Genomic DNA, 288,358 nt, shown 5'->3' with positions numbered 1-288,358 from the left:
TGACTTCACATATCCCATTGAAAGGCCCAACTGGAAAAAGCAATAGGAAACACAAGATGCAGAACTGAATTGCAGCTCGAACCTGGCTTTACCAGGGTGTGTCTGATTCCTATGTCTTTCAGGAATCAGAGAACTGAATGCTGGACTTCAACAGTAATAATGTGAGATTATTTCTTACACCACAACCCTGTGGTTAGAAAATTTTATAAAAAAGAAAAAACAAACCAACAACCAAATTTGCAAAACTTACTCTTCCCAAGTCTAGAGAGTCTCTGGTAGGGTGTATTTTTTATCACTTATATTGGAGCTTCATCAAGCTACTGTGTGTAGAAGAATTCAAGATTAATGAGACCAGACCTAAAAAATGAGAGAGATGAATTCTGCAGACTGGTGAGAAGAGGACGTACTCTGATGAGAGGAAAGGAGTCTTGCATCCTGATCCTTGGTGCCTGTCTTCATATGTTTTAAATGACTTACAGACTGAATGACTTTTTAAAAGCTTCTTATAATTAGATTACAAAGCCCGGAATATAAGTATCCCTACAGAAAGAAGAGACAGTCTAATGGTACAGTGCAATCTAAATAGGTAGGCTAGACAAAGTCTTGAAAGAAAAATCACAGCTAATTAGTATTATGGTTACCTGGTGCCTGCTGGTTTTAGCTCCTGTTTCATCTACTTTTGTATAAACTTTTTTTCTAAGAAGGCTGTCTGGATTTCTTCATGTTACTTGGGGAATGTGGAAAAATCATAGATAAATGTGTTTGAATGTGAGGTGAATATTTCCTCATTACAAGTCATTAGTCTCTCTAGTCTATATTGCCTCCCAACTGTGGTCAAAGAAACTCAGATATTACAGGGCTTGAATATTTTACTTTTCCTTTTGTTCAAGAGACAGATTATGGGGTATTCTTTATTTGCAGTAGAGAGAGCAGGAACATACCAGAACATGAAGGATGGAAACAAGGCATGTGTAGCATTAGTAGTCACAGACAGAACTTGTAAAGAAAGAGAGTTCCCTCAAAGGACCCAGGGACTGTGGGGATCCTTATGCTACAGGACATTGTCCTTCAACATGACAACTGTCTTTTGCTGCTTGTGGTAGCTTCTCTTTTCTCCCCTTTCCTTGGAAACATCTAAGCTCAAGCCCACAATAGCTCACAGTCTCACTGATGATACGTCCGATGATTCACGCCACGCCAGGACCCCGGTGATTGAGGAACGCCCCTCTCTCTCACAGCAGATTCTGTTCTCAGCTTCTCGAAGCGGCCTTGAGATTCCTTTGAGCCTGACTAATTCAGCAACAAATCTTTATCTATCAAAACCCCTTCACACTAATCATCATTACCCGTTTTTGATTAGTAAATAATATACAGAATACAAAATAAAGAAAATGATGCATCCATGTTTTACTATTTTTTTTTTTTTTTTCAGTTTTTTAGATTTGTGGCAGGTACAAAGAAAAAAAAAAACAACTGTTTTTTAAACTGTTGCAGATTTTACCACAGCTGCAGAGTAGAAATTGTCTTACCACACAGGTATGTCAGTTGTAGTACCTATATAAAGGTAGCCAAATTGCAGAAGTGCATTTGCTACATTGGTAGCTGCATTATTTTGTTGTGTGTTGAACCAGCTATCTCCTGTTATGATAAACTTAAGAAATAATGATGTACTTGTGACCCCAAATTCCACTGACACAAATGACAGTGTTAGTGCTTCATTTTTGCACAGCTTCTTTCAGATCACCTGCACTCTTCAGTCAACTGTGTTTTTCTATTTGTTCTTTCAGGGTCTCTTCAGAGTTTATCCACACCTCCTGTTAAGTTTGTTGCATGACAAACTGATTTCCTTCCCCAAATTAACTCTATATTGACTCTGAGATGAGTATCTCTCATGTTGTGATATGCCACGATCTCCAGCACAGGAAAGTGAGTCACTGGTTCAGAATGTGTCCAATGCAATATTAAGAGTAATTCATCAAGGAGCTGCGAGATTTGAAAGTGGATGCAAATGGTAACCATGAAATGTGTTTCTCCTGAGGACCTTTGACTCTTTTATTTGTATTTGTGACAATTTCACCTGAAAAATATTACAGGCAATATGTGCAGGTAGATTTCTAGATCACATAATTTTGAGTCTTCCTTGAGTTTAATTTCTTAAAAGCATAATATAAGTTTATAATTAACAAAGAATTGAAACTAATCTTTCTATTGCTGGTGATCTGCTTTTCAATGTGAACATTAGAGCATTGTGTCCACAGCAGGCTGAATGCATCTGTGTCAAGGAGTACACTGAAAATACAGTGAAAGTCAGAAAAGTGGACAAAATAGAATGGTTACAGTTGTGTGAATTCCAAAGTACAACATACAGGAACCATGCTGAGTGTTTCATAGCACTTTCTGGACATGTAGCATTGATAAAGTTCTTTCACTCATACTTCTGTGAGCACAGCACAGCAAGAGGCATTCCATTCCTTTACTGCCACTGATAAATGAGTTGAATTATTAGGACCGAAGACATCAGAAACTGAAAAAACTTGGCATGATTATCAAATCAATCTGCAGCAAGTTTTAGAACAAATAACAGTGTAGTCTTTCAAATATGCCAAAGTAAACTGCTTGCATTAGAGGCACCAAGGAGACAATAAAGGGTGCATCCATCAGTGCCATATGAGGTTTCTTTTCAGAATATTAGTTTTCAGAATATTACTGCCCTTCAAACATTATGACCATACTGACAATTCAGAGATGAATTGTGAATGCACCAGAGGGCAGATGATACTGGATATGGAAATAAATATGAATTCCTGAAAAGAATTAAAGCCAGTGAAGTTCTATTTCCACAGGGACTTTTAGGGATTCAAGGGTCTTTTCATGCCCTTGAGGAGATCACAGAGTCCAAATACCAAGCTGGTTATGAAGAACTAGGGGGGCATGGACATCTGGTAATTAAAATCACAATAGAGGGTAGAAGAAGTCTATAAATGTGTTGAAAGCTCCATGTCTGTTTTGCTTAAGCCCTCCTGCCTGAAGAAGAGAAAGAGAATTCATGCTCTCCCTTTGCTCTGGAATGCACTGCCTTTTCCAGACTGGCCTGGTCATATTTTGGAGAAGTGAGTATCTTGTTTATAATTACATACACTGAATAGCTTGCCTATCTGTCACCAGAATTACATTAATTGTCTCTGTTCTCCCCTCTGTAATAAATTTGGCATAAAATATTTCTATGATATATTATCCTACAATAATTTGAATTTCCTCTCATTTATTTGTCATATGCATTTTTTCACTTTTTTTTCCTTGAGAACAGGTTCAATTATTTGTGATGTTGCTGGAGTGACTAACAAGATGAAGCTGAGGCACTGCAGTGTTCCTGCAGTACAACTAATGAGTAATAATAGTGCTGGTAGTAATAGAAGGACTGGTTTGTTTAATGAATTTAGAAAGGAACTGGTATAACTGACTTAGAGTGGAATGAATGCTGCCTGTTATTTTCCAGGGAGACATTAATCATATTGTCTTCAATAAAAAGTAAGCAAAATAAAAGAAAGAAAAAAGAACTACAGAATAGTTAGTGCCCTTGAGGCAGGGAGAATATATAGCTCCTACTGTGAAAAGGTACAGGAGATTGGAGTGCACAGAGATGTTAAATGGCTATTAGATATTAGAGGCTGTCACAACAATGGACTGTTCTGGGCACCTCAATATCAAAAAGAGGTTGTGAAGAACTCAGAAATAAAATAAATGTCATCGTGTGCTGAAAGATATGCATTTTTTAAAAAAGTGTCACAGAGCTAAGACGCTTTTCTTATTTGATTTGTTATATTTTCTTTTGCAAATGAATATATAGATCCAATTTAATAATGGTTTTCTGTTGAAAACCTTTCACTGAAGCAAGTTTAAGACATTTGAGATCTATTTGCTTAACTGTCTCAAGTGGACGTCTGAGAACAGTACTGAGATGCCCAGATGAGCACACAATGATAGCCACTGATCTAATAATAAAAATTCATACAACTACTTTGCACATTAATTAATATCAACAGAGGCAAAGCAGAGGTGGACAAAACCTACCGCATCTATTCTGCTGCGTGGACAAAAAGCATTCATTTGAGGATCAAAGTTCTGTTCCTATGTGCTGTAGATCTGTTCTCATATGCAGTTATCTGAAAGGCTTAATACATAGGATGAAGCGTAATGATTCAGTGTCAGCAAGACACATAATGCACATGGAAGACGGGGAGGTGATTCAAGACAGCCAACATGGCTTCACCAAGGGCAAGCCTTGCTTGACCAACTTAGTGACCTTCTATGATGGAGTGACTAATTCAGTGGACAAAAGAAGAGCTATACATGTCATCTATATGGACTTCTGCAAGGCCTTTGACATGGTCCTCCACAACATCCTTCTCTCTAAATTGTAGAGATAAGAGTTTGGTGGGTGGACTGTTTGGTGGATGTTGAATTGGCTGGATGGTTGCATACAGAGAGTAGTGGTCAATGGCTCAGTGTCTGGATGGAGATCAGTGATGGAGATCAGTCTTTCAGGGATCCATATTGGGACCAGTACTTTTTGATATCTTCATCAATGACATAGAACAGGGGTGTCAAACTCATTTTCACCAGGGGCCACATCAGCCTGTATAAATACAGTCCTAAAATTACATTTGGCCCCTTGAAGGCCACTGCGAGGCTGTTGTGGCCCCTGGTGAAAATGAGTCTGACACCCTTGACATAAACAGTGGGATCAAGTGCACCCTCAACAAATTTGCAGATGACACCAAGCTGAGTGGTGCAGATGACACTTCTGAGGGATGGGATGCCATCCAGGGGGACCTGGACAAACTTGAGAAGTGGGTCCATGTGAACCTCACGAGGTTCAACAAGGCCAAGTGAAGGTCCTGCACCTGGGTCAGGGCAACCTCCAGGATCAGTACAGGCTGGAGGGTGAAGGGATTGAGAGCAGCCCTGCTGAGAAGGACTTGGGAGTACTGGTGGATGAAAAGTTGGACATGAGCCGGCAACGTGCACTTGCAGCCCAGAAGGCCAATTGTACCTTGGGCTGCATCAGAAGGAGCGTGGCCAGCAGGTGGAGGGAGGTGATTCTGCCCCTCTCCTCTGCTCTGGTGAGACCCCACCTGGATTCCTGTGTCCAGCTCTGGAGCCCTCAGTGCAGGAAAGACATGGACCTGTTGGAGAGGGGCCAGAGGAGCCACAGGAATGATCAGAGGCTGGAACAGCTCTGCTGGGAGGACAGGCTGAGAGAGCTGGGGTTGTTCAGCCTGGAGAAGAGAAGGCTCTGGGGAGACCTAATTGCAGCCTTTTAGTACTTAAAAGGGGCCAATAAGAAAGATGGGGACAGACTTTTTAGCAGGGCCTGTTACAACAGGACAAGGAGTCATCATTTGAAACTGAAAGAGGGGAGATTTAGACTAAATCTAAAGAAGTAATTGTCTACAGTGAGGGTGGTGAAACACTGGAACAGGTTGTACAGAGAATCTGTGGATGCTCCATCCCTGGAGACACCCCAGGCCAGGCTGGTTGGGGCTCTGAGCAACCTGATCTGGGTGAAGATGTCCCTGCTCATGGCAGGGAGTTGTACTAGGTGACCTTTGAAGGTTCCTTCCAAGCTAACTATTCTATGATTCTATGATACGACGGGGGACAGGACATGATTATCTGAATCTGAAGTACCTCAGATACAGTTTATGAGACATAACTTAAACTATCATCAAAAATGTTAACCATTATGTCTCTATGGTGAAATGTCAGTCAAAGAGTTGGTATACACTCATTGTCAGGGTAATTTGGAACCAGAATTTTCAGTGTTCAGAAACATCCCCTAAGAATCACTCTGGGATGACAAGGGAAAATTAGAATTATTGAATGACTAATGGGTGTGTCAGGCTTTTAAAAAAAAAATTAATTTCTCTGCTGTGATAGGTATGGCTGAAGTCTAGAAACAGTAATCCAGGAACCTGATGTAGTTTTAAAAGTCTTCAAGAGACAAAAAGATATTCAAGTCAGCTAAATGGAAACTTAGCAAAGACTGACTCACTAGGATTCACCAAAATGAAATTGTGGCTGATATGGTTTCATGTCTATAAGCTTATTTGAGAGCAACCCTAAAAGCTCTTTTGAGAAAAATATTTGTTTTCTACTCTGTCATTCAGAAAGTTTTGGTTCATAAAGACTGGCAGTGTAACATCACAGGTAGAAACTCGGCACTTTAATAAAAACATTCAACAAGGTGTTTTATCCTTGGTGTGGAATCTAATGAGGCAACCAAAGAGGCCTAATTTGCAAGTCACTGTCTCTGAAAAGACTCTTTGCCGTAATGAGTTTTCTACTCAACCTGTAGATAATCCACTGTTATTTTTCCAAATATATGCAGGTTGGACAGCAATTAAATAATTTTAAAATCCTTTCTATTTTATAATTTTAATTGAAGAATCTGGTACCTCATTTAGTGAAGTAATTACATTATTGAAAGATGGTATTAGCACAATGAGGTTTCTGTATTGTTACCTTGTCAAATGGACGTCCATCCTATTATGGTATGGCACAAATAATAGCATTTCCACATGCAGTTTAGAAAGCAAAATACCTTGCAGCTGACCTTTTATGACTTCCATTGAATCTGGTTCTCCCTAGTGAGGAATTCCACTTTCAACTTCAGTGAACTGGATGCTCTGGAAGCTCGACCTGATCAGGCATTATTATGAAACAGCAAATTTGTGTGTTAAAATTGAGACAAAGGGCAAATGACAACTGAAGTAGAAACGCCACACTCGATGGACCAGATTCGCATTTTATTTCCATCGGTTATTGCAATGTCGTGGTATTACTTCAGCACAATTCTGCCATAAGCAATAACGACGTTATCACAGTTAGAAAGGAAGTGCTATCTAGTGAAAAGAATAATTATTTAATCTGCTCTAATGATAGTCATTTATTTTCTGTGCGATCTTGAGAAAATGACTGAGTCTTTGTCACTCTATTTTCTCTTGTATTAAATAGGTAATACTAATACTTTGCTATTGTGTTGGATTGTTGTGAGGATAATTAAAGTTTGTCAAGCACTTTGTTACCTCCAGGGAAAAGGAGTAAATAAATGTAACTACGTAATTTTTCTAGGTTGGATTGAAAAGAAGAGTTGCGATTGGCAGAAGTTTATTTATAATTCCGATGGTTGGCATAATGAGGCCTTTACCTCAGAGTCTTGTAATGCAACTTGCTTTGTGAAATTAATGACTGAGTGTATAAATTAGATCTAATGTCTTAAAAGGGACACGATTAGTGTGGTTCAAAAAGAGACTGATTAATTTTTTAATATAATTGAAATCATGGGATAATTTCTCTAGGATGTGGCTAATTCTGCATTATGGATTCACTGTGATAAAATGTATACTGAAGGGTATGGAAAAAGCAGTTGTAAATCGCCATTTAATTTCTGCTTTTTTGCCTTCTTGGTCTTTTCACTTCCCACAAATCAAAGAATCTGGGTAGTTATTCAGATTTACAGTTGAATGCCGTATTTTTTTTCGGTTACCAATAATATAAAGAATATGCTCTATACAAATTCCCTTTTTCCCTAACACACATTCAACAGTGGGGGTCATAAGGGACAGGCAAAAAGTCTATCATAAAACCATATCAAATTACATTTACTAATATCTAACCAAAATTATTCTTCCTTCAGCTTAATCCCGTGACTTCTCATGCTGTCTGTCACAGGAATGCAGGATGAGTTAGTCCTTTCCACTTTTTGGAACTATTGTATATAAAAGCAAACAAACATGCTGTCTTTTCTTTCATTTAGGCTAAACAATTCTGATTCTCTCAACTTCTTAAGGCAGGCCATATTATCTGAATCTCTTACCATTGCTGCTGCTCTCTTTTTGAGTGATTCTGCTAAACTGACTCCTTTGGGGGTGCTGCCTGGGCTTCCACTTTTAATTTTGAGACCAGTGTATATCTCAGGAGAGACCACCAGTAATATAAGATAAATTGTCTCACAAACAAAATTCTCCTTTCAACCCCAAAATCACATTGATTAACATAGCTTGAATGAGAATATAATCACATAATGATATAATAAGAATATAATAAGACCCCAAGTAATGCAAGCATGGCCTTTTTGTATCCTTAGCAGCAGTTCACTGCTGCTATATCCTAATAGTTCCAATAACTATGATTACGGACAAAAAAGCCTACAGATTAAATTGATCCTTTTGTTAGCTCTTTGGGTTTTGTCCCTTGTCATGCTTTCTCTTTAGCTCTAGGGATTAGAAACTTAATTTGGTTTCTGATGAAACCTGGAATTGCTACATTATTACTGTATTCAAAGAATATGGAACTATAAGAAAAGCACTAAATATCATGAAGTTTATAATTAAATTTAGAAAATTGGTAACATTAGTGATTTTCCTAAAGAATATTTGTCTGACAGCCATTAGATCTATTTGTATTTAAATGCTGGTAATGTAGAGAAACATTTTAAACTCAACTAAAAATGGCTTTCTCTCATGTAGTTTCAGACAGCAATGATTCCTTTGTCTTTTCTAATTGTCTTTTCTAATTATTTTCTAATTTTTACCAACTTTCCCACTTCCCTTGAGGCTGCTGTGTTTCAAGTTGAAATAGCCTACATATAATATGCAGCAAATAGAAGATACAACATGAAGAATGTTTATTTCTGTATGCAGATTTGCCTGCATATGCAGTTTCATACATCAGAAATATGTTTATAACTTCTATAGGGTAGTTTTCCAACTGTAGGAAATACAAACCAATGAAGGATGATTGAGATTGCTTTTAGTAGTATTTTCTATTTACTATTAATCTCTTTATGATTCTGAAAGACCTATTCCAATGTCTATTAAAATGAGGGGCAGACTTCCACAGGCTTTGGATCCATCCTTAAATAACTAATAATATTGATGAAGTATTTTCACTTGAAGGCATAAGGTTGGCATAGTATTTTTCTTTCTCATATGGACAAAGCTGTTGACTGAGGATTGCAGTTTGTCTAAACTGGTTCAATTTTAATAGAAAAACTAAATTAGTGACTTCTAGCTCCTCCAAGTCTGGTTCATATCTGTTGCTCAGCACTGGCCAACATCTGTCTTGATTTGCAATCTATGAATTCTCAGTAACATAGGAAGATTTTATTGTTCTCTGTCAAGGCAGAATTTGGCCCAATATCCTAAGGTTTATTTATGTGTGTTATCAAAGACCAGTGTTCATCCATGTATGGAAATCCACACATGCATATTTTAGAAAACAGTGATTATTTGCTAACAAATTGACAATATCTTTTGCCTTTTAAGTACTTTCTAAGCCTTAAAGCGCAACCTTTAGTTCGCATAATATAGAGAGACTATAAAAAACTCTAACCTAGGGAGAGTTGTGCTCTGTTGCAGAGTTTTTGCCACAGAGGCAATAATAATAACTTCACAAATGCTGTTTTTCAATATACAGAATGCGAAAGCACATTTGAAATCAGTGGAATTAGATGTCTATAGGCCTTTTGTAAAATCCTGTTAAGTACCCTAGTTGCAATTTTGCACATCTAAAGCCCCTGATAATCTTGCAGCATGGCATCAAACAAATACAAAAACTCTAGTGGGCTATGAGATGTCTACTGAGATGTATAGTAACATCTGTTAGTGCAAGGTGTCTAGTTCACATCTTGCTGAAAAAGCAAATTCTGTATCTGTGAAAAATCGTTTTGAGAAGTGGGATGAGAAGTTAATATCCCAGAAATTTTAATGGAGCTAAAATTCTTCAATATTTAGCTGCAGATACACTCCAGGGATCTAGAGGGCTCCTGTTTCACAATACCCTGCTTGGTGGTCTGTGAAAAAGTCTGAGAGCTTTGGAAATGGATGTCCAACAGGCCTTCTTGTTTGGGAAGAACGTGAACGTAGAGATAATGCATTTCTGGTCCACCTTATCTTGCTGTCTAAGGGGTTATACTTATCCAATAATGAAGAGAACTATGTATGCTGCTCTCCAAGCATACAGTGTGGTAATTCTGAAAGCTGAAATGGAAGAAAAGGAAAACCCAAGACTCAAGTAAATTTCTTCAAGATGTTTGGTAATATTTGAAGCTACTTGAATTATTGTCATGGTGTTCAAACAGTCTGTATTGAAATGATTTGCAATTATGTTTAAACACTTTGAAAAGACCACACATCATAAGAGTTTCTTGGTAATATATGATAGTACAATCAGCTGGTAGATGGAAATGAAGGTGAAGAGCTTGTGAAAAAAATTAGGGCAAACAGATAATTTAATCTGAGCAAGCAATGCTAATTCCTAACATTAATGTTTAGAAAAGTCTTTGGGTCGATCTTTTATGTGATTAAATTTTGGCACATACTACAGAAAACATCTTCTGCACTTAAGATGTAGTTCTCTTTGACATCTATTTTTAAGATGGGAAGAATTGCCCTTCATTGTCCATATGACCATAAGAGAGATACATGTTTATATTAGATTGGTAAGGTTAGGTGAAATTTATTCCGTTTTCAAGAAAGTGCACTTTGAAAACAAGATTACAGTAATTTTTTATTCACCAAGTTATGAATATATTTCATTGCTGGTTCTTGAACAGGTAGTAGATCTGTTTTCTCTCTAAGATGTATATACCTTGTTTTCCCCAAAGTAAGAACTACCCTGAAAATAAGCGCTAGCATGATTTTTCAGGATTTTTGATGATACTAGAAATATAAGCCTTACTCCAAAAATAAGACCTAGTTACAGTTCATTTAAAAAGTCAATTTAAAAGGTGTCCAGGTAGACATACATGTAAAAAATTAAGCATCTTTTGGAGCAGAAGTTAATACCAACCCTGTCTTGTTTTCAGGGAAACAGGGTATGTATACATACAATCAATTCCTTTAAAATTACTTTTAAGTTGAGTTGCAAACAACCAGTAATTAGAAAAGTTCTTTCTTCATTTGGACTCTAAAGCTGTGTACTGATCTTCATTTCTCCATTTTGGACAAATGTTTTAAATTGACCTCATGCCATGTATGACAAGTTAAACCAGCAGATCATGAGCATTGCTCCAATTATCAAAAAACCATGCAGATGTGGGTGAGTAGCCAGTTTCTAGGTGTTTTTCTTGAAAGAACTGTCCATCAGAGAGATTTGATATTATGAGGAAAGAGTGTCCGAAGTTTATGACACTGCTGCATTTCCATCTGTCCCCAAAACTGATGGTGGCACATGTGTCTATCCATGTGCCATTTCATAATGAGCTGAAGTTTAGAACCATAAATCATTCTGTTGCCACAGCGGTGACAGGTGCAGGATAACAGATGTAGTCTCCGAAATACTAAGAGAATGCCATGATTTATTTGCATTAAGGTGGTCTGGGGTTAGCAATCTGCTTGAAACTAGACAACCATATGGTGCATGTCTGCTAGATGAGAATATTTGCCTGTAATAATGTACTGTACTAAAATGCAAGCTCCAATATTTAGTCTTTGAAAGTGTCTCTTGACACCTGTGTCAGCTCCTTTAGATGCCTGAAGACTATATTATATGAGCTGAAGTGCAGAATGTCACTAATCTTGTGAAAGCAAGCTTGGCAACTGGGTGCAAGTGTCCAGTAGAATTAAGTCCCTAAACATGCAAGTTTTCCCACTGGTCTCTAAGCTAGGCGTGTACCTAACAACCTAATTGAATGCAGATTTACAGAAACAAGTTTTCTGATGAAGCATTAATTGTGCTTCTTAGTTGTTAGTAAAGACAATTTTGCTGAACATATGGGCAAAGGCAGGATGACTCTGTGATTAAGAATATAGGAATAAATATTACCAGAATGGAGATGCACACAAAAACGATAGAGAGATTGATGAGTTCAGGTCAGGGAAAGAGTGTCATCTCCATTACAGGTTTCTCTGTAAAGAGACCTGGGAATACACAAAGCAATTGGTCTAATAGCAGTACTTCCAACAGAGATCTCAAGTCAGGGAAAGCATGAAAATGCAGTGATGTTATTTAAAGATGGTTAAAAGTGTTATTTATGTAACTACAGGCCCATTATTCTGGTCTCAAAGGTATGAGAAGTTTAAGAACATATTGTCAGGGAACAGCCAGGGCTGGAGCTGGAAGGGGTGGGTGGAGGCCTCAGGCAAGGCTGGTCAGGGCAATTAAGACCTATTAGTGCCCTAAGGGCTCTGACACATATTTCGGTGGAAAAAGAAACTGAAGACAATGAAAAAAATGGAGAATGAGATAAATTGCAGCTTGGGCTTACTGAATGTGAATCACATGTGAATAGCCTGACATCCTTCCTTGCTAACTCGTTTTCTAGGCAAAAGAAATGCCACCGGTGTCACCTGTCTGGTCTACCACACCATATGGGAAAGTGGAGAAGATGCAAATAAGTGAAAGAAATTTCAGGTGAATGAGGAATTAGAGAAGAGACAGCAGTAGGTACTTTTGAAGGGGAATATACTATACAGAGAGAAGTCAGGAGGGGAGTTCTTCAAGGAGTAGCCTAGTGACTGACTTCTTGAATATTTTCACATGGTTTTAGGATTAAATGTGGAAACATGCTGACGAAACCTGCTTAAAACACTATGTTATGAGAAGTGATCAATATATAAGACATATAGGATATCACACAATAAATAAATAGATGATATTCAGATTCAAAGTAGTGGAAATGGGAAAAAAAATCAACAGCATGAAACATCAAATAATGAATTTAAATAACAGTAGAAATAATTTATGCAGTAACCCAAGAGAACATCTGTTGAAAACAACTGAGAAGAGGGATTTCAACAGACTGCTTTTTCACAAAAATATTACGAGCAACCAAAGAAATCCAACTGCAAAAATGTACATATATATATTTACAGGACGTTGCAGTTACAGTATGCTTAGTAGATAAAGATGCCATTGTGCAGTGTAGTGTTCTAACAGTTGGATGGACTGCTCTTCAATGAATCTGTCTCTCTACCTCTCAAGTGTAGCAGAAAATTAGATATCTGCATTAGACTCCTGCTTTCTAGATGGGTAAAATAAGTCATGCTCCTATTAATTAGCTGAGAATAAGGAATGTTCCATTTATACTGACTGTATAAAAGAACAGTAGCAGAACCTGACCACTCACCCTCTACACATCTTCCAGCATCTTCCCTCCCTGTCTGTCACCAAGTTCCTAGATTTGCTGAAATGAAATCAGCTGACCTCACAGTGGTCTAATTTTAGGACCTATTTGTTAATAAAGATTTAATTGTCAGCAAGCTGGATCTAACAAAAGATGCCATGCTTATCTAAATCACTTCTCATATCTAGTCAAAGTACTTTGCAGACAACAGTGAAAACAGTGCTCTTTACCAAAGATGAAGAAACTAAGGCACAGAGGTGGAATAACTTGCCAAAAACCACAGAAAAGGGCGTCACACAGACAGGAATAGTCTTGAGTCTTAGTACACTGCTTTGTCTGCTGATGGATGCTGCTTCTCACAATAGCCTTGGTAAAGCATATTAAAAATTTGATATTGAAAATACTGAGATTGCAGTTTACATGATAAAGACTTCCACGACATTTTTCATCATCTGAAGATGCTATAAGGAATAATTCTGAAATCTTATGCATAAAGGGTTACGGGTAACAAAACAGTTTGCAGAGATGACCAGTAGCGCTCCTGACACAGTAATTATCCAGCAGGTATCCTTCCAGGCTGTTAGATGAGCATGGAAGAGGCAGAAAGGACAGTGTTTTGAAAGAAGAAATGTTTGGCTCAGAGAGAAAGATACAGCATTTTGTGGACTAGAGTTTTTAAATGCAAAAAGAACAGACAAGAAGAAACAAGACCTTTTAGGCTCGTTAGGCATTAATTCAGAGGAAATCGTTACAAACCTAAAAGTGGAAACCCTAGGCAACAGCAATAAATCACTGAAGTGACTGATTACCCAGATGTTTTATCCACCAACATCCACATGGATATTTTACAGAGAGTGTGTCTGGATACACCTGATGGTATAAAGAATCCAGGTCTGGTGGGAATGGACATTTTCATGGCAAGACAAAAAAAAAAAATCAATTTAAGAAAGGGGAAAATAAAAAAGGGAATGGGAAAAGGAAATGAGAAAGGAAAAAGGAAGGTGGTAAAGGGAAAAGGACGTCATCCTCTCCAGCACAACTGGTGATCCCCCCAAATATTTTTCATACAGTAACTATATGACTTTACCATGACGTGCTGCACCTTTTCACTAGTCACCTGTCCTCATTACGTTAATCATATTGCTCAGAGTGCGTTTTGACTGCACATGTATTGTCCATGCTGTTATAATTGGCTCCTCAGCTTTTTGCAAATGTATTACTGGGTGATGCTTGCTGGCTACCTAAAACACTGCTGTTGGAAGCTACTAGGCACTGCATGTTCCTGAACAATGTTATACACTAAAATTCATAAAACAAAGGGTAAAGGGGGAGAGAAAGCCAAAAAAGGTGTTTCACACAGTGGTGGTTGTGAAGTTGCACATACCCCTCTCTTCCCCCTTATCCCCCCACCTTCCTTGGATATGGGAGGTGCAGGCACATCCCCCTCTCCCTCAACACATTCCCCTGCCTCACTCTCCTGCAATGGAGTTGAAAGCTTCTTTTGTATGACCCCAGAGCCCGTTGGCCAGGGTCGTTAAGAGAGAGGAGGAGGGGGCACAGAGGCACCAAGGAGCAGAGAAGTTTCTGGGTGCCCACAGCCAGAGTGGTGGGGGATGCCAAGAAGTTTCAGGGCACTTCACAGCCAGAGTAGGGGTGCAGAGAAGCTTCTGGAATGCCCACAGTCAGATCTGACACGGCTATATAAACGGGACTCCGCCAAGGCATGTGCTTGGTGTGTCCTCTTGGAGCGCGGGCCAAATGCTGTCGTCAAGAGCCCCCCCAGGACTGGGACGCCATCTAAGGTAACCTCCCAAAAGAAAGGTGGGACTGCCTCATCTCCACATGTGGACGAGTGATTCTGTGCTTATATATAGGCATGTGTATTTTCTTTAATAATTCCTTGCCAGATTCAGGCAAGCATATATTTCCCCTGGAGACAGGGATGGCTCTGGCATTGTTTTTGGTGAGCCACGTGTATGCACACTGTGGATCTCCATTGTTATTATTTGCTGCACCCCAATAATTTCTTCAAAGTTGATATCCAAACCTGTGTTTTATGTTACCAGAGTAACTGATTGTATAAACCCCATTTCTAATCGGTTGTTTTCCCAGACTTTCCCAGACAGAATAAAAGCCTGTTTTGGACCTGGTTGTCCGCCCAAAACTAACTTTGAGGTCCCTCCGTGACAGTCGTGATTACTTCTCATGAGAAATTCAGTGCAACAGCCATGGCTGTGGTCCAGAACTGGGAATGCAAAACTGGGAGGATGACAGCACTTTGGATAGAGGGGTGGAAAACTCTGCCCCAGCACCCTTGGGTATGAAGGTACAGAGCTGCACAGAGGAGCCACTGTGGAGTCAGACCACAGCATTCCAAGGGAAAAGCAGCAGAACTGCAGATGGAAAGCCCTTGGCATCACACAAGCTACAGACTCCTCTGATGGGGGCTGCAGCAGGGCAGCAAACCCCCTCTGACCCTCCAGGGAAGCAGCTGATTTCTGCATTCAGGGGGAGACCTGGGATGCTTTCCCTAATGCTGATGCCTGGGTGTGGGAGATTTGAGGGATTTTCTTGAAGTTAATGGACATTGAATGGAACTGAACTGAACAGGCCTCTGAAGCCTATGTGTCCAGCAAGAGAGCAAGAGTTGAGCAGCCTACGTGCCTTATATGACTTTTTGTAGCCTTCAGCAAATGAAGAAGAGTCAGCAAGTCAGCAATTTAGTAGATACTTTTTGCTTAGCACTGGAGCTCATGCAGATTTGTAAAATACAATCACTTGTTTGCAGCGCATGAACAGTAGCTATTGTCCAATTACATGCAGTCTTTATGTGTGGACAGCATGTGGACAGGTCAAAAAGATGCTTAAGGAGAGTTGTAACAAACAATAAATGGCTTCGCTTGAATTCACATTGGATGTGTGGAGTCCGTGATTTTCGCCCTTGCACCTGAGCACCGAGGGGACTTTGCATCAACCTCCCCTCTCTCTGCCTGTCACCCTTCCCAATTGTCTCAGCTTTTGCAAAACCATTCCTTCTCCTATGTCCTCCCTAAGAGGCACTCAGATTTTGTGCCCTGCCTCATGGGAGATCTTTTCATATTAGTATGTGCTCAGCACTTTGTGATTAAGGAGTTGCTTCATTTGAAAATGCCCTTGCCTCCTTCTGTGTCTTGTGGTGGGAGTAAAACCAGGGCTCATATTCTGCAGTCACAGTTGCTGTTCGTGTTCTGACAGAGCTGTGAGACCTATAGGATTATGTGAAATTCATAGTTTGGAAAGAAGGATTTGGGAAAAAGAACCAGGACCTAATAATATTCCCACTTTTATCATGGTAGCAGCATGATGGTAGCAGCATAGCTGCAATTCTGTGCACATATCCCAAGTAGGTCATCCAGAGGGTAGAAACAACTCACAAAGTCTTTGGCGTATGATTACAAACTCTTTAAAAGAGGTGCAAGTGGGCACATAGAGAAGAAGAACATTGTCCTTTTTTAATACTTCAGGAAACATAAAGAAGATCATGGTATGAATGACAAGCAGTTGGCTTTGCACAGGTGTCGTCTAGTATTCATAGATTCACAGAGTTTAAGGCCAGAAAAGAAGTCTTAAGTCATTTTTATTGACTCACTGGCTGTTACAGGTTAATACGTTTCACCCAGAGAAGTGAGTAATGTCTTTCAGGCTACAATGAATGCCATTGAAATACCTTTGCCCACTATAGTTTAAGGTGATGCTAAAGCTATTTTTCTTGTACCAAGTTTCTCAGAGATTCTTCTGTTTATAATTCCTACAGGAAACTAAAAGCAATAGTGAAATATGTTTGACCTTTTGTTTCTTTGGCCAGTTGCACATTTTTTCAGCTCTCACAAATGTTCCATCTTGTCCTGTTAGGACAATTTCTTTAATACACATTTCTCGCATCGCACTAACACAGTGTTCATTAAATTTCTGTTATTGTTTTTAATTAGACCACAGAAATGTGTTACTGGTTCTGACTTCACATACCATGGGATTCTGCATAATATTTGAATCTCAGTGGCATGCCATTAGCCATCATCATTTTGGCTTGGTTTAATTGTGGTCACCTTCAGGGACAGAGTATAAAAGTGATGATCAAATATTCCTCTGTCTCCAGTCAGTCTGAGTAATGAGGGACTCCTTTGCTGTCCATTTATTTTACAGTTACTGCTGACCCCAAATGGCTCTTTCATTGCTGCATAGCAATGCACAAAGTGCCTGGCTTTGGAAAGAGTCCAGTTTCCCTGAAATAATAATGGGCAGCAGAGAATTAGCATTCACAGTCTTTTTTGTAAGTAATCTTCTTCCAACATCTCTGCTAATGACTGTCGTCCTCTTGTGTTCCTGTGCCGTGTGAACATGGATTTTTTTCTATCTCACAGCATTCTCACAAGCATTGCACTAATAAGACTACTTAATGTTATTGTGAGGACAGTTTTTAGGATGCGATGTACTTTGTCTCATAGGAGGACACAAATTCCTAAATACACCTATACACACCTTTGTTACACAAGACTTTTGATATTGGTTACATAGGACTGTGCACAGGAAAACAAATAAAACAACCATGATTCAATTTAAGGAACTATGAGCTGCATGGGGTAAAATTAAATGGGTAAAAACTAGTTGTATGATTCAGCTTGAAGAGTCGTATTTAATGGGTCACGCTCTACCTTGGAGGCCATTAACAAGTGGGATGTTGCGTGGGTCCTGGGACCTGTCCTGTTTTGTGCCTTTACCAGCAATCTAGAGGAGGTGACAGTGTGCCCTCCTGTCAAATTTGCAGAGGCCACCAAAGCAGGGGGAAATGGCAGAAGTAAATATTTTTAAAGATAAATACAGTGCAGGAGAACATAATTGGTGTACTTTCAAAACTCTAAAATACCCTCAATGAGAGAGACTTGGGCAAAGGAAAATTATAATGAGAGGGGTGTGTGTGTGTATACAAATGCATGCTTGTGTGTGTGTGTCTGTATATGGATGTATACATATATGAAAAATTTAGATGGATTCATCAACCCTACCATTGTACATGTGAGCTACCTGGTACACAAAGCTACAGTGAAGCAACCAATAATTTCAATGCCTGATATTTGAATCTCCAAAGTATTTGATAGTACCTTAAAAAAAAGGTACTTTTAAAAAAGTGCATCTTACCATATGCAAGGACTTACTGCATATTTTAGATCAATTAAGGAGAGAATGCTCTATCATTTAGTGATCTGAGATCTCTCTGCTGTGTTATCCAGTCAGAAGTAAATAGCTGTTATTAAAATTGCAAGACCAGCACTAAAAAATGAAACACTGTGCAATCCTATGTCAGGCTTCTTGTCCAGCTGCATTATTACATAGTTTTTAATTATCACATGCATTATCAAATACTTTTTCTCTGCAAGACCTCTTTCATCATCAGTTTTTCCCTCATTCAGTGAATGACCCCTATTCCTTATTGCCGTAAAACTTGAAAAACCTGCTCTGAAAACAAAAATTATTAATTTCCTTTTGAGATTTTCCATGTGGATTTTTATACCGCTTCATTTCATCTAGTCATTTCAGAATATCCAGGCATATATTTACTGTCACAAAAGATGAAGGAGAACTAATCTCATTTTACAAAATGAGAACTGTGGAACAGAGATGAAACAAGGGACCTTCACCTGTTGAAACAGGGGACCCAGGTGGGACTTTCTGAATACCCACCTAGAAGCCACTGTGGCATTAGTACCACCCTCTACTTGGATATTAGGAAAGAATCTTCCTGGAATGTGTTGTCAGGCACTGGAACAGGCTGCCCAGGGAAGTGGTTGAGTCACCATCCATGATGTTTAAAAAGCATTTAGATGAGGTTCTTAGGGACACGGTTTAGTGCTAGAGTCAGGTTGTAGTTGAACTCGATGATCTTGAAGGGTCTCTTCCAACTAGAATGATTCTGTGATTCTACGTCAGAGTAAACCATCAGATCGGCTTCCCAGTTTTTGCGCTAATGCCCGAGTTGTTTCAGACCTTTATGATGAAGGTGAATCCCATTCTTACTGGGGGTGTCCAGTCTAAGTGGCTGGCACTGCACAGCAGCAGGGCCAAAGCAAGGGTAGGCGGCTGCAGGGCAGGGCCATGGAGGGTTCCTTCATCTTGAGCTCACCCTTTCTCTTTGCTGCTCCCTTCCCTGGCACCTTCCCTACTAACAGTGGCCACCTCTCTTCTTTCTCCACACCTACCTGCCTCTCACTGTTCCTCTAACAGTAGCACCTTTCTGTGGCATAAATACTTACGGCTGCATGTCATTCTCCACCCTGATTTTTCTTCCTCATTTCCCCTCCTTCATGCAGTAGCACACCCTGAGTTGAAGAACTAGGCCCAAGTACTTCAGCAGTGTGTATTTTGTGTCTCATTGGGCATGTTTCCAGGTGTTTTGCAGCTGTAATTGGGACCACAAGGTTAAGTGAGCTCAATATGACACTTCAGGCCCTGATTAATGTTTAATTAACATATTCTTTAGGCAATGAGTCACTGGATAATGTTTTTTTTGTGGCCTTTGCTTTTTGGTGTGTGATTCATGCAATCTTTTGAGAGCTCTGTCACCACCTTTGCCATCATGGGCAATAAAATCCCAATTACAGTATTGCACCATTCCAGTAACAAAATCAGCAGCTGTTGACAGGGAAAACAATATTTTGACAATAATGAATATTTGCAGGTTTTAATGCAGCTGGGAATCAGAAGAAGGTACTAATTGCATTCTTTTTACCTCTACAAACTTCTAGAAAGTGAACCAAGGCCGGAAAACCCCTTTCACTTTTATACTTATTATGGTATTATCATTTTCTTTGGGAAGAGTAATTTTGAGTAATAAATAATGAAAAAGCTGTTAGAGGTATTACAAGAACAGGGATTTATCCTCCCTAGCCTGACTCGTCTTGCAGTGTTCCATGCACTGTCTCTTTAACTCTACCGACAGTGATTTCCACATGGTGCTTCTGTACCACAGAACAGATTTTCAAGTACTTTTTCAAGGCTAAGTATTCAAGTAGACACCCACAGCTGTCACCATGATGCTTAAGAACCCAACTAAAGGACTGAGGCTTCAGAAAAAGTTTAATCAGTTTCATTTTCTCTCTGCTCATTCTGGAAGAGAAAGCAGAATGATGCTGCCAAACCATTCTGTAAAGGATGCAATCAAATCAGCATTGAGTGGGGAGAGCTGCGTTTGAGAAGCAGCCTCATCCCGATGCTGTGCTAAATGTTTATGCAGAGTGAAGGGAAATACAAAGTATTGGTGTTCGATGGGCTTAAAGCTATTGAGTTAATGTCTAAATGAAGTTATATTGGGTTTTTTCCTCTCTCCACTTCTCTTTTGCTTTAAGATCTTAGCAGGTTGCCTTCTAATTATTCATTGACACTGCAGTTTTCAACAGATCTGAATCCCTACATAAGACAAGAAAAAATAAAGTAGGCTAGTATGGTACAGTAAACAGCTTGCCAGGACAAGTTATCATAAGGTTGCCAATAGGGAAATAAACCAGATAATATCTGGGTTGTTAAATCTTCCCAGAAGGGCAGCTGCTCACTTTTCAGTAGGAAGTTAGAAGAACATTGCAGACATCAAAAGTGACATTTTTAATAGAGTTTGTACCATGGAAGCACAGCTGTGCTCAACAGGCAGAGCAACCAAGCTTGGTGCTTTCATTAATTCCGTTTCTTTGCATTATTTGCACTAACGGGCTTCAGAACAGACGAGTGGGTCAGATCAGAGGTCTGTCTAGTTCAGTGTCCTTCCTCAGAAAATTTCCAGAAGTACATCTGCTGGGAACAGAGAAAGCACACAACAATTATTTGTCAAAATATTCTGCTAGCCTTCAACAGCTTGCAGCTTAGGGACTTCCAAAACCAGAGGTGATGTCTATATTTTTAGTCATCCTCTAAGGCTTCTTTTCCATAAATTTATCCTTCTAGCACATGTTATCTTTTTGAAATTTCCATAATATTGTGTAAAAAGGAATTCCATTGAAACTATTTTTTTTCCTAACCTGCCATGTGCTACCTTCATTGGGTATGTCTTTGCTTTTGTATTGGGAGAGGCAGATACCAACTGAATCCTGTTCACTATCTCAATTTTACTTGTCATTTTGCTGATAACACTAACAACCTGGCAGATCCAGTCAGTAGATATGGACCATTTTATTTTCTGAGTAACTTCGCCAAAACCAGACATTTCAGTTAAGCAAACTGTGAGGTCATGTTGAATCTGATCAATAGGACTGCAAAAGAGGATGATAGATTGTGAAAATGTTAAAATGTTTCATTGTGACATTTTCAGAATGAAGTATTCTGTATTGCTGAAATGTTTGTTTTGACATTAACTATTTGAAACCCACAAAGTTCTGAATTCATAAATGGCATCTAAAAAAGGCCTCTTTTCTAAACAAGAAAGTGAAACGCAATGCCTATAAAAAGACCAAATAATCAAAAAGACAATACAATTAAGCACTTCAGTTAGGATTGAATAAGAAATGTCCATTTAGCCCAAAACCTATTAGTTCCAGTTTATGTTGTAGAAATATTTGAATAGAAATGTTATATTTCAATTCAGACCAAACTTCAGTATGGCTGTGAAACAGAGACACCTGTCTTGCTTTCTGTCCCTGCTGATGGCGGTCTGAGTGCCTTCCCCTTTTTTGCAATATCTTTGGTCCTTATTTTCCGTTGCCATTTGTGAAATGGAAAGCAAATACATCATGATTTAATACTACTAATGCAGAAAGACCTGGAAAGACTTTGGCTTGTTTAACCTTCCAAACCAAAGGTTAGCAAGGAATATAGCTGCTCCATATAAATACATCAGGACAGGCATACCAGGGAAAGGAGAAAATATTCACCGAGTGAAGATGATTTAAACTGAAAGACAAAATTGACAAAAAATCCCAAACCACCTCAAGTGAAAGAATTTAATTAGGACATTATAATGCTTTTAAAGATCTGAGAAGAAAATTTATGGACACTAAAAGGAATAGAAAAGAGTAAGCTTAGGATGGAGCTTGATCAGTCTATAAGAGACTCATATGACATGGGATAAAAAGCAGAATTTTGTGACTGTTTTGTGCCTTACACACACTTTACAGAAGTATAAGGGTTCAGTTCTCTGAACGCTGAACATTTCTTACAAATCCAGCATTAAATGTGTCAAAGGATTACAGCTGTACTACCATTCATCATATAAATCCTGGCATGGTTTAATATTTTGCTAAAATATATCTGTATGCTGCACTGAATCCTTGATCCTGGGTAAACATGAAGCAGAAAAGTTGAGCTTTGCAATATAAATTACCCAAAATAAACTGAAAACAAACTACCTTTCAGTGGACAACATTAATCCTAAACTTTTGGAATTGTAGTTTAGTCTACAGATGTGGTCTCCACAAACTGGCTTAGGAAAACAAACAAACAAACAAACAAACCAACTAACTAACTAACTAACTAACTAACTAACTAACTAGCTAACTAACTAGAAGCTGCCTTTGCCTCCCAGGAAAATCTCCTGCCAGAGAGATGGGCTGTCCCTCAGAATTACCATTGTGAGAGATAACAGCTGAACAATGATTTTACACTTTCAGGTGCTTGGATGGTCATTGTTCGTGATTGCACAATTTGCAATGGAGTGTTGGCCACCCTTGTGCCTGATGTCGAAGGGAAATGGAGTCACAGCCTGTTCCAATGCCTGACAACCCTTTCTGTGAATAATTTCTTCCTAAAAACCATGGGCTGGGCTGGTCATCCCTGGGCTGTGGCTGACTCCAGGCCCTGTCCCTCCTCTGCTCTTCTGTCTGGGCACTGCGGGGCATCACCATGTTGGGAATGGCACTGCCCTGCCCATCGCCATCACCCTTGGCCCCTGGCTTGCCTGCCCTCACCCCACTGCTGCCTGACACTCTGGAGTGACATGTCTGTCTCTAGGTGGTTTTAGATATGTGTACACATATAAGAAACGACACAGTTGAGTTGGACACTTCAATGAGGATGAGTGATGCTAATTTCTTACAAAGAACGGCCTTGCATGTCCACTTACCAGTTGCCCCAAGGCACAGTCCCCATTGCAGCATTTTGGAGAGGCCGGTTTTGCCATCAGCAACCAAAGGCGGCTGTTGGCCATGCTCTGCTGCAGGTTGTGTGGCCCTGGGGGCCTCTGGTTGACAGAGGGCCAGCTGTGTCCTGGGTGCATCCAGCTCAGCATGGCCAGCTGGGCAGGGAAGGGATTGTCCCGCTCTGCTCTGCACTGGAGCGGCCTCACCTGGAGCACTGTGTGCAGGTCTGGGCACCACAGGATAAACAGGATAAAAAGCTACTGGAGAGTGTTCAGAAGAGGCTACGAAGTTGGTGAAGGGTTTGGAGGGGAAGCCATACGAGGAGCTGCTAAAGTCAGTTGGTCTGTTCAGCCTGGAGGAGACTGAGGGGAGACCTTATGGCGGCTACAGCTTCCTCACAAGGGGAGGAGGAGGGGCAGGCGCTGAGCTCTTCTCTCTGGTGACCAGTGACAGAACCTGAGGGAATGGCAGGAAGATGTGCCAGGGGAGGTTTAGGTTGGACATGAGGAAAAGGTTCTTCACCCAGAGGGTGCTGGACACTGAACAGGCTCCCCAGGGAGGTGTCACAGCCCCAAGCCTGACAGTGTTCAAGAAGAGACTGGACAACACCCTCAGACACACGGTGTGAACTGTGGGGTTGTCCTGTGCAGGGACAGGAGTTGGACTCAGTGGTCCTTGTGGGTCCCTTCCAACTCAGGACATTCTGTGATTCCATGGCAGCTGAAGCGTTAATACACCAGCACCCCGGGTTTCTGAGATGGGGTCCCCAGTGTTTGTGCCGGTTTCCACTTGATGGCAGCAGAGCCCACAACAAAGGGGTGCAGGCAGACCTGTGAGCTAGTTTTCTGTTTATTATTGATGGGTGAATGGAAGTGAAGCCAGCAAAAAGCTGGTTTTCAAGAAGAATATTCAGTATATTTTGGATTGTGAATATAATGGCGATGAGACTGGCTCTGACAAGCACTGGAGTCTTTCTGCTTATTTCCCAAATTGAGAGTCAAATACACAGTGTTTTTTGCAAGAGGTGAAATCTCCACCACAGAAATGATATATGAGACCAGATTTACTTTAACTCAAGTTCATGTTCTTAAAAAATTGAAAGGCTTGGGGAGACATTTCAGATTTCAGGTTTGTTTGGCAGTTTCAAGTACAAATAATTCTGAATCTCGATGCGCTCTGGTAACTAGAAAGCAGCCAGAAGTTTATAATTTCTGAGACTAAAACAGTTTTCGGTGTTGGCTCTACAGAGTTTTTTTTTTTTTTCCAGGCAAGTGTTCATGGAAGAAGCTAAAAGAGAATTTCAGAGAATAAAAAGAGAAGCACAGAAAGGACATACAGTAACAGAAAGAATATTTTCTGCAAGATGATCAGCTGCTCTGGAGGTAAGTCAGTGTTTTAATTAGGTCTATATTTGCAGGTGTTCCTAAGAGCCTCATCAGCTTCTGGCAGAAAGCATTATTTGGTGTCAGCTATAGGAATTTGAACTTTTTTCAGCTCTGTCTCCAGCTCAGGACCTATGTGTCCCCTGGCAGCTGCATCATTTGCTGTGGTGTAAGTTGGACTCTTCTGGCATTTTGCCAGGTCTGAAATGGAGGTTGCTCTTCTTGTTCTTGTCTTTGTTCCAGGGTTTTGTTAACAGAAATAGAATATATACTTTTCAAGTCACATCAGACACCAGTACAAAAATGAAGCTTAAAAATTATTCTCATCTTCTTGGAAATGTTTGCCACTGCTAATTAATTGCTCTCCATTTTCCTGCCAGGATAAATAATCACTTTTAAAAAGGCTGACTTATTTCTCATTGTAAATATACTCACTCTGTAAACAGAAGGAAAGAGCCAACATGTCAGCTGCATTGGATGTTTCTGTTTCATGGATTCTGGTGGAATTACAGCTGGCATGGTCAGCCTGGTGCTTGGAAAGCAGGGCCGAAAAGTTTTGATGGAGAAAATCACAAGTTTCCAGAAAGCCCATCTGCCTCTTCCCCTGACAAGCCAATTTTATTAAATGTATGTTTGCTCTTTGTGAAGCTAATGTGTCAGTCAATCATCTTCTATCCATTCAAAAGCACATAAAACTTAGAAAAATAAAGCCATAATAAAGAGGAATTTCTTACAATAATTAAAGAGGTAAACAGATGGGCATATAATCGCTTGTCCAGTCTTACCCCTATTTATTGTGGGTCTTTGGACTGGAAATCTGGTGTTTCACATACTGCAGGGGCCATTGAAGGAGTTAGCAGGAATAGCAGCGATATTCAAGACTGTGAGTTATTGTCTTTTAGGTTCTTCATCTGTTTTTCATGAGAGAGGCTCAGGGAATGCAATAAGTCCTTACAGAGTGGACATCTCACTCCATCTTCTACTTTTGCTCAGGTTTCTTCCTGTTTCAGGCTCTCCACAGGACCAACTTCATGGAGACTTGGAGAGCTTATGGGATGTGGGGTGGGATGGTTGTCAAGGGAGCTGCCAGGAGAACTGGACTGAGGCACAGAGAATGATACTAATTTTCTTTCTTTTCAAATTACTGCTTCCAAGAGTGTTTCCCTATTTTCTTTTCAAATTATTATTATTACTTTTAATTTACTGAAGCATATATTTGTGGTTTAGTAACTTCTGTACCCTACAGGTAACTGTCGGACTAGCCAATGTTAACTCTGAATTGCTTATTCACTGCTTTGAAACAGAGTTGTGAACAGAGGTGTCTGTGAGAATATCTGTCCATTATCTGCATTGACATACACTGGTTTTTGGCCTAAAATTATTCTCTGACTGCAGTGGATCACACATTTTTAAAATTCCATGAATCATGATTTATTTTAGTCTTCGAGGAATGTGGGAAATATATTACAAGCCTCTGACACAACTATGACAGCCAAGAATGTCAGAGTTTAAAACTTGCCTAGGTCTTTAGATTTTTTTCATGGATGGTTTATTAAAGGGTTAATACATTATTAATCATTACAAATACATTACAGTTATAAATCAAGCACAGATACATCAAAAGTGTTTATAACCTGTGGTCATGGACAAGCTGTTCATCTACTGGAGCCACAAAAAAATCCATATTGACTGAAATAACCATTTATTAGGACATTTATCACACATGTAGTAACATTTAGAGCCCTCCTTTGCAGGCAACTTTTATCCACATTTAGTTTTTAAAGTCCAAACTTTCTTGGTAACAATTTCTGTGAAACTTCTCATGAGGCAACATCCAGCATTAGTACTAGATGGAAAAATACAGTGTTCATCAGGCAGCTGTGTTGGTTGTGCAGCAGCTGAATTTTCTGACAAATGCACAACACTATTGCCAGTGAGACAAGATCAGATCTAAAGGAAAGCTGGTTGTATGTTCCAAAGATTAATGACTGGAAAATGCATTTTTTTTCCTTTGCTCTGTTGTCCAGGTTGGTTTGTTATGCGTAAATAATTATTAATTCTGCTGGCTGTATTAAAGTGTTGCTCTCAACTGAATATTTGTTGTTTCTTCACAGTATCACAGTATCACAGTATGTTTGGGATTGGAAGGGACCTCAAAAGCTCAGTCAGTCCAATCCCCCTGCTGGAGCAGGAACGCCTAGGTGAGGTCGCACAGGAACATGTCCAGGCGGGTTTTGAATGTCTCCAGAGAAGGAGACTCCACAACCCCCCTGGGCAGCCTGTTCCAGTGTCTGTCACCCTCACTGAGAAGAAGTTTTTTCTCAAATTTAAGTGGAACCTCTTGTGTTCCAGCTTCATCCCATTACCCCTTGTCCTATCATTGTTTGCCACCGAGAAGAGCCTGGCTCCATCCTCATGGCACTCACCCTTTATATATTTATAAACATTAATGAGGTCCCCCCTTATTCTCCTCTTCTTCAAACTAAAGAGCCCCAGCTCCATCAGCCTTTCTTCATAAGGGAGATGCTCCACTCCCTTAATCATCTTCGTTGCTCTGCGCTGGACCCTCTCCAGCAGTTCCCTGTCCTTCTTGAACTGAGGGGCCCAGAACTGGACACAATATTCCAGATGGGGTCTCACCAGGGCGGAGTAGAGGGGAAGGAGGACCTCTCTTGACCTACTAACCACCCCCCTTGTAATACACCCCGGGATGCCATTGGCCTTCCTGGCCGCAAGGGCACAGTGCTGGCTCATGGTCATCCTGTTGTCCGCCAGGACCCCCAGGTCCCTTTCCCCTACACTGCTCTCTAATATGTAATTTCCCAACCTATACTGGAACCTGGGGTTGTTCCTGCCCAGATGCAGGATTCTACACTTTCCCTTGTTAAATTTAATTAGGTTATTCCCCGCCCAACTCTCCAGCCTGTCCAGGTCTCTGGATGGCAGCACAGCCTTCTGGCGTGTCAGCCACTCCTCCCAGCTTAGTGTCATCAGCAAACTTGCTGATAGTACACTCTATTCCCTCATCTAAATCATTAATGAATGTATTGAATAATATTGGCCCCAGTACAGACCCCTGGGGCACTCCACTAGATACTGGCCTCCAACTAGACTCCGCACCATTGACTACCACTCTCTGGCTTCTCTCCTTAAGCCAGTTTGCAACCCACCTCACTACTCTATTGTCTAGACCACACCTCCTCAACTTAGCTGTGAGGATGCTGTGGGAGACTGTGTCAAAGGCTTTACTGAAGTCAAGGTAGACCACATCCACCACTCTGCCATCATCCATCCACCTTGTTACATTCTCACAAAAGGCTATGAGGTTGGTCAAGCATCACTTACCCTTGGTAAAGCCATGCTGACTGTCCCTAATAGCCCTCTTATCCTTGATATGCCTTGAGATGGCACCAAGGATATGCTGTTCCATTACTTTCCCAGGGACAGAGGTGAGGCTGACTGGTCTATAATTACCCGGGTCCTCCTTCTTGCCCTTTTTGAAGACTGGAGTGACATTTGCTTTCCTCCAGTCCTCGGGCACCTCCCCGTTTCTTGGTGAAGATGAATCTATTTTTGTATGTTTAATGCATTAAGGCATTTAGAGTTTTCATAGGTATCGTTTGATTGTTACTCAAATCAAAGGAATGATATAATAAAAGTTTCCTTTGTCAGTATAGCCTGCTTTAAACATAATTATTTCTCCTTATATAATGTTTAATCTTTAATTTAATCAGACCCTTTCATATCTCCATTTAGACATCCATTTGATCTTTGATATTATTTACAGGGTAGCAGGCAGCGGCGTGGACAGATTTCAATTAATCCCACACAGATTTGAAATTGTGACATGAATTAGGAAGTGATTTGCAAAGGCATTCAAGTTAGATGCTACTTTTCTAATAGATAAAAAATCTAGTATTAAACCAAAAAACAAACAGCCTTTTTTCCACATTAAATGTTTGAGTCTTTTGAACACCATACAGTTCTTTATATTTTTGATATTTGTGGAAATATATCGAGAGATTTGAAGAGTTTTCTAAAATACAGCAGAGACATAAAGAAGTTCAGGAATTGTGAAAGGCTTTTCTTGATCTGTGGTCCATGTTCTCATGGTGCAGAAAACCATCATACGTCATTGTTTCTGCTACTGGCAAAATTGAAAACTAGTTTTCCTTCTCTTCCCTGATTAATCCTCTTTGAAGCTTTTCCAGCCTCAGTCAGAGTTTAAAAACATTCTTCCTGTCTGAAGACTAGAACTTATTTATAACCAGTTATAGCTACATGTTCTTTCTTTACCTTAAATATTTCTTCTGCTCGCTGTTTATCTTCTAAACCACATATGTCTCAGCTCTTGTTCTGTTAGACTGAGAAAGCTCAGCTCTGAGCTATTCTCTGAAAACAGTTTTTGTCTTCCTCTGACCATCTTTGAAAGCATCATTTCCAGCTGAATTTATCCTTCTTGGCCTGGGGTGCATGGAGCTGTGCACAGGGCTTTGGATCAGAGCTCACTGTGATTTCTGCAGTTTCATTACCACCTTTCTTACCCTGCTGTCTGCTTCACCTAATGCGAAAGCTGAACGGCACCAGGAGAGCAAAACCTGCCAAGTTGTGTTTGCCCGTGACAAGGCAAAGGCAAGGATACTCGATGGGAGTTTTTCATGAATCCACATGCGATGGATGTGGGCTCCTCCACTGGAAACAGGACCAATTCTGCTCACAGAGACCCCTTTCTAATGACAAGTCATATTTTGGAGATGGATTTTTCCACCATGTTTTCTGAAGCAAATAGTGACAAGGGCCACAGTTAGGACATTTTACCCAGGAAACGAGTTTCAGATACTAAGGAACAGCTTATTTTGAAATCTGTGATGGGGACCGGGCCACCTTCATTTCACTTTCCACTCTATTTCTGGTTTGATAGGAGTTGTCCCAGGTATTCCCCAAGGAATGACACAGCCTTGACCATGAAGAAGCACAAAGCTGAATGGGAGTGGGGAATGCCAGCACTTTGGCACAATTTCTCAACATCTTCTCTCGTCTCCTTGTGCCACATGCAGAAATAATGACTCTCCCGGTACTTGGTGAGTAAGCAGAGCTGCTCTTACAACTCATTGCAACCACCCTCACAAACCACGATATACCCTGACGCTTACTGCACCACATACTACCTATCATCTGTATAAAATAGCACAAAAATTCCTAATCTACGTCTAGTGTTTTGTGTGGTTTAGTCATTTAATTAGAACGGGTTTGAAAGAACTGCTCTCAGGGAGTTAGAACTACTAAATGGTGTATGAAAAGATACAATTTTAAACTACCAGTCAGATGCAGGCTCTGAACTTTGCTGTTAGAACAGCTCTAGAACAAAATGTGACTAGACTTCCTGCCTCCTCAGCTACTCAGTGTGACCTATAAATGGGTGGTAAAAGAGCAACAGAAACACCACTGCCTAATCCATAGCAAAGTCTGGACTCTGTATCCCCAGTAGCTCAGGGAGGGACTGCTGTGATAGAAGAAGGTAATTTGAGGGCTACTCTGAATAATGGCCACTGCTAGTTCTTATCTCAGAGCTCAGTTAGTCTCTTTTCTCTGAGATGGGCAGGATCCAGGCCCTGCTGTCTTACAAAATTACATATTTCAAACCTTTCAAAACATTGCACCTGGCAATCAGCCATTCAGACCTACCCAGCAAGGCAAGCCCTATATTTTTAAGTCATTCTTTGCCAAGTATGTAATTTTTTTGTCAGACTAGAGTCTGAAGAACATACACATACACATACACTTGTGGTAGACCTTTTCTTCTGGAAATAACTGATCTTCCTTTCCTTTTTAGGAGTAGCTTAAGTAGCCAAAACACATTTTATCACTTGCTTATTGCTGTGTGGAGTTATTAATTATCTACCTATTCCAGCTTATAAGGGTGTAAAGACTTTGAAGTTGATTTACAGTGACAAAGATATGAGAAACACCAAAGTTACAGCTAGGATGTTTTGGAGACTACATTCATTTTATTCAGCTGTTATAGGGCTTTTATACAGAACACTTTGAATAATATCTGGGTAGATTAAATGACAAAGCTATAATTAAACAAAATAGAGACTTCTGCTCATGCAAAGTCCTGTACAGAGTAACAGGAGCAAGAGAAATTATAGAAAACCTTCTGGTCAGAGAAAAAAAAACAACTGCAAAGAATTCTTATATCAGCCTAATTTCTTACGGAAATTCATTTCTCACCCGGATTCCTTCAGCTGAGGATACGTTATCTCTCCTCATTCGTACTCTTATTGATCTTTAAAATGAAACAAACTCTTGCTCTTTCAACTTTTAAAACCAAAATGTATTAGAAGTTTTCATAGTTTTGATACTATTTTCTTTTTACTCTTCTCCTCTTCTGGCATTAGATGTAATAGAATGAAACATCTTAACACTTTACAGTTTTACTTTTTGCACTTTATAAATTGAAAAAAATAATGAAAAAAAAGAGCTTGCAAAGAGGGAAATGAAACTCTTTCAAGTACAGAAAAGATAAAGTTATAGAAAATAAAAAAGCAGAAAATATGATGAAAACTTCCTGGGCAGCTTCATTCCACTGAATCTTTTGGCCAACAGGTCAAAAATCTTCTCATTCCCTGTGTTCCCATGAATTTAAAAAATTGGAGAAGAGAGTATGGCGGGAGGGGAGGGGAAAAGGAAACTGCTGATAGATTCAACAAATATATGTTTGGAAAACAAACATCAAATATAAACAACGTATTTCCAAGAGTATTTAGGTCTCACATGTCACTGTAAGTCAGAAGTTATTGAACTGAAGTCATTTACACTGACACTAAGTTGTTATAGCACAGTTAACCTTGGCTTCCTTCATAAATACTTGTCCTATCCTCATTGCCTGGCTTTTCTGTTAGGAACTGAACTTTTTTAGTTTATTAGATGTAAAAGCTGAAAGTCTCACTGTGCATCTCTCAGTCTCCTTTCTTCCTTCTCCAAGTTCTAGATTTTCTTTCACGCAGGAGTGATATAACATATCTTCAAGCAATGTGTAACAAACACCATTGAGAAGGACTCTCTGCCCTACTTCCAGTTAGAAAAGAGGGATCCCTCTGCTGGTCTCTGCCAGTTTCCAAACTGGAATATCCTTCTGACCTCCAGCTGCACTTATGGAGAGCAAGAAAGCCATAGAATAAGATAATTTGCCACTAGAATAAAACACCTACACATGTCTGAAGATGCTCTGACAAAATTATTCTCAGGTAATTCCAATCATCTATATTTTTAGACCATTATTAACTTTTAAGTCTTAATTGGTGCCAGATGTGTCCATCATGTTACCTGTTATATCATCTGTTTGACAATTTAAAAGTAATATAATGGGGCATAAAAGTCTGAAATTAAAGAACACTTAATGGTACTTACTGTATTGATCTAAAAATAAGAAATTACAAGGAAGAAATAGCACCAGCTGGGCTAGCTCATGAAAGACCTGTACTTTTACAAATGGATCAAGGCAGCAGCTGGTATAAATTAGTCCAGGTCCAGTTACTTCAGTAGAACAAATGTAGCATTGGAGCAGAATTTGATCCTTTAAACTCCACTGAGGACAAGATGAGAGGTGATTGCTACCAAGCTTTCTACTGAAAATTTATTCATGAATGATACATTAAATCAGTAAAAATAAAGGGGTTTGCTGTAGGTGTTTTATTTACATGATATAGAACTTCTTCTGGGCTTACAGCCCGGTAAGGCTGTCTCTCTCCAAACATAACTAAAACAATTATCTTTGCTCTAGAGGGCTTCACCATCTAAATGAGGAGTAAGTTTGAAAATAAAAGTAGTTAAACTGCACAAAACTCCAAAACTGAAGATGCAACCTTGACTTAGAAGTTTTATCATGCTTTATTCATCAATTGTTGTAGATCTTGCTCCAAGTTTTGGTGCTAACTAGAGAGTGCACCTCAAATGTGTCCTCAGGCTGCAAAGAAGGCTGAAGTCCTGAGATCTGTATCTCATTGCCGTCTAGACTGTATGATGAGTGTGATTAAATGAGCGTGAGCTGTGACCCCTGGGCCAAGCCCACACAGCTGAAGGCAATTTGCCCATCTGCACCACATTGCCTTGCAGTTGAGCATGGGTCTCTCCTCAGTGCCATTTGGTGCTCCTGTAGTCCTGCAATGAGTTTACTCCTCTGTGTATTCACATTTTAGGGTGTCTGTAATGTTGTAAGAGCTGATTCTGAGCCTATTGGTGTGTTCTCTCCATGGCATGAAACTGTAGGTACATGTTGTCAGGCCTGACATGTGGCACAAGGGCAGTTGGGAGGTGTTTTGTTTTCCTGCAACAGCACTGGAGGACTAAGGCAAAACCTGAGACCGATGTCTCCACCTGCACTTTGCTTTGGGAGCTGACCTGGTGGTGAGCTCTCCCCAGATCACACTTGGGTATTGCCTTTTAGAAAGCTATCTAGGATTCTTCCAAATGTTTTTTTGGCAGACTAGAATTAGCTCCATAATCAGAAACACATCTTTGAAAGCTTCAAGTTCCAGGAAAGGCGTGAAAATAAGGTTTCAAAAAACCTCAGCACTTGAAATGCACCTCATCTAAACATGAGGAGAAACTTCTTTGCTTTGAAGGTGCCAGAGTCCTGGAACAGGCTGCCCAGAGAGGTTGTGGAGTCTCCTCTGGAGACATTCAAAACCCACCTGGACACATTCTTGTGTGATCTGCTCTGGTGAACCTACCTGAGCAGGAGGGTTGGACTGAATAATCTCCAGAGGTCCCTTCCAGCCCCATCGTTCTGTGATTCTTTGAAATATCTGACCATGTATTTTGGGCCTAAATGGAAGTTATTTTGAAAGTCTGGTCTTGTGTGAGATGACATACAAGTACAAAGCTTTGAAAACCCAGTTGGGTCTATATACCCAGTGTGACCACTCTGACATCCAAAACATGCTTTATGGGAATTCCAAACCTCCATTCCTCAAATCACTTTGGTATCTATTTACTTCCTCTACCTTTTGTTAGTCCAGTCACTGGTTACTGAAAACCAGAAAATGATAATTGATCCTGTGAGAGCCAAGTCCCAACTGATTTTAAAATTGTCATTAATTATACCAACTAATCGGGTGACATCAGTTAACATTTAAATTGATATTTCTAACTGTATTGGTTCCAGCCTCAAAATTAAGTTTCTTCAACAGTTTTGTTAGGACGATAAATGAAGGAAAGAGATCTGTGATAACTGAAAATACACGGTCTCTGTATATCAGATGAGTCTCATTATTACTATTCTTAGCACTAACCTGACAACACATGTCCATCTTGAAATATTGCAGCTATCTTTGTGGCATTTATCTTCTACTAATTACTTAGTCCAGTAAGTTTTGCCTAGTTCAGGCAAATTTGCACAGAAAATATTACTTCAGTTATTTCCTTTCATATTGCCAGTTCCACGGTTAATCAGATGGGCAATGCCTTTAACTGCAAACGTGCAGGAGAACCCTGTTTCAGAACTGATATCAGAAGATTTTGAACAGAAAAGGAAACATAAAAACTAGACTATTTACCACAGTAATTAGGAAAATAAAAAAGCTAACAATTTTAAAGAAAAAATATTTAAAGAATAAAATCTTGCCATTGTATTGAAGTACTTCAACTTCTTAAAACTTCGATGGATCGTGTCACCTTAACTTAGGAATACTCTTTGTTGTCTGCCTGGCCCAAATACTTCAAAACTTCAAATAACCTTCAAAAATCCAGTTTCTGAGTGAGAAATGTCTCCTCGTTAGGTGCTGTCAAATTACAGATACCTGCTTGTGGCTGCCCACTCCTGGATGACGTCTCGCTGAAGTAGCAGCAGTAGACTCATCTAGCCTGGCCCAAGTGAAAAATAAACCACAGCAAAACTTCCTTTACTGTTTGTGCTATGTAGAGTTTCACCAGTGCATAACCCATAATTCCAGGTTCAAGCAGGCTTAACTTGTTCAGAAGCCTTAATCTCAAAACGTGTTTCAAAGGATTTTTACATGCCTGAAAACACGAACAAGTGTTTGGATTTTCAGCTGCTCTTAGGTGCCTCATACCTGTTTATTGCCATGGAAGTTGCCAACAGCAAGATAAGATATCTAGATATAAAGTAGGAAGTATATATTATGTGCTATATAATATATGCTATATATAATATAGCATATAGCATAAAGCACATATATAGTATGTACAATTTACATAAAAATACATAGTATATATGTATTTGTATAAAAAACAAAGGAATGGTTGCTAGGATAAGAAGCCATAAACTTGCAACTGAGCATGGAAGACTCAGACCAAAGATAAAAATAAACATTCTAGTGGTCAGGATGGTGGAGCACTGGAATATACTAAGCTGGCAAACTCTCTTCCTTCAAAGACTATAAATACAAGTTAGAAGAAGCCCAGGACCATCTTACAACTGTATAATTCTGTGTTACCATAAATGGACACTTTTGCTTTTATGATGTTAAATCACACGGAAATAACTCTCAATCAATTTACTGGAAAGTATACTTCTAAATGACAAATGTACGGAAAAAATTGCCAAAAATATTCATATTAGCAAAACCAATGTCTGAAATAACCCATCAGTCTCTGATTCAAAGTTAAATTTGCTGTCCCCTGAGAATTTTTGAATATCTGATAAGAATAGACTATTAGTGTTTACTACTGAAGGAATATGTTATTTATGCTCTTTGCTGTCATAGATGAGTTTTCAACATAATATGGTAAATAATGATATAAATACTAACTATTTTAGGAATGTTAGATATTTTTGTGGTTTTTTGGTGTATGTGTGTCATGGTTAAAATTAGGTAAGGCTGGACTATTCTTACTTTGTTCAAACAAATCCAATTTTTGTCTTTCTAAAGCTGACCAGCCATATTGATGCTTTTCTTCAGCATAATCCATCTTTTGCTCATGATGATCTCTTGCATCTCTTTCTAGCTCATTACATAAATTTGAAGATAATATATCTGCTTACAGAAATATTTGCAGCACTATTGTGAGGTCTCTGGCACCATGATGATGATGAAGAGAGGACTGTGAGCCACCAGTGAAAGGGACTGTGGAAAGCAACACCACTGTGAACGGGGTGATTGAATGACTACCTGACATCTCACAGCTCCAGATCAGCAGGCTGATGTGACTGTTGGTAATCATCTGTGGTGTAGGAGGCTACATGGTAAAAGAAATTATGACTTTCAGAGGATCTGGACAAAAGAACTGATGTCAATGTTGATGAGTGAAGGGACTTCTGCTGACAAGACTTCAGTTCTACCATGAGAAATTCAAAGAGTCATAGAATAGTTTGGGTTGGAAGGGATGTTCAAAGCTTGTCTAGTCCAGACCCCTGCCACGAGCAGGACATTTTCACCCAGATCAGGTTGCTCAGAGCCCCGTCCAGCCTGGCCTGGGATGTCTCCAGGGTTGGGGCATCCACCACCTCTCTGGGCAACCTGGGCCAGTATTTTACCACCTTCATTGTAAAAAATTTCTTCCTCATGTCTACCCTGAATCTCCCCTCATTTAGTTTAAAACTGTTACCTCTTGTCCTTTTGCAACAGGCCCTGCTAAAAGTCTGTCCCATCTTTATTACAGTCCCCTTTCAAGTACTGAAAGGCTGCAATAACGTCTCCCTGGAGCCTTCTCTTCTCCAGGCTGAACAACCCCAGCTCTCTCAGCCTGTCCTCCCAGCAGAGCTGTTCCAGCCTCTGATCATTTCTGTGGCTCCTCTGGCCCCTCTCCAACAGGTCCATGTCTTTCCTGCACTGAGGGCTCCAGAGCTGGACACAGGACTCCAGGTGGGGTCTCACCAGAGCGGAGCAGAGGGGCAGAATTGAACTCCCTTAACAGAGAGGCTGGGAATTGATGACAATGTTGACTGTGATAATCCTGGTTTTCTCACCCATCTCCCCAGGCTACTGGTGTCACAAACTTGGGGGGGCAGAATGGCATGGACACCCAGGATCTGCCTTATGGCTTCTGATGTTCCTTTCTTTCACCTGCAGAGGAGCAGCATGAGAGGTAGGTGGCGCCCTCACAGACCTCCATCCGAGACACAGCCAACGTGACATCAGCTGGTGCCATTGCACACAAGTCAGGGAGCTGGCAGAAGAAGCAGGATAATCCACCAATGTCTCTGGTCATTCCCTTGACCTGGGGTGCCTCTCTGTCATCACAGGGGGTCCCAGGTCCTCTGGGCTAGAGCCAGGGGCTGGACATGGCCAGTAGGTGCATAGGGGATACTGACAGCTTTTCTACCCCAGAAGTGCTGGGGACACCAGACTGGCCTTTCTTGCCTGTGCTTCTGACCATCCTGCCTCTCCTTACATCAGAGATGACCACATCCAGCACCACGCATCAGGCATCCTCATCCTACAGCTCCTAAATTACTCCTTCAGAAAGGGGATATATACCCCCACAGCTTCTCACATGGTAGCACACTAGTATATACATAAAAAATAAAACCCCTCAACAATGAATTTAACTCGTGCATAGAGACACCCCATGGACAGTTTACAAGGCGTGCTGGTTGCTGTCCTTTGTCTGCTCCACTTTCTTTGACAGCTGCATGCCCAAACAGGGCTGTTAAACAGCATTTGATACCTCAGTTGGCTCCTTCAGCACGGGCTCAGGCACCTCTCATGACACTGTTTTGGAGACTGAATCATTAGACTCCAAAGAAAGGGCTTAAGCAACTTCACCTGGTTGTCAGTATTATTTCAGTTACTGTAACTCACCTCTGGAGAAAGGTCACCCTATTACATCTGTCTTGTACTCTTCTGAAGTGAGGATAAGGAGAAAAAAGAATATTTAAGGGTAAGAAAGAATCTCTGGAAGGGAGAGAGCAGCTATTCATTTTTGCTGCCTGAAACCACTCCTCAGATGTCACTGAACTTCTCCTGCAAAACCCTTGAAATGACAGATCTGACCACCAGGATTCTTTGTTTGCTTGGAAAGGACCAGTACAACCCACAACACACGTCCCTACCTCACAAGGCTATCTGCTCCTTGGCAGGTAATCAAATCATTGGCTTGGGTAGGTTGCTTGGACTATAGTGAGAAGGATGAGGATGGATGATTCCCATGTTCATGTGCATATATGACATACAATGCAGTGCCTCCCTTGTCCTTTGTAGAAGGTGAAAGACAGATTCACAAAAATTCCTTGCCTGGTTATTTTAACTTTGATCTTAACACAAGGCTTTACTACACAAGGCTGTGGGCCATGTAGTATGTGCTGGCAAGGAGCATGTGCTAACCCTACAAATTAACTCCAGGAGGCATCCAGCAGCCCTTCTCTGACAAATCCAAAATTCATCATCCGCACTTGGGCTTTCCTCTTGGCTTTGGATCTGCCCACTCACACCACATGAAAGGAGTGATGCCTTCTGGGCATCAGACTTATGAGATGCATTAATTAAACCCTACTGGCTAACATATGCCAGTATAATTTCTTTATATCCCATTCTAAATACAGTCAACAAATAGTTGGCATGAAAAGATTTATTTATTTATTTATTTTATTTATTTATTTATTATGAAGGAGGTCAATTAGAGAAATACTTTGAACATTGCCCCCAAGAACAGCTGGGAAGAAAATGACATTGCCATTTTTGGCAGATTTCCACCATTCATCTGTATTGGCCATGTGCTGGCATTTGTCAATAAGATTTTATTTTTGTCCAGCTTTTCCTTATAGATCTTTGAATTCTTTACAGCCTGTTAGGCTACTATGAGTTATATTTAGACACACAATTAGTGATCCTAACGCTCTATTCCTCTGTCCCCTGGGGAACTCTATTGAAATTGTTTTGGGTTTAGGCCTGTGCAGCAAAATAATATGGCTGATCATGAGGGAAAACTTTTTGTGCAAATAAACAGAAATTCAAATACAGTTGGTGCAAACTGAATTTTTCCTGGGCACAGAGAGACAAAACATTATGTGGCCAGTGCTGTAAGAAATTTATTACTTTCCAGAAAAGAGGGAAGAATCAAACAGAACAAAAACACATAAGCTATATCAGTACTTTCTTCCCATTCCACGTGAACCTAGAAGATTGTATTTTAAAAATAATTTCTGTCCAAATAGGCTCCTACCTAACTTTTAAGGAATATTTGGACTGCTTCTAACATACAAGGAGTTTTCAAACATAAGACCAAGGACTGAATAGCACAGCACATCTTGACCCTTCTGTCTTCAGTTCTCTCGGACTTGGCCCCTGTCCCCCCTTCAACTCCAGGTTAAGTCACAGTGCAGAGACAAGAGCCTGGGTTATCATGACCTTTCTACAGCAGATCTTGTGTTAATGGAAAACCAGTTCACTGAGCATGAAATAACATCCTCTGTCATAAAGCCAGCATCTATTTTGCCCATTTAATTTGGAATGATGGTTCCCACTGTTGAGACTAGAACTGGACATTTTATCTTCCATCTCTAGGAAGTGTGAGGTAGACCCACTGGGGAAATATTTATCCAGAAAGACTTTCCTGTGTCAGATTTACCACACTTGTAGTTTCTGAAGAAGTTATTTTCTTCATAGCAGGCAGAAAGGGCTCCCTCCTGGGATGAGCTATGTGGAGAAAGGCAGCATGGGAACTACCTCTTCCATCACAGTGGAGAGATACTGGAGACATCTGAGATGGCCTTAGATGGGAGAGATCAGGATGGAACCAGGTGCACACTTGTGCAAAAACACACACACAAATCCTGTGTACCATACAAAACATCTCACAAGACATACTGTCTGCAACCTGAAATTTTAAAGACAACTGATGGAAAAACCTATTTTGAACTAGAAGGTATAACATGACTTAAATCACAGAATGGTTTGGCTTGAAAGGGATCTTCTAAGATCATCTAGTCCAATTCCCCTGCCATGGGCAGGGACATCTTTCACTAGATCAGGTTGCTCAAAGCCCCATCCCTCAGTTGCCTTTCCATTGTCAACCTAGGACAATTATTTGTAGTGAAGATGACTTTGAATTTGAGGACATGAAAATTGTAAATCAACTGAAATCACAGAAATAACTGACCCTAATAATTAAAAGGCTAAACATCTCCCAGTGAAAGGGTTTCCACTGGGAAAGCATTCAGTGGAACGAATTCTCTGCTGCACGGATTGCTGTGCCTGCTGCATCAAGCCCCATCCATCCACAAGACATTCCTGCATCCTCTCCCTCCTCTCTTTGTGCTGTTGCATGAAGATCAGCCAGGGAGCCCTCAGGGAGCAGAAGACCACATGGAGTAAACACAACCCCAGAAGAGCTAAGCAAAGTGAGGAGGGAATATATGTGCTGAGATGTTGTATATTTGAGAAGTCAAAGCTTTCTGTAGAAAATCACTCTGTTTTTCTGTTTAATGACCTGTTCGAGTGACAACACAAAAGGAACGAATTCAGGATAAACTAAGCTTCTGTTTAAAGATTAGATGGGAGACAGGTGCTACATGAATGCTCAGTGATGAGATGAATTTGCCTTTCTTGCTAGCCATAGATACTAGATTAATAGTATTGGTATTCCAAACATGAGCCACTCAGAAGCACTTTGCAGGAAGAATTTGGAGACAGGCAGTAGTCTGTATAAATTCTTGCTCCGTGCACCTGTGCATGTGAAAGGTACGAACAGAAATCCGAACATTGCTACGAGTATCTGAGAAAAAATTGTGCAGTTACTGAAATGAAAACAGAAAAAATCATCTCTGGAAAAGAGGCAGGAAAAATTGTTTCCATGCTGCATGTTAGATGCACTGTCTTCACATTTGTGGAAGATAAATTTTGAATTTAAAGTAGATTCTTTGACATTTTTTTTGTTGTTTAAAACCCCCCACTTTTTCTTAATGACAAAACAGGCATTTTTTTCAGCACACTTGAGTGTGAAATTGAAGACATGTTGTTATGTTACTGGGGATAATGTTTTTTTAATCTATTTCCACTGATTTAATTGATTTAAGGGATCAGTTCCTTTCATTTATTTATTTGATTCAAGGGATCAGATCCTCAGAAAAGCTGAGGATTCTCTTAGATTCCTTTAGCTGAAGATCCTTAAATTGTTTTGCACGGCTTCCATGCTCTCCCACACAGAGTAAGATTTTCTTGGTAGCTAAAGTTTTGTAAAGCATTTGTTTATAAGAAGAGAATGCTTTACCCTAAAATGTGTTGTCTAGTAATCACAACCCAATTTTTTTCTTCCTCCTTTCCCAACAGCTTAATGAGACACTGCTGTACGAGCTGGAGCAAGCCACACAACCTGCCAAGGTTTGACATTCTTTATGTGTAAAAAACCCCTACCAAAATATCTCAAGAGAGTGTTGTGGGACTCAGCCTTTCAATCGCCTGTGAATTGCCTGGGGGGTGTTGCCGAGTGTTACATACGTGCCTGCTGTTTCAGGAGTTTTGTGTTTCCGGAGTGGCAATGCTGTTGTGCCTGTGCTCTGCATTCAATGAAATATAGTCTCAGATGTTGGTTTTCAATTTCTCTGACTCATCCAGTTTAGGAGAGTGGGGCCAGCCTGCAGGAGGAATCAGCAGGAGAAGAAACCGTGCTAGTTTACAACTGAACTCAATGAGTTTGCAAATGGCATTAAATGAGAAGTCCGCCCCATGGCTGCAGGCAGCCCTAACGTCCTGCTGAGATCTCTGTCCTCTCGTTTGTAAAAAAAACCCGAAGAAAGCAAGAACTGGGGAAAAAAAGGAACATCTTATATTGACTTGGGAAGAGTTTTGCTAGGGTTCACCACCTGCATCACATTAGCACTTCAGGATAAGCCTCCCGTGACACTTATGATACCATGGCAATCACACAGGCTGACTGACGACAGGATCAGGCCCTTATCAATCCCCTTACTGCTGTCACTGAATGGTACCACAGAGCAATACTGTTAGCAGCTGTTTTCCTCCACATGAGACATTTGCCATTTTGCTCTAATTTGTACAGTTTAACTGCTATAATGGGAACCATTACAGTATTTCATTAGAACAACTCCTTAGCCGTGAACCCCTCAAGGAGTAGAATGCTACCAAGCAGCCGTAGCAGCTAAGAACAAACAGGCTTATTTATTGCTCTATTTGTTATTTGGTTATGTCTTCATCCTCCAGGGATTAAACCCAACTGTCCCAGCCATAATTGAACATTAATACAAGCAAATAGTAACCACAACATTTTCTTTATCTTTAAATAAATGCAAACATTCATTTAAGCAAATGTCATTCACTTACGCAAATGCCATTGGAACTTCCAACTAATTTTCTTCCAGAAAAGCATCCAAAAACATGCTTTGGAAGAATTATTGGATTATATTAATAATAAAACATGTGCTGTTTCTATCTTGTCCTGCTGTATCTAGACAGTATTTATACATGTGCTCCTTGTCTAGGAATATTTACACTTTTTCCTCTCTGCTTAGAAGTGGTCCCCACATTTATGGCCAGCAATGCATTGAAATAGATGAAGATATTGAATATTAAATGATGAACAAACCAAGCCTTAGAAGACCAAGAATGGCTATAACTACTGGCGCATTTGTGTCTATTACCGACAACTCATTGCTGAATGGAAAATAATTCCAAGATCAGAGAAGACCTGAAAATTCTGACGTTTGTTTCAGGATTGCTGAAAGTGACCTGGACAGATATACATGGATGTTGCAAAGGGATCTTTCTGTGCAATGGGAAAGAATATTTTAGAAGGGATACAGCTATTTAGTGCTGTTACTTGTCTACACATATCTACTGGTCTGACCATCCTAAGTTTGAGATGCAGCAGCTCAAGATGCAGAGCTGCAGAGTTCCTATCATAGACATTCTTTGCAGAATATGTGTGCAGCTGAAGTACAGTTTTTCAAGCAGAAGGAAAGCATCAAGAAAGGCACATATGCAGTTCTTCACACACTGCTTATCAGCCCCATGTTTGTCACAGCATCATTGCAAGGAACACAGAGAAGAGCTGTGTTTTGATAAAAACTCTTGTATTTATGGATAAAGTCCAAATCTCTATAACACAGCAAAGGGAGCTGGTTCAGCTCTTCAGAGGATTCAGTAACTATTCTGCAGCAGAAGTCAGAATGGTGTTTTATGGCTTTTCTTTCTCAAACGGCTTGCTTACATGGGCTTGTGCTTTAACACATCTGGTGTCTATGTAGAAATGATGAGCTCACTTCAGCTTGATTTCAAGAGCTTGACTTCAGGCTGTGAAGTTGTTGGGCCAGCACTCAGGGACAGATTGCTGGTGTCCTGCATAACACTACATAAATATGAAAAATAGCTGGTGCTCAGGTTCTGAGCAGAAACAGCAATTAATAATGCTGAGTTTACATAAAAATCAGTTCTGGAAACCATACTTCTATAAGGAATATATTTCACTATACTACCCAAACTTTGGATTACTTGAAATGCCACCAGGTTTTAGCTTCCACAGGTTTACAAGATTTCTGCGTTCTCCTCATTCTGCCAATCTCTAGCTTGAACATGTAATGGTGAGGGGTTGTTTTTTTCTTATTCAAAGTGGAACCTAGAAACATGGAAATCTATCTGCTTCCCAAATTCCCCTCATTGGATCTATGAGCACCTCACAATTTATGCTAGAAAAATAGAGTAGTGTCCTGTGTCAACACCACCAGTAATTCCCAATAATGTAAAGCGAATTAATCAAATATGCAACTAAGACAATGGACATAATACATTTATAGAGATAAAAGGAGTTTAAAGGTCTTCAGAGCTAATTGCTTTGATGTAGTTAGAAAGGTCAATAGAGTATAACATAGTTACATATCCCACAGAATCACAGAATGTCAGGGATTGGAAGGGACCTCAAAAGATCATCTAGTCCAATCCCCCTGCCAGAGCAGGAACACCCAGATGAGGTTACACAGGAAGGTGTCCAGGCGGGTTCTGAATGTCTCCAGAGAAGGAGACTCCACAACCCCCCTGGGCAGCCTGTTCCAGTGTCTGTCACCCTCACTGAGAAGAAGTTTCTTATCATATTTAAGTGGAACCTCCTGTGTTCCAGTTAATGCCCACTACCCCTTGACCTATCATTGGTTGTCACCAAGAAGAGCCTGGCTCCTTGTGACACTCACCCTTTATATATTTGTAAACATTAATAAGGTCACCCCTCAGTCTCCTCTTCTCCAAGCTAAAGAGCCCCAGCTCCCTCAGCCTTTCCTCACACAGGAGATGCTCCACTCCCTTCATCATCTTTTGTTGCCCTGCGCTGGACTCTCTCCAGCAGTTCCCTGTCCTTCTGGAACTGAGGGGCCCAGAACTGGACACAATATTCCAGGTGTGGTCTCACCAGGGCAAAGTAGAGAGGGAGGAGAACCTCTCTGACCTACTAACCACCCCTCTTCTAATCCACCCCAGGTACCGTTGGCCTTCCTGGCCACAAGGGCACAGTGCTGGCTCATGGCCATCCTGCTGTCCACCAGGACCCCCAGGTCCCTTTCCCCTACACTGCTTTCCACTTCCTCCTTCTCAGTGTGAATACCACTGCTTATCTGTATTTACACTACAGTACACATCAGGACAAAACCATTATCCTCACTATAAAATCACGTACCATCTAGACAGGCTTCTACACACAGCAGGTTGTATAGTTTGGATATAAATTCAGTGGGCTTGACATGTTAAAATGAACTTGATAGCTGTGTGCTATTCTTGTGTAGACATCACATTAAAGACTCTCATTTGCTGAAATCTGCAAGGATCTTTTTTTATTTTCAAATAAATCTCAACACAAAACCAGCAGCTTCAAACTCTGTCTCAAGCACAGCACCAGTCACACCATGGCCACCACTGCAGCATGCTGTCTAGAGGAACTCAGTTTCTAGAAGAACAGGTGATTTCAGAGGAAAAAGGGAAGTGTACCACAACAATTTTTAACATTTTTTTTCAAACAGCATAGCACAGCACAACTGGCTGGTCGAGGGAGGTGACTGTCCCACTACACTGCACTGATGTGGCCCCATCTTAAACAGTGTGTGCAGTTTTGGGCACCTCAATATAAGGACACCAAACTACTTGAATGTGCCCAGAGAAGGGCAACCAAGATGGTGAAAGGTCTCGAGGGTGAGCGGCTGAGATCACTTGGTTTGTTCAGGTTTGAGAAGGCTGCGGGGTGTCCTCATCACAGTCTACAACATCTTCACAGGGGAGAGTGGAGATGGAGGTGCTGATCTCCTCTCTCTGGTGACACGAGGAAATGGAATGAAGCTGCATTGGGGCAAGTTCAAACTGGACATTAGGAACAGGTTCTTCACTGAGTGGGTGGTTGGTCACACAAACAGGCTGCCCAGGGAAGCGGTCATGGCACCAAGCCCATCAGAGTTCAAGGAGCATCTGGACAATGTTCTTAGTCATACGGTTTAGTTTTAGGTAGTGATGCGAGGAGCAGGGAGTTGGACTTGATCTGTATGGTCCCTTCCAACTCGAGATATTCTATGAACATTTTCTCCTGAGACCTACATCTGGCCTTTGGCTAGTACAGAGGTAACAGATTCGCACATACGTTGTTCATTAGTGGTAACGAGATTCAAGGATCTTTGAGCTCTAAGGATATTTTGTTTGTCAATTCTGCCTGAAGTATCATTTTTTAAACAAATCTGGTTGGCATTTATCATGACAGTATGTTATTTTCCCAAACTTGCTTGATTATGCTTCTGGTTTGGATCAGCTATGATAATATTTATTCCAGTGGGATCTCATTAGTTGCAGTGCAGAATATTGTTGCTAAATTAACTGGCTCAAAATATTGGTTCTGCACATATTTACTCATGGAGTTATTTATAAAAATTGTTGGGCTCAAGAAAGTATAAGACTCTTTATTAATGAAGTGATACATTCACATTAGTTCTTTAGTCTTTTGCATCTGTCACTATTTAGGACCTGACACTAAACTTACTGAAACTGCAGGAAGGTTCCCACTATCTTTGATGGATTTTGGACCAGACTGCTTACAGTGAAGCTCCTTTAGATCATGTTAGATGTAAAAGAGACTAAGGGTCAGTTTTATCCATTTGCAAAGCGACCATTTAACTTTCAAAGCAAAACCAGATCAAATGAGATTTGCAGAGTGAAAAAAATATAATGACTGAATTTGGAATAAAGTTTAATTAGGCAACTTCTTAAAGAGTTTTCAGAATTTTGGCATATCATTTTCAATATAGTCTTTTCAGGACTTCTGTTTCTTTTCAGGTTTATTGTACTTCATATAGTACTTTTAAAATCAGGATACTTTATGTATTTAAGGGCAAGTAGCTAGAGGACTTCAGAAATTTCCAGCTTTTTTGTGTGTTTATTTATAGTAATTAATTCTTTACACACCTATGATACACTAGTAACTCTAATTCTTTAGGCAAAAAGCATGTTTTTCTCTATGTATGGTCTTCATTAGGCATACAACCTTTGCTATTCAAATTATTTTCTGTAGAATGACTAGTTAAAAATGTTGGGCACATTCCCAGAATTATTACTTAGATCTGTCTGGACGTAAATTAACTAAGTTAACTAAATTGAACTGAATGGTTGGTCTTATAAAGTAAATACCTCCCTATACCACTACTCCATAAATATCCGGAACACTATTCCTTACTGAGGAATATGCACCGCCAGAGAATTTCTTTTTCTTTGTTTAAAGAATAGCAAGGCACATAAGGCATTAAATCTGCATTTAAATTTTACTATTTCCTTATGTTCTCAGGAGAGAGGAGGATTTTTACATGTAGCTTCTCCAAATGCTGGTAGCACTTCTGCACTCTACAAGCTGCTTGCTTCAGCAAAAAAATATCTGATTCCTGCAACCCTTGATGAAGAGAAGCTGTTTACAGAAACTCACCAAACTCTAGAGCTTAATTATGTAGGGGGACATTATTCAAACTTTCAGCCTGCCTCTTTTATTTCCCAGCAGCATGGATGTAGCCAAAGGCAATGCCTGTAGCCCCATGTCAAATGCCTTCTCTGGCACATGAACCAACTTTCAAACTCTTTTCCCCTCCAACCATTTAATTGAGAACAGTGCATGGCCTGTGCCAAGTTCTAAATTATGTCTGGGAGTTATTTAGGAAACTTTGAGCATAAAACCACCCCAGGCTCTATCCTAACAATTAAACAGTATAAACAATCATTTGCTTGTGTCTAAGACTGTGCCCTGGCATTGTTTAATTTACTGTTATTGCTAATAGGAGTACATGCTGGCAATACAAAGTATCTCAGATTATATCAGTTCTGAGACATGCTTAGATGCTGAACATAATTCAGAAGTAGATCGGCCCTATATTGGAATAAACCCAAAAGGAGATATTTCCCATTTAAGAACTAGAAATACTGATTGTTTAGCTACACATCAGTGAATTCTCATGTGGGATAACTCCCTGCTTTATATTCTGCCTACTATACTCCTCAACAGGATGAACGATCAATATTTATAATGTCCAATAAAAGCTGTGTTCATTTGGGTAGTTACCCCAAATGAATGAGAACCCAGCCAAACCAAGGCAGCCAGAACAACCCCCTTGGTTCCCCGTACCCCATTATCTACCGTCAGCACCTCTGCTTTGCCGTCCCTTTCCCATACACACCAGTTTCCCCCCAATGCTGGGCGCTATGAACACACAGCTGTTTTTTGGGAGCAGCAAGGAGCTGAGCTGGGCTGTTTGGCATCTTTCTGGTTACGTCCTTGCCACAGCTCTGGTGGTGTGACCCACACTCAGGTCTGACTTCAGCCGGTGTGGTTCTTGGTTCAGATGCTGTAGCTACAGACTCTGCCTCCTCAGGAGACACCAGGTGTGAAACTGAGGGAGGTGGGCTCGTGGTCAGGGAGAGGGAATTTCTTGTTTACTGGAAGTTTTCAAGTCATGACTAGACAGCACGCTAGATAATCTCATGTAGGTGACCCCTACAATGAAAGGCTGGACCAGATGATTTTGGCTGGATGATCTTCCAGCCTGGGCTGTTCTAGGGTTCTATGGTTGTTGCAGGATGTAAAGCCGAGTCTGTGCTCAGTCTTGGGTTTTTATTGTTTTTCTTTCAGTCTCTTTGGTTTTTCCTTACATGCCACTGTTCTGGAGGGAGTTTTCCACAAAAGATTTTAACCTTGCACTTTGAGCTGAAAAGTGAGCTTTCTGTTTTAATGATGGCAGTGAAAGGTTTGTGAACACATCTTCCTTAGAGAGCTCAGATTCATGGAAGTTACAAAAGAACTCCACTTTCAGATTTATTGTTTTCATCTCCCAACTCTGAAGCTCCTGTGAAGACTTTTGGAGGAACAAAGAATATTTGAGTAACCGAGTTGAGTGATATGTGGCAAAGTTACTTAGAAAATTCTGAGAACACAGACTGTTGCCTTACATTATTATGCTACCAATGAAGTTCTTATTTGGTCAGCACACTAATTAAAAAAATCAGAATAAAATCCTTGGTGCATTGATACAGCCACTAGATGGGAGGCAAGAGCTGGTTAGGAACTGGGAGCATCCCTGCTATGGGATGCACTTGGGGAGCTCTCATCAGCTCCCACCTCCAGCTGTGTCGAGCCACACTGGACCTGCACACTAACACATCTGGGAGCGCTTTTATAAGAGTACACAAGCAGGTTATTCGTTGAACTGGAGACTTGTTTTATGAATTGGTAGTGGAACTGTTGAGGGAGCGGGATATTTTAAAACTGTGTTAATTTTTTGCTTCTAAATGGCTTTGCTGTAGGAACTTATCTGCTTTCATATGCAGTGCTGATGGAAAGGATCATTGTTCACATTACATCATCTAATAAGATCTATTAAAAATACAGAAGGCAAAGGCTTTTATGAGGCAGGAGTGGTATTAGCCTATGTGTTAAGAGGGTGAAGTTCGAGTCCTTACAATGTCACAGACATTCTGTGTAGCTTTAGGCAGGCTGCTTTTTCCCTTTTTCCTCTATATTTCAGTTCTTCCTCAGCTTCTCTCTTTTCTTTCCTTCTTTCTTTCCTTCTTTCTTTCCTTCTTTCTTTCTTTCTTTCTTTCTTTCTTTCTTTCTTTCTTTCTTTCTTTCTTTCTTTCTTTCTTTCTTTCTTTCTTTCTTTCTTTCTTTCTTTCTTTCTTTCTCTCTTTCTTTATTTCTTTCTCTCTTTCTTTCTCTCTTTCTTTCTCTCTTTCTTTCTTTCTCTCTTTCTTTCTCTCTTTCTTTCTCTCTTTCTTTCTCTCTTTCTTTCTCTCTTTCTCTCTTTCTCTCTTTCTCTCTTTCTCTCTTTCTCTCTCTTTCTCTCTTTCTTTCTCTCTTTCTTTCTCTCTTTCTTTCTCTCTTTCTTTCTTTCTCTCTTTCTCTCTTTCTCTCTTTCTTTCTCTCTTTCTCTCTCTTTCTTTCTCTCTTTCTCTCTTTCTTTCTTTCTCTCTTTCTTTCTCTCTTTCTTTCTCTCTTTCTTTCTCTCTTTCTCTCTTTCTCTCTTTCTCTCTTTCTTCTCTCTCTTTCTCTCTTTCTCTCTTTCTCTCTTTCTCTATTTCTTTCTCTTTCTTTCTCTTTCTCTCTCTCTTTCTCTCTCTCTCTTTCTCTCTCTCTTTCTCTCTCTTTCTCTCTTTTACTCTCTCTTTCTCTCTCTCTTTCTTTCTTTCTTTCTTTCTCTCTTTCTTTCTTGCTTTCCTTCTTTCTTTCTCTCTTTCTCTCCTTCCTTGTCTCTCTTTCTTTCTCTATCTTTCTCGCTTTCTCTTTCTCGCTTTCTTTCTCTCTCTTTCTCTTTCTCTCTCTCTTTCTCTTTCTCTCTCTCTTTCTCTTTCTCTCTCTCTTTCTCTTTCTCTCTCTCTTTCTCTTTCTCTTTCTCTTTCTCTTTCTCTTTCTCTTTCTCTTTCTCTTTCTCTTTCTCTTTCTCTTTCTCTTTCTCTTTCTCTTTCTCTTTCTCTTTCTCTTTCTCTTTCCCTTTCCCTTTCCCTTTCCCTTTCCCTTTCCTTCCCCTTCCCCTTCCCCTTCCCCTTCCCCTTCCCCTTTCCCTTTCCCTTTCTCTTTTTCTTTTTCTTTCTTTTTCTTTCTCTCTCTCTTTCTCTCTCTCTTTCTCTCTTTTCTCTTTCATCTCCTTCCTTCCTTTTGACTTTCAGCATCTCCTGACTTAGCTTCATACATTAGGAGCCAAAGAGACCACACCACTGTCTCGAGCAGGCACCAGGACGGCTTTCCTCTCTCCACCAACTCTCCAAAGCATCCCAGGAAGAGTGGGAAGTGGGCAGGACATATCTGCAACCCATGGGCTCCACTCTTCTGGTCTCTTCTGGTCTTTGGACATTCCCCCGTCCATGTCCTTGAGAACCTGGAGTTGTGCAGACAGCTGCTCACTCAGGGAGGCAGCAATGCAGCTGCTCTGGCTATTGCAGCCGGCAAACCCAAACTCCTCTCCAGTTTTCCATGAGTGAGTCCACACCATTTCTACCTGGACATTTGTAACATACAGATGGCCATTACGTCTCCAGCCTTCAGTTGGTAGACACTGGTGTCAATGGAAATCCCAGCAGTCCCTACTGTCTGATAGGCTGTAACAAGGACATGAGTTTATCCCCCTGAAGCAGGGGGGGTCTCCCGGTGACTGGGACCCCTCTGGTTGCTCAGCCCATGTGCTCCAGAGCTGCACATATCATGCAGTTGTGGCGTAGAAAGTGTCCGTGTGCTGACTGGATGCTCCACACGTGTGCAGTGCAACAACGTTCATGGATGGTGCAGACGTAGCAACAGCCAGAGATGCTCACGGAGGTGGAGATGATAAAAACCCATGACTGGTGCTTCCCACATGGGACTCTGCCCCTACCAGCAGTCTCCGGGAGAAGACAACGGTCCTACGAGATGTAACTGGATCCACAGTGGTGGTTCTCCCTCACTTGCTCTCTCTCCTATTCTTAAAAAAAAGTTATACTAAAGGTTTGTTACTTTCCTGACATTTGGCCTTGATTGAGTCTTAATTGCAACATTAAGGATCACTTTTAATAGTGGTCCTCCAGGTCGCAAGAGGATCATTTGAAGAAGAAAAAAATCGGTGTTCAAAATTTGAAGTCAAGGAAAATCCAGTTCTGGACTCCGTCACCAGTCGGCATGCTGTTTCTCCCTGTCCTATACCGAGAGAACCTTTCCATCTGGACCACTGCTTTGGATGGAGGACATGTGGTCTCCTCATCAACACGACAATGGCACCGGGACACCTGAAGAACAAGAGTGGGACAGGCTATGAATGGCACCAGTACAGGTATAAAGCATTTTTTGAAACATCCACACAGACTCAAGACCAGAGCAGCTTTGCAAAGCTGCTCGAAAGCAACATGGAACAAAAGATGCTAAAGACCCAGTACGACACCAGTTTGAGCAAGAGGCAGCAAGGTGCCCTTGCCCCAATGGGCTGGCGAGTGGTGCCCTGGGCTGCACGGGGCAAAGTGTTGGCAGCAGATGGAGGGAGGTGAATTTTCCCTCTGCTCAGCACTGCTGAGGCCAGGCCTGCAGTGCTGTGCCCAGCTCTGGGCTGCCCAGGATGAGAGAGACGTGGGCAAAGTGGGGAGACCCCCAGTGCCCCTCCCCCACCATGGCGGTTAGAATGCGACGCTGTGTTGACCCGGCGCTGGCCCGGCAACGGTTCTGTGCCAACAGGGAGCGGCACGGGGCAGAGCCCAGCTCTTCCCCAGCAGCGATCCTCGGCACTGGGACGCGTTTTCGAGCCCCTCTACAGCCACCAAGGCAGTATCTCGGGGTCTAGCAGCGTGTCCCACACAAAGCTGCTACTTTCCTCGTCGCGATGGGCCAGGTGAACTGCTGCCGCGGCTCCAGGTACGTTCCCCCCAAGTCCTGGGGACAGTCCAGCACAGCCAGAGCCCGCAGCAGCCGCTTTTCTCATGGCCAACACCGTCTGCTCTGCAGGGACGACCCTGAGCCCGTGCAGCAGTGCGTGCCACCACCTCCTGTCTCCTCCCGCAGCGAAGGTGGAGTTGGCCCCTCGGCTGGTGAGTTTGGAGAAGATGGGGGCAGGACGGCCCTTCTCTCCTCCTCTTTCAGACGGGCACTGGGGCTCCACTGGGGCTGCTTCTACCCTTCCTGCAGGGCACGTCTGTCCCCATGGCTCTGCAGAGGGAGACACCTGAGCCCCTGGGGTCCCTCACTCCCAACTGATGCTTTTCCCCTGCACACGGTGGTTGGGGCAGAGCATTGAGATGGTCAAGCAGAGCTTGCCTGGCACATCTCCTCCACAGCTCTTTGCTCTCTTCTCCTTGCCACCAGGTGGGACCAACAGGAGGAGGAGGTGGGTGCTCTGGCCCTTCGCACGGCGAGGATCCTCGGTTGCTGCAGAGGCTGCCGGGCCATCTACCTCTGGCAACAGCGGGGTGCTGTTTGGCCGGCCCCTGGCAGCCCTCTGCAGCCAGGACGGCACGTTGCCCCAGCCCATCCAGGTAAGCACCCCTAGACAGGTGGTCCCCATCACGCGGGTTCCTCTGGAGAGGTGGTGTCCCCGTCAGAGGGAGCCCAGATGGGTCTTAGGGACAAAGCCAGCTTCTCCCCATGTCACCCAAATCCAGCCAATTCCTTTCCTGCCCCAATGAGACCTGCAGACCCTGCCACAGTCACTCCTGCCCCCGAGGAAGGTTGCCCTGTCCCAGGGCCTGTCTCCAGCCCAGCAATGTCCTCCTCTGTCCCGCAGGACCTGCTGGCTCTCCTGCAGGAGCACGGACCATCCACCGAGGGGATCTTCCGGCTGGCGGCCGGCGAGCGCGCCTCCCGGGAGCTGCGGGAGGCCCTGGACAGCGGCGCCCGGGTCCAGCTCGAAAGCCAGCCGGTGCACCTCCTGGCCGCCATCCTGAAGGTGAACCCTGCTGACATGGAGCCCGGCAGCTCCCGGCTCTGGCCGTGCTGACGGGCACCTGCCAGAGCAGGAGCCCAAACCCAGGAGCTGCTGCTCAGCCCGAGCGCTGGGCTGGGGATGCTGCCTGTGCTGCCGGCGGCAGTGGGCACAGCCTGACCCGCAGCCCTTGCCATTGCAGGAGTTCCTGCGCAAGATCCCCTCCAAGCTCCTGCAGGCAGAGCTGTACCAGGACTGGATGAGCGCCCTGCACAACACCAGCAGGCAGGAGAGGCTGGCGGGGCTGAAGGAGTAAGTGTGGCCCGCAGCCTGGCTGCTGCACAGGCACTGCCAGAGCCCCAAAGTTGCCTGCAAAGCCACAGCCTGCCTGAAAAAGATGTGTTTTCTGCCCACCACATCTTGCTGCTGCTGCAGCTGTGGGGTCAGGTTTTGAGAGAAACAGGCACAGAAAAGCCTTTCTCTGCTTGGGGCAATGCCTGTGGGCATTGGGGGTGGCTACACGAAGGGACTCTTGCCAGAAGAGCAGGGAGAGAGGGAGGTGGCCGTATCTCAGCCAAGGCAATCCCTCTGCTGTAGACCAGGCGTGGCTAGAGGGTCTTCCCTCGGGTGGTCTTGGCTGGGAGCAGCCTCCTTACAGCTGTGTTGACAACGTCTCCTTTCTTAACCTTGTGTTCCTGTTCCCTCAGTGTGGCCAGCAAGTTGCCCGAGCCCAACCTGCTCCTCCTCAAGCAGCTGCTCACCCTGCTGCACACCATCAGCAGCAACACCTGCACCAGCAGGATGACAGCGGCCAGCCTGGCCATCTGCGTGGGGCCGAACCTCCTCAGCCCACCGGAGGAGGACACGCTGCCGCTGGACGTCCTGGTGCAGGTGACCGGCAAGGTACGCTGTGTTGAACAGCCCAGCCCAGCTTGGCTGCTCAGAGCTTCCTGGCTGCCTCCCGTCTTCAGCAAACGCTGCTGGGGGAGCTGCTGGGAAGAGCAGCCCCACAGCTGCAGCTTCTGCGCTGAAGTGAGGGTCAGGAGTGGGAAGGGCTGTCTCACCCATTTTCAGCCACCGGGCTGGAAACCAATGGTTTGCTGGTGCGTGCAGGTGACGCAGCTGGTGGAGTTCCTCATTGACCACCACGAGGAACTCTTTGAGGAGGAGGAGGACGATGGGCTTGCCGGAGCGTCCGCCGAGGAGTTGCCAGCACCGGAGCCAGAAGCTCATCCCTCAGAGGTACGTCAGGGCCACAAAGAGGGTGGGACTGCTGCCACAGGAACAAGCAAGGTCCTCCACCCACCAGCCTGCAGCTCTGCAGAAGTTCAGAGCTGAGCTAGATATTGGGCAAGTAGGTCCCTGTGCCATCCTCATTTCTACATTTCCCTCGCAGGTGCCTCCAGTCACTCTGGAAAGTGAACACCTGAACAGCGCCTCTGAGGAGAGAGGGTAAGATGAGCTGGCTTTGATTAAGAGCAGGATTCATTTTTAGAATGGCGTTACCTGTCTAACCATACTCTTGCACGCAAAGGTTGCCAGGCTCTTCACCAGTACGCAGGAAGAGAAAACCATCCTGTGAAGAGCAGAGCGATGGGCAACCCGAGAGCAAGCGCAGGAAGCTGGCAACAGACCTCTGAGCGACGGGCAACTCAGGAAATCCAAGCAGGCGGAAAGAACGAGTTGCCCAGGTGTGTAGCAGCCTCTGCTGACCCTATTCCAAAGCTCTGCACACTGCTCTGAATACAGGAGATATTTGAGAGGTGTCCCGAGATGGCCCCAGACAGGAAGCACACACCTGCCCTTAAAAAACAAGCAGACAGTACAAAAGCAGTGTGTTTTTCCTTCAAACCATGGTTTCTATAAAGGGACAGTGAGGGATGCTGCTGCTTGGGTTTCAGAAAGGACATCACGGCTCCCCAGGGCCTCCCTGCCAAGCCCACTGCCTGGCCAAGGGGCTCTGGGGGTATCGCATGTGTTGAGAAGAGGCCAAAGCAACGCCGTAGTCGCTGACCATTTTTGCATTGGCCTGGGGGGCAAAGTCATGCCTGTTCCTGCCCTCATGGTTTCAGCAGTGCTCTCTGATTCTGTCCTTGCAGGTGGTGATTTACTTTTGCTGCTTGGATTTCCTGGATGAGCTCTGACACCTGGGCTTCCAGGAGCACGATGCAGCACCAGCACCACCTCGGCGCAGGCGAGGACAGAGACACCGTGCCCTCCTGCTCTGGCCGGCACATTCCACCCGTGCAGCGCTAACCAGAGCAGCCCCGCAAGGCCCCCAGACCCATCCCAGCCCTCGCAGAAGGCCCTGCTGGCTCATCCATCAGCTCCGTGAGCAGGTGCCCACCAGCTGGAACATCTCTCTGAGCTGGGGAGCTGGCATGTGAACTTAAGGGAATGAGGAGCGAGTTACACATGGTGGTGCATATCATCTGGGAGGGACATGAGGATGCCCGTGCCAGCATCTTCCATTCTATAAAACCCTCCATCCAGCTTTTCATTCCACCTACTCAATCCTTGCAGACCGATGCTGAACCAACTTGGTCAACACAAGAAGGGAGCACCCATTGCTTCTCTCTGGTCAGGGCAAGTGCATTTATGCAGGATGCCTGAACTCCTCATTTGGGGAAAGAAGGTAACGTGTCAGCCAACTGCAGCTGCTTGAGTCCAAACCCAGCCGTGCTGTCCCTACCAAGAGCAGAAACTACATTCAAAAGTCTTCTGTTATGGCACATTTACTAGTATGCAGTTGCACATGATGCAAAAGGCACGTTCTGAGCTGCAAGAATTTCCTTCATATATGAGGGCAGTAAAACAGACCTTTGATGTCATTTTCTCCAGGTTGCAGAAAACTGGTAGCAAAGACTGAAAAGATTTCCATACTGCATTAATATAGAAGCATTTGGATGGGCATATGTCACTATGGGTCCTTTGCGCCCATCTCACTGACTTAGAAAGAATGTGTTATGTGGAGCTACATCACACAGGCAAGCTCAGAGCTTTTCCAGGGTTGCCTGGACAGGCATTCTGGAATGACGATAGATCCACGTGTGTTAACTCTATTGCCACACCGCTACTTAGCCTGGCAATTCTCAAGAGGAACTTGCTTTGAGCCCTATAGAAGGCAAAACTACCAAACCAGTAAAACTCTTAAAAGGGGACGTCCTGAAGAGCCTCCAAGGTCAACTTGTACACGTTTTCCTGGAAGAACAAGCCAAATGGAGGCAGCGAATGGTCTGAAATACAGTTCTCATAAATATGACGGTTACTCAGTAAAGCCTTTTATTACCAATGGTCATTTTGGTGTATAAATAAACAATATTGAGCGACATGCTTTATTATAAAATGAAAATATGCAATAAAAATAGTTGTTATTCATATTAAGCTGTGTTGCTGCACCTGAGAGCACACAAAGACCTCTTATTTGTTTGGTGTATTTTGGTGCTTTTAAAATTTGTCTACTGGCAACGTAGTTCTGCACAATGAACTAGCTGCAGTCAGGCATTTTACTGTGGGCGCAACCTGTTGCTTTCAGCAAATTAATATACCAGACACTATCACTCTCTTTACCGTTTGATAACAAATTTTAAAACGTCTCTTTAGCAGATGCCATGTATTATTTGGAAATGTCCTACATTAATATAATGATTTAAATAAAAAGTGTTTACTTGCAATTAACAAATATGAGACACATCTTGTTTTTTAAATGTCAAAACATATTTAACCAAGTACTTTGTACATTGTATGTCTTGAACCTTGCAAATGGAGATGGCTACAACAAGAAATAGTAAAAAAAAGAAAACAAAACAATCCCACGAAACACAAAAGGAAAAATATTAGTCCCCTAGCCCAAATATTTGCTCTTAACTGCACTAACTACAAAAAACTTGTATAGAGAATGATCCCACTATGTCTGGGCTCTGGGGATTTAGGACACAAACCTCCTTGGCAGAAGAGGGTTGGATTTGGCTCACTCTAACTTCAGTGTCCATCTTTGGACCAAAGCTCAACTGGGCTTGAAACTTGGGCTTCCTGGTCCCGTGAGCTGGAAGACCAGGGCTGCATCAGCAATGACTTTCCAATTGCGGACACCGAAACTGTATGGAAGCACTTGTATCAGCTGAATGTTCTCCATCCCATGGGGCCTGATGGGGTCCATCCCAGAGTCCTGAAGGAATTAGCAGGTGTCACGGCAGGAGTGCTTCCATACATCGACCAACAGCCTGGGAATGCAGGTAGGTCCCTGCTGACTGGAAGCTCTCCAGTGTTCTTCCAGTTTATCGGAAGGGTTGAGGGAAGACGCAGGGAAGAACAGAACTCATAGTCAATGCTCATTCACTTCCCTGACAGTGATGGAGAAAATCATCCTATTGAAAGGCATTTCAAGGACAATGCAATTGTCAGACAAAGTCAACATGGGTTCAGGGAAGGCAAGTCCTGTCAAACTATTTTGATCTCCTTCTGTGATAAGGTGTCAAGGAGGCACCCCAAAGTCATTTTTAGGTGGACAATAAATTCCAAAAGAGTCTTTTTTCTCACCGGCAAAGCGTAGCTAATAAAGCAAGTAAAAACAGGGTTTATACAATTAATTAGCACTCCGACAACATAAAATGGAGGTTCGGATATCAGCTGAGGAGATTATTAGAGTACGAGAACATAAGAATAAGGAGGATCCACAAAGTGCACTCATACACCCATAAAAAACAAAACCAGAGGCCTCTCACTCCAGGCTACCCACAAGAAATAATTACTCGCCTGGGTTAGTTGAGGGCTGAAACACTTGCCTGGGTTAGGCAAGGACTCATTCCAGGATATATGCAGTAAATAACCACTCAGCCAAAAGAGGAGGTAAGGTGCTCGCAGTCCCGAGAAGTCTCCTGGGACGGCGTCCCGCTCTAAGGGGAGGGCTCCAGTTCACAGACCTGCTGCTCCGAAAAGAGCACTCAAAGGGGCTCTTTGGCAGGGGCCTCGTTTTACAGCCTGGTCAGATCTGGCTGTGCCGCGTGCTTTCCAACATAGTCCAGAAGCTTCGCAGCTACTCTGGGCACCTCCTTTGTTAAAGACCCTGTGAACTGACCGGGGGTGCGGTGCAGGTCAGGAGGGATGGGACCCCCCATCTGGCCTCAGCAGCGCTGAGCAGAAGGAAGAGTCACCTCCCTCCAGCTGCTGCCCACACTTTGCCCCGTGTAGCCCAGGGCACCACCCACCAACGCCTTGGGGCGAGGGCACCTTGCTGGCTCCTGCTCAGATTGGCATCCTCCTGGGTCCTTAGGACCTTTTGTTCCACGTTGCTTTCCAGCAGCTTTGCCAAGCTGCTTTGGCTGATGAGTCTTAACCAATGTGTCCCGGGATGCTTTGTGTCTGTCCTGGTGCCACCCACAGTCCTTCCCACCCTCTTTCTGCACGTGTCCCAGTGCCACTGCTGTGTTGATGAGGAGACCACGTGTCCTCCAGCCAAAGCAGTGGTCCAGGTGGAAAGGTTCTCCTGTTATGGGAGAGGGAGAAAGAGCCTGGTGATAGAGTGCAGAGCTGGACTTTTCTTAATCTCCAGCCTTTTAACACCGTTTTGTTCTTCTTCACACGATGTTGTCCTGATTAAAGATGATACGTGACGTTGGAATTAAGGCTCAATGAAGGACAAATGTCAGGAAAGTATCAAAATTTTATGATAACTTTATTTAAGAGAAGGAGTGAGAGAGAGTGAGGGAGAGCCACCACTGTGGATCCAGCTACATCTCGTAGGACCGTTGTCTTCTTCTCCAGGAGTCTTGTGGTGGTGGCAGAGTCTCACGTGCGAAGCACCGGTCATGGGTTTTTATCGCCTCCACCTCTGGCTGTTGCTACGTCTGCACCGTCCGTGAACGTTGTTGCACTGCGCACGTGTGGAGCATCCAGTCAGCACACGGACACTGCCCGTGCCACGACCGCATGACACGTGCAGCTCTTGAGCGCATGAGCTGAGCAGCCAGAGGGGTCCCGGTCACTGGGAGACCCCCTTGCTTCAGGGAGATGGACTCCTGTCCTTGTTACAGTGCATCACACAGTAGGGACCGCGGGGGTGTCAACAGCTGGAGACACAAAGTCCATTAGTACGTTACAAATGACCAGGTAGAAATTGTGTGGAAACGCTCAGGGAAAACTGGAGAGGAGTTTGGCTTTGCCGGCTGCAATAGCCAGAGCAGCTGCATTGCTGCCTCCCTGAGTGAGCAGCTGTCTGCACAACTCCAGGTTCTCAAGGACATGGACGGGGGAATGTCCAAAGACCAGAAGAGACCAGAAGAGTGGAGCCCATGGGTTGCAGATATGTCCTGCTCACTTCCCACTCTTCCTGGGATGCTTTGGAGAGTTGGTGGAGAGAGGAAAGCCGTCCTGGTGCCTGCTCGAGACAGTGGTGTGGTCTCTTTGGCTCCTAATGTGTGAAGCTAAGTCACGAGGTGCTGAAAGTCAAAACTGAAGTCACTGTGTGACATTTTGTGGAAGCGAAGGCAGGGAGGGAGGGACAAAAGCAGAAGGAAGGAAGGAAGCGGGGTGGGAGACAGAAGAGTGATCAGGATTGTCTGTGAGCTATCTAGGAGCAGTGCTTGGAAAGAGTTTCCAGGACTGCAATGCCTCCTCCTCAATGAATATATTTTTGCAGAGATGCCTGTCTTAAGGACATATTGGACAGCTGAAAAAGGTGAGACTGGGAGCTGTCGCAGGGGAGTGATTTTAGGGTTCTGCTCACTGCAGAACAAAGTTTAGATTCCTTCAAGAGAATTGTGACTTAAAATAGTTCAGTGGCGGGTTCCCTCTATTAATTACTGCATGGGGGAAATATGCCAAGCCAAGCGCTGCTTACCTTCTCTCCAGATACCTGTAGCCGTTCAGAATGCAAACTTTCAGGCACCTTCCCTCCCAGAAAACCGTTCGCTCCAGGGGCTGTGACCTGGAGCTCCGCAGACCATCTTCTGCGCGAGGTCGGTATCTGTCGCGAGAAAATTCTTCGAAAATAAATAAATTTGCTGGAGTAGAGTATCAGGAGGGCTGGCTCCAACTGGGTACCTGCACAGAGGTCTCCCAAGTAGAGAAAACGACAAACATTTCTATCTTTAGAGATCATTTACACCGAGATTCAGTGCAATAGCAATACTTCAACACCAGGTCCTTTTGCTCCTCATTGGACCTTTTTTTCTCTGACTCATGTGGGCCTTTGTTTAGTTCAGTTGCAGCCATTGGTTTTGGTCCATATCCTTGCACATACTGTTTTGTCTGGGTAAAGCCTTTCTTCTCAGTGAAGTGCAAAATAGGCCCCGCTTCACAGATGTCAGTAATGTCTCCGCGTTAGCCTTGGATCCTTGTTTTCCCAGTCAGTTCCATTTTCCCAGCAAAGTGCAAGCCAGACTTGATCTTGCAGGTGTTCAGTGTAGTCTGCAGTTGCTTTTGGTAACTAAGAGCAGGACGTTACAGCTTAAAATTGTAGCAAATCCAACTTACCACGTGACGCCAAGCAAAGAACATATTGGAAATCATACAGGCTTGTATATCTAAACAATCAATAACATTTAGTATGCGTCTACTTAAGCTAAATGATTACTATATTGAACCTGAATTGGGCTCATCCACTGACCTGTGAGGAGCAGAACCATTGCCATACTTCTTTAGCAGGGAGAGCTCAAGGGAAGCTCATCCAGGCTGTCGTATTCATAGAAGAAAGTGGTTGACTCAGAGTCAAATTGCATGCAGTAGGAAAAGTATGCACGAGACTCCCTGCGCCCACAAGTTACCGGTGTTCAGTGCGCCGTTCTGCTTCCATGTGCGTCTCCTGGAAGGAGTTCTTGGCCGGGCTACAGCTCAGGCCTTTACCTCCTCTGGAGCCTGGACCAAACCGCTACTGGTTTGGCTGGAGGGGGTCGAGTGCCTCTGACACTGGAGCACACACATATTGTACCTTTGCGTGTGCCACTGGAATTTTACAAGTCTTTCTGGGCACCATTTAATCTGGCTTTTTCAACTCTTGCTTCCCATCAATCCTTCGGCATGTCTTGTGCTTCAAAGCAAAGCATCAGCGCTTCATGGTGCGAGAGCAAGGCAAGATCGCAGTGAGGTCCCAGATGCATGTCTGGCCCTTCTTGTCACTCAACAGCTGAGCAGAGGGCTAACGGGAAGGCAGAGGCATGAAGGGATGAATGGGGCCTGTCTCCCTACAGGGTCTCTGTTCCCCAGCAGCCTGTGTGTGCTGTCCTTGACAGCTGCCCTTCTGAGCAAGCCAAGACCTTGAAAGGGCTTGAAGGGAGAGAGTTCCCAGGTGCCATTGAAGGAGAGGAACCTAGCTGGGGTAACTCTGATCACAACTGTATGTCGGTATATGTAGGACAATGCCCAGTTTCATGCACGGCTTTTGCAGCTGTAGGATCAAGGGCAAATACAGTAGAACAGTTGAGTTTGAAGAGACCTACCATGACCAGCTAGTCCAACCTGCATGACTGCTTCAGGGCTGACCATGACTTAAAGCATATTCTGAAGATCATTGTGTAAGTGCCTCTTAAACACTGAGAGGCATGAGGCATCCACCAGCTCTCTAGGACGCCTGTTCCAGCGTTTGACCACTCTCTGAGTGTCAGCCAGTTCTTCCCCCAGTGCACCGTGTGCCTGGTCATCTCACAGTGGGACAACTTGTGCAGAAGCAACTATGAGGGACAATATCAAAAGCCATAGAAAAGTCCGTAACAACTACATCCCTTGTTTTCAAATAATCCACTGGGCAGGTGACATCACGTGGCAGTTGCACATCCCCCTGAGATGTGGAGCCTTCTGTGGAGTAGCTGACGGCCCTTTAGCGCCTTTTGTGCCCCACGGTGCCTCTCCCCACGTGCACACCAAGGGTGGCACCAGCTGGGCTGCCCAGGACGAGAGAGACGTGGGCAAAGTGGGGAGACCCCCAGTGCCCCTCCCCCACCACGGCGGTTAGAATGCGACGCTGTGTTGACCCGGCGCTGGCCCGGCAACGGTTCTGTGCCAACAGGGAGCGGCACGGGGCAGAGCCCAGCTCTTCCCCAGCAGCGATCCTCGGCACTGGGACGCGTTTTCGAGCCCCTCTACAGCCACCAAGGCAGTATCTCGGGGTCTAGCAGCGTGTCCCACACAAAGCTGCTAACTTTCCTCGTCACGATGGGCCAGGTGAACTGCTGCCGCGGCTCCAGGTACGTTCCCCCCAAGTCCTGGGGACAGTCCAGCACAGCCAGAGCCCGCAGCAGCCGCTTTTCTCATGGCCAACACCGTCTGCTCTGCAGGGACGACCCTGAGCCCGTGCAGCAGTGCGTGCCACCACCTCCTGTCTCCTCCCGCAGCGAAGGTGGAGTTGGCCCCTCGGCTGGTGAGTTTGGAGAAGATGGGGGCAGGACGGCCCTTCTCTCCTCCTCTTTCAGACGGGCACTGGGGCTCCACTGGGGCTGCTTCTACCCTTCCCGCAGGGCACGTCTGTCCCCATGGCAATGCAGAGGGAGAGACCTGAGCCCCTGGGGTCCCTTGCTCCCAACTGATGCTTTTCGCCTGCACACGGTGGTTGGGGCAGAGCATTGAGATGGTCAAGCAGAGCTTGCCTGGCACATCTCCTCCACAGCTCTTTGCTCTCTTCTCCTTGCCACCAGGTGGGACCAACAGGAGGAGGAGGTGGGTGCTCTGGCCCTTCGCACGGCGAGGATCCTCGGTTGCTGCAGAGGCTGCCGGGCCATCTACCTCTGGCAACAGCGGGGTGCTGTTTGGCCGGCCCCTGGCAGCCCTCTGCAGCCAGGACGGCACGTTGCCCCAGCCCATCCAGGTAAGCACCCCTAGACAGGTGGTCCCCATCACGCGAGTTCCTCTGGAGAGGTGGTGTCCCCGTCAGAGGGAGCCCAGATGGGTCTTGGGGACAAAGCCAGCTTCTCCCCATGTCACCCAAATCCAGCCAATCCCTTTCCTGCCCCAATGAGACCTGCAGACCCTGCCACAGTCACTCCTGCCCCCGAGGAAGGTTCCCCTGTCCCAGGGCCTGTCTCCAGCCCAGCAATGTCCTCCTCTGTCCCGCAGGACCTGCTGGCTCTCCTGCAGGAGCACGGACCATCCACCGAGGGGATCTTCCGGCTGGCGGCCGGCGAGCGCGCCTCCCGGGAGCTGCGGGAGGCTTTGGACAGCGGCGCCCGGGTCCAGCTCGAAAGCCAGCCGGTGCACCTCCTGGCCGCCATCCTGAAGGTGAACCCTGCTGACATGGAGCCCGGCAGCTCCCGGCTCTGGCCGTGCTGACGGGCACCTGCCAGAGCAGGAGCCCAAACCCAGGAGCTGCTGCTCAGCCCGAGCGCTGGGCTGGGGATGCTGCCTGTGCTGCCGGCGGCAGTGGGCACAGCCTGACCCGCAGCCCTTGCCATTGCAGGAGTTCCTGCGCAAGATCCCCTCCAAGCTCCTGCAGGCAGAGCTGTACCAGGACTGGATGAGCGCCCTGCACAACACCAGCAGGCAGGAGAGGCTGGCGGGGCTGAAGGAGTAAGTGTGGCCCGCAGCCTGGCTGCTGCGCAGGCACTGCCAGAGCCCCAAAGTTGCCTGCAAAGCCACAGCCTGCCTGAAAAAGATGTGTTTTCTGCCCACCACATCTTGCTGCTGCTGCAGCTGTGGGGTCAGGTTTTGAGAGAAACAGGCACAGAAAAGCCTTTCTCTGCTTGGGGCAATGCCTGTGGGCATTGGGGGTGGCTACACGAAGGGACTCTTGCCAGAAGGGCAGGGAGAGAGGGAGGTGGCCGTATCTCAGCCAAGGCAATCCCTCTGCTGTAGACCAGGCGTGGCCAGAGGGTCTTCCCTCGGGTGGTCTTGGCTGGGAGCAGCCTCCTTACAGCTGTGTTGACAACGTCTCCTTTCTTAACCTTGTGTTCCTGTTCCCTCAGTGTGGCCAGCAAGTTGCCCGAGCCCAACCTGCTCCTCCTCAAGCAGCTGCTCACCCTGCTGCACACCATCAGCAGCAACACCTGCACCAGCAGGATGACAGCGGCCAGCCTGGCCATCTGCGTGGGGCCGAACCTCCTCAGCCCACCGGAGGAGGACACGCTGCCGCTGGACGTCCTGGTGCAGGTGACCGGCAAGGTACGCTGTGTTGAACAGCCCAGCCCAGCTTGGCTGCTCAGAGCTTCCTGGCTGCCTCCCGTCTTCAGCAAACGCTGCTGGGGGAGCTGCTGGGAAGAGCAGCCCCACAGCTGCAGCTTCTGCGCTGAAGTGAGGGTCAGGAGTGGGAACGGGTGTCTCACCCATTTTCAGCCACCGGGCTGGAAACCAATGGTTTGCTGGTGCGTGCAGGTGACGCAGCTGGTGGAGTTCCTCATTGACCACCACGAGGAACTCTTTGAGGAGGAGGAGGACGATGGGCTTGCCGGAGCGTCCGCCGAGGAGTTGCCAGCACCGGAGCCAGAAGCTCATCCCTCAGAGGTACGTCAGGGCCACAAAGAGGGTGGGACTGCTGCCACAGGAACAAGCAAGGTCCTCCACCCACCAGCCTGCAGCTCTGCAAAAGTTCAGAGCTGAGCTAGATATTGGGCAAGTAGGTCCCTGTGCCATCCTCATTTCTACATTTCCCTCGCAGGTGCCTCCAGTCACTCTGGAAAGTGAACACCTGAACAGCGCCTCTGAGGAGAGAGGGTAAGATGAGCTGGCTTTGATTAAGAGCAGGATTCATTTTTAGAATGGCGTTACCTGTCTAACCATACTCTTGCACGCAAAGGTTGCCAGGCTCTTCACCAGTACGCAGGAAGAGAAAACCATCCTGTGAAGAGCAGAGCGATGGGCAACCCGAGAGCAAGCGCAGGAAGCTGGCAACAGACCTCTGAGCGACGGGCAACTCAGGAAATCCAAGCAGGCGGAAAGAACGAGTTGCCCAGGTGTGTAGCAGCCTCTGCTGACCCTATTCCAAACCTCTGCACACTGCTCTGAATACAGGAGATATCTGAGAGGTGTCCCGAGATGGCCCCAGACAGGAAGCACACACCTGCCCTTAAAAAACAAGCAGACAGTACAAAAGCAGTGTGTTTTTCCTTCAAACCATGCTTTCTATAAAGGGACAGTGAGGGATGCTGCTGCTTGGGTTTCAGAAAGGACATCACGGCTCCCCAGGGCCTCCCTGCCAAGCCCACTGCCTGGCCAAGGGGCACTGGGGGTATCGCATGTGTTGAGAAGAGGCCAAAGCAACGCCGTAGTCGCTGACCATTTTTGCATTGGCCTGGGGGGCAAAGTCATGCCTGTTCCTGCCCTCATGGTTTCAGCAGTGCTCTCTGATTCTGTCCTTGCAGGTGGTGATTTACTTTTGCTGCTTGGATTTCCTGGATGAGCTCTGACACCTGGGCTTCCAGGAGCACGATGCAGCCCCAGCACCACTTCGGCGCAGGTGAGGACAGAGACACCGTGCCCTCCTGCTCTGGCCGGCACATTCCACCCGTGCACCGCTAACCAGAGCAGCCCCACAAGGCCCCCAGACCCATCCCAGCCCTCGCAGGAGGCCCTGCTGGCTTATCCATCAGCTCCGTGAGCAGGTGCCCACCAGCTGGAACATCTCTCTGAGCTGGGGAGCTGGCATGTGACCTTAAGGGAATGTGGAGCACGTTGCACATGGCGCTGAATATCATCTATGAGGGACATGAGGATGCCCGTGCCAGTGTCTTCCATTCTATAAAACCCTCCATCCAGCTTTTCATTCCACCTGCTCAGTCCTTGCAGACCGATGCTGAACCAACTTGGTCAACACAAGAAGGGTGCACCCATTGCTTCTCTCTGGTCAGGGCAAGTGCATTTATGTAGGATGCCTGAACTCCTCGTTTGGGGAAAGAAGGTAACCTGTCAGCCAACTGCAGCTGCTTGAGTCCAAACCCAGCCATGCTGTCCCTACCAAGAGCAGAAACTACATTCAAAAGTCTTCTGTTATGGCACATTTACTAGTATGCAGTTGCACATGATGCAAAAGGCATGGTCTGAGCTGCAAGAATTTCCTTCATATAGGAAGGCAGTAAAACAGACCTTTGATGTCATTTTCTCCAGGTTGCAGAAAACTGGTAGCAAAGACTGAAAAGATTTCCATACTGCATTAATATAGAAGCATTTGGATGGGCATATGTCACTATGGGTCCTTTGCGCCCATCTCACTGACTTAGAAAGAATGTGTTATGTGGAGCTACATCACACAGGCAAGCTCAGAGCTTTTCCAGGGTTGCCTGGACAGGCATTCTGGAATAACGATACATCCACGTGTGTTAACTCTATTGCCACACCGCTACTTAGCCTGGCAATTCTCAAGAGGAACTTGCTTTGAGCCCTATAGAAGACAAAACTACCAAACCAGTAAAACTCTTAAAAGGGGACGTCCTGAAGAGCCTCCAAGGTTGACTTGTACACGTTTTCCTGGAAGAACAAGCCAAATGGAGGCAGCGAATAGTCTGAAATACAGTTCTCATAAATATGACGGTTACTCAGTAAAGCCTTTTATTACCAATGGTCATTTTGGTGTATAAATAAACAATATTGAGCGACATGCTTTATTATAAAATGAAAATATGCAATAAAAGTAGTTGTTATTCAGCTGTGTTGCTGCACCTGAGAGGACACCAAGACCTCTTATTTGTTTGGTGTATTTTGGTGCTTTTAAAATTTGTCTACTGGCAACGTAGTTCTGCACAATGAACTAGCTGCAGTCAGGCATTTTACTGTGGGCGCAACCTGTTGCTTTCAGCAAATTAATATACCAGACACTATCACTCTCTTTACCGTTTGATAACAAATTTTAAAACGTCTCTTTAGCAGATGCCATGTATTATTTGGAAATGTCCTACATTAATATAATGATTTAAATAAAAAGTGTTTACTTGCAATTAACAAATATGAGACACATCTTTTTTTTTAAATGTCAAAACATATTTAACCAAGTACTTTGTACATTGTATGTCTTGAACCTTGCAAATGGAGATGGCTACAACAAGAAATAGTAAAAAAAAGAAAACAAAACAAACCCACGAAACACAAAAGGAAAAATATTAGTCCCCTAGCCCAAATATTTGCTCTTAACCGCACTAACTACAAAAAACTTGTATAGAGAATGATCCCACTATGTCTGGGCTCTGGGGATTTAGGACACAAACCTCCTTGGAAGAAGAGGGTTGGATTTGGCTCACTCTAACTTCAGTGTCTGTCTTTGGACCAAAGCTCAACTGGGCTTGAAACTTGGGCTTCCTGGTCCCGTGAGCTGGAAGACCAGGGCTGCATCAGCAATGACTTTCCAATTACGGACACCGAAACTGTATGGAAGCACTTGTATCAGCTGAATGTTCTCCATCCCATGGGGCCTGATGGGGTCCATCCCAGAGTCCTGAAGGAATTAGCAGGTGTCACGGCAGGAGTGCTTGCATACATCGACCAACAGCCTGGGAATGCAGGTAGGTCCCTGCTGACTGGAAGCTCTCCAGTGTTCTTCCAGTTTATCGGAAGGGTTGAGGGAAGACCCAGGGAAGAACAGAGCTCATAGTCAATGCTCATTCACTTCCCTGACAGTGATGGAGAAAATCATCCTATTGAAAGGCATTTCAAGGACAATGCAATTGTCAGACAAAGTCAACATGGGTTCAGGGAAGGCAAGTCCTGTCAAACTATTTTGATCTCCTTCTGTGATAAGGTGTCAAGGAGGCACCCCAAAGTCATTTTTAGGTGGACAATAAATTCCAAAAGAGTCTTTTTTCTCACCGGAAAAGCGTAGCTAATAAAGCAAGTAGAAACAGGGTTTATACAATTAATTAGCACTCCGACAACATAAAATGGAGGTTCGGATATCAGCTGAGGAGATTATTAGAGTACGAGAACATAAGAATAAGGAGGATCCACAAAGTGCACTCATACACCCATAAAAAACAAAACCAGAGGCCTCTCACTCCAGGCTACCCACAAGAAATAATTACTCGCCTGGGTTAGGTGAGGGCTAAAACACTTGCCTGGGTTAGGCAAGGACTCATTCCAGGATATATGCAGTAAATAACCACTTAGCCAAAAGTGGAGGTAAGGTGCTCGCAGTCCCGAGAAGTCTCCTGAGACGGCGTCCTGCTCTAAGGGGAGGGCTCCAGTTCACAGACCTGCTGCTCCGAAAAGAGCACTCAAAGGGGCTCTTTGGCAGGGGCCTCGTTTTACAGCCTGGTCAGATCTGGCTGTGCCACGCGCTTTCCAACATCGTCCAGAAGCTTCGCAGCTACTCTGGGCACCTCCTTTGTTAAAGACCCTGTGAACTGACCGGGGGTGCGGTGCAGGTCAGGAGGGATGGGACCCCCCATCTGGCCTCAGCAGCGCTGAGCAGAAGGAAGAGTCACCTCCCTCCAGCTGCTGCCCACACTTTGCCCCGTGTAGCCCAGGGCACCACCCACCAATGCCTTGGGGCGAGGGCACCTTGCTGGCTCCTGCTCAGATTGGCATCCTCCTGGGTCCTTAGGACCTTTTGTTCCACGTTGCTTTCCAGCAGCTTTGCCAAGCTGCTTTGGCTGATGAGTCTTAACCAATGTGTCCCGGGATGCTTTGTGTCTGTCCTGGTGCCACCCACAGTCCTTCCCACCCTCTTTCTGCACGTGTCCCAGTGCCACTGCTGTGTTGATGAGGAGACCACGTGTCCTCCAGCCAAAGCAGTGGTCCAGGTGGAAAGGTTCTCTTGTTATGGGAGAGGGAGAAAGAGCCTGGTGATAGAGTCCAGAGCTGGACTTTTCTTAATCTCCAGCCTTTTAACACCGTTTTGTTCTTCTTCACACGATGTTGTCCTGATTAAAGATGATACGTGACGTTGGAATTAAGGCTCAATGAAGGACTAATGTCAGGAAAGTATCAAAATTTTATGATAACTTTATTTAAGAGAAGGAGTGAGAGAGAGTGAGGGAGAGCCACCACTGTGGATCCAGCTACATCTCGTAGCACCGTTGTCTTCTTCTCTAGGAGTCTTGTGGTGGTGGCAGAGTCTCACGTGCGAAGCACCGGTCATGGGTTTTTATCGCCTCCACCTCTGGCTGTTGCTACGTCTGCACCATCCGTGAACGTTGTTGCACTGCGCACGTGTGGAGCATCCAGTCAGCACACGGACACTGCCCGTGCCACGACCGCATGACACGTGCAGCTCTTGAGCGCATGAGCTGAGCAGCCAGAGGGGTCCCGGTCACTGGGAGACCCCCTTGCTTCAGGGGGATGGACTCCTGTCCTTGTTACAGTGCATCACACAGTAGGGACTGCGGGGGTGTCAACAGCTGGAGACACAAAGTCCATTAGTACGTTACAAATGACCAGGTAGAAATTGTGTGGAAACGCTCAGGGAAAACCGGAGAGGAGTTTGGCTTTGCCGGCTGCAATAGCCAGAGCAGCTGCATTGCTGCCTCCCTGAGTGAGCAGCTGTCTGCACAACTCCAGGTTCTCAAGGACATGGACGGGGGAATGTCCAAAGACCAGAAGAGACCAGAAGAGTGGAGCCCATGGGTTGCAGATATGTCCTGCCCACTTCCCACTCTTCCTGGGATGCTTTGGAGAGTTGGTGGAGAGAGGAAAGCCATCCTGGTGCCTGCTCGAGACAGTGGTGTGGTCTCTTTGGCTCCTAATGTGTGAAGCTAAGTCACGAGATGCTGAAAGTCAAAACTGAAGTCACTGTGTGACATTTTGTGGAAGCGAAGGCAGGGAGGGAGGGACAAAAGCAGAAGGAAGGAAGGAAGCGGGGTGGGAGACAGAAGAGTGATCAGGATTGTCTGTGAGCTATCTAGGAGCAGTGCTTGGAAAGAGTTTCCAGGACTGCAATGCCTCCTTCTCAATGAATATATTTTTGCAGAGATGCCTGTCTTAAGGAAATACTGGACAGCTGAAAAAGGTGAGACTGGGAGCTGTCGCAGGGGAGTGATTTTAGGGTTCTGCTCACTGCAGAACAAAGTTTAGATTCCTTCAAGAGAATTGCGACTTAAAATAGTTCAGTGGCGGGTTCCCTCTATTAATTACTGCATGGGGGAAATATGCCAAGCCAAGCGCTGCTTACCTTCTCTCCAGATACCTGTAGCCGTTCACAATGCAAACTTTCAGGCACCTTCCCTCCCAGAAAACCGTTCGCTCCAGGGGCTGTGACCTGGAGCTCCGCAGACAAACTTCCGCGCGAGGTCGGTATCTGTCGCGAGAAAATTCTTCGAAAATAAATAGATTTGCTGGAGTAGAGTATCAGGAGGGCTGGCTCCAACTGGGTACCTGCACAGAGGTCTCCCAAGTAGAGAAAACGACAAACGTTTCTATCTTTACAGGGAGAGCAAGAGGACTATAGCCCATAAGTTGGCAGGGCTGATCAGGAGGGCTTTAAACTAGGTTTGAAGGGGGAAGGGATTGAAACTGGGCTCTCCAAAAATCAGCCTATGGATGGAAAGCCCAAATTAAGAGGGAAATCAGCAGCCCACTTGAAGTGCATGTACACTAATGCACGCAGTATGGGCAACAAACAAGAGGAGCTGGAAGCCATCATGCAGCAGGAAAGCTATGACATAGTTGCCATCACAGAAACATGGTGGGATGACTCATATGACTGGAGTGCTGCTATGTGTGGCTACAAGCTCTTCAGAAAAGATAGGCAGGGTAGGAGAGGTGGAGGGGTGGCTTTATATGTTAGAGAGTCACTCGACTCTGTTAAACTTGAGGTCAGCAGTGACAAGGTTGAGTGCCTGTGGACCAGAATCAGGGGGAAGTCCAACAAGGCTGACATCCTCGTGGGTGTCTGTTACAGACCACCCAACCAGGACGGTGAAGGAGATGAATTATTCTACAAGCAGCTGGCAGATGTCTCAAAATCGACGGCCCTTGTTCTTGTGGGTGACTTTAACCTGCCGGATATCTGCTGGGAGCTCAATACTGCACAGAAGAGGCAGTCTAGGAAGTTCCTAGAGTGTATAGAGGACAATTTCCTTCATCAGCTGGTAAATGAGCCCACCAGGGGCAAGACCCCGCTAGACCTACTGTTTTCAAACAGAGAAGGGCTGGTGGGAGATGTAGTGGTTGGAGGCCGCCTGGGGCATAGCGACCATGAAATAATAGAATTTTCAATACTCAGAGATGCAGGGAGAACCATTAACAAAACCTCTACGCTGGACTTCCGGAGGGCAGATTTTTGCCTATTCAGAAGTCTAGTTGAGAGCATACCCTGGGAAACAATGCTTAAAAACAAGGGGGCCCAGGAGGGTTGGACATGCTTCAAGCAGGTGGTTTTGAGTGCACAGGAACAGGCTATACCAGTGTGCCAAAAGGCTAGCCAGCGGGGAAGACAACCGGCTTGGCTAAACAGGGAGATTCTGAATGAAATCAGAAATAAAAAGAGACTTTACCGACTGTGGAAAAAAGGGCTGGCTACTTATGAAGAATTTATGGAAATAGCTAGATCATGCAGAAAAAAGATCAGGGAAACAAAAGTGCAATTTGAAGTTAACTTGGCCAATTCTGTCAGGGATAATAAAAAGTCCTTCTTCAAATATGTTAATAACAAAAGGAGGGGCAAGGAAAACCTCCATTCTCTGTTGGACTCTGAAGGAAATATAGTAAACAAAGATGAGGAGAAAGCTGAGGTACTTAATACCTACTTTGCCTCAGTTTTTACCAGTAATACAGGTGGCCCTCAGGACAACTCATCTCTGGAGGTGGTTGGCAGAGATAGAAAGCCAAATAGGCCCCTTGTATTCCAGGAGGAAATAGTTGGTGATTTACTGAGCCATCTGGATCCTCACAAGTCTATGGGACCAGATGGGATCCATCCTAGGGTGATGAGGGAGCTAGCAGAAGAACTTGCCAAGCCGCTCTCCATCATCTTCCAACAGTCCTGGCTCACTGGGGAGGTCCCATATGATTGGAAATTGGCCAACGTTACCCCAGTCCACAAAAAGGGCTGCAGAGCTGACCCTGGCAACTACAGGCCTGTCAGCCTGACCTCGGTGCCTGGCAGGGTTATGGAGCAGATCATCCTGAATGGAATCACACAGCACCTTCAGGATGGACAAGCGATCAGACCCAGCCAGCATGGGTTTAGGAGGGGCAGGTCCTGTCTGCCCAACCTGATCTCCTTTTATGATCAGGTGACTCACCTGGTGGATGAGGGGAAAGCTGTGGATGTGGTCTATCTGGACTTCAGCAAGGCCTTTGACACTGTCTCCCATAATATACTCTTGCAAAAGCTGGTAGCCCATGGCTTGGACAAGTGTACTCTATGCTGGGTTAAGAACTGGCTGGAGGGCCGGGCCCAGAGAGTGCTGGTGAATGGGGCTGCATCCAGCTGGCGGCCAGTCACTAGTGGTGTTCCCCAGGGGTCAGTGTTGGGTCCAGTCCTGTTTAACATCTTTATTGATGATTTAGATGAGGGGATTGAGACCATCATCAGCAAATTTGCTGATGACACCAAGTTGGGAGGGAGTGTCAACATGCTGGAAGGCAGGAGGGCTCTGCAGAGGGATCTGGATAGACTGGAAAAATGGGCTGATTCCAATGGGATGAAGTTCAATAAGGCCAAATGCCGGGTGCTGCACTTTGGTCACAACAACCCCCTGCAGCGCTACAGGCTGGGCGCAGAGTGGCTGGAGAGCAGTCAGACAGAAAGGGACCTGGGGTACTAATTGACAGGAAGCTCAACATGAGCCAACAGTGTGCCCAGGTGGCCAAGAAGGCCAACGGTATCCTGTCCTGTATCAAAAACAGCGTGGTCAGCAGGACAAGGGAAGTGATCCTTCCCCTGTACTCTGCATTGGTGAGGCCACACCTGGAGTATTGTGTTCAGTTCTGGGCCCCTCAGTTCAGGAAAGACATTGAAGTGCTGGAGCGGGTCCAGAGAAGAGCAACAAGACTGGTGAAGGGACTTGAACATAAGACATATGAGGAGAGGCTGAGGGAGCTGGGGTTGTTTAGTCTGGAGAAGAGGAGGCTTAGAGGTGACCTCATCACTCTCTATAACTACCTGAAGGGAAGTTATAGCCAGGTGGGGATTGGTCTCTTCTCCCAGGCAGTTAGCAATAGGACAAGGGGGCATGGGCTTAAACTCTGCCAGGGGAAATTTAGGCTGGATATTAGAAAGAAATTCTTTACAGAGAGAGTGATCAGGCATTGGAATGGCCTGCCCAGGGAGGTAGTGGACTCGCCGTCCCTAGAGGTTTTTAAACTGAGATTGGACATGGCACTTAGTGCCATGATCTAGTAAACGGACTGGAGTTGGACCAAGGGTTGGACTCGATGATCTCTGAGTTCTCTTCCAACCCAGTCGATTCTGTGATTCTGTGATTCTGTGATTTACACCGAGATTCAGTGCAATAGCAATACTTCACCACCAGGTCCTTTTGCTCCTCATTGGACCTTTTTTTCTCTGACTCCACGTGGGCCTTTGTTTAGTTCAGTTGCAGCCATTGGTTTTGGTCCATATCCTTGCACATACTGTTTTGTCTGGGTAAAGCCTTTCTTCTCAGTGAAGTGCAAAATAGGCCCCGCGTCACAGATGTCAGTAATGTCTCCGCGTTAGCCTTGGATCCTTGTTTTCCCAGTCAGTTCCATTTTTCCCAGCAAAGTGCAAGCCAGACTTGATCTTGCAGGTGTTCAGTGTAGTCTGCAGTTGCTTTTGGTAACTAAGAGCAGGACGTTACAGCTTAAAGTTGTAGCAAATCCAACTTACCACGTGACGCCAAGCAAAGAACATATTGGAAATCATACAGGCTTGTATATCTAAACAATCAATAACATTTAGTATGCGTCTACTTAAGCTAAATGATTACTATATTGAACCTGAATCGGGCTCATCCACTGACCTGTGAGTAGCAGAACCATTGCCATACTTCTTTAGCAGGGAGAGCTCAAGGGGAGCTCATCCAGGCTGTCGTATTCATAGAAGAAAGTGGTTGACTCAGAGTCAAATTGCATGCAGTAGGAAAAGTATGCACGAGACTCCCTGCGCCCACAAGTTACCGGTGTTCAGTGCACCGTTCTGCTTCCATGTGCGTCTCCTGGAAGGAGTTCTTGGCGGGGCTACAGCTCAGGCCTTTACCTCCTCTGGAGCCTGGACCAAACCGCTACTGGTTTGGCTGGAGGGGGTCGAGTGCCTCTGACACTGGAGCACACACATATTGTACCTTTGCGTGCGCCACTGGAATTTTACAAGTCTTTCTGGGCACCATTTAATCTGGCTTTTTCAACTCTTGCTTCCCATCAATTCTTCGGCATGTCTTGTGCTTCAAAGCAAAGCATCAGCGCTTCATGGTGCGAGAGCAAGGCAAGATCGCAGTGAGGTCCCAGATGCATGTCTGGCCCTTCTTGTCACTCAACAGCTGGGCAGAGGGCTAACGGGAAGGCAGAGGCATGAAGGGATGAATGGGGCCTGTCTCCCTACAGGGTCTCTGTTCCCCAGCAGCCTGTGTGTGCTGTCCTTGACAGCTGCCCTTCTGAGCAAGCCAAGACCTTGAAAGGGCTTGAAGGGAGAGAGTTCCCAGGTGCCAGTGAAGGAGAGGAACCTAGCTGGGGTAACTCTGATCATAACTGTATGTCGGTATATGTAGGACAATGCCCAGTTTCATGCACAGCTTTTGCAGCTGTAGGATCAAGGGCAAATACAGTAGAACAGTTGAGTTAGAAGAGACCTACGATGACCAGCTAGTCCAACCTGCATGACTGCTTCAGGGCTGACCATGACTTAAAGCATATTCTGAAGATCATCGTGTAAGTGCCTCTTAAACACTGAGAGGCATGAGGCATCCACCAGCTCTCTAGGACGCCTGTTCCAGCGTTTGACCACTCTCTGAGTGTCAGCCAGTTCTTCCCCCAGCGCACCGTGTGCCTGGTCATCTCACAGTGGGACAACTTGTGCAGAAGCAACTATGAGGGACAATATCAAAAGCCATAGAAAAGTCCGTAACAACTACATCCCTTGTTTTCAAATCATCCACTGGGCAGGTGACATCACGTGGCAGTTGCACATCCCCCTGAGATGTGGAGCCTTCTGTGGAGTAGCTGACGGCCCTTTAGCGCCTTTTGTGCCCCACGGTGCCTCTCCCCACGTGCACACCAAGGGTGGCACCAGCTGGGCTGCCCAGGACGAGAGAGACGTGGGCAAAGTGGGGAGACCCCCAGTGCCCCTCCCCCACCACGGCGGTTAGAATGCGACGCTGTGTTGACCCGGCGCTGGCCCGGCAACGGTTCTGTGCCAACAGGGAGCGGCACGGGGCAGAGCCCAGCTCTTCCCCAGCAGCGATCCTCGGCACTGGGACGCGTTTTCGAGCCCCTCTACAGCCACCAAGGCAGTATCTCGGGGTCTAGCAGCGTGTCCCACACAAAGCTGCTACTTTCCTCGTCGCGATGGGCCAGGTGAACTGCTGCCGCGGCTCCAGGTACGTTCCCCCCAAGTCCTGGGGACAGTCCAGCACAGCCAGAGCCCGCAGCAGCCGCTTTTCTCATGGCCAACACCGTCTGCTCTGCAGGGACGACCCTGAGCCCGTGCAGCAGTGCGTGCCACCACCTCCTGTCTCCTCCCGCAGCGAAGGTGGAGTTGGCCCCTCGGCTGGTGAGTTTGGAGAAGATGGGGGCAGGACGGCCCTTCTCTCCTCCTCTTTCAGACGGGCACTGGGGCTCCACTGGGGCTGCTTCTATCCTTCCCGCAGGGCACGTCTGTCACCATGGCAATGCAGAGGGAGAGACCTGAGCCCCTGGGGTCCCTTGCTCCCAACTGATGCTTTTCGCCTGCACACGGTGGTTGGGGCAGAGCATTGAGATGGTCAAGCAGAGCTTGCCTGGCACATCTCCTCCACAGCTCTTTGCTCTCTTCTCCTTGCCACCAGGTGGGACCAACAGGAGGAGGAGGTGGGTGCTCTGGCCCTTCGCACGGCGAGGATCCTCGGTTGCTGCAGAGGCTGCCGGGCCATCTACCTCTGGCAACAGCGGGGTGCTGTTTGGCCGGCCCCTGGCAGCCCTCTGCAGCCAGGACGGCACGTTGCCCCAGCCCATCCAGGTAAGCACCCCTAGACAGGTGGTCCCCATCACGCGAGTTCCTCTGGAGAGGTGGTGTCCCCGTCAGAGGGAGCCCAGATGGGTCTTGGGGACAAAGCCAGCTTCTCCCCATGTCACCCAAATCCAGCCAATCCCTTTCCTGCCCCAATGAGACCTGCAGACCCTGCCACAGTCACTCCTGCCCCCGAGGAAGGTTCCCCTGTCCCAGGGCCTGTCTCCAGCCCAGCAATGTCCTCCTCTGTCCCGCAGGACCTGCTGGCTCTCCTGCAGGAGCACGGACCATCCACCGAGGGGATCTTCCGGCTGGCGGCCGGCGAGCGCGCCTCCCGGGAGCTGCGGGAGGCTTTGGACAGCGGCGCCCGGGTCCAGCTCGAAAGCCAGCCGGTGCACCTCCTGGCCGCCATCCTGAAGGTGAACCCTGCTGACATGGAGCCCGGCAGCTCCCGGCTCTGGCCGTGCTGACGGGCACCTGCCAGAGCAGGAGCCCAAACCCAGGAGCTGCTGCTCAGCCCGAGCGCTGGGCTGGGGATGCTGCCTGTGCTGCCGGCGGCAGTGGGCACAGCCTGACCCGCAGCCCTTGCCATTGCAGGAGTTCCTGCGCAAGATCCCCTCCAAGCTCCTGCAGGCAGAGCTGTACCAGGACTGGATGAGCGCCCTGCACAACACCAGCAGGCAGGAGAGGCTGGCGGGGCTGAAGGAGTAAGTGTGGCCCGCAGCCTGGCTGCTGCGCAGGCACTGCCAGAGCCCCAAAGTTGCCTGCAAAGCCACAGCCTGCCTGAAAAAGATGTGTTTTCTGCCCACCACATCTTGCTGCTGCTGCAGCTGTGGGGTCAGGTTTTGAGAGAAACAGGCACAGAAAAGCCTTTCTCTGCTTGGGGCAATGCCTGTGGGCATTGGGGGTGGCTACACGAAGGGACTCTTGCCAGAAGGGCAGGGAGAGAGGGAGGTGGCCGTATCTCAGCCAAGGCAATCCCTCTGCTGTAGACCAGGCGTGGCCAGAGGGTCTTCCCTCGGGTGGTCTTGGCTGGGAGCAGCCTCCTTACAGCTGTGTTGACAACGTCTCCTTTCTTAACCTTGTGTTCCTGTTCCCTCAGTGTGGCCAGCAAGTTGCCCGAGCCCAACCTGCTCCTCCTCAAGCAGCTGCTCACCCTGCTGCACACCATCAGCAGCAACACCTGCACCAGCAGGATGACAGCGGCCAGCCTGGCCATCTGCGTGGGGCCGAACCTCCTCAGCCCACCGGAGGAGGACACGCTGCCGCTGGACGTCCTGGTGCAGGTGACCGGCAAGGTACGCTGTGTTGAACAGCCCAGCCCAGCTTGGCTGCTCAGAGCTTCCTGGCTGCCTCCCGTCTTCAGCAAACGCTGCTGGGGGAGCTGCTGGGAAGAGCAGCCCCACAGCTGCAGCTTCTGCGCTGAAGTGAGGGTCAGGAGTGGGAACGGGTGTCTCACCCATTTTCAGCCACCGGGCTGGAAACCAATGGTTTGCTGGTGCGTGCAGGTGACGCAGCTGGTGGAGTTCCTCATTGACCACCACGAGGAACTCTTTGAGGAGGAGGACGATGGGCTTGCCGGAGCGTCCGCCGAGGAGTTGCCAGCACCGGAGCCAGAAGCTCATCCCTCAGAGGTACGTCAGGGCCACAAAGAGGGTGGGACTGCTGCCACAGGAACAAGCAAGGTCCTCCACCCACCAGCCTGCAGCTCTGCAAAAGTTCAGAGCTGAGCTAGATATTGGGCAAGTAGGTCCCTGTGCCATCCTCATTTCTACATTTCCCTCGCAGGTGCCTCCAGTCACTCTGGAAAGTGAACACCTGAACAGCGCCTCTGAGGAGAGAGGGTAAGATGAGCTGGCTTTGATTAAGAGCAGGATTCATTTTTAGAATGGTGTTACCTGTCTAACCATACTCTTGCACGCAAAGGTTGCCAGGCTCTTCACCAGTACGCAGGAAGAGAAAACCATCCTGTGAAGAGCAGAGCGATGGGCAACCCGAGAGCAAGCGCAGGAAGCTGGCAACAGACCTCTGAGCGACGGGCAACTCAGGAAATCCAAGCAGGCGGAAAGAACGAGTTGCCCAGGTGTGTAGCAGCCTCTGCTGACCCTATTCCAAAGCTCTGCACACTGCTCTGAATACAGGAGATATCTGAGAGGTGTCCCGAGATGGCCCCAGACAGGAAGCACACACCTGCCCTTGGGAGAATCTGTATGTCAGGAGAAACATATCCCTCCAGCACTGGCGTTTGTCATGTTGTGCCTCCTGAAGCTCAGTATGTGCAAGGCTGAGCAGACACCCCAGCAAGGCCACAAGACTCACAAGTTTGAGCTCCTTGATCTGCTGCCTACAGAAAGACACAAAGCCCCACTTTTCTGTTCATGTCACTGGCAATCCCCGTGCTGGCTGGTGTCTGAATCCCAAAGACACAGCAAGGAGTTGTTCCTAGTAGCTGTGGACACGGAGACAGTGGCACTTCTTGAAAAGCTCACGTTTCACCTGGAAAAATTGAGGGAAGTGAAAAACAAGCAGACAATACGAAAGCAGTGTGTTTTTCCTTCAAACCATGGTTTCTATAAAGGGACAGTGAGGGATGCTGCTGCTTGGGTTTCAGAAAGGACATCACGGCTCCCCAGGGCCTCCCTGCCAAGCCCACTGCCTGGCCAAGGGGCACTGGGGGTATCGCATGTGTTGAGAAGAGGCCAAAGCAACGCCGTAGTCGCTGACCATTTTTGCATTGGCCTGGGGGGCAAAGTCATGCCTGTTCCTGCCCTCATGGTTTCAGCAGTGCTCTCTGATTCTGTCCTTGCAGGTGGTGATTTACTTTTGCTGCTTGGATTTCCTGGATGAGCTCTGACACCTGGGCTTCCAGGAGCACGATGCAGCCCCAGCACCACCTCGGCGCAGGCGAGGACAGAGACACCGTGCCCTCCTGCTCTGGCCGGCACATTCCACCCGTGCACCGCTAACCAGAGCAGCCCCGCAAGGCCCCCAGACCCATCCCAGCCCTCGCAGGAGGCCCTGCTGGCTCATCCATCAGCTCCGTGAGCAGGTGCCCACCAGCTGGAACATCTCTCTGAGCTGGGGAGCTGGCATGTGAACTTAAGGGAATGTGGAGCACGTTGCACATGGCGCTGAATATCATCTGGGAGGGACATGAGGATGCCCATGCCAGTGTCTTCCATTCTATAAAACCCTCCATCCAGCTTTTCATTCCACCTAGTCAATCCTTGCAGACCGATGCTGAACCAACTTGGTCAACACAAGAAGGGAGCACCCTTTGCTTCTCTCTGGTCAGGGCAAGTGCATTTATGCAGGATGCCTGAACTCCTCGTTTGGGGAAAGAAGGTAACGTGTCAGCCAACTGCAGCTGCTTGAGTCCAAACCCAGCCGTGCTGTCCCTACCAAGAGCAGAAACTACATTCAAAAGTCTTCTGTTATGGCACATTTACTAGTATGCAGTTGCACATGATGCAAAAGGCACGTTCTGAGCTGCAAGAATTTCCTTCATATATGAAGGCAGTAAAACAGACATTTGATGTCATTTTCTCCAGGTTGCAGAAAACTGGTAGCAAAGACTGAAAAGATTTCCATACTGCGTTAACGTAGAAGCATTTGGATGGGCATATGTCACTATGGGTCCTTTGCGCCCATCTCACTGACTTAGAAAGAATGTGTTATGTGGAGCTACATCACACAGGCAAGCTCAGAGCTTTTCCAGGGTTGCCTGGACAGGCATTCTGGAATGACGATACATCCACGTGTGTTAACTCTATTGCCACACCGCTACTTAGCCTGGCAATTCTCAAGAGGAACTTGCTTTGAGCCCTATAGAAGACAAAACTACCAAACCAGTAAAACTCTTAAAAGGGGACGTCCTGAAGAGCCTCCAAGGTCAACTTGTACACGTTTTCCTGGAAGAACAAGCCAAATGGAGGCATTGATTAGTCTGAAATACAGTTCTCATAAATATGACGGTTACTCAGTAAAGCCTTTTATTACCAATGGTCATTTTGGTGTATAAATAAACAATATTGAGCGACATGCTTTATTATAAAATGAAAATATGCAATAAAAATAGTTGTTATTCATATTAAGCTGTGTTGCTGCACCTGAGAGGACACAAAGACCTCTTATTTGTTTGGTGTATTTTGGTGCTTTTAAAATTTGTCTACTGGCAACGTAGTTCTGCACAATGAACTAGCTGCAGTCAGGCGTTTTACTGTGGGCGCAACCTGTTGCTTTCAGCAAATTAATATACCAGACACTATCACTCTCTTTACCTTACCATTTGATAACAAATTTTAAAATGTCTCTTTAGCAGATGCCATGTATTATTTGGAAATGTCCTACATTAATATAATGATTTAAATAAAAAGTGTTTACTTGCAATTAACAAATATGAGACACATCTTTTTTTTTAAATGTCAAAACATATTTAACCAAGTACTTTGTACATTGTATGTCTTGAACCTTGCAAATGGAGATGGCTACAACAAGAAATAGTAAACAAAAGAAAACAAAACAATCCCACGAAACACAAAAGGAAAAATATTAGTCCCCTAGCCCAAATATTTGCTCTTAACTGCACTAACTACAAAAAACTTGTATAGAGAATGATCCCACTATGTCTGGGCTCTGGGGATTTAGGACACAAACCTCCTTGGCAGAAGAGGGTTGGATTTGGCTCACTCTAACTTCAGTGTCCGTCTTTGGACCAAAGCTCAACTGGGCTTGAAACTTGGGCTTCCTGGTCCCGTGAGCTGGAAGACCAGGGCTGCATCAGCAATGACTTTCCAATTGCGGACACCGAAACTGTATGGAAGCACTTGTATCAGCTGAATGTTCTCCATCCCATGGGGCCTGATGGGGTCCATCCCAGAGTCCTGAAGGAATTAGCAGGTGTCACGGCAGGAGTGCTTGCATACATCGACCAACAGCCTGGGAATGCAGGTAGGTCCCTGCTGACTGGAAGCTCTCCAGTGTTCTTCCAGTTTATCGGAAGGGTTGAGGGAAGACCCAGGGAAGAACAGAACTCATAGTCAATGCTCATTCACTTCCCTGACAGTGATGGAGAAAATCATCCTATTGAAAGGCATTTCAAGGACAATGCAATTGTCAGACAAAGTCAACATGGGTTCAGGGAAGGCAAGTCCTGTCAAACTATTTTGATCTCCTTCTGTGATAAGGTGTCAAGGAGGCACCCCAAAGTCATTCTTAGGTGGACAATAAATTCCAAAAGAGTCTTTTTTCTCACCGGAAAAGCGTAGCTAATAAAGCAAGTAGAAACAGGGTTTATACAATTAATTGGCACTCCGACAACATAAAATGGAGGTTCGGATATCAGCTGAGGAGATTATTAGAGTACGAGAACATAAGAATAAGGAGGATCCACAAAGTGCACTCATACACCCATAAAAAACAAAACCAGAGGCCTCTCACTCCAGGCTACCCACAAGAAATAATTACTCGCCTGGGTTAGGTGAGGGCTAAAACACTTGCCTGGGTTAGGCAAGGACTCATTCCAGGATATATGCAGTAAATAACCACTCAGCCAAAAGAGGAGGTAAGGTGCTTACAGTCCCGAGAAGTCTCCTGAGACGGCGTCCCGCTCTAAGGGGAGGGCTCCAGTTCACAGACCTGCTGCTCCGAAAAGAGCACTCAAAGGGGCTCTTTGGCAGGGGCCTCGTTTTACAGCCTGGTCAGATCTGGCTGTGCCACGCGCTTTCCAACATCGTCCAGAAGCTTCGCAGCTACTCTGGGCACCTCCTTTGTTAAAGACCCTGTGAACTGACCGGGGGTGCGGTGCAGGTCAGGAGGGATGGGACCCCCCATCTGGCCTCAGCAGCGCTGAGCAGAAGGAAGAGTCACCTCCCTCCAGCTGCTGCCCACACTTTGCCCCGTGTAGCCCAGGGCACCACCCACCAATGCCTTGGGGCGAGGGCACCTTGCTGGCTCCTGCTCAGATTGGCATCCTCCTGGGTCCTTAGGACCTTTTGTTCCACGTTGCTTTCCAGCAGCTTTGCCAAGCTGCTTTGGCTGATGAGTCTTAACCAATGTGTCCCGGGATGCTTTGTGTCTGTCCTGGTGCCACCCACAGTCCTTCCCACCCTCTTTCTGCACGTGTCCCAGTGCCACTGCTGTGTTGATGAGGAGACCACGTGTCCTCCAGCCAAAGCAGTGGTCCAGGTGGAAAGGTTCTCCTGTTATGGGAGAGGGAGAAAGAGCCTGGTGATAGAGTGCAGAGCTGGACTTTTCTTAATCTCCAGCCTTTTAACACCGTTTTGTTCTTCTTCACACGATGTTGTCCTGATTAAAGATGATACGTGACGTTGGAATTAAGGCTCAATGAAGGACAAATGTCAGGAAAGTATCAAAATTTTATGATAACTTTATTTAAGAGAAGGAGTGAGAGAGAGTGAGGGAGAGCCACCACTGTGGATCCAGCTACATCTCGTAGGACCGTTGTCTTCTTCTCCAGGAGTCTTGTGGTGGTGGCAGAGTCTCACGTGCGAAGCACCGGTCATGGGTTTTTATCGCCTCCACCTCTGGCTGTTGCTACGTCTGCACCGTCCGTGAACGTTGTTGCACTGCGCACGTGTGGAGCATCCAGTCAGCACACGGACACTGCCCGTGCCACGACCGCATGACACGTGCAGCTCTTGAGCGCATGAGCTGAGCAGCCAGAGGGGTCCCGGTCACTGGGAGACCCCCTTGCTTCAGGGAGATGGACTCCTGTCCTTGTTACAGTGCATCACACAGTAGGGACCGCGGGGGTGTCAACAGCTGGAGACACAAAGTCCATTAGTACGTTACAAATGACCAGGTAGAAATTGTGTGGAAACGCTCAGGGAAAACTGGAGAGGAGTTTGGCTTTGCCGGCTGCAATAGCCAGAGCAGCTGCATTGCTGCCTCCCTGAGTGAGCAGCTGTCTGCACAACTCCAGGTTCTCAAGGACATGGACGGGGGAATGTCCAAAGACCAGAAGAGACCAGAAGAGTGGAGCCCATGGGTTGCAGATATGTCCTGCTCACTTCCCACTCTTCCTGGGATGCTTTGGAGAGTTGGTGGAGAGAGGAAAGCCGTCCTGGTGCCTGCTCGAGACAGTGGTGTGGTCTCTTTGGCTCCTAATGTGTGAAGCTAAGTCACGAGGTGCTGAAAGTCAAAACTGAAGTCACTGTGTGACATTTTGTGGAAGCGAAGGCAGGGAGGGAGGGACAAAAGCAGAAGGAAGGAAGGAAGCGGGGTGGGAGACAGAAGAGTGATCAGGATTGTCTGTGAGCTATCTAGGAGCAGTGCTTGGAAAGAGTTTCCAGGACTGCAATGCCTCCTCCTCAATGAATATATTTTTGCAGAGATGCCTGTCTTAAGGACATATTGGACAGCTGAAAAAGGTGAGACTGGGAGCTGTCGCAGGGGAGTGATTTTAGGGTTCTGCTCACTGCAGAACAAAGTTTAGATTCCTTCAAGAGAATTGTGACTTAAAATAGTTCAGTGGCGGGTTCCCTCTATTAATTACTGCATGGGGGAAATATGCCAAGCCAAGCGCTGCTTACCTTCTCTCCAGATACCTGTAGCCGTTCAGAATGCAAACTTTCAGGCACCTTCCCTCCCAGAAAACCGTTCGCTCCAGGGGCTGTGACCTGGAGCTCCGCAGACCATCTTCTGCGCGAGGTCGGTATCTGTCGCGAGAAAATTCTTCGAAAATAAATAAATTTGCTGGAGTAGAGTATCAGGAGGGCTGGCTCCAACTGGGTACCTGCACAGAGGTCTCCCAAGTAGAGAAAACGACAAACATTTCTATCTTTAGAGATCATTTACACCGAGATTCAGTGCAATAGCAATACTTCAACACCAGGTCCTTTTGCTCCTCATTGGACCTTTTTTTCTCTGACTCATGTGGGCCTTTGTTTAGTTCAGTTGCAGCCATTGGTTTTGGTCCATATCCTTGCACATACTGTTTTGTCTGGGTAAAGCCTTTCTTCTCAGTGAAGTGCAAAATAGGCCCCGCTTCACAGATGTCAGTAATGTCTCCGCGTTAGCCTTGGATCCTTGTTTTCCCAGTCAGTTCCATTTTCCCAGCAAAGTGCAAGCCAGACTTGATCTTGCAGGTGTTCAGTGTAGTCTGCAGTTGCTTTTGGTAACTAAGAGCAGGACGTTACAGCTTAAAATTGTAGCAAATCCAACTTACCACGTGACGCCAAGCAAAGAACATATTGGAAATCATACAGGCTTGTATATCTAAACAATCAATAACATTTAGTATGCGTCTACTTAAGCTAAATGATTACTATATTGAACCTGAATTGGGCTCATCCACTGACCTGTGAGGAGCAGAACCATTGCCATACTTCTTTAGCAGGGAGAGCTCAAGGGAAGCTCATCCAGGCTGTCGTATTCATAGAAGAAAGTGGTTGACTCAGAGTCAAATTGCATGCAGTAGGAAAAGTATGCACGAGACTCCCTGCGCCCACAAGTTACCGGTGTTCAGTGCGCCGTTCTGCTTCCATGTGCGTCTCCTGGAAGGAGTTCTTGGCCGGGCTACAGCTCAGGCCTTTACCTCCTCTGGAGCCTGGACCAAACCGCTACTGGTTTGGCTGGAGGGGGTCGAGTGCCTCTGACACTGGAGCACACACATATTGTACCTTTGCGTGTGCCACTGGAATTTTACAAGTCTTTCTGGGCACCATTTAATCTGGCTTTTTCAACTCTTGCTTCCCATCAATCCTTCGGCATGTCTTGTGCTTCAAAGCAAAGCATCAGCGCTTCATGGTGCGAGAGCAAGGCAAGATCGCAGTGAGGTCCCAGATGCATGTCTGGCCCTTCTTGTCACTCAACAGCTGAGCAGAGGGCTAACGGGAAGGCAGAGGCATGAAGGGATGAATGGGGCCTGTCTCCCTACAGGGTCTCTGTTCCCCAGCAGCCTGTGTGTGCTGTCCTTGACAGCTGCCCTTCTGAGCAAGCCAAGACCTTGAAAGGGCTTGAAGGGAGAGAGTTCCCAGGTGCCATTGAAGGAGAGGAACCTAGCTGGGGTAACTCTGATCACAACTGTATGTCGGTATATGTAGGACAATGCCCAGTTTCATGCACGGCTTTTGCAGCTGTAGGATCAAGGGCAAATACAGTAGAACAGTTGAGTTTGAAGAGACCTACCATGACCAGCTAGTCCAACCTGCATGACTGCTTCAGGGCTGACCATGACTTAAAGCATATTCTGAAGATCATTGTGTAAGTGCCTCTTAAACACTGAGAGGCATGAGGCATCCACCAGCTCTCTAGGACGCCTGTTCCAGCGTTTGACCACTCTCTGAGTGTCAGCCAGTTCTTCCCCCAGTGCACCGTGTGCCTGGTCATCTCACAGTGGGACAACTTGTGCAGAAGCAACTATGAGGGACAATATCAAAAGCCATAGAAAAGTCCGTAACAACTACATCCCTTGTTTTCAAATAATCCACTGGGCAGGTGACATCACGTGGCAGTTGCACATCCCCCTGAGATGTGGAGCCTTCTGTGGAGTAGCTGACGGCCCTTTAGCGCCTTTTGTGCCCCACGGTGCCTCTCCCCACGTGCACACCAAGGGTGGCACCAGCTGGGCTGCCCAGGACGAGAGAGACGTGGGCAAAGTGGGGAGACCCCCAGTGCCCCTCCCCCACCACGGCGGTTAGAATGCGACGCTGTGTTGACCCGGCGCTGGCCCGGCAACGGTTCTGTGCCAACAGGGAGCGGCACGGGGCAGAGCCCAGCTCTTCCCCAGCAGCGATCCTCGGCACTGGGACGCGTTTTCGAGCCCCTCTACAGCCACCAAGGCAGTATCTCGGGGTCTAGCAGCGTGTCCCACACAAAGCTGCTAACTTTCCTCGTCACGATGGGCCAGGTGAACTGCTGCCGCGGCTCCAGGTACGTTCCCCCCAAGTCCTGGGGACAGTCCAGCACAGCCAGAGCCCGCAGCAGCCGCTTTTCTCATGGCCAACACCGTCTGCTCTGCAGGGACGACCCTGAGCCCGTGCAGCAGTGCGTGCCACCACCTCCTGTCTCCTCCCGCAGCGAAGGTGGAGTTGGCCCCTCGGCTGGTGAGTTTGGAGAAGATGGGGGCAGGACGGCCCTTCTCTCCTCCTCTTTCAGACGGGCACTGGGGCTCCACTGGGGCTGCTTCTACCCTTCCCGCAGGGCACGTCTGTCCCCATGGCAATGCAGAGGGAGAGACCTGAGCCCCTGGGGTCCCTTGCTCCCAACTGATGCTTTTCGCCTGCACACGGTGGTTGGGGCAGAGCATTGAGATGGTCAAGCAGAGCTTGCCTGGCACATCTCCTCCACAGCTCTTTGCTCTCTTCTCCTTGCCACCAGGTGGGACCAACAGGAGGAGGAGGTGGGTGCTCTGGCCCTTCGCACGGCGAGGATCCTCGGTTGCTGCAGAGGCTGCCGGGCCATCTACCTCTGGCAACAGCGGGGTGCTGTTTGGCCGGCCCCTGGCAGCCCTCTGCAGCCAGGACGGCACGTTGCCCCAGCCCATCCAGGTAAGCACCCCTAGACAGGTGGTCCCCATCACGCGAGTTCCTCTGGAGAGGTGGTGTCCCCGTCAGAGGGAGCCCAGATGGGTCTTGGGGACAAAGCCAGCTTCTCCCCATGTCACCCAAATCCAGCCAATCCCTTTCCTGCCCCAATGAGACCTGCAGACCCTGCCACAGTCACTCCTGCCCCCGAGGAAGGTTCCCCTGTCCCAGGGCCTGTCTCCAGCCCAGCAATGTCCTCCTCTGTCCCGCAGGACCTGCTGGCTCTCCTGCAGGAGCACGGACCATCCACCGAGGGGATCTTCCGGCTGGCGGCCGGCGAGCGCGCCTCCCGGGAGCTGCGGGAGGCTTTGGACAGCGGCGCCCGGGTCCAGCTCGAAAGCCAGCCGGTGCACCTCCTGGCCGCCATCCTGAAGGTGAACCCTGCTGACATGGAGCCCGGCAGCTCCCGGCTCTGCCCGTGCTGACGGGCACCTGCCAGAGCAGGAGCCCAAAGCCAGGAGCTGCTGCTCAGCCCGAGCGCTGGGCTGGGGATGCTGCCTGTGCTGCCGGCGGCAGTGGGCACAGCCTGACCCGCAGCCCTTGCCATTGCAGGAGTTCCTGCGCAAGATCCCCTCCAAGCTCCTGCAGGCAGAGCTGTACCAGGACTGGATGAGCGCCCTGCACAACACCAGCAGGCAGGAGAGGCTGGCGGGGCTGAAGGAGTAAGTGTGGCCCGCAGCCTGGCTGCTGCGCAGGCACTGCCAGAGCCCCAAAGTTGCCTGCAAAGCCACAGCCTGCCTGAAAAAGATGTGTTTTCTGCCCACCACATCTTGCTGCTGCTGCAGCTGTGGGGTCAGGTTTTGAGAGAAACAGGCACAGAAAAGCCTTTCTCTGCTTGGGGCAATGCCTGTGGGCATTGGGGGTGGCTACACGAAGGGACTCTTGCCAGAAGGGCAGGGAGAGAGGGAGGTGGCCGTATCTCAGCCAAGGCAATCCCTCTGCTGTAGACCAGGCGTGGCCAGAGGGTCTTCCCTCGGGTGGTCTTGGCTGGGAGCAGCCTCCTTACAGCTGTGTTGACAACGTCTCCTTTCTTAACCTTGTGTTCCTGTTCCCTCAGTGTGGCCAGCAAGTTGCCCGAGCCCAACCTGCTCCTCCTCAAGCAGCTGCTCACCCTGCTGCACACCATCAGCAGCAACACCTGCACCAGCAGGATGACAGCGGCCAGCCTGGCCATCTGCGTGGGGCCGAACCTCCTCAGCCCACCGGAGGAGGACACGCTGCCGCTGGACGTCCTGGTGCAGGTGACCGGCAAGGTACGCTGTGTTGAACAGCCCAGCCCAGCTTGGCTGCTCAGAGCTTCCTGGCTGCCTCCCGTCTTCAGCAAACGCTGCTGGGGGAGCTGCTGGGAAGAGCAGCCCCACAGCTGCAGCTTCTGCGCTGAAGTGAGGGTCAGGAGTGGGAACGGGTGTCTCACCCATTTTCAGCCACCGGGCTGGAAACCAATGGTTTGCTGGTGCGTGCAGGTGACGCAGCTGGTGGAGTTCCTCATTGACCACCACGAGGAACTCTTTGAGGAGGAGGAGGACGATGGGCTTGCCGGAGCGTCCGCCGAGGAGTTGCCAGCACCGGAGCCAGAAGCTCATCCCTCAGAGGTACGTCAGGGCCACAAAGAGGGTGGGACTGCTGCCACAGGAACAAGCAAGGTCCTCCACCCACCAGCCTGCAGCTCTGCAAAAGTTCAGAGCTGAGCTAGATATTGGGCAAGTAGGTCCCTGTGCCATCCTCATTTCTACATTTCCCTCGCAGGTGCCTCCAGTCACTCTGGAAAGTGAACACCTGAACAGCGCCTCTGAGGAGAGAGGGTAAGATGAGCTGGCTTTGATTAAGAGCAGGATTCATTTTTAGAATGGCGTTACCTGTCTAACCATACTCTTGCACGCAAAGGTTGCCAGGCTCTTCACCAGTACGCAGGAAGAGAAAACCATCCTGTGAAGAGCAGAGCGATGGGCAACCCGAGAGCAAGCGCAGGAAGCTGGCAACAGACCTCTGAGCGACGGGCAACTCAGGAAATCCAAGCAGGCGGAAAGAACGAGTTGCCCAGGTGTGTAGCAGCCTCTGCTGACCCTATTCCAAAGCTCTGCACACTGCTCTGAATACAGGAGATATTTGAGAGGTGTCCTGAGATGGCCCCAGACAGGAAGCACACACCTGCCCTTGGGAGAATCTGTATGTCAGGAGAAACATATCCCTCCAACACTGGCGTTTGTCACGTTGTGCCTCCTGAAGCTCAGTATGTGCAAGGCTGAGCAGACACCCCAGCAAGGCCACAAGACTCACAAGTTTGAGCTCCTTGATCTGCTGCCTACAGAAAGACACAAAGCCCCACTTTCCTGTTCATGTCAGCTGGCAATCCCCGTGCCGGCTGGTGTCTGAATCCCAAAGACACAGCAAGGAGTTGTTCCTAGAAGCTGTGGACACGGAGACAGTGGCACTTCTTGAAAAGCTCACGTTTCACCTGGAAAAATTGAGGGAAGTAAAAAACAAGCAGACAATACAAAAGCAGTGTGTTTTTCCTTCAAACCATGGTTTCTATAAAGGGACAGTGAGGGATGCTGCTGCTTGGGTTTCAGAAAGGACATCACGGCTCCCCAGGGCCTCCCTGCCAAGCCCACTGCCTGGCCAAGGGGCACTGGGGGTATCGCATGTGTTGAGAAGAGGCCAAAGCAACGCCGTAGTCGCTGGCCATTTTTGCATTGGCCTGGGGGGCAAAGTCATGCCTGTTCCTGCCCTCATGGTTTCAGCAGTGCTCTCTGATTCTGTCCTTGCAGGTGGTGATTTACTTTTGCTGCTTGGATTTCCTGGATGAGCTCTGATACCTGGGCTTCCAGGAGCACGATGCAGCCCCAGCACCACCTCGGCGCAGGCGAGGACAGAGACACCGTGCCCTCCTGCTCTGGCCGGCACATTCCACCCGTGCACCGCTAACCAGAGCAGCCCCGCAAGGCCCCCAGACCCATCCCAGCCCTCGCAGGAGGCCCTGCTGGCTCATCCATCAGCTCCGTGAGCAGGTGCCCACCAGCTGGAACATCTCTCTGAGCTGGGGAGCTGGCATATGAACTTAAGGGAATGTGGAGCACGTTGCACATGGCGCTGAATATCATCTATGAGGGACATGAGGATGCCCGTGCCAGTGTCTTCCATCCTATAAAACCCTCCATCCAGCTTTTCATTCCACCTACTCAATCCTTGCAGACCGATGCTGAACCAACTTGGTCAACACAAGAAGGGAGCACCCATTGCTTCTCTCTGGTCAGGGCAAGTGCATTTATGCAGGATGCCTGAACTCCTCGTTTGGGGAAAGAAGGTAACGTGTCAGCCAACTGCAGCTGCTTGAGTCCAAACCCAGCCATGCTGTCCCTACCAAGAGCAGAAACTACATTCAAAAGTCTTCTGTTATGGCACATTTACTAGTATGCAGTTGCACATGATGCAAAAGGCACGTTCTGAGCTGCAAGAATTTCCTTCATATATGAAGGCAGTAAAACAGACATTTGATGTCATTTTCTCCAGGTCGCAGAAAACTGGTAGCAAAGACTGAAAAGATTTCCATACTGCATTAATATAGAAGCATTTGGATGGGCATATGTCACTATGGGTCCTTTGCGCCCATCTCACTGACTTAGAAAGAATGTGTTATGTGGAGCTACATCACACAGGCAAGCTCAGAGCTTTTCCAGGGTTGCCTGGACAGGCATTCTGGAATGACGATACATCCACGTGTGTTAACTCTATTGCCACACCGCTACTTAGCCTGGAAATTCTCAAGAGGAACTTGCTATGAGCCCTATAGAAGACAAAACTACCAAACCAGTAAAACTCTTAAAAGGGGACGTCCTGAAGAGCCTCCAAGGTCAACTTGTACAAGTTTTCCTGGAAGAACAAGCCAAATGGAGGCAGCGAATGGTCTGAAATACAGTTCTCATAAATATGACGGTTACTCAGTAAAGCCTTTTATTACCAATAGTCATTTTGGTGTATAAATAAACAATATTGAGCGACATGCTTTATTATAAAATGAAAATATGCAATAAAAATAGTTGTTATTCATATTAAGCTGTGTTGCTGCACCTGAGAGCACACAAAGACCTCTTATTTGTTTGGTGTATTTTGGTGCTTTTAAAATTTGTCTACTGGCAACGTAGTTCTTCACAATGAACTAGCTGCAGTCAGGCATTTTACTGTGGGCGCAACCTGTTGCTTTCAGCAAATTAATATACCAGACACTATCACTCTCTTTACCGTTTGATAACAAATTTTAAAACGTCTCTTTAGCAGATGCCATGTATTATTTGGAAATGTCTTACATTAATATAATGATTTAAATAAAAAGTGTTTACTTGCAATTAACAAATATGAGACACATCTTTTTTTTTAAATGTCAAAACATATTTAACCAAGTACTTTGTACATTGTATGTCTTGAACCTTGCAAATGGAGATGGCTACAACAAGAAATAGTAAACAAAAGAAAACAAAACAATCCCACGAAACACAAAAGGAAAAATATTAGTCCCCTAGCCCAAATATTTGCTCTTAACTGCACTAACTACAAAAAACTTGTATAGAGAATGATCCCACTATGTCTGGGCTCTGGGGATTTAGGACACAAACCTCCTTGGCAGAAGAGGGTTGGATTTGGCTCACTCTAACTTCAGTGTCCGTCTTTGGACCAAAGCTCAACTGGGCTTGAAACTTGGGCTTCCTGGTCCCGTGAGCTGGAAGACCAGGGCTGCATCAGCAATGACTTTCCAATTGCGGACACCGAAACTGTATGGAAGCACTTGTATCAGCTGAATGTTCTCCATCCCATTGGGCCTGATGGGGTCCATCCCAGAGTCCTGAAGGAATTAGCAGGTGTCACGGCAGGAGTGCTTGCATACATCGACCAACAGCCTGGGAATGCAGGTAGGTCCCTGCTGACTGGAAGCTCTCCAGTGTTCTTCCAGTTTATCGGAAGGGTTGAGGGAAGACCCAGGGAAGAACAGAGCTCATAGTCAATGCTCATTCACTTCCCTGACAGTGATGGAGAAAATCATCCTATTGAAAGGCATTTCAAGGACAATGCAATTGTCAGACAAAGTCAACATGGGTTCAGGGAAGGCAAGTCCTGTCAAACTATTTTGATCTCCTTCTGTGATAAGGTGTCAAGGGGGCACCCCAAAGTCATTTTTAGGTGGACAATAAATTCCAAAAGAGTCTTTTTTCTCACCGGCAAAGCGTAGCTAATAAAGCAAGTAGAAACAGGGTTTATACAATTAATTAGCACTCCGACAACATAAAATGGAGGTTCGGATATCAGCTGAGGAGATTATTAGAGTACGAGAACATAAGAATAAGGAGGATCCACAAAGTGCACTCATACACCCATAAAAAACAAAACCAGAGGCCTCTCACTCCAGGCTACCCACAAGAAATAATTACTCGCCTGGGTTAGGTGAGGGCTAAAACACTTGCCTGGGTTAGGCAAGGACTCATTCCAGGATATATGCAGTAAATAACCACTCAGCCAAAAGAGGAGGTAAGGTGCTCGCAGTCCCGAGAAGTCTCCTGAGACGGCGTCCTGCTCTAAGGGGAGGGCTCCAGTTCACAGACCTGCTGCTCCGAAAAGAGCACTCAAAGGGGCTCTTTGGCAGGGGCCTTGTTTTACAGCCTGGTCAGATCTGGCTGTGCCGCGCGCTTTCCAACATAGTCCAGAAGCTTCGCAGCTACTCTGGGCACCTCCTTTGTTAAAGACCCTGTGAACTGACCGGGGGTGCGGTGCCGGTCAGGAGGGATGGGACCCCCCATCTGGCCTCAGCAGCGCTGAGCAGAAGGAAGAGTCACCTCCCTCCAGCTGCTGCCCACACTTTGCCCCGTGCAGCCCAGGGCACCACCCACCAACGCCTTGGGGCGAGGGCACCTTGCTGGCTCCTGCTCAGATTGGCATCCTCCTGGGTCCTTAGGACCTTTTGTTCCACGTTGCTTTCCAGCAGCTTTGCCAAGCTGCTTTGGCTGATGAGTCTTAACCAATGTGTCCCGGGATGCTTTGTGTCTGTCCTGGTGCCACCCACAGTCCTTCCCACCCTCTTTCTGCACGTGTCCCAGTGCCACTGCTGTGTTGATGAGGAGACCACGTGTCCTCCAGCCAAAGCAGTGGTCCAGGTGGAAAGGTTCTCTTGTTATGGGAGAGGGAGAAAGAGCCTGGTGATAGAGTCCAGAGCTGGACTTTTCTTAATCTCCAGCCTTTTAACACCGTTTTGTTCTTCTTCACACGATGTTGTCCTGATTAAAGATGATACGTAACATTGGAATTAAGGCTCAATGAAGGACAAATGTCAGGAAAGTATCAAAATTTTATGATAACTTTATTTAAGACAAGGAGTGAGAGAGAGTGAGGGAGAGCCACCACTGTGGATCCAGCTACATCTCGTAGCACCGTTGTCTTCTTCTCCAGGAGTCTTGTGGTGGTGGCAGAGTCTCACGTGCGAAGCACCGGTCATGGGTTTTTATCGCCTCCACCTCTGGCTGTTGCTACGTCTGCACCATCCGTGAACGTTGTTACACTGTGCACGTGTGGAGTATCCAGTCAGCACACGGACACTGCCCGTGCCACGACCGCATGACACGTGCAGCTCTTGAGCGCATGAGCTGAGCAGCCAGAGGGGTCCCGGTCACTGGGAGACCCCCTTGCTTCAGGGGGATGGACTCCTGTCCTTGTTACAGTGCATCACACAGTAGGGACCGCGGGGGTGTCAACAGCTGGAGACACAAAGTCCATTAGTACGTTACAAATGACCAGGTAGAAATTGTGTGGAAACGCTCAGGGAAAACTGGAGAGGAGTTTGGCTTTGCCGGCTGCAATAGCCAGAGCAGCTGCATTGCTGCCTCCCTGAGTGAGCAGCTGTCTGCACAACTCCAGGTTCTCAAGGACATGGACGGGGGAATGTCCAAAGACCAGAAGAGACCAGAAGAGTGGAGCCCATGGGTTGCAGATATGTCCTGCCCACTTCCCACTCTTCCTGGGATGCTTTGGAGAGTTGGTGGAGAGAGGAAAGCCGTCCTGGTGCCTGCTCGAGACAGTGGTGTGGTCTCTTTGGCTCCTAATGTGTGAAGCTAAGTCACGAGGTGCTGAAAGTCAAAACTGAAGTCACTGTGTGACATTTTGTGGAAGCGAAGGCAGGGAGGGAGGGACAAAAGCAGAAGGAAGGAAGGAAGCGCGGTAGGAGACAGAAGAGTGATCAGGATTGTCTGTGAGCTATCCAGGAGCAGTGCTTGGAAAGAGTTTCCAGGACTGCAATGCCTCCTTCTCAATGAATATATTTTTGCAGAGATGCCTGTCTTAAGGACATATTGGACAGCTGAAAAAGGTGAGACTGGGAGCTGTCGCAGGGGAGTGATTTTAGGGTTCTGCTCACTGCAGAACAAAGTTTAGATTCCTTCAAGAGAATTGCGACTTAAAATAGTTCAGTGGCGGGTTCCCTCTATTAATTACTGCATGGGGGAAATATGCCAAGCCAAGCGCTGCTTACCTTCTCTCCAGATACCTGTACCCGTTCACAATGCAAACTTTCAGGCACCTTCCCTCCCAGAAAACCGTTCGCTCCAGGGGCTGTGACCTGGAGCTCCGCAGACCATCTTCCGAGCGAGGTCGGTATCTGTCGCGAGAAAATTCTTCGAAAATAAATAGATTTGATGGAGTAGAGTATCAGGAGGGCTGGCTCCAACTGGGTACCTGCACAGAGGTCTCCCAAGTAGAGAAAACGACAAACGTTTCTATCTTTACAGATCATTTACACCGAGATTCAGTGCAATAGCAATACTTCACCACCAGGTCCTTTTGCTCCTCATTGGACCTTTTTTTCTCTGACTCCACGTTGGCCTTTGTTTAGTTCAGTTGCAGCCATTGGTTTTGGTCCATATCCTTGCACATACTGTTTTGTCTGGGTAAAGCCTTTCTTCTCAGTGAAGTGCAAAATAGGCCCCGCTTCGCAGATGTCATAATGTCTCCGCGTTAGCCTTGGATCCTTGTTTTCCCAGTCAGTTCCGTTTTTCCCAGCAAAGTGCAAGCCAGACTTGATCTTGCAGGTGTTCAGTGTAGTCTGCAGTTGCTTTTGGTAACTAAGAGCAGGACATTACAGCTTAAAGTTGTAGCAAATCCAACTTACCACGTGACGCCAAGCAAAGTACATATTGGAAATCATACAGGCTTGTATATCTAAACAATCAATTACATTTAGTATGCGTCTACTTAAGCTAAATGATTACTATATTGAACCTGAATTGGGCTCATCCACTGACCTGTGAGTAGCAGAACCATTGCCATACTTCTTTAGCAGGGAGAGCTCAAGGGAAGCTCATCCAGGCTGTCGTATTCATAGAAGAGAGTGGTTGACTCAGAGTCAAATTGCATGCAGTAGGAAAAGTATGCACGAGACTCCCTGCGCCCACAAGTTACCGGTGTTCAGTGCACCGTTCTGCTTCCATGTGCGTCTCCTGGAAGGAGTTCTTGGCCGGGCTACAGCTCAGGCCTTTACCTCCTCTGGAGCCTGGACCAAACCGCTACTGGTTTGGCTGGAGGGGGTCGAGTGCCTCTGACACTGGAGCACACACATATTGTACCTTTGCGTGTGCCACTGGAATTTTACAAGTCTTTCTGGGCACCATTTAATCTGGCTTTTTCAACTCTTGCTTCCCATCAATCCTTCGGCATGTCTTGTGCTTCAAAGCAAAGCATCAGCGCTTCATGGTGCGAGAGCAAGGCAAGATCGCAGTGAGGTCCCAGATGCATGTCTGGCCCTTCTTGTCACTCAACAGCTGAGCAGAGGGCTAACGGGAAGGCAGAGACATGAAGGGATGAATGGGGCCTGTCTCCCTACAGGGTCTCTGTTCCCCAGCAGCTTGTGTGTGCTGTCCTTGACAGCTGCCCTTCTGAGCAAGCCAAGACCTTGAAAGGGCTTGAAGGGAGAGAGTTCCCAGGTGCCATTGAAGGAGAGGAACCTAGCTGGGGTAACTCTGATCATAACTGTATGTCGGTATATGTAGGACAACGCCCAGTTTCATGCACGGCTTTTGCAGCTGTAGGATCAAGGGCGAATACAGTAGAACAGTTGAGTTAGAAGAGACCTACCATGACCAGCTAGTCCAACCTGCATGACTGCTTCAGGGCTGACCAAGACTTAAAGCATATTCTGAAGGTCATCGTGTAAGTGCCTCTTAAACACTGAGAGGCATGAGGCATCCACCAGCTCTCTAGGACGCCTGTTCCAGCGTTTGACCACTCTCTGAGTGTCAGCCAGTTCTTCCCCCAGCGCACCGTGTGCCTGGTCATCTCACAGTGGGACAACTTGTGCAGAAGCAACTATGAGGGACAATATCAAAAGCCATAGAAAAGTCCGTAACAACTACATCCCTTGTTTTCAAATCATCCACTGGGCAGGTGACATCACGTGGCAGTTGCACATCCCCCTGAGATGTGGAGCCTTCTGTGGAGTAGCTGACGGCCCTTTAGTGCCTTTTGTGCCCCACGGTGCCTCTCCCCACGTGCACACCAAGGGTGGCACCAGCTGGGCTGCCCAGGACGAGAGAGACGTGGGCAAAGTGGGGAGACCCCCAGTGCCCCTCCCCCACCACGGCGGTTAGAATGCGACGCTGTGTTGACCCGGCGCTGGCCCGGCAACGGTTCTGTGCCAACAGGGAGCGGCACGGGGCAGAGCCCAGCTCTTCCCCAGCAGCGATCCTCGGCACTGGGACGCGTTTTCGAGCCCCTCTACAGCCACCAAGGCAGTATCTCGGGGTCTAGCAGCGTGTCCCACACAAAGCTGCTACTTTCCTCGTCGCGATGGGCCAGGTGAACTGCTGCCGCGGCTCCAGGTACGTTCCCCCCAAGTCCTGGGGACAGTCCAGCACAGCCAGAGCCCGCAGCAGCCGCTTTTCTCATGGCCAACACCGTCTGCTCTGCAGGGACGACCCTGAGCCCGTGCAGCAGTGCGTGCCACCACCTCCTGTCTCCTCCCGCAGCGAAGGTGGAGTTGGCCCCTCGGCTGGTGAGTTTGGAGAAGATGGGGGCAGGACGGCCCTTCTCTCCTCCTCTTTCAGACGGGCACTGGGGCTCCACTGGGGCTGCTTCTACCCTTCCCGCAGGGCACATCTGTCCCCATGGCTCTGCAGAGGGAGAGACCTGAGCCCCTGGGGTCCCTTGCTCCCAACTGATGCTTTTCGCCTGCACACGGTGGTTGGGGCAGAGCATTGAGATGGTCAAGCAGAGCTTGCCTGGCACATCTCCTCCACAGCTCTTTGCTCTCTTCTCCTTGCCACCAGGTGGGACCAACAGGAGGAGGAGGTGGGTGCTCTGGCCCTTCGCACGGCGAGGATCCTCGGTTGCTGCAGAGGCTGCCGGGCCATCTACCTCTGGCAACAGCGGGGTGCTGTTTGGCCGGCCCCTGGCAGCCCTCTGCAGCCAGGACGGCACGTTGCCCCAGCCCATCCAGGTAAGCACCCCTAGACAGGTGGTCCCCATCACGCGGGTTCCTCTGGAGAGGTGGTGTCCCCATCAGAGGGAGCCCAGATGGGTCTTGGGGACAAAGCCAGCTTCTCCCCATGTCACCCAAATCCAGCCAATCCCTTTCCTGCCCCAATGAGACCTGCAGACCCTGCCACAGTCACTCCTGCCCCCGAGGAAGGTGCCCCTGTCCCAGGGCCTGTCTCCAGCCCAGCAATGTCCTCCTCTGTCCCGCAGGACCTGCTGGCTCTCCTGCAGGAGCACGGACCATCCACCGAGGGGATCTTCCGGCTGGCGGCCGGCGAGCGCGCCTCCCGGGAGCTGCGGGAGGCTTTGGACAGCGGTGCCCGGGTCCAGCTCGAAAGCCAGCCGGTGCACCTCCTGGCCGCCATCCTGAAGGTGAACCCTGCTGACATGGAGCCCGGCAGCTCCCGGCTCTGGCTGTGCTGACGGGCACCTGCCAGAGCAGGAGCCCAAAGCCAGGAGCTGCTGCTCAGCCCGAGCGCTGGGCTGGGGATGCTGCCTGTGCTGCCGGCGGCAGTGGGCACAGCCTGACCCGCAGCCCTTGCCATTGCAGGAGTTCCTGCGCAAGATCCCCTCCAAGCTCCTGCAGGCAGAGCTGTACCAGGACTGGATGAGCGCCCTGCACAACACCAGCAGGCAGGAGAGGCTGGCGGGGCTGAAGGAGTAAGTGTGGCCCGCAGCCTGGCTGCTGCACAGGCACTGCCAGAGCCCCAAAGTTGCCTGCAAAGCCACAGCCTGCCTGAAAAAGATGTGTTTTCTGCCCACCACATCTTGCTGCTGCTGCAGCTGTGGGGTCAGGTTTTGAGAGAAACAGGCACAGAAAAGCCTTTCTCTGCTTGGGGCAATGCCTGTGGCCATTGGGGGTGGCTACACGAAGGGACTCTTGCCAGAAGGGCAGGGAGAGAGGGAGGTGGCCGTATCTCAGCCAAGGCAATCCCTCTGCTGTAGACCAGGCGTGGCCAGAGGGTCTTCCCTCGGGTGGTCTTGGCTGGGAGCAGCCTCCTTACAGCTGTGTTGACAACGTCTCCTTTCTTAACCTTGTGTTCCTGTTCCCTCAGTGTGGCCAGCAAGTTGCCCGAGCCCAACCTGCTCCTCCTCAAGCAGCTGCTCACCCTGCTGCACACCATCAGCAGCAACACCTGCACCAGCAGGATGACAGCGGCCAGCCTGGCCATCTGCGTGGGGCCGAACCTCCTCAGCCCACCGGAGGAGGACACGCTGCCGCTGGACGTCCTGGTGCAGGTGACCGGCAAGGTACGCTGTGTTGAACAGCCCAGCCCAGCTTGGCTGCTCAGAGCTTCCTGGCTGCCCCCCGTCTTCAGCAAACGCTGCTGGGGGAGCTGCTGGGAAGAGCAGCCCCACAGCTGCAGCTTCTGCTCTGAAGTGAGGGTCAGGAGTGGGAACGGGTGTCTCACCCATTTTCAGCCACCGGGCTGGAAACCAATGGTTTGCTGGTGCGTGCAGGTGACGCAGCTGGTGGAGTTCCTCATTGACCACCACGAGGAACTCTTTGAGGAGGAGGAGGACGATGGGCTTGCCGGAGCGTCCGCCGAGGAGTTGCCAGCACCGGAGCCAGAAGCTCATCCCTCAGAGGTACGTCAGGGCCACAAAGAGGGTGGGACTGCTGCCACAGGAACAAGCAAGGTCCTCCACCCACCAGCCTGCAGCTCTGCAAAAGTTCAGAGCTGAGCTAGATATTGGGCAAGTAGGTCCCTGTGCCATCCTCATTTCTACATTTCCCTCGCAGGTGCCTCCAGTCACTCTGGAAAGTGAACACCTGAACAGCGCCTCTGAGGAGAGAGGGTAAGATGAGCTGGCTTTGATTAAGAGCAGGATTCATTTTTAGAATGGCGTTACCTGTCTAACCATACTCTTGCACGCAAAGGTTGCCAGGCTCTTCACCAGTACGCAGGAAGAGAAAACCATCCTGTGAAGAGCAGAGCGATGGGCAACCCGAGAGCAAGCGCAGGAAGCTGGCAACAGACCTCTGAGCGACGGGCAACTCAGGAAATCCAAGCAGGCGGAAAGAACGAGTTGCCCAGGTGTGTAGCAGCCTCTGCTGACCCTATTCCAAAGCTCTGCACACTGCTCTGAATACAGGAGATATTTGAGAGGTGTCCTGAGATGGCCCCAGACAGGAAGCACACACCTGCCCTTGGGAGAATCTGTATGTCAGGAGAAACATATCCCTCCAGCACTGGCGTTTGTCACGTTGTGCCTCCTGAAGCTCAGTATGTGCAAGGCTGAGCAGACACCCCAGCAAGGCCACAAGACTCACAAGTTTGAGCTCCTTGATCTGCTGCCTACAGAAAGACACAAAGCCCCACTTTCCTGTTCATGTCAGCTGGCAATCCCCGTGCCGGCTGGTGTCTGAATCCCAAAGACACAGCAAGGAGTTGTTCCTAGAAGCTGTGGACACGGAGACAGTGGCACTTCTTGAAAAGCTCACGTTTCACCTGGAAAAATTGAGGGAAGTAAAAAACAAGCAGACAATACAAAAGCAGTGTGTTTTTCCTTCAAACCATGGTTTCTATAAAGGGACAGTGAGGGATGCTGCTGCTTGGGTTTCAGAAAGGACATCACGGCTCCCCAGGGCCTCCCTGCCAAGCCCACTGCCTGGCCAAGGGGCACTGGGGGTATCGCATGTGTTGAGAAGAGGCCAAAGCAACGCCGTAGTCGCTGGCCATTTTTGCATTGGCCTGGGGGGCAAAGTCATGCCTGTTCCTGCCCTCATGGTTTCAGCAGTGCTCTCTGATTCTGTCCTTGCAGGTGGTGATTTACTTTTGCTGCTTGGATTTCCTGGATGAGCTCTGATACCTGGGCTTCCAGGAGCACGATGCAGCCCCAGCACCACCTCGGCGCAGGCGAGGACAGAGACACCGTGCCCTCCTGCTCTGGCCGGCACATTCCACCCGTGCACCGCTAACCAGAGCAGCCCCGCAAGGCCCCCAGACCCATCCCAGCCCTCGCAGGAGGCCCTGCTGGCTCATCCATCAGCTCCGTGAGCAGGTGCCCACCAGCTGGAACATCTCTCTGAGCTGGGGAGCTGGCATATGAACTTAAGGGAATGTGGAGCACGTTGCACATGGCGCTGAATATCATCTATGAGGGACATGAGGATGCCCGTGCCAGTGTCTTCCATCCTATAAAACCCTCCATCCAGCTTTTCATTCCACCTACTCAATCCTTGCAGACCGATGCTGAACCAACTTGGTCAACACAAGAAGGGAGCACCCATTGCTTCTCTCTGGTCAGGGCAAGTGCATTTATGCAGGATGCCTGAACTCCTCGTTTGGGGAAAGAAGGTAACGTGTCAGCCAACTGCAGCTGCTTGAGTCCAAACCCAGCCGTGCTGTCCCTACCAAGAGCGGAAACTACATTCAAAAGTCTTCTGTTATGGCACATTTACTAGTATGCAGTTGCACATGATGCAAAAGGCACGTTCTGAGCTGCAAGAATTTCCTTCATATATGAAGGCAGTAAAACAGACATTTGATGTCATTTTCTCCAGGTTGCAGAAAACTGGTAGCAAAGACTGAAAAGATTTCCATACTGCATTAATATAGAAGCATTTGGATGGGCATATGTCACTATGGGTCCTTTGCGCCCATCTCACTGACTTAGAAAGAATGTGTTATGTGGAGCTACATCACACAGGCAAGCTCAGAGCTTTTCCAGGGTTGCCTGGACAGGCATTCTGGAATGACGATAGATCCACGTGTGTTAACTCTATTGCCACACCGCTACTTAGCCTGGCAATTCTCAAGAGGAACTTGCTTTGAGGTCTATAAGAAACGAAACCAGTAAATCTCATAAAGGTGGAATTCTTGAAGAGCCTCCAAGGTCAACTTGTACGTGTTTTTCTGGAAGAACAAGCCAAATGGGGGCAGTGAATGGTGCGTGATGCAGTTCACAAAAATATGACAGTTACACAGAAAAGCATTGTATTACCAGTGAGCATTTGGAGGTATAAATAAGCGATATAGAGAGACATGCTTTATTATAAAATGAAAATATGTAATAAAAAAAAATATTCTTCATATCAAGCTCTGTTGTTGCACCTGATAGCACACAAAGACCTGTCATTTATTTGGTGTGGTTTTGGTGCATTTAAAATGTGTCCAGTGGGAGCCCAGTTCTGCACAATGGATTTGCTCCAGTCAGGCATTTTGCTGTGGGCACAACCTGTTGCTTTCAGCATCTTAATATACAGGACACTATCACTTTGTTTACTGTTTAATAACAAATTTTGAAATGTCTGTTCACTTTAGGAGATGCCTTGTATTATTTGCAAATGTCTTATATTTATATCATTCTTTAAATAAAAAGTGTTTATTTGCAGTTAACAACCATGAGACATATCATTTTTCAAACGTCAAAGCTTATCTAGCTGAGTACTTTACATTGCATATTTTGAGCCTTGCTCAATAGAGATATTTACAAAAATAATTTTTTTTTTTAAAAAAAGTCCCCCCCTCCCTCAATATTTGCCCTTAATTGCACCAACTACAAAGACCTGTCTGGAGAATGCTGCCACTGGGTCTCAGCCCTGGGGTTCCAGGTCACAAACCTCCTTGGCAGAAGAGGGAACTAACAGTCGGGTGGGATTTGGCTCATTCTACCCTCCGTGTCCCTCTTTGGACTCGGTGTCTACACAGTCATCACAGGGAGTGCATATCAAGGGCTTGGTGCAGTAGCCTACCCCTGGGCACCATTTGAGATTCCACGGGTGTGTCCTCTGGCCTCCAGCTGTGCCCTCAGAAGGGACAGACTGCCCATAGGTCTGTGTCACATCTGCTGGGCTCTGGGTGCTGGTTTAGTTATGGCATATAGGTGGCATTAAGTTTCACATGTGCAGGAAATCGAACTGAGGCCCGAGTCAATGCAGTCAGTTAAGCCCAGAGGTGTTCTAATGATGTCTACTTCAGACTGCTGTTGGTGTTGCACGTTTTTAGCCCCTTCTTTAATATGTTATCCCAGAGGTGCTACCACCATCACTGATGGGCTTGGCCTTGGCCAGCAGTGGGTCCATCTTGGAGTCAGTTGGTATTGGCTCTGTTGGACACAGGGGAAGCTTCTGATTTTGTCTCACATCAGCCAGCCCTGTAGCCTCCCTGTTACCAAAACGTTGCCATGCAAACAAATTGCATCTACTTTCATTCATCCTCTTCTGGATGCAATTTCTTACATACCTGGGATGCTGTACTGGTTTTGGCTGGGATGTAGTTAATTTTCTCATCCAGGCTGGAGCAGGTTTGCTGGCAGGACTTGTGACCCTGTGGGGGACCCAGGCTGGAGCAGTCTGTTCCAGAAGGACTGCACCCCAGGGAAGGGACCCATGCTGGAGCAATTAATGAAGAACTGCAGCCCATGGGAAGGACTCATGTTGGAGAAGCTTGTGGAGGACTGTCTTCCATGGGAGAGATCCCACGTTGGAGCAGGGTAAAAGTGTGAGGAGGAAAGAGCAGCAGAGATGAAGTGTTATGGACTGACCACAACCCCCATTCCCTGACATCAGGAGAGGAGGATGCAGAGGAAGGAGGCAGAGGAGTTGGCAGGAAGGTGGAGCCCAGGAAGAAGGGAGGGGTGGTGGGAAGGTGTTTTCTGTATTTGATCTTATTATCCTGATGTATAATTTCCCTAAGTTGAGTCTCTTTTGCCCATGACAGTAATTGCTGACTGATCTCTCCCTGGCCTTATCTCAAACTACAAGCCTTTTGTTATATTCTCTCTCCCCTGTCCAGTTAAGAAATGGGAGTGATAAGAGTGGTTTTGGTGGGCACCTGGTATCCAGACAAGGTCAAGGCACCACAGTGGGCTCAGTGTTACCCTCAACGTGTAAAGCAGAGAAGCTCAAAAAAGGAGCTGAACCTCAGTCCTGATTTATGCAGATGCAACTGGCAGGACCCTGCACGTGGGGGCAGAATTGGTGGCTGTTCTCCTGTACAATAGTGCAGAGGTCCAGATGGACTATTGCTTGCTTGCAGTTTGAATATATTATGCAGGCAGAAACAGGCCATCAATTGTTTTCTGAATTACTCACATTTGGTCTGGCTATAAGGATAGTGCACGTGATTGATTGATTTTTACCCTGTTTAATAAGGTGGCTTCCATGGATGGAAGGACAGCTTCTAAGTAACTTCTGAATAAAGTGGCTGATCTGAGATAAATGTGAAATGGTATGCTTTTTAGTTTTCACAGAACATCAAATAAAGTTAACAGCAGATGAAAAAGAGATGGATTATCATGTTCACTGAACAAATCAGTATTACTGCAGGTACTTGTACATAGAGCAATAGCAAATTTCAGAATAACAAACATCCTGTGAAAATCCTACAGATGTACTTATTCCAGTGCTCAGTTTTCTGATGATTACTCATTTCCTAACGCTTAGTACTTTCTGCCTCTTTCCTGGATGTGCTATTTTTTTTTTTTTAATTGGATTTAGCTCAGAATTAAGTGAAAATTGTCTACACAGCTATTTTTTAATTCCTATGATTAACATTTCCTGTAGCTTTGAAGAATATTTTCAGTGCCATGTTTTAATCACTAACTGGCTACGGTTTTACGGTGTCCTACAAACTACATTTACTTCAGGAAGCTCAATAAGGCAGGTAACTCTCCTCCTCTTCACACTCCTCTTTGAACACTACTTCACAGAAATACAAGGGCTGGGAAAGCCTTGCAACTGGTGCAGGGACAATCCCCGAAGAGGCATGAAAGGAGCCCCCACAGGCCATGCTGTGATGTGGATTTTCAGCTGCTCTGAGCTGTAGTTCTCTGAAGGTTTTCTTAAATTAGAGCAGAGTCCGGCTGTAATGCTTTATGCCATAGGCTGTACTAGTTCCTAAAGCTGATGTGAATCATTAGAGTGGCAGGGTGGCTGACAGTGACCTCAGGGCTCTGCTGGTGGGCCCCGTATTTCTGTGGTATCGCAGAATGCCACGGGCATCAGAAGAGACCTGGGCTGATGTATTATACCTAGCTGTGAAAACTATGAATGGTAGAATTCCTTTGTAAAATGGGAGGGATTTGTCTTACACCACAACAATTCTCTTCCATTTTTCTGTCATCTATTTTCAGTTCTTGTGTGTATACTAAATGCCCCGGAAACATTTCATGAGGACATGTAAGCTGTTTGAAGGTGCAAAGCCTGCTGGAATAGTGTTAGAGGACAGTGGAAGTGGAGGGAGTCAGACTTTCTGTGTTCTTGTCCATGGTGCTTTTGGGGAACTGCCTTGAAGAAGACCGTTCCCTGACAGTGCCTGGACATACTCTTGAATAAATCTGCTTAGAGGTTCAGAAGAGGACCACACCTCCCTGGTCCTCTTTTATTACTGAATACTCTAGTACAAGACACAATTACCGTAATTTAGAGACAGAGGTCAAGACCTGTAGTGTCTCTGGTCATGTGCAGAACATCAGACATCTAGCTAACTTCACAAGCATAAAGGTAGGCCCATGCAGATGCTTAGTGTAAATGAAGTGTTGTATTTCTAGGACAACCTCAGAATTTGAGCATTGTTTTTCAGATTGTAGCACTGGTGAAGTTAGCAGGGTAATACAGAAAAGTGTTGTAAATGTGAATCACTGCCCAAAACTATCATAAGATCTCCTTCAGTGCAACTTGGTAAGTTCGTCAGGCACTGCATCTGCTTTTCTCTAAATATTTAAGATCAATGATATAAGAACTGACGGAGATTCAAGAGTATCTGAATATTTGTGATATTTTCCCAAGTGACCTACTTACTGAAGGGATGCCATACTTTGACTTCGAGCTGTACTGAAAGGAAGCTGACACTGGCAGCCTACCAAATTACACAACCAAAGTGCACCTTGATGTTGGCAATACTTGACTGGTAAGTTCCAGTGTATACAGATCCATACGCAAATATAGATATTTTCATTAAGTGACAGAAAAAATATTTTACTTTAGCCACATGACAATGATGCATGTTGTGAAAAATCCTGGCAGCTTTCTCAAATGCTTCTGATATTTGAACAGTGCTGATAGTTTCTATTTGGAGTATGAACCACCAACAGCACTTTTGACAGCTGCAGCATCTTGTGTAATCATATTTATGTTTCATCAAAGCTTAAAGCAAGTCAACACACACCAGGCTTTTAACATTTGGTTACTCAACATCTATGTTTTACAGATTCCAGTGGGAACCACCTAACATTTCTGTGTTCATCACAGCTGTTGCAATGAAACTTGTGATCAGCAGATTTGGAGTTTGAAGCATAGCTGTTGAACACAACGGTCCTTTTATGATCTGTCATTATCAGTGACATTGACAACAGGACCATCATCTTCAATCACATACCTCATGAACAACCCCAGGCACCAGTATACGCTGGGGGTCACTCACTCAGCTGGGAAGCAGTTTGACAAAACAGGACATGGGGGTCCTGGTGGACACCAAGTTGAATGTGATGTAGCAACAAGCCCTTGCCGCAAAGAAGGCTAATGGTACCCTTGGCTGAATTGGGCAAAGTATTGGCGCCAGGTCAAGGGAGATGGTCAGTCCTTCCCCTCTGCTCAGCACTAGTGAGGCCACACCTGGACTGTTGTGTTCACTTCTGGGCTCCCCAGTACAAGAGAGACATGGACAGACTGAAGCGAGTTCAACCAAGGGCCACAAGTATGATGAAGGGACTGGAGCATCTCTCCTGTGAGGAAAGGCTGAGAGAGCTGTGACTGTTCAGCCTGGAGAAGGTTCAGAGGGATCGCATCAATATCTCTGCCTACCTGAAGGGAGGGTGCAAAGAGGATGGAGTTGGGGTCTCTTCAGTGGAGCCCAGTGCCAGGACCAAAGGCCATGGGCACAAACCAAAACACAGATGGTTCCCTCTGAACATCAGAAAACACTTTACTGGTGGGTGACTGAGCACCGGCACAGGCTGTCCAGAGACACTGTGGAGTCTTCCTTTGGGGAGATGTTCAAAAGATGTCTGGACAGGTTCTTGTGGCCATGCTTGAGCAGGAAGGTTGGACCAGATGACCTCCAGAGGTCCCTTCCAACCTCAACCATTCTATGATTCTATGAAATGCAACAGAAAATCAGCCTCGGGACCTCTTTCCTTGACAGGGAAAAGAAAGGCAGGTTGTTCCAATGCACGGCATGAAACTTCATAGCAAGAAGGTGTTACAAAACACCACCTGATTCAATACACATCAAACTAAGCCCTTCTAAAAAGAGTCTCCTAGTCTACCAACTGCATTTTTTTAAGGTGCTGACCATTAAGATGTTGGCTTTTTAACAATAGTTTAGGATGTTCAGTGCTTGATATTTGTACAAAGAAAAAGCAAAAATGGGGATCTTTGGAAATGGGCCAGTACAGTCCAGAACACTGATCATAAGGAATTTGTGTGAAAAACAGCTTACATTTGCAACCAAGGAACTGAAAAGAGGTAAAGATATTTATACATGTTTTCATGTCAGTGATGAAATGACAGGAGCTATTGCTTTTTGATAAATAGATGAACAACATGCTATTCAGGATCTAATGAAATGAGGATGCTGGATTCATGTTCAAGGTGACTTCAAAATGTGCTCTTAGATATAAACCAGTGATAAAAATGTTGGAGAAATGCCAATCATGTGTCAATCAGACCGGATTATAGTCTACAGACAGATGGCAACTTAACTGAAGCCTACCAATGGCTCATTAAAACATCATGCAAAGTAACCACCTTGCAACTTAGTACCTGAGTAAAAGTTAAAATACAAACTATTAAGAAAAGCAGAAGTAAAAACCAGTCAAATGTAGGCAGAAGGTTTTTCTGTGTCCTTGTATGTCTGCAGTTCTGGTGTGCTAATATGCAAAGGAACACAGGAGACATAGAAAACAGAAAGGAAAAGAGATAGGAAAGAGAGTATGACAGTGATCTGTAAAACCAAGGATGACTTGGAGAAGGTAAATGCAGCAATTATTTTTACATTAAAAACTAAGGGTTATCAGATGCATATCAGGCAGCAGGCTCAAAAAGCATAGTTTTCTGTATGATGCATAATTAAAGTATGGTACTTGCTGCCAACGGATGGTCCAGAAGCCAAATACAAAGGATCTCAAAAAAACATTCCATGAAGAAATGGAAGTCCCTCAAGACTTGAGCGGTCCAAAAACTAAAGCTAGCTGACATCTGTGTGGAGGGATTATACAGCAAAATGATATTTCCATATATTTATGCTGTTCTGCCACAGGTCAGATCTGTCTTGGATACAAATGGAGTCCCGCTTGGTGGCCACTTTGGGTCCTCTTTGGAGCAGCAGGATCCTTTCCCCTCCCCAAACCCTAAAAGCTCTTAGGTCACCCTCACAGGAGTGTTGCTTCCACTTGTTTTGTAACATTGTACTGTATGGACTCCTGTTCTGCAAAATAAATTGTTGTTATAATATTTGTGGTTCCACCTCCAGCATTTAGTGATTTTGTTGTGTGACACAGCCAGAGATTAAACTTGGGTTTAGAAAGACCTAGCAGAGCAAGTATTCTAATAAGGAGCATTTAAGTAGACAAAATAAATCACCCCAAAGTGGTCCTTAAAGAATTCAGGCTCAGGTTTTAATAAAAAAATTAAAAATGGAAGAAGCCGGGCATTGTACTCCATCTGACCTTGTTCTGAACCAACAAAACCAACACGAGTTGAGTCCACAGTTTCTAAGAGGTGAGCTGCATATGCCATTTAGAACACGATGGCAAGGGTAAACAAGCTTTTGGTGACTGCGATATTCACATCACGAAGTGATTTTGCATTGATGGATGGATGACTAGAATTTAAACAGATGATTGCATTAGAGCAAATCCTTCTATTCTTACCAAAGAGGTACAAAATGCATGTTACTAAATCATGAATATCTATCACACTGTAGTATCTCCTATTTTTTTTTTTTTAATATTAATTGATCACCACTGGTTATTCAAGTACTTGATAAAATTTTTGGAGCATATTAGAAAAATCTCTCTAAATGCATAACAAAGCTCCTCCTGGAAGAAGGAACTATGATGCAAATAGTGGCAAGTAGTAGAAAGAAATTGTTTTGCATTGGGTAGGAAGTGAAATAAAGATGTATTACATCCTTAATGTCTTTTCAACATGTACATGGGATTTAATGACAGCCAAGTCCTGAGATGCAATGACCAGATAGAAAGAATGAACACTCGCAACTGAATAAGCATTTTGAATACACATTAATGATCTTATAAGGTTTTCTGAACAACTTTGGCATTGGTAGAAACAATGGAGAATACAGAATATCCATGAATAAAGAAAATACATATACACTGTGTAAAGGCTTGACACAAACACTTATTAGTGAGTGTTCCTTAATTAGTGAGTCAGTTCCTTAAATCAATAACCCACAGTCACAGATTGCCTACTGAGAACCCTCTTCCAAAATAAATTTGAGGAAGCCAAGTAATAGGTCACTCACATGTCTCTTTTTTTATGAAAGTTTAGAGAAGTGTGGTATCCAGAAATAAATGTAAATTTGACAACTGAAAATGAATATTCTCCCCGTTGGAACTTATGATTCTATGATTCTAATTTTCGCCCTACGCTTGCAGGTCCCAGCCCAAAGCCAGGCTCCCCAGCCCTGCAGCGGGGGATAGATGTCACCAGGGCTTTATGGGGCCATCAGACCTAAGGCTGCATCAGACCCACAGAGCAACACTAATTCCCATGGGGCAGCCCATGCTGATCTAAGAGCAGCTGCTCCTGAAAGGCTCTGAAAGGAAAAAAAACCCAAACATGGATACAAATTCATTCACCCAGAGGGTGCTGGACACTGGAACAGGCTCCCCAGGGAGGTGTCACGGCCCCAAGCCTGACAGTGTTCAAGAAGAGACTGGACAACACCCTCAGACACACGGTGTGAACTGTGGGGTTGTCCTGTGCAGGGACAGGAGTTGGACTCGATGATCCTCGTGGGTCCCTTCCAGCTCAGGAAATTCTGTGATTCTATGAAATTAACTTCCTAGCACTGGAAGGCAAATACAAATCACCCAGAGCTGCATAACTGCATGCGCTGTTGCAGATGCCTAACAGGGCCCGCGGCGGCGGGGCTGCTGCAGTGCCGGGCACAGAGCAACGCCCACACCGGGAGGCACCAACGAGCACGGGGTGTCTTCCCCAGCTCACACGGCTTGGAGGACCAACACCGACTCTACCTCATACAGGTCTTGTCTTTCCGCCTGCTATCTATGGTTCGCTCCCGCGGGGCGCATGCGCAGCTCCTTGCCGCGCCGGCCGGCTCCACATCGGCGGAAGGGCGAGCGGAGAGCCAGAGAGAGATGGACGGCGCCGGTAGGGATGAGCTCGGTGAGGCGTGCTGTGCGGCCGGCTGGCGGGAGCAGCTGCGGGGCAGCTCGCTGGTGGCTCGCTGCGGGGCGGCGAGCGGGGCGGCGTGGGTGTGAGGAGCGGCCGGCCAACTGCCACCCCCCTCCTTTCGAGGCGGAATGGTTCGGCCCGGGGGGGATGCGCTGCGGCGCTCAGCGTAGCGGGGCGGGCGGGATGAACCATCCCACCCGGGGGAGGGGTGCGCCTTGCCCCTCATCCCGCCGCGGCCTCCCCAGGGAGGGACCCCTGGCCGGGGCTCTGCAGGGCGGGTCGGCACGGGGAGGACGGGCCGCGGCCCCGCCCGGTGGAACCGGCTCCTCAGCGGCAGCGCCCTGGAGATGTCAGTTGCACCCGGCTGGCTCTGGGTTTCCTTGGGAAGTCACGGTCTTGCGTAGACGTTCATGGAGATACTTTCTCTTTACATCGTTAGGTGATGCTTTTATCTAGGATGAAAGTGTATTTTTTTTCTTTCGGGTTAGTGTTTCGAGGTGTTGGCTGTTTTCATTGCAGGTTACTCTCTGTAGCTTTAAATCTGAGTGCAGAAGGGCACGCGTTCGTTCACCTCTTACCATGTCTGTCGATGGACAAGAGAGAGCTCGTAGCGGGTTGAGTTACACATTACAGCCAATTCTGGCCTGACGGGCAGACCGACAGTCTCATCTCGAAGCTGTGTTCTGCTGTGATCTGAAGAATTCGTCCTGTCCAGTGGTGGCGATGGGAAGCAGCAGAACTGCTTCACACTTATCGTCCCAAAGGCTGGTCCTTCCTGCAATGAGACATTGCCACCTTCTGAGCAAAGGGGGCAGAAAGAAATTTCAGCTTCTTGTTTTGCTAAAATTCACAGATCTGACAGTTTCCCTGTCAGAACCCTTAGAACCAGAATTTTTTATGGGATTAACTGTTAAAAAACGCGGGTCAACATCTGATAAGATTTCAGAAGTTTTTTTACGTGGCTTGGTCCCACTGAATACTTAATAAAACTTAAGTCTTACCAGTGTGTCATCACTTGAAAGTGTGTTAATCATGTAGAAATGTGTATCTTGGTCTAGAGAGGACAGCGGGTTATTTAAGACGTCCTTCCAAGTAAATGATCCATTGGGTTGGGGTAAAAGCACTCCTCTGAAAGTGTATAATAAACTATGGAGACCTGTTCACACTTTGGTTTAATAATTCCGGTGTCCCATTTAATTAGGCTTCTGGTTTTGATGGTTATGACATAAAAGCAAACAGGTCTTCCTGGTTACTGAGTGGCATTATTGACTTTCAACATTTGTACAGAAATAACTGTTCTTAAGATTAATCAATTCTACCATAAAGCAAAATGAATCTACATCTACTTTATGAAGTTATAGTCTGTAATAGAGAGAAATAAATAAAGATACACTTTCCAAAAATAATAATAATAAAAATTCAAATAACCACCAAACAATAGCTTTAAAATTCTCGAAAAACAAACAAGCACACCAAAAGCTAATGTTAACTTTTCTGGAAAATGTAATTATTAATATTTAATATGAATTTTTAAACTAGATGAGTTTTCCTTTTTAATTTTCATTCTGGATAACACGTTTTAGTTTGAGGGTTCTTCTTCTTTCCTTGTTCTTATGTCTTGTATTCAGTAGGAATTGTAGTGGAAAATAAGAAGGGAGCTGGCTTGTGTGTGGTTGAATGGGATTATCTGTTAGCTTCTCCCTTGAACTAGAAACATTCACAAAAGTCTGTCAGTCTGGACCAGTGTGCCCCTGGCACTACCATTCATAGTCACTTTGTGTTGATCTGTAGTTTCTTCAGTGGTTGTGGAAGCGTGTGACTGATACGGACATGATTCAGTGGATCCAGCAGAGAATGAAGAGATGAAAGATAAGAATGTTTTAAAAGTTGTGTGCACTTGAAGGTCATTTATATGGGAAATAATTTAAATGAAAGCTCAAGAAATAGCATGAGAATAAAATATTCCATCACAAAAATTCAGGGCCAGGAAAGGTTAGTGCGTGTGACTTGCGCGTGGCCATAGTTTTTGCTTATGAAGGGGAACGTTTACTCACTGTGTGCCAGCAGTATGTGGTTGGAAATGCAAAATCTTTCATGCAAATTTTAAAACAGGACTGTTAGGATCCTACTGCTAGCTCAGGAAATGGTATAAAATTGCCACCATATGTGGTCTTTCTCTTCTCATCATTTGGGAGAGTCCACCTGCAGTGCTGTATCTAGGCTTCCCAGCACCAGAAAGACATGGACCTGTTGGAAGAGGTCCAGAGGAGGCCATGAAAATGGTCAGAGGGATTGTCCTGGTTCTGGCTGGGACAGGGTTAATTTTCTTCTTAGTAGCTGATATAGTGCTGTGGTTTGGATTTAGAATGCAGATAATGTTGATAATATACCGATGTTTTAGTTGTTGCTGAGCAGTCAAGGACTTTTCAGCTTCTCATACTGGCCTGACAGTGAAAAGGTGGGGAGTGACAAGAAGCTGTGAGGGGTCACAGCCACGACAGTTGACCCCAACTGACCAGAGGGATGTCCCACACCAGCAAATAAAGCAGGGGGAAAAACAAGGAAGGAAGGGACATTTGGAGTGATGGGGTTTGTCTTCCCAAGTCACCATCATGTGTGATAGAGCCCAGCTTTCCAGGAGGTGTCTGAACACCTGCCTGCCCATGGGAAGTGGTGAATGAATCCCTCGTTTTGCTTTACTTGTGCATGCAGCTTTTGCTTTACTTGTTAAACTATCACAACCCACAGGGTTTACCTTTTTTGCCTGATTATCTCAGCCTTCCCGCTGTGGGGGGGAAGTGGGCAAACGGTGTGTGGTGTTTAGCTGCCTGATGGGTTAAACCACAACAGGGCTGAACACCCTTCCTGTGAGGATGGGCTGAGAGAGTTGAGTTCGTTCAGCCTGGAGAAGAGAAGGATTCAGAGAGACCTTATTGTGGCCTTTCAGTACATCAAGGAAGCTTGTAAGAAAGATGGAGAGAGACTTTTTACCAGGACCTGTAGTGACAGGATAAGGGGAAAGAGTTTTAAACTGAAAAGAGAGTAGATTTAGATTGGACTTGAGGAGGAAATTTTTAGGCTGAGGGCGGTGAGACACTGGCACAGGCTGTCCAGAGAAATTGTGGATACCCCATCCCTGGAAGTGTTCAAGGTCAGGTTGGATGGGGCTTTGAGCAACCTGATCTAATAAAGGATGTCTCTGCCCATGGCTGGAGGGGTGGAACAAGATGATCTTTAAAGGTCAGAAACTTTTAAAAGTTTCTATTGACTATAGGTATGGACTAAAAAACTTTGCATGTAACTTGTGGTTGGGAAGCTGGTTATCTTTCTTTTGGGTCAGTGTAGTGCATTGCATGATTGGTTGCAATATTGAGGAGTATATTGTATGGTGAAAATTCTGTGTGAAAGATACTTCTTAAAAACTGCATCACGCTCATGTAGACATCTCCTTAAAGCTCAAATTTTCCATTTTCAGTAGCAATCAGAGTAGTACTGTACGACACAAGTGACCTGCTGTTTCTTCAGGAGGCGTCCCTGAAAAGCACAGTGGTTACTGATATTTCAGATAGCAAAGGATTTTTTCCCCACAAGAATTAACATTTTGGAAATATGCTACATGGAGAGACTTAAGAATTTAAAGATACCAGGACAGTATGTGTGGCATGAAGGATGGACAGGCAGGAACAGGCTCCCAACTGGAGGAGGGGCTGTCTTTTTGGGAGTGGATCACTAGTGTAAATATTTTAGTGTCAGCTTTCTTCCTGTCTCTTTAGTAATGTTTTCATTACTGCCATCATTTCAATCCTTAACAAAGATCAGGATCTAAGTAAAATGAGAAAAAGGTGAAGAAAAGGGGTAATGATCAGGTGTTCAGTCTCATAGGTGAAGAGGCTGGCTTCTGTTTGAGTGATGATTCAGTCTGGAAAGAGAGCATCTCCTCCAGCTCATGGGTTATCTGTCATCCTCTTCTTGATCTTCCATGACAAATACAGCAAATTTAAATAAATCAGGACAGTATGTGTTGTCTGACCTGCATATATAATCTTTTTGTCATAATCAATCAACTGCTGTGTGGGACAAATGAGCTATGGCTCTACATCTGAGGTAAGGCCAACCAAGGGAATGGAGAGTGTCTGCTACAGATGCCGAGTCAGGCAGAAGACTGGCTGTACATACAGACTGTGGGACGAGATGCTGGAGAGCAGCTCCACGGAGAGGGATCTGGAGGTTCTGTCCAACAGCAAGTTGAACATGAGCCAGCAGTGTCTCTGGCAGCCAAGAGGGCAACTGAGTCCTGGGTGCATCCAGCTCAGCATGGCCAGCCGGGCAGGGAGGTGATTGTCCCGCTCTGCTCTGCACTGGAGCGGCCTCACCTGGAGCACTGTGTGCAGGTCTGGGCAACACAGGATAAACAGGATATAAAGCTACTGGAGAGTGTCCAGAAGAGGCTATGAAATTGGTGAAGGGTTTGGAGGTGAAGCCGTATGAGGAGCGGCTGAAGTCACTTGGTTTGTTCAGCCTGGAGGAGACTGACGGGAGACCTCATGGCAGCTACAGCTTCCTCACAAGGGGAGGAGGAGGGGCAGGCACTGAGCTCTTCTTGACAGAACCCAGAGGTAAGGGCAGGAAGATGTGCCGGGGGGGTTTAGGTTGGACATGAGGAAAAAGTTCTTCACCCAGAGGGTGCTGGACACTGGAACAGGCTCCCCAGGGAGGTGTCACGTCCCCAAGCCTGACAGTGTTCAAGAAGAGACTGGACAACACCCTCAGACACACGGTATGAACTGTGGGGCTGTCCTGTGCAGGCACAGGAGTTGGACTCGATGATCCGTGTGGGTCCCTTCCAACTCAGGACATTCTATGAAGAGGTGGATGGAGCCTTCTTTAAACAACTGCAAGAAGCCTTTATTTTTTGCAGGTCCTGGTTGTCATGGGGGACTTTTATCACCTAATGCTTCCTAGGCAGGCAATGTGGCAAAGCCCAAGGAATTTAGGAATTTTCTGGAGTGCTTATAGGGAGATTTCTTTTGTCCATGTGCTTAATGAGTCAGCAAGGGAAAACGTGTTGCTGGTTCTGCTAGTCACAAATATGGAAGAAAATGGGTGGCAGCCTTGGCTGCAGTGACACTGGGTGATGAAGATCCTGAAAGCAAGGAAGGCGAGTTCCGGATTAAAGGATAATATGCTCTGTGAGGGTGAACGGATGCACGTTCAGGTCATCTTGGTCGAGAGTCTAGTAGGAATATCGGAAACATTTTTGTTCCATTTATTTTGTAGTGGTAGAGTGGTCAATAAGAACTGAATTGAGTAACTCTCTAATGTACACAGGGAAGAAACCTTTTTTTAAAAAGATGTAACCTAGAATTCACATAGGCGCTATACATTAGTTTCTAAATAGCTGCTGTTCTATTTTCCTGCCACAGTAGAACCCAGAAAAATTCAGTGCATTTTGCCAATCAGATTGTGCTGTTGTTTGCTAACAAAGAAGTCGGTAACTTGTTTGATGTTGTCTGATGCAATACTGGTAACTAGGAAAAATAGACTTGTACTTGAACTTCTTTGAAAGTTCCCTAAATATGTTTAAAATTTCTTGCTGTTAAAGAGTATGATGCTGACATCTTGTTCTGTAGTGCTTTAACTTTTTGTTTGTTTAAGATGTTGCTATTGTGAAATAAATCTACCAGTTATTGCAAATGTGTGTATTTTGCTTTGGGCTTATTTGGCACAATGTTTCATATGTGCTTGTGGAATGTACTGAAATAATCAGGACTGGTATTTACATAGATGACAAACAATAAAACACTCAAAAGCAATCTTGCTTAAGGACAGCTGCTCTGAGGCAGTCCTTCAGTAAGCTACAAAACTACTTCACAGGAAAAGTTAAAGATGACAAATGAGTTAAAAAAACTTAAAAACATAACCCAGTAGGTGAACTGAAGAGGATTAGGTTGTAAACTGTTTTCTTACTTCGCATTTCTGCAGAACAATGAATTGCTCAGCACTTCTATACACGTAAGTTAAGTAAGTTAAGCAGTTATCGAGCTGGGATAGTGATGACAATAACCCTTAGATGACTAGATGGCTTTAGGCATGGACAGATGAATATTTGAGAGAAAAAAAAATAAGTAATCTTAGAAAAATTCTTATTACTTAAAAATTACAGGAATGCTTGAGTGTGTCTAAATCCATTCTTAAAGGACTACCTTTGTGATCAGAAGGGTCAGGAAGTTGGGAGAAAAGTAAAATGGGGTGTCTGTAAAATTCAGAGTTGCATGGTAAACAGTGTGGATGTATGTAGATATCAAACACTTCAGTATCAGGCTGGAATGGAAGAAGTGAAATGCACTCTTCTCCCTTGACTGAGCAGTTGCTGATACTCAGCAGAGCTGTTGGTCCTAAGGGACATGCCGGTCCCTTCACACTGCTACATAGGAACATTACTGTCTACGTGTTGTCGCTATTGCTTAGCGTTACAAACAGCATCCTACAGAATGTGATGGAATCCAAACTGGAAAAGTAATTTAGCAATGATTTCTTTTATATGTTGTTGAATCTCATGTGATCACAGACTTTGCACACTGGTAGTTTGGCTTGTTGCTAGTGAAAACTCTTCACATTGTTAGTTCAGACTCAAAATCTAAAGAAAATGAAAATGAGCCTAATGACTTGCCCACTGAGTCAAAGTGCCAGCGTGGGCACTTTGCTTCCTCTGACCCCTGAGGGATCAGAGTTTTAGTCCAGAAGCAGCAGGTTTTGGTGAGTGTTCCATGAGCCCAGCAGTGACTCAGAGCCAAGAGGATGGTCATGGTGTACTCAAGAACTACTCAACACAGTACTGTGGGAGTAGAGGGAAGGAACTTCTTTGCTCACCCTTCTTTTGATCAATTCGTAGACTATATGCCACGTAGTGAAAGATGATTAAGTCTGTCTTGACTTGTATAATTAGAATATCAGTGAATATGAATTTATGGTGTACTTCATAGTTGATTTTGTTCTCCAGTGGGGATCTCTGCCCTGTCAAGTGCTTTCATTGCTGGTTTTCAGCTTCATTGACACCAGATTCAGATGACCTTTTGCTGTTTTCAGGAGAGTTTGAGCCATGTGCTTTTAGTTTTAACTACCTGGATAAGCTGCCTTCTGCTGTATAGGATATGTTACACTTGTTCGACAGTTTTTCTTTATAAGTTTTCTTGCTTAGGATTGGCTTCAGTGCCCTGCTGATGGGTTAGACATCTTTAAGGTTTCGTAAAACATTAATGATTTGTTGAATGGGTGTAGTGGTTTGACCCTGGCTGGATGCCAGGTGCTCACCAAAGCGCTCAGTCACTGCCCTTCAGAACTGCCCAGGGGAGAGAAAATATAACAAAAGCTTCATGGGTTGAGATAAGGATAGGGAGAGATCACTCAGCAATTGCCATCGTGGGCAAAATAAACTCAAGTTGGGGAAATTAATTTAGTTTATTACCAGTCAAATGAGAGTAGGGTAATGAGAAATAAGAAAAAAATTGAAATAACATCTTCCTCCAAACCCTCTGTTTTTTCTGGGTTCAGCTTCACTCCCAATTTCTCTACCTCCCCCCTGAGCGGAGCAGGGCCATGGGGAATGGGTGTTGTGGTCAGTTCATCACACATTGTCTCTGCTGCTCCTTCCTCCTCAGGAGAGGACTCCTCACACTCTGCCCCTGCTCCAGTGTGGTGTCGTTCCCATGGGAGACAGTTCTCCATGAACTTCTCCAACGTGAGGCCTTCCCATGGGCTGCAGTTCTTCATGAACTGCTGCAGCCTGAGTCCCCCACAGGGTCACAAGTCCTGCCAGCAAACCTGCTCCAGCATGGGCTCCTCTCTCCACAGGGCCACAGGTCCTGCCAGGAGTCTGCTCCAGCATGGGCTTCCCACGGGTCACAGGCTCCTTTGGGCATAAACCTGCTCCAGTGTTGGGTCCTCTCCGGGCTGCAGGTGGAGATCTGCTTCACCATGGACCTCCATGTGCTTCAGGGGACAGCAGGGCTCACCATGGTCTGCACCAGGGGCTGCAGGGGAATCTCTGCCCTGGCACCTGGAGTAACTCCTGCATTCCTTCTGCACTGACCTTGGTGTCTACAGGGTGGTTTCTCTCACATATTCTCACTCCTCTCTCTGGCTGCTGTTTGTTCCACAGCATTTTTTTTTTCCCTTCATAAATACATTATCCCAGAGGCGCTACCGCCGTTGCTGATGGGCTCAGCCTTGGCCAGTGGTGGGTCCATCTTAGAGCCAGTTGGCATTGGCTCTGGGAGCTTCTCACAGAAGCCACCACTGTAGCGCCCCTGCTACCAAAACCTTGCCGTGCAAACCCAACACAATGGCTCATTTCAGTACATTCTGTATTTCCTGTCTGGTTTTGTGCATGAATCCTGTTTTGATATTAAGTAGTAATTTTTATCAGATTGACTGTAATAGATCCCCAAAATAAAACTTGTGTTTGGCAGGTTCATATACCACTTTAAAGACGTCAGTCATCCATACCTTCTGTTAAGTGCTTCTATAATCTCACCAGTGTTAGAGAGTTCACAGGTATTCAGTTAGCATCTATATTTTTCTTACAGAATAAATAAGCTTAGTATGGTTAAGGTGTTTAGTGTTCACTCAAATTATGAAATATTTTTGCATGCTGAATATTGAAGCATATTTTAATGTAGCTAATGTGTTGTGGTATTCAATGTTTTCAGAGTTCTGTAAAGAGGATGATGATTGTACTGTTGCACACAGTATTTTTTTTAATAGAAAATATGAAAATCACAGGGATTTTTTTATTTTTTTGGTGAAAATGATGGAAGTTGAGACTTACTCAACACATTTTATGAATGGGTACTGTGGTAGGCAAGTGTAAGGTAAATACTCTCTTTGCTCTTGGCAGGATTTGTTTTGCTTAACTGTAGTAATTTAAAAATGGTTATAATTTAATCAGCATTAAACTGGTGTTAAGCCGTCCGTTGTGCCTGAAAGGCAATTTTGTTCTCTGCTGGCTGCTTGCTGTTGCTTGGCACTGTTACTTAACTGCATGGTGGAATTGCATTTGTTGACAGTGGTGGCAGTTCGTGGTGTTTTAAAAGGTTTGTGAAATTAGAGCTTTCAAAGCTCACAGTGTAATTCTCTTGTCTTGGTTCTGTCACGAGTGACTGGAGACATCTTCTACAGTACCTGTCTTACCTGTCCATTTTAGGATGGGATGACTGGGGAGGGTTCCTTTGCTCATCACTGACAAGAGTAGCCTAAAACCTTAGTTTTGCAGTAATTAATGGTGGGTGAGTTGAATCCCATCCTTTTGCAACAATGGATGACTTTTCTGTTTTGGAAAATGATTGAAACCATCAACATTTTGATGATACAAAGTTGTTTTTCTTAATGAAAACCTAGTGTTCGGCCATAATAATAGTGATAATAATGAAATAGGGTGCCACTTTAAAGAGAGTTTCCTGTGCAGATTTGTGTGTATCTACCTCTGTAGTTAGGAACACAGGTAAACCTCATAGCACGGGAAGTTCGCATCATGTTTTACTTCTAAACTCTGTGTTTGTTTCTAATGCTAATGTGGTTTTAACTCTTGTTGTACAGACATGGAAGTAATGAAGCCTTTAATTGATGAACAAAATTCAGATGGCGTTTCAGATGAAGAGCATGATACTATCCTGCCAGTTGAGAAGCATTACCAGCTTGAGAATGAAGAAGGCATTACGTATGTTTTACTCTTAGTATTGACTTTTTGAAAGTGTTGCCTCTGACTTCTTTGTCATAAGTAGTTTACAGAACTCTTAAGGGGTTTTCTTGCACCTGTGATGCAGTTTTGTGGTTATACATCAAGACTTCGCTTAGTTCTGCCAAAAAGTAGCTCATTTTGAGCAGATTCTCTGTCCTTTGGAAGTGAATGATGTTCCACGGTGCCCATTTGTAAAATGATGGGATCACTCGGAATCCAAGCACTGTTTAAAGAAGGTTTTGATTGATTTTACTTTTTTGCAAAGAAACTTCAGAAGATTTGGAAATTATCTGTTTAATTAGAAGAACTTGTAAAGGTTTTGTTGTTGTTTGATAAAGCTTTGGCTGTCAGATCAGTGATTTGCAGCTGGTGATTGGTTTGAATGTTATTGACTCTAAAAAAGCATTGATAACACTTGGTAATTTTGACTGTGAGGTAAAAGGACAATAAAATTGCACAGAAAATAACCTTTCACAAGCTGGAGGAAGGACTGAATATCAAACATTCTGTTTGAGGAAGCACACATGTAAAGATGAATAAGAACATTATTTGAATGTGCTGCGTATTCTTTAAAGTAGGTAGAACACTGTAAAGCTCTCAATTTATCCCTTTATTAGTAAATGACAGAGGGTGTGGTATTGTTTTTTCTTTTGTTTTTTCTTTCTTTTTTTTAATTCCCCACCAATCAGTGTAGTTTCAATGTGACTTCCAATATTTTTATCCTCAGGTTTATACAAACTCTTATGCACCTCCTCAAGGGGAACATCGGGACTGGGCTTCTTGGTCTTCCACTTGCAATAAAAAACGCTGGCGTTGTGGTAAGAATTCAGTTATTTTTCACAGATCAGAAAAACTATCTAGAAAGATCTACAGATATGTGTCTGAGCCTGAAAAATAAAAATCAATACTTTTTGTTTGTCACTACAAACTTCAACAGAATTTTCTATTTTTCCTCTTCAGTCTGGTGAGGTTAGTACTGAAGAGATTTTTTTTTTCTACGTTACTACTTCACCCTGAAGACTTTATATCATGTGGTGTTGGTGTATTTTTGCTTAGCCAAAGTGTTTCTTTCTGGTCAAAACAAAAACTTGTCAGATTTTGATTCACTCAGACTCCTATGATGTCTCATGGGAATTGTTGTTATGGGCTTGTCTTGTCTTTGTTCAGACTTCTCTAGAGCCACATCGTACGTCCTAAGATGCAACATCAGCTTGTTAAATCAAGCTTATGTTCCTGCAGCAGCAGGTTATAGCACAGCTTGTTTACAGCAGGTAGCAAACAATGCATTTCCTAAGGCAGGATAGATTTAATCAAGTGAAGTTTTCACCTTACAACTAAATAATCCTGCAATTCTCTATTTCAGGATGTTCAGTCTAAGAATGGAAGTTGCATGTGAAAAGCAAGTACATTCTGTGAAAATTTTTGGTCAAACTTCCACTCTGAAACAAATTATTTAATTTGAAAATTTTCTATAATCTGTAATAGTAGAAGTTACAGGGCTTGTGGTGGTTTTCTCTTTTTTTATATACTGCACATCATCAAGTCTACTGATGTAAGGGAAAGTTACCTTTATTGTCAATGCCCCTTTAAGGTTGTTCAAACCACTGTTTGAATTGTGCAGTAAATGCAGTTTTCTCTCTTGATGAGCTTTTTTTGGCAAATATCCTAATGAAGCTGTTAGAGGAATAAAGTTGTTCACGCCCATTTTGTATTTATGGCTTGATCACCCCTGAGTAGCCTTCTGTCAAGTAATGAATTAAAATAAGGAATACCATGAAACATCATCAGCAAATCCTCCTCTGGGAGGGCAAAAAAAATCCAGTTGCATAACATTTTTAATTCTTAATTTACTTGCTACAATGTGAAGTTTTTGCATGTAAAGATTAATGAAAAATTCTGTTTATCTCCCGTGTCCTCCCTTTTTTTTTTCCTGTACCAGATTGGACCAATCAGCCTTGTGTTCATAGGAGTGATATCTGTTCATTGTATGCACATCTTGGTACGTTGCAGCCACTGTCTATGTCAGAGGTAAATGTGGAACTACTCATTCTGTTGCTGGGTTTGAGTGTTGTCTTTTTCTTTCTTCTTTTCTGCTACTGATTTTTGGCCTACAGAATGTCCTGGTGCTGTAGCAGTTTCTTCTCTTCCGAATCTTGTACTTGAAAGCAACACAAATTCTTATTGTGCAACGATAAATGATAGCGATGCTTTATGCAACGCTGCTTTAATACATTGAAAAAATATTTATTCTCTGCTCATACACAAAATGAAGTTGGTTTAACTTGCATTGCCCAATATCCTGTTCCCTGTCTTTACTCACAAATAATCAGGTCTTTCTCATTGTAGTTCTAGTTGCTTAGTTTCAGTCCTTTAGTCCTTCATAGCTTCTAACTCTTCATAGCTTTTGAAAATGTCCAATTGATAAATAGCCAGTGTATAAGTACTTTATAGGAATAAAAGACAAACTAAGAATTGCTGGTAATATCTTTTATGATTATTTGTGAGCTCTCCTAGGATTGTGACAACTTGATTCTTCAAAATTGTAGTGCTGAAGGAATGTGTTAAAATGATACTAGAAAGCAGTTAAACAGTAGATACTCCTCCAAGTGAGATGTACAGTACTGGTAGTAGTTATTAAAATTTGACTGATAAAGTATTTTGAGTAGTACTGACTTTTATTAAACGTTTTTATCTTACTGTCAGGTGTTAAAGAGAAGCAGTGGGAGGGTCTCATATTTAGAAAATGCAATGGAGTTTTTGAACTGAATACAAACACAAAACTGTGTGTCTGTCCCCGTAGCTGGAAAAACTGTCTTACCAGTTTAGTGTGATATTGTACTGAGAAGGGATCCTGTCATTCCTGAATTCTTCACTTTTTCCTCTGTAGTTCTGAATGGCCTGTGAGGATGTACGTAGAGCTAAGGTCACTGAAACGGTTGGGATTCACTGCTTGTCCAGGAAAATCTGTTGAAGTTCTTGTGACTTTTAGGTTTGAGATGAATTCCTTAAGCTGGTATTATAAGAATCTAGTTTTGGATTAATTTGTCAATAAACTGATTTAGTACTGTTGAGTTAGGGGGAAGCAGCGTTATGGTTCACATGCTGCTTGAGTGCTGAACAGCCCTTCCTGGGGGAAGCAGCGCAAACCACACCTGTGAAATTCAGCAGCCGCAGGATGGTGCCACATATGATTCCTTGTTATAATCCTGGGAGGCCACCAGTGTTTTCAAGGTAGGGATCTAGGCCCTCATAGTTTCTAGTGACTCTGTTCTTTCTTCATTCTTTGACTATTAGGATGAAAAAATCCACACTGGGGTACAGCGATACAGTTAGTTACGCCATGGAAGTGGGACCCCTGACTGCTCTTCAGAAACGAGCTTCTTGGGGGCGGTAAGTTTGCATTAGAATGTCATGTACTAAATTGGTTATTAAAAATTAATGGCTACACTTGGAATGGTTAGGAGATTTCCTTGTTACTAAGATGTTACCTGCTTTAAGATGTGTTCCCTGTGCTTGAAATATGTTCATGCAGTGTTTTTTGTTATTTCCTGCAGCCAGCTAGTAGTGGTGACATGGCAGGATTGGGAAGTATCTCCCTCTGTTAGGCATTGCAATTTTCAGGTATACAAGGACTGTGAAGAAAATAATACTGTTTAGTAATATAGGAAGAGATGTGGTATAACCAGAAATGCATTCTGTATTGGCCAGTGTAGTGAAGTGGTTTAAGTTTTCATTCTCTTTTGCTGTAAACACGTTTCTCTGCATCAGAGTTCGCTCCTTAAGCAAGTTGGCACTGCAGTTGTGAATTACTTCAGTTTATTTATTCTGAAAGGAAGCAAAGCAATTCTTTGATACCTGTTTAAATAAAACGTTAAAATAATGGAAAAATATTTACTATATTTTGCAATAATGACATGCAGATATTAATAGCTTGTTGTCTCTCATAAATACTTTATCCCTCCTTGAAAAATGACCATTATTTTTTCTTTAGCACTTGTTGCTCTATAGCTGTTTATGGAGTTTATGGTATGACTACACAGTAGTGGAATTCAAAAACACAGACACATTGTTCAACAGTTTAATTTACTTGAGGAAGAATTTTTTTGGTCCAGTTATTTTCAAGGATGCAGCATCTCGGGTCATGTGTTTTGGCTACTACTTTGTTTCGAATATGAAAAAGATTATCTAGTCTTAAGATCTTTTGTGGTGACTTTATAGGAATGGAATAGAGCTCAATTAGAGGGAAAATTGTTCTGTAGTGAAATATAATGACAATTCTGTAATACATCAAAGAGTTACAAGCCACAAAAGGCAATTTGATTTCCAGAGACACTGTGCTGCAGCAAATCCATCCTCTGAGGCAGATCTCTGGCTCTGGCCAAGTTTCATTACAGCATCTTCAGGCCACCATTGTGTACAACATTTATCAAACACAACCTGAGCCATAATTCAGGGTGTTTTTTTTCAATGAGATACAGTGTCTGAATGGATATTTGGATACACTGATATAAACCGACTTAGTAATATGTGAAAATGTTTGTTGTCTTGAATTGCTGAAACTTAGAGGACTTGGACCATATGAGATATTTAGTCTGATGCTGGTGGAAAACTGTTGTGTCAGGGGCTAATGGACCCCAGCAGGATTTATTTGTGCATTGAATATATATGTCTATTGTTTATATTTGTACCACATTGTCTTTGAATTTCTTGTTACACAACTTCAAAATATTTGAGCACCCTTTTTTACAATTTTTTTAAGAAACTTTGATGCCTACTCAGTATTACCTTAAAAAGCAAATACACACAAAACCACCCTATTTTGCTGTAAGATGAACCTGCATAGCAGTGCTTATGAGCTTAATGTATCGTTTGAATCCAGCATTTGTATTACTGTAAAAAAGGAGTAGTAATTGCGTGTTAGGTAGAAAAGGGTTAATTGTTTGGATCCAAAGTATAATGAATGGGTTTTTTTTTCTTCTTCAGGTATGTTGTTGACTTCTTCCTAGTGATAACACAACTGGGATTTTGTAGTGTTTATGTTGTATTCTTGGCAGAAAATGTGAAACAGGTGAGTAATGTTACTGTATGGAAACAGTTATGGGTTTAAATTCATTTTTCCTCCCTTTTATTTCCTCTCCTCTTAAAGTCCAATGAACTACTTGTAAAATGTGAAACTGAGAGATGCACAGAACGGGTTCTACGATGGTTTCCACAAAAGAGCTTTTGGTAAAAAGGAACAATATGCAAGGTGAACTAAATTCAGATCTTGTGCAAGTGTTTGTGCCTCATTGTCCTCTGATTTGTTTGTCAAATTTACAAATTAATTGTGGAAATGATAGAAAATAAGTCTGAAATTGGTCTAGGAGACAGTGGAGCCTGATGGTTTTTTTTTCTGTCAGGCCTTCTGTTGACTCCCTTTGTTTAGCCCAGACCTCCTGGGCATGTTTTCTCCCTTTTAGTGTCACTGGAATCTTTCTTTGGTTCTTGTTTAGTCTCTTCCCTTTTCCAGAATGGTCTCATCTGCCACGGAATCCATTCTATCTAAACCAATCCTGATTTTTGTTCTCATTAATGCCTGACATTGAAATTTCTGCAGCCTCCTCAGTAGTCAGTTCCAATGCTGTCTTATCTGTCAGACAGCTGCTTCTTTGTAGAAGCTAAAAAATTCTTATCGGCATTGTAAGTCTTTTATTTCATGTTCTATCTATAGGTAATTTATTCTTTTCTATTTGTGGATACCTTTTATATTTTTGAATATTCTTATGATGCCTCCCCATGATAGGGACACGTGATAGAATCTGTGAATGTTCTGCAGTTCGTCACATCTCTCTCTTTTTTTCAAGTTTTATCCCTGAATTTGGTTATGCTACTCTAGTTGAAGTTTTGCTTGTGACCAGTGGAGCTGAAAGGTTATTTCAGAGGTCTAACAGATCGTAGTCCAGACTTGACACTTCAGTGTAATGGTGATTTTACAGGAGTATGTCATTGCTAACTCATGATTGACTTGTGACCCGCTCTGATCACTCAATCCTTTACTGCAGAGCTGCTTCCTAGGCAATTCTTCTGGTTCTTCTTTCTGCACAGATGGTTTCTAGTTACCTATAGAATCCTTTATTTTTCCTTACCGGATTGATTTTTGACAGTTCTCAGAGTTGAATTTTGATTGTATTCCTCAGTATTCCTTGCATTTTCCATCCGGATTAGTTATTTAAACCCTGCTCACTACACCGTCTGTGTTATTAATGAAAACATTAAATAGCACTGCTCATGTAGCATTTCGTGTGTTTTACTGTAAACACTATTACACATATAATGTGTAGCGTTAAACATATGGAAACACATTTCAATATGTTATAAATTTGTAAATAACTTGGATATTAATTATTAGAAAAATATTTATTCTTTTGTGCAAATTGATTTATTTAAGGACATCTAAAAATCAAGTTGTCATGTCATATTTATGAAAAAAATCAGTTAAAAATTGCACATGAATCCCCTCAACCACAGATGCCTCTACACCTCTCAGACACCCCCAAACCTTTCAATAAAACCCAACTATCCCTTTTCTCCCTCACAACCATCCGTCGCTGACAAAAGCAAACAAAACCATGCCTATCTCTTTCATGACAGCTGCTGCTGCTGCTTTCATTCATGTTTTTGTCTCTCGTTCTCCATTCCTTCTAAGTCTTTCTATTTCTTATTGGTGGAGGTTTTTCTGACAGGAGCCACAGGCACTTTGAACTTGTGGTGTTCTCTCCTCTACATATTAAGATGCCAGGATGCTACCAATGTACTCTGCTGTGTTTTCCGCTTGTAAGATTATAGTTAGTCACTTGGCATAAAGCTAAGGAGGGTGAATCTGGGCCTATGTCTAAATGTGTGCTTCTGTAATTAGTGAAGTGCATGAGAAATAAGATGTGGCGGGTTACTGAGCATTAAACGTCCATATGGGCTCTTATTCGTAGAATCATAGAATTGTTCCGGTTGAAAGAGACTCTCAGGATCATCAAGTCCAACCATAACCTGACTCTAGCACTAAATCATGTCCCTAAGAACCTCATCTAAACACCTTTTAAACACCTCCAGGGATGGTGACTCCACCACTTTCTTTGGGCAGCCTGTTCCAAAAAGGGAGAATAAAGGTGTCTTGACATAGCTTAACTTACTTTAATTAGGAAGAAGAGTGTCCCCTTGGGCAGTTAGTACACCCAAGATGGCATGTCTTGTTCTTTCCCTAGTAGATGAGTATTTATATTGTGTTTATAAAGTATTCCAAGTTCTACAAATGAAATCCTGTCCAGATGAGGCAAATTTGTGTATTTGGGAGGTGGATACTCTGTAACTTGCATCTTGGCAGAGAAAAAACCCCACAAGCTTAAAAACTACAGTCCTTCTGTCACAATCTATCTCAATACCTAAAAATCCTATCTTACTTCTGATGTGCTTTTGCTTTGGAAGTGGGGATTTTTATTGCATCCTTTGTAACAGAAGTTTGAATTGCAGCCTTCCCTGTCAAATAGGTACCTGATCAACCAGTCATTATATATGTGTTTTGACTTTAAACAAAATGTAAGACTGAATGCTTATTGACCCAGGCTTTTGTAGATATTAAACAAAATGAAACCTTTTCAGGAAACTCGTTGCTGCTTTCTTGAAGAAGAGTCAAAAGATCTCAGAGGGAAGTGACCTCTGCAAAAGCAGTAGCTGCAGAGACCCATGACATGTGCCTTGTGAATGAATTAAAGTCATCGGGAATTCAGAAGTTCCACTTTCAAGTGTATTTGATTTAGGTTGCCCTGCGCTTTTCCCTCTGGGAAGGAGAAAACTGTGGTTTCTTCTGGCATCTTTCTGTTGCAGAAATCTGTCCCGTAGAGGGCACCAAAGAACACACATTGTTGCTGCTGTAAATGGCATTATTTGAGGTAGTGGAGAGATGAGGAAGGTGAGCAGAGGGAATGACGGGTGGAGAACTTACATAAAGGAAAAACATAGGAAAAAATCACTAATACCAGTCAATACATCTGCGTTATGCTCTGTACTTTTATTATGTTTGCGTGTTGGTGTGTTTGCAAATTAAAAGTCCACCAGAACCAGTGAGAACCTCCACTGAGATGTTTTCTTCTATATTCCTAGTTAAAACTAGTACCCAACAAAACTTAGCAGTCTCTTCCTTCAGCTTTTTTACTATTACACAGAACAAAAAAGCAGCAAAGCATTTTGGAGCGGTTCTGGCACATGAATTGAGTATCCATTAGTCCACATTACTTTGAGGGGACTATTTAGTTAGACACACAGTGGTGCATTCAAGTCTATTTATTTCATCTTTGGAATTCTGCAAAATATTTGATATACCCTTCTCACTAATGGATATGCAGCATAGCTTCTGGTGCCAAATCTTTTCTGATTAGTGTTTGTGGGATTGTAACTGTTGGCAGCATTATGTTAGAGTTTTCTAGATGATTTGTGCTACAACACACTATTTCCAGTTACATCAAATTTCAAACAAACTTTTTTTTCTTAAGGGATGTTTTCCTGGAGTACTGAAGAGTCTTAAGTTGGTAGAGAGAGTTCTGGTTAACTCTGACGGGCTGCAATAAGGGTGTTATGGGTGAAGGTGTCTAGAATGGAGAAGAATGGTGAAACTGGAACAAGGACTTTGGCTGCAGCAGGACTGGAACAGGAACACTGGGGAACACTGTGTTCAAAAGAGCACTACCCTCTTTTATGCCGTAGTTACTTTGCTTTTCCTGCTTGAGCAACAGAAGACAAGTCAAGAGCTTTGAAATTTATCAGACTGCGCATGGATATGTGCTGAGTTCTCTGGAGAAGTGTCTTTTTCACATTGTTTGCTTATAAAGTCAAAAAATGAAAACATGCTCTTGCTGTGTGGGAGATGATCCATCAGTGGGGTGCTACATCATGGAATTTTGATTATTTTCCAGTTATTGTAAAAAGGAAAAACCCTTCCAAAACTTAAGAAATTGTACGTAGACTTAAACCTAGAAGTGTTAAAGATGTTGGAAAGTTGAGTAAATACCAGAACGAAATGAACTGTGAGACATTTATTTGGCCTGTTCACGCCAAATTACAGGATTACAAGACTTTATCTCTCTGATAACGTGTTGGTTTTGTGCCAAATCTGGCCTTGTGTATTGTACTGGCTATTGCTCTGAGCTGAATAAGGAAGGAATTAGGAGGGTTCAAAGACTACTGGTTTGATCCCACTAGATGTTGAAAAGTGCATGGACTGTATGAAGAAAGAGCAGGTTTTGGGATACAGGCAAGGAAACAGTGGTCTTGGCTGAAGAGACTGAGGAAACAGAATTATTTCTTGCTTCTGAGGTAGTTCTTATAACAAGTGTCTTCATCAGTTGGACTGAATTTTCTGCAGTCACTAGTTGTGCATTAGCTGTTTTCTGAGTGCCTGACATACGGAATCTGATGACCGAATTTGCACAAGTGTTTGATCTTCCTGGGTACAACTGAAGTGGGTGGATGCTGTGCCTGGGCTGTGTAAATGAGACGGTAGGTGAAGCACTCCTGTCAGGAAAGCTGTTTCAGACATCACACCATCGTGTAACTTAATGCTTGAATAACTGAAGTGGCTTCTGGTTAAGTTGCCTTGTGACTGGGGACATCAATAGCCATCATGGTCACTATTCCTAGTGACTTCAGTGGCTGCGTACTTCCTTTCTAAAACCATAATATTTCCTCATGTGGTTTAGGGAAATGTTTGTGGAACTACCCCCGGTACAGTCATGTACTGCTATTCCAATGATATTTCAGATTATGTTGCCTTGTTTAGGAAAATGACAGATATGATGTCTGCTGTTCTTGGCCCAGCGTGACTGTCATGTGCAGTGATACACTAGCAAAGAGCAGCAGGAGATTGGAAGTGATTGTTGTCCAGAAGAGGAATCTGGGATTAAATTAATTAAAATAATTCAGGAGACTAGGTTAGAGAGATGGTGAGTCATAATCCATCCTAACACAATCAGCAGAGAACTTGCACTGAGCTAAACAGCATGTAAGAAAGAGTTCAAAAGAGAAGGATGTTTTCCTGCAGCTCTGTGGTTTTTTACTTGTTAGAACAGTTGTAAGTGTTATCTGATTTTTTTTTTTTAAATAATCTAGTACAACACTTTCAAAGTGATGGTGATGGTAATGTTAGACTGCACCTAAGCAAATCAGAATAATCTCATCTTCATTAGAGTTTTCCTTTGCTGCTCTTTACTACTGAATCGCCCAGAGCCCATTATTCCACTCCAAGAAGGAGAATACTGATCCTTACATTTTATAATTTTTGCATTTTACTTCCAACTCAGCTTTCTTCCACCTGTCAGTTGCTCTTGCCTGTTTGTTTAGCTGTCCCACAAGATTAACCTTTGCTGGATCTTGTCTGATGTGCCTTTTCTGAGTCTTCAGTCATGTCTCAAAATCCACCTCTGAGGTATGGATATTTCCTTGCCTGAACTCTAAGTGGTACTTCCCTGACTGACATTGTTATAGCTGCTTTCACAGAATCACAGAACGGTTTGGGTTGGAAGGGACCTCTGGAGATCATCCAGTCCAACCCAGCTGCTAAAGCAGGTTCACCAGAGCAGATCACACAGGAATGTGTCCAGGTGGGTTTGAATATCTCCAGAGAAGGAGACTCCACAACCTCTCTGGGCAGCCTGTTGCAGGCTGTGGCACCCTCAAAGTAAAGAAGTTTCTCCTCGTGTTTAGATGGAACCTCCTGTGCTTCAGTCTGTAAAATGCTTTATTGACAGGAAGTTGATTTAAAGGTATATATATCCACAAAAGGGAATAAACTGGCCTCCTGTGCTTTTGCATCGGTATAACTGTGTCCATAATATCAGTTACATGATGTATACATGTGCATGTATGTGTATATAAAATTGACTTCTAAAGTATTTTAGTAATGCAGAAACTTGTGTATAATGGAGATAATGAAACCAGATTGACAGTCAACAGTTGAACTGAAACTTTCAAAAGTTTCTTTTTTGTAATAAATTGAAATATTAATTTTCATGTCATGGGCTTCACATTTTGCTGCAAGCCAGTCGAGAGTAAATTTCAGAAACCTCTCCCTCACCCAGGCAATTCTGCTGTCTTTAGCGGTGGTACAGTTCACAGTAACTTCTTCAACCGTTGGCAAGCCGATCTCTAAGATACTCTGCCTTAGGTCTGTGTGCTTTCAGCAGTTATTAGGGGGTAAGTGGAACTTAACTAACCATTTCATGTGTTTTTTCTCTCTACAAAGCCATAATCCTCCATGGGATAGGCTTTGGGAAACAGGGCTGTTTCAAGTAGGGTTCTGATTTTCTTTTTTTATTTATCTGAAGACTTATAGCAGAATAATCCTCTGGGGTTGGTCAGATCTCAGTAGGGTGTAGGCTATCACAAATAAATAAGGTTTGTTCCATTTTCTGAGTAGAGTTACAAAATACCTTTATACAATGACAGTTGCGACCATACAGAACAAAGATAGGAAGAGAGTGAAGAATTACCCTGCTTTATACTGTCGAAGTCTGGCTAAAGCGGTGCCACTGTTGTGCTCTGGAGACAAAGGAAGGAATCTGGGACCAGGTGGGCTGTATCTGAGAGTGCTGGGTTAGGGTTAGACCTGAAGTCTTTGAAAGACGATACAGAGTTTGGGACATCGCTGAGAACCAAGGAGAGGCAAATGTTGTACGTATCTTCATAAAAGGCCAAAAGAATAATTTGGAGAATTAAAAGCCATATAGCGTCTCTCCAATCCCTTTGAAAATCAAGGTTTGAGTCTTCTTGGAGCACATTTCAGGACCCATGAGGGAGAATAAGGAGACTGGATTTACCAAGGGCCTGACAAACTTGATTGCCTTCTGTAAGATAAAAGTCTGAATTTGTACATAGTGAGAAAGCACTAGATGTCACCTTGACTTTAGCAATGTTTTTCATGCTGTCTCTGGCAACATCCTCGTGTCCAAGTAAGGATTTTATGGGATGGATGGATGGGTGGACGGATGGGCAAGTAGCCCTGACAGCAACTAACAGCATCTGGGACTGTATGAACAGAATTGCTGATGAACAGATTGAGGGAAGTTGTTATCATCCTTTGCTTTGCATTTGTTAGATCGCATCAAGAATACTCTGTCGAGTTTTAGATATCCTCAATACCAGAAAGTCTTCGACAAACTGGAGTGAGTTTAGGGGAGAGATGCTGAAATGATCTGGGCTGGAGCACTTGCCCTGTGCCAGGTGGGGACACTGGGCTTATTCAGCTCAGGGAAGAACTGGCTTAAGGAGGACTTAAGAGCTTCTCAGGACTGCAAAGAGGTTGTCTAGAAAATGGAACCAGGTTCTTTACTGAGGTCAAGTGGGAGGACAAGAGAAATTGGTCATAAAATAACACACAAGTTTCTGACCCAAGGCAAAGAAAACCTTCAAAACAGTTGGGCACTGGAACCAGTTGCCCACAGGGCTTGTGCAGTCGCCATCCTTAGAAGTTTTTAAGATCCAGCTGGAGAATGGGGAGAGGAACAGTCTGGTTTGACCCCATAGCTGATGGAGGTGTGAGTAAGCGATTGGGCTACAGATCTCCTGAGGTCCCATCTAACCTCAGCTATTCTATGATTCAGTGAATGCAAACCTCCATTTTTCGACGAGGTGATGAAGAAGAATGTCAAGAATACAATTTTTTGTGTAGTAGATGGGAGACTTGACAACGCAAAGTGACTCAAATGAGAGATGGTGTGGAAGAGAGGGAGGGGCAGCAGGAAGGCTGTGAATATTGTGGAACTGACATTTATTCCAGACGTAGAATTTCAGCTTTTGGGTTAAAAACATTAAAGAATTAGATGTTTTTCATAGTTGAGACTAGGACAGCTGTGACTGAAAATGTGGTTTACTCAAAATATTGATCTGTTCTGAGCAGGTTCAGCATTGAATCTTTTTTTCTTCTTTTTCTTCCCAGCTAGAATGTCTTTAATGCTCTGACTTATTTCTTTAAACTGTATTTCAAGGAACAGGATCTGATGCAGGCTCTGCAAGTCATGGCGTTTGTAAGAGTCCATTTGGCCTCCGCTCCCTTCCTCTGATGGATGCACAGGCAGGGAACAGCGGGGCGGGGGAAGGGGTACCATGCTCACAGTGTTGTAAAGCAGACCACAGTGGTTTATTGTTGGAATATAACTCATATCTGAAACATGCCAGTGGGAGATGGGAAGCTTGGGTCAGGGAGTTGCAGTCTGATAATTTTAGTTGGCCAAGTTTTACTGCTTCTGCATCAATATTAATTCATCTGATGATGACTGTGGAGAGTTTGTGTGCAGCTGAAGTATCTTCTTTCTCTGTGCTTTCCTCAATATTCCTCTGAAAGTAAAAGGCAGGTAATTATAAAGGCTATTTCGTATGACCACACTTCCCTAACACAGCGTGGAGGTGTGATCTCATCTTAGGTCTGTCATCAGGGTAGCTGATCACAGTAGGCCTAGACTTGAATAGAATTATATAGAATAGTGTGCATTGTATTTTCCAGCTCTATTAACCAGTAAACTGTGGTTGAATATCTAGTTGGACTTTGGTGGTATTAATAGAAAAAAAAAATCAAATATTTCTGATTTCAGGAACTTTTCATTGATGTTAGTGTGGGCAAATGGAATGCCTCTGTCTTAATGGAAAACTGAAGTGGCTGAATGCTTGAAATTATCTGAGTAGAAGCTGGTTTATCTTGTGGTATTTCAAAAATGTATTTTAGAACCTGAACTGTATCCTGCCTGTGGTTTGTGGTGCGTGGTTGGTTTGTTTGTTTTTAAGGAACAAATCTTTTATTATTTTGACTAATAGCTTATCAGGCTACAGATATTTGTATAAATTGAAGGCAAGCTATGTTAAATATTTATTGTAACTGAGGTTTTCAATGGGACTTTCATGCTCAAATCGCATTGTAATGCTTAGAAAACCCTCTCACACGTTCTTGTGTGCAGAACAGCTCTGGCTACCCATGGACACATGCGAGCAAGTAAACACGTGAGGCTGTTGGTAAAGTGAAAGGCAATTAAAGTGCTTGTTCTGTATTTCTGTTTTAAGTGTGATGGGAAAGCAGGAAACTTCTACAGAGAACATTACTTCATGTGGCATTAGGGAAGTAATTTGGATAAGTGTTTGACATATTGCTTGGCAAAGTGGAGTTATTGTAGCTGCGTGAATTCACTGGAATTCAGTTCTAAACGTATTTAGCTCTTTGTAGGTTTCTAAAAACATTATTGGTATGAAAACTAACAGATGTTAAATGTCTTGTAAGTGACACTTAAGAGTTTTGCAAGGTGCAACCCATCAGTGTTGCTGTAATGACTGCTGTCCTCTGTTTTCCTTTAAAGTGAGCTTTCTGGAAAATGTGGTTACAGAATTATATAGTTTATTTTTCCCTTTATCATAATGAAAAAAATCTGTATAGTGCTTTTTGTTACAGGGAAAAGAATTTTAAATTGTCTGCCTGAGTTTGTGGATTGTTTGAAACAATGGAAATAAAGTGAATTATGAAATTTACTTTTCTCCTAGACTTGTAAAGTCTGAGTTTTGGCAGACTTGCCAATTTGAATGACTTGGTTTACACACAGTTGGTTTTACATTATCAACTCCCACTAGCTCGTGAAAGTCTGTAGTGCCAGTGGTCCCTTGACTGCCTACCGTATCTCCAGCCTGTCCTCTTTTCTCCATGTTCTGCCTCCAAGTAAAAAATTAATAGCCCTGAGTTACTGTGGCTTATAAAATAAAAGAGATGCCATGAAGTAAATATGCTATTTGCTTAGGACTGCCATGCCTACATAAAAATTTACATTGCAATGGTAATACTTGCCCCTTAATGTGTTTGGATTTTTGAGGCAGAATCTATGATCTTATTATTTCACTGGCACAGATTAATGACATTTTAAAGAACAGACCACATAGAAAGAATGGCCCATAAATTAATCATCTTGGGACCATGCCTGTGAACTATGTGATAAGGATAATAGTATTTAAGGTTTGCTACACCTGTGCGCTCCCTGTGATTGCAGGGTTATGCAGTCTTCCTCTGAGTTCAGTTCTATATTAAGTTTTAAACTGTGGCTCTAGTAGTTGCTTCTCTGACACTGTTTCAGAGTATTGTCTTCAGTTGTTTTGTTATATATTGATTTCCTGCTTTTGTTTAAGTCTCTCTGTGCTATAAGAAACTGTTTTTTTCCCACTGCCTGTGTATCTTTTCATAGTCATCAAGCCAAAGGCTTTTTGCAGCATGAACAGATTAAGCACAGTCATGTGCTGGTTTGTAACATGTCAAATGCAATGGAAGGGAAGAGGAAAGGAGACACTCTAGGGAAAAGGCATGATAAGATTTAAAACAAATTGATTTCAACTGTTATAATTTTACAGCAAGCAGAAAAACCACCAGCTCCTGATGTTTTGCTCATGGTTTGCACATGGCACAGAATATATTTCCACAAAACAAATTTTGGCAGTTATGGCCACATTGACATTTTTCCAAAAGAACCATTGGAAGTTGTGAACAGTGCCAAACTCAGTCTTCTGAATTGAACCATAAGCAACTATTGTAATGTCATATAGAAAAAACCTAATACACTTTCACATTGTTTACTACTGTTTATCTGCAGTCATTAATTTATACCAACTCAACTCTCAACTCTCTCAGAGCTCCTGGTTTTTAAAGTTGATTTGACATTGATAAATAGAAGAGTGAAGAGTGAAAAATAAAATCATTTGGATTGGAAGACAAGCAGGTTCATATTCTGACATTATTTTGTATTGTGCTGCCGTGATGTGCATGGCAAAGGCATAAGGTCATGAGGCACTGGACTCGGGTACAGTAATGTTACTCATATAACTTACTCTCCTTAGGAAAATTCAGACTCTTAATATTTAGACCTAGATCCATCTTGATTGCATTCAATTTACCAAACTCTTCCTTTCTGAAAGGAATCTGATCTAAACTGCTCATGTGGATTTATTTCCTCTTTAGTCAGTGGTGGAATAAAGACACTTTCAGGTCTTTCATGTCCTGATTTCATCATTTGTCTTACTGATGAAACACTTGCTCAAAGTGCCTTGTCCTCCCCTCTGCGCTGAGAGGACAGGGATCCCAAAATGCTCGACAGTCAGCAGGTAAAGCAGAGGGACAAATTTCCCTATAGAAGAACAGCGATGTGACTGTATACTCAGTGCTACCACTGTTTAATATGTGGGGGATTTTGTTTCAGTTTGTTTTTTTTTTCCTCTAGGTCCATGAAGGATTATTGGAAGACAAGACTGCTCCCATAAATGTCAGTACCACCAGCAGTTCTTCTGAGAAAAGGAGTACTGATTTACGAATATACATGCTGTGTTTCCTGCCATTCATGATCCTCCTGGTCTTTATTCGTGACCTGAAGAGCCTGTCCTTCCTTTCATTGCTTGCCAATCTCTCCATGGCTGTCAGCCTGGTGATCATTTACCAGTATATTGTTAGAGTGAGTATTAAAAAGTTCCTTATCTTTTTTCTCTTTTTCAGTGTGGCAAGTTGTATTTGTTGTGTGTGGTGGTTGGACTCTGATAGATACATACTGACTGACAATTCCTGAAAGGCAGGGTTATCTTGTATCTAATTGAGGCATCTTAGTTTAAGGAGTAGTCTTAGTACTTGGGACACATACTTTTGAAAGAAGGGATAATATTGGCACACTTAAGATAACAAAGTATGTATTGTAACGACTTGAAGTCTTTGAGTGGAAGAATATATGAATTTATATGGGTTGCACACAGAACTGGCAAGGTTTTAATCTATGGTCAATTTTTTTGTCACAACGGAAGAACAGTTTCAATAACATTTATTTCTAGTGTTTCTCCAGTACAGTCGGGAAAAATTTAAGTCTTACCGTTTAAGAATATACATTGCAGACTTCTGTCTCCTGAGAAGTTGAATAGTTGCTGCATTTTCTGAATTGCTGCTGTTTTTCGTATTTGGAGGCATTTTGTAATGGAACAAATGAAACTGATGGCCGAAAAAAATCACACGTAGAAACCTCTACATTTTTCTTTCTCACAATTTTTGGAAAGTGCTAGGTGATCGATGCTGTTGCACACACGGTGTAGGTCAGTGGTGAGTGCCCCTGCTGTTAGAGAAAATTTTGACACGAGTGCCATGAGTGGGAAGCGGTGGATGAGGACGGAGCAGAAAAGCCACTGAGAGGTGTTGGCGGGGTGAGGGGGCAGGAGAAGTTACATAGAAGAGACTGGGGGAGATAGAGAGTGATTAATTGCTCTGCAGGAGCTCAGCTTGTATGAAAAAGATTTTCTTTTACTGTCCCTTATGGTTATGAAGAATATCTGTGCAGCATGAAAACGCAATGCTCTGAGAAGTTTGCGGAAGATTAAGCTTGAGTCGTGAGCTTTCCATTTTGGTTTAATTGATGCTCACTCATATAGACCAGTGTAATACTTCAAATGGGAAAATTTCTGGTGTTAGTAATATGAACATAGAATAAATATATCTGCAAGTGTCTGTGCTTGGGTGGGAAGGTGGCCACAAATTTGGGAGGAAAACAAGGGGTTGCAAATAGCAATGTATATATGTACTGAGTTTTCTTTCCTATAGCATAAACGCATCAGTCAAGTTGTAGGAGCATCTAACGTACTTTCCATAACACGTAACACTGTTCGCCTTTGTTTTCTTCAGGATATAGTAGATCCTCGGAAACTGCCTCCTGTGGTTGGCTGGAAGAAATACCCACTGTTTTTTGGGACTGCAGTATTTGCTTTTGAAGGAATTGGTGTGGTAAGTGCTTTCTACTGACTCTTTGAAGCACCTGAATCTGTGCTAGATGATGGGATACTGACAGTTTTACTGCTGTTGTTATTTTGTGTTTTTTGTTGAAGCACTAATCTCCCATGTTGATATGGAAAAGATTAATTTATCTTGTCAAATAAGGCAAAGGTTGAGAAAACAATATTCCCATCAGAGGGGAATTTGGTGAATACTGATTGCTACTTGGATATTTAGCACCTTCCCAAATTACAAGACTGTCTTTAGTTCTGAATAGATTGAGACAATAGTGTGATAATAACTAGTATAATAAATGCTTTATAATAATTTAATACTCAGCTAATATGATGATACTATAATTATAATGATTCAGCAGCTCAGTTTTAGGTGTTGAATGTGTAAAAATATAAATGCATCTTTATTTTCCTTTGGGACCACAGAAGACAAAATAATTTATTAGAAATGTATTATTCTTCCTGCTTCAGACTTGTCTATAGATGTGACTTGACAGAGATGGAGATGATAAGGAAAAGGATAGACATTTCAGAATACTGTTTTGATTTGTGGTCTTCTGATAATGAACGTCAGTTCCTCATTGTTTCCTGAAGGATGTCAATTAAATAGATTTATCACTCTGAAAATTTGGGTTTTAAAAGTGGATCTTTTTAAATCTCTTGTTCACTTATTGTTGTTTCTAGGGGCTTTCTGATTGCATCTCACACTAGCAAAGTTCTCAAGTTAGCACTTTTGTTCCACATGGCATATTTTTAAAAACAGCTGAAGAGGCTTCTGGGAATGGTAGATCATAATGTCTTTAAACTGTCAGGAAATTGCTACATACACTTTATTTGTTACTAATATAATAATGTACTTCAGCAAGTGTTACTGTATGCTTTAAACTAAAAAAACAACCAGCCCACAATCCCCCTCAAAAAAACCGAAACAACCCCAAAAAAACCCAACACAAACCAAAACAACCCCAAACCAGTATGCAATTATTGTTGACATAACACAGAAGAGTTTTCAATTCTCTTTTCTTCTCTGGAATTGTCAGCTCTGACTTAAACCAGAATACTGTACCTTGCTGTTGTATTATCACTGCCAGAAGAGCTGAATAGGAAAATCTTTTAACTGTTATGATGTTACCAGAGTGTTTTCACACACGGGAGATGTGGATCCGGTGACTGTGAATCTCCATTTCTCACACTGTTCTGGACTGTTTCTCAGACTGTGAACTGGCTGATGCAGAGTTTGGGCTGACGTAGATCTGAGTGCATCTGGAAGTCTTTCCTTTGGTCATCTGGAAGTTCCGTCATAGGAATCACAGAATCACAGACTGGTTGGGGTTGGAAGGGACCTCTGGAGATCATCTATTCCAACCCCCCTGCTAAAGCAGGTTCACCAGAGCAGATCACACAGGAATGTGTCCAGGTGGGTTTGAATGTCTCCAGAGAAGGAGACTCCACAACCTCTCTGGGCAGCCTGTTCCAGGGCTCTGGCACCTCAAAGTAAAGAAGTTTCTCCTCATGTTTAGATGGAACCTCCTGTGCTTCAGTCTGTGCCCATTGCCCCTCATCCTATCATTGGGCACCACTGAAAGGCGGTGTCCTCTTGACACCCACCCTTGAGATATTTATAAACATTGATGAGATCTCCTCTCAGCTTCTCTTCTCCAGGCTGAACAGACCCAGCTTTCTCAGTCTCTCCTCATAAGAAAGATGCTCCAGACACCTCATCATCTTCACAGCCCGCCACTGGACTCCCTCCAGTAATTCCCCGTCCTTCTTAAACTGGGGAGCCCAGAACTGTACACAGTGCTCCAGATGCAGCTTCACCAGGAAATCAGCCATTTGTCTGGGGTTGTTTGATGTCTACAGGTCTAGGGCAGAAAAACCATTCTCAGTGAATCAGGCAGATGGGACTGTACTAAGGTTAAATTGTATAGTCTGGGACAGACTACACATACTGCCTGTGGGTAAATGCTTGATACACATCCCAGGTGTGTCTACTGTGCTGTACCTGAGCAAATCTCACGTGTGTATTTGTAGCCAGGAAATGGGAGTCCTGTGACATTTGGTAGAGGTGGTTTATTGAATTATAGGCAGGGAATTGATTTATGGTAATTATTTTCTGGCACATTAGATCCCACATTAGACAGCTCCTTGAATTTACATCAGCAGTAGTAACATAGTAGAAGGACTGTCCAGAGCATGGTGCTTGATTGAATCCCTGATTCTTACTAATGACATCTTTGAGAACTCCAAACTTTTTTCCTTCTTTAATTTAAGAGCATATAATGTAGGGTTCATTTGAAGTGTGCCTTTAAAACATAGAAATACTGCTTGATATTTTTAGATATTAACATTATACGCTTATTGCATTTATTTCTGTGAAGGCTGTCTAAATTTCCTACTTGATCATAATTTACTTATTCTTTGAAGCAAATGAAGAGTGCATTTTAGTTATGCATGTGTTTGAATTGTTGTGGTAAGGAAAAAACCCTCACCATTTAATTAGATCAGCCCCTTAGTCTCTCTCTGACTCAAAATGGATTTATCTGATCTTGATCTTGTTGGGAGAGTCTTGATTTTAGATTTTGTTCTGAATGACTTGCAAATAACACTTAATACTGTGAAGCTATCTGAACATTGCATTATAAACAGAAGCCTTAAGGTCTTAATTTTATCAGAAAATTGATGATGGTTGATTCATTTTATGCAATAAGTTGGCCTTAAACAGGTCTCATTTTTGCTTTTTCTTTATTCCAAACATACGTTATCCTAATTCTCATCTGAGAGCTGCCAGATTACTGAATGTTACAAACAGGGACAGCAAATGAAATTCTGAGGTTTTTGGGCTGGTGAAGTCATCTTAAGCAGAACCTGTCAAGAGGGGAAAAATACCCTCAATTGTGTTTTTTCTACCACCGTTGTTCTATGTAAAATGGTCTTTCCTGCCAGGAACACTTAATGATGAACAATTCGAGTAGAGGAGTAAATGATCTATAAAGCACAGTATAAAACAGTACACTTTACACATAGCAGTCAGGAGGGTTTATTTTCAAAGATACTTAATTGATTTTGTTTTTATTAATAGGGGAGTGACTAATGTAGAGAGAAAGTAATTGGTAGTTCCTAATGCCATGCTCATTATGGGAACATGTTTGTCTGGTGTCTTTGAACCAAATAATAGGCTGCAGGGAAAATACTTTATCACTGATTTTTTTTTTCCATGCCATTCTTCCAAAAAGCTTTTTATATATATATATATATATATATATATATATATATTTTCTTTTAATTTAGCACTTAAAATATTACTGTAGTTCTTAAGTAACTCTATTAAAATTAGTGAGACTTAATTAAACAGAGAAGTCTAAAGTCCTGTTCACTATGGGGAATGTGATGCAGGGAGATGCAGTGATTCAGCAGATTCCTGGTAGGATTTTCATCTTGCTTCTGAAAGAGCATATTTCTCTTTTAGATGTTGAGCATTTGAACATGGGTTTTGGTTAAAATCCGTCATTAGTTTAGGACTGATTAGCTGTCCATGAGTAGTAAGAAAATCAGCAGTGTGGAAGTAATTTGGAGTGTTGTTGCCTTGGCTGTAGTCTATCCCTGGATGAATAGACTATAAGAACCTTAATTTTACTGCCTTGTGTCTGTAATAACCCAAAGAGGAAGAGTAGCCTGTTCATAGTTGAAATCTAGAATCTCAGATAAACCAAGGCAGTGCCTAGAAACTAGTACTTGTGTAATACTGAGAACTAGTTAAACATTTCATCAGCTAGTGCTATAAAACTGTTTTCAGATATTTTTGTTAGAAGAAAAATAATTAATATGATGAACCAATTTTATGAATATGATGAATCACGCTGTTCATATCTGCCTGTGAGATCAATCTGAACTCTTATTTGGTGGCAGATTTGAATAATTTTGTCATTTTGCTGGAGTCCAGGCAAGTTGTTCCTTTGTTGCTACAACTACCACAGCAGAAATAAGGTGCTGATTAATGTTAATGCATGCTGAACTCTGAGCGTGCTTGTAACAGGATTAGAAAGTACTGCAGTCTGTTCCTTGTGCCGCTCATTGCTTTGGTCCTTGTTTGACTTGTCTGTAAAAATGGGGTCACTGCTGATGGGTATAAGGTTCCTGTTGCAAAATGTGCCTGTCTGGGCGGCCAGGTGGTAACTGTGTGCGAACAGGAGGACTTGGCAGTGGGGGAACCCGTGATCCCGGAGCATCGAGTTCGCAAACAGCACCTGAGAGCTCAGTGCTGTCCATCTGGTGGTGATCACTCATCGTGTTGAGGGTTGGTTGGGGGTTTCAACACTTGTAAGTTAAGATTTTAAGATCATCAGGGTGACCTTGTGGAAATTGTGTTGACTACTGGCATCAATACAGTTTGTGGAACAGTAGTGGCAGCAGAAATGCAGTACAACAGACCGTTTAAGATACTCGGTTTTGTTTTAAAGTGAAAATTTTGGTCCAGAAGGCAATACTATGTTGATTAGGAGATAGAGAAAATGTTTATTCAGGCCTCGGTGCACCTTTTTGAGTACAGGGCTCAGCTGGGGATAGGAGAATCGGCCGCTTCTTGCACTCTGTGCTTCAGCTTCTCTCTGTCCAACGGTATCCTGTCCTGTATCAAAAACAGCGTGGTCAGCAGGACAAGGGCAGTGATCCTTCCCCTGTACTCTGCATTGGTGAGGCCACACCTGGAGTATTGTGTTCAGTTCTGGGCCCCTCAGTTCAGGAAAGACATTGAAGTGCTGGAGCGGGTCCAGAGAAGAGCAACACGACTGGTGAAGGGACTTGAACATAAGACCTATGGGGAGAGGCTGAGGGAGCTGGGGTTGTTTAGGCTGGAGAAGAGGAGGCTTAGAGGTGAGCTCAGCACTCTCTAGAACTACCTGAAGGGAAATTATAGCCAGGTGGGGATTGGTCACTTCTCCCAGGCAGTCAGCAATAGGACAAGGGGGCATGGGCTTAAACTCTGCCAGGGGAAATTTAGGCTGGATATTAGAAAGAAATTCTTTGCAGAGAGAGTGGTCAGGCATTGGAATGGCTGCCCAGGGAGGTGCTGGACTCACCGTCCCTGGAGGTTTTTAAACTGAGATTGGACATGGCACTTAGTGCCATGATCTGGTCAATGGACTGGAGTTGGACCAAGGGTTGGGCTTGATGATCTCTGGGGTCTTTTCCAACCCAGTGGATTCTGTGATTCTGTGATTCTGTCTGTGGGTTCCCTGTGCCAGATGTGCTGCCTGGCAAATCACAAGGCTGGTGTTCAGGCCACAGAAAAGTACCAACAATATTTGAATACAGGAGCTGCAGGTGATGTGATGGAGTGAAATGTGTCTTTCACAGAACACGTGACATTATATTTTGTAAGAATCACGTTCAAGAGCCTCATTCATTTTCCAAAGGTGGTTAGGTCTGTTTTTTCTAATGAATGTGAGATTTTTGTTAGTGAATTAAAAAGTAACTTCAGACTGTGCTCCTCAGTGTGCCCAAAATGTGGTTAAACCTCTTGAACATACTTTTCAGAAGGATATAAAACCTTCAGGCTCGGCTATGTCTGTAGCATTACCGTGTGCAGGTAATAGCTTTGCATAATGTTATGCTTATATAATAGCAGTTACCCTTAATGAATATTTTGCAGTGAAAGCCTGGTTGGCTTTCTCCTTCGAGGTATAAAATCCAAATCCAAATGTGGAAGTGACATATTAATATAAGCTTCTGGGGAAAGGAGGATGAAATAGATTCATAACGTTTAAACAAGAAAGATAATTTTTCTTCTTTGTTACATAGAAATATGCAAAGTTAAGTATGGTTTGTAGAATTGAATATGTTCTTTTTTTTTTCTTTCTCTGTTGAGTGCTGCAGACTGATTAGTCTAGCGAAGAGAAACGGTTACTTTCCAACATTAATTTCAGGTTTGGAAAATAAAGCTTCTGATATTTTAGCCTCTTACTTGAAATTATCTATTCAAACTGCTTTTGAAATTGGATATCACAGCTCTGCAGTAGAAAGTGGATTGGTATTTGTATACCAAAAGGCAGGCTCTGGAATCACATTAGGCAGCAGCTAACCAATTTCAGGAGATTTAAAAAAGAGAAAATTAAGTGGATTATCATTTTAAAATGTTGTTATTTGGATTTTGAAAGTGGTGCAGATGAGCTTGTTAGGTCTGTGGCTTTGAGATAAAAGCCTCTCATTGTCAAAAATTATTTTGCCAGATTTGTTTTATCTTTTAAAAAAAAATTAATGAAACCCCATGGCACTCTTCTGATGTCTTTAAGACCAGAAAGCATATGTCAGAAACAGACATTTAACAGGTAACATGACATCATCTAAATCTGCTTGGGACATCTCTAGACAGAAGTCTATCAATTTAATTAGTGTTCTTTTGAGATATGCAAAGACTTGTATCATCCAGTTGCAACAGAAGGGAGTTTTCAGAGGATGTTTTTGCATTCGGACACCCCAGTGTAGGTGACTGGATTTGCTGACTGTGGACATGACCTTCTCCTAAATGTACGTGGTGAATGTGGACTTGAAATGTCACATCTGCAAGAGGCTTGTTGTAGGTACTGTGCAAAATGGCTTGGTTTGAATGTCTTCTGAAGATGATTAATAAAAGAGAGGAGGAAAAAGGTTATGGGCAAATGTGTAGAAATGGAGAATGTTGTTAGAGGTAGCTGATAAAATGTTGTATGAGAAACTGTAAAAAGTTCATTGTCTTCCATAATCAGATCAATGTTGATAACATCTCAGGCAACTTGATATTACCTCTTTATCGAGTTAAATATTACTTATTGATATTGTTGCACTTCCTAAGTATAGAAAAACTTCCTTTTACCCTGGAGAGCCATTTGGCTGTCCATATTCCAACTTTAATACTTCATATATTCACGGTGAACCTTACTAACACAAAGACCCACGAGTATAACTTTCTTTCAGGCTCAGCAGTTCTCAGAAGTTAGTGTTCTGTAATGGGAACTTGGCTTCTGGATTTAGTTATTTTGTATAAAGCTTTTACTGTAAAAATTGATGTATAGTCACCATTTAGCTTGCATCTTTCTTTGGGTAATTGTAGCTGCCCTTTTATTTTCAATCATTAGGGATCTGGTAAGAAAAGTCAGATTTTTTTATTGTGCTTGTAAAAAAAAAAGTGAGCTTTAAAAGTGAGCTTTAAAAATGTATCTGAAAGTGATGGAATAAAAGCTTGTTGCTCAAATATTGTGTAAGACGTTTCCTGTACAGTGAAAGAGGAGATGAAAAAGGACAGGCAAACAGAATGGAGCGATGTAATAAAAATATGTTATGATCATTATTTTACTTTGAGAAACCATCCTCCTTGTGCAGACAGTTCCCCAGTACGCTGTAGGCTTGTAGATCCACCTCTCAGGGAATGAATTAATTCTTTGGGACCTTCTACAGACCAGTAGGAATGGGCCGGGCCTGGCCTGGGCTGCACTGGTTTACTGAGAATTCAGTCTTCTTTCTTTGTGGGTTAAGTAGTAGAATTTATGTTTACATACCATGAATACCTTCAATATCAGCACCTTCTGCTTTTTTGCTTTGAATTGAGGAGAGGTTTATTTTGTTGCAGTAGGACATGATTATAGATGTTTTGTTTTGTTTTCTTGAGCAAATGCTGATTAATACATTGGTTTTAATTTTCCAAAATTCTTGGCTTGTCTGTACCTTAAACTAATGAAACCATCTGTATAGCTGTCTCCTCTACCTGAAACACTTATTTTGAGAGGGTAAGGGATGGAGGATTGCTTCATTCTTGCCATTTTAGTGGTATTTCCTGAAAAAGGGAAAGATGACCATATCTATTTAAACATGAAGCATGTCTGCTATTAAGTTGTCCAGTACAAGATTAGTTTTTAGTGGCCATGACAATTAAATCAAAGTTTATCTGATTATCTGCGGGCTGAATTCTCGTGTGGTTGTTGTTTTTTGTTGTCCAGTCATTTAAAACGTAGAGATTTCTGGTTAGAATTAGACAGTCCCCTGCAGCTTGGTTGTAGAAAGACTGAATGTAGCAGGATATTCAAGGCATGGAATGAGGAGATGACGGTATTACTGGGGGATGTTTATACCTACTTCATGCAGCTTGAAATGAAAAGGAAGATATGAAAGATAAGAAAGATGGGGAGACAGACTTTCTAGGAGGACCTGTTACGATTGGACAAGAAGTGATGGTTTTAAACTAAATGAGGGGAGATTCAGGCCAGACATGAGGAAGACATTTTTTACACTGAGGATGGTGAAACCCTGGCCCAGGTTGCCCAGAGAGGTGGTGGATGCCCCATCCCTGGAGACATCCCAGGCCAGGCTGGATGGGGCTCTGAGCAACCTGAACTGGGTGAAGATGTCCCTGCTCATGGCAGGGGGTTGGACAAGATGAGCTTTGAAGGTCCCTTCCAACCCAAACTATTCTATGATCCTGTACTTTGCATAATGGTTGATGATTAGCCAGCTTGTTTCAAAGATTTGATTATACTTCTTTGCCAGGAAATTATGAGTACTTTTGAGTTTGTTTGGTGAATGAAAGGAGGATGGATTATGCTTGTTTTGTAAATGAAGAAACCAAAGGTTGATATAATAGTTATTGAAGGAATCAAGTATTATTAATAAGTTTCAAGGAAGATAATAGTCACAACACGTGCTAGTGTCTGAAAGACGATAGGAGGATCTCTATGAAGCAGGTGACAGAGAAAAAGATGGAGAATTTATTCAACTGAGGAGAGACAAAATGATGGAAAATGAGAAATTATGAAAAGGTTCAGTTTTGTCTAAAATAGCTGGTTTCATAGGTCTTTAGGGCTATGACAAAGCACTAGTGTGAACTGAGGGAGAAACAGCGTGAACGAAACAGAGCATGGAAATAAGAAGCAGGGAAAAGATCCATTAAAAAAACTGAAAGTTTTTTGAAACTCTGAAACTTAACTCAACTCATGGATCTCACAATTCTCTCACCTCCAGCATTCTGTCCCTGGTGACCTTGCTTCAGAGAAGTTATCCCCCAAAGTTTCCCCTGACCATAGAATTTCCCATCACTAGTTTGTGCCATGGTTGTGTATGTGGTGACAGCTTATAGGTCTGAAGGGTGTGGGAGGTATTGGGCTGGATTAATGATCCTGCCTGTGTGCTTGTTTGAACAAGCACAGAGCAAGATCAAAGCCTTATTGTGAGATACCGAAGTGATGCAACTTCCCTGCTGAGAGATGTTGTAAGTGTTGGACAGAGAGAGAGAATCAGAGGTGTGACATTTTTTTTCTTACAAAGCTATTCAGTCATCTAGGTAGGATGTTAGCTTTTTAAAAAAAATCATTTAAAAGAATTGAAGGGTGAAATTAATGTCTGACTCCAGAAAAAGGGACAAAAGACCCATATTCAGCTTCAGTGTCCCAAAAAGGACACAATAAAACTAAAACACATTAGTGAAAAGAACCTTCTCTCTTTTGCGTTCAGTTCAAGAGTTCATTTTTTTGGTAGTCATTGCAACAGGGACTGTACAGGGACTCAAAAACAATTTAGAGTGAAAATTTATCCAGCAGCTGCCCAACAGTGACACGGTGTCAGGACAAGCACTGGCTCATGTCATACCTCCCGTCAGCCTCTTGTCTCCTTGTAAACACTTCACAGATCTTCTGGATCCTGGTGAAATTTAACAGCTTAGGGAGCAGGGAGTTTGTGTAATATATGTGTAATTGGTTGTTACTTGGCTTCTTGTTAATCCTGTGAGATACACACCTTTTCAACTTGTCTGGAATAGGTGATGTTGTATAATGTATAAGACCTGGCTCAAGTTCTTTACATAATTTCTTTGGAGATGCATTCTGCCAAGGGAAGCATCTCCTGCAGTGACAACAACTGGCTTGAAACACCTCCTGCTGCTCAGAAAGAGCATCTGGGCCTGGGAAGGGACACGCTCACCTGCACTGGGTGATGCAGGAAAGGCCGCATTAGCATCCTCATCTGTTCAGCCTGGAGGATGTTCTAGTCCTGGTACTAACTCAAGGTTAAGCAGAGAGAAATTAGCATTTTAAAATACAGTTTCTTATGGCTACCAAATCCAACACTGACTAAAAGCATGGAAAACTGTATTGGTTGGTAACTCAGCATCATTCCCTGCTTAAATCAATGGAGCTACTTGTTAGCTTGGAGAGGGCTGCATGCTTCAAGATCTAAGTATGTTAATGTGTCTTTGGCTAATGATACTGTTATCCTCTATTTCTCTTTACAACCTTCATTAACAATGAATTTAAGGAAAAGATATGCAATGTGAAAGTGAGGTTGATGATGCAGGAACACGCGTTTAGATGTAGTATGTTTTATTTTGACATACTCGTTAGTGTGCAAGAAGTGACATCATTTAGCTTAATGAGTGAACTTGATTTAATGGATAGTTAAAAAGCTGGAGTTGGTAGGCTTAAGAGAATTGTCCCATAATGTTGTTTAATTATTTTTTAAATAAATCTCTGTTTTCTTGGAGAAATGTGGGTCTTCAGACTGATTGGCTTTAAATGCAAAAGGTAAAAGATTGCAGTACAGTTAGAAATTAAAAAAAATATATATTTGAATGCTTCCTTTGGGCTCAAGCACATTGAACAGAGTTTGTGCCACTGGTTCTTTGCTTTCCTTTATGAACTAGGTTTCAGATAGACAATTGTATGATAATCTCGTCTGCCTGTAAAAAGAAGTTCGTTAAAATGTGAAAAGGTTAAAAACGAAAACCAATAAACAACCATAGTTGTAGGTTGCCTGTGAGGAATTGTGAATGGTACTTGCTCTTTATTATATTGATTTCATGTTACTTCAATTCACATATTGATGTCTAGATTGGATTTCTCATAATAATCACTTTTTCAATTTTTTCATGTATGGCCTATGGGAAATCATAGCATCCTGCTGGAGGTAACAATATACCTCCATAGAACCACAGAAGAAGTAAGTTGAAAAGGACATCTGGAGGTCGTGAAGTCCAAACTGCTGCTCAAAAAAAGATCTACCTTCTGTTGGATTGGTTTCCTCAGAACCCAATCCAGCTGAGCTATGAAAGTATCAGAGAATGAAGGCTCTCAGTCCCTCTTGGTAGCCTGTCCCAGCAATTAGCTGTTCTCTTCATAAAATTATTTTTCCTTATGTCCAACTGAAAATTGCCCTTGTTGCAAGTAGTGACTGTTGCTGCTCTTTCTTTGACATTGCACCTCTTAGAAATTGGCTTGGTCTTCTCTGCAAGCCTTCTCTTCCTTTGGTTAGCTGAAGACTTCAAGGAGGTTCCCTGCCCTCACCTTCTCTGTGGCCTGAATTAAGTCAGCTGTTGGCCTCTCGTGCTCCAACCTGCTTGCCACGTTGACCTTCCTCAGCTGGACTTGCCCCATGTGTCAATGTCTGTCTGGTACTGGGTGACCAAAACTGGGCATGGTATCCAGGTGCAGTTTCTCAAGTGCCACAGAGAGGGAGAATCACTTTTTGGCCTGCCGCGTGTTCTCTTGCTGGAGTGGCCCATGTGCACGCCAAGCCTGCGTAAACGTGGACTGCTGACTCCTGTTCAGCTTCTTGTCTGCTAGGATGTCCTGGTCCATTTCTGCTGAACTGCACCCTAGCATGACAGTCCTCATCTTCTGCATGCCGTTACTCTGTCCAGTGTTGAGGATTTCGCTTTTGTCTTTGAGCTCCATGAGATCTCTCTCTGCCCAGTCCTCCAGCTCACTGAGGTCCCTCTGAACTGACGCTCTACTCTCCTTTGAATCAACTGCTAGTCCTAACATAATGCCATCTACCAGCATGTTAAGGGTATGTTCTGTTGCATCACCCAGGTCATTAACAAGCATCACGCCTCCTATCAAACCTGCAGGAGCAACATAAGTAACCAGTCTCCAGTGGAACTTGGTACCTTTTGAGCCCACTAGTCTGGACTGTTTTTCACCCAATTTATACTCCTAGCATCCAGTCCCTCTCCTGTCTAATTTTATTATAAAGGATGCTGTGGGATCTTGCATTGATGACCTTCCCCTTGTCCGTAAAGCCAATTGTTCCATGCGAAAGGGCCGTGAGATTGGCTAAGTGTGGTTTATCCTTGATAAATCCTTGCTGGCTTGGCAATTCAGAGCGCGCTTTGTGCTGGTGAGGTGACTGCTCTGAGGAACGAACACCTCATAATCCCTGTGGTTTGGATGGTTTCTTTCCTCAGGAGTTTGTCTTGGTCAAATCCCCTGACATGGCCACTCCGGGTGGCCACTCCGGCTGTGCAGGGGCCCTTGCCCTGCAGCAAGTCACCCCCTCTGCTATTCAGACCCAGCAGTCTCGTGCAATCTTGAGCAATGTCTCCAGGTCTCCTGTGCACCCCCTCCCACAGCAGCGACCATGGCCACTGCCTCGCTCCTGGTTGCTGGAGCTCCCGAGGGCTCAGGTGCTTGGGAGGCTGGACCCAAGTCCCTTTGCTACCTCAGCGTTTCCTGATCAGCAGCAAAACTCCAGTGCTGTCTGTTGGCTCCTGATGCTGCTCACTCACCTCCCAACACTGCTGGGTGCTGCGTGCTCCTTCCTCCTCCTCTGCTCTCTGGACAGGCCATGGGAGCTGTTCTGCATTTGATACAAAGCATTGTCTATGTGCAAAATGTCATTACTCATAACAGTTATTTATTAAAATCTAGGGCAGTCATCTAAACATATTTATTTTAATGACTTTCTTTCAGAATGGCCATAGCCAGTGTTTGTTATACGCATGTAACACTTCGCTATTTCAACTGAAGAAGTAGCCAAGAAGTAGGAAGTTTCTTTCTCTTCACCATTTTTATGACTAGCCTTTAGGGCTTTTTCTTTGTCTGAAAGAAGGCATCATAATGAGCACTCCCGTAGTCTTTGACTTGAGCTCACTCTGTGAAACCACAGAAGTTTTTTTCCTCCATTAGCAATTTCCTACAGATTGCTTTTGCCGTCCTTCAGAGGGCCAGGTGGTCTCAAGGATCCCTCTCCTGCCAGGAGTCGTGGTGAAACAACACAAGATTTCTTTTCGTGGCTGGCATGTGTGTCTGAGTTCATTACCCTCCTTCTGCCAGGAATGTAGGAGGTGAATGCCGGAGACTCTGGAAATCAAATCCCTGGGCCAGTGAAGTTACTAAGTGATTCCTGGTATCTATAAGCTGGGCAAGTGATGGCCATTAAACCTCTGCAGAGATAATGCAGCTTGGAATAAGATCTTACTATAACAACTTATGCTTGTTAAGATTCCCAGAAGTGATAGAACACGGTAGAACTTATACAGAAAATATTTTCCATTTATAATCACCAGAGAATTAACAGATACACGTTCAATGAACATTTTTATTACTGGTCCAGGCCCAAATGCTCTCTGTTTGTAGGAAGTCAAGAATGGGAAAACTCAGGAGAAGGGGAAAATTGCCTGTAATTTGCATAATTCAAAGCTCTTAATAAGGAGATGTGTGAAAACAATCTAATTGCAACTGGGGACAAAAGAATACGAAGTGCCATCTGTTCTACCTGGCAGTTTTTGATGAAAAATATAAAAAGATGACTCAATAGGTACCATACGGACAGAACCTTAATTTATTTAGAGGAAGGACCATATTTTTGTCTGTGTGGCAGTAAAGTAATACTTTAGTATTATATTACTAAAGTAATACCACATGTCTCCTTTCATATTTTTTTTTCTGCTGCTCAACACTGTCATTTAAAAATTGATAGAAGTTGTTAAACTCTTTTTGGTTTAAATTTAGTATTCTTCATCAGATTAAGTTACAGTGCAAGCTCAAATTGCTTTCTAGAGGAAAACTGTCGGCTGTGGAGGCTCTGAATTATATAAAGAATATCCTCAGTTAAAATGTATATTGTCTTTTAATTGAAGAGGAATGAAAATTTGGAAATGCCTCCAAATCACGGGATCACAGAATCGACTGGGTTGGAAAAGACCTCAGAGATCATCGAGTCCAACCCTTGGTCCAACTCTAGTCCGTTTACTAGATCATGGCACTAAGTGCCATGTCCAATCTCAGTTTAAAAACCTCCAGGGACGGCGAGTCCACCACCTCCCTGGGCAGCCATTCCAATGCCTGACCACTCTCTCTGGAAACAATTTCTTTCTAATATCCAGCCTAAATTTCCCCTGGCAGAGTTTAAGCCCATGCCCCCTTGTCCTATTGCTAACTTCCTGTGAGAATATGTGCATATTTTTTTGTTCCCAAGTATAAAATGACTTCTTCAGGATTGATAGTGTAGGAGAAATACAGCAATGTGGGATGGATTGGCAGTGGTGATACTCAATGATAGGTCAGGAAGAGAATATAATTGGGTGACCAGGAGGAAAGTAATGATTGTCCTGTAGAAAACAATATGGCAACATTTCAAATATACCAATTTGTTTGTTAGCGGATGAGACCTGTTTTTATCATAACTTACACTGGCTCAATTGAAAACAGTAAATATTCAGTCAGTTAAAAAGCAATTTTGTGTGATGGGCAGTAGCTTTTACAGGGCAACCCTGTTGCACTGAAACTGTTCTGTCTGTATTAGGTTTGATGTGTTGATGAGAGATGACAAGCCTGTTTAATTACAGCGACATACTGTTAATCAAATATAACCTGCATGTCTACTGAAAGATAAGCTGAACTGCAGTCTTTATTCCACTGAGTGTTTTGACCAGCTCTTCATTACTGATCTTCGTTAGAGAAACTTAGACATTTTACATATATGTAGGCATACAAAATTAGGTGGTTTAATCTTGAACAATATTGAGTATCTGAGATGAATGTGCAGTTCTTCTGAAAGAGGTAGGAAAACTGCTTCTCTGGGAGCATCCACATGCCTTCAGTTTCTGTCTTAATGAAGACATAAAAAGATCTGTTACACTGATGAAATTCAAGGTGGGATGAACAGCATGTGGCTTGTTATTTGCATTTCCTGCCTTGCCTGGAGATTTTGTGTTGGTGACTGAAAACTTAAGCTGGAACTTACTAAGTGTATTATTCTGTGCATAGTTTAGTACATGTAAAAGGGGAACTCTCCGGCATGCGATGATGGTTGTAATGCCCGTATCTTCACCCCGAAGTGATGGCAAGCCCAGCAAGCTCACTTGGCTGTAGTTTAGGCTCAAAGCACCTACACTACATTTAGTTAAAGCTTAGTGGCCCTGTCACTGTCAGCACAATGAAATAGAGTACAGGTACGTATTCTGGTTGTCTTAGGCTCGAGGGTCCCTCTCCTTGGGAAGAGCTGAGGCTGCTGAGCATGAGCTTGTGTGTCAGCCATGCACATGGTAGGTTCGTCCCTGGTGGGAACTGACAATGCAGACATTCCTAATAAAAACAGGAGAATTATCCTTGGATTCTGAACAATTCTGTTACAAAAAAATTCATGTTAATCTTATTGCCTGTGTATTTCTTCTGGGCACCATAAGTTTCTCTTCTCAGTTTTTCTAACCTATAAATATTGCTTTATATTTCCACACTGATGCTGTTTTCCAACCAAGATAGGTGCTTCTCAGTAATTGAACTTTTCTTTTGGGTGCATAAAACATTGTGATCTTCCAGACTGTGAGACATTATTGTTGAGTAATCTTATTTATTAATAAAATCACCTAAATTCTTGAAATTGGCTTTGAAAGGGGAGAGAAAAATAGTTTTACTGTGAGGACATAAAATGTGATTGATTCTCCCTCTATTTCCAGGTACTCCCATTGGAAAACAGAATGAAGGACACCGCACGTTTCCCACAGGCGCTGAACATTGGCATGGGAATAGTCATGACCTTGTATATCTCCCTGGCCACTCTGGGCTATCTGCGCTTCGGGGATGAAATCAAAGGCAGCATTACTTTAAACCTGCCACAAGATATATGGTAAGTGTATATGTGACTTAACACCAGTAATCTAGAAGGCAAAAACATGGCAAGGGTTATTCCTATTATCAAAACTGAGATTTGGGCCTTGATTTGTTTTTTTTTTTTTAAATATTATTTTATTTTATTTCCTGTGGTTTTGGTTTTTTGAGGCATATTGCTCATGATATGTATTTTCAAACAGTACTGCATCCATTCTGGCTAGATATGCATCTGAAAGGGAAAATAGTTCTGTTTGTAATATTACATGTTGTTGTTCATTGTTAATATGATTAGTGAAAAGTTCGTTTAAAATGGTAGATCTGGGTTTATTTGTCCCTTAAGAGAAGTGCCCTTGAAAGAGGAGGAAGGAGAGCAATGTGGTATATAAGATAAAGTTGCTCACTCACTCCTGCTTTTTTTATTGTGCTCATGCAAGCAACAGGATGAGTTTTATTCTGCTGTAATATTCTGCTTTATTCTGCAGCCCTGCTGTCTAGCAGGCCTGTTCGAATAAGAGTTTTCAAATAGCTCTTGGCTACAGTGCAGATGTGGTGATCAGATGATATTTATCCCGATGGCTTTACAGACCTAATGCAAAGAAAGAGATAATAAAAGTGGTGGAAACTGGTGTTCTATAAGGTGGAGAAACTGGCATTATGAGTTTAATAACCTCAGAGCTGCTCAGGGCACATATATAGCGATAACAAAGTCATCTGTTTTTGTCTCCCCCTGGATGGTATAATTCCCCAGAGCACCAAACAAAATCAGAAGCAGAGGCAGCTGGGTGGTAGGGCCAAGGATTGTGATGTACGAGGCCATTGCTGTGCGGTTTACCTGGCACGGGACCAGCAAGCAAATGTGTGCAGTTAACTGCACTGGCAAGACAAATTTCCAGCAAACCACAGGACAATATCTTGTTACTTAGTCCTCACATAAAAAACAAGCAGCTGGATTGAACTAGAGAAGTGCAAGGAACCAGCGAGTTTTTTAAAGAAAGTGACCATGTGAAAGACCCTAGAATATAGCTAAGCAGTGAGACTTGGCTTATGTGTTTAATTCCAGCTGGACAATTCCCATTTTAAAAACAAGCTTTTCCTGATAAAATCAAAATTCTGCTGCTTTCTGGGTTTTATTTTATGTTCTCACAGATGCATTGACAAGAAAGCATACACAGGCCCTAGACCAGTTAAGCCCTTAAGTTTGATTTAAATAGAGGGCTGCACATATTCTAAAAACATTCTGCTAGATTTGAGATTTTGGAGAAGAGGCTTGTTGCACTTCTAGTTTAGATTGTGCTTTAGAGTACAAATTGTCACTGAGCGTAACAGATTATTATAATTAGAATATGTCAAAAATTGACTTTATGAAAAGAGGGTAGTTTTCAGCTGATTTTTGCTGATCTTTAACAACTTCTTTCTGGAATCAAAGTATTTTACTTCATTAAATAATTTTTCTTTATTTACGTGCAGTTATATTTAGCTGTTTAGAATATCTTATTAATTTTTTCTGTGCCCTCAAAAGTTCTTAAGAGGCTTTTAGGGACATGGTTTAGTGCTAGAGTTAGGTTATGGTTGCCAATGTTCTTGAGGGTCTCTTCCAACCAAAATGATTCTATAATTCTATGATTCTATGTATGCAGATTATCTAGTGACATGAATCTCTTTACTCAGTTTGCTGCTGATTTAAGAGAGGACACACAGACACAGAGTGTAGTTTACCTGATTTATTCATGATCATGAAATGCCTCCTGACCCAATCCAAGGAGTTGCACCACTTGTCTAAATCAGCACATGTTTATAGTCAAAAAGTGCATCATTATTGTCACATTCAGTTCAAACCAAGTCCTGTGACATTTGCAAATACACATTATGGGAAATTTCTGCTTTAGTACTTAGTAGTGTCCTTGGTTGGGTTGTCATAGAACGGTTTAGGTTGGAGGGAACTTCTGAAGATCACCTAGTTCCAACCCCCTTGCCATGGGCAGGCCACCTTGCCCTAGACCAAGTTGCTCAATGCCCTGTCCAACCCGACCTTGAACACTTCCAGGGATGGGGCATCCACAGCTTCGAGGGATGACCTGTGCCAGTGTCTCACCATCCATATTGTAAACAATTTCTTCTTTGTCCTTGGCTGGGGTCTCATCTTCTTGAGGCTGAAGGTTCTTTCCACCGTCTGTTCTTTGTTAAGATACAAGTGACGGACTTTGTGGAACAGTTCCCCTACTGTGAATGCCAACGGTTGGCTACCATACAAGTATTATAGTATATTGAAGTTCAACAAGACATTACGCGGTACTAGTTCAGGTGGAAGCTTAGAACAATTAATGCCCTGTTGGGTCTAGCTGTATTGATATGTAAGTTTTGTTACACTACTTTCCAATTTTTTTCCGTTTAAAGAGGTACAACAAAATCTAAAACGTATAGAGTTGAAGAGGCAGACTTTGCTAACTTCTTCTAGCATATATGAATGATTTAGAATTTTTTTAAAGGGTAACCTAAGTAGCCATCTTCATCTGATTGGACTATAATATAAAATTACTAGTAAAATCACTTAGATAATATACAAATTGGTTTCCTGATTTGAAAAATTTGAATCCTTGTAGAGCTAGAAAAACAGGATAATAGAGATGCTTACTTCAAACTACTGTGTGTTTAAAATTTTGAATCCTGGTTTTGAATACCTTTTAAAAATTATTTTCTTAGAGGTTTGGGGTAATCTGAAGCCTGAGGATTGCAGGCTAATTGTGAGTAGATGGACAGTTTTTCTCTTTGTTAACTGACTAAAATCCTTCTAAGCTTCTGGAATAAGGGCAGTGATACAGAGCTGATAGAAAAATGGCTCTGTTTTTTCCTCTAAATTTCTTAAAGCTGCTCAGCAATCAAAAAGTGTGTCATCAAAGCAGTGGCTTCTCAAGTAGCTACACTGTTATGTCACCATGTAACATGATGTAGTAGTTTTTCTGTCCCTTTGAATGTGCCTTTGGGAATTTATTGAGTTGTGTAGTGAAGGTCAAACCTTTGATACAAATAATTTAGGACCTGTTAGTCAAAATGTATTTTTAGTCAGTGCTATTTTTTCCCCCATATAAACACTTCTAATTCCTTCTGTATATTTTTTTCAGCTAATAAAAAAGCTGATTTATTTTTGTTTGTTTGTTTTGATATCATCAAATATTGAAAGCCTGATGAACTGGCTTGCAGCTGTGAGATAAGAAGCACCTAAGACAGGGCTGAAAGGGCTATTCGAGTTGATCAGCTGTATTCCCCCGCTCAAAAACACTCCCGTGTACCAAAGCCATCAGTGAGTGCATGTTCAACGCTTCCTTCAAGAGGCCCAAGAAAGGATGATGGAGGCCTCCTGGTGTGGTGGGAATGAGCTGAGCTGTATGGATACAAATTTTGCTGTGATCTGCCATTTGGCCAAAAGAAGGGGCCAAAAGCAGTCGTGACCAGATTTTATTTACTAATAAGAGATACAGACAGTGATAGTCAAAGAGAGTACGCTCTGAGCGACTCCTGCCAGACTGAGATACAGATACAAGGGTCTAAGTTGTTCTTGCTCTACTCTTGCCTCCGCTTTTTTCTTTCCTTACTCATGCAGTTGCCTTTCTTTTTGCACTTGAAACTCTTTTTGAGGACTGATGCAAAAAAAGGATTCAGTGCTTTGGTCTGCTTAGCACCATCTTATGTTGTCAAAAGTTATTTGTGACAAATATTTCCTCTCTTATTTGTGAACACACAACACTCCAGAGCAAACGAACTGAAGCGTTAGCCAAAAGCTTTGATGATGTTCTTATTTGCATTCTCAGAAACAAAACTATACCAAGAGACTCATAACTTGTATCAGTTGGCTGCAAGCAGACCTGTAACAAATGCTTGTGGTTTATGCAGCATGGATTAAAAATACATCTGAATTTAAAACTGTTGGTGGCCTGGATCATTATTCATCACTTGTTCGTTCAGGTACAAATTACAGAGGTAAAAGTGTCCATGCTTCATTTTTCTTTGAAGATATACTCTAGTTTTTGAGATCTTGGGCTCTCAAACTAATTTCTCTAAGACTTTCTCGTGGATTAGATCTGCAGGCATTTTTTTACAAAAAGCTGGAGATGCAGGAAAACCAGCTAGATCACGAAGGAAAAACAGTAATGCTACAACCAAATAGCAGTGGATTTGAGATAAGAGCATGAGCATGATATCTAAAAAGACTTAATTCTCTTAAGGGAGAAAAAAAAAAGGTATTTGTTATCTAAAATTTGGCAATACAGTGCAAATATGTTGGTTACTTTCCAACATATATAAGGAAGCAAGATGGACATGCAAAATTATGTAGAAGTTTGGCTGCCAAGCCATTCAGGCATTTTTTAAAGAATACTTTCCTTATTTTATACCTGAGCCTCACAGCTGCTTTTATTGTATTTCTTACTGAGATATAGTATATATGAGGGTGGATATGAGCATTTTTTCCTTGATATTTTTTTGTTTTTACCTTTTATATGACAGGGTTTTTTCCTGGTAAATACTAATAATCTTTACCTTTACTCACAGGATAGGGCTTTCTGGTTCTTCACAGATCTGAAAAAAAATACATAAAGATTTAAGCTCGATTACCTGAATTTGGTTAATACTTTTGGAATAGTAAATAGTATTTTGAACCAATTCAGGCAGAAAGAAGTTAAATGTAACTGAGTTTTTTTTTGTTATAAAGAAATTGCCCACTATGTTGCATTTTCTGTACATTTTTGTCTATATTGTGATGATATGCAGAGTGGAATAATACCGAATAGAAAGAGATTAATGGGAATAGAAAGTCTTCCCTCTTCTTAAAATGTGGCTTGTACCTTTTATCAGTCTGTGTAGGGATAATTCTGCTTCTTGTGTAACTGGATTCTTGGACTGGTGCAAGACAGCAGCTTCTCTTTGTTTGGCACAGAATTTAAAACCATCCTAAAGTAGCTATTCAACAAAACACACAGTCTCTTAAAAACAACAACAACAACAAAACAACAACAACAGCAATTAAAAAATTCTTGATCCCTAAAGCATTTGTGTAGTTACACCAGCTCCAGACCTGTATGTTAGGAAAGACATTCCTGCATCCGAATGAGCTCTCTTCTACATATACATACCTTGTTTTCCCAATTTCTTTTTCTTAGTAATGTACCCTGCCAGTCCTCCACTGGCACAAAGGTTAGCAATATTTGGAGCTGTAGAACTTGGTTCTCCTTTGTCTTGTTCTAAAGCCTGTGACATACTGTGACATGGCACAGTGATTTCATGGTGTTCTGTACCTAGCGGTTTGGAAGACGAGAGTGTGGACAGCAAGCAAATTTGTTTATGAATAATTTCTAGCCTTAGATGGTACTCCTTCCACTTTTAATTAATAAAAAGCCCTTTTCCCAGTGTGGAAAATAATTTTAGAGACATTTTGTGAATATGCAGAAATCTGGAGGATATTGGCATCTGGGTCAGAGCAGCCCCCAGTAAGGACTTCGTGGTACTGGTGGATGAAAGATTGGACATGAGCCGGCAATGTGCACTTGCAGCCCAGAAGGCCAATTGTAACTTGGGCTGCATCAGGAGGAGCGTGGCCAGCAGGTGGAGGGAGGTGATTCTGCCCCTCTGCTCCGCTCTGGTGAGACCCCACCTGGAGTCCTGTGTCCAGCTCTGGAGCCCTCAGTGCAGGAAAGACATGGACCTGTTGGAGAGGGGCCAGAGGAGCCACAGAAATGATCAGAGGCTGGAACAGCTCTGCTGGGAGGACAGGTTGAGAGAGCTGGGGTTGTTCAGTCTTTCAGTACTTAAAAGGGGCCTGTAAGAAAGATGGGGACAGACTTTAGCAGGGCTTGTTGTGACAGGACAAGGGGTAATGGTTTTAAACTAAAGGAGGGGAGATTCAGGCCAGACATGTTATACAGGCCAGAAATGTTATACAAAGAGGGTGGTGAAACCCTGGCCCAGGTTGCCCAGAGAGGTGGTAGATGCCCCATCCCTGGAGACATTCAAGGCCAGGCTGGACGGAGCTCTGAACAACCTGATCTGGGTGAAGATGTCCCTGCTCATGGCAGGGGGATTGGACTAGATGAGCTTTGAAGGTCCCTTCCAAACCCAAACTATGGTTCTGTGGTTCTTGATTAGTCTTTAAAATGTCTAATGTTTATTGCCACCATGAAAGGTTTATCAATGTACAGATTATATTTGATGTGAATCTTGCATTTTCTTTTCCCAATTGACAGCCTGATGTTTAAACCTATTCTTAAGTTTATTCACTTATGTTTGCATGATATTGGTTTTTTTTGTGGTCCATATTTGGTAGTATGCTTATTGTCTGTGATTTCATAGGCAGTTATAACTTGCAAGAAGCTAATGTTATTGTCTTGTTTGCTGGGGGAAGTAGTAATTTTGCTATTAGCAAGCTAATTTTTTATGAAGAGTTTGCAACTTATGTGAATGTGTGTAAATGTTTTCAACAGGTTATATCAGTCTGTAAAAATTCTCTACTCCTTTGGGATTTTTGTGACCTATTCGATTCAGTACTATGTGCCTGCAGAGATTCTCATTCCATCTGTCACCTCCAAAGTGGAACAGAAGTGGAAGTTACTCAGTGAGCTTGTGGTGAGAGCACTTTTAGTCTGCTCAACTTGTAAGTATGTGCAGAACATCCATAAAAAAGCTTGTTATTATGCATTGTTTGGGCCTGCTTATTTAAATACATGTTTTGTTACCTATTTTTCCAGAGGCTAGCAAACCTGAAATTTTATTTCAATGATTCAGTGTGTTTTGACTGTCATGAACAAGTGAATCTAATGTTGTGTTTGTATTTTAACCACACTTTTTTTAGTAGGCGTGACCAATTATTTGGCAACTATGTCTTTTGCCAATAATATTGACATATTGTGAGTAATATTGACAATAATTGGCATAACAAGATGGATGGATGATGGCAGAGCAGTGGACGTGGTCTACCTTGACTTGAGTAAGGCATTTGACGCACTCTCCTACAGCATCCTCACAGCTAAATTGAGGGAGTGCGGTCTGGATGATCGGGTAGTGAGGTGTAATGTGAACTGGCTGAAGGGAAGAAGCCAGAGAGTCGTGGTCAGTGGGGCAGAGTCCAGTTGGAGGCCTGTATCTAGTGCAGTGCCTCAGGGGTCAGTACTGGGGCCTGTATTATTCAATATATTCATCAATGACTTGGATGAGGGAATAGAGTGTACTATCAGCAAGTTTGCTGATGACATCAAGCTGGAAGGAGTGGCTGACACGCCAGAAGGCTGTGCTGCCATCCAGAGACCTGGACAGGCTGGAGAGTTGGGCAGGGAAAAATTTAATGAAATACAACAAGGGTAAGTGTAGAGTCCTGCATCTGGGCAGGAACAACCCCAGGTTCCAGTACAAGTTGGGGAATGACCTCTCAGAGAGCAGTGTAGGGGAAAGGGACCTGGGGGTCCTGGTGGACAGCAGGATGACCATGAGCCAGCACTGTGCCCTTGTGGCCAGGAAGGCCAATGGCATCCTGGGGTGTATTAGAAGGGGGATGGTTAGTAGGTCAGAGAGGTTCTCCTTCCCCTCTACTCCGCCCTGGTGAGACCACATCTGGAATATTGTGTCCAGTTCTGGGCCCTTCAGTTTCAGCAGGACAGGGAACTGCTGGAGAGAGTCCAGCGCAGGGCAACAAAGATGATGAAGGGAGTGGAGCATCTCCCTTATGAGGAAAGGCTGAGGGAGCTGGGGCTCTTTAGCTTGGAGAAGAGGAGACTGAGGGGTGACCTCATTAATGTTTAGAAATATATAAATGGTGAGTGCCATGAGGATGGAGCCAGGCTCTTCTCAGTGACAACCAATGATAGGACAAGGGGTAATGGGTATTAACTGGAACACAGGAGGTTCCACTTAAATTTGAGAAGAAACTTCTTCTCAGTGAGGGTGACAGACACTGGAACAGGCTGCCCAGGGGGGTTGTGGAGTCTCCTACTCTGGAGACATTCAAAACCCGCCTGGACACCTTCCTGTGTAACCTCATCTGGGTGTTCCTGCTCCAGCAGGGGGATTGGACTGGATGATCTTCGAGGTCCCTTCCAATCCCTGACATTCTGTGATTCTGTGATTCTGTAATACTCGAAAGCTGCCAACCTGAAAATAGTTTTCTTAGAAAGTTTTTAAGTAATAGACACACATTGCTGTTTCGTGTCAGCATTTCTCTATGTGATCTGCAGTACATGCTGCTCAGGCAGAAATCCTTTTTCTGTTTTGTCATCTTGAGGATTAAGCCTAAAATGCGCTGCTCTGTATCCATAAAATAGCACTGGCAAACATGGATGCCTGGGCAGTGTTCATGGAGGGCCACTTATTTTAGATGGTGACGCTCCAAAGCAGTTTTGTATCTCTGCTCTTGGTGTCTGTTAATACTTTTGTTTTTATCACTCATCCTGACTCTTCCCACCCCTCCTGCTGTGCCCCTGCCTTTCCCACAGGTACTCTGGGTACCACAGACATTAGTAGTAATCAGCGGTGCTCACTGAGCAGCGAGCGTGGGCTCATCTAGGAACTAATAATCCTGAAGATCATAGACTGAAGAGAAAGTTTAGGTCCCCAGCAGCTCCCATCAAAAATGCTAATATCACACAAAACTTTTCTTAAAAATGTTATAAAATTTTTTTAAGGACATAATTTGTACTGAAATGAGATGTTTGCCCTAAAAAAAAAAAAAATCAAAACCACCAAGCAAGCCAAATATGCTAAACCTTGTATTTTAGGGGGAAAATAGTGCTGGAAAAATAAGAGTTTAGTTTTTGTTGGCTCTGTTCTGTTGGTGAGTACTGACCAGCGGCTAATGCACTGGATCTTCTTAAGGTCAAGTCTATTGAGAGAATCAGTTTAATGTTGGTGCAATTTAATTACTGCAATAAGTAAAGGGAAATACCATTGATCTAATAACTTGCTGATCTGAAAAAACATCTACTATGTGAAATTAAAAAAAAGAAATCAATGTGAAAAGCTTTCTTGAACACTGGAGAGCAAATCTCCTGAAGCACCACACAGCCTGTGCTCTGCTCCAAGTGTTCATGGTGCTGAGTGAACCTGTTAAGACTTTAAGATTCAGGATAAATGAAAAGCTGTTGTAATAGCACAGGGATGTCTAGATCTTCTGATCTAGATCATTTTTGCTTCAGGATCCAAAATGCTTTTCAGTATCTCTCCAGGACCCCAGTAAGCTCTCCAGTCTTAAGCACATTTTGGTGTCATGAGGCCCTCAACTTCTACTCATTCTCTGTTGCCCTTTATGTGCCCCTTACAACGTGCCCTGGTAACAATACCACAATATATTTTGAAAGCTAAAATTCTTGTAGATCCAAACGGAAGGTTTTGAGAGTTTCTAGGTGAAAGATTCTTTCAGAGATGTGTCTGATGAGAAGCCTGTGGTGAATAGGTTTGAAAACACATTTTTTAGACAGAAAAGGTCCAAAACTTTTAAAATCGAGTTTTAGAAATGAAATTATTTTGGTATCAGTGACAGAATATGTTGTAATGTCTGGACAATTCAGAGGTCATACACTGATTAAAGGGACTCTGCCTGCTTGAAAATAATTCTCCAAAACAAGAAACTTCAGCTGTGTTACTGATAACACATTAGCTGATTAAGAGAAGACTTGCAAAATCAGTTATTACTAATTTTAGGGGCTTCTGCATTTCTCAAATAAAAATCAATGAGGTCATTGTTTTATTGTTGCAGTATATCAGAAACTTTGCTGGGAAATATCATATGCTGAAGTGTTTTATTTTGTTTTGTTTTCTCTGGTAGGGTTTGTTTTAAGTAAGAACTTGACAAATGACTGGAGATATAACATGAATTCAGAAGAACCATTTGCCTTGCCTGTGGTTTTTCGTTATTTGCTCCCTCACTTACAGCCACTTAGCATTGCAGGAGGATGATCGCAAGTATATTATGTATTTTTAGATTTCTGCTTCCATGTTTCACAAAAGAGGCTTTATCTGAAGTGTGCTATGAAAAATACACTTGGCCCCTGATGGCACCAGTCTGAGCTGAACCCTCCCGAGCCGTGGGGAGCTGTGGGGCTGGGCCTGGCTGGATGTTGCTCTGGGATTAGGTCAGGCTTTGCTCACTGAGTGATTCCCAATGAGCAGTGAGATCACCTGGATGCTTTATCTAGAGAGAATTGGTAGTTAGAGCTGTTCGAAAGATTGTTTTTTACCATCCAGGAAAGACAGTTACAGACAGATTTAAGAACAATGTTTGCAGTAGCTTGTCTGAATTTCACATCTGTTCTTAGCAGCTTTTTCAAAACTCTGACACTCTATTATTCAAGGTAAAAGCAAATACTAAGGGATATTTTTGCTGAGAAAGTGCTAGACTGGCAAAAACGTGCTTTTCCTTTGGTTATAGCCCCTTGTTTGTACTTGGACTTGGAGACAGTGAGTGCAAATGACTTGGCAGACCTTGTTCTCTACTGCTTGTCTCCCTTCCTACAATTTAGTATTAAAGTAGTATCTTAGTATTGCAAGGATAAAAATGCAAGTCAGATACTTTTGAATTTGAAGAAAAAAGAGGGACAGGGAGAGCTTCCTGTTCGTTTGATACTAAACATATATCTCCATTTCATTTCAAGAGACATACATTTCTTCACCATCGCTTGGATTTCGCCATGTATGGTGTAGCAAGTTGGAAGATAACACCATACTTGATAAATCATAACACTAAAATATTGTTTTGCAAATCCAAGTGAACACCTTGTGAACTGACTGGAGGGATGAGCTAGGCTTGTGTTTAAAGTCCAGACTAGAGCTGGAGACTCAGTTTGGTAATTGCTGAAAGCAGGTGGGAGCTGGTCTTGTAGGGTGTATTGTGACAGGACAAGGGGTTTTAAACTAAAAGAGGGGAGATTCAGGCCAGACATGAGGAAGAAATTTTTTACAATGAGGGTGGTGAAACACTGACCCAGGTTGGCCAGAGAGGTGGTGGATGCCCCATCCCTGGAGACATCGCAGGCCAGTCTGGATGGGGCTCTGAGCAACCTGATCTGGGTGATCTGTCCCTGCTCATGGCAGGGTTTGGACTAGATGAGCTTTGAAGGTCCCTTCCAACCCAAACTGTTCTATGATTCTAGGCAGAAATATGTTTGAAAGCTGGACTAAGCGTCACTGTGGGGGGCGAAGTTTGAAATTAGGAACACATACCGACAGAAGGATTGGGATGAGAGTCACCATAGGATTTGGAAAGCACTGAGAAGAGGTATGGAGGTGCGGTGCTATGTGCTGCTCACTTGCTGTCCTCAGGTTGTGCTTGGAAGTTCATCACCACAGGAGTCCTGAGGATCTCCAGCAGCTTCCTGATGACTTGCCAGCTTTGTCCTTTGGTGGGTCAGTTCATCTCATTGTAACAGAGGCATAAGATGACAGGAAATCTGTCTGATTGTGCTCAAATAGTACAACTACATCCTTATAGTTTCAGTAGGTTCTGTTACTCTTGTATATGCATTTTTATTTGAAGTGTAAATGTTTTTCATTTGTTTTTCTCACAGACTTTGCTTTAGTGTTGTGGTATTTGAATGTCAGATAACTTCAGTACTTTGAAATATCTGTCAAGGTGGAATTTTTATAACGTTGAAAATATTCACCCAGATTTTATATCTTTAAAACATGCCACTGAAATAGTTTGGACCTGTGTTTGCTGCATCTGCTTGGATACAGGTTGGCCACTGTGGTGGTGGTTCAGCCCTTCGCTGAGCCTGTTATGTGATGGGATTGTGGCTACTGCACGCTGGGATCAATCATTTGAATGTGAAGCTTTATCATTTGCTTCTGAAGGAACCTGGACCACATTGGCTGAATTTTTAAAAGCTTTGTTGATGTCTTTACATAGAACAATGTTTTACTTTTATCATTTGAGACACCAGTTTGTCTGGGAGAATAAGACAAAAACCTACCCAAATGAGTCCTTTTAGCACATTGCTTGAAATAAGCTGCCATTATATAATGAGAGTCTTTTATTCTTCCCTGCTTACTGGCACTGGAATTGTGGTGATTGTGGGAGGGGAGAGTTTGGAGAGGTTTTGGTGAGCCTAAACACTTAATTCTCCTGTGTTAACATCTTCAAAATATGCTGAGCACATTGGAGATTGAAAGGAGACCTGGAGATCATCAACTTCACTATTGATGCTAAATAGCATCAAATATATTCACTTCTATTGGTGCCTCTCAGTGGAGATTGTGATTAAAAAATTCAAGATGGGGCAGGAATATAAGTTTCTATTAGAATGCAAGTGTAAATTTCTCACTCTCTAGCAAATGCTTTTTCATGTCTTCTGCCAGAGAGGCACTAACATTGAATTGTGCTTACTGGAGGTGTTGGAAGGATTAAAAAAAAAAGAAATACTGAGAAAATTGTTTTCTTCTGAATGGTGGCACCAAATCCATTAAGAAGTAAAGGAATAAATAGAAAAGAACAATTTAAGCAGTATTTTAGTTTTTCAAGAATATGTTGTGTTTGTTTTATTAGTTTCAAGGTAGTAGTGACTTCTTTTTGTGTGTGTGTGAATTGGTAAAAGCTGATGAAGAGCATCAGCAAATATAATGGAGAAAACTGGAGTTGAGACTTAACAGTATCTTTCATCCACAAAAGAAATATAGATGTTTTTTTAATAGCTTAATTTGGGGCTCCATTCCTGCAGCCAGAGTGCTCCTGTTAAAATGAAAATTGAGAAATACTGCATTTGAATGTGGATATGGAAATATCGGTTGAATTGTCAGCTGTTCTGATTGTCAGCTTGAAATGAAACAAATTTAATTGAATGGCTGATCCAGCTGAGTATGAACTGAGCTGTTATTGAGCTGCTTTCCATTAAAAAAATTAGCCTGAGCTTTGTGTGTAATTTTACCAAGAGAATAAATGCATTATTCAGTTGAACTTATCAGTGATGCTTGTCTAAATGTTTCCCCATTTTAACTGAACCTGGTTTTAGGAAAGAACAGTTCTTGATGCTGAACAATTAGACACAAGATACCATAATGTTTACCAGGCATTGTTTAATGACATTGTGCCAGTAAAATACTTGCTCAGAGCAGCTGCAGCAGAGGTAACATGAGGGAATTTTAAGATCTATACAGATTTCAATGCATGCTTTTAGGATTAAGTGATAATCATTTATATAGGAGCGGTTTGTGTATCAGTCATTAAACAAAGAATATTTTTAATGAGAGTTTTTTCATGTTAAAGGGTAATATTGGCAAAAAAATTGAATAGTTAACTATTTTGTATTTAAGCCCACTTCAAAGGGCCTTTAAACAGTCCACACAAATATTCTAAATCCCATCTTGATTTTTTTTAAATCACAAAGTTGTTTACGAATTGTCAAAGGAATAAAATTCAATATTTGATTAATTAGTTTTTTTTTTTTTTTCTTTCAGTGCAGGTTTGTACATTTTTTTCCTGGATATGGGTGACTGATGAGCATCATTTTTATTTCTTACTAGAAACTCCTATGCTGTGGTTTTCAGCTGAGAGAACAAGCATCATTGTGTGTTTTCTAGGTCTATGCTTAGGCATGAGAAATAGATATCTGAAATCCAGGTCCTTCCAACCTGTTTGAGTATCTTTGCAAGAAGAGCAATCTCTTACTGTAAAGGTTACATCCTGATTATGATTTCTTTATTTTGATGTGCCATTATGAATTATAGCACATCTTATGAATTGTCGCTGTGCAGGCATCACTTTGTGTACATATAATAACTAATGTTCTTTCTCACAGTACAAGTATTCACTTTTTTTTAACCTGATTTTAACATAAACATACCAAATGTCTATGGATTATGATTAATGGTTAAATGCTATGGTTTATTTGAATGGTGCTAGAACCACTTTATATTGCTGGTTGTTCTAGAGAGATTAACTTGTGAATATAAGTTGTATGAGATAATGGGTTGGGGATTTTCTTTCTAAAACTAGCATTGCTCCAGAAGTAACTGTAGGGTCCAGCAGAATGTTCTAATGTTAGTATTCATCAAAGCCTTCCAAAGCCAACTGCTTTAGTTCTTCCTTTCGGTCCTTTGCTTCAGCTGACGTTGGATCTTCTTTAACAGTGACTTGGATATGGACCCAAACAAGATATTACTTGTGATTGGTTGTATTTTTAAAACCTCATCTAGAGAGTTAAGGTTGGGAAGTAAATGATTGAAAACTTTAAATGTGTATTGCTTCATTTATTTATTTATTTTTAATTACTGCTGTGTTGATTGGACCTTCTTTGATTCAGGTATTAATCAGGATTTTGTGGATAAATTCAGATTTTAAAGTGCAGCTGTTGTCGAGAATTTTCTGTAGGTATAGGAGAGGAAGAAAAACCATGGGCTTTGTGATTGACATGAAAAATAGGAAATTTTAGAATATTAGTAATTAAAAAAAAAAAATAGCAGGAATATCTGTCGTAAAATTTACTTGCTTTTTTCTTTTTGAGACATTTGTTTTATTATTAAAAAGTATTTTGGCAGCACATTTATGTACTCTGATGTAGCTGATCCTATTCTGAGGCAGTAATTATTTCCTATTAAACAGACCTTATTGCTTGCCACAGTTTAGTGTTTGCATTAAACGAGTATTTTACAACTCTGCAGGAATTCTTGTGAAAAAACATTATGATGTTTTAATTGAAAATTGGACTATAGCAGAGACTTTTTTTTTTTAATTTGTGGTTCCTTCTACAGGCTACTTTGCAAAATATAAATATCATCTATTGCAGTATAAATATCATCTATTCCAGCTTGCTTTTGCCACTTTAAAATATGAATTTTGATGACGTTTATTTTTCTGATTTCTAATTAGAAAGCTGCCTTTTCTGTAATGCAGTATGCATTTATCCTGGGGCTGGTGCTGGTGCCGGCTGGGTGGCACTGGCAGTGCTGGGGGAGCGCTCAGGTAGGCCCGGTCTGTGCCCTGCACTGAAGGAGAGCTGGTGGCACCACACTCATACATGTGTCATTTTAAATGAGATGAAATTTATTCTCTGTGTTATATACTAATTCCATCTGACAGGTTTCAATATCAATATAATTTTAGTTTATGTAATTCCACATGGGGTTTTCCTGTACATAGAATCATAGAACAGTTTGGGTTGGAAGATTCAAAGCTCATCCAGTCCAACCCCTGCCATGAGCAGGGACATCTTCACCCAGATCAGGTTGCTCAGAGCCCCATCCAGACTGGCCTGGGATGTCTCCAGGGATGGGGCATCCACCACCTCTCTGGGAAACCTGGGCCAGGGTTTCACCACCCTCAAGTGTAAAAATTTCTTCCTCATGTCTGGCCTGAATCTCCCCTCCTTTAGTTTAAAACCATCACCCCTTGTCCTGTCACAAAAGGCCCTGCTAAAAAGTCTGTCCCCATCCATCTTACAGGCCCCTTTTAAGTACTAGAAGACACAATAAGGTCTCCCCAGAGCCTTCTCTTCTCCAGGCTGAACAACCCCAGCTCTCTCAGCCTGTCCTCCCAGCAGAGCTGTTCCAGCCTCTGATCATTTCTGTGGCTCCTCTGGCCCCTCTCCAACAGGTCCATGTCTTTCCTGCACTGAGGGCTCCAGAGCTGGACACAGGACTCCAGGTGGGGTCTCACCAGAGCGGAGCAGAGGGGCAGAATCACCTCCCTCCACCTGCTGGTGTTTTCTAAATGTATATATTGAACCTTTAGGAAAAAAAAAAAAAAAAAAAGATAAAGTTTAACTTTTTTTTTTTTTTTTTAATCTCCTAAAGGAAATTCTAGCATAGTGAATTTCTTGATATACTTCTAAACTTGATGAGAAGGAGTAACACACATGCTCAGTTGCACTGCCGCTATTCAGGGGAGATGCATTTAGTTTTAGGCTGCAACGTTCTTTGTTACTTGAAGAATTCAGTTGATTTTCCTGGATATAATATTTAGTTTTTAGAAGAGTTCCAAAGCCATGTATGGTGTTATGAAAATTCCTTGTAAAATAGCAAATACATATATACATTCTCTAGCTAATGAAAAGTAAGCTTCATAATATGTTCATGACTTTGTTTTTCTCCATTATTTTGTCCCATTATATTTCTATGCATGAACTGGCTTAGAAAAGAAGGTCATTTATGGGGTGCCTTCTTGAATGCCGTACACGAGCCAGTGATTTTCTGTCATGCTCATTGAGTTGAGCAGCTATTTTTGCATGTACTCCTTATGCATTTTACATCTGTCCTGTGGTTCATAGATGTGAAATTTCTCTAAGAACCAAAGATTCCTAAGGGGGAAGTGAAGGAAGAGGCAAATGGAAAAATGCTCCTTTTTCCTATTGCCCAATTAAGAGGAAATATATAATGCTTTGTTAAAAATCTCCCCATTATTTTCAGGATATTGGCATATGTCTTCCTTCTTCCCTTTTGATATGCAACAACATAGAGTTGAAAAGATTGTGTTAATGGAAATACCAAAAGCAATAGGATGCCGTGCTGTGCCTACTTGGTTGATCCGAATGGAGTATTATTGAATATTTGTCTGTACATTTTCCTTTGCTAAGGCACTACAGTGTAGATGTGATAATGAGCAACATTGATCTACAGTTACAGAAAGTCTAAGGGAGCTGTAGCATGAGTGATATCCCATTCACTTTTTACTCCTTATATTTTCAAAGTTCAAGGGTTCATTAGTTTGTTCTTTCCTGTTACATCCTGTAAATTTCCTTTTCCCCCCCATTTTATTTTATTTTATTTTATTTTATTTTATTTTATACTTTATATTTTATACTTTATATTTTATATTTTATTTTATTCCTGGAACTTTTCCTTGATCTGACTTGCACTGTGACCACCCAAACCTTTGTCCTGGCACAAGAGTTGTATTCTAGAGTTTAGAGATGAAAGGAGGAGGGGAAATATCTTTACAGTACAATTTTATGATACATGAGTCAAATTAACAGCTTACTGCTTACAAATGTAGGATATCTTACTCTTCACTCTGTTTTTCTTTATCCTACCCTGGCATGTAATCCCATATTCTTCTTCATGCTGGCTCTGGCATTCAGTCAGAAAAGAGCAGATCAGATTTGCTCATCAGCACAAACCCCCATGTTCTGTGTTTAACTGTTTTATGTCTTTTTCAGTTCAGCAAGTGATGGAATATATTGTGTTTTGACTTGCAGTAACTGCTCATTGATCAAAGCTGTTCTGTAACACAGCAGAATAAAAATTCTGTGTCTTGTTCTTCAAAGTTAATTTATGTTTTTATATCACATGGGCTTTTCTGGTAAGGTTACCTAGACTGTGCTGCTTCCTTCAGTAGAAAATGTCTTGAATCACGTTACTGAACTCTAAACTGATTACTCATTAGCAGGAGATTCCTGTGGTAAAACAAAGCATATGTAACTGATAACCATACACTATCAGGCAGTCCCTTTTAAATTATGAGCTTGAAAATTGCAACAGGCTCCTTTTGACATTTTATATATTGCACAGTGTTTCCTCTGAACATCCCACCTCCTGCTTCCCCGTGTTATCTGAGGGCAGTTTTGACAAGGTGACTGAGCACAGGCCGCCAGGGAGCTGGGTGCCTAAAGCACTAGAGGATAACAAAGGATGTTTTTTCTGTAAACTTCTCACTGGAGTTCTTCATGGGTATTAATAATTTGCCTTGTCTGGCACTTGTGGTGTTTGGTAGATATACTGGATGCTTTGACTCTGCCTTACGACTGAAATGCCTTAATTAATGTAACATTTTGGCAGATTTTTGGGGCAGCGTTTCAAACAAATGAAAAGGACATCAGAAGTATGTCTGTGCTGTGCTAAATACTGCTGTTTAATACTAAAGACAGTTTTTAGCAAAAAAATATGTAGACAAATTTTCAGATTAGAGTGGGTTCGATATATGATGACTTCAATTCACCAGAGTCCTGGCTGGTTGAGGAAGAAAACTGTGTGTGTTTAATTGCAGTCCCAAACAGATGGGATTTCATAGTTGTTCTCCACTGTGGCCAATAAGGAGTCACAGTAAGACCAAAATTGTTCTTCTGATATTAATTTTTTACCTTTATCAGCTTTGTCCTCAAGCTGAATCTCATAAGGTGTTTGTCATGCTTATATTGGTATATTGCAGGTAATGGCATTGCTGACCATAGGGATGATTAAGATGATGGAGTGGAGCATCTCCCTTATGAGGAAAGGCTGAGGGAGCTGGGGCTCTTTAGCTTGGAGAAGAGGAGACTGAGGGGTGACCTCATTCATGTTTACAAATATATAAAGGGTGAGTGCCATGAGGATGGAGCCAGGCTCTTCTCGGTGACAACCAATGGTAGGACAAGGGGTAATGGGTTCAAACTGGAACACAAGAGGTTCCACTTAAATTTGAGAAGAAACTTCTTCTCAGTGAGGGCGACAGACACTGGAACAGGCTGCCCAGGGGGGTTGTGGAGTCTCCTTCTCTGGAGACATTCAAACCCGCCTGGACACCTTCCTGTGTAACCTCATCTGGGTGTTCCTGCTCTGGCAGGGGGATTGGACTGGATGATCTTTTGAGGTCCCTTCCAATCCCTGACATTCTGTGATTCTGTTACTATGTCCCACAGAAAAAAAAATAAAAAAGGAGAGAAGCCAGCAGTTTGGGATATGAGACTAAAAAAATACATATTGTTTCATTCTATTTCACTGTTCTTTAGGAGCAAGGCAATTCTAAAATTCTCTTAGTGAACATTTTTTTTTTATTATTTTTGTCGTGGTTCTTTGCCAAATTTCAGACCAGTTCTATAAAGATAATGATTGTTAAGTTACAGAAAAAAAAAATACTTCAATTAAGACAAGTAGCATGGCCATGTATTTGTTTATACAGAGCACGGCTCATAACAGTCTATGCAAGATGGCAAACTGAGACATCTACAGTTTGGGTCAAAAATTAACTTATCTTTCAGGACAGAGGCGTCCTCTGTCTTCTCGCAAGTGCTGGGATACCTTATAATGCATGTTACATAAATGTAAGACATGAGGCAGGTGAAAGAATTGCATGAACTACCATTTTGGACATTGTGAGACCTTTGACACTCAAAATCAATTATCCAGGACTAGCAGGACCACTGGTACAAGTGTTGAGTGAGATGCCTCATTATGTTGAACACCATGTGTTTCACACAGTTATTTTGCCTTATTATTTGCCTTGCCGTGCTCATTGGTGGTTTGTAGTTTGTTCTGTTTGGTTGGTTGGTTTTGGTTGGTTGGTTGGTTGGTTGTTTTCTTGTGTGGTTTTGCTTGTTTTTTGAGGTTTGTTCTCTTTTATAATCTTTTATTTCCTTTGAAGCTTATTACTAAGGAAACAATGATGTAATTGGTCTAAGCGAAATACACAAATCTGATCTGAAATTTGTTATGATTTGTGCAGTAGTTCTGTCTTGCTTTCCTCTAGTCTATTCCATACCCAACAGGCTCTGGCCAGGTAATTCATAAATTACAGTCTCTCAAGGACAAGGTAAGTACAGGTATACGGGAGCGCTGAATTTGAAGAAAGCTCTTCCATCCGATTCAGTATGGCTATCTAGTGTTTAAGAAGAAAGTTCCATATAAAATAAATATTAGTGCATATAGTCTAATATGTGTTTGAAATGAGAGTTGAATTGGTGTGCTGTACCTATATTTTCCTTGAATTATTCCAGCTGCTTAATGTCTGTTCAGTGGCATGGTGCACGTCTGTATTATTGTACTCCTGCAGTACAGTTAATAGATAGTCATTAGCTTTTTGGTCACTCTTCCATCTCTACAATCTGTTTACATTCCTTCTAGTAGGGGTCATATTATGCAGCTGGGAGTTACTACTATTTTTATTAGTTACATCCTATGCTTTTAAAAAAAAGGATATAAAAACATATGTATTATAATATATAATATAACCATACACAGCATGAAAGTCATGCTCTGCAATAGCTTAACTAGCATATATATATATATATATATATATATATATACACTATATGAGATGTTGTAGGTATTAAGATTTTTGTTCTCCCATTGACAAATTTCAATGTCCAGTTCTCTTGTATTCTGTTCCCACACTGCCAACTTTCATTTGCTATTCCTTGGTTCCCAGGTTTGCTTCTCATGCTCTAGGTCAGCAGAATTCGTGCCTTCTTGTCACCCTTCTGCCTTTGTAGCCTTTGCTACATCCTTCTGTCTTTGCTGGGTTGAGATCAGATGCCACATTTTTGTTGTTCTGCACAGTTTGGCTCTGTTTCTGTAAACTATTGCTTTTTCACTTCATTGGTAGCTACTCATGATCTTGCAAATTGTGTCCTCCTTGGCCTTTCAGGCCTCTACCTCCATTTTTATCAGATCTCTACCTCTGCCTTGTATCAGGAATAGTGTGGCCAGCAGGACCGGGAGAGTGATTGTCCCCCTGGACTTGGCACTGGTGAGGCTGCATCTGCAATCCTGTGTTCAGTTTTGGGCCCCTCACGACAAGAAAGACGTTGGGCCGCTGGGTGGAGTTCAGAGAAGGGCAACAACGTTGGTGAGGGGTCTGGAGCACAAGTGTGATGAGGAGCAGCTGAGGGAACTGGGGCTGTTCAGCCTGGAGAAAAGGAGGCTGAAGTGAGACCTTATCGCTGCTTACAACTACCTGAAAGGAGGCTGAGGCGTGGAGGGTGTTGGTGTTGGTCTCTTCTGCCAAGTAACAAGCAAAAGGATGAGAGGAAATGGCTTCAAGGTGCACCAGTGGAGGTTTAGATTGCATATCAGGAAAAAATTCTTCCTGGAAAGGGTTGTCAGGCATTGGAACAGGCTGCCCAGGGAAGTGATGAAGTCACCATCCCTGGAGTTGTTTAAAAGACATGTAGACGTGGTGCTCAGAGACATGGTTTAGCGGTGGACTTGGTAGTGTTAGGTTAAGAGTTGCACTTCATGATCTTAAAGGTCTTTTCCAACCTAAACATTCTATGATTGTATTATTTTTGCTGTTTTTGGAAAAGCAACTCAGACTGTTGTTGTGTATTTATCCATTGTTTATCCAGTATCCAGAAGCCTTTTGTTATGTAACCTTCATCCATTTATTTTATTTTTTCATCTTTATTTGTATGCCTTTCTCTTTATTTCTGGTTTGGTTTTAACTCTCTGATATAATTCATCTCTATTATCAGACAAAGGAGCTGGAGAATTATTAGTGTAAATGCATGGAATGAGCCATTATTATTATGTGACAAGTGATCAACTTGGCACAATATATTCAAGACCTGAAGTCTAAGTGGTTTGGCAAAGAGAGCTGCAATTACGTAGTTTATGTTTCCTTTAATTATCCCTATTTGATAGTTACAGACTATATTTCTTACTGGAATGTGGAGGCAAAATGATTGCGAATACTTGCTGCAAAGTGCACCTCTGAGAAAACCGTAAGAGTTTAATTTTAAGACCCAGTGCTTAGACATATAGACTGGCCTAAAATAATTTGCTGTTCAGTTAAATGTAAAAAGGATATATTATAAACGTATGTGGGGTTTGATTTAAAATTTTGATCTTGCTTCAAGGTTGCCATCTAGAAGTCACGTATTTTGGGAAATGTCCAGTAGAGTTAATATGCAGCTCAGAGACATGAATGAGTTTTGGTTGCAGAAGCACATATTCTAGATTTTTCACTCTTGGAAACACAGGGTCATCATTTGGGATATTGTTGCTTAAATTAAAGCCCTGTCTGTACAGTGAAGTAATTTTTATAATTTTTTAACAAATTCAATCTGAAATAACAATTAATGAGCTAGTTGCAAGGCAGCTGGCTGACGCTAAGGAAAGGTGAAAGTATCCTGAATGAAAACTAAAATAATTGAGCTGGATATCTTTTGTTATGCAGCTTTGTACCAAATAAACTGTGGAGTAGTGATAAATTAACCTGCCTCCTGAGGGTACGACAGTCTGATGTGGTATTGTGAGAAACTCTGCATTGCTTGGCAATGTTAACATCTTCAGTAGAAGAAAAGGGCCCAGAAACCTTTGTGGTTTGGGTCTTACCAGGCAGCTTTCCATGAATCAATGTTTTATAAATGTCTCTTTATATCTTCTTTTAATTACTAGTAGGAGCCACCACCCTGTGTAACTCCTGTTGTGTCTGCTTCAAAGCTGAGAATAATGCTTGAAGTGTCAGGCTTGTCCGCCTTGGTTATAAAGATGTCTCCAGTGGCTTATTACCCACGCTGTTTTATTTGTCTCTTTACAATTTTTCCTTTTTCTGCGTTGCTTTTATCAAGTTTCAACTTTTAGTTACTGTGCTTGCTTATCTTTTGTCTGTTAGGTTTAAGGATCCTTTCTTACCACACTTTTTGTTCACATGTTAATGCAGGCAGGCTATAATTCATTTATAGTTGGTGTACTCTTTGGTAAACTAAATAGATGGCGTGTAGGAGGTGTTTTCCAGTCATTCTTCTTTAATATATATATATATATATTTTTTTTTTTTCTGTGCAGATTATAAAAGAATATTCATACAGTCTCTTTCCCATCTGCCAAAACACAATTTTCTGTACAGAGCAATAACTTCCCTATTTTTACTTTCATGTTTATGACCATGTTATCGTTAGATGACTGAAGTTTAGGAATTGACTGTTACTGGAAATAGCTGTTCAGCAGTTGGCAATGAAGGTACCGTCACTAAGCTATCACTAATGAGTATTTCAGGGGTGAATTTTGTTTGTTTGGGGTTTTTTTTGTCAAAATGAGACTTAAAACTGAATTCCTTTTTTTTGGATGCAGGGTTTTCCAGCTAGGAGATTCTTTAATTCTAGAGATTCTGTGATGTATTAGTACTGGCATGATGATGTCTATGACACACACTGTTTGGATTAAGGTATCCCATACTGAAGCACTTATTTTCTACAGTAGTTGTGGTTTTTTAGAGAGCTAATCACTCTTTATTGCATCAATTAATATTCAATGCAATACTTGTACTTTTCATCAGAACCATTCATGATGGTTTGTTTACATATTGTTGGAGATGTAAAAACAAGTAATGTGACTGATGACATGAGTACTGTTTCTTTTTTTACCCTTCCCCTTGGCAAAGTCTTGTTCTTCCGAACTTTCTGTTCTTCCTAAATTCTGCTGATTTTTTTTTAAATGTATTTTTTTAAAATATTGCCAGCTGACCAGATTCTTACAATGCTTTCTGGATTTGTTGTAGGAGATGATGCGTAGCCCATCAAAACAGCCTTCTCTTAATCTTCCTTGAATTTTCCTACTCATTAGCTGTTTCACCTTCCTATTAGTTTTGCAGTTACTTTGCTGCTGTGTTTCTAGACCATGTTCCCAGGAGATTTGTTTTCCTTTTCCTAAGATGGACGCTATCCAAAATGAGAACCATTCTTCTTCCAGGAGAACTTGAACCTGGGTTCTGCAAAATCTCGATATTTATTTATTTGGTTAGCCACTTCAGCAATTTTCCACTCTTAATTTCCTTGCACTTCCAAGGTAAGAAGAATTTGTAATAAGATTACTTAACATATTTTTTTTCCTGCAGCTGTTTTTATAGTTTGTGAAATATCATGTAGAGATATGAATGCAGGTACAGAGCAGGAAATCCTTTTTCACAAGCAATTAATATCTAGTTAATTTTGTAGTTGCAACCTGTGGTTTTGGCATAAATAAGATTGCCACCAATGGAGTGTGGACAAATTTGACAGGGAACTCTGTATTATAAAATTCCACTGCCTGGTGTAGGAAGCGAGTGGCCTCAGGAGTTCATCCAGTCCAACCTACTACTGAGGTGAGGTTCATTGTGTTTCAGTTTAGACCAGGAGTCCTGGGGCTTTGTCCAGTTGGGTCTTGAAAGCCTCCAAGGATGGAGAAACCACAACCTTTCTGGACAACCTGTTTCAGTGTTTAATTGCCCCAAAGGTGATTTTTTATTTTTTTTTACTTGTTTCAAGTCAGAAAATTCCATGTTTTGTCATGATTTTCTCTTGTCTTCATGCATGACTGCAGTGAGGAGCTGGGCTTGGTCTTCTGAGTATCCTCTGCTTTGGCAATAGAAGACTACTATAAGGTCCCCTCTTGGTCTTGTCATCTGCATTATGATCGAGCCCAGTTCCCCAGCCTCTCCTCACAGAGCAGCTACTCCAGCCCCCCAACCACCTTGGTGACCCTTTGCAGATCTTGCTTCAGGTTATATAGGTGTCTATTTTGTGCCGAGGAGACCTACAACTGGACATCGTGTTCCAGGTATGGTAATGTAGTTACACTGCCACAGGATCATTTTTCTATATGGCACTTCATCTTCTCTCAAGGTAAAATTCAATTTTGTTTCTCTGGATGTGAAATTCATGCTCATCTATGGCACTGTAAGAAGGGTGATCACTCATTATGTGGATTACCTCTATTGGACATTCACTCATGTTACTGAAAATTAAGTCATGCAAAAAATTTAAGAATTAAAAACCCCTCAGAGGTTTGGTTTATTCATCCCAAGTTTCACCATGCAATAAAATATTAACTAAATTAAATACACTTCTTTTTTTTTTTACATAATTCTGTCAGTATCAGTATTTCATTTGTAAGTGTCATAGACCCACTTAGCTGGCTTATTGTTTTCTCATACAGCAAGTAAATTGTACTGTTAACCCATAACAGTCTGGTTCTTAGGGAATACTGAGTTAACTCATGTCTCCCATAAAGGTGGGTGAGAACTGTGCATCTAACGCACCCCGTTCTCAGCAGAGAATAAGCCACTTCTTTACGCTGTAATATTCCAGTTACATGCTCAAACAATACTAGTTGTAAACATTTCTTAATTACTCAGTGTCACAAACAATTCTTGTTGAACATCTGTTGTGACAGTTAGTGAAGAGTATTGTGTGTGATTACTCACCGTACAACAAAAAGCAATTACTGCTGAGTTCAGATGGGTTATTGCTTTCTGGAAATTTTATCCTATCAGTCAGACTTTCTGGTAACTCTAATTTAGTCTGATTGTACCTCTGCTGTACTGTTGCGTTTAACATTCGCATCAAGACTGTTTTGTCCTGTCAGATGCTCCAACTGGTTTTATGCTGCCTCTGGACAATGTTGTAAATTAGATGTGGCATCTCTGCTCTCACTTCTGCTAATATGTTTAAAAATGAAATTATTGTGGAAAGGCCTATTTTACAGCTCAATATTAGAGAAGAATTAGAGATAACAGGGAAGAATAATACTATTGTGTTTTTAAAATGGTATTTGTTTATTCCTATTTGTTTACGACTCATGTGATAGTACCTGTTGTAGAACATGTAGAAGATAATGTACTGCTTGTTTGCGTGACTTTCAACTCCAGCTGTCACTGTTATCTTTAATAAGTGAGTTAATAAAAGCCGTGTGCTGTGACAAACTGCCATGGTCTTTCTAGCAAGCAGGTCGGGATTGACATTTTATTTCTCTTGCATGTGTAGACTCGGTCATCTCTGATTCTACATAGATAATTCTGTTTATCATAGTTATGTCTGGTGTCCTTTAAGACTCAACTGTATTTATCACTGTTGGAATTTTGAGGATGTAGATTTTCTACATAATATTTCACTCATTTAGGGCATAATAACAAACAGCGAATCGTTATCCGCTTATCCTTCAGATCTCATCTGGAAGTTGAATAATTTCCAAGGTTTTTCTTCCTTATACTAGTTTATAAATGCATTGTAAACACAAATGTGTTTTCAGAATTTCTACAAGTAAACTGAAAGGTGAGAGTCAAGTTGAAAAAAACCTAAGGTCAACCGCATTCTTTTCTTATAAGCGCTCAGTTTTAAACATTTAGAATATTATTTTTCAGAACATTTGGCATGATGTGAGATAATACAGCTCTTCATGTGGGTTCAAGGCAGAATCTCTTGCCATCAGCTGCATCTGCAAGTGCTCTGGACTTCTGCAATCTCCTCTCCTTTCCATTCAAGCGCTTTACCATGTTTTTCTTTGGTTTGTAGTTGTCACGGGCAGCATCTCTATTGTCTTATGCACAGTTGCAACATTTGTTTTGTATAAATGTAGACGGAGTTTAAACTCACAAGGAGAGGGTGGTGTAGAATGGTCTAGTTAGATCCTCACAAGCCTCATTAGATTAACAAATACTCTCATTATTTTAGTATCAATATCTGTAATTCAGTCATAAGGCATAACTAAAGTCATCAGAAATAATAAATTCAATCAAAAAGCACAAAAGTCTTCTCAACCAGTTATAACTATAGGAAGGTTACATATCTAGGGATGCAATTTATCTTGCATATCTCTACACATGTTTATATCTAAATTAGTTGTGTCTGCTACTGTGAAGTAAGTTTTGATCCATGTGGTCAGTGGAGTGTAAGGGATGGGGTCTTGCTTTCTGAAGAAGAATTTCATATTTGTTCAGGTGAATTGTACTCCAAATATAGTTTATTATATTGACTAGATCTTTACATAATATAATGGAGTCCACTGCTAGCTTGTCTAATGGCACTGAGATTTGGATGAGAAGAATTCAATTTAATTTTTTATATTTATGTACAACTCCTCCATGGCAAGAGGTGAACGAGCTTCCTTCTGTATTCCTATTTTTCTCCCTTAACTTTATTCACTCGAGAGTCCTGAAGGAACTTAGGGCTAAAATACAAAACCATGTGTGAACTAGTATTGCAAACAACCCTTGCACTGTAGGGCTGGCAGGCTGCCAAGCTAATTATGGAGTGTATTTTTTAAAGAAAGGTCTAGTGGCGTTGGAGATGATAATCAGACCTTGTGGGTAGCAGAATGCCGTGCCAGTGATGAGGAGCTGGTGAAGGAGCTTGCAAAGATGAGAAGTTTGTAAATAAATTTAAATTTTGCTTACAATAGTGCTGGGCTTAGAAGTACCCATTAAAACTTGGGAAGAGATCTTGGAGTCATTGTCAAGAGATTTCTGAAACCATGAGCTCAGTATCCGCTGGCAGCAAAAAGGCCGAGGAAATCATCAGAGGCAAGACATAGGGCGTTGTTTTGCTGCCGTGTACAACCTGTGTTCCCATGGCTTTGGGTGTTGGTGCAGCCTGGTCTCGGATGTGCTCGGGTGACACACGGTGTATGTAGAAAAGCAAATGTTCTCTGACTTCAGCCCAGGTGCAGCTCTGTGGGATTCAGTTTCTTATTAAAACATGCTGGTAAATGTATCTATCTTTAAAAAGCATTAATTGGCAAAACAAACAAAAAACAACTCAATGCAAAACCAAATAATATAGCAGCTATTTTTTCATGTTACTATTACAATTTTTACTGACAATTATCAAAGGGATAAGAAGATAACTTATTTTTGTTTGCTTTTTCGTTCTTTATGTAGTCTTATTTTTGTTTTTTCTTTAGTAGGAGGTTGAACCCCAAGGAAAAGAGCAGCTTAGATATTAAATGGTCTGATTATAGATAACTTTGAGTGCTCTGTTTTTGCAATGAGAAAGCTGGAATTACAATAATCACAATAAACGTAAACACACAAATTATTGTGAGCTATTGTTTTAGCTCAAATGACTGTCATTCTATATAATATAAAATTACAGGGGTAAGCACAGTAGAAATAATTGCTATGATTAAATATGAACAAATTGCTTGATAGCAAAATAAAGCAAGCATACATTGTTACTGATTTGGTTACCAAAGTGCAGGGTAGCATTTTAAATTCCCTGAAGATGATCAGTCTTGAAGTTCTTTGTAACAAAGGACTGCGTATAATAAAACAATAGGTTCTCTCAAAAGGATCTTGGGTCCTGTTGTTGGTGCTGCAATTTGAATCTTGAAGCCATAAATCGAGTGGCATTCATGGAGCGAGTTCAGATCAATTCACAATGCAGAGTATTGCCCGTCTTACTTGCCAGGTTATGGGACATAATAACAAATTATATCCTTAGGCAGGCAGGCAAGATAATGTTTCTACTTGGTGCTTTAGGCCATTTCTTAAATAAAAGGGAATGGAGAGAAGTTATGGGTAACTTTTTGGTAACATATTCCTTCAGCTCTGTCACTTGGAATAGCTCTACTTTGCAAATGAAAGATCCTGGAAGAACTGGTCTGGTTGTATTCAATGTAGTTCATTTAAGGTTGATTTTCTGTGTGCTGTGTTAGCAAACACTAGATACTCTAAACCTCTTCTGATGCTCCAGAGAAAACTGGAGGAGGAGTTTCTATTTAGGATATCATTAGTATTTGCTGTTCTGAAACAGGGTATTTTGAAAAGGGCTAGCATTTCCATAAAGCTGCCTGCTGGTTTATGTGCAACCATAAAGTTATCGCACAAGCTGAGAATCAAAGTAATTTTCTCTAATAATATCACAGTGAAATCAATTTCAAAATACATTATGTAATAGTTTGCTGCATATATTCAGATGTATGTCTGTATATTTCCTATGCAGACCGCAAAACCAGGAGAGAGAGAACACTGATGTAGCAGAGTCGAGCCACTCTTGGATAGATAACACCAGGTCTCAAAAGGAGGAGAGACTAGATGAGTGTTTCTTACACTATAGTCTGTAGTGTATAGGCTATACATCACCAAGAACATGGCTGGTATCAAAAGCACATGTGATAGCTAATGACTGACACATGAGGTGTCAGTAATTGCTTCAAGAATCACTTAAGTCGTCTTTGACTGTGAAAGAGTAACTCCTGCATGGGGATAATTAACATTAGAAAAGTATTACCTGTGTTGTGACGCAATTCAGTGGGTTGCTGGAAATTAAAAGATAAGGAAGAATTTTATTATAGCTGTTCTTTTCTGCATGAAAACACACACTCTTAAAAATGCTGTTGTACTTTTGTTGTCCTCTCCTTGAAACTCACTTGTGCTGTGATCTCTGGTGTTGCTCAGGCTATTAAGTATTTCAGTTGTCTCCTTGTATGTGTTGAGATGTCTTGGAAGAGATTGTGCTTGTATGTCCATTTACTATCTCATTCATTACCAATATTTTGTTTCCTCTGCTTTTCTTGTTCTAGTCATGAAGTTCATTTGTTTGAAATTCCTGTGCTGCTCAATAGTTTAAAATCTTATTTCATTTCCTTCGTGTGCATGGAACCATTGGAAAATTGGAGTTTCACATAAGTGGTTATCTAATTTGTTTCCCAATATAAAAATTCAATGTTTTCTAAAAAAAAATCCACATAAATGGTGTTAAAATAAAAAAGCATGGAAAGAAGTAATTTTGAAGAAAAGAGACTGTTTTAATATTTATAGGTGTTTTACTTGCAGCAATATTTTGAGAGTACAAGAATTTATAAAAACAAACATGATTTTCAGCTTCTGTATCTAAACAATTCTTTCTTCCATCTATAGCACCTGTATGTTTGCAAGGTTAAACTGAAGAACTTTTGCTTTCTTCCATTTTGGTAGAAGTCCTTTTGAGTTCATATAGTCTTATATTGGGGTATTTTTGCACAGGGGGTACTATTTGAATTTTGGAGCAAAGGAATTGTTTTGATTTGAGGGCGTAATGTTTTGTTTATGGATGCATGTGAGCTTTTTGAGATTAATATTTCATTATCTAGCTAGTTTTTCAACTCTAAGCTTGCCCCAGAATCTTGGGACTTGCTTAAAGTGAAAAACCAATGAGTTACTTAAAATGCAAATTAGTTTGACCTTAAATTGATCTAGAACGCATGATGAAGTAGTTCACTCCAGCTCATAATTTAGAATGGAGTTTCTTACCACACAATAGCTTTTTTTGAATAATGACACTAGGTAATTGAGTATATAATTGTAGTTCCCTTAATTTCCTAATTCCATAGCCTTTCCAGTAGATTACATTATAGTTTTGATCACAAGCTTTGTAATCAGTGTAGAGCAGTAATGGAGCAAGCTGTAATACGAAGGAGCACGATTTTGAACAAATGCTGGTAATTTTCCTTCTTGCGTGGCGGTGGGTGCCGGTGTCACCTGCAGCGACACTGCAGGGATGATTCCCTGACCTCTGCCTCAGGGGGGAGAGGAGACGTGGTGGCAAAGTGGAAAACAGTCCAGTGGGAATTCCTGGAGCTCAGGCTCAGGAACATTTTACGAGGAGAGGTTATGGCTGGAGAAGTGGGGCTAAAGAGCAGAATGACAGGAGAAAGACGGTACCTTCATTTTTTTCCTCTTATCTCCAGGAGCTGGGGGAGTGCTGGTGGTGCTGGAAATGTAAATGTTTCTTTCTGATCCCGGTGAACTCTCTTCTCTCGTAATCAGCTGGTTTTCACACAGACGAAGAGAATAACGCAATTTAAATAACTGTTAGTATTTATGTGCTAAACTGGTAACACATGAACTGATTATCTCTTTACAATTTCAAATCTTTTGTTCTGAACAAAAATGATTTTTTTTTTTTTTTGGTGTTTCTAAATTCCAAATTTCAATTGCATTATCCACTCTGTTTATTTTGAGATTAAGAGACAAATTGCACAATCCGCTTCAATGTTGTACTTATGCTTTTGGGGACAAAGAAATTTGGACCTTTACGTTTTACAATTGGATATCTATTTTGACAGCGTAGGCTTCAGGGGCTGAGCTTTCCTTAAGTGGGAAACAAACAATCTACAGTAATGTAAAGTGATGATTAAACTCCTGTGTTCAGTTGCTCTTCTCAAATAACTTGTTTTACAGAGACAGGCAATAGCTTCTTATTCTTCGAAGAGGCAGCAGCGGGTTCAAAAGTAGGGAATGCTTTTTGTTCTAAAAGGCATTTGAATTGATTTTTCAACTGCTTTTGTTGGGAATGTGATTAGATTTCACGTACCGGAATTCCTTTCCAAAGTGTGTAATGCAGAGATTAGTTTAAGTTACATACATTCCTGGTTGTTCGTAGGGTACACATGTATGGTGGAATTCAACTTTTATTCTGAAATGTCAAGCGCTATAATAGTGTTGTACTAAAAAACACTCCATATGCTTCTAGTGAGTGACTCCCAACCTGTAAAAACATAAATATGTGAGAAGCACCTAGATCAGGGCACAAGTCCCATTTGATTCCCAACCTTATAGCTGCATCTCTGGCTTTTTAGTGCAGGGCTTTGCTCTCTCCTGAAGTTTGGCTGTAAGTGGCTGGGTACTACTACAGTCCAGGACATGGGAAAATATTTTTAAAACATTATAAGAGAAATTGTTTGGAAAAAGTATATTTCAGTATAAAATACTGACATTGCGTTCACAGCACAAAAGAGAGAAAAAACGGTAACAACTGGGCTACGCTGCATGGTGCTGGCAGTGGCAGAGTTGCTGTGATATCTGAATTAAGTCTTGTTTTATTACACTGTATTTATACTGAAAGGCTGTATAATGAGGCTGTAATTATGGTTTATGGATCGAATTGCAATTATCTTTCAATTTCCATCTCATTCCAGTGATGTTTGTGTGTAAGAAACCTGAAAACTCTAATGTAATTGTTGGGTTTTTCTGTTCTATAAGCACTGATGCTTATCAATAGTTAGTAAAATAACTTCAAATAAACAAATGAAAATTTTAATTAATGGTTAGCAAAAATTATCTTCCTGGCTGTTGGCCTGATCCCAAGCCAGTGACCTGAATGGAGGGTTTGGGACTGAGCCTTCCTGTGTGTTTTTATAGATCCTCAGGCATAACATGGGTTTCCTGGGAAGGAACGCAGAAAGATTTGAAAGAACAGAAAGATATTCATTGTTATGAAGGGACGAGAGTCGTAGTACATGTGAAATGGTACATCAGAAAGAGATGTGGAAGTAGACTAGTCCAAGTTGCAAAATGCTGTTGATCTGAATTAAGTTGTCTGATATTTATTCTGAAACTGTCAGTGTTGTAGCTTTATCAAACCAACATACAACATATAAGACTGAAGTGCTGTGATCAGCAATATCTTATTTATTGTGATACAATAGCAGGGCACACAATGATTCATACAGTTGGCTCAAGTCTCTATTAGAATTTCTTCTTAAATGTCATTCTTTTTTACACTCCAAGTTTTGCTATGGGCTAAGACAGAATGCATTATACACAGATGCAAGGATTTATTCATTAAGTCTAATTAACATTTTATTAGTATAATTAAAATACTGTGCAGTTGCTATTAGTCCAGTTATAATGATACTAACACTTAGTTTTTACATGTGAAAAATTGCCATACACAGTGTAGGGTTACTCAGTGGTTACATGAGTTTGCTAGTTTGTTAACGTATATTCTGTTCACAGAACTAAGCTAGAAAAAGTTAGGCAAAAGTCAGTTTGACTATTTGATGGCAAGACAATTGCTCTCACAGGTAAAACAACCTAAAATCAGCTCAGTCCAGGCAAATCCAGAGAGCCTGCACTGTTAGGTGTGTACAAAGCCTGGGGACTTCTTCTGGTGATAGCAAAATCATATTTAATGGCTTACATGCTTAATTAAATTGTATTTTAGAATATCGTTATGGTTGCTGACTAATTGCATGCAAAACTGTTGGAAAAGTTACTTTGAATCTATCGGTGATTTTGAAGCCTAAATACTTCTGCTTATTCACAACACAGTTCTGTACCATCTTTTTGTAGCAAGAGAATCTTTGCTTGGATAAAAAACCTTCACATAGTTTCCTGGCTTGTTAAATGTCTTCCGATGTTCTCATATTACAATATTCTGTCGGGATATGATATATTTATGGCAGAACTGAACATTACGTTCCACTGTTAGAAACCAGATGTTAGTTTTCGAGGCTTCATCAATGTTAAATCTCATTTTCTTTTTGGTTTTATGTGGACAAACAGTTCATTCTGTTTTCCCTGTTCTACATCAACATCATCTTTCCTCAGTGAAGCAGCGATGCTAATGTGTATGTTTTTTGTCTAGTGGAGATGTAAAACATGGTACTTATACTGTCTTCGTTGCGGTTTATCTGCTGTGTAGGGGAAGGCCAAAGAGGTGCTGATGTATATACATATAGGGAAAATTAGATGTTCCTTTGTTGCCATCTTATGTTCTTGACACCTACTTACTTGTCCAAGTGCTCTCAAGAGATATCCTAATTATTGGGTACTTTGGAGTTCTAGAAAATTGGTGTCGTTTAGCAAACATGTGACTCATTACAATTACTCTGGTTTTGCTTGATGTTCTTACAGTGCAGTTAATCCCCCTCTCCCCTGTTGCTGGTTGAAGGATTCAGGCTCTGGAGACAAAGGGACACTCTCAGGTCATTTGCAAACAATCTCTGTATGGAGATAATTAGACACAGTGTGTCTAGCCTAATATAAAATATGAATTTTTGTGTTGTTAATAATGCTGGTATTCACAGTGCCAGCCTTTCAGAATTGCACGTTTGTTACAACCGTACAAGTTTTTAAAAGTGTTCTAATGTGGCGTAAAAGCCATGATTCCAGTATGTCAAATTCCTTTCACTCGGTTTGCTTTGTGAGTATGCAAAAATCAGATTAGAGAAAACATGCAGTCCATTGAACCTTTATTAGCTATAATGTCACACTGAAAAAGGTAAATGCTTGTATTACTGACTTAATGTGGGTACTTCTTGTTCTCTTCAGTTTAGACTTTATAAAGTTAACCATTATTTTGTTTTTCTTTGTGTACAAAATTACCATTTAAATTACTCTTACTCTTCTAGTCTATTTGTGCAGCTCTGTGTACTACATATGGACAAATTATTCTAAGATGTTACATCTTTTTTGCTTTTGAAAATATTGATCTTCCAAGTGTTCACATATATCTGTGTATACAATGTGTATGTTATGCCCCTTTCCAGGCACTGTTTCTAACAAGAAAAAAAAAAAATCTGGAAAAACTCAAATGTATAGCACCTGTATATAAGCACTTCTGTTATACCAATAAATGACAAAATAATCTTCTAAATCCTGAATGCACATCTAGACAGTAATGGAGATGGTCAGCCCTGGTCCCTTGCTCAGCCCCTCTTGGTGACCTGTTCTGGTGTTTTACCACCCTCACAGCCACAGAATCACAGAATCACAGAATGTCAGGGATTGGAAGGAACCTCAAAAGCTCATCCATTCCAATCCCCCTGCCGGAGCAGGAACACCCAGATGAGGTTACACAGGAAGGTGTCCGGGCGGGTTTTGAATGTCTCCAGAGAAGGAGACTCCACAACCCCCCTGGGCAGCCTGTTCCAGTGTCTGTCACCCTCACTGAGAAGAAGTTTCTTCTCATATTTAAGTGGAACCTCCTGTGTTCCAGTTTGTACCCATTGCCCCTTGTCATATCATTGGTGGTCACCAAGAAGAGCCTGGCTCCATCCTCATGACACTCACCCTTTATATATTTGTAAATATTAATGAGGTCACCCCTCAGTCTCCTCTTCTCCAAGCTAAAGAGCCCCAGCTCCCTCAGCCTTTCCTCATAAGGGAGATGCTTCACTCCCTTCATCATCTTTGTTGCCCTGCGCTGGACTCTCTCCAGCAGTTCCCTGTCCTTCTGGAACTGAGGGGCCCAGAACTGGACACAATATTCCAGATGGGGTCTCACCAGGGCAGAGTAGAGGGGAAGGAGAACCTCTCTCGACCTACTAACCACCCCTCTTCTAATCCACCCCAGGATGCCATTGGCCTTCCTGGCCACAAGGGTGCAGTGCTGGCTCATGGTCATCCTGCTGTCCACCAGGACCCCCAGGTCCCTTTCCCCTACACTGCTCTCTGAGAGGTCATTCCCCAACTTGTACTGGAACCTGGGGTTGTTCCTGCCCAGATGCAGGACTCTACACTTTCCCTTGTAATATTTCATCAAATTTTTCCCTGCCCAACTCTCCAGCCTGTCCAGCTCTCTGGATGGCAGCACAGCCTTCTGGCATGTCAGCCACTCCTTCCAGTTTGGTGTCATCAGCAAACCTGCTGATAGTACACTCTATTTCCTCATCCAAGTAATTGATGAATATATTGAATAGTACCAGTCCCGGTACTGACCCTTGAGGCACTGCACTAGACACAGGCCTCCAATTGGAGGTTGGAGGTCAAGATGTTTTTTTCACATGTTTGAAAAACAATTATTGTATTTCAGCTTGTGCCCACAGCCTCTTGTCCTGTCCCTGGGCAGCACTGGTTAGGCTCTAGTCAGACGAGTTCTTTACCTCCTCCCATCAGGTGTCTGTGCACATTGACAAGATCCTGAGGCATCTCTGGGCAGAACAGTCCCTGCTCTCTCAGCCTGTTCTCTCATGAAAAGTGCTCCAGTCTCTTAGTCATCTTTGGGACTCTTTGTTGAACATGCACCCGTATGTTCATGAACTATGCAGAAGTACACCCTGTGAGGATAGAAATACAATTTTAAAATTTATTTAAGTGTTTTAGAAGCAAATTTTCATTAGATTCCAGTTCTACTTGTTCTCAAAGCTCCTTCAGCAATTCGAAAATTCATCCTAACACTCAGACATCCTTGTCTTGTATAGAAGTACAATAAAGAGAATGCCGAAGAAGATAGAGTCATAAGGGTAAAGATGAGATTTAGTTGAAAAAGGATTTTTAAATCCCAGTATTTCCTTTATAAGACAATAAGTGGAACGGTGAGTATATAAATCACTGTATCAGCCTTTAGGAACTGACACCTTGATGTGTGGGACAAGAGGTATCTAGTTTCTAAAACTCCTTTCTCATTAGAATGATGAACTCACCACAGAAACATAAAAAGTTTGGTATTTATGGCCAGGCAAATAGTAAGTATTTAACACAGTAGAATGTATTATATTTTGTATTTATGGATTTATTCTCAAGGTTTATGTGATAGACAACATTTTAAGAAATGAAAGCCTACAATTAATACAGCCTAGATCTAGATAGGTACCTGATATTCTGAAGTGCCACTCAGCAAATGTAGCTGAAGAAAAATGGTGGTTGTTTGGTGACTGGCATTTCTGACATCCACCAGAGGTTTGAATACGGATTTCATAGTTTAGTTCCTGGTACCTGTCGGAGAGGAAGGAGGAAATGTTTGGTTGGTTGGTTTTGTTATTACTGTGAGGTTATTCAGCAAAATTGAAGCATCCACCAATACGACAGATCTAACCCTTCAGCTTTGAAGCCATTTGAAAATGTTTGTGAAATCAATACACACACTGAACAGCAGAGGTGATGAAAGGACTTGGCTCTCACCAAGTGGTTGCAGTTCTTGGAACCAAGTCTGTCATGTATTACAAATACTTGCAGTTCCTGGGTAGCTTCTAGGAGTGAAAAGCGGGTGTTCGCTGTGTGAACCTCCCTCCATTGACCAGGACCTGCAGCTCCATTGACCTGGGCTGCTCTTTCTGTTTCTCCCATTGCGATGAGCAGGGTAAGGCTTTCCCCTTTCCATAGCGTGGGTTTTTTTCCCTTTAACTTCTGATTCCTGTTGCCTTGATGCCTAGATAGGCAAAACCCTGTCCTAGAGCTGAATCTGTTGGTTCGTGTTTGTGGAGGTAATGGCAGTGGTGTCGCAAGAGTGATCTGAGAATCTTTTTACTACTGAAAAAAGTTACAGCTTCCTGGTGAGTTGCCAGTTATTATTCAGGGAAGACTCAAAAATGCAGACTTTAGAACTTTTCAAGAGTTGCTGTTTTGGTGTCTGTTAGAACTGCAGAACTTTTTAGGTTATTTTTTTTCTGAGTCACACAGATCTGTCCTGTCGAGTTTAAAACACAAGACCAGGCTCATGCAGCACCACACTAGACACCTCCTTCTCATGCTCAAATTAGGAGCATCAGTGCCTGTCAGCTTCCTTTGGTGGGGAAAATTCAACTTGAGATCTGAGAGGGGCTCATTTCTGGTTTGAGGGCTGTCACCTTTCATGTGTACTTGGCCAAAGTCAGAGCTGTGTCAAAAATTTCAAGAAAAAGGTAATAATTAGTAAATACATGACCACAGACAGGAAAACACACAAATATTTCATTTTAAAAACACATCTAAAACATTCCCAAGGTTGTTTTCTCTATAGAAGCATGTTGCATGTTTTATGAATATCTGATGATGGGGCAGATAGTATGTATAGGTGCTTCTTGATGGTGATTCAGTCTTCCAAATTCAGCTCAGTTAAACTCTGTACAGCAACCTAATGTCAGGCATGTGAAAACTCATTTCATCTTATGCTTGTTTCTCAGTGTGACCAGATCTTAATGTCTCCACTTCTCTTTGCATGAAGAATAAATTCTGCTATTTTCTCTTTTTTAGTCAAGTGTTCCCATTTTAATTCTTTTAAAAATTGCTGGATTTTGTCAGATGATCCTGACAAAAACACAACAAGAAGATAGTTCATCTTGTTAAGTGGTGTGTGTTGGAGTGCCTTAGTCACAGATCACTGAGTTCTCTGTAATTATTTCTGCAATAATGTGATGAAATTGTTTTCCAAAGGCATTTCCAACATGGAAAATTGATGCTGGTGCTTTACATGCATGTGTCATGTCTGTAGAGGACCTTGCAAACATTAGTTAGGTAAATATCGCTCTTATATAAGATAAAGTATTTGTAAAATACTGTTAGTCTTGCAGGTTAGAATGCCCTCTGAAAACAGCATTAGTTGAAATAGATAATGATGTTGATTACCACAAAAATGCCCTAAAATGTCACGCTGTACTAAACCATTTGTTTTGCATTCACATTAATTCAAACCGATCTCGAATATTAGGATTAAATATAATGATATAATGAAAATGTATGTGATTATATACTAGAAATTTGTCTAGAGGAAAGAAAAAAAGTATGGTATATGAACTCTCTGTAGAGAAAACAATTTGTTTTTCAGCCAAGAAATTAAAATAAATGACAGCACATTAATTAAAAGTTAGGAAAACAAGACTTGACACAAAAATCTAAGTACAGTAATGGTTTATATCCAGTTTCTCAATTTGTAAGAACACAAAGAAGAAGGGAAAGCAGAGAGGTGAGATGTCTGGTAGTGAGCTGGAGTGGAGCTGTATCGTGAGCTCCAGGAGCAGAATGGGTTATCAAAAGGACTACAGGTCTCTGGGAGAGTTTCTAGCAATTTGGTGAAACTGTTGAGAGAAGCAGACTCTTCACATTACTTCAAAAACATATTGCCTGAATGGGATTTTAATATTTCATAGTATTGTGATTTTTCTTTCTTACTGTCATTAAAGTCTTCATTGGCATCAGCCATACAATGCACAATTTGGAAAAGACATTTCTCATTAAAGAATGTTTGTGAGGTATTTCATTGCACTCAGGTTAGAGATGACTACATAGCAAGAACCATATTATGGACATTAAAGCCATGGCATCATTGCTGCATTCTGCGCATAAACCAATTAATAAAGCTGAAAATCTTCCCCAGGAATTTCTTACTGATAATCATAATTCTTAAGCATAACTACTTTATCTGATAGACACCTACAACATTGAAGAAATCATGGCCAGGTCATCCTTTCTGCACAACAACAACAGCAAAATCAAAGCAAAATAATTTTCATACCTTCTGCTACTCCTCTAACAGCAAAGAAAACTGATTCTGTGAAGTTCTGTGAGTTGGTAGATCAAAGGAGCAAGTAAAAAGATGAAAAACCCCAAGTGATGCCTTTCAAAGCTGGTCCTTGCCAATGGAAATGCTTCTGGAAGCAGAGACACTTCTTGGGTTGCTTTCGTAGAACAAAATGGTAAGCAGACGTAGACTGAGTATGCTTCATATCCAGCACGTTTCCATTGAAAAAAAGAATCAGGACTGTGACATCCCGAGGAAACAGATCTGTATCATTTGCATATTTATTATCATTGCAGTGATTTCAGTTGAGCTCCTCAGGAGGCTTCCATTTACATCAGAAAATGTGGTGCAAACTTTATTCCTCCTACACTGGGATGAGCAGAGAATCCCTGGTTGCCCCCAGCACTGGCTTCTCAAGGTCCTCATGGAAGACAAAACCTGCCGCAAAGACCTGGTGGACCTGTGAAGGATGTTTGTGCATTCCTGGTGCTGATCACTTAGAAATCCTGTGGGACAAAGTGTGTTGGGGGTGAGGAGTTAGTGTTGCAGTTCTTAGATGTCCTTTAATTATAGTTTGGGGGAGAGATTACCTGTGGCCCTTGGAAATGGAATACAGCTATGGTATTGTGTTGATTGACCTTAAACCACCAAGGAATAGCTTGGCTGCTGTTTGTGATGGCTAGATTAAGAAAATAAAATCTGATTGAATTTCTGCATTTTCTTTTCTACTAGCACAGAATAATCAGATTCAGTTTTCAAATTGTTCCCATGACCTGTTTTGTCTTTTGATCTGCATGTTAATAAACTCTGTTGTTCCAGTTTTCACCTTTTCTACCTTAGCATTCAAGTGTCAACTTCATTAATGCTGAATGAGATGTTAAAGTTCCTTCATGTATCTATTAACTTCTTGGCAGGCAAAGATTCAACTCTGTTGAACTTGTAAAATAGAACCCAAAATTTGATCTTCATGGTTAGTCCAGATCTAAAAATTTCAAATATTAAAAGCACTTACATTTGAGAAAGTTTAGATGCTTATGAGACAGTATTTACTGATGTTTTGCTATTGAGTTATTCCAAATCCCTGAGGATTTCTTCTTGTTCTTCAAGTCAAGCTGTTCTGTGTCTGACACTTTGATTAAATTCAGGCACTTGTCTTGAATTATCCGTGTGCTAATACACGTAAGTCCGTTTGAATTTCAGTTCGTTTATGGGGAGCAATTTATGATTTGATGAGGTGCCCGGGTGGTATTTAGGTTTGACTGCATGAAAACACTGACTTTTAGATTTACACAGCTGGTATTTTTGTGCAGTGTGCCAGTAAGACTTATTTCATTAGTTTGTTTTATGCAACTGCAGGTGATCAGGCTGTGAGGAAAGCAGTCTGATTATTTAGATGCCATAATGTAGAGATGCCATACTGGGGAGATTTAATACTGACTAGTTTTGAACCTGAGCTGTAGGATGAAATCGTGTTGCATCGATTTCAGTTAGCCTTTCTTCTCTTCAGTGTATGTCTGGGCCAACTGTGAAGTAGTGATTTTAGTGCAATTACATCAAAATTCTGTAGGTTTTTGTTTGTTTGTTTTTAGTTTAAATTACCCCTTCAAACAGTCAGTGCAAACTGCTGTGCGTTCTGAGGTCATACTGTATTGCTTTGGATTTCATCCCATACTTTGCTTTTTTTTATTAGCAGAACTGACTGAGGTCAGCCATAAATAGTCCAGTCTGTACAAGAATGAGGTGAGGTGACATGAAAATTGTTAAAATTTGGAGTATTTAATATGCAATACCATAAAATATTTAGTTAATTCCAGAATGTCCATAGAATACAACAACATACATACATCATTAGTGCGGTGGCCTTTAAATTTATTTGCATTATTTTTATTTATTCATTTGGCAAAGGTGAAGGTATTTAATAAAAACAGTTACAAAGCTTTTAGAACTTCTGAATACGTACCTGTCGAGCAAACAACCAGATTGTATCCCATTCCTTCATGTGCAGAAGGAATCTCTGTTGGAGATGTGCGACAGTGTTCTGTGTATTAGCAGTTGTACTTAGGCAAAATTCTTTTAGAGTTTAAACTGGCAGGATAAGTCTCATCACTAAGGTAACTCTCAAACTGATAACTAAATACTGAATCAAATTTTAGGAGAAAATCAAACTTCTTGGCTTTACATTGATAGCGGTTATTCTTCTCTTCTGCCTTTAATGTGGTAGAAGCTTGAATAATGGCCAGAACAGTACAGTCCTACTGTACTGTTTTCAGAGTTTCTGTGCCAATACTTCTGATGTTAAAAGTGTGCTCATTTGGAAAGTGTTTGATTGTCACCATTCTGCAGCTGCTACATCACACACTGCATAGCTAATATATAACTAAGAAGTGCTACGATGTTGATTACAGCTTGTCAAGCATTTCAGGCTCCTCCTCTATATTTAACTGAAATAGATATTTTCTAAAAGTATAGGCCTCTAGCAACACTGCTACATTTCAGAAGTTTCTCTTTTATACCATTTTCCACTGTAGTATTATATAGGAAAGACTTTCTTTAAATTGATTTTTGTTTTCTCAAATGTAGAAATGAAATTGGTTCGGATTCTTTTCCATGTCGTTTCTGAAAGGTTTTATTATTCGTGTACAATTTTATGGGCAGTTGAACAATAAGGTAGAGTAGACTGCCTTTTTATTTCTGACACTAATACAAGTCTAACAAAATATAAAAATGCTCAGCATTGAAGTAGGCAGCTATTTTTGCCCCAATGTGCAACTACTGCATCTTATATTTAGCTTTTGATTGATTATAAATTCTGTGGAGCAGTGAATTCTACATAGTAGGCATGAAGCAGCTTGTAAAAACATAGCGTGGGTCCACATCGATTTTATTCTATTATAGGATTAAAAATAAAATTATCCCCTTCTTGCAGTCTTTCTATGTTTCTCTGTTGATATCTATTTACAATAAAGTCGTGCTGAAGTCAGAAGTGAGATTCTTATTCCCCTGAAGGTATGAGAGGTTTTCTGGAAGGAAGCAGAGCTGTATGAAACCAAATTGACGGTTTTTTTACATGGCATTTAGCACAGTGAACTCCTGCCATAGTGATATTATAGATGTCCAAATATTAATCGTCCCTGTGTCTTACCTTATTGCATTCATTATCACTCTGATACTTTCCTTCCTTGAGAATCATTACTTTCTGTTTTGTTTCACCTCTTTCCATCTCCATTTCTTTCACTGCAGCTAAATCAGGGCTTCCTGAAAAGCACCAGTATGGCCAGAACCTGCATCACTTGGAGCATCCTTGTTTTCAGCTCCTCCTGCGGATGCAGCTTTGTAACTGTATGACACTCAGTACGTTGAACTGAGAGTGACAAGTCTGCCAGCAATAAAAGTGGTGTTGGTTGAGATCGCAAAGTGAAATATGCTTCTGTTTACCAACATTGAGAAAATGTGAGCAGAAAGCCAGTTAAACTGCCACAGAACTGCATGATCCGGCACTCCTGACAGGCTCTCTGGGTGCATCATCTTGCTTAAGATGCTTCTTTTGGTTGCATGTTACCTAGGAAGAAAAATTCGACCATCTCTTCATATCACATCCACTTAATTTTTCTTCTGAAAAACTAAGCTGCCTTGTTGAAGGCATTTTTAAAATGTAATTTATTAACCTCCTTCAGGAGGAAAGCTAGAATAAAAATGGTTTTATTTTATTTTGTAAATTCAGTAACAAGACCGCAGGAAAAGCTGGAGTCTGTTTACTTCCTTTTGACATCACAGAGGCAAAGGATAATAGATGGAACAAAGCAGTCCATAAGTAATTAAGAGTCTTAAGCTCTGTTTGCCAAAATATCTTTGACAGTGAGTTTTGTTCCATTCCTTAATTGTATGTTGTTCATATATTTTTAAAGTGCAGGCAGAGATTTTACTTTATACAGAAAACTTGATCCACAGTACCTGTTGCACCACACAATAATGCATTTCGTCTTACTTTTAGTTTCTCACAGCAGCCAACAAAGACACTGTTGCCCACCTGTAACTTGAGTGAGTGAGTCTCCTTTTGGAAGTTAGGCTGCTATGCTAGCAGTCTGGTGCAGCTTTTCTATCTGATTTAAACTTTAAGGTACTGATGATTAGTCTGTAAAAATAGGTATGTTTTATCTACATTTCCTATTGAAAAGCTGTAATTTTATTTGCAGTGTGACAACTGAGAATAAGGTGCCAAATCACTTTGAATAAGTAGCTAAGGTGGATTTCAGTTGAGATTCTTGCTTGGGACCCCACCTCTTCTGAAAGTCTGTCTGATGTAGCTTTTGAGAAATTAAGTGCCCTGTTGGTCCTTTTGTTAAAACCTGGGCCATTAGGTCACGGCCTGTGAGCAAATTTGGTGGGACCGCAGAGTTACCGCAATCACTTCAGCTGTCTACTGACTTTTCGAAGAGCTAAGTAAGAATCCCATCTGAAATGCTGTGTGAACAGCTGTTCTCATCTTGGTGGTGAAGAATATGAAAATCTCTTCTGTAGGATGACCAGTGTATTGTCCTTTGGGAAAAGAATTGCTGAACTCCTCACATGGGCCAGGAAGCACAGGAAAGCGTTTAAAATTTGGATCAGGAAACACCATATTTAACGTATACTGTGTGTAAAAAATCCAGAAATTGAGTGGAAGTCTCTTGAAATGAGCCCCAGCAGGACATCAGCTACTAAGATTGGGTTGCAACTAGCAGGAGGTCCTGAATGCAGACTTCTCATTAGAAGAGCCCTTAATTATCAACATCTTTTCCTATTTTATAGATGAGGAAAGACATTTTTGCTTATGCATAGTTAGGTCATTGTGCAGAGAGCAAAACATGCAGAGTTTTTCTTTCAAGATACTAGAAATGCTGGGCACATTGCAAGTAAACCTTTTGAAGATTGCAAAGGATAGAGGCACTGAAAGCATTTATTGAAAATATTTGAGAGCATTTTCACTGTATGTTGAAAACAATTAGCAATGAGAAAAATACTCAGGGCCATCAAAGTGTAACTTCTTTGACAGTTTGTATACCGGCATCCTAGTGCTTCTTTTTGATAAAAATGAAACAGTGCTTTCCTTTAAATTGTCTCTTAAAAATTACTTCATACCTGGAATTGGTCACTCCAGGCATTTTCTTTGCTGGTGCTTCAAATAAGCATAAAGGCTAAAATATTAACGATGCCTTGGTGTTCTTCATGATTAGTGGCTTGCTAAACTGATCTTCACCACAGGCTTTCAAATGTCTGTCTTGTTTTATAAGAGATTGGAGAGGAATTGCTGGCTGTGAGCAGCTTGTGGCTTCTGAACTGCTGTCAGTCAAATTTAGCAATTTTAAACATTTTAGTTTGTTTTGTTTCCTCTACCTTTGCCATCTTGGGATACAGATGAAACCAAATGAGGATTAAGTTCTCCGTGACTTCTCTATAATGACTTGACCGGTGTGCTGCAGAGTTAGGGCTTTGTACATCACTTGTCATAATAAAGGTATACAGCCTTAAAATGTCAGAGCAGAATTAAGAAAAAATGTGTAGCATATTTAAATGAATTACATCCTTGCAGTGTTACATTTTCATAATACTGCTTTATTTTCTTTTTATGTGATTTTCCTGCCTTATTTGAAGTATTACAACTCACTGTGAAGGGGCAGCTGCTTCTGAATGGCTGCGTGATCTGCTCGTGTCGATACAATTGCTAAATTCAGGCCATAAACAGAAGGGATGGATAGGACCTTGTCATTTACTCTTTGTCCTCATGGAAGGACTTTCTTTTTTACACTATATTCTCGAGTGCTCGAGTGTCTCATCCAAAAAGAATCACTTCATCTTGAGAGTGTATAAGATACCTTGTGATAACAAAAGGGAGGGATAAAATATGAGCATTCCTTGGTAGATAAACTGTTCTTTGTTTCATTTGTAATAGATCCTTCAAGGTCTTTGGGAAAGGATCTTGTAGACCTCACTGAGATAAAGTGTGGAAGAGCAATCCAGTCTTTAATGTGTGCCTAATCTGTCCGCATTCAGTGCCATTAAGTACATATTTTTTTGCTGTACCTTTTTGTTTTTCATACTGTAACTGAAGTGTTATTTTTATTATTAACTACAATAAAAAATATTTCATTATGTAAAATCCATTCTATAAAATAAATATTTTAATAATGAACTGTAATTACCCATTAAACATGCCGGGTAATTCAGTCCATGGGGTACAGGCTAAACTTTCATTCACACAAATACAGAGCATTACCATTGAGGGATGGATGTTTGCTTGTGGGACTGAGAGCAAAGTTCTGACCTACTGCGTTTTCTGACCATGTTCACAGTCTCCAAAGTACCCTATGGTGTTCAGCCATGCCTAACCTATAAAACATGATTGTCTATGACATTCTCTTTACATTCAAGATGGATCCAACCACCAGGTTTTGTTTATCCCAAAAAGCAGCAGTCAATACTGATCTATCTTATCATAAGCTCCTTTTACTCAAATCCATGTCTACTATAATTTTTCATCCTTGTACTTACATTGGAAAATCTTTTTAGTCGATTCTGATAGAGTTTGATATTACTGTTCTCCCGTGAGTATTTTCATAATTTCTTTTTCTTGTTTCTTTCATGACTTTTTCTTTAGAGGAAAACTAATGAATGGATATTCTTCCCATCTCATCTATAAACAGCAGTATCATCTCTTCTATTATACTGACAAAACTCGTAGCAGTTTGTGTTCTTAATAATTCACTTGTTTTCTAAATTGATTCTTACACTGACAATGGATAGATCAATATTCCAACTCCATGGTTTTAATCACATCCTTAAATCAATATATACAAGGCTCTCGGCAAGGAATAAACTACTCCCTCAATATAGGTCGATAGTAAAGCTGTATGCCAACATCCAGTATTTTGAGAACAAAACCCAGTATGAGGTCTTTCCTCTACTCACCCCACAGGGTTAATTTTGTGTAATAAAAGTACTCTAAATTTGAATATTACGTTATAAATGTAGTGTGATCTAGAGCTAATGATGAAGTCATTGCACCTTTGATTGTAAAAAGTTAGGAGTCTGATGAATTTCAAAAATACTGTAGTTCACTTTTTTGTTTTAGTTTACACTATTTTAGACCATAGAGATGAAGACCATAATTTCCACAAGAAGATTCCAGTAAATCTTTATTAATGCAAGTATTTCTATCTAAGTATGGAGATACTATTACATACCCTGAAGATTTTTTTTGTTAGCTTGATCTAATTGAGATGACTGTTTTGGGGTTTATCAGAAGTAAAATCTTAGCAATGATGCGACAATGAGGTTTACCTATTTCTATTAGGAAGTGACATGTATAAACAGTAATGCAAAATGGACCTGTTATTTGAGAGGTCTCAAATAAGAAAAAGATGAATATGTGATTGCTGGCAATCAAAATGGTTTTATGTAAAATCGATCTTGCCAAACTCCCCCCCCCCTTTTTTTTTTTTCATGGCAGATTGCTAGATGAAAAATAATTTATAAAGGCACAGATGTAAATTTAGGTTTTCATCACACAAAATTATGGCAATTTATCACTGGAAAGTAACCATGTCAGGTTAATTAAATAGTGATTATCTGATATCTCATAAAGAAGCTATCATTGTTGCCAGATACAGAATTCAGGCTATTTTTAAAGGCTATCTGGTGGAATCACTACTAGATGTGACTCTAGTTGGTGCTTTTGCCCATCATCTGAAAATTAGAATTAAAGCTGATAGAATGAACAGACAATACAGAGCATCACACTCATAAATAATGAGGAATACATAACACACTGGTGTTTTGGATAGTGTTTTAAACAGCTGTGGGAACATTGACATTCTGAGAAGAAAGGGGAGATAATAAGGTAATTAAGTAGTTGAACCTGAGCTCAAAGTACTGTGTTGTGACTGAGGAACGGGCATAGAACTAATGGCTTTTAGGCAGAGGAGTGTCATATATTAATAACAATATACAACAAAAAAGGTGATGGAAAGTATGCTTGTTTGAAGGAAGATTACAAAGTTCAGTGTATTATCTATAGCCAATAAATAGTTGGTTGACTTCTGACAGTGGATAGAGCTTTAATTGTCAAAAAATGGATAGCGAAGATTGCTTGTCTGGAAGTTGATGTTGCACAAATTCTTATTAGAATATGAGAAAGTGCAGAATTCCAGTGGTGAGGATACATGGCACAGAGCCAGCTCACCTGTGCAGGTGGGGTATCTTCTCATATTCATTTCTATAAGGGATTCTCTTAGGTGACCAAGTGTAGGTACATACACTTACCATGTTGTGTAAACAGATTGTAGCGTAATTTCATTTGTGTTGCATCTGTCAGTGAAATGTCAATGACTAATGTAGTCTGGGACATCAGGGGACTCAGCTGGGGAATCACTTTAGTCTTATACCCTTTGGATTTCATATTTTCTTTGACGTGATTTAAAAAAAGGGCAGGTGATACTTGTTTCCCAGTCTGTGGCCTGATGCTTGGCGCTGTCCTGAGGGGTCAGCTGGCAAGCTTGGCTTCTCAGAAATGTGGTGGTTGTGCTGGACTTGGCGCTACAGGAAAACATTAAACACCATGAAAATAGATCTTTGTTTCAGGGTGTGGAAGGAGTATAAACATAGAGACGATGAAATTCAGGGTTGCAAAGAGACTCGTGTGAGAAGTGAGATTTTAGGTGCTCAGGTTAGTTACTGTGAGAGCACCTGTGGATGTTGCAGCAGAAAACCAGCTCCTTTTTGGGGCCTTTGTCCCAGCTGGCTGGGGTCCCACAGGGTGGTGCCATCTCTTGGTGTCACCATCACGTAGATAATGCTAATTGGAAGAGAATCATGTTGTTTTTCACAGACTGCCTGAATTGGCTTATATTCCTCAGGGGGTGGCATTTTCCCATAAAACATTTACTTCTGCAGTATTTTTTCCTGACTTCAAGAGAGGGTGTTCTCTGAAAGCTGTATCTAATACAAACCCGTGCTGAAACAGGTAAATAGAAGCCAGTGCCTATGGTCTGTGTCTCCTTTTACATGTCCTTTTATGTTGACATTAAACTTTGGGGTAACAGAGTAGTTTATATGATGAAAAAGAAAACCCTTTTATCTTTAATTGTTTATTGTTTAATTACGCTGCTAAGTAAAAACCTATTACCTAATTTAAATTAAAGTTTATTTAATGATTTCTTCTGAAATCTTACATTTTTTAGACAGTTTTTTTTGAGAATGAAAGGGAGATTGAGTTGTTTAAACATCGACTCATCAGTAACTGTTGGGGATAAAAAGTTGGGTTTTTTTCCCATGGAAAGTTAGAAAATTATTATCTAAAGGGCTACAGGGTAGATATTCAGCACTATGTTTCACGCTCATCTCAGATGAACTATGACTGGAAGCACATTTAGTTGCCTCTCCAGGTTTCTGCATCTTCTTTGGAACGCTGCCAGCAGGCACCATTTTTCCTTTGGGTAACTGAAACTTCCCAGAATGTTGGCAGTGGTGGTTGTAATGCCTGCTAGTTAAAAAATGGCATTATAGTACAGTCATATCTTGTGCTTGGTATTTAGTATTGCCTTTACCCTGTGGGAGTCCATGCTGCTGTGTAAAGTGTATTTACACGTAATAGTTTCTCTGTCCACTTAAAAGCATTACCAAAGGATTATGGTAGGGTTTGGTACAGCAAGGAAAACATTCCTAAGACAGAATGCAAAGCATTTGAGGATAGCCAAAAAAAGGATTCTGATCATATAACATCAGCTCAGTTCCTTATTTACCATTTATTGCGTAGGCATGTGGGCAATTAAGAGTAATGCTCTTTGATATCGGAGTTCCAATGTAAGTATTAAAGCTCTAACAGCTACTGCAATGATACTAAAGGTTATTATTTTCATATTATTTTTATCTATCACTGTTGAAGTGCCTTACAAAGGAACTCACTGCTGTTGTTGCCATCTTGCAGATAAGGAAGCCAAGGCATGGGCAGGGGAAGTGCAATGCCCAAAGCTACCAAACGGACCAGTGCAAGTGAAATATGCTGAAAACAGATTTCCTATGCACAGATTAAAAACTTTATTTCTAAGGGTGCAATGCCTTCCTTTTGCCTATGAAGAGAGAGACAAAATTGCGGGAACTACAATTCCAAGAGTTACAACCATGGGGGATTTGTAAGCTCTCTTGTTCTGGCACATTTACAGTGCTGAAAATTGCTTTCATTGACCATTTCTTAGGACTGGCTGCACTGCTTGGCTCCCGGTAGACTTCAAAAATGTTCGTTTTCCAGTCCATAATCCACCCACACGCTTTCTGCTTCTCTGCTGTCTCTCCTTCTCAGGAAGGTGCTGGTTTGACCCGCTGATGTTTCTGAGCAACCCGCATCCTATGGCTACACCCTGTGCAAATCCCTCAAGTCACTGGCTCTCATGAATACACACAGAATCACAGAATGTCAGGGATTGGAAGGGACCTCAAAAGATCATCCAGTCTAATCCCCCCGCTGGAGCAGGAACACCCAGATGAGGTTACACAGGAAGGTGTCCAGGTGGGTTTGAATGTCTCCAGAGTAGGAGACTCCACAACCCCCCTGGGCAGCCTGTTCCAGTGTCTGTCACCCTCACTGAGAAGAAGTTTCTAATCAAATTTAAGTGGAACCTCTTGTGTTCCAGCTTGAACCCATTACCACTTGTCCTACCATTGGTTGTCACCGAGAAGAGCCTGGCTCCATCCTCCTGACACTCACCCTTTATATATTTGTAAACATGAATGAGGTCACCCCTCAGTCTCCTCTTCTCCAAGCTAAAGAACCCCAGCTCCCTCAGCCTTTCCTCACACAGGAGATGCTCCACTCCCCTAATCATCTTTGTTGCCCTGTGCTGGACTCTCTCCAGCAGTTCCCTGTTTTTTTAACAGAAAATTTCTTGGCCTGAAGGCTGCCTGCTGTTATAGGGCGGGAAGCTAAACTGCTTCATTCTTAGGAAAAAAAGCTGATTTGAAATGTGACTTTAAGTTTGCTAAACGAGAACGGTGGAAAACATGCTTATTTCAGAAAACTGCTTTCTCAGAAGTCATGATGAGACTTTAGCAGCTAGATCATTTGTATTTTGATGTTTTATTTCCTTTAGAAATGTTGCCATGGAGCTGTTTTTTAAAAACCCTGCAGAAAATCTGAGAATTCCTCTGGCAAAATTTCAGTGAATCAACAGCTTAGGGCTCTTTGAAAAACAGACACAGCTTGCATAATCTTATGACTCAGGAGTGAAATGAAAGTTTTTGAAAACTTTGTTGGGTGATTTAATTAATAGCATTATGTTTAGAAAAATAAAAATAATTGAAAGATAGTTTTGTAGGTGAAAAGTATAAACTCAGTGTTTGGGACACTCAAAGTGGGATTTAAACCACAGCTTCTTGAGGAGAGCACTGAACCTGAGTCCCCCCATTCTGGTATCACCTCTGTGAGCACGAGGTTTTATTTTTCCTCTCCCATCAATTGAGGGATTGGACAGGATGATCTTTCAGGTCCCTTCCGATTCCTAACATGATGGTGAGCCCTGAAAATGTGATGGTGAGCTCTTTGAAAATTACAGCTAAAAGATAGTTTATAGCAAGACAGGCCTGCGATATGCAGTCAGGTATCTGTATTTGGTATTGATTTACTTGGGTTGTACAAAATAAACAATGGATGCTAAGCAGGGGACGGTGCTGTGGACACGCTGCCCCCGAATGTCCCCATGCTGAGCTGTGGGCAGCTGCGCCTTCTCCAGTCAGGTTTCCCATGTGCTGAAGCAAGCTGCTCTCTCCGAACTTCACTTTGCGAGATGAAGTGCCAACAAATTAAGATTAAAACCATCTGCAGATGGCTGTATTTTTTGATGGATTGGGACTGCAGGCCATAATTCAGTGCTTAATCTGTCTAAGCCTGTCGACATGGAGCTGAACCCCAACTCACTCCTGCACGTGGTTGTCTCTGGGAAGCCGGGGCACTTGGCAGCTTGGTTGTCTGTGTCATCAATGAGCACAGCGGGCTTCAACTAACTCGTGCCTGTGCCACCAGCTGCTCAAAGCGTCATTTTGGAAATGCACTGGTCATCCCACTGCCGTCTGATCATTGTCATTTTATGGGCATTATTTTAAAATTTATTTTTGATAATACTGCAGCAAATTCACAAGTTAGTTATGAGCATGTCAGTAATATTAATATAATATTATATATAATAATGTAGGACGTGCCATAGGCAATAGGTTTTGCTTGTACCACAAACGTATGCATTTTCCCAGCCCATAATAAGCAGCCCAGTTCAGATACTTAAATAACTACATAAGAATCCAAGCATTTGCTTTTTATGAAAAGCTTTTAACATTTGGTGAAATCATAGAGTGGTTTCCCATTAGAAAGTGTCTAAAATTTCTCTGGGGACTGAAGTACTTAGTTTGTAAGTTCCTTAGCACTTCTGTTATTTAAATAATATAACATATCAACTGAAGCTGTAAATAAGCAAGAATAAATGTCTCTTTAAGCCATTTTAATTAGGAAATAAAAAAAAATGTAGTATCACTATGAAAATATAAGTTTTAATCCAGCTTTGAATCATGATCGAAAATCAATGCTTTAAATTAATTTGGACTTCAATATGCCAGCCTACTTTCAGCACTGTTACTAGGGACATTTATGAGAGAAATTAGTATTATAATGAGCGTTATTGTTTTCTAGGCTTAAAGAACGTGATTCATGTCATCTTAAGTGATCATTCCGTGTTTTCATCAGCTATAGGAAGCTTTTACTTTCCCTACTAACCATAGGATTTTTACGATCCTCCAGGTAGGGTATGACCCATTAACCATGATTCTTTTTCCTAGTGAGGTTTTTTACCCATCTGTTTTCCCTCCACTCTTATACAAGAATATTGTAGGAGACAGTGTCAAAGACCTTTTCAAAGTTGAGGTAAATGACATCTACTGCTCTGCCCTCTTCCATAAATCCAGTCATGGTGTCAGAGAAGGCAGTCAGGATGGTCACATATGATTTGCCCTGGATAAATACATTTTCGGTTTCCAGTCACCTTTTGGTCCTTCACATGCCCAGAAATGTGCTCCAGCATGACTTGCTCCATGATTTGTCCAGGGGCCAAAGTGAAGCTGACTTGCCTGTGTTTCCCTGGGTTATTCTTTTGGCCTCTCTTGAGGACATTTGTTTTCCCCAAGCACCAGGGATCTCCTGCAGTTTCTGTGACCTTTCAAAGACAAGACAGAGTGAAGTGAGAAGGAGTTAGTTTGTCCTTGCTTCCATCTCCTCTGTGCTAGAGTCATGAGTTCCCTCCTTCAGCAAACTGAGTTCCCTCCTTCTGGCTTGGAAATGCGCAAATTAATGTATTCCTGCTGAGGAAAGCTGCAGCACATACAACACCCCCAAATACAGGTCAGAGGCTCTTAGCTCAGAAGTTTTATTACAGTTATCCAGAACAGAATCTCCTTGTTCTGTAATTTATTTAATACTTAGGGGAAGGAGGGGTGAGCTAACTTTATCTGTTATTTAATAAATTCTTTAGTCCTTAGATGGTGATTAGAAAAGATAATTTATCTGACACAGCTAATATGATTTTTTGGTATCCCGGTGGATTCTATTTTGCCAAATAGATTCCACAGTCATGTATATATTTTTATCATCTTAATCAGCTGTTTCTTTAATAATCTTTAATAAAGAAATGTAAAATTTGATTATTAAATAGTACAAGAAGCCTGAAGGATAAAAATAAGTAATTTTAGCTGTTCTTAATGGTGTCTTTGGCAATGTTTTGCCTTCATATGTACATGTTTAGTATTTATGGAGCAAAGTATAGTGGCTTAAGATTGAAGGTAAATAAGTTCGATTTAATCTTAATTACATTATTATTTTTTTTCATTTTATATAGTAATCAAAAGGTGTATAATTAAAACTGTATTTTGAAGGGTGATGGCAAGACAAAATTTTATTTTTAACTTCTTATTGCCTGCATCTTGCTTTTATTATGAGACAGCAAAGCAGTCATGGATCACTGCCTGCTTTCCTGCAACATAGCTTGATATATTAATACATACTGCATACTTTGAGTGAGACAAAGGGGACAGAAGTTTACTTGCAGACTCATTTCTGTTGGATCTGTGGAATCAGGTGTCTAAAGGAGAGTGGCAGTGGGAACAGTGTCAGTACTGTAATGGCATAGGATCATCCATTTAGAGTTAAACATTAATTAGTTTTGCTGCATGCTTTATGTTAATTTGTTGAATCTAGCTACATACAGCAGTTGTTTACAGTATTTCACTGATGTATGTCTAAAAATACTTGTGTGATAAAGTATTGGTAGCAAAGCTCAAATAAATTTACTGTAGAGAGGAATCCACACAATGTTTTGAATGTAACAGTCTAACCAGGTGTCGTTTGTGAGCCCATGGATTGTTGTTAATTAAATGATGAAATATGTTTGCACAAAGCTTTGCTTTGCTTGTTGCCATCCAAGACAGGCACTTAGCAAAAAGACATTACTTCTGAAGATCTGATGAGTTCAGACAGAACGGGATGAGGAGGCCAAGCACTTTATTAACTACCACTTTGACATTTGTTTAGGAGTGTGCAAGTCCTTATGGCCACATCACTGCTACTCCGTCCCTGACCCTGTAAATCTGTACCTGCTCACACAGCCTCCTCCTGCCTGGGATTGTTGTGACACTGAATTCTGCTTCAAATGGGGGCAGATTGAAAAAAGGTCGTAGGTAGGCGCTGGATAGAGACTCGAACTCTTGTGGGTTACTCTGAGCAGTATTTATTGTAGAAGATTCACAGGAACAGCAGCGTTGGGTCACCTCCTCAGAGAGTGACAATCATACAGCAGTATAACTAGTCATTATATAGGGTTCTAACAGGTATTATGCAACTAAGCAAAATTTATCACTGTCTATCACTGTCGATATCTATCACTGTCGACATCCTCAGGTTCCTTCCCTTCCAGTGGTCTGCGGGTTCTACTTCTTCTTTCTTGGCAAGTACCGAACGACAGGTCATCAGTCGCAGGACTAGCTTCTTTTGAAGTTCCACCTGTCTCATTTGTTATCCATAGTTCACCAGTCTAGCATAGAAATCAGCAGCCCTAAGAATAGCATTTATCAATGTCTTAACTAAGGGTACAAAGCAAGCATAAGGTAACCACGCTCGTGGTTCTGGGTAAGGACTATACAGGGGACAAGCTGAGACTTGCAGCCTTAGCAGCACAGCTTATAACACTGATATAGGCCTAAAATCCTAATTTCCTATTTTCCTACAACACAGATCCTGGAAACTGAACAAATTACACTGCCTGAATTTTGGGGTTGTATAAAGCCCAGACAAGTCAGGGGGAGAGATTGTATTAGTGCAGCATGGGGGGGACGCAGTCCTGGCAGGGGACTCCTGTGCCAGGGGTGTGTGCCAATCTGTACCCTTGGCTGTAGGTATTTTAGTTGAGCTGTTAAGAAAACTGGACTCAGTGCCCTTGTTACATCACTGTTTGGTCTGACATCATTCTTTATGCATCTTTCTGCATAAGGAATAAAAAGACTGTAAACATAAAACCATTTGTAAACGGCTTTGAAATCTCTGATGCAAAGTGCTGCAAAAAATGAATTTACTTACAGTTCTTTGAGAAACTGATGCGGAGGGCTATGAGGAAGGGATGGATCTGCCCATTCCCTGGCAGGACTCTGCTGTGTGTTGGGGTCATGTCCCGTGTTACTTCTCTTCATGAAGGATCAAGATATTGAAACCATCTTCTCCTGTGTGAGCTGAGTCTTTCCTACTAACATGGGGCAGAGCAATCATGAACTGTGAGTTAGTGTGAGGGCAAATGATGTGAAGTATGTTGTGGCTCTTCACACTCTGTGTTGCAGGAAGACACTGATGGAAGAGTTTTTCATTCCAAAGAGAATAAAGCCAAACCGAATGATGTGTGTGGTGGTTCTGCGTGCAAGATGTATCTCTTGTGTGAAAGCAGAAATTGTCACTTCATAGTATAGCTGCAATTCATCTTCTGCTTTGTTCCTTTTTCTGATTAGTTTTGGGTTTGAGGCCGAGCTGGTATTTAAAAGCATGCTTTTTAAGTAATTGGGTTAAGAAAAGTATTTTTGGTGAAGACTGAATCTAAATAATTATTAAAGAAATTATCTTCTGTATGTATCTTACAGTCTTTTGATGTCTCAAAGAACAGCTACAACAAACACCACCTCAAACCCAAGTTAATTAACATCTCTCGCCAGAAAAAATACTTTTCTGAATCACAATAATATCAGGATCTTTATCTAAAATAATTCTTTTAAACCACATTATCAATATGTAGCTTTCTTTCTACCTGTGTGCAAGCTCTGTAAATTATTCACAAATGCTCTTAAGTGATTATTTGCATTAGTTTATCTTCAGATAAGTAACAAATTTCTACTTGGTCTCATATTCTTTTGTACATACATATCAAAACACCGTTCATTTCCCACTGTGGAACTCTCAAGGAAGGCATTATTTTTTGTCCTTTATTTAAAGGAACGGACAGCTTTTTAAAAAAATACTAAATTTTGTTAGATTTTGTAGCTTGTTTTTAAAATGTGAATTGTTTTAATTGTGATGTAGTATGTTACAGTTTTGTAAAAGAGTTAAATGATTTATTGTGGCTCTCCCGATATGTCTGCATTGTGCAGGTGTTGTCTGCCGCACAGCACGCACTGTTTTGCCCCTCTGCAAGCCAAGGTGGGAGATGTCAGTCATGTACAGAACATGGAAATTACTTTAGTAAAGAAATATTAAATAGCTTTACTATTAGCCTAAAAGAAAATTTAGTAGAAATTACCAATATCATGAGCCTTTTAAATGTCAAAATTGCTTTCTGGCTTCCTGTAAGATACTTATAAATAAATTAAATCCTACTGGAAACATGGAAAAAAAGGCTTTTTTAAGTGAGCTGTATCATTAAATTCTCCTGATGAAGTCAGAATATGTTTTGCTTCTGACCTGTGTATGGATAGGACCAAAATTATAATTCAGTTTTTACTTAGATCCATATATCCTAATTACAATAGTGCCCAACTTGCTCAAGGATTTAGCATGGCATATGCATTACTTTTTGATAGAAATAAAGTAACTCAATATTTGATTACTAGAGGAAGTATTGGAATATGATAATCACATATTTGACTTCATCTGCAGTTATAATGCACTTAGGGTGGGTAGTAATGAGATGGCAAAACTTTTTCTGAAATCACTTCAGCAAGCAAGTCTGATTAGTGATGCACTGTTTCTGTAACAAGGAGAGAAAGTTGTAAAAGAAGCAACACTATAATATGAACAGAGTAAAATGTCTTTCCACTGGAATCTGTTCCCTAAGAAAATAGAAACATTCTGTTATAGTATTTCTCCCCTAAAAAAGCCCCAACTGACACAAATGGGTGACTCCATGGCTGAGACAGGCTGGGAAATCCATCATTACTAGTTTTTGAGGTTAGGTTGCAGAGTTTAAGGTAGAATTAATATGTTGGAAACTCGTTATCTCTGTGGGATGCTTTGTTCATGTGGCTCTTGCTCTTTTATTCAAACCTGAAGACAGTTTAACAGTTGGCCAATAAATGTGTCTTGTTTTGATATTGTAGGATTTCCTTCTTCAGCTGAGCTTCCCAGAGCTTCCAAACCAGAAGGTTTCATGGCTGTTGATAAAGTTTCAGAATTTCTTCTTGATTCTCTACTTTAAAACCTATGTGTGGCTGGGAAGACCAGACTCTCTGCCTGTAGGAATGGCCCTTGTTTACTTCTCCTGGAAACTTGGGCCCCTCTCTGAACTCTTGAGGACATCCTTTGGTAGATAAGAAACATGAGTTTTATTTCTCTTGGATGTTAGAGGATAAATAAGACACTAATTAAAACCTTGAAACACATTTCCAAACTGCCTCCCACAGCAAAATCCAGTTTCACACAAATGTATGTGAACCGAACAGATTTTTTTTATGAGATCCAAACCAACACACCAACACACAGCATTTTGCTTTTCTATAACCTGAAGCAATTATAAACTGTGCTCTTATTTTTTCCAATTTAAAAAAAGTATGAAAAATAATCTCATTATTTGTAATAAAGCAGAACGTTCCAAACAAAACTATGAACTATAAATTAATGAGTACCTTCTAAATTCTGGACACATGTAGCATTGAAAGAGGTCTATTGCAGAAGTTGCAAATCTATATTTAATGACTACACCCACTACATCTATTAAAGTGGCAAGATAATAAATGTGCAGCCCCCTCTGTTGCTTCACAAGAACACATTCAACGTATTCGCTAGCTGAGAGTTTCAGCAGTCATTGCAAATGTACTTCAGCTGCACTTTTCAGTTATATATGAACTGTACATTGCTGTGGAAGCACCAAGCACGCTTCCTGGTCAGTCTGTTGTCCCAAAAATAGGATTCTGTCACTCAATGTGCAATTAAGCCAAATTGTAGCACACAGAGACGAGATATTGTTTATTACAGGGTTGCACAAGTCTGGATGCTGGAATAAACCCAGCACAACAGCAAGAAAGTAACAGCCATTATATACAAAATCTTATCCCTACTCATGGCAGTCCTAAAGAGCCAATTGGTTACACATTTGCATATTGGTTGCATAGTAATTTTAGCATATAATGAGCAACATTCAGCTAAAGGACACTTCATCCAGCATCTCAAGATATGTGCTAAAGCAAGACGCAACTAATTGTGATGCTCCAAAATGTCTAAAGCTGCAAGGTCAGTAGTCTCTGTAGTTTCTGATTATGTGTTTTGCAAGTCACTCTTATCTTTGTTAGAGGAGCAGACTGACCTAAAACTGAAAGGATTTGCATATCTTTAGGTTAGCACTTGCCAACAGGATTCATTCTCTTAAGTGGTGGTGACTACAAGTCTGGTCTGAGCGCTTTTCCCTGGTTGTTGGGGCACTCATGGTGCTTGAGGGGAGTTATGGCTGCAAAAGCTATAGAGGTGGCTGTTTTGTGTGTTTTGTAAACTTTGGCATGATTCCTTTCTTATTTAATCCAGCATCATCCTAGATAATGTGTAAATGTGACGTTTCCAGTCTTTATATGTATTCAAGCAATGGAAGAAACAGTTTGGCACTGAGTAGGTCCAGTTTAACAGTGGGGTGGAAAACTTGGCTTATCTATTTTTGAGTGTCAGGGTATTTCTAAGGTTTCCTGAAGGACACTTGTGTCTCTGCCCAGGCTTCCTTTGGCTATGTGGTGCCTCAGATCTCTGTAAAAATCACAGATTGCTAATAAACTATAGTCATGACAAGCATGACCAAGTTAATTGATTTTTCTTGGCAGATCTGTGCATGATTTCAAACAGATCAGGCTGTTATCCTTCTGTGGACTCGTACCTTCTTATCTCCTTTTTAAGCGAGGTCTCTTTAAGTTAGGGTTTTTATTAAAATACGTAGCAAATGGTTACCTGATATAGCAGCAAATAACTGTTGTGCTCTGCAAGTGAATTTTGAGTGTATTCACCAATACAGTTTTTCCCAAGTAAGATATTTTGAATGGAGGGCATCAAACCTGACATAATCTGAGTATGTTGCCTTTCAGAATCGAAGTTATCAAAATTCAAGGCAGCTGGTGGCATTCAGCCCACAGCAAAGATGCTCTGCAAATAGAAAGCTCATCTTGAGAATTTATAAAGCTGATATGCACCTTCTGTTTTTCATCCTCACATGTTGTGTGAGGATTTCCTTCCTGCTTGTTCCATTTGTTCACCGCCATAAACATTGTTTACATAACATTTGGTTGGTGGAGGGGTTGCTCTAAAGAAAACATGCTGTTGTTATGGTGTAAGAAAGGATGTTAAGAAAGGATGTATGGAAGAAACAAAATATATTATGTGGTATTTTTTATTTGCTGGTGGCTTTTACAGCAGTTTTCCCCATTCCCTTTCTTCCGAATTGCTTTCTTGTCCTGATGAGAAGCGATAGAAGATGGCAAGCAGGCAGATGCTGCAAATGTTTATGTCTGACAGGTAGAAGGTGATATGTCCATGGAAAAGAAAAATGACATTTCCACCACATATAGGGGATCCTACAGAGGCATGTGCTCAGCTGGCCTTTGAAAGCTGTTTTCTAAACAGGACTCAAATCATGATGTGAGAATGGGTGTACCTGAGTTAGTACTGGGGTACCTTGCCTAAGCTTGCCAGCCAAAGGAGTTAAAACCAGAAGTAGTTCTGGTCCAATGTGATGGGCTCTGTTCCTGTGAATGGTTCGGTTGCAGGAGGTGAGACCCACCACGCTGTGCTAAGAGGCTCAGTGGGCCTTGTGTGCAGCCTTGGGATGTTCTCATTTAGTTAACTGGGCAACTGTTATAGTGTTGTTTTACAAATTGAATGCAATTGTATAGACCAAGATTTTTCAAGAGGTAAGTTTGTAAGTAAAAGTGACTTAAATAATTGTGAGACTGCCAAGTGGCCCACGAGTTTGGTTCATTTTGAGTAATTTTATGGCACTTCTAGATTATTAGTAATATATAGTAATCAACGGTAATGTATTTTTGCCCATGTCTCCTGGGCAGCATGTTGCCCTTCCTGAACTTCATTCTTTCATCTTAAAAACTCAACAATGATGGAAAAAATAAATAATCCCCATACAATTTCATATTTCTCATTTCTCTGTGATTTGCAGGCCAAATTTGTTTACCATTTATCTACAAAAAGATTTTAACTTGAAGCTCTGCCAGCTCATGCAGAAGGTCAGAATGGAAACTGAGTGTCTCAGATGAGCATGAAGATGTATCATACTCACGAATACATGCAATAATCTATATGGTACACACCACTCGTAGCTGGAAAAATAGTGAATACACCTCTCTTAAAAGACTGAAGCAGTAGCTTATGTGTTTGCCATGGTTTTGTTTTTCTTGAGGGTGTTGAATCTGAAGCCATCGTTACTCTTCTGTTCTAGGTGCTGTAGCGGTTTTGATCCCTCGTCTGGACCTGGTGATTTCTTTCGTGGGAGCTGTCAGCAGCAGCACTCTGGCACTGATTCTGCCGCCTCTGGTCGAAATTCTCACTTTCTACAAGGAAAACTTAAGTTTATGGACGATAGTTAAAGATGTTTTTATAGCAGTCGTTGGAGTTGTTGGATTTTTAACAGGGACATATGTGACAGTTGAAGAAATCATTTATCCTGCATCTACAGTGGTAGCTAACGCGACAGAGAGCATCTCTGCGGGTTTAAATGTTACAAACCGGATGGCTGGTTTATAGTAATAACCAGGCACTGTGAACTATTTTGTTCCTTAACAAGGAACCCCAGATGGATGGCAAACCTACATATGGGACAAATTCAGATGGAATATGTATATATTTTTGAAAAATAGCATACAGCCCCTTCTCACTCTGTTGTTTGTTCTTTCCTTTGTTCTTTCCCATCTGCTACCTGAATTAACCCCTTTGCTCTCAACCTCTGTTCATCTAGTGGAAAACTGAATTGATGTCAGGATTTAAAATGTAGCCATGAAAATAGAAGGCTAATACCATGATAGGTTATTTGCAAGAAAAAAATAATTTTTATAAGGAAGTCAAGATGCTTTTCTCCTCACAAAAGCTGAAAGTCAGTCCATCCATCATATCTAGGCCCCAAGTCCAGGCACTGCTGTTCTCACGCCAGCTCTGTTGTAAGGGTTCAAGTGGGAGCTCAGTGATGACCGTCTCTTGGTGAATTGCACCCCGGTGAACCAGAGACGCTCTAGTCTTAGAAAAGAGCAGCCCTGTTTTTCATTTCCATTTCATTTCCATTCTGGGGACTTGAATGTTTGCTGTCGAAAAACTTTTGGGCGGTTGCAGTTGCCTGGCTCGGGTTCCTGGGAGCTGGTATGACTGGAATCAGAGGGCTCTGTGCAGAATGACCATTACTCCTGTTCAGTCTTTTCCCATTGACTCTGAAGGAGTTTTTCAAGCAACTGGAACGACCAAACCCTTCCTGGTCAGCATCACAGACCACTGCTGCTGGTGGGTTACACGACAGTAAGCATAAAGGCTTTTTTTTATGCCAAACATTTTAAGTTGAAAAATAGACAATCCTGTAAAGTAAGGTTTAGACAAAAAGGTTGGGTCTTTTATTAGACCAAAAGGTAGCTAGTTAGGAGTGTTCTTGCCATCTTGCATGATCTGTTCCTATATGTTCCTGTACCATGAGCTGTTCAGCATGGCCAGAGCTCCGCTCCAAGGAGATGGCGACGGATACTCCGTAGAGCCATGAAGCTCTGACTGCCCAGAGCAGATTAAAGATTCAAGGCATTAATTTCTGTATGAGAAAGGAAAGAATGAGACACTATTTTCTGCAATGGAGCTTCTGCTGTACTGTCACATGTATAAGCTGTGGGTTATTTGTGAGAGAACTTGTGATTCCCCAGGGCTGTGAGCAGCAGGGGTGTCTGCTTGGAAGCCCTTTCTCCTGCCCGCACCACCTGCCACAGGTTGTCTGAAGAAGTGGGTTATCTCCGGACTTGCTTTCAACTACTGGGACTTTGTAGAGAGGTGTGGTTTATATGAGATGGAGAGTATACATGTGGAAATATGATATTTTTTTAGGAAGTAATAATATATATCCCCTTTGGATTTTGAATCAAAAGTTACAGGATGTATTTTAGCAGAGCAATATTACTTTCTTTAGCGATGCAAAAACATTCAACACCACAAATGAAAAGTCATTTATTTTTGAACATTTTGGTAACTGCTGACCCATTTTTTACACCATTTCTTTAACCTTAATTTCAACTATACAAACATATGAAATACTGTATTTTTTTTACCTGTTGCTAGAAGTCTGTAGACTCCTAATGTATATTTTTACTGGAACATATAATAATTATTTTTGCATTCTTATCTTCTGTCTTAAATAGGTTCTAACATGCCCTTTACTGATTTTTGCTGCTTCTGTCCATTTTGGAAGAAAAAAAGGACGAGTTGATAAGTTGGTAATTGGGTAGAAATTAGTATTGTTCAGGAGGGCTGCATGCTGAGTCCCCAGCTGGAACCCTGGTTTTCAGGGTTCATATTTGACTTTCTCACTCATGCCTCATAAATGACTTTCACTCTAAATACTAAAGCTATAGTTTTGGTCTTGTTTTCTAAAAACACTCTATATTTTGTACAGTAATAGAACTGTATTTATCATACTCATTTCTGTTACAAAGAAACTCCTTTTTGTAAGGAATATATTTAATTATAACATTCACTCAAGAAATATTGTATGCCAAAACCTCTCTACTGTATTCATACAAACTGAGATAGAAACATATGTAATATTTTACTTGCCTTCAGCATATTCCTCAGAAATCTACCATTTGGTAATCAACCATTTGGCGCTACAATGCTAGAATAATATACTGCTAGAAATATCTGTATTTTCTCTTGAGAGTATTTCTCTAATCGTCTACCATGTGGTGACTGCATTTGAGCACTTTCACCTCTGTGTGAATAAGGGCATTTCTGATAGGGATTGGTTACTGCATATAGTTCAAACCGAATGTATTTGTTCAAGCAATAGTCCTGAGCAATTCTCTTTTTTTCATTTTAGCGTGAACAAAGTTAAATACTTGGCAGGCACTTCAAAGTATAGAATTAACCTTTCATGTGAAAGTGCCACAGAGGAGCAGACACAGGTAGTTAGCAGAGAGGCAAAAGGTACCTTCAGCTTTTAGTCTTACAGCTTTTCTAGTCTTTAAGCTGTTTAAAAAAACATTGAATCTTAAGTTTTTCCATCTGTTTCAAAATGAATCTGTTGCTTACCTAAACCACATGCTGGTAGAATATATTTCTATGCAGCATATTTTACTTGACATTAAATACTTCTACATGGAACATTTTTAGTAGGACTGATAGGATTCAAATGAGAGACGTTTTTCCTGTTAGTTTTGCATCTTACTACCATATGTGTTTGGAGAATAAAGGACTGTCAAGTCCACTCATATCATCGGTTCTGCATCGACTGTGCCCTAGCGAGCAGCTCTGAGAAGGTGCCTCTGCCAGGGTGCAGGAGGACTTGACCAGTTCAGAGTTTAGTGGTGATTTTTGACTGGTGCAAGTGAATATTGGCATGGTTCCATCAATGAAGATTTGCTGAGCTGGGAACTAGAGCATAAATGGGTGGCCTTGGTGCCCAGGAGAACACAACATATCTTCTTGAAAGTCAGGCGACTTGTTTAAAAGGTTGGTACGTTTGAACAACCTCATCTTAGCCATCAAAGTTTGGATAACCTGGCCCAAACCTGGCCCAAATACAAACGCTGACACATCTTATGCCATGTCTGACTATGGACCAGCCTGTCAAGGAGCAGATTCTCAGACACATGTTGCCACTGGCCGACCAGCTATGAAGTAGCACATTTGTGCAGTGGGCCAGTGTTACCGTGTCTGACGATGTTGTATCTTTTGAATCTTTAAAATGCTTATTAATATGCTTTGCACAATGTCGATTTTCTCCTACAGTGTAGGATTTTCGTTATTTCAACACTCACATAGTGCATTCATGTGGCAAACTCTTTCAAATGGAAAGAGTCAGGAAACAGAGTATCTTGCTTTGGATAAGACTAAAATGTCATGTAGTGAAAAACTACTAAGTGTGAATAATAAGAGTGTTCCTGTGAAACATTGCCAAAGATTTAAGAGACAGGAAATTCTGACAGAAACCTCTTCTGAATAATAAGAGTGTTCCTTCCACTTTTAAAGTACTGTAGTATAAATTGCAAGTTAAGATGCAGGGAGTGAAACTGAGAGATTTATTAGGTGTGGTTTACATTAGTACATATTTAAGATGGAAATCTACTTTAGCATAAGCTAAATTAAACTGAAAAATGTATGTGATTGGATTATGTTCCTGACAAGGAACTGAAAGCTATTGTATTTATATACTGTACGTGCACTTATATTTTACAGTATAATATTGTTAAGAGTTTTTGTGTAAATTAATCATTAACTGCACTATAAGTAACTGGATTGTTTTCTTGTCTGTAACGGTTCATCCTCAAATATTGGGGAAGTAAGAGGGTGGGTTTGCCTAATGTTCTGTAACTTAAATCTTCTGTATTAATAAAGATTACTGTAATATTATCCTGCTAACTCACTGTTATCCTACCTGTCACCATTACTACATCACTAGGAGCAATGGCTATTTTAGCGCAGAATTTACCTTTGTTTTTCTGTTGAAGTTATCTAAGGACTGGCAAGTGACAAAAGAGCTGACTTTTCATTGATAATAAACCTCACTTCAAAGTCGCATAGACACTCCTGAAAAATCCCACCTCCACTCCAAGGTTTTTCATGAAGGGACACTTAAAGTTAGGCTTCTGCATCTTTTTAGAGGTGCTTTAGGAAATGTATTAATTTCTAAATGTACAAAGGCAGCCAGGAATTCCAGTTCCCATTTGGAAAACTGCAAAGAAACAGCCGGACTTTTAAAGATTGGCCAGGCTCCGATATACTTGGTATGGACTTGGCCTTAATTTTAAGTATGAAGTGTTGGATAATTAGGTATGGAAGAAACCAATGTTAAAGTTCTGTAATTTTTATCTAAATTTGAAATTACTCGTTGGAAGCAAAAGTGGCAGCATAAGATTTCACGTTCTCACCAATTATTGGATACCAATTTTGCATAAGCGTCTGTATTCCGTATTTCAATCCAAGGCCTTTGAAGATGTGCTCAGGGAGGCATCCAGAGACACCCAACCCCTTATAGAGTTGCCTGTATAAATACAATTTACATAGAAGTGTCATACAAATGTCCTTGAGAGTGATCCACCAAAAAATGTGTTTTATAAACAAGAAGTCCTCCCACACCAGCAGAGAGACTGTAGCTGTTGGAGTGGGAAGATGGATTTTGGTCTCCTGGGGGTCAAGAAGAGTTCAAATCCTTACCTCTCTGAAGGATGAGCAAAAGCAACGCGTATGTTCAAATTCCCTCTTGGACTTACCTGTGAGGGACATGCACTTTTAGAAGTTGACTTTCAGCAACCGTTCTGAGACTCCAAGTCCTTTTAACCTGAGTTTTCAGTTCTTAAATTTTGTGAGTGACTTAACTATATTTATTTTAAAAATTGGCCAACAACATCCTGGCTCGTATCAAGAATAGTATAGCCAGCAGGATCAGGGCAGGGTTTGTCCCCCTGTACTCAGCACTGGTGAGGCCACATCTCAAATATGGTGTTCAGTTTTGGGCCCCTCACTACAGGAAAGACACTGAGGTGCTGGAGAGAGTTCAGAGAAGGACAACGAGGCTGGTGAGGGGTCTGGAGCACAAGTGTGATGAGGAGCAGCTGAGGGAACTGGGGCTTTTCAGCCTGGAGAAAAGGAGGTTGAGGGTAGACCTTATCACTGTCTACAACTACCTGAAAGGAGGTTGTAGCATGGAGGGTGTTGGTCTCTTCTCCCAAGTAACAAGTGATAGGATGAGAGGAAATGGCCTCAAATTGTGCCAGGGGAGGTTTAGATTGGATATTAGGAAACATTTCTTCCCAGAAAGGGTTGTCAGGCATTGGAACAGGCTGCCCAGAGAGGTGGTGGAGTCACCATCCCTGAAAGCATTTAAAAGATGTGTAGATGTGGTGCTCAGAGACATAGTTTAGTGGTGGACTTGGCAGTGCTAGGTTGACAGTTGCACTTGATGATCTTAAAGGTCTTTTCCAATGTAAATAATTCAATTCCATGGGTAATTGGTGCTGGACAATCTTTGACTGGTGGCCTAATGGATTTATTTGACTCTAAAGGACTGAATTCAAACTACTATAGCCAGTGTAGTCCTTTCAGTACTGTTTTAGCAGAGGTTCTCAGAAACAAAGTCTTGTTTGGGGAGCATCCCAACCTGCGTCTGAACACAGATACTTAGGGAGAATTGATTACTCTGTATTGTAGTTCTCAGCAGCTTTTCAAAATGATACTGCAGACACCCCAAAATCCAAATAAATCACCTTTAAAGTATCCATTCCTCTAAATGTTGACATAAAAATGCCATTGCAAAGTTCAGAGTTTATTCATTTTTTTTTTGTCCATTTTCATATCTTATACAATTGCCTTGCAGAACAGAATATTTTTGTTGTTGTTTTCAGCTGCTAGTCTTGAGAAACCAGGCTCCTGGGAAAACAAGTTCAGTTCTCTGTCTTTCATACTTCATCATGGTTAATAAAATCGTTGCCAGCATTAGTTAGTCTCTCAGTGTCACTTGTGCTACACCATCTTCTTCAAAGCCTGTGACACTGTTGCTATTAATGAGTTCACATTGGTGGAAAGTACTGGTGCAATTCACCTGGTACACAAGGAGAGGATCCATTCATTCACACCCCTGGGCAAGCTCTGGAGGTGTCAGCCTAGAGCTCAGCAAACTTGTTAGCACCAAAGTGACTACATATGACTCAGCTGTACCCAGGGAATAAGTCTGTCTGGTGAGAACGTGGCATCTTTCACCTCATCAGCCTTGCAAGCCATCCTTGAAAGAGTATGTAATATGTGTGTTTTTCTGCATATGTGCTGGATTTTACAACACGGGTACTACTTTATTTTAATCTCCATAGCCTTGAATGTCCTGAGCTGGAATCATCGAGTCCAACTCCTGTCCCTGCACAGGACAACCCCACAGTTCACACCGTGTGTCTGAGGGTGTTGTCCAGTCTCTTCTTGAACACTGTCAGGCTTAGGGCCGTGACACCTCCCTGGGGAGCCTGTTCCAGTGTCCAGCACCCTCTGGGCCAAGAACGTTTTCCTAATGTCATTTAAAGTTATATACCGCTCTTATAATTGCTGAATTCATGTCAGCTTGCATGAAAGGTTCTTATTTTTATATAGACATAAATATATTTCTTATATACTTAGTAAATTACCCATTCTCTTCCTGCCTAAGCAATTTTCTTGCAAGTCACTGCTATACCTCGCATCCAGTGAGCTTTCCTGTCTTGAAGTACAAGGCTTGCTCTGTTTTCAAGTCAGTCATGCTGCTTGTCATCATGTTATGGGCTGTTATTTATAATCTACTTTATTAATTCAAAAAACCTCTATAACATAAATGCAAGGCTGAATTAAGGTTATTTGAGAATCTTAAATTTCTGCTTGTTTTGTTGAACCCAGTTGGCACAGCTAATTTTGGAAGATGAGGATCGGAGGGAGTTTAAAGACTCAATTGGCAGTGATGTTGATAAGAATATGTGTCCGCATCCAGCGGAGTTACCTAAGAAATGAAACAATGTATGTTCAGTTGTTGTTGTGGTTGTTACTTTAGGCAGGAAGCAGGAAAGTTCCTTGGAAGGCTTCTTAAGCCACATGTCCCCTCTCTGTTACAGTGGTGCCACAGATCACACTAACAATGGTGTCCAAAGATCACCTGCAACAGTGGCAGAGCAGCCCCCAGCCAGGTGTTGGACCTGTGAGCTTATGGAATGCAGGTGTAATGGTTACAGGCCCAGTAAATCTGTGGTGAGGTCCCTGTTGGCTTGGTAGACCCAACCAAACACGAGGCCATGTGCCTGCTGCCCACAAGCGTGATGGTTGTAAGTGACAACCCATAGTGGATCTGGATACAGGGTTTTATTTGCCAGCGAGCTGAGAGCTTTTACCCAACTCTGTTATCTCACGTGTTCATTCTCCCACTTCCCCACAGTGCTACTTTCACCAAGTCCTGACTTGCCCACCCAGCAGGGAGGTTGGGCATAAAGTTTTGTTGGTTGGTCCTGCAGTTACCAGTTGTGTGCATTACAGACTGAGGTCCCTGGGCATCCTCTAGGGCTTGTGTCCATCCCCCATCTCCAGGATCTTCCTCACTTCCAGAATCACTTGCCAGAATTTTCACCTTCTTCATATTCACAGAATCATTGAATGGTTTGGGTTGGAAGGGACTCTTAGGGATCACCTAGATCATCAGGGACATCTTTCACTAGACCAGGTTGCTCATAGCCCTGTCCGATGCGACCCTGAACGCTTCCAGTGATGGGGCATCCACAACTTCCCTGGTCCTCTTCTTACTAAGACCAGTTCTTTTTGGGAAGCCTTCGTTTCCACCACTGCTGCCTGGTTTTCCCCATCTGAATAGTCTATGTGCAGAAGCACAATGAGTGATCAGACTCCTGACTGGTGGTTCTGTCTCAGATTTCTTTATTAATTGGAGGATTTGGGATTTGCCACTTTTATTTCTGGTGTTATAAAAATTTAAAAGGAGCCTTACCAGTTGCAGCAAGCAAGTAACGTCCTTCTACTTCAGAGCTCAAAAGCCTAGTTTTGGACATTCAACCCCCAACACACATATACACCTAATTTTCTGCTGCCCCTTAGCACAATTTAAGCTATTTTTGCCAACAACACAGGCTCTAAATGTCCTGCCTAATCCTACAAAGTTGCTCAAGGCACTGGATGGAAAAGACGATCTCCTAGCAAGCCATGGAATAATTTGAGACACTAATAGAAAGTTTGGCATGGAAAGCCTGGAGCTCTTCAGATGAGGACTCTGTGAAAGAAACCTCTCAGGTGCACCCTTCGTAAAATCTTAAAATACCAGTGCTCTTGTGACTGCAGCACAGACAGCTCAAGGACAGGTTTGCTTCATTGTGCTCCCTCAGGTAAGCCCCAAAGGTTGTTCACTGGGGCACGTGGACCATATCTCAAATATCTGTAGGTGCCCTGGATCTGATTCTCCAGTCACTTGGGTCAAAGACCTGGCCAGAGTGGACCGTGTATTTCTTCTGGAAAACCCACCATTTGGGCTGGTGCTGTAGGAGGAGAGCAGGAACAGCATGGGGCATGTCTCAGCTGAAATGCAGCTGAAAAGGCTGAGATGAAGGTCCTTTCTGGATGTCTCCAAGTGCATGAGGACAACCTGTAGAGATAGTACCTCACAAGACCCAATCCACTATTGAGGAAATCCGACAGCAATAAGTAGTGGCCCCAGCTTATCCCTAAGACCTTTACAAGATGCTTCTGGACTTCCCATCCTTTCCACCTATTTTTTGCAGCCCCAGACTGCATAAGTTTTCTGGATTTCGCTTTGTTCATAAAAATCTGCATCAGACAGCCAAGCTCTTCTTGCTCTTCCTCAGATTTCCCTACTTTTCTGTTCAGCACACAGCTTCTGTTTCCATTAGTTTCAACCAGCTCAGCTGATTATCTTTCCTCTTTACAATTGCATTTCTGCCATGTTACATTTTATTTCTGTAACACACCTCACCTTGCATTATCACATGCAGTGTCACTTGCTATTTACAGCTTCTATACTTCTTTTCCTGTAAATATTGGCATTTTCTTGTTTTGGAGGCAGTGCTACAGCCTGTAAGAACCTTGTCAAACATTTTAATTATGGTCCTGGGCCTTGACATTGGTGATATTTTATTCATGGTATGGAACTTTTCTCCTTTGTTAAATTGTATTGCTACATTTCTTAATTAAAATATAGCAGGATGGCCATTCTCAATGTCCTGAATGATAATGCTCTCAATTTTTGATATAGAACAGGGCTATGAATCTTGGGTCTGCTGGAGGCCAAGTGGACATCACAGTTTTCCTACCACAGTCACATTGTTCAACTCAAAGAGAAATGATGCCTTACAGACATTGCAATAACAGCAAGATTTGTTAATACAACAGTGTCTTCTCAGTGCAGTTTTTTGGGGGGCTTAGATGGATGAAGAAATTTACAGTTGCTTCTGCAGTGTGGTGAACTACCTTATGGGGACAAACAAGACCCTGGCTTGCCTAGAGAATTTCCCTTCAAACTGAGTAGCTTCTGGTTTTGTCATGGTTGCTGACTGCCATAGTTTGCTCTTTATGGCCACATCTCTCTGTATTTGTATTTTGTAAGGGGTTTTTTTGGGACTGTATAGGTTACATCTCCCTCTCTCTGTTGTGTTGGAGTTGACTGAGAAGATAAAGCAAGAGAAGTAGCAACATTCAATAAAATATATGAATCAAAAGATTTAAAAAAATATAAAATCATCATGATATTGTGAAATCAAACAGAAAATAAAGCACATGCTAGCACAGAAGACACAGTGCAAGGCTCGATATACAAATACAGCAAATAAATCCATTTCCCTCAAGAGTGTACCTCTTCTAAAGTCTCCAGTGTTCTCATTTATAAACAGCTTTAGTTCACTGTGAATTGTCCTGAAAGCACCTCTGCAATATAGATCTCTAGTGTGTTACGCTTTGAGGAAATCATTCAGATTTGTATCAGCTTCAGCAAGGATTTGGCTCACAGTGGCAATTAAGCAGGTGAGAATGGCTGATACTTTTCTTCTTATTTCCCTTCTTTGCTACAGAAGGAAGACACCTCAAGGGCAATAATGCAATGTATTGCTATCAAAAGATCAAAGTTAGAGGGTCTGAAATACAGGCTTTTTTTTGCAGTATCTCAAGTCAGACACACAAGTGATGTCCCCAGGTCTGCTAGTTACTTTTGAAAATCTTGGCCCACACTAACACAGTTATAATTAGGAAGGGACTGTCCATCAGGTAATTATGCAGATGTTCAGTGCTCTGAATACATAAATATGGATATGGGTGTCTCACTTCAGGCAATGTTCGCTGCAAGCTACAGGTATTTATTGGCTTTTGCATTCCCCATACAGCAGTTATGTGGATATTATAGTCCCATGTTCAATTATCTCTATCAGACTTGGGCAGGCAACATAATTTTCTGTTTGCTTCATCCATATCATAAGCAAATGTCATTGCTGTGTGTTACAAAATACCTTCTAGCATTTATTTGTGTATTCACTTTTTTTTTTTTTTTTTTTAACAGAAAAAACATCATAGAAACTTTTGGGAAGACTCTCCTACATTTTTCCTAGAAGTGATGTGGCATTTTATTGTCATTAGCAATATGAAGGATTTATAACTAGCAAAGCATAATGTGCACCTAAAGCCTCTGTGCTCTTCCAAAAGTCTCATCTGTAAGTGTAGTTTCACTCTTCATTTGTTTAATTCATGAACAATCACTGCTCTCTTGTGACAGATGCACTCGTCCCCCATGACTCAGCTGCCCCCGTGACATCTCTGTGGCCACGTGAGGAGCTCCTGGTTTACCAATAGTTTTGAAATATCTAAGAATGCTCGAACTTGTGCTGCAAAAACAGTGCAACACAGCACAAGGGGCTCCAAGCACAGCCCTTAGCGTGTGCTGGACAAACACCTGCAGGTCTTGGCCTGTCCTTTCCTCTTTCTTTCCTGCTGATGTACAAAACATGTGGCAAGTGCAAATACATGCATTGGGAAACAGATGTTTCTGTCAAATTGTCTTGAGGAACCCTCGCCTAATGTTTGCTTGTCTCTATTGATTTCCACTGTCTCTATTGATTTTTATAACCCCAGCAAGGGGTCTCAGGACTTTTATCCTTGTTTTATTGTGTTGATGGAAATAAAGGAAGAAGGTATCCACTTCTTTCTAGCTATGGGTACATGAATAAGTAGGCACTTTCTTTAGATCACTTATGCTTTAAAATGTTTTAAATCAAGAAAGTTTTCCTGTAGCATATTGCAGGACAACCCAGGTCCTGAAGTACTGACCAAGTTCTGGAAGACTGAAAGAACAAAAAAGTTTTATAGACTTTGTAATTTCTCATTTCTTGGGTTTTTTGTTCTGGGAAGACATGGAGAAAAGACTCCAGAACTGAAAGGTAATATCTAAAGATAGAAAAGACTAAATTTCACAGTCAGTCAGTTGTAGTTCCTATTATCCAATACTCCAAGGAACAAATGATGAGTTTTACCTGGCTTATTTTCCTATTTTTCTTCCTCCTTTCTCATACATATTTATGGCCACCTAAGCTATTAATTTTGAGAAAGATAAATTTATTACCCAGTAGTGAGTTTAATTTTCATTTATTTTGCATTTATCTATGAGTAATAGCTGTGTAAATGGACTCTCTATGTTCTCAAAGGCTGGCTTTCCATGCAGTTGCTCCTGGCGAGACGCAAACACCTTCGTGTTTCACCACAACTATTTAGGATAGAGCTGCTTCAGAACTGCAGCATCTTCAGCTGAGTCTCTAGATAAGCTGTTACAAATTCCTTAGCACACAGCTGGCTCCCTTTACACAGTGAGGCCCGTTTTATTTTCTATATTATGTTTTGCTGCCCAGAAAACAAATAGAGAACAAATAAAGGATGAAGGAAGAAATGGGGTACCCAAGAAGCAGAGTGACTGGGCATGGATCATGCAGATGAATATTGGGGTTGGGTACCGATGGTGTGGTTTGCATGTTGTCCTCCATCTATGCTATCTGCTCTCCACAGGTCTTTAGTTCTTCTGTTTTCTCTGTTTAAGTAGAATTTCCTCCTCTTTCAGATACAATGCAAAGCCTAAATACAGATAATATCTTATTTTTAGGGCTCAATACTTACATAGTAAGAACACATGCTATTTGGGGCATGGCATGTCAGTGAATTTTGTTTTGACAAACTATCACCTTTCTTTACTTCAGCATGGAGATATCTTTTTAGTTTGGTCATTTTTCTGGACTCCATGTATCACTTTGGAGAAATTTGAACTCCTTTTCAGGAGGTTTTATCTGCTCCAGCTGTGGAGAATACTGGAGATGGGCCTATGACCCTACTCAGTCAAGTGTCTCCAACAGGATCATCACAGTTCTGCTCCTGACCTTCTCTTTCCCAGTTTTACCAAACAGGCTGTTGATGTGCTGCTCTGTCACACATCCCACCGCCAGCTCTTCCAGGAACGTTTGCTGTTTTCCTCCCCGCTCCTGTAGCAGCAGCTCCACCGGCTCTTGCTTTGGTGGGGTTGCTCAGGGTTAGGATGGAAGCTCCGTGCTCAGGATGAGTTTGATGAGCTTATTGTTGTGTATCCAAATGTAGTTTGAAAGCAGAAACAGAAGATACACGAGGCATCGAGCTCATCCCTGCCAGTAATTAACTGTTGCTTGAAAATATATTTGCTCCTGCTTTGTGTAATTTAGTTGTAAATATCTGGAAGCTGCAAGTTTGGAAGTTCTTCCTGTCAGTAAATCCTGATTAAGGTTGGCTGAATGGTTAACTGGGAATATGTTTCTCGTTTGAGCTGAACCTTCTTTTGCCTCCTCTCTTCTTGTGAATCTCCTGCAGTCTCACAGAGCGCTGCTGTTATCATCTGCCTTTTAAATGGTGTCTTTAATTGGAGCCTGATAAAGGTAAATACATTCAAACTTTATGGTAACAACTGTGTTAACTACAGCTCACTTGAGCATTTTTTAAAACTTTTCTATTACATTAGCTTTTATTTGACTTATAATACATGTAGAGACAAAATAAATACCTACAGGCAAAAATGCAGTTGGGGATAATGACATACTGCTGAAAAGCCTCACAGGCAACATAAGAAAAAATGCTGCATAAATAAACAGAAAATATACCTCTACTTTGTTGGTTTAACTTCATACTTCACAAACTTTAACTGGCATTTGCAAAAAATATGGAAAGGTATATAGCCCAGGAGTATGAGTAAGGTGCTAAGACCTTATTTTTTGCTCATTGCTGGGTAATTCAACTGTTGGAGCATAAATGGATATATATTAATAAAACATGGACTGCTTTTAGTAAGGCAAGGAAAAAAGTGCTGGATTCCTTCTCAATTTGGCTAGAGACTGAAACAAAAAAAGGAGCATCTGTAAAGGTATAAAGGCAACAATATTCACATATCCATAGAGCTTAAAGACAAAAAAGGGATCAGGCAATCACCAAACCCCAGCGTGAGGCATTACAGACTGTTACATGACATTCAGTAACCTTAGCCCTTAAACAAAAAGGCATCAGGTCATTATGTGAGAACATTAAGAGGCTGAAAAGCCAACACCTTCTGTGGTATTTTGCTCAAGAGTTTACCCTCCCTTACTGCTAGATTTTTTTTTTGTATAGTTTCTAACTTATATTTATCTCCTTTATGCTTCCAGGCGTCTTTAAAAAAAAAATCCCCACTTGATTTAAAACCCCATTCAGAATTCATTGATTCATTGATTACCTTTAAATACAGATTGAACTCTTAAGTCTTTCACTGAAGAATAACCTTTTGTGAGCCTTCATTTTTATAGTCTTTTACCACAGATCTGCAGTGTGAGCTCACATTGAACTGCCAGTCCACTATAACCCTTATGGATTTTACTGTTTCCCCTTGGTGCGTAACTGTTGCATTTCTTTCCCCCAGGAATATGAATTTGCACTTCTTTGAATGAAATTACTTCCCTAACACCAGCTTATTCTTAACGATGCCTCGTCTCTGTTGCTGTTTTCCACTCTGCGTTTTTTTCCATCATCAGCTCTACAAAACTTATCTGCAGTGATTTTATATTTACTTCTAGCTCATTTATGAAAATGTTGAACAGTGTTGGGTCTAATATTGACTCCCCAGCTGCAACAGCTAAAACATTTTCAGGCTGACAAGGCAGTGAGCTGCTCTGAATGGTTTGGATGAAGGTCCAAGCCAGGAGAATTCAGGCTACATGAGAAGATGCCAGCAAAATGCAGCCCTGGGCAGTATTACTGGATGATACTGTTATCGGAACCCGGGGTGCATTGCTGCATGAACCAGAACTGTATAAACACAGTGTTGTGTGGTAGTGTCACACAGTGACCACCAGGGACAGAAGGTTTAAGGACTTTCCAGTAATGAGGTGCCAGTGGAGCAGTGCAGAGAGTGTGGCTCAGCCTTCAACTCCACTACTGATCTACTGGGGGACTTTGGATAAAGTCCCTACAACCCTTGTGCCTTAGGTCACCTGCTAGGAGACCTTCTCAAACTGCTTTGAGATCATTAGAATATGAGCACTGCAGGTGATTTTGAACCACTGTAGGGTCAAATGGGGGTAACTCTGGGTTGTGGATGGAAGTTCTTGAATATCCAATAATTCCTGCAGTTAGCTTTAGGGTGGAATATAAAGTATCTTTGTAATAGTACTTATTATTGTTCTAAAGCTAAAACTGAGAATTTGCCTTCTCAGCACTGCATTTACTCTGATTGCCATGTCAATTGCTGTTTTAAAATTGTCTCTCACTTCTTAAAAGCTGCATTTTATTTCCAGTCTTATAGTCCTAGCTTCAGCCTATAATTTTTGTGCCTTTCTATGGCATTTATCTATTAGAGAGAGAATCGTTTGCATCCATTCCTCAAGGAGATGTGAAACAATCACACCTGAATTATCACTTTATTTTCTCTTTGATAGATAAATATGTCCAGGTTCTGTTCTCTGTCTGCAAAGCAGACTGCATGCGGACTGCGCTGTTTTCTCCCTGGTGATATCTGCTTCTGGAAAATTTGATTAAAAGCCTGATCTGTCAAGGCAATGAATTATACAGCTGCATATGTGGATCTTTGCCTGTCTTGTCACCTTTTACTGACCTCAACACATTCTGGCCAATTCACTAGTCTGGTAGCGGGCATAGCTATCACCATTAAAGTTTTGTCAAAACCGTGACCCTGGGAAAGGCACGCAAATGAATCCTGTGTGGTTGTCTCCCAAACCTTGCAAGCAACCACAGTTTTTACCACCTTTTGACCCTTTAGTTTCTAGGAGATGGTTGGGGAGTTTTGCTAAAGGAGGGAAGGAAAAAGAGGCTGTAAGCATCATTAAACACAGATCTGTGTGATATTTGGCTTCATTAGATTTATTCTTCATGGAGGAACGTGTTTACAGAGTCAACATCAACTGTGATAACTGGGGTGGTGAGGTGCATTAAGTTAGTTTACTTGGTGGTTTTTATTGTTCTTGGGCCTGACTCCAGAATCTGTTTGTATTTATAGTCTTTCATCTGGAAAGAGAGGGAATAGATAGGCTGTAAAATAGAAAATTGTATTTGCAGAGAACAAAAAAATTACTAAAAGAGCATTGGGCAGATGTGCATGGCACTGCTTTGTTTTAACTTTATTTTGAAAATAAAAGGACTACTTGTGTTGATAATATCCCTCAGCAAGGGCTTTGATCTTATTACCACAAAGCCAGAAGAGAAATGTGGAGAAATTTGAGAATTCTCCAGGCTGTAGCTGTGAAGTAAAATTGATTAGTTTATGTAATTAATTTCACACAGGCAGAACAGAGAATTGGTGGTCTTTCTTCTACTGATTGACAGAAAGTCCAGAAAGCATTTCTACAAGAGTGATGATGTTTGCAGCACAAAGTGCAGGAGTACCTTTGAAATATTCCCCTTGATGGGAAGGCCAGAGACAAGCAGGTCTTGAAGGCTTATTGTTAGGTTGTTATGGTATTGTTGGCTCGTTATGGAGCAGTCCTCATGTTAGTTGACTGGTTTTCTGAGAATTAGGATTATTTTTCAAATGATACATGGAAATAAGGTATATTCCACACAGGGACTTGATGGCAAGAAGTATCAACTCATAGATGTAAACCCTGCAGCATAATTATTAATATTTTATAGAGAGACAAAATTGAACTTTTTTTTTAACTCAGTGTTTTAGTAGCTTAAAATTTGACTTGGCTTGTAGCTGTGCCTATCGCCTCCTTCCCCTGATGAGCTGGAAACAACTGTCTTCTTCAGAAGGGGTTGGGAAGGCTCCAGGTTGTTTCCTTCTCCTGAGTTCAGGTCATCTGTCCAGCCACCTTTTGAAGTGATTCTGCAAGTAGTGGATGAAGAAGAGAGCTTTTGTTCTGAGATTAGTGTGCAGCTCCCAAAAGATGTGTCCTGCATGAAAGCAAGTATGGTTTCATTTACTGAAACACCTCTAACCCTGGATTGGATTGATGTTTGGAAGACTATTTTTGTAATTTTGGAGTCTAAGTGCTATTCAAAATTTGAAAAATATTTGGAAGACCTGTGATGGCTGGTTAAAATGGAAGAAAAAGCATCAGATATAGTATTGTCTTCTTATTCTAATGAGTATAAACTAAAAATTGCAGCTACTACAGTGTATATTTTGCTCTCCTACATGGCCTGCATGGCACAAAAGGATAGATTGTGTTTTGTGTCAGGTTTGTATTGCATAAATCTGGTCTTTCTTACATTCCTCATGTCAGTGATTCCCTCTGGGACAACAACCCATCCCCAGTCTGTGAAGGACAAAGTATAGAAGGATGAAAAATTATATTTTCTGTGTTAGCACAAGTGATATAAAGACAGCTGAAGTGTAATAGCTTTCAATAGTGTAATGGAAGGGAGGAAGAAATAGATTATGTCTATGGAGCTGCCTACTGGTATGTGCTTCACTAGCACAGTATCTGAGATCTTAAGTTATAGGAACAAAGTTTTGGTCATAGTATATCTGCAACATAGTGAAACTGTATTTGTACTTCACGGACAGTGGGAAAGCAGGAAAGTTAGGGTTTTTTTTTACTTATTTGCCAGTATTTCTGTGTGTTCAAGATAAAAAGATGTGAATATACTTGCAAATGAAATCAAAGATGTCTCAAAATGAGACAAGAAAACGTTAATATATTCTTTAGGAAAATATTGGTTAAGGTCAGTAACCAAAACTTCTTGGCTATAAAGAAGAGGAAGAATTTTTGATAAAATACCTAGTTCAAAGCCGGCATAATGTTATTTACTTTTGTGGAACTATTCCAGCCTAAAAGAAAAATAGGTAACCAACCTAACAGAAAAAAATATTTAGCCTTCAGAAGCATGAGGCTAAAAATGAGTATGTTTATAATGAATAAATCTTGCCAGATTTCTTTTCATAGAATTACCAAGATGATTATTGAAAGCAAAGCAATTAATCTAGTTTATTAACTATTGGATTATAGTGCATCATTTCATTAGCAGTGAGCATGAAATACAGTGTCTGAAAATCTCACACCCAGAAAGAATTCAGATAATCCTGAATATGAGCTCTCCTGGGACTGAAAATGGAATGAAAAAACATATAAGGTTAGAACTAAGGGTAATATTTTTGGCAGAGTGAGGTGGTAAGCCAAAGATCTTTGTAATTTCTGTTGTCAAGTAATTTCTTCAGTAATGTTGTAGAAGGAAAAGGAAAACATGTGTTAATACAATTTAATGTCCTACACAGCAAGGAGCTGGGCAAAGAGAGATGCTAAAGATGGGAGTGAGAGCAGAACCAGGGGCATGTTGTGGAGGAGAAGGAAAGGGAGAAAACATAACATTGGAAACAAAAACTACTGAATGTTATAAATTCAATGTGAGGTGGGGCTGACACAGTCTGCGAGTCAGGGCTACACTCACTGTTGTGAAAAGTTAAGCAATGAAAGGCTGGCCCCTGCCCTCCAAATCTATCTGCTAAAATATATAGTTAAAGTAAAAGATGGAACTAGAGAGACAAAAAGAGGAAATATTTTGCTTAAATTTGCAAGCAGGTCAGCTTTGCTGCTGCTAGTGAGGCAGAGGTCATCTATCTCCCATACTGGAGAAGCTCTTGAGCATCCTTCAGGCATAAAGCAGCAAGTTTCATTGTTTGGGGAAAATCCATTGGGAAAATAAAGATTTAGAGAATACTGGAGTTTCTGTCGATTTTATAGGGAAAGGTAGGTATCCGTGATTCAAAGGGAGGTATCTCAAAAGACCTAGGACTCTAGTAAAGATGTATGTGATAAAATGTAGGACTTTTAGAAGGCTGTTCAGATAATTGCAGAGCAGGAACTTTTTTAAAAAATAAATTCTCAACTCAAATTATAACTTGTTACTAATAAATTGTGAATCTTTCCCATTTAGTCCTAATGAAGTATTTCTTGTTCGATCTTAATAAAATTAATATTTGTATTTGCAAAGGCAGTTTAAAAGATGAGCTCTTTCCTGCAGAAATTCTGACCTCTCATCTCTGAATGTGTTCATCATCAGTGAGCTGAATATAGGAAAAAAGAAGCAGGGTGTCACGGCTGTACCAGCCGCACCAAGTTCCCAAGGGGAAACATGAAATAACCACCCCCAAAAAGGCAGAATACCTTCTGGAGGAATGCAATATTTTACCAGAAATGAGTGCATAATTTGGAACAGTAAATACATTTGATCCTTTTACAATCTTCCTGTGAAACACTTGCAAAATAAGGAAGTGAAATACAACTAATAAATAACCTAGAATGCTTGCTTTTTGCTGCGTTCCTTGTGTATGTGAGCAAAGCAGCCTGGGAAGTATTTTCTTCCATTATGAAATCTATAGTCAGTGTTACAATTAGAAGGATAGTACACAAATGAGAAGATGGAGACCTTTGGTAGGCAGCTAGAACAGATTCCCACATGATGACACTCTTAAGTTTATGTATTTTCTGTCTCTCACACAGAGACATCACCACCCCAGGCTGCCCTGTACTGTTTCATGAGAGACCAATGTTCTCATAAAATCTCTCTGAATGCCACTGTAAGCATTCACCACTTCTTTCTGCTTATATCTTTGATTTCTTCATTTATGTTTTCCTTTTGCTTTCTTTTTATGTTGTTGTTCTTTGACCCTTAACAATTTGAGGTTTATTGCTTTCAGAATTTTCTCTCTTAGAATCAAATTATCCCCCCCCCCTTTTTTTTTTTTTTTTTTTTTTTAATTTTTAAGAATAGTTGCTTAGAGGGATGTTTTAGGAAGGACTCCTAATTTCCTTGCTTTATGCAGACCTGATTCTTATGCCATGGTCACTCTGATGCAGAAGGGAAAGTGATTGTGGTACCTTAGTGTACTGGAGCGCCACTGCGCTTGCAATGAGTCTTGACTTGAAGTGTTTGTAAAATAACACAGATTTGAGTCTTCCTATCTTGTTGGACCTTAGTCCAGTTCTTTAATAAAATTATACATAGCTAGATCTTGGATTAATTACAAGTTAGTGAAACAAACAAACAAACAAAACCAGGAAAGCCCTGACTTGCCCCTGTAAAAGCATCATTAGATGTACACAGCGCCACCTCTCATGAGCAGACCTGGGATGAGTTTGGAGTGCTGTAAATCCAGCCTCTGATGGTTTCTCAGTACAGCTGCTCTTTTGGCAGCGATGTGGTCCAATAATGTCCTTTTCCTAATCTTTTCTGGCATCCTTTCTTAAAGAATTAGTTTCAGTGAACTGCATTCTCATTCAGATGTTGTATAGGTGTAATTTCTCATTAGCTGAGAAATGGTAGTTCTCTCTTACCTAGAGTCTTGCAGCCAAGTAATACTGTTTCTTTTAACTATGGTAATTAATCATTTCCCTCCCCTCCTAGTGTTTTGTCCCTTCTAGCTGGGCTGCCTTGGTCTCTCTGTGTCTCAGGTGTGATGTTCACTGTAGCAGGGAGAAGCAGGATCAGCCCACCAGACCCACCCCTCCCTGTATCACCTTCACCTTTCCCCACACCAGAACTGAGCTCTAGGCCTTTTTTTCTGAGGCACAGCATGATGCATCACCTCATGTCCTGCAAGCCAAAGGCTCTGTGAACCCTATGCTCAGCTGATGCAAAGTGGTTTATTTCTGTTGTATCTATATGGACACAGTGTGTTGAGCTACCTGAAACTCCCTGACATCCATATTTTCTTTTAAAAACAAGGTTTAAATAGAAGTGATATTTCCTTGTTATTGCAAAGGTACTTGTGCGTAATATATTTTGGCTGTCATCCTGCAAGATGCACTGTGTACCTGAGCACTAATATCTCAGCAAATCTCTCCAGACCTTTCAGAAGATATGGAGAAATACAATGAGATGTATGATGCATTCAAGGGACAGTTTGTGGCAGAATCTCCTGAGTCACGATCTTGAGCCTAAATTGAGAACGACTTTCTCTAGAGGTCATCATGTTTTCCTGTGACAGAACAAAGATTTAATCAATTTCCCAAAGTGCATCCTGGGATGTAGCCCTAGAGACAGTAGGAGCAGAGGATGAGCAGAAGCTAACACAAAGAAATGGGTCACTTTACAGTGGGTCTGCACTGAACTCTGTAGCATGAGTTAAGAGGATGAACAAAGGGCAAAAGTTATCAACTGGAGAGCATGGAGGGTTTGTGAGAATTATTTTTTCCATTAGACTCCTCTCCCAATATTGGTATGAAGAATTTGAGATGTGCTTTAGATTGTCACAGTGAAATGCTGAAGTGACATCCTTCTCTCTAAATTGAAGAGACATAGATTTAATGGATGAAACACTCGGTGGATAAGGAATTGGCTGGATGGTCAGATTCAGAGTTACGGTCAACAGGTCCAAGTGAAGACCAATGACAAGTGACATTCCTCAAAGGTCAGTATTGGGACCAGCACTGTATAACATCTTTGTTGGTGACATGGACAGTGGGACTGAATGCGCTCTCAGCAAGTTTGCTGATGACACCAAGCTGTGTGGTGCAGTCAACATGTTAGAGGGAAGGGATGCCATTCATAGGGACCTTGACAGACTTGAGAGGTGGGCCCATGCAAACCTCATGGAACCCAACAAGGTCCTGCACATGGGTCAGGGCAATCCCAACCACAAATACAGGCTGGGCAGAGAATAGCTTGAGAGCAGCCCTGAGAAGAAAGACTTGGGAGTGTTGATTGACAAGAAGTTCAACATGACGCAGCAATGCACACTTGCAGCCCACAGAGCCAACTGTATCCTGGGCTGCATCAACAGAAACGTGCCCAGCAGGTTGAGGGAGGTGATGCTCCTCCTATTCTCTGGTGAAACCCCCACCTGGAGTACTGCATCCAGCACTGTGGCTCCCAGCATAAGAAGGACATGGAACTAATGGAGTGAGTCCAGAGGAAAGCCACAGAGACGACCAGAGGTCTGGAGCACCTCTCCTATGAAGACAGGCTGAGACAGTTGAGGTTGTTCAGCATGGAGAAGAGAAGGCTCTGGGGAGACCTTATAGCAGCCTTCCAGTACCTAACAGTGGCCTACAAGAAAGATGGACAGAGACTTTTTTACAAAGGCCTGTAGTGATAGGACAAGGGGTAATGGCTTTGAACTGAAAAAGGGTAGACTGAGGTTAGATACAAGGAAGAAATTCTTCACTATGAGGGTGGTGAGGCACTGGAACAGGCTGCCCATAGAAGCTGTGGTTGCCCCATCCCTGGAAGTGTTCAAGACCAGGTTGAATGAGGCTTTAAACAACCTGGTCTGGTGGAAGGTGTCCCTGCCCATGGGTGTAGGTTTGGAACTAGATGATCTCTAGGGTCCCTTCCAACCCAAATCATTCTATGATTCTATGACCTGCCTTGAAAACACTGTGCTGAGCAGCAAGGATCAGAAGGGCAAACAAGATGCAGGTATCTGGTCCCAACCTCCTGGTGTGAGCTGCTTTCAGCACTGCTGCTGGATATCCAGCCTGTTGTAAATGGAAACGTGCTTGGGGCATCCTGTGGGTTTTACATACCTGAATCTCAGCAATGACATGGGTTATGTAGCCCAGATTCACAAAATACTGAGAAAACTGAACCATTTGGGGATTTTCTGTTTTTCTGAATTATGCCAGATGGCTACTTTGTGCCCTGCAATAGTATAAATGGGAAAAAAAATCTTGAAGGGTTTCATAGGATCATTGTAGATTTTTGCAACGCACCACCCATTTCCATATATTGATTCAGATCAGACCCTAGGAAAGGTATCAGTAAAGAATAGTGGAGGAGTCGACACGAAGGAGCACAGGGAGCCCAGGTCACTGTCCCCTCTGGTGGGAACAGCCCTTTTAACACCAAACAGAGGCAGATACACGGTCAGTCCAAAGGGGAAACAAACTGCATGTGAAAACCGGAGTGTGCCTGTATGTAGTGTCACTTGCTGCATCTGGGTTAAGGCTTTAACTCTGGCTTCTGTGGAACAATGTTTAACTTCTTTTGGTTTTGTGGCTTTGACATAAATAAATACGTTTTGTAGTCTCTGTATGTAGAATAAGCGGTGTCGCTATGGGGAGAGAAGATGTAATCCTGAAAAAATAAAGGTGAGACTGTGTGACCCAGGCAGTTTTTTCTGCTATAAGCCTGCATAAAAATCCATTCTGACAGTCAGCCCTGTGAAATACACACAGCCAAACCCCATCTTGTTAATCTATTAATAGGAATCCTAGAGTAGTTAGTCCCTAAAGTAGAGATTTTCCTAGAGCATCACTTATTCCTGTTTCAAAGCAAGAGTAATGTGAATAATATAATCATAAGACTTTGGGAGAAAAAAAAAGAAAAATACCTATCATTAACTTATTATTAACAGATAAACTATGTTTGCATTAAAATTCTCCAGAGGACTTATGTTTTCCCTGTGTTCACTTATTTTCAGTCTGGGCCGTGCAGTGCTGACAACAAGAGGAATTTGGGTCCAGTTGTGCAACTGTACAGTAATTGTCTGCAAATCAGTGTCAGATGTAAAGATGTCAATGAGTTCCCTTCTGGAGAAAAAAAAAAAAAAAAGGAACCATTCTCTTTCTCCAAAAATTACTGTCATTCAATATGACTGAAACGTTCCCTCCTCCACCATACATCACGTCCAACAAAGCAGGAGTTAATAGTATTCCACTGATATAGCAAGTTAAAATAATTTTATAGGTGATGACACAACATGCTCACTGCACCCACTTCCATTTTTTCCTGTTCTTCCAATGTGATTCACCCTCCTACATCTTTTTTTTCCACATTGTTTCATGAATCATTTCTCTTTATCTGCATCAAGCAAATGTAATGCTATATAAAAGCTGGAAACTGCTGCTTTTGTACTGTAGTTACTATTAATAAAACTCTGGTGCTAACAGTTTTCTGATCCATGTATCCTGATTCTTCCCTTGTGAAATGTAACATTCAATTTGTAAAAATTGGGAAAGACACAGATCAGTCATTTATAGTTTCTCGTAACTCGAGCAGGGTCTCAGATATGCCCTTTCCTTTAGTCTGTCGTTAGTAAAAGGTGATTCCACATCCATACCCTTTTTAAGGTAAATGCCACTTCTGCTCTGCAGAGGTGTTGTTGGCTCTGTGGCAGAAACAGTATGGCAATGCGTGTCAATTGACACAGCTTATATGTCATCAATTTTCTCCCCAGACTGGGACGTGCAAGGGAAGTTCTACAAACAAGGAGGTGCAGCAGACTGGGATCATCACAAGGACAAGTTAGTTGAGATGCATTCAACAAAGTCTGGCAATGTGATAGCAGTATTAAACGGGGAAGCCACTCATGGACTGTTTTAAACTCATTTAATGGCAATCCTCTAAAAATAAAGCACTAGTCTCCCTTTGTTGTTAGTGAAAAGACACAGGTGCCTCAGGAAGTATACAGTGCAATTTATGGAGAAGACAATGCTGTGGAGGTGCCTCTTTCTCTCCATTCATTATAAAAGTGCGGACAACTGTGAGCAGATGGACAGAATTAAGCAAGAGTGATTCTACTTTGCACTGTACGAAACTGAGAAATGTTTACGCGAATTTCTAGAACCTCAGTTCTGATAGACAGAAGAGCTAATCTGGTAAGCCGTTTAAATAAAAGCTGGACTAACTGAGTGAACTTGTGTGCTTCGACAGCTCAGAGAGGAGCATTATCCCCATGATTTCTCCCTTTTTATCCTCTGCAGACAGGAGAAAGGGAGAGCTGAGAAGTACATACAACTCACAAAGCAGAGTTTTTTACACATCAGCCAAATGCCTGGAGTGATATAACTTTGATCATGTGTACATGCCTTAGCCTGGAGGCCTTTCAGTGATGAGCTGGAAATGAATACTTAATTATCTGATGTAAAAATGAAGTAAGAAATGCATTTAAAATTGTGATTCAAAGAGTTTTGTACTGAGAGAATGAAGTGGGAGAACAGAGAAGTCAGAAGAGCAAGTCAATAGTTGCCATCCCCTGTTATTACTGCACCCTTGTACAGAGCCATTCCTGCAAGGGACTGAACAACTCCTGTGGGACATGAGTTATTCTAATTACTGCCACAGTTCCTATCATTGCTCAAACACTTTCTTCAAAAAGTATCAAATTCTTGCAAGGTTTGGCCAATCAGTTGTTAGCAGAAGTCAATGCGAAGACTGCTATTGACTGTGGTTTTTGCTGGTACAGGTTTGGCATTAATCCCAACTACCTTTGGCTATCTGCAAACAGCTATCAGGTTTTAGCAAGATGCTCAGGCACATTTTACAGCGAATGGTGAGGGAAGATGAAGGCATGGGACATGAGGAATTCATCTCACCTATCTTATCACCTTTGTCTTAGAATATAAGGCAATGCCCTGCAAAATGTCTTTTCCCACTTTTTTTCTATTTGCCAGGTAGGGGAGGGAAAGAGGTACTACATGCCTGTTTTAGGCTATTTTTGCTGACTTTAAGATGACTGTCTTCAAAAACAGTTCAATGTTTCCTCTCTGGAGGAGAGGGCTGGTCCAGCAGGGGAAGCAGGACTCTCTGAGAAACGTCAGCAGTGGCTTGTGGAATTGTACCAGCTAGACAGCACTCAATGGCACACATTGCATGGGTGGGAAACAAGAGTAGATCCAGCACACTTCTAATTCAGGTCCTTTGCAGCAAATGAGCAAAGGTTATGTTGCCTTGGAAGCAAAAATGAAGTTGGATGGCAAAAGATTACTACCTCATTATTGAAACTAAAACTAGAGGGATTATAAATGTCATAAGATTGGGCTCTTAGTAGGGATTAAACTTTTTCATGAACCTTTGATTTTTTGTGTTTCAGACTTCAGTGGGTTATTGAAACAACTTCAGAAAGGTCAAAGGTTCAGCAAGAAACTCTGAAGCTGCAGAAGAGCCATCCAGATTCTCCTTCCAAAGTACAGCAGCAGGTGATGCAAGCAGAATTACTTTTATTTATTGCTCTGGACAGTTTTCAGAAGTAGCCAGGTTGTGACTCCCAGACTGAATATGGGATGTATGAAATCACCACTGCACCAGAATGCTAGTTCAGCTACATATTTTATCTTCTCTCTGATATTACCTCAATTCTAGGCTATTGATGTCCTGGCAAAAGTTATATAAAGAAAGAATTTCTAAATTGTTTATTTGTGATGAGCAATGATTTCTCACTGACAGCAAACACTGCCCCTGCTTGAGGGAAAGCAGACCTTGAAAAGGGTATGTACTATTTTTGCTATTTGTCTCAGCTTTTTACATCATGTGTGTCTTTTGGAGAATCTGAACATCTCGATATATTAGCCCTCGTGACACCATAACATTTTATTATGGAACACTAAAATATATGAAACTGTTATTTTAATATTAAGAAGTCTCTTCCTTTGGGATACTGAACGCATTCAGAGATGCAAAGATTTTTTTTTATTTAAATCTGTCTCTCCATCTATATTTCTTCATGCTTTAAAGACCTGTTGTAAAGCAGTTGCAGAGATACCCTTTAGACCTTGCCCTGGATAGAGGTGTTGGCAAATGGCTTTAGATCCAGTGGGGGTACAAACACAAATAGAGTGCTTGATTGGTGATGATAGATTGAATATCAAATGGCAGCTTATATTAAAAAGCTGATGCTGCTGTTGCTCTGATTCAGTCATCACTTTCCCTGAAGCCTGAATCAAAATAAGGCAAATTAGAACTAAGAGTGACAGGATGTGTCAAAAGAAGGGCTGAAAGCTGCAGAGGCTCACTATACTTCAATAGATGACACAAATATGGAAAAACACAATGGAAATCGAAACATTCAAGACCTTGTTTGCTTCATTTTTCAGGAAAAGTATGAGTTGCAACAAAATCCTTAACATGGCATCAATAAAGTTCAGATGAGAGCCCAAACTAGCAAAAGAGCAGGACCAACTGTAATGAGACAGATTCAACATAGTAAATTAATCTGTAAAATATGTTAGACACATTAATCTGGTAAAATCTGTTGTATGCTGATTGCTGAAGCAATCTTAGAACCCTTAGAACCCTTAGATTATCTTTGAAGCATTATAGAGGACAGAAAAGGACTGAAGAAAGGCAAACATACCTCTTGTGTTCAAAAAATGAAAGAAAAAGGAGGATCTGGGGAATAATGGCCCCAACAGCCTAGTTGGAAATCCTGTAATTCACCTATACAAATGATAAATTTGTAAATCTCTGATGAGAGAAGTGAGATAAGAGAATCAGAACGGTTTTGTCAATAGCCATTTGTGTCAAGCCAAGCTAATTTCCTTTCCTTCAGTTTAATTGGCCTAGGTGATAAGAAGGAAGCCATTATTACTAAATATTTTAGCTTTAGAAAGGATTTTGGCACTCTTCTATTGCAGAAGGCAATATGGCCTAACTTATGTTATTAAGGGATGGATAGACAGCTGTTTGCATTAAGAAGAATCCAGCAATAAATTGAAATATTTTCATTATTTAAATCACCTTTTTCAATGGCCCCAGGAGATCACTTGAATTTGCAGGCGGTACTTGCTCGGGAATGATTGTAAGCACTGTTGGGAACAGGGTTAGAATTCACAGGTCTTTTCATCAGAAAAATGGTCTGAAATCAAAGTTACAAAATTAAATTAAAAAAGAGAATGTTGAGGGAAGTACATGGACACATAGGAAATAAAATACACAGAAAAACACCCTGGAAAAGTAGTGAAGCCCTAAGGCAGAAGAAAAGGATCTGGGTGCAGCATGAGATGAATTAATGTGAGCAGCAGATGCGACAGTTTGGCAGAGAAGGCAGGTGCTCTCCTGGGCACCTTATACACAGTCTGCAACTGCTCAGTCTTTTATTGCTCTTAACTCTATCGAGGTAGTGAGGTCTCATTTGACGTCATGTTTTCAGTGTATTTTTCTGCATTTTCAGAAAGAAACATATGCATAACCGAAGTCGATGGGAGTATGCTACCAGCAATGACAGTTGTAGAAGGCAGAAGTGAAGGCTGACTGGTTTGCTTCGTTTATTCCAGAAAACAAAGGACATGACAACTGCAAAAAATTAAGTTTGTTACAAGGAAGGCAGAGTTTGGTTGTTTACCCTGCCCACTGTGGGATGGAGTGATAAAGAATTGGTTCAATATGTAGTTGGAAAAATTGAGATAAGGTATTAAGAAAAGATTTTTAACTGTGAAGGGACTGCAACATCACAAGTTATATGGGAAAATATTGGCATCATTAAATAGGCATAACTTAAAAACTCCATTGAAAGATTAAAAAAATGAATGGACAGCTATATATCAGAGATTGCCTAAATATACTTGGACCAGGATGCAGTGACTCACTTTTACAAGGAGAAGAAGAGCCTGCAGCTGCAGACTGGCCTGGAAGCTTATAAATCACACTGGAAAGTAGTACAGGATAGTCTGAGCCTTTTCAGGCACCGAAGAGGGCTGACATCCACTTGTCCTGTTTCCAGAAGTGCTCCTTGGTCATATTTTTGAATTAAAGGTATTTTGCAATACTGTCATGCTTTGTGCAGGATTCGAGGCTGTCAGTGTGAACTCAAAACTTCTAAGGAAATCCACTGGTTGAAATTTGATACAGATTTTTAAGACTGCATCCTTCAATTTAGGTGCCTACCTCGATTTCACTGTGGATTTAAAGAAAATGTCTCAATGCTTTGGGTCAGATGCTGAGAGTCCAAAAATAATAGGATTCCCATTAGAGCTTGGGCATTGCTGTACAAATAAATGCAATAGGCAGATGCTGGTCACTGTGAAAGTGTTTTTTCTTGCTCCCCCTGCCTTGCCCTCTAATCACAGTATTTCTTACACCAGTGGCAAACAGCTTGCTGTTCTGGCACCTGTTGATTTTGCAGGCTGTGTTCTGACAGGACTGAGCACAGTGGCCCAATGACAGTGTTTCAGGTGAAGCAGACTATCGAGTGCAGCAAGAACTCAATACTATCCCTTGGATTGCACAGGTGCCCGAATGGTTAGTGAGGCAAAATGTGTTGAAAATCAGATGGGAGATTTGTGAACAAGCCTTCTTCTTGCCAGGTCCCTGCCCTGTTTCTGGGCAGTTGCATGAGGTGAAGGACAATCTCCTGTGGGACTGTGGGTGGGGTAAATTGGCTTTGTTGGGTAGGTGTGCTTGGAGAATGATCACAAGAAGAGGATCCCTTGGGTAAGAGTGCTAAACAGTCTGTATGGGCTTGAGTGAGAGCTTAGGCTTATACAAGTGCTCCGTATTTATCTTGGGTTTTGCATGTCCAGACACTGATAATGAGCTGGAGGAGGCTGTAGCCAGCAGCAGGGGACGGCAGTTGCCGAGAGATGGTTTTGTCAGATGCTCAGAGCTGGTCGTAAGCACTTCAGTGCTTTTCTACATCAGGCTCCAAGTACATAAATTCACAGATGATAATGATGCCCTTGATCCTCTTTAGCAATGGCCTAAAACAACTCTTGAGACATAGTTTTAACTTTTTAGAAAATACTTGAGCCCATACTTGACAGACATCCAGCTGCAGGAAACACATGAGTTTCTCTGTCTTCATCACATAGTGCAAAGGAATATGTTTTACAGCACACAGTGCAGCTTGCTGGTTGGAAAGAACTGAGCCGGCACTGAGTGAGCTCCTATATCTTCGTGGCAAAACACAGCATATGCATTTATCCCAGAAGCAGTAGAGCTCTGCTGACTGCCCATGTCCAAATCCCTACCTTTAATAAGCCAGGAACAATCTTGTCGTGTGTTCTGTATGGCACACAGAAAACCAGTAATTGTTTCTAACCCCACTGGAGGTGAAATGCATTTCTGAGTTTTATGAGGTGCTGCAGTTGGTTTGCAAGCATTAGCTAAGATGTAAGGAACAATTAGGATGCCAGATGGACTGTTACTAGTTGTGTGTAGAGTTGATATGCAAGATTCTGAAGACTGCAAAGCTATTTTTGACGTGGGTTCTTCAGCTCAATCTCTGTTCCTTAGACAGGGAGAGTAAACATGGTGGGTTTGATTTCTGAAAGCTTTTGAGTGGCTGAGTTGAATTGTATTGCTAAGATAATTAAGGGAAGTGTGAACATGAGCCAGGAAATGAAGTTAAGTGACAGAATAGATAAGGAAGGATCATTTATTTTCCCATAGGGGTGCTCAGTTTTCAGAAAGGTTTTGCCTTTACATGGGAAATGGTCTGAATGTGAAGGACTTTCTGTTGTGTCTGTTATCTATGATACTGTTTAGAAATATAACATATATTAACACATTTAATAGGTGTTTTGCAGAGGAAGAATAGATCTGATTTTCTATTCCAAAGCTTTTGGAAAGTATGAGTTTAGTAAGTGTGTTAAAAAGATGGATTGTTGATAAAATCAATAAATAATATTACATAAAAGCAGTAAGAAAAAAGGAACAGAAAATATGATGACAATGAAGATAGGACTCTGAAAAAGGTTGAGCAGAACATAGAAAAAAAGGACGAAGAGACGAAGCAACATGAGAAAAACAAAAGAAAATGGAAATTTCAGGAAAAATATAATATAGCATCAAAACTGGCAGTGAATTTGTTACTAGTATAAGGAGTACAATAAGAAAATAATGTCTTCCAGCAAAACGGCTTGCAGCTTGGCTAAAGGACACTGCTTATTTTGAGTGTGAAATACTGTGATGCAATATGCATTTTCAGAACTGAAGTCTCCAAAACTAGTTAATCTTACAAGAACATATTGCTGACCTCTCATTCAGAGCCTCCTAAGTCAATGCAAACACTGGGAGAGTGGAATTCATTTGGCCACACTTAGATATTCACATCTGGCCTGTCATCCAAGACTACGTCTATACGCCAGAGGAGAAGTGAGCGCTGTCAGGAGTGACACATCTCGTACTAAAGCAGGTGACTAAAGTAGCCTCAAGGAATCAAGATCCAAAAGGGTGTTTCTCTCCATAGACTATAAGTGAAACCTAAAATATCTGATTGGGTATCTATATTTGGATAAGATAAACTTTATGCCCTGATTTCAGCAGGCTCTGGCATGTTTTGAAGGAAAAGCTGGGTGTGACATTTTGTTAAAGCATTGTTAGTCACGGCTGTCTTCTGCAAGGGCTAGTGCAAATGAGCCATTACTGAATATTTATTTGTTATCATTAAAGCACAATTAGACCTTTGGGGAGGCTGCATCTGTAAAAAAATTATGAATGGCTTACATTCTTTATCTCCTTTCTACTTATATGCCCAAGGATGAGGACTGTAATCAATTTCCCTAATATATTTTTTTGTTTGTTTTTAATGGAAGTACACTTGTTCAGTCAAAATGGCTTTTCCATTAAGGGCAGAGCTCTGTTTCGCTGACTTATCTTCAACTTGGAGGACTGCTGACACTTCACAGAAGACTTTAAGAAACATTTAGGTGAGAAACACTCCAATTTATTTAGCAAATGTTGAGGAAGAGGGACTTTATTCCCATTCTTCTTTTCTGTAATCTTTTTATGAGATCAGGGTGTTGGCTTCTGTTTTCTATTCTCTTTTGTAAATCTGGTGATAGATCTGCTGGAGGGAGATGGATGTCAGATGGCAATAGGCTGAAAAGCTCCTTGGCCTCTTCCAAAGTGTACCAACAAGGCAGACCCCACAACCAGACTCCCCAACTTGGTCCATGCTGCCCATGAAGCTGGTATTGTGGTGAAGCCTGGGCTAATAAAAACCTGACTTAGCTCACGTGGAGCAGATAAACTGGTATTGTGTGGCTGAGAAGTAGGGTTCGCTAACTTCAGCACAACACAGAGCTAACTCTCATCTAACCCGCACCCCGCTTTGCTCTGTGTTTTCATGGCAACCTCTGCTTGTGGGCTTGCTGGCTTAGGTTAGCTATTTCTGAATCACTTTGCTTTTCAAAGGATGATGAAAACTCTGAGGCTTAACTGGAGGCAGCCATCACATTGTGTCCAGAGAGTCTCTGTCAAATCATATTCCGTGGACAACGCATTTTGTGTTTGAAGTTACATTTATAATTAATTGTTTGACTTCAAATACAGACACTACAGACAGGTAGCAAAAACTGTTGAAGATATAAATGAAAAGTATTTTTTTTGGGCAAGGAATAGTGTACTGTTAAAAATTAAGTGGTATTTTCAGCTCCTCTTCCGCAGCTCGTGTCTGTGTTAACAGGCTGCTGGTTGCTGTCAAAGTGGCAGCAGTGAAGGGATCAGCAGTGATGGGAGTTTTAGGAAAAGCAAGCAATTAACAAACTTTTTTTAAAGCATCTTCTCATGCAATCAATAGTGTTAATGGTCATTGATTTTTCTATAGGCAGCATAAGGCATGTAGCTGCTACTTGCAGTTATCTTCAAACACTTAAAACGCAGCAGAAATCAGAGTTGTGCCACAGTAGCCATTGCTAACTTCTACAGGAGCTGGTGAATCCTGGTCATTTTGTGAATGAGGCCATGCCCAAACACCAATGTGAAGCATCATTTTTACTTGGAAAGAGACAAGACTCAGAGGAAAAACAACCTATAATACCCTAAAATTAAAGTGTCTTAGCTCATGCCCCACTATGTCCAGTTGCACCCTACCCTGGTAGAAAAGAAGGTTTGAAACCTACCCTCCAAGGGACAGTTAACTAAGTCGGTGACTTCTCTTCCATGTATGCTGTTAAAGAGCTTAAAATAATGAAGAGCTTAGACACTAGGTTCCTAGCACAGAGGTTAAATGGATCCTTAATTCTTGTGAGTGTAACACTGCAAACATCCTTAGTGTGGCTCTGGTAAAGAGAGGAAGACAAGGAGACAGAAGAACTGCGTTTCAAATAGTTGTGGGACTGAAAGAGGATGAAAGTGACTCCTTAGTATCTTAACAACTCTGCTTTGGTACTTCTGAAGTACTTATTTTAGATGAGGACTCTGGCTTTTTTTCAGGCTTTCTCTATGACGTTGAGTGTCTTGTCTGAGCCAGACCCACAGACACTGACCTGAAGTGTTCCCACACCACTGAGCATCTCTCTCATTGGAACAAATTCACAGAGATGAGGGAAGTGCAATGCAGAATGGAAATATGTGCTTGCAATCCCACCTATACCCTGAATATTAACTTTCTTGAATGTATCACTATATCTCAGGGAGACTGAACGTATCCTGTAATGGCCCCGGGTCTAGGCAACTATCATTCTTTTAAATATGGATAATATGCCATTTCCTTCTTCTCAGGAAAGTAAAGGCAGTATTTGCACTACCAACTTTTTATGTAATAGTGTAGTGAGTAAAACACTCAGGCATGAGGGATTTTTACTTAATAACACTTGGTCCTGGCAAAACCCCATTTTATAATGAATAAACTATTCCCTGGAGGGAGAAAGAAGGAAAGGGAATAAAAATCACATTGGCTTAGCTCTAGCATCTGAACCAAATCACGTTTTTTTTTGTCTGTCCAATTTCCTCATCAGAGTTTCACAGATTTTTTGGCAGCATCGGTTTTGTCCCAGATCTTATCTCACGTTTATTTGCAGGTATCACAGTAATACATTAAGGGAATAGTTTCGTTTTGTGCTCACATGGTGAAAAAAAATGTAACAGAATTGTAATTTCCTCTGCAGTCTTTTATAATGAGAAATACTTCTGGAATAGGCAATTTTAAAGAGCATAAACTGTTTCTCCCTCTAGCAAGAAGTCTGCAATCACTGATGAAAGGGCCCTTCTCTTCTGTACTGCTAATGAACAGTCAGCAGCAGAAGCTTTTCCAGCCCCCCAGTGTAGAGGCCTTTGATTTGTGCCAAATATCCTGGTACTCTTAAATACTTGCCAGGAGAGGAGAAACCTCCAGAAACAGTCACTATCTCCTTTCCTGAATCTTTGAATTATTCCAAAGCTCCTTTCTCACCTTAGGTTAAGTCCCCTTTTCACCAGGAGGAACTCCTTCTGCTGGAGGAGATGGCAGTGCAGCCTGTCATATAGTTCCAAACTTTATTTCCCCTGCAGGTGATACCTGGGGATGGGAAACCGTTCTCTGGAGAGATCCTCCTGTTGGAGGGGAACAAGAATGGTCAGAGGTGGTACCTTTGCTTTGTTATTAGGTTGTGTTGCTTTACGCTGCTTCGTAAGAGAAAGGAAAAACTGAAAGCAAATTATCACAGATTATTTTTTTTTTCTCATTTCAGCTAAAGCTGAGCTATACTGGGTTTGACATCAGACATGAATCAATCATACCCTGAATGAGGTGTCAAAAGAGGCTTCCAAAATCCTTCTTGCCCTTCCACAAAGAGCTCTGACTTAGAGCCGTGGTGGTAGTATTTGTGAAGGATTTTTTTTAGTGTGAAGAAGATTACAAGAATCTGGCTTTTTAAAAAACAAAACCAGGTATTGGATCCTTTCTCTCATTATCAATCTTTCCGAATTACCAAGAACTCATTGCATTATGTTTTCAGACTCTTCTTCAGCTCTTTCGGTTTTGCAGTCCAGTGGAACAAGTTGTCTCACAGTTGTAAATTATCTTGCACTGTACTCCCATGTTTTTGTGCTCTCCAAGCACTGTTCGGTTGCCAGCCTGTTAGCTCCTTTCTCTGGCCCCTTCAGTTTAGAGGCAATCAATTTAAACCTTGAGTAGTTCGCACAGATGATTGCATCCTTCCAGCTCCAGTACATCTTTCTCTGAAAGCTTCTCTGGTGGTGATGCGTGCTGCATGTCAGCCCATGTCACACATTCAGGGGCACCATTCTTACACAGAGTTCATGACAGCATCTCAGACAGCAAATAAATGTTGTCTTTATCCACACAAGATTAAGCCAGGGTTCAATTCAACCTGTCCAACAGGATTGACACAGGACTTGTACAAAATCAAAGTTTCATTTTGCTTAAATAATTTTGTTTACAGATTGACTTTTCACACATACATTAGTTACATATTTGTGTGTTTGACTCATTGGGGAGAGAGGAGAAATAAAAAACCAAAATATTGTTTTCCTTGAGTTATTTTAAAAACTGTGAGGCATTTCATCAAGGAAAGTTAGTGAGTTTCTGTGCTCTGCAGCAGTGCTTTTGAAGGTACGGACCTGCTGTCAGTAGTTAAATGAATAGCGTGCTCAAGCTGAACCTTTCAAAACGAGTTTTAAAGAAGGAGTTGGTCCAGAGCCAGAAGCAGAGCAGAAAAAAAGGAAAAGAACCACAGTGTGAAAAAGCAGCAGGAGGCTCAGTAGTGGGTAGTATTGTGGGAAGCATTAAAAATGGTGACATTTATACTGCAGCAGCATTTAAAGGCTCTAGTCAAAGGAAACGCCCTTTTAGACAGGCCCTATGAATACGTGGGCAGATCAGTGGCTGGCAAGTGCTGAGAGGCGGATAGAAGAAAACAAAATGATGTGCAGGGAATGGGAGGGATGATTATGACTAGCTGGACTATCTGGTCATAATCCACTCAACTCTGAGCCTCTCATGATTGTTATGTAGGCATAAATTGTTAAACAAAACACCAGTACTCCCAGAGCAGTACCAGTATTTTAGTGGCTGGTTGGATACTCAAAAGGTCACTGCAACCCCTATCCTGTGCTTGGATCCCATCCTCTGAAATTCTGTCTATTCGTAGAGTCGTGTAAATTGGAAGGGACCTTCGGACATTGTGTAGTCTTCAGGCAAGTTACCTTGCCAGGTTGAATTTTGGGTGTATTCAAAGACAAAGATTCCACAGCCCATATGGGCTTCTGTTCCAATGTCTGACCATCCCCATGGGGATCTTTTTTCCCTGCTACCTATCTGGAATTTCTAATGCTCCAACTTGTTGCTTGCCTCTTCTTTTATCACTATGCAGCTCCTAAAAAGTCTGCATCTGTCTTCTCTATATCTCCTGTTAGGTAGTTCAGACAATAGGATCCTCCCTGCAAGGTTAGCTTTCCCTTTTTGAGTAAGCCCAACTCAGTGACTCCTTGGATGCCACATGCTCCAGTCTCCTAACCATTATGGTGGCCTCAGTTGGGCACAGTCCAGTATGTCAAAATCTTTTTAGGATAAAGGAGCCAAAAGATGAAAGATGTTCTAGACCTAGTGTAAAAATTACTCTTCAGCCTCAGGACAGCGGATCCACCCAAAGGATGCTATTGAGGTATTAGACCATACTTTACAGAACAGACGAGAAAGCTTAAGGACAGTGTAACATGGGATTGTAAGGACTCCCATTGACAAAGATAATGCAGGGACAGCTAATAGAAACAGGACTGGAGCCAGACTGTGATCTCAGGAGGGGAAAGGGAGTGAGATCTCATGTAGGACATCAACTTAGGTTCCTACTACTATTTATGAGTTGCAAGCCAGGTATCTCCACACTTAGCAACCACCTGTTATAGGCACATTAATAATACATAACTGAAAATCTGAGTACCTCTGGTCTGCCCTTGCTACCTGTCGATTCATCAGATTTTGTCTTCTGCAATGACGTCCCTAACTCTGAGACTTTCTTTTGTCATAGTGTTTGTTAGAAGTTGTCAAATCTGACTGATCACTCTCCTGAGACAACCCTGGGAGAAGTTGGTTGAGGGGTCCGTTTACTTTGATTATATTTTGAGGTTCCTCCATTTGTTTGTGTTTACAGTTGTTGGTTTTTAGTCACACAGTTGAACACTATCCTCTTTCCTAGTCATTGTTATAACAATTGTCAAAAATAATTTGCAAACCTTGCTCCTTGGAGATGAACCCTTAATAAGATTTTCCCCCATGGAAATGAAAAAAGGGTCATTTTTTTTTTGTTGTTGTTAGAGCTTCAAGAGAAAATTTAGCAAAAGACAGAAAGCCATTTAAACAAATGGGAAAACCTTTACTTCCACAAACCTTCTTGTTGGAGCTACAGCACAGGGGAAATGTTTAAACCCATGGATGTGTTTTTCATGTTATTATTTCTCCCTTTTGTTCATTGTTCAGAGTCCTACATATTAGGTAGAACTGTTACTGAAAACATTTAATCACTTCAGCCTCATTTATTAGCCAAGAGTGTTAATAGCTCTGTTTCCCAGAAAAATTGAGATTCAAACAAGAGGAAACATTACTTTTCTTAAAGTCCCAACTGTCCTTTCAGCTAGATTTTCCATAAGAGCTTTCTCACTCTAAGGCCTCAATTCACTGTAGTTGTTCAGTTTGCTTTCTCCTTGTCTTTTTCTTCTTTCTTTCTTAATTTTTATTTCTATAGTGTTTCCTTTTTCTGTACTGTGGTCTGTTGAACTTGGCTGGAGGCCAGGTGCCCACCAGAGCTACGCTATCACTTCCCCTCCTCAAATTAAGAAGGGAAAGAAAATATGACAAAAGGCTTTTGGGTCAAGATCAGGTCACTCACCAATTACTGTCATGTGCAAAACCAACTCGACTTGGGGAAACTGATTTAATTTTTTTCTGATCAGTAAGAAAGCAGGGTAATGAGGAAAAAGAACAAAACTTAAAACACCTTCCCACCCCTCATCCCTTCTCCCTGGGCTGAATATCAGTCTCAGCTTCTCGACCTCCTCACTCTGAGGGGCACAGGGGGACGAGGAATGTGGGTTGTGGTCAGTTCATCACACGTTGTCTCTGCTGTCCCTTCCTCCTCAGGGGAGGATTCCTCACACACTGCTCCTGCTCCAGTGTGTGATCCCTCCCATGGCAGACAGTTCTCCTCAGACTGCTCCAACACGAGTCCTTCCCATGGGCTTCAGTTCTTCACAAACTGCTCTGGTGTGGGTCCCTTCCATGGGGTGCGGTCCTTCAGGAACAGACTGCTCCAGCCTTGATCCCCCATGGGGTCATGAGTCCGGCCAGCAAACCTGCTCCAGCATGGGCTCCTCTTTCCATGGGCCCACAGGTCCTGCCAGGACTCTGCTCAAGTGTGGGCTTCCCATGGGGTCACAGCCTCCTTCAGGTATCCAGCTGCTTCAACATGAGGACTTCTGTGGCCTTGCAGGTGGAGATCTGCTCCACCATGTATCTCCATGGGCTGCAGGGGACAGCTGGGCTCAACATGGTCTGCACCACAGGCTGCAGAGGAATCTCTGCTCCAGCACCTGGAGCACCTCCTGCCCTTCTCCTTTACTGGCTTTGGTGTCTGCAGGGCTGTTTCTCTCACATCTTCTCAATCCTCTCTTCCAGCTTTTGTTTAAAAAGGTTTTTACCCTTTCCTAAATATGTTGTCACCACTGTCACTGATGGGCTCGGCCTTGGCTGGCAGTGGGTCCATCTTGGAGCTGGCTGGTGCTGGCTTTATTGGACATGGGGGAAGCTTCTGGTGTCTCACAGAAGCCACCCTGCAGCCTCCCTTCTAGAAAAACCTTGCCACATAAACCCAATACACCTAAACAGATAAAGATATGTGCATGTCTGTTTGATTAGTTTCTGAAGAAGTTCCTTGGAGTTTATTTCTGTTCTCACCTCTGATTTTGTTGTAGGACTCTATTTTGGGTATTCCCTCTTCATTTTCAGTTGTTAGGCTCACTCGCTTCTACACCTACCCTAAGTAAATGAAAGCTGTTGTGTTCACTAACCTCAGTAAAATTCAATACAATCCATATCATTATTTACTACTCATATTGCTCTTCAGTCTAGTAACTCAAAGCTTTGGCCAGATATGGTGAGACACTGCAAAAACATTCAATGTATTTCTTGCATCCTAACAGAGACAAGGAACAGAGAAGTACTGTAATCTGAAGATGCAGGTCACTTAAACTGTGGGAATTGGAAGAGTTATGACAGGTAAAGGACTAGAGCACAGAGATGTCTGAATTTCCAGAATATTGTAAAGTGTCTCTTTGGGACCCAAATGAAGTGTCAGGGCTGTTTAAAACTACTGAGGAAAAAAACTTTGTCTTTAAAATAAAGCTTTAAGTGACATACTAGCATCAAGCCAGAAATCAATAGCAAACTAAATAGTTTAATTCAGATTTTCTGACTCCTAGATAAGTACCTGCCTATAAATTCTCTGGGCAGAACTGAAGCTTTTGGCAAAATCCCTATTATCTTCAGTGGGAAAGCTCTAATTCTGAGTTTTTCCATGTCTCTCATATAATACATCACAATTAACCCAGGTATAGTGTATATAGAGAAGAAAAAGAACCATTCTTGGAAGGCGGTCTGTGCCTTACAGCACAAAATCCCTCACACAGAGAGCACCGTGGTCATGAACAACTCACAGTCATATTAACAGAACATTTACTTCAAAGTTGTTCTCTGCCCCCCTGACACCCTCCTGTGGGTCCATCAGAAAAGCACAGTGAGCATAAAGGTAGTATTCTCAACAAAAGCAGTATACCAAACAGCATTTAATCTTATAGTTTTTGCTTACCTCCATTGTGCAATACGGTTTGTCTGGGGTAGTGCGAAGCAGCTTTCCTGTCTGCCAAAAAGCTGAGAAACTTCTTTTAGTGGAGAATAATATTGATTCCCTGGCAAAATGCAGTTTCAATTCTCCTGCCCAGAAAACTTCAAAATGTCTTATTTTGATGAGAGGAGAAAAACATGAGAAAGAGGAAAACTGAATAGAAGATAAATATAGTACATCTTTGTTGTGAAAAGTAGAAAGACAAAGACAAATTTGTCTTAAAGGCAAAGCAGGAAGAAAAGAAGCATCACCTTCTTTACTCAAAAGCATCAGACTTTCTGGAAGGAAAAAAAAAAAGAAAAAAGAAGAAGAAAAACCCAACAAGAACAAAGTAGCTCGGGAGCTGTGAGCCCTTGCTGCTGTGTGGTGAAATCAACCTGAGACAGGAAGAGAAAGGCTGCAGCCTTTGCTGGGGATTTGATGGGGACTTGTTACAGGTCAGCCTACATGGTCACTTTTGAAGCAGTTCACAGATGTTGTGAACATGGGCAAAAATGCCTCTGAGTGGTTCAGTGAATGCTTATCCATTTCTAAGAGTAACCTATGGCATGTGTCCTGGGCCAAGCCACTGGTCAACTCTGGCTCCTCAGCACTCTGTGTTTCTAGCCCTAGAGTGGCTACAGGCAGAATGAGGTTGGAGAAGTTAAAATACCCCTGATTCTAGCTCCTGCTAAATCCATGCTATTAGGATATACTGGTGGTTCAAACATCATTATAATCTCTCTGAGCATCTATAGAAGAAAACAATCCCCATATTGGATGTCGGGCAGGTGTATTCTCTGAGGTCACACTGACAAGGACCACTGTGTATATTTTGCCATTATTTATAGTGCAGGATGTGCTGCCCTTTCCCTTTTCCACTGACATCTCCAAATTATTTCCTGATATTGGATAGATTTCACTGTCTGTGCTTTAAATCTTGCCCGCTCTTTTTGTCACACATCATAGTTGGTGGTGTTTGGTATCCAGTAGGGAGGGGCTGGGGAATCCTGTACAAGCAGCTGTACACAGGGCCACCAAAAGTAGATTAGCTGTGGATCCTGCCTTTACTTAAGCATCCCTACGAAGGCTGCCAGTGATGGTGAGGTGGGTGATTTGGGGATATATTCTTATCATCCAATGCTCTTAGTTGCTAGTGTTGCACAGCCTGCCATCAGCTTAAAATAAGAAAATGTTGCACACCTTTCCATCCTAGATTAAGCTTTGTACAAGCTCCAAAACAACCCCTCTGCATCTTTGGACTTTATGTTTTTTTATTCTTCATCAAATTACCGTTGCTCTCAAAATTAATTTTGATTTCATCTAGGGATGTCAGATAAACCTGAAGTGTGATTTGCAAATGATGTGGATTGGTGTGACTTAGTGAAGTTGGTATGCTAATTGAAACTCACCGTCCCTAAAATTTTAGCTTTTATTGTGCAGAATTTCAAAGGCATTCTCAAAGGCCAGCACAGCCCTCATCATCATTCCAGTCAGTCAGCAATAAGAAAAGTTTGAACATTATTATTTCGTTAGCCTCTGGTATCCTATATTCTATTTCTAAGGATTTATCAGTGTCTTCAAGTTGCAATCATGTCTCTTAGACAATTCACACTTTTAAATCAAATGGCACTATTCTCATGGTAAAGTAATTATCATGATATTTTTACTGCTCTTCCGATACAAAATCTTGCTGCTGCGATCATCTTATATTAGAATCTAATAAATCTCCTTATGAATTATTTTTATTTTTCAAATAAATGAATCCACAATAAAAATTAATTTAGCTGTGCCTAAAATTGAAAACAATTAAACATTAAAAAGGGAATTGAAAAAAAAAAACCAAACAATTATCCGTTTAACTGTGCTGGTTTTATAGTTCATCACATATGTCCTTCCACTGGGATTAGCTGAATTGGTGTCCCAGAGAATCTGCACCATCCTCAGCATTCTGTGGCAGGGACCGAGCTCACTCATAGAGGACAAACACAAGTGGAAATGAGACATAATTGTGTACTGTGCAAGAAGTGGTTGAGTGTGTTCCTTTTCACTCTTTGAGCCCCAAAGACATCCTTTTTGTAGGACATGGGATAAAGTAGGTTTTGCCCATGGAAGAAACAAAGCTGTGGCTGCCAATCCATATTTCACTGGCATCCCAGGATGCTGAAACCCACTCGTTTCAGTGAGGTGGGACACACTGGTGTGCAGTTTTGTGCCAGTGCACACAATGCTGACGACTGTATTCTTCCATCAGCAGTCTGCTTTGCTCCCCTTTGTTCTGCCTTTTTATTTATTTATAGTTTTTTTTTCTCCAGCAGGGCTCATATTCAGCTCCCCCTGCAGAAGTTACTGAGAGACACTCACGCACAAGAAACCTCAAGAATCTGTAGTAATTTTTAATTGTCTTACATAATATACATATAATTATACATGATTATATAGATAATAATTTAATTACACCTTATTAAACTGATTTGCCTTATAAACCTGAACTATAGCATAATAAAAATGAAGTAGGAAAAATATTTTCTTTTCAGTATTTTAAAGGGGATTTCAGGGCAAACAGTAAGAAATTCATGCCCACAGAAGGGTGTGATGCATCTCACTTAGGTTCTCTCATGGACAGTGCAGATGTCTACGCTTAAGCTAGTCACCTTGTGTCTTCTTTTTAACTGTGATGAGTAGAAGATTATTTTTTAATCACAATTCCTCTTTACTGTTTTTGAGATCTCTTATCAGCTATAAAGGGATATCAAGATGATCTGCTTGAACACTCCACTCCAAACATCTCAAGGCAGAGTCTTACTTAAAAATGGCTGGAAAAATGGGGTAGACATTTGATTCTTTTGCTTAGCCCAATTTCTTATTATTAAACAATGCCTTTAATGCTTTTTTTTTCCAGTCAGAATCACATGTTTTGATGCTATTCCCATTCTTATTCTCCCTGTCAGAGGACTCTTGTCATCTGTGTCTCATGAGTGGGTGACATGAGCTGCTGACGATGGCTTAGCCCATGAGCAAGTTGCATGGACAAAGATCACGAGAATGTCTTTGTACTGGCGTATATGAGTGCCTGACCCAAAGACAAGTTACACGTGAATGGAAATGCTTCTAATATCATCACAGAGATTTAGATTAGGTTCATTGTCTTGCTGACCTATAGGAGACTAAAAGTTATGACGATTTATAAATATTGTCTTTAGCCATGCTAAGCACATGTATGACTGTCCATAATGCATACACAAAATGTATATATCATTAGGGAAGAGGCAATAAGAATGACTAATTCGCTGAACATTTTTTTCTAGAAATCTGGGTTCAAATACCACCTCTCTGTAGATGTGGCAAAGGATTTATGTTACAAAGCACTCCTGTCAGCTTAGCATGGTTACAGATGCAGTACATGTGGTGTGTATTTAAAGAGAATATTGGGAAGATGATTCAGTGATTAGAAAAATGAATTGTAATGAGACTTCATAGTTCTGTACTGTGGATCCCCAGGGATGCTCTAGCAAGAGCTGAGTGTCAACTCTGTACCCGCAGTGAAGAGGATGTTGTTGAAGACTGGGCTTAACCTCATAATTCCATTGTAGTTACTGGGCAACTGCAAGTGTTGTGATAAAGGTGAAAAAATGGGCAAGCAAATAAATTTCATTTTTAATTGTATTCTCTCTAGACACATACTTACATTTACTTCACTTTTATTAATAACATTGCTAAAAATGCACACATCCTGCAATGTCTTGTGATGTGAGGATGGTGAAGCTAAAAACATCCTTTTCCTTTCTAAAATTCTGTCCTGCATTGGAATGAACACCAGACTTTCTAAGTACATTTCTGTGGCTTTTTTATTTTAAAGTCTTGCTCACTAACTTAGTCAATTAGTGAATGTCATTGTACATCTAGGCCAAGGAGATGCTTTTTTAAAACGCGACTTACAGAATTATTAACCCTCCTACCTTCTTGTTGCAGCTTAGATGTTCACATATCTTCATTGCACATTCGGTTAAGCAACAATAAGTTTCCCAAATAAAAGATTAACAATCGCATGTTGCCAAACTAATTGTTTGGCTAAATACAGGAACAAGATGGACAAGCCAAGTAATCATCCTAGAACAGACTGGTCCCAAAGAGAGCTCTGTGTTTACAGGGACCTGCATTTTCCAAAGCTAATTTGGAAGTGTTTTCTATTGTGTATTGCAATAGAAAATAAAATGTAGTTTCTGATTTACTTTCTACAAATAAGAGTCTTGAAATATTGACAAGCACTGTACATACCACCTGCTTGGGATGTGCCTTGTATATAGTGATAATACAGGAAACTTTCTGTAGAAAGTTCCAAAATCTTAAACATTAATCCAAAATCAACGGAGCTCCCTTTGCAGAACTGGTTTGTTTTGTTTTTGTCTTACCAAAATGTCCTATTGAGTAATTTTTTTTTTCAAATTAAATAATACTGAAGACAACACAGAAGCAGCCAGAAAATTGGCACACGCTTCAGTGCAAGTAGGAGAATAGGGATTCAATTTACTAACCAGCCCAACACAGTGTTCTCTAAGAGCTCAGGAAGTAACTTGTTGTTTGTTTTTGCTTGCTTTGGTTTTTGTTGTCGTTGTTTGTTTGTTTGCTTGTTTGTCTGTTTTTCCTTCAAATCTCAGCTTCGGAAAATCTGCACAGAAGATCCATAACATTATATTAGTATGCACCTGAAATCCAGATAACTCTTCCATTATACACTAATTTATCTTGATATACAAGGCTACACTTGCAGCTTCGTACATGGGTGATAGGCCAGACTTTGTCTCTGTAGCCTTCTTAAGTACCCCTGACTTTTCCTGTTCTTATAAAACTACTTAATTGATAAAGCCAAAAAACTTGTTGCATTCATCTCATCTCCCTTCCAAGCACTGCACACACTCACATCTCTTTTCTGTGGCAATTTGTGGTTTTTCTTTTGTCATTTTATGCTTATTTCACATGTTTATGGCATTCTGATTCCAGATGTGGGTAGTTTTCATTCTGCAGAACACAGATTTTATATGTACGGTGTAAACATACCCCTTGCCTTCTTCCCATACTCATTACTTATTTGTAGTAAGTTGTATGATAACCCTAAGTACTTCCAAGTGCATTTGGGTACAACTGTAGAGTGTTATAACCATATATGGTTACTAGTTCTGTAGATGTGACCATTTAAACAAAATATAGGATGATGGGAAGGAAAAAAAAAGGCACCAAAGTGGTGGAGCCATACAGCAGCAATGGTCCCAGCATGGGAAACTAGGCCAGAAGCTCAGATTCCTGCTCTTCTCTACTGGCTGCAGATGGCTCCTCCTGCTTTAATTCATTGAATATCACAGATGTTCCTTTATTATCTCTAGTCGTGTCACTTTTATACATAGAAAGTGTGCCGCAGGTGCAGAGGAGGATTTTTGCTTGCAACTGGGGTGAGCAAAACACTGTATTTAGGTAAATGTAGTTCAGCTTTTGTCACTGAAAGCTAATTTCTTTTTTTTTTTAAAAAAAAAAAAAAGATTTTGCAGCTAGGAAACAGGCCTGAATTCCTGAATTTTAATAGTAATCTGAAAGAGATATGAGTTATAATGTCATGAGATCAGTTCTATGAAACGGACAGGTATAAGAGCTCTTATTATCTTCAGTGGCATTAGGGAAAAAATAATTTGGTGCCTATTGCTCAGATTTGCTCTTATAAGATTAAGAAACATTGCCAGTTAAGTGCCTCTGGCCTGAAGATGTAACAGTTCTTCAGAAACACAGTTATTTAGTCTCAGAGTACCCTTCTGTGTATTTAGCACAAGGTTTTATTGTGTTTATTTTACAAAAAATAAAACACAGAAGGTTAACTTGTTACTACAAGGCCATTCAAATCAGTGGCAAAAATAGCTTTGAGGATCCCTAATGTCAGGGCCCCAAAGGTACCAATGGGCCTCACCGACCCTGACCAGCCATTTGTGCAGTTTGTGCTAGAGCAGCATTGTCAGTGTGCTGGACTCTAGTTCGGCTGCCCTTCTGGGTGGACCTCTTTGACTCACACTGCAGACTTGTCTCCAGCCTCATCTCAAGCCTCATCTCCTGGAGGGACCTCTTTGACCCACTTCGTAGCTTTGCCTCCAACCTTATCTCTGGCCCCATCTCATTTTGCTCCTGTCCTGGCTCCCTGGATGGACTCCAGCCCTAGTTTATTGCTTGTTGTGTCTGCAACTGTCAAAGGACGCTGCCACCACCGCTCTGTCTGCCATGCTCAGGTCCCTCAGGACTGCACCCAGTCAGCGAGAGCATGGGCTCTTGCCTTACCTTCAGTAGCAGCTGACCCTCCCTGCGCCCTGATGACTAAATCCCATTATTTTTTTCATCTTTTTCCATTGTAACATGCTGTAAAATAAACAGTTTTTTAAATTTGCAGGTGGAGTGTGAAGTTATTAAAATATATGACAAAATAATGGATTTACAAAAGTAGTGCAGTCTTGTGTGATATAATTCTTGATTTGGTCTAAAAATCAGATTTCTTCTGTAGGTAGAAAATGTTAAATTTTATTTAAGATGTGCTGCTTGTTTTTAAGATTTTCCAGCCAGATAGCCTATAGTGTAACCAAGGAAGCCAAAATCACTATAGTTATTGAAGGTGGAGGTGTTGGCTGTAGAGTGAGTATCTTCCAGATAAATATATGTCTCCTGAAGACTTATTCTTGAGGACACTTCCAGTAGCTTACCTGATAGAGATGTTGCTTGATTCCTCAGCAATGGCTTGGAGGCAGCTCACTGAGGAAGACTGACCATCCACACAAGGACACTTCAGTTCAAGACATATTCTGTTGCAGCGTCTGGGCACAGAAGGTTCAGTCTGTGCTGGTGGATGGAGGGTTGTATGTGGACCTGAAAAGACCATGCATGATCTCCATGAAGCAACTTCTGCATGAGGGGGGTTTAGCACAGGCTACAAATAGTCAGGCCAAAAGAGATCTGTAGTTATTTTAACAGAGAAATAGCTCTTAAGTGTGAAAATTCGGCAGTGAACAGCAAACTTTTGTGTGTCTCAAAGACATTGTCCTAGTGCTGTGAATGTTTATTTAGGTGTGAAAAGACAGTGATTTCTATACTATTTGAGAAAACAACTCAAACCATGGGCAAAAAAGAGGTCACTGCTTAGTCTACGGAAGGGGGAAGGGAATGGAAGTTGAATGACAAATGGATTTGATGGGGAAATGTTTCATTTTTTTTTTCCAGGAAAGCTTTAGTTTCAAACACATGAGAACATTAATCTTTATTGTCAGTCTTCTTTGAAATATTTGAGCTTTTCATCAAAGAGAAGAAATATTTTGTCAGAATAGTGATTCTGTTTCTAAAGGCATTTTCTGTTGGGAAGACTGATAGGAAATCTTTGCCTGGCTTCATAACAGTTACTGTGTTCTTTAACAAAAAAATAACCTCTAGTGAACACAAAGGAAAAGTTTTCTGAAGAAAAAAAAATCACTTGCAAATAAAAAAAGAAAGTTCAGTACAAGATATTTTTGCGAATCTGTCCTGTTTTCACAGATGTGGAGGAAAAGCTATGAGAAGAAAAAAATTGCCGGACACACAAACAGGATACAAGCATTTATGCTTATTGGAGATTTACATGTATCCTCCCAGTCAGTAAACATCATACCTTTCCCATTGCAGGATGGAAAACCTGAGATTTGGGATGATACAGAGCATGATCGTGGCAGCCTAATGCATTCCAAGAATCCCATTGAAAACCAAGGGAATACCAATGGGACCGTCTACAAGTGTCTTATTTAAAGTGGCAAGGACCAAACCTAATGACTTCAGATTTTTCTGCCTTAACACCCCATGTTCTGCTACCTGGATACTAGCGTGAAGCCTGAGCAAGATTTCTATAATAGAAAAACAGTTTGGGGCAGGACAGCACTGTATATTTATTAATGTATTCACCATATAAAAGGATGAAGACAAAGCAGTAAGAGTATTCTCTAGGTTTCGCCTGAAAACTCCCTCTTCCAAAAAAAAAACCACCAAAACCAAAAAAAAGGAAAAGAAAAAGCCCTCAAAATAAATTAAAAGAACATAAAGCAAGAGCAATAAGGTACTCCAGGGAAAGTTTTATAGGTCCATTGCTATACATGCTTCAAGGCCTTAAAGAGAATAAGGCTTTGTTGGTGTGTATGGAATAGCTGTAGAAAATATGCCCACTTGTGCCTTATTGCGTAATTAAATGCTATATAAATTATTGATGTACCACAATGGCACATGAGAATATAAAAAGAGACTATTATAGAAAACCATCAGTTCAAACCAGCTGTCTCCTTCTACAGATTAGCTGATGTTTTCACTTCCTAAAAGGAAGCCAAATGATGTATGAATGAGAGAAGGAGCAGACAGCCAAAAGCAATACAATTAGTATTTTGCTGCTGTGTTTTTTAAAGCATAAAATTGCCATGGATAGTGCCGTTTGGGGAGAAAAGTTTATTTTCAAAACTCCCTCTCAGCGAGAGGGTATTTTGCAGTTGAAGATGGCATTTTTTCAGTTGAGGTTCTATGAACAATAAAGATTTATGGGTTCCACATATTTATGCATTTAATGAGACTCATCAACTCAGTTTAAATGAGTGTAAAAGCATTATGCTACTTAAGGATTTAGAAGAATTCTATCTGTTTACAGTGGATTAAGAAGCATGAAATGGTTACAATGAGTAGCCCAAGATGATTCACAGAATCACACAGAATCACACAGAATCGACTGGGTTGGAAAAGACCTCAGAGATCATGAAGTCCAACCCTTTGTCCAACTCCAGTCCATTGACCAGATCATGGCACTAAGTGCCATGTCCAATCTCAGTTTAAAAACCTCCAGGAACGGTGAGTCCACCACCTCCCTGGGCAGCCATTCCAATGCCTGACCACTCTCCCTGGAAAGAATTTCTTTCTAATATCCAGCCTAAATTTCCCCTGGCAGAGTTGAAGCCCATGCCCCCTTGTCCTATTGCTGACTGCCTGGGAGAAGAGACCAATCCCCACCTAGCTAGAACTTCCCTTCAGGTAGTTATAGAGAGTGATGAGGTCACCTCTAAGCCTCCTCTTCTCCAAATTAAACAACCCCAGCTCCCTCAGCCTCTCCCCATAGGTTTTGTGTTCAAGTCCCTTCATCAGTCTTGTTGCTCTTCCCTGGACCTGCTCCAGCACTTCAATATCTTTCCTGAACTGAGGGGCCCAGAACTGAACACAATACTCCAGGTGTGGCCTCCCCAATGCAGAGTACAGGGGAAGGATCACTGCCCTTGTACTGCTGACAGGTATTTTTTAAAATGTCTGAACAGAAAGAATATTTTGTCTATCACTGTTAAATGGCCACAGCAAGCACACTAAGTATTCGAAGGTTTTCATTAGTCCAGAGGTAGATCCACATGTTCTAGCACTGAAAGCCAAGTATACTGCACACCTGCAATTTGTACAGTCAGCATCTGTTACAGAAAGGAGTAAAACAAAGGAAGATCTGAACAGTTTAGGCAAATGCTGTCATTTCCATGTCTGCCTTTATAAAAAATAACACAAAGTTATCTTCTCTTTTTTCATCTTGTTTGGGTTTGGTTCTTTTTGTTTGGTTTGTTTTGTTTTTTGATACAGGACAGGATACCATTGGCCTTCTTGGCCACCTGGGCACACTGTTGGCTCATGTTGAGCTTCCTGTCAATTAGTACCCCCAGGTCCCTTTCTGTCTGACTGCTCTCCAGCCACTCTGCGCCCAGCCTGTAGCGCTGCAGGGGGTTGTTGTGACCAAAGTGCAGGACCTGGCACTTGGCCTTATTGAACTTCATCCCATTGGAATCAGCCCATTTTTCCAGTCTATCCAGATCCCTCTGCAGAGCCCTCCTGCCTTCCAGCAGGTCAACACTCCCTCCCAACTTGGTCTCATCAGCAATTTTGCTGATGATGGTCTCAATCCCCTCATTTAAATCTTCAATAAAGATGTTAAACAGGACTGGACCCAACACTGACCCCTGGGGGACACCACTAGTGACTGGCCGCCAGCTAGATGCAGCCCCAGAGACTGACTCAGAGAGTCAGAACTGACCTGCACAAGAAAAATAGAGACAAATTGTTTAAATCATTAAAACAAACAAAGAAATACTTCTGGTTTATAGATCTATGATAACCACAGAAGCTGGAAATTGTGGTAGAAGAACTATCGCATTCCCCAACTCCATTGTTATAATTAAAAGGATCTCCATGTATTATGCTGGTGTTGAATTCAAGTTGTGGGCTTTCAAGCAGCGAGACCACTTTGAGTTATTATTGGCAAGTCAAGGTTGAAAGAGCATGTGCCAAGAGCACAGTGGCCATTTCTATGCCAGTCCAGATCACAGAAACATGGAATCATTTCAGTTGGAAGAGACAGTCAAGATCATCGAGTCCAACCATAACATAACTCTAGCACTAAACTGTGTCCCTAAGAACCTTGTCTAAATGCCTTTTAAACACTTTCAGGAATGGTGACTCCACCACTTCCCTGGGCAGCCTGTTCCAATGCCTGACAACCCTTTCTGTGAAGAATTTTTTCCTAATATCCAATCTGAACCTTCCCTGGTGCAACTTGAGGCCATTTCCTCTTGTCCTATCACATGCTGCTTGGGAGAAGAGACCAACACCCTCCATGCTACAACCTCTTTTCAGGTTTTATATTAGACATTGGTGGATCCAAAACATGGAGTTCTCATTGCTAGAAAACTTCAGCCTGAGAAAAGTCTCATGTGTCACAGTTTTCGCCTTTTTTTTTTTTTTTTAAGTCCTTCTGTAAATTATTTATTTCTGAGAAATGCAGGAGTGAGCAAGAAAGAATAATTACTTATGAACATTTGCACTCAGGATTTGCTAACACATATCTTGCTGCCCTCCACAGGATACGATCAGAATTGTGCATGTGTTATCCATGCACCCAGACATTAATAGTCAAGAGATTCAGATTACAATAGAGTTTTTGTTTTTTTTTTTTTCCATAAGTTTGCCATTGATATTCTTTTTTTTATAAGGAAATAAAAATGAAACATTTCTTTTCAGATTGCTTTTAGCCAAAATGTTCTTCAAATGGCTAAATACATCAATAAAGTTGATGTTTCTGAAGCATCGACTTTTGAATCAGTTACAGACAATGAAATGCATTTCTCAGTAGCACATTTCCTTTTGAGATCTCTATTACCAGCAATCTGTTTTCTTTATTTCTGGGTATAGGTGTCTGGAGACTCATAGATAATGTATTGATTTTTGTCTGACTAGCCATGAGATTTATCAAGGACACTGGGGATATTTTGAAAGTAGCCCAGGGAATATGGTCGGGGAGGCAATGAAGACAGATGAACAGATAATGCAAGGCAATGGCTGAAACAAAAATCTTTTTTTAAAATTGAAAAGACTTCTAACAATGATTTACGTGTGTCCTACGAAACAAGCAGTATGTGTCAATATTGTGAATTTCAAAATGTGTTATTTAGATGATGCATGTCAAAATAAAAAGTCAACATTTCCAAATTAATTCAGTGTAAAACAAAAACAAAACAAACCAAACAAAAAGAACCAAACCCAAACAAGATGAAAAAAAAAGAAGATAACTTTGTGTTATTTTTTATAAAGGCAGACCTGGAAATGACAGCATTTGCCTAAACTGTTCAGATCTTCCTTTGTTTTACTCCTTTCTGTAACAGATGCTGACTGTACAAATTGCAGGTGTGCAGTATACTTGGTTTTCAGTGCTAGAACATGTGGATCTACCTCTGGACTAAAGAAAAGCTTTGAATACTTAGTGTGCTTGCTGTGGCCATTTGACAGTGATAGACAAAATATTCTTTCTGTTCAGACATTTTAAAAAATACCATCCTTTTCTCCTTTTGTTCTCTCACTGTATTTCAAAATGGATAAAGTGTATGATATAATAAAACAAGACGATCCTTCTAGATGACAGATTCTGTGTGACTGGATATGTTTATAAACAGTGGTTGGATTCTATTAAAAATTGTTAAGCTGCTTGCATTATGTTAGTTTTGGAACAACAATGGTTAATTCAGTGGGCTATACTTTGTTTTTCATCACTGCATATTGACACAGACTTTTTTTTCAAGGGGATAACAAACTGCTTCCTTCCTTTTAAGCCAGTTTTTACTTTCCCCTTTTTTAAAAAATTCAGAACATTTGATAAAGTCCCAGTCCCCCAGCTCAGATTTTGAAATGAGCTTCCTCGGAATCAAGTGGTTTTGGGATCAATGGGATCATTGCCTTTTCTTGAGGACACTGGAGAAGACAAGACTTGGTAATAACATGTAGGGATTTTTCTTCCTTTGGAGCTCCTTTGGACACTTGAACAAGCTGGTGACCACTGTGTTCAGGAATTCTAGCACTATGCTATGTGTTTGTGCATAAAGGCAGTAAAATCTCATTCTCTTTAATGAAAATTGGAAAAGTATTATGACAGTTAGAAGTAAATGCAATTGTAAGATTATCAGATTCTAAAGCTGGTGACATTTCTGCTCACTTCCCTTTGTTTTTATCACAAAATCATATTTGAGTCAATTGTTTGCTCTCAAAGGCAAAATAATTGTAAGAACTTAATTTCAGGGACAGAGAGGAAAAATTAAAATGGAAAGTTAAAAGTAGCAGCTTTTATTTATTGCAATTCTGTCTTCCCTTTCCCCCCCATCTCCTATTTTCATAGTCTGTGTTTTGGGAGGAAGAGAAATTGATTCGTGCTCTTCAGGGTGGTTGGCAATATGATCGCTGCAGAGTGCCAGATGTTCAAAGCCCAAGCACAGGAGGGAAAAAATGAGTAATTCAGTGGTGCTTCTTGCTCTCAATGCTCCACATCCCCCAGGACTGCAGCAGCACCAAGCAGCCAGAGATTTTCATGACGAGGTGGCTCATTCAACCGGAGCACAAAGAAGATAAGCAGAGATTAAACAGATAATAGTGACTTTGCTACATCTGTGTCATGAGGGAAATCATAGAATAATTTCGGTTGAAAGAAACCCTGAGGATCATCAATTCCAAACATAACCTAACTCTAGCACCAAACCATGTCCCTAAGAACCTTGTCTAAATGCCTTTTAAACACCTCCAGGGATGGTGACTCCACCACTTCCCTGGGCAGCCTGTTCCAATGCCTGACAACCCTTTCCATGAAGAATTTTTTCCTAATATCCAATCTAAACCTCCCCTGGCACAACTTGAGGCCATTTCCTCTTGTCCTATCACTTGCTGCTTGGGAATGAAAATGAAATACCCTGGAGAGATTTTTCAGGATGTTAGGGGTGCAAAGGCACCAAGGTCACAGGAGGGAAAGGGCAGGTGGTGGAGGTAAGATCGCAACTGGAGTTTGATCTCATGGGTGCAAGTCTGAGTGAGGGCAGAGTCTTGGCTGTGGGATTTGGGAGGCTGCAGGCAGCATCCTGGCTCTCTGGCAGCATGACTAAGATGAACTTCTGTCAGCACCCATGAAGGTTTTGAGTCAATAGAGGGTAAAATAGGGACCTGTTCTTGGTTAAGGAGAGCTGAGGAATCATACAAGCATGAGCTCATGCATCATCCCCTGGAAGAAATGGGTGGCCTTTTCCTTAGGTGACCCTATAGTAAACGTTTTATTATTATTTTAAATATTTCCTACTTCTCTGGAGTCTTTTTGATGCTGTGAATAGTAAATTCAACCTCTGGAGATGGTAAAGTCCAGTTGAACTCTGTTTCTTGTAGCTTTCTGTGCACAATTTTCCCTGACCTCATAGTTGCAAAAGAGAGTTACTGCTAATTGATTCACTAATAGTTTGATAATTAAGCTGTCTGTCAAGATTGGGTGTTGTTTCAGTGCATGACAATGCAGCACTAATTCCCACCACCATATTCTTGGGAAAAGCTGTGACAGAGAACTGCCTTGTGGCTTTTGCCTCCCTATGTGTTAGCTGGTGATGAGATACTTTGCTTTCAGGGCAAGATGCTAATTTGGTTGTTCTCACATTCACCTTTTAGTAAGTATTTTGGTAAAAATAACATCAGCTTTCCATCAGCATTGACTTTGCTGCAGTGTCTTTGTGCTGTCATTTTATAGTGTAATAGATGTGGCAAAAGCTTCCAAGTGTAGTGAAAGTCCTGTATGAAGAAACAAGCCAGATATTTTTTGAGTTGCAGGCCCAATGAATAAAGAAAGAACTTTTTGAAAATCTGTATTATGAAGATTTTTTTTGATGTTTTTACCTTTAAGTTAGTTATTTTCTGTAGGTCTTTCAAAGGAGAAGGCAGAGGGCTTGATTTTTTGTCAATTTTCAAAATGTCTTTACTCAGACTGGTAACTTCTGGAAGGAGGCACACATTCTTTTCTGTGCTGCTTATACAGTGTAGTCCAATGTGGAAACTGTGCCCTGGTCATTGTGACTCCTACCTCTGAGTAAGCTCTTTATTATGCAGTAGAGATACTAAGCCAGTCAACGTCAGAGGCCCACTGACTGCTCCTGCAGATGCACACATCCAGGACCATATTTTCTGTAGAGGCAACACCACGTTTCATTTTTCATGTGCTTAGTGTTTTAGAGCTTTTTCTTATGAAAACAATCCACAAATACAAAAACAAACCCACAACAAAACACAGGAGCAATGACAATTTTAGAATTCGAGGTCATTTTGAAATCACATCTATCCAGTATATGTGAATAATACTACAATTTAATCTTTTCAAATGGAATCACCTAACGTGTCACTGTATTGCAGCAGGAAAAAAACCAGGTTTTCTAAGAATAAGTTCTAGCTGAGACTTACATACATAACACTTGTGACTTGAGAAATACACCTTTCTGCTTTAACGTTTCCTATTAAATTTAATTTGTGTTTGATTAGTAGATAACTTAGGTATAATGGATTTAGTGACATATTGTTCCCTCTGTCATGTGGCAAATAATGTTGAATAATACATTACTGGAATGATGTTATACTAAGTTGAATTCCCATGTTGGCATTTATACTAAGTAACCATAAAATGTTACTGGTTTACATTCTGCAGTGTTCAGATACATCTTAATGTTAGCAAATATGGTTTTGTGTTCTGCATCATTCCCTCAGTGATTTTTTTCCGATGTCTTAAGAAAAAGCAAGCTGATCTAGCATTAGGAGCTTGGGTGGACAAAAGGGCATAGCACTAAATTCAAAAGACCTGAGTTCTGCTTCTGTAGAACCTAAAATAATTTCACTTCCTATGTGTACAAGGGGAGCAGTGATACCGATCTTTTCTGTAAAACACTTCCAGATCTATGGAACAGCTGTTGATAGGCAGGTTAGAGCAAAAGGCTTTTCAAGCAAAATACTCCTGAACTGCACTCAAGGCCAGGAGAAAGAATTCCAGCACCCCAGGAGCAGAGGTACATCCTCTCTAGAACTGCATCACCTGAATGGCATAAAGAAAATACTGAGACAGAATAGGATACGTGAAATCAGGTAGGCATAAAGCCTTATCCCATGTGTGCTAAAAAAAAAACAACCCAAACTTAAAGGCAAAAACGTAAACCTGCTTTTCAGTGGCTTAATTCTTAGTACAGAGAGCAGAGCAGTTGGATGAAATATCCTTAATGCATCTCTCTGGTGAGAACAAAAAAATGGTGTTTTTTGCACTGACTGCCACCAACACATCAGTCTTTTGGGTGTAAACATACACCTTGCAGTTAGTCACCCTTGGCACTGTGCAGTCATACATCATCGTCATGACAGCAGCGCTACAGTCTGGCCACACTCTGAAAATTACAGGGCTTGCTGAAAAGGGGCTGTGGAAAAGTAGTAGCAGATTTCTGTCCACTGCGTGCTCAGGGTCCTTTTTGCTGCTCATGAGGCAGGGTAGGGGGGCAAAGGGTGGTGAGGAAGCAAAGGGAAGAATAAATTCAGCTTCTCCTCTTAGTCCTGCAGAGCCCAGGGAACAAGACGGCTGCATCCCTTCCCATAGGTGACCAGTTGACCCACCAGTTTGTGATCATCACTCAGGGATCTGCCATGGCTGAGTGTGGAGTTGCCCTGGGGTTGGGGAGGGTATAATATGGGGGTAGTGGTGTTTCTCAGGTGTCATTGCAAACAGGAATACTCATAAGGGAAGGCTAGTTGGTCTCCAGCAAAGTCCACTGGGTTGTCTGGTGGTACTAAACCCATATACAAATATGCCGTTGAGAGATGGATGATTTAGGAATCCTGATGCCATTGTTCATGAGGATACAATAAGTACAATAAGGGGAAATTAACCTGGATTTAGACCTCTCAGTTTTAGGCATCCAGACTAAGATGGGCTCCTGCTCAGATTATGAGAAGAATATTGCGCACCTCCAGAAAACGTCTCATGCAATCCTAAAACAGATAAGAAACATTGACACGATCACTCTGTTTTACATGGGGGCTCTTTAGTACCTCTTTTGCCTCATGTGGGCTTGTGGATAACTGGATTAGACAAGATGACTCAGCTCCAGCCTTTTGTGGTTGAAGTTAGAGGAGGTGAATTTCCCCTTAGGTAACCAGAATTTAGCCAGGCATGCAAATATGATAATGGGATGCTTTATCCTGAAGTTCCCAACTAGGAAAGTCTGACCTGAATAACTAACTGCTAATGGAGATCTTTACAACCTAATTAGTGATGTTTCTTTCACTGAACAGAATATAAATTATTGAATGCTCAGTTTTTCTGACCTTATCCAGAGAGAAAGCCTTTAGCAATAAACCTATTAAGTCTCTTCTCAGAATGATCTACAGCATGATTTTGAAGCCATTAATTTAGCTGTCATATCTCTTGAAAGCATAATAGAAATCTAGACAGGAAATATGAAGTTGGAATTAACTGGTAGAAGCAAGCTGGAGAAATAACAGCCAGAAGCTGAGACACCAGGAAGACTTTGTCATCCTCCTGTAGGATGAGAGGAGAAGATGGCTGTGGTGTGAAACTGCTGCAAGAGAAGAAGGTGAGGGTGTAAGGTACAGCACTGGGGAAAGGAGGGTGAAGGCTGTGCAAGGCGTTTGGGAAATGCCCTTCAGAGAATCTAAGTCTGGCTGCTGAGGTGCCCAGCAGCCCCACAGACCATAGCACCAAGAGGAGAAAAGGTTGTGTGGAGCTGAAGTTGTGTGGTTGTCAGCATCAGCGTAACCGCTGCCAGGAAGAAGCAACAGTCTTCACTTCTGTTTCATTGACCATTAGTTTCCTTCCTTCAGTTTTTAATTGTAGGATACTGATCTTCTCCCAGTACATGATCAAGGGCAGCTCAGCACCACAAATCAAAGTAAGCCCACAACTGTACGGCAGTGTTGGAGTTACCGTACGTGGTGCTTCAAAAACATGAACCCAGTTTCAAAAACAGTGATTTCAAATTAGTTTCATCTTTTTGAAACACACTAGTTTTAATAACCTTAAGCTGAGTCATCCACAAAGAGCAGATTAACAAGTTCTGGAGTGTCAGTTTAGCAAGAGATTTTGCTAGAAGTTTCAGCAGAGGAGAACAGGAGTTTGGGTGAGTGTTCTTCAGTGGAAAGTCTGAAGGTGAATAACTATTAAAACTCAGCATACAACAAATTATTTGTTATAACAAGAGTTTATTTTGAATGTTTGTTTGCTGACTTTTGCCTTTAAATGCCTAGTGGGATTTTCAGGGTAAGAGATAAAAATTAAGCTAAACAGCTCACTCCTAATGAGCCACATGTAATTGCAGAATTAAGTGGATTACAATGAGATCACTTCTTATTTGAGAAGTACAGGATTCCCATTTTGTTCTTTTTGACAGACTAGAAGACAATTAGAAGTCAATCCAAAATAGCTTTTAGGTACCTAAATTTTCACCGACTTCACTGGAAATACGCGTGGGAGGGCAGAAATTAGATGACAAACACTTATTCAGTTCCTGATTTAATAGTGTAGAGGAATTATTTCACTTCTTGTTTGGAGAAGATGATTTCATACAGACTTTTCTATTATGGCCTTCATCACACTGTCAGAAGCAGCTCCTGAATAAGAACATACTTATTCTCAAAACATAGAGCCAAAATCAGATTAGACCAGTTTGAATTTTTTTCTTTTCTTTTTTTTTTTTTCTCTATCGACCCGGATAATTCACTATGAGCTTGAACTGAGCTCACATGAAGACCACCCATTAACCCTGAGCCCCAGCTATCTTGAGAAATGCTTGGGGTGCTCAGAACCAGCCAAGTGTTGGTGAGCCATAGGAAATCTAACAACCAACTTCGACATCCAGGAAACAAAATATATTTGTAAAAACATTTGACTTTGACAAATAATGGGTTTTTATCCCGTTCCTTAAAATCCAACATGCACCCTAGGGGATGCATTACATGCCTAGTCACTATACTTTGCCAATAAAGAGGTCTTTAAGAAGGAAATGTCAGGTGAAACACTTGGTGGTTTTTAGTTTGTTTGTTTACTTGTTTGTTTGTTTTGTTTTTGTGGTTTTGTTTTTGTTTTGTTTGTTTGTTTGTTTGTTTCAGAAAATCTAATACTGGACTGAGGGCAAACCTTTGACATGCTACTGTAAGTAAAAAATGATTGAAAGCATTAAGCTGTTGGAAGGTTGAAAATAAATGTCTTGGCTTGTGTGACATTTGTCTGCAAGGGGATCTGGGTGGCTGTGGCCTCAGCTGGAACGAGGAGAGTATGGAGCCATGAAGCTTCAACATGATCGTGTTCTTTAGGATAATGACATCAGGTACAAGGTTACAGCCTTCTTCACTCCAGAATAAACCAACAACTTGGGATAAGGCTGTACTAGAGAAAATATGTAATTCTTGCTTGTCATATAGTGACTGTGGTTATAAGAAAATGTTCATGGGTTATGACCTCTATGTAATTGTTGAAGAAACAGAGAACGAAAGAATTATCTCTGTCCAAAGGAAAGAACATCATTAGCCTGCACACCTTATCTTTCTGTGTTTTGAGGTGGATTTAAAAAAAAATACTCTTCATAGGTATCTCAGCCATCGCATCTCTTCATTTTTCTGATTGAAGACCTATTGCAAATCACCTTATAAGTTATTTTGTCTTGTTAGACTTCCTATATTCTTCATCTTTCCTTTCTGTACATGTGCATCTAAAACTGTAGTGTTTTATGTGTCTAAGTTGGACTAGAATTAGTTTGATATGCTGTAGAAATGTGCTTTAGATAAGGAAGAAATATCAAAGGATAATTCTAGGTTTCTGCATATGTGGTATTTATTTTCTATGCTGCCATAAAGACTAAGGTATGAAAACAGAGAGAATGGTGATTTTTAAGAGAGTCTGCACTGATAATGCAGTTTTTATTTTGATCACTGTCCTGCTCAAGATATAAACATTAAAACTCAAGGAACTTATTCCCTTAAATGCAGTTTGTTTCATAGGGAAATAATCAGGGAAAGGGCATAGGAATAGATGCATATGTATAATATGCATAATAAGGGGCAATAAATAAGGCTAGAAAAAAACCCCTGCTGTTGCTGTACTGCTGTCAGGACATAGCAATAGAAATTTCACAGGTGGTTATTATTGCATTTTGCATTCTGTTGGAATAAGATAGTTCTGAAATACTAATAATACTCAAATAGTTAAACTGAGTAGGGTTCCAGCATTAATAAAGCAGGGAGTTTTCTCTCCTCTGTAAAGCATTTTCAAACTTCATCTACCTTCCCAGAACAAATCACTGAAAATAATATTGTATTTGATGTTGCTTCTTTTCCAGTGTGGCCACAAGTTCAGAGGGTGCAGTTGAGGCAGTAAAGGATGAGGAAGGGATAGAAGGTGTGTAGGACATTGGAAATTTCTGAAGAAATATACCTTACATATAAAACAAGGATTTATTTTTTGTATGATTGAAATCTTAAGAGTTTAATCCAAGAATCAATAGTAGTCCAGATCTAATTATTACCTAAATATTCTTCCAATGAAGAAAAAGATTCAATAATAATATAACAATAGTAAAACAGATAGAATTATTATTATTGTCCTGTTTAGTTTCTAGACCTTTCTGCATCACCCTTCCCCTGTTCCTCTGGTTTCTAATGTTAATGGTTTCATTTTGGTGGTGTTGATGGTGAAGGAGGGGGGTTATGGCCAGTTGTCACCATGATTTGCTGGGAGAAGTACGATAGTCATGGTGGTGATTTCCTTTCCCATATTTCAGGACCTGTGTGGGGTTATGTTTGTGTGTTTTCTAACACACTTTCATACCTGACTCTTTCTTTATTACTCTGCAACTCCACTTTACATCCAAAGTTACTGAAGATGGTGCACTTCACATGTGTTAGAAATACTTGTTCTTTGTTCTATTTGGTCTATTTGTTTTATTTGTTACCCCTAGTTACAGTTTTGTCTCGCTTCAGTTTGTCCAGCTTGTTCAGCTTGTGCAGGCAAGGAAAGCTCAGACAGAACAAGTGTGACCAGCCTTCTCCTGAGGCTTTAAAAGTTTAGTACAAAGCACATGGCGTATTACTGGCAACAGCGATGTTATATTACAGGGTTATATGTAATACTTTATTACATAAGTATATTATGGGGCTATTTTTAACATTATAATAACGCTTAGATTACAGGGTTACAGGTAATAACCTGGCCTTTTTCTGCAGTCCATTCCCCTTGTGCTCCATTCAGTCATTAAATTAGGGATGTTCAAAGGCATATCCTGCCCACCCTTTTAGTATGCGCTTATGGACCTGTTATGAATTCTTTATATAAAAAGCCTTAATATTAGATATAATTCCAGAGAAGAAGAAATTAAAATTCTCGGAAATATGACCTAAAGTTGCCATTCACTTTTTTCTTTAGAGCTCCCAATTTAACTGTGTGCTCCATCTTTTAAGTACTGGGTTAAAGGACCAACTGGGTAAAAAGAAAGGAAGTACATACATTAGGTTCTTATATTGCAAACTCCATAAGACAGGACTATTTCTCCTCAAATGTCTGTAAGAGACCAAGTACATGAAGGTGCTCATGTGGTTGGAATATCATCCAAATTACTTGGCAGGGAACTTCTAATAAATCAGATCAGACAGGTAAACCCACTGTTCCTGCCATTTTTAATTAAATTAGTTTTCAACAATCCTGTTTCTATCTGCTGAAGATATTCCAAAGTGTTCAGTGGTGAGTCACTCTGTCTTGAACTGTCACCCAAAGAAGAGAAGAGACAAAATGCAGATGGAGGAGACCACAGCTCACAAAGGGCCTGAGAATATTTGATGCTTTTTATGTGATTATCCCTGATGAACATGACTTTGATTATGCTGAAGTGAGACACCTATAGTTGAGCTACTAATTCATTGCTCTCTTAATGGTTAATGGAGAGAGAAAGGATTGGGTTTTTTTGGGGTACAGTTCATCTCATCCAGTGCAGATGCTGCAGTGTCTTACAGTGCAACACCTGTTGTGAATGAAAATGAATGTACTCTTCAGGAAACAAGGGATTTGGTTCAAGTAACAGAAGCATTTCAGCACAGTTCTAGATCTGCTTGCACAGTTTTCAAAACTCCCAATAAAATCACCAAGGGCAGGGAAAGAGCTTTGTGATTTGGTTTTGTTTTGTTGTTGCTGTTGTCACTGTAGGGATTATGTTTTACAGAAAACTGTTAGAAAGCCCCAACTCTGCAACCTGTCGAGCACTCACATTACTAGTTGGTGATGGGTGTTGCAATGAAGCACTGCAGAATTTTTTTCCAATGGTCATCTTGCCTTTGAAGTTGGGTATTTTTATATTTGCAACCTTCCAATCTTCAGCCTGCTCATCTCCTTTGTAGAAGGGGTAGAAGTCTGTCCTGTCAGCAGAATTGCACCTTCTGCTCTCTGGAGGGCATCTTTGGGTGACAGAATCATTCAAGCCCAGCTGCCAGGTCATTATCTCAAATCAAAGTAACAAGCTGACACCTGTTCTTTTGTCACATTGCAGTTGGATTTAAATGGGAGTACAGAGGCTCAGGGAAGCCAGGCTTGCCTGTCCTCATTTGCACCTGCTACTCACTCCTGATCCATGAACATAGCTGAGCCTCACAGCCCCTGGTGTTCAGGATGCTCCAATCAGATAAGCAAAGCATAAAGGTCCAGTCACAGGCGAATTGCAAGGGCTGCACAAAAAGTCAGTGACAAAGGTAGGATTAGAATTCAAAAGTCAATTTTAGCTGACAATGTCACACTTAATCCTCTGGAAAATGCTGCTGAATTAAAGTGGTATGATGGGTGCCACAGCTAAGCAGTAAAGAGCAAATACAAACAGTCTTTTTCTCCTAGCTTTTCTTTAAAGATCTTGGATGATGGAATTACAGGGGGAAGCAGAGGAAGGACCTTGGCTTGTGATGAGTTGAGTTTTCCAGGTAAACTTGTGTATAAGGATGTAGTCTTTGGGATGAATATCCTGCAGTCTGCAGGACGTTTCAATTCTAGTACTGAAAATTTGAAATTCACACATCTGTGTGCTTTCATGAACATTTATTGTAGGAATTCAAACTTCTTTTCTGTATATACCTCCAGTTCAAGGTCAAATATATGACAGGAAAAAGTCTAGAAGTGTTTAATATTTCAGTGGCTCAGTACTGCCAATTTAACCTAAACAACTTTGTATCCTAACTCTAGAGTGTTTTCTTACAGAGTGTTTAGAAAAAGACAGAGTTGTCCATAGGCTGAATGGACGCAAACCAGAAAAATGTCCTGTGGTAGTGACACTTTCCTTCCAGAAGGTCTTTCTCTTATACACCAGTGCCGGGGAAGTGCTATGAAACTATGCCCTGACCCTGAGGAGGTCCATAACCTCCCTCTGCAAATTTCTGTGACCTTTCCTTCTTAGGACTCTTTCTGCCTGAAAGGACTACCAGTATTAATCTCTCCAACAATATTTCTGTGTTAAATGTTCTTTAAGCTTCAAGCCATGGAGTTGAGCACATGATGGATGAGTGATGTTCCCTTGCAGACAGAAGCAGTTGAAAGAGACAAGATGTAGCTAGTGACTAAGGACTCACGACTGAGGTACTGTATGCAGCAGTCTGTGTCCTGAGAGCAAGCATCTTCCAATGCTTGCACATCCCAGAATACCTCACAACAGAGGAATTTCAACATGTACAGATAGTGCTTGCTTAATTGTTTTAGGACTTTATAAAAAATTTACTCTGTTGTGGTGAGCTGACTGGATGCCAGATGCCCACCAAAGCTGCTCTCTATCACTCCCTTTTTCAACCTGACAAGGGAGAAAAAAAATATAACAAAAGGCTTGTGGGTTGAGATAAGGACAGGGAGAGATCACTCAGCAGTTACTGTCATGGGCGAAACAGATCTGACTTGGAGAAAAATAATTTAATTTATTATCAATCAAATGAGAGTAGGATAATGAGAGAATAAAAAATAAATCTTAAAAAAATCTTCCTCCTATGCCTCACTTCTTCCCAGGCTCAGCTTCATTCCTGATTTCTGAGCTTCCTCCCACCAAGCGAAGCAGGGGGACAGGGAATGGGGGTTGTGGTCAGTTCATCACACGTTGTCTCTGCTGCTCCTTCCTCCTCAGGGGAGGACTCCTCACACTCTGCCCCTGCTCCAGTGTGGGGTCTCTCCCATGGGAAACAGTTCTCCACAAACTTCTCCAACATGAGTTCTTCCCACACGCAGCAGTTCTTCACAAACTGCTCTGGTGTGGGTCCCTTCCATGGGGTACAGTCCTTCTGGAACAGACTACTCCAGCCTGGGTCCTCCACAGGATCACAAGTCCTGCCAGCAAACCTGCTCCAGCATTGGCTCCTCTCTCCATGCGGGGCCACAGGTTCTGCCAGGACCCTCCCTGCTCCAGTGTGGGCTTCCCATGGGGTCACAGCGTCCTTTGGGCAACCACCTGCTCCAGCAGGGACCTCCATGGGCTGCAGGGGACAGCCAGCCTCACCATGGTCTGCACCACAGGCTGCAGGAGAATCTCTACTCCAGTGCCTGAAGCACCTCCTACCCTTCTCCTTCACTGACCTTGGTGTCTGCAGAGTTATTTCTCTAACAGATTCTCACTCCTTTATCTGGCTGCTGTTCTTGTGCAGCTTTTTCCCCCCTTCTTAAATACATTATCCCAGTGGTGCTACTATTGTCACTAGTGGGCTTGACCTTGACCAGCAGTGGGTCTGTCTTGGAGCTGGCTGGCATTGGCTCTATCAGACGTAGGGGAAGCTTCTAGCAACTTCTCACAGAAGCCACCCCTGTAGCTCCCCTGTTACAAAATCTTACCATGAAAACCCAATGCATCAGCCCATGCTCAGCAGGAACTTTCAGTGTCAAGAGTTCACGGGCATTCTTCTGCTTATATTCTTCTGTTTCCTAAATCCCTCAAGGGTGTAGTTCAGCAACTCTGTTAATTAGGTTAGACATTAAATATTAGAGCAGGGAGTCTACTCCTCCTGCAGTATCAGGTGGGACCAGGGAGGAAAAGAAGGAAGGAAAACAAAAGGAAAGAAAGATGTGAGTTGCGAACTGGGACAAAGACAAATATGAAGGAGGAAAGAGGGATGAGAGCCTGCCAAGCAGAGTACACAGAGATGGATCAGGGGACAGAAGAAGCTGGTAGATAGATAGAAGACAAGAAGACCTATCTTGGCAGGGAAAGAGATATTTTATCTGGTAGTCATTCTCCTCATCTACTACATAACTTCCAAGTCCTACAAGAAACAGCCTCTCCCTGTATAGCTTATTTCTATCCCCAGAGCAGAACTTCCTGAGACTGGTTGAAGACAGTGTAAGTTACATAAGAACTAACCTTGCACAGGCAACTTAATTTATTTTTTTTAACTCTTCCTTAACTTTTTATTATGGTCCTTTGATTCAGTCTTGTGATTTCAATAGCAAGTTAATTTATATAGTTAATTTCCTTCTTAATAGCTTGTACAGGGCTACGTTTTTAATTTGTAACCAAAACAGTATTGATAACATGGGAATGTTTTAGTCATTGCTGAGCAGTGCTTGCACAGAGTCAAGGTCTTTTCTGCTCCTCACACCACCCCACCAGCGAGGAGACTGGGGGTGCACAAGAATCTGGGAGGGGACACAACTGGGACAGTTGACCCCAAATAACCAAAGGGATATCACACACCATATGACATTGTGCTCAGCATATAAAGCTGGAGAAAGAAGAAGGAAGGGGGTATGTTCAAATTTATGGGATTTGTCTTCCCAAGTCACCATTACACATGATGGAGCCCTGATTTCCTGGACATGGCTGAACATCTGCCTGCCCATGTGAAGTGGTGAGTGAATTCCTTGTTTTGCTTTGCTTGCATGTGGCTTTTGCCTTATCTATTAAACTGTCTTTATCTCAACTCATGTGTTTTCTCACTTTTACCCTTGTGATTCTCTCCTCCATCCCACAGCGGGGAGAGCGAGCGAGCGAGTGACTGCATGGTGCTTGGTTGCTGGCTGGGTTAAACCATGACACCAGCACAGAACAGATTAAATAATGCGTTTTGATAGCATTTAAGTGTTAAACAAGGGGTTTTTTTTCCTTTTTTTTTTTCTTTCAGTGTGAAGTTTTTGTATTTAAGTTTTCGCAGGCACTAAAGGAGTTAATTGATGCAAGTAAAGAAGGTAAGTTTAGCACCATTAGCATATCTTAGTGCTATAATAGTTAATTTGTTCTAACTAATTACTGCATTGGCATCCCATTTGAGATAGCTATCAGAATGTGTTTCACTTCATAGCATCAGGTAACAAATTTGTGTTTTAAGGTTATTAGGGTTGGATAATTCAAAAGCATGGGAGGGAACGTGGGTAAAGAGGGAGGATAAAATCACTCAGGGACTGACACACAAGAACAGATACTTTATTGTTATGTAAGTTATGAAAGAAACTAAAAAGTGATCCTCTTTTTGTCTACAGTGAAGAAATATATCGGGTATGATCGTACTGTCTTTACTAGCTTGGTACTTTGTTGATGATCCCAGTTGAACTTTAGGGGCTTAATGCAAGCTTCAGAAAGAAATGTATTTCTGGAATGAGGAAAGGAAGGACTATAAGGGGTAAAATGGAAAAAAATCATAGGATTGGTTACTTCTGATGCTCTGAGAGTAACAAGTTCGTTCTCTAGTTAGTAGTATAGAGTAACTCAAATGTATAGAGCTAATCCGTTCATCAAGCAGGATAAAATCTAACGATAATCAGCAAGACTCAGGTGATGATTACAAGTTCTAATCACAGCAAATCCTATTGCTTTCTTTGAACTATCCCAGTGAATACTGACAAACATCGGTGAGAAGCTGAACTGTTAGAATCAGGGAACACTACATATAGCAGTATTGTGTGATCAGATATTTTTGCCACGTACTAAATATGAAAGGTCATGTGTTCTTACATGTTAGCCAGTGAATATGCTGAGGTTTTGACAACAATATCCTGTTACTTGTAAATCTAAATGCTTTCAAGTTGTGATAATGATCCAGTGTGCTAACAATCAGGTGGAAAGCACTGTGGCATTTCAGTGTCTACATCCTTGCAACCAGACAATTAATTGTAGCAGGGAACCAAAATGTGCCCCACAGAAATCATCAGGTGGCATTAAGAGTAACTGGGAATTTCACCTTGTTATTTCAATTAACATGTTTAGCTGTGAATGCTGGCTGGATGGCATGGTAGGGTAGCAGTAAACGTGGTATTTGCAAAGACATGCTTTAGACTAGACTGCATGAACAAAATGCTAGATTGACTAAAATTGCCTACTATCTGGATAATTACAGTACCACTGGTTACGGCATTCAGTGAAACATGACTGTATATTTTAGTCACACTTCAGCTCAGGCAGATTGTTCCTTTAGGGAGCCCAGAAACTACAGCCATAGCAGTGAAGTGTTTTTCTCAGCTCTGCTTGAACAAATTATTCTATCAGAGCCACTGGAGCAACTTCTATTGGTGTAACTGGTGAAGGATTAATCCATGGAAAGAAATGAGGTCTTATCTCTTTTCTAAATTTTTGGAGATCTAGTACCCAAAGCCCATGCCTTGTTTTGGGACACAGAAGAATACTTTCAATTTTGGGGTCTTTGGCCTGTATCCAAGTAGTAAAAATCTGGCTTCTGATTATTTTTGAGTGTTAACTGTTGCTTTATGGTAAGCTTTTAGGGATATTTTTTTTTTTTGTAAATAAGCAATGGCATAACTCCTTTCCTCATAGTCACTGGGGGTCCTCGCATTTGACCTTCATGGACTTCTACCATGCAATGTGAAAATTAAGCATGAAAAGGGGTAGCAGTTTAAACTTAGAAAAAGTACTAAAACATATTTTTCCCTACTATTGGGATTTAGCAGTTAGGCATAAAAATAATCAAGATATTTTATCTTTTATTTACAGTATTATACTATACACAATAGCCTTTTGGCTGAAAAAAAAAAATGAATGCAGGTGTCTGGCATTAGCATTTCCCTAAAGAGTTATTTCCTCTTGCAGTTTTCTTCCACCTGCCATCCACCTTTCTTTCCTAATAAATACAAGAGGAAACACAAAATCATTCTTTAAAATGGCTTTTTTTTTTCATTTTTTTTTCTCTTTGGTAATGTATATGTAGTGAACAGCCTCCTCCTGCTAGTGGTAGATGGCTTAGAGCTTTTTCTTCTGAAGGCTAGTGACTGAAGTAAGTGCTCAGCAGGTATTTTGGTACCAAGAAAGAAACTACCTCGAAAATCGGACTTTAGTGTTTCTATGAAAGCACTTATGGTCTCAATGGAAGGTGAGATTTTTTTTTTTATTATTACTCTTGCCAACTGATACAATTGAACTCTTGAGAAATACTTTTCTAAATTACCTTTTTAAAAGCCTGCCCAAATGAACAGGAATTTTATCTCTGTAATTGATTTATTTAAAATGAACTTAATGAGCCTAACTCTAGTGTGCAAAAGTAGTAATTAATTAGCTAATGTTTTAACATAAAACAAGCAGTGGATTTCAGAGAATAGAAATACATTCAACTATTAATGATCATTGGGATTAGTGTATAGTACACCATTGGATTCTTCCTGTCTGCCTCCTGTTCAAAAGTCTCCCCTTGGCTTAGAGGAAACAGAAATAGATTCCCTCCAAAACACTGTCGCTCTGAGGTGAAGCCACAGTCCGCTGGTAACCACCAAAATTACAGTTTGTCGGGTTTTTTTTTAATCTGGGCTAACATTCTTGACTACTGACCAAACCATTACACCATTTACTTCTTCAGATTTCCTCAAAAGGAAGAGATTCCAAGCTAAATGAAATGTTGTGACTTTGATAGTACAGGGTCAAGTCTCATGGGTACAGGTCAGGTTGAATCTTCACACACATGAGCCATTTGGTTTCTTACTCTCCTACCGTATGAAGGTTTGCAAACAGCTTTGTGTTGGGCTGTACAGCTGGTTTATTTAACCTTTGCGGTTTATAGAATAGGATTAAACCCAAATGTACTTCAACTGACTTACTGAGTCCTGCCCAAGTAAGAACAAATTCAGCCTTTGGGAAGGGACTGTCCTTTTTCAGAAAATTAATTTTGTTATTGTTCAAATTAGATTTTCTCTTTTAGACAAACCCTCTAACACACACTCTTTCCTGTGACCAGTTCTACAACCCCAAGGCCCCAGCAAAGCTGCCAGAAGTTTACTTAAGCTCTGTTGATAGTTTTTTCCGTAAACGTGCTTTGCAGAGTAAGCAGCTGAAAAAAGTAAGAAAAATTGTTTTAAGGGAGTAATGACTTGAATTTATTTTTGACATTTTAAAAGCAACCTCAGTGAAATCTACCTGTCCACTTACTCCAGAGTCCTGGAGAACAGATGCTGAGATATATTGTGCCATCATCTTCTGAAGGTGAATGGCCCATGGATCGTGCATGAAGAGGACAGCTTAAAAAATGGTGCAAGTAGCACTGGGTAATTTACATTAAATGACTAGCTCCTTGTAGATATTTTTTCTGAAGCTCAGGCACACTAATTTGGAGCATTATTTTGGAGATAAGACTCCCAGAGAGAAGACACATTGTTAAACAGCCAAATTACAAGGCGCCTCAGAACACTTTTTCTGTTGTTTCAAGCAGATTTATAAAATGGTGTTTTCAAACTACTTGGTCTTGAACCAAAAAATCAAACAGAAAATGAAAGAATAAATTCCACATTTTTAATATATACAAGGTGTGGGACTGCCTGACTTTATGAAACTTCCTAACCTTGATACGTTAAAGAGCAAGTCTTATAATGGCCTTTATGGAACAGATGGCTAATTTCACTGTTCAGATGCATCACTGGAAGATCCCATCTCTCCCCATAGACTACGTAACTGAGGAAGGGTAATCTGCCAACCAAGAACCAGTTTTTCTGTTACTTGAGGAAATGAAGTCCCAGATCTCCCCATCTTATAAAGACTAAATAGTAACAACAGAGATGAAGAAAAGCAAAAGGGACAGCACATTTTGTGGACAGCCTGGGGAGGGTGCAGAGGTCTTTCCTCCTTGGACAGGGACACTAAGCATCTGACAGCAATCATTCTATACATACCATAGCTAAATGATAGGTCTGGCCTCGGCTGCTGCTGCTATAAATTAGTGATGTGCTGAGCTAAAGGTTTACGCTGCTCACATGCCTCCCATCCTTCATGGGTTAGGCCAGAAGGACCACAACACAGATTATTCAGTGAGCAGTGATGATTCAGCATCGTCCTGTTGATGGCAGGTTGTGAGATGGGGTATGATGCCAACTCATGAAAAAACAGTGAGGAGTACTAAGAGTTTTCCCTGAATGGATGAGGAAAGAGAATTTTCTTAAATAATATGAGGCTGCATCTCTACAGCAGAACTCAGGTAAAGAAACATTTTTTTTAAATATATGCAGAAATATTTAAATTTATATTTTTTATGTATAATGTTTTAAGAAGTGTCCTAAGAAGGTTCACAATGCTGATTCCTCTTAAATTAAAAAAAAAAAAAATTAATTTCATGGTCAATATCTCCATTAATATTTTCCAAGATGCAGTTTCAATATTGCACAACATATTATAAAATATTGCAGTTTTTTAAATAACTTTTTGAATCCTTATTTAGGCTAAAATATAGCTGTTATGAATAACAGGATATATGCATAGTTCTGAATAACTCCTTAGGTATAATTGTCCACAGACTTCCTTCTTTCTCATTAAATGTAATTTATATGCAGATTGTAAACTGCAGTATATTTCCATAAAATCCCGATGTACCTGTTCTGAGTATTATCATGTACTGAGACTGCCTAAATTTACAGTAACACATGAACTGGTGTTTTAACTTTAGGATTGAATTTTAAGCATGTTACCCCTATAACACATATGTCACAGTCTGTTTGGAGCTCTCAAATTTACAAAACAATATATTCTGTAAATTAAACTTTATTTTATGAGCTCATTTGGAAAGAAAGCAAATAAACACATCAAACAAAGGCTCAGTCCCCTTTGTATAAGTTGGTCTAACACGTGAATTCACTGATTCATCACTTAATTTATGAGGTTTCTAACTCACAAGGTCTATAACTCATAACTTGCAACTCTTAACTCACAACTCACACCTATGAGGAAAATAGTTACCTGACTGACAGTGGGAGTGTTCATTCTCCGTCATGGTGTGGGTGTCCCTTGTATCACAAAAGCCTCATCTTTCCAACTGCTGTTGGATCTGCTTGAAAAGCTTTTTGGGTAAGGTGACATCATTATACCTTCCAGCTTGGAAATTTGGTCTATAATATATCCGTGAGTTCATGGATTCTGAAGAAACTTCCAAACAATCAATACACAAGGATGGTGGCTGCAGAGGACAGCGAGGTGGAGGTGACAGCAACTGCATAGTTATCTTCAGCCCTTCATGGCCATTTTGTCCTGCTGATGTGCTGCTCTTGCTTTGACCTGATGACAATGCTCCCAGCAAACCTCAGGCCCTAGCAACAGCCGTGTTTTGGCCAAAATCTGATCAGAAGCTGTGTAAACAGTCACACACATACTTACAGGCTGCCTCGGGCCAAATACCTTCAATTTTTAAAGTAAAATTTAATACTCACATCTTCCAGATAACATGTTTTGGGACGAGAATCCAGTTTAAGTAATACCTGTCCTTCATGAAGCTCTTCAGTTAAACCTACAACAGCTGTAGTTGCCATGATGTTATTAGACATCATATTGCTCAAAAAATTATATGTTCTTTTGACTTTTAGTCACAGAAGGATTGGTCTCCAATGCAAGAGACTTCTTAAAACAATCCTTCATCACAGATTCAAGAGAAAATTAAAATAACTAGCTAAAAGAACATAAATCCTTATTACTTCATTAGATAATGACATGAAAGTGGATGAAAGTACATTTGTGCATAGTCAGTAGACTCCTACACATGGACCTTGAAAAAAATTGCAGCATTTAGTAACTCTTAGACTATTTAGATGTAGGCTACTTTGACCAAAAACCTTCTTTTTCTTTATTTTTATTTTTCTCTAGTCTCAGATTAGCATGTGTCATAGGTACTCTGGGAAACTGTCACATTAATGTACTAGATCACTGATATTAGAAAAGCACAAGTCTCAATAACAAAATATGTAAACATATAGAAGTCAGGAAATCAGAACAAGAAGTCTGTGAAATTTTGGAAGTGTTCAGCTAAACTTTAACTCTTTACTCTCCTCTCTTATGCTGCTTTGGCTGCAGGGCTGTGTCCTCCTTTTAGGTGATCATAGGGGGAATAGATAAAAGCATTGCTATCTCAACTGCTACGTAACATTTCAGTAAGAGCATTGTCAGGAGACTCCGTAAGTTGTTACAGTTCAGTTGCTCTCTGACTGCTGCCTTCTCTGTGTGGGGGGCAACTAGATCAGTCTTGATTCCCTGTCATGTGTCAAATAGTTTTGCCAAGAGTTAAAAAATGGAACATTCTGGGGTTTGTTGTCCCAGCAGGAGCCCTGAAGTGAGGAATAATCACGTGAAGGTTTGTGACAGCATCTCAAAAATTCAGTTTAGATATTATTATAAATATATATTTTTTTAAACCAAAAAGACAAAATCTGCTTTCAAAAGCAATGTTGGGATAGTTATTCTGAAAGAGAGTAACAGGGCAGACGTCTCTTCCAAACCTGCGTATCTCCATTTTCTACTGCCTGTTTGACAATAGCTCTACCTTCAAGTACACCTAAATGCACATTACCTTTCTTTAAAGCTTAGTCTTCCAAATTTCATCAGTTACTTCTAATGGTAAAAAACCCCACTAAATTCTTACAGAATGAAATATCAAAAAGTGAATATCACACTGACAGTAATTCAGTACACAGTGTCAATATTTTAGAGCTGTGATTGAAACTGGCTTTATGACAGAGCAATTCTAAAAGTTTTAACCACAGTATTTCAGCTTCAAACCCATGTTGAGCTCCCTTTCCAGACATTACCTCCTGTGGTTTCTTCACCTTCATGCTGTTTCTTGGTTTTGCCCTTTTTGTGGAAAATGCTGCAGGTAGCCAAGGTGCCTGGTCCTCTACAAGCCGTCAAACCAAAGAGGCCTGTTGCTGCTTTGCTCCCATGCTCTTCAAGCATGACCAGTTATTTTCCATTTCCACAACCTGAATTTGTCCTTGGCTGAGTTGTTTTGAAATTAATTGCCTTGCTGTCAAAAAATTGTAATTCAATTAAGAAAAGTCAGCAATGATTTAATGCTTAAGTGTTTATTTCAAAGCAGTGCTGCTGATTTTTGATCAGAAGAAAGATGAATATGTGGCTGAAGTGACTGCATGAGGAAGGTTACTTTAATGAAGACAACTAACACTAATGACTGAGTTTTTAGCTTATGCCCTCAATTATCTTTTGACTCAGTTTTTTGTTCTGAGGTTTGGAGACAGCTTGTGACTTGTTCAAATGGATCCTGCATTTGTCAGCATCCATATGTGCAACACATACTTTTCTGTAGGCTGTATGTAACTAATAAGTAATATTTGTGTCACCTGATTGTACAACCCCATAAAGCCGCATGTTCATTTGCTCTTTAATATCTCTTTTCTGCTCATGTTTGTATCCTGTTAATACACCCACTTCAATAATTGATGTTAGTACAATGTGTGGTGCCTTTCACATAATGATCTCAAAGCGTGTTAAGGTCATTAATTGATAAATCTCATTCAGTGGTAATTATATAAAGGAATAAAATGTGTTTGCATTATTCATGTAGATTAAGTAAGGCACAGAGAGGTTAAGCTGTTTCATCCATCAAAGCATCTGCAGAACTAACAACGAAACTTGGCAATCCTGATACTCCTCATCCCAAGTGTATGTAAGCCTCACTTCCAATCATTAGAATACCCACGATATCCCAGTGCAATGAACCCACCCTTCCACCTACAGATTCCAGTAATGTGACAAGATGACCTGATTTTGGCACTGTCAGGCTGGTTGAAAGATTATATAAGGGAAATAAGTTATTATTCTTTTTCAGACAGAATCACAGAATGGCTGAGATTGGAAGTGATCTCTGGAGGTCATCTGTTTCAATCCCCCTGCTCAAGCAGCACCACCTAGAACCAGTTGCCCTGGATCTTGTCTAGATATTTTTTAAATACCTCCAAAGAAGGAGACTTTGCAGCCTCCCTGGGCAACCTGTGCCAGTGCTCAGTCACCGTCACAGGAGAAAAGCGTTTCCTGATGCTCAGAAGGAACCTCTTGTATTCCAGTTTGTGCTGATCGCCTCTGGTCCTGTCACTGAGAAGATCCTGGCTCTGTCCTCTGTGCACATTCCCTTCAGATATTTATTGACATTGATAGGATCCCCCTGAATAATTCCAGCTCTCTCAGCCTTTCCTCATAGGAGACATGCTACAGTCCCTTCATCATTCTTGTGGCCCTTTGTTGGACTGTCTTCAGTCTGTCTGTGTCTCTCTTGTACTGGGGGAGCTCAGAACTGGACACAGTGCTCCAGGTGTGACCTCACCAGTGCTAAATAAAGGGGAAGGATCACCTCCCTTGACCTATGGGCAGTACTTTGTTTGATGCAGCTGAGGAAACTATTTACCAACTTTGCAGCAAGGGCACATCATCGACTCTTATTCAACCTGGTGGCCACCAGGACACCCACATCCTTTTCTGCCAAGCTGCTTTCCAGCTAGGTGGCCCCCAGCATATATTAGTGCATGGAGTTGTTCTTCTCCAGGTGCAGGACTTTGCACTTCTCCCAGTGTTGAGGTCCAGCATTGAGAAAGCATCTGATCCATGTTATTGTGAACCATCGCTACAGGATGATGTTAAATTGAATTGACTCTTGGGGAGCATTGGACAGTCTATAGTCAAAGTGAACTCCACAACATGAGACTATCCTGGCAGTATGAAAGTTGGCTGTGAGTTGTAGGGGATCAATGGTGTGAGACTTGCTGACAGAAAAAAAAACAAAAAAAAGCATGAAATCAGAGCTAGGTGCCAAATAAAGGGCACCAAAGGGGAGTTGAAAGCTGGAGAAAAGCTTACCACAGGAACAGCAATGAGAGTTGTTGTGCTCCAGTTCTGCTTCAATGCAGTAAACAAGGACAAGCTTGAAGACTCACAGAAACAAATAGCAGCCAAAAATACCCACAGCCCAGATGGCAAAGCAGAGACAAATCTACTTTCCAGCATTCCCCTAATTTCTTTGCATTTTTTGTTTGGTTGGCTTGGGGGAAGTTTTGTTTGGTTTTGTTTGTTTGTTTTTAAAAAGAGAGGGATAAATGAGGAAATAACATTTAGAAGGCAAATTGGAGATTGCCATTATTGTTCTGTTGCTGGAACTAGAAAACACACATAACATCAGCTCAAGATAACAAACTGTAACTTCTCTTGAGCATTGTAGCCCAAAGGGTTACTCCTCAAAGTGAGAATACAGGCACATCAACTTCAAATGGTGTGAGGTATGGGGAAAATCCATACATACATAAATTGAAGGTGTAGTTGTCACTGAAAAGTGTGTATCTAAGTGTATATGTAGCTAAGGGGAAGACGGAGAGCATGGTATGATGGGGTGGGAAGGAAGGCACACCTGCAAGAGATGGAATTATGGGTTAACTCATGCAGCTGGTGACTGTGATCATTCTCAGACCCCTGCTCAGTGTGTCTTTGAATGTCTCCAGGGATGAGGTATCCACAAATTCTCTGTACAAGCTGTTCCAGTGTTTAAACACACTCACTGTAGACAATTTCTTCCTTGTATCTAGTTTAAATCTGCCCTCTTTCAGTTTAAAACCATTACCCTTTGTCCTGTAGTAACAGGCCCTACTAAAAAGTCTGTCCCCATCTTTGTTATAGGCTTCTTTTAAGTACTGAATGACTGCAGTAAGCTCTCCCTGGAGCCTTCTCTTCGCCAGGCCGAACAACCCCAGCTCTCTCAGCCTGTCCTCCCAGCAGAGCTGTTCCAGCCTCTGATCATTTCTGTGGCTCCTCTGGCCCCTCTCCAACAGGTCCATGTCTTTCCTGCACTGAGGGCTCCAGAGCTGGACACAGGACTCCAGGTGGGGTCTCACCAGAGCAGAGGGGCAGAATCACCTCCTTCTGCCTGCTGGCCATGCTCCTTCTGATACAGCCCAAGATGCGACTAGGCTTCTAGGCGGCAAGTGCACATTGTCGGCTCATGTCCAATCTTTCATCCATCAGTACCCCAAAGTCCTTCTCGTCAGGGCTGCTCTCAATCCTTTCATCCCCAGCCTGTATTTATACTGGTCGTTGCCCCGACCCAGGGACAGGACCTTTCACCTGGCCTTGATTAACCTCATGAGGTTCACAGGGGCCCACTTCTCCAGCTTGTCCAGTTCCCTCTGGATGGCATTCTGTCCCTCAAACCTTTCAACTGTACCACTCAGCTTGGTGTCATCCGCAAATTTGCTGAGAACTTGAACCCACTATCTACGTCATTGATTAAGATATTAAGGTAGATTGATATTAAGATAGATTGATGAAGATAGGATGATGCTGAATATAATTTCTGATGGCAGACTTCTAGCCTGTCAGCTCTTTAAGTTGAATGAGATCCAGAGACCTTATGTTTTGGCAGTTGAAGCATAGGCATTCCTTTACAATCTGTTACACAAAGTACTTTGAAGGTCTGTTGGAATCATTATAACGTCTTTTTTTTTTTCCCTCCTTCATATGCTATTTTGGGGCTATTGATTGCTTTTTTTTTGGAAAAACAAAGGGAAAATCCAAGGAGAAAATCTGTGCTTTTGTGTGAATGCACTCAGATCTATCCTAACTGGCAGAAGAAAGCCTTTTTTTCCAGCCTTAAACTTTAGTGTGTAAATCCTGAAGGTGAAAAGGCAGAAGGCTCCTAACAGAAACAACTAGGGTTTCCAAGTGTTATATTCTAAATCTCATTATTTATAAAACACTGTATTTAGGGCATCTCACCCATGATTTTTTAACTTGAGGATTGGCCAGACAGTTCATGGTGTTGACTGCTAATATCTGAAACCTTGGCTCAAACTGAAGAACTGGGTTTTGAAATAAGCCAAGGAAATCAAATGTGTCAGCATGTATGGTTAGGAAGGCATATTGCTCATAAGGTCTGCCTAGTGGGAGAAGGGATACTTCTTGCATTCTGTTTGAGCAGCTTGCCTACCCTTTGGTACAAAGGCAATATCTATCCTTTTCTCTTAGATACACATTTTTATTCACTTATAAAAATGATGGTTATAACATGGCATACTCTCTTTCGGTTTGTGGGATGGCTGTTGGGAGAATTTCATGGCAGTAGCTTGATTAACCTCTGAAGAATTGCAAGCTAGGCTGATAGAAGCATACTGAGTATAAAAAGAGTCAAACGACATTGTCTTGTCCCTTAACACAGAAGAAATACTCTGTCAAAGATGCTGATCTCTGCAGGTTCTCTCTTTTCTGAGCTAGGTGACCGGCACCTGGGATTCTTGTCCTGAACTGGTTCCCATCACTGTCCCTTTTTGTTTTCCTAAACAAAATCAGCTACTTATCTGATGACTTTAAAAGATAAAACATGCCTATGAATGTGGGTTATATCAGTCTAGCCATGTATCTTGATATAAAAGTGGGTTGCCAGAATCTAGCCATGCTGTAGATCTAATCTTAATCTGACATGTAAGTGAAACTTGAGGTCTGTGAGGCCATATTAGCTGAAATCAAAAAGCAGAAAAATCATCAAGACTTCTGTGATGTGAGGCTAATAAATTTTAGTGGCCCTTCCGTGAGTTTAAGCATCTTCTGGAGTGGACTTAACATTTCATAGTAACTACATCCTTATGAAGTGGAAATCATAGTGGCTGGTTGGAATGAACCTTTTCGAGGTACATTCTGTCAGTCACAGTCAGACAGCTCAGACTAACATCTTATTTCATTATCAATTGTTGTATTTACATTTTTTCATAGTGGTCTACTTTTCTTATGGAGAAAATCATAGTTGATTTTAAGGGTAAGAGATGTTGAAACATATTATTGAAAAAAAATATAGTACCAAAGAACCGTGTTTTGTAATTAAAAAAAAAATATTTTTAATGACTGTGGCAGAATGCAAACCCCCCTCTCTCCCCCTCCCTCCTTCAGTATGGAAGGAGTGGGCACATCTCCCTCTCTCTCTGCTGTTTGAGGCTAACAGCTTCTTTTGTTTGGCCCCAGAGCACCCTGGCCAGGGCCATTAGGAGAAGGGAGTGCTGAGGCACACTGAGCCGCTGGGCGCCTGCGGCCAGTGTGGGGGATGTTTGGAGGCTTCAGGGGCACCCACAGCCAGTGTGGGGGTGCAGAGAAGCTTCTAGAATGCCTACAGTCAGATCTGATCAGCCAGTATAAAAACGGGATTCTCATCGAGACTCTGCCCATTGTGTGGGTCTCTCGGAGCACGAGCAAGATGCTGCCGCCGAGAGCTCCCCCGGGATGGGGACTCCACTTGCCTTGCCGCCACGGCTGTGAGTAAAACTTCTCGCAGGACTGCGAGTGTATTTATACTTTTCGTGCACATATGCACGTATAACTTTCCGTGCTCCATATGAGCGCACGTA

The 288,358-nt window shown here is 42.2% G+C and overlaps 1 protein-coding gene and 3 long non-coding RNA genes across 9 annotated transcripts; all 4 read left to right on the top strand.

Moving 5' to 3' along the window:
• Positions 1-35,442: 35,442 nt before the first annotated feature.
• On the top strand, positions 35,443-44,402 carry LOC135575997 (uncharacterized). The gene is made up of 3 exons (XR_010467515.1): positions 35,443-36,656; positions 40,838-40,888; positions 42,037-44,402. It is a non-coding gene; the product is annotated as an uncharacterized LOC135575997 (long non-coding RNA).
• Positions 44,403-53,494: 9,092 nt separating this feature from the next.
• On the top strand, positions 53,495-56,902 carry LOC135578328 (uncharacterized). The gene is made up of 3 exons (XR_010469830.1): positions 53,495-53,844; positions 53,927-54,083; positions 54,492-56,902. It is a non-coding gene; the product is annotated as an uncharacterized LOC135578328 (long non-coding RNA).
• Positions 56,903-77,127: 20,225 nt separating this feature from the next.
• Positions 77,128-78,485, top strand: LOC135578327 (uncharacterized). Its single transcript, XR_010469829.1, has 3 exons — positions 77,128-77,205; positions 77,288-77,444; positions 78,171-78,485. It is a non-coding gene; the product is annotated as an uncharacterized LOC135578327 (long non-coding RNA).
• Positions 78,486-108,591: 30,106 nt separating this feature from the next.
• SLC36A4 (solute carrier family 36 member 4) lies at positions 108,592-237,278 on the top strand. Of its 6 annotated transcripts, none has more exons than XM_021280130.2 (11): positions 108,592-108,730; positions 118,334-118,454; positions 119,203-119,293; positions 120,415-120,503; positions 121,770-121,865; positions 123,459-123,543; positions 134,735-134,962; positions 136,168-136,266; positions 151,963-152,132; positions 158,587-158,756; positions 236,961-237,278. In XM_021280130.2, the coding sequence occupies exons 1-11, from the start codon at positions 108,613-108,615 to the stop codon at positions 237,017-237,019; spliced, it is 1,326 nt and encodes a 441-aa protein (XP_021135805.1). In that variant the 5' UTR covers positions 108,592-108,612; the 3' UTR covers positions 237,020-237,278. The 6 variants fall into 6 exon arrangements, with proteins under 6 accessions (XP_021135805.1, XP_013226073.2, XP_021135803.1 ...); XM_013370619.3 differs by lacking the exon at positions 236,961-237,278 and adding an exon at positions 211,404-215,563; XM_021280128.2 differs by lacking the exon at positions 236,961-237,278 and adding an exon at positions 211,404-215,563 and having other exon boundaries at positions 108,598-108,715.
• The last annotated feature ends 51,080 nt before the right edge of the window (positions 237,279-288,358 follow it).

The sequence above is a fragment of the Columba livia genome, chromosome 1, assembly GCF_036013475.1.
Source record: "Columba livia isolate bColLiv1 breed racing homer chromosome 1, bColLiv1.pat.W.v2, whole genome shotgun sequence".
NCBI classification, from domain to species: Eukaryota; Metazoa; Chordata; class Aves; order Columbiformes; family Columbidae; genus Columba; species Columba livia.
Note: the sequence above shows the minus strand (reverse complement) of the source record. Positions and strands in the feature narration are given on the sequence as shown.

Coding starts and splice junctions, on each gene's coding strand:
- SLC36A4 (XM_013370619.3), top strand. CDS start 108,613: ATGGTTCGCTCCCGCGGGGCGCATGCGCAGCTCCTTGCCGCGCCGGCC. Junction 108,731..118,333: donor CGCCGGTAGGGATGAGCTCG/GTGAGGCGTGCT, acceptor CTTGTTGTACAG/ACATGGAAGTAATGAAGCCT. Junction 121,866..123,458: donor AAACGAGCTTCTTGGGGGCG/GTAAGTTTGCAT, acceptor TTTCTTCTTCAG/GTATGTTGTTGACTTCTTCC.